Source organism: Scaptodrosophila lebanonensis, unplaced genomic scaffold (genome assembly GCF_003285725.1).
Source record: "Scaptodrosophila lebanonensis strain 11010-0011.00,11010-0021.00 unplaced genomic scaffold, SlebRS2 tig00000199-arrow-arrow-pilon, whole genome shotgun sequence".
Classification (NCBI taxonomy): domain Eukaryota; kingdom Metazoa; phylum Arthropoda; class Insecta; order Diptera; family Drosophilidae; genus Scaptodrosophila; species Scaptodrosophila lebanonensis.
Window position 1 is genome coordinate 38,663 of NW_022060611.1, and position 288,358 is coordinate 327,020.

At 42.1% G+C, this 288,358-nt stretch overlaps 1 protein-coding gene and 1 long non-coding RNA gene across 2 annotated transcripts; one reads left to right on the forward strand and one right to left on the reverse strand.

Annotated features, from left to right (window-relative positions):
• Positions 1-74,338: 74,338 nt before the first annotated feature.
• On the forward strand, positions 74,339-212,694 carry LOC115629998 (endothelin-converting enzyme homolog). Its single transcript, XM_030526626.1, has 8 exons — positions 74,339-74,524; positions 76,043-76,210; positions 130,448-130,531; positions 210,418-210,693; positions 210,745-211,001; positions 211,092-211,147; positions 211,205-211,589; positions 212,525-212,694. The coding sequence occupies exons 1-8, from the start codon at positions 74,339-74,341 to the stop codon at positions 212,622-212,624; spliced, it is 1,512 nt and encodes a 503-aa protein (XP_030382486.1). The 3' UTR covers positions 212,625-212,694.
• Positions 212,695-254,253: 41,559 nt separating this feature from the next.
• Positions 254,254-255,559, reverse strand: LOC115629999. The gene is made up of 3 exons (XR_003995970.1): positions 255,438-255,559; positions 254,570-255,375; positions 254,254-254,516 (listed from the first exon to the last, which is right to left on the reverse strand). It is a non-coding gene; the product is annotated as an uncharacterized LOC115629999 (long non-coding RNA).
• Positions 255,560-288,358: the final 32,799 nt, after the last annotated feature.

Sequence of the window (288,358 nt, forward strand, 5' to 3'; positions counted from 1 at the left end):
TCGAAAGAGACTTATGTGTCCCCAAGGTTGGCGATGTCATTCAAATGCACGCAAGCAATTACGAGAAGCGACTCGGCAGTCACCCTAACGCACTAGCGAGGCGGCTCCTATTCAAACCCAAGAAGAGAAGACTGAAGAAGTGCCATCCAAATGATCTCCCCACAAGATCCCTTGTATAAAATATATAATATATATCATAGAATATAATTTCATTTTTAATATAAAACATTGTAAATATTGTATATACATAGATGTAAGTGCGTCCTATAGATGCTTACTATAGACAACTTTTGTATTCCCTAACTTTCAACTAGCGTAAGCTGCCATATTGGTAGTAGAAAACTAGTTTAATAAACTATATATACATTTTTTACAAAAAACAAAAAAAAGTAATTAGTAAAAATGTTTTTAGTTGATTTAAAACGAAGATTTTATTCAAAAAATTCGGGAATGGAAAGGTTTTGACTCTATTTCAGAGTTTCGACACGTCCCCACTAACAGCTGAATTTTTTGATCAAGGATAAGGGCACAGTTGGTAAAGAAAAAAATTTGTTTTTGTTGTTCGTATAAAGGCGCACCGAAATGTGAATGCACTGATGGAAAGCAACAACAAAAAGTCACTAGTTCTCTGCACTTAGAGGTTTAGCGTTTGTAAGCCGCAATCGATTAAGTAAAGCATTCGCTGGTAATCAGTCACAGATATATGTACACTTGACAAAGTAGTACTTTGGCAAAAAGTTCAGTTTATATTTAAAAAACGATTAATCACAGAGCTCAAAATAACCACGACCGATTTCAACGACAGGGTTGCCAGATAATAGTAATAAGTTTATTTTTTTTGTAGCGGGGTATCACCGACTTTACACTTCCAAATTACAGGTTTGAGCCAAACGCTATGAGGATTAGTTTCCTCTCCCGGCATAACAACACAACGATTTCTTTTTTTTCCTCTGTGGCTCAATGCTTAATGCATAAGGTCAAATCTCAAAAAAAAACACTTATTGCATTTCCCGCATTGACCAGATATTAAAAATAACATGGGTTGACAACCACCGCGACGGTGAAGGCGCTAAAAGGCACTAGCCATGCCCTAGCTAGCAGCTATGCTGTGGGAGTGCCTATATTGACCCGATTGCTTTTCGGCGATCTCGCCGAGGTCGACTACCACTCTCTCAGCCAACGGGAGCACCTCTACGAGCTTCTGCAATACGCCTCTTCTTGATTCAGCTGCGCCGGTGTTGTTGCGCTTGCGTCCAAGAAAAGTATGTCATCAAAAGAAATGTGTGCGCGGCTGGGCCTGCCGGAGCCAATCAAATGCCCAATTTCACAAAATGTAACCCAAAATGGGTAGCCAACCTGCAATAACAGGCGAATAAAAAAAACCCAACCAAACTTTGTCTAAAAAAAACTTAGACTTACCAGTCTGTTGGCTCCCACTCTTTTAATAAAAAGAAATACGCGACACTCGCGTTTAATGACATTCGTTTTTACTTTTTTTCTCTCAACTAGAAAATCCGGTCACTGCTATTTATGAGCTTACAGCATTTATCTTGCTATGCACTTTACTAGGTCTTTAAATTTTTTTTTCGGGCTGCTTGGAACGTCTGCACACTCTGACGGTCGGAAATCGAAGAGGCCGAAGGTTAGCTCCTATAGTCTGACCTTGCCCTTTCCTTTCGAAAGTGGTGAAAGCGCCATGACAGGAGACACTGAACCGCCATGACAAGTCCTATGCCCAATAAAATTTCCCCATGCGAACCGTCACCAATCAAATATGGCCGCTAGGTGGCGCTAAGTGAAAAAATAAAAAATGTAAGACCGTTGGAGCCTCGCTACAAATCCCCCCCTGCTAAAATCGGACGTGCGGGCTACCGCGAAACGCAAACCCGCGGGGCTGATACACCCTAAAACCAAAAGCACCTGGGGATAAATTTTGACGTAAATCCTTGCCATGATAACGTCCAATAGGTCGTCCCTGCATATCTTCTAACTCGTAATAGCAATTCCCTAATTTCGCTCTTATTCGGGTCTTCAAAAATGTAGGACCTCATTTTGCATTATAGCCACTTTGGAAGCTACTTTGCTTGAAGTTCCGCCTATACACTTCCTGGCCAACGATATACGAAACCACGCGTGATCTCAAATTATACCGGCGCTCGTTTTCCTCATTTTGCTTCCTCATGGCAGGTGGCACCTGAAGTCACCATGTGCTGACCAAAAGTCATATAGTACAGTGTTGTACCAATGCTAGAATGCACAGCGGAACGCAAGGCACAGGCAATGCTGCTCCAATGCTCATCCCAATCCTTCTGGTCAGGACGGGTGGCTTTCCAATCGGCGGCCGTAAAGTGCTATTTGGTGACTTGGTCGTTTTACATGCTTCACGAGCATTGACGTAGGTTCTGACATCATGTACTAGGTTCGGCCAGTAGTAATACCGTCGAATACGCTCCAAAGTTTTGTGTATACCACCATGAGAAGCTAAAGGATGGTCATGAGCATTTCGCAACACAATTTGAACTAATAACCGAGGCACCCACAGTTTCCAAGCAAATGTATCGTGCAGCTGTTCACCGTGCACAAAATCTGAGCGCCGATATACAAGATTATCGACAACTTTAACATATGGCAGTTTACTTTCGTTCGCCTTTACTCGTTCTATTAAATCTAAGTACTCGTCAGACTTGAACAAGGGTAAATCTACGTCAGCTAATACGCCATTCTTCAAATCTAAAGCGGCAACTACATCCTCACTAGATAACGCGTCAGGTACCACATTCAATTTCCCTTTCCTGTGTTCTATTTTAAAGCGAAATCCCTGTAACTTTAAAGCCCATCTGGCCAAACGCGAATGCAAATCGCCTTGTGACTTAAGCCTTTTTAACGAGGCATGATCCGTGATCACTGTGAAATCTAGTCCCTCCACATACGCCCGAAATCTTTTTATGCTAATAATGGCAGCTAGGCATTCGAGCTCAGTAACTGAATAATTCCTTTGAGCCTTGTTTAGTTTTTTGGAAACAAAAGCTATAGGATGAGTATCCCTATCGCCATCTTCCGTTTTCTGAACGAGTACGCCACCAACACCAGTTTTACTAGCGTCACAATGTATAAAAAATGGTTTGGAAAAATCTGGACTACGAAGTACTGGGGCGCTACATAAAAGCTGCTTAAGTTTTTCAAATGCCTCTTCTCCTTCAGCCGACATTGTAAACTTTTTCCTATTTTTAAGCAAATCAGTTAGCGGAGCTGAAACTGAAGCAAAATTACTTATAAACTTCCTATACCACCCGGCCATACCCAAAAAGCTCCTCAACGCTTTTAAACTTTTTGGTAAGGGAAAATTTGTGATCGCGAAAACCTTTTCGGGATCAGTGCGAATAACACCATCTCCAATAATATGGCCGAGATACTTGACTGAGCGCATGCAAAAATGACTTTTGTCTATATTTATTGTCAAGCCAGCTACTCGAAATGCTAAGAACTTAAAAAGATTAATTTTCTGTGGCCAGTATACAAGTAGTGTGTTAGTTACTGCGCTCACCGTGGCACCGGGGAGTATTTTTGACTCCTACGTTGGCGTTACTGCTAGAGCTAACTATAGTTTGCCTTAGTCGGTGTTTGTGGCTGATTCTTCGGAACACACGATATTTGACAACTGCTTAGCGTGTTCCCCTTCGCGTTTTTTTGGCATTTTACACAAGTTGGCTTATAAGTGTTCCTAGCGCCACACCCATAGCAAAATACTTTGCGCTTTGCAGCACAATCTTGGTACCGATGTCCCTCTTTGCGGCAATTCCAGCATATAAGAGCTATAGCACCTATTTCACCTTCTTCCTCATCCTCTGTGAAATTGCTACCACTGTCAGACCTGTCTTCCTCGACCAACTCAGCAACCTGCCTTTTAAATGGGACAGCTTTTTGGTAACCGTGCGCGCGCCTTACTTCTTCTAAAAACCACTCACGCTTACGGCAAATTTCCCGCAATTTAGCAACCGAGTCAGTTTCAATATTTAAAATCTCATGCTGTATTTCTGGTCGCAAATTTCTTCTTAACACTTCGACTAACGTGCGCTCCTCCAGAGGCTGTTCTAAACGATCTATCAATTTAGATACCGCTTCTGCTTCCCTTCCTTCGTCATTTTTTCTTGGTGACAAAAAAGCCAGCAACGATTCTGAAGCTGCTGACTTGTTTCTTCCAATCAACTTATTCCTCTATCTCTATTAGTAATACCTCTTATCCTTATAGTTTTCATCTTCCCACACTATTTACGCTCCCATAGTTTCTGATAGCTGTCTACTCTCTGCTATCAAATCTTTAAAATCTTCATACTCTCCTGGAGCAGACAACATTCCTAGTTGTGTTCTCAAGGAGTGTTCTAATTCCCTTTTACAACCATTACTTAAACTTTTTAATCTGTCACTTGGTTCCTCAATTGGTGAGTTTTGTGCAAACATATCATACAACCATAAAACCTTTAAAAATAATTGTTACTCAGCCATTCTAGGTAGAGATTTCCTTAGAGAGCTTAAATTTGAATTCAGGCAAGCAAGATTTGTTTGATACCACACTTGGAACGTTCAGTTAAGGTGAAATTTCATTACCGATTGATATCAATGCTAAACCCATATTTTGCACACCACGTAGCATTCCTCTTGCTTGGAAAAGCAAAGTTGAAACTGAATTAAAGGATCATTTTAGAACAAGTTGATCTCTCAGAATGGGGTACACCATTAGTACTAATATTAAAACCGGATGGCAAACTCAGAATATGCGGTGATTACAAGGTTACAATTAACAAGTGGTTAGTAGATTACAAATATCCCTTACCACGCATAGAAGAAATATTTGCAGCATTAAGTGGTGGTAAAATGTTTTCAAAACTAGATCTGTCGAATGCATACAATCAACTTTTATTAGATGAAAAATCGCAACAGCTTTGTACTTAGAGTACACACATAGGTGCACTGAAAATGAAAAGACTTCCATTTGGTGTTAAACCAGCAGCTTCCATATTTCAAAAGACAATGGAATTGATTTTGAGTGGTATACCTAACGTAGTCGTGTATCAAGATGACATTACAGTCACTGGAAAAAACGAACAAGACCATATCAACACTCTAACGCTTGTTTTAACAAAACTACAATCAGTTGGGCTTAGATTAAATTTATCCAAATGTAAATTTTTGCAAGACAAGGTATCATATCTTAGTTTCACAATTGACAAAAATGGTTTGCAGAAGAACATGGATAGGTGCGAAAGTGTATTCAATTATCCAGTTCCCAGAAATATCACTGGCATGGCAAATCATTACTCAAAGTTTATAGTGAACTTCACACATAAAATTAATCCTTTATACGTGTTGATGAACGCCTGCAACATATCGTATATTTTCATTATTTCTATCCAACACAATGTTTATACACATTTGATTATCATTATCCAGGTTCATGTATACTAATTAGTGTGTACACCTTTTAAAACATTTGTGACCACTGCGACGGCATTTCTTATAATTGTGAAATTATCATTTAGTATTAAAGTTTCAACAGTTCAGTACACACGTGTTTTATTACTACAGTCCACTACTCGTCCGGGAGTTTGTTCCAAAACATTAATGGTCCTTCAAACCGGATACCAAGAAAGGGAATTGTTGATTTATTACTCAAAGTTAATTGTTTGCAATGGAACAATTAAAAGCATTGATGAAGGTTCGCGCCAGAGTAAAGGCTTCTCTCACACGCATACTAGCGTGGAGTGAGAGAGATCATCCAGTTGAATCGGAAGAGGTAACCTCACGGATAGATCAGCTCCAGATTATTTGGAAGGAGTTCACCACACTTGGGGACTCCATAGCCCTTCTAGACGAGGTGGAGGGTTATGTGGATCCAGAGGCTGATAATGAGATCTACGAGGAAAAGTATTTAAAGGCAAATGCTTTGCTTTTAAAGAAACATGGTTCGCTACACAAAACTGCAAGTACAACAAACAAAGGTGATGAAAGCAACGGGCTTCATCAGAACGACGCCATTATAAGTTTGCTACAACAGCAACAACAACTATTCGAACGGCTTGCGGTTAATCAAACAACAACAACAACAATGATGCATGGCAACAACGACGGCAACAACGCCACACAGGCGGCAACGGCAATGCACGCGGTCAGCGCGGCGCCTGCCATTCAGAATGAATTACCCAAAATTCAAATAAAAAGGTTTGCTGGCAACCACACAGAGTGGCCAGCTTTTCAGGATATTTATGAAAGCACAATTCATAACAATCACCATTTGTCTAATACACAGAAATTTCATCATTTGAAAACACTACTAATAGAGGATGCTGCCAACTTAGTGCGACATTTGGCAGTCACAGATACAGCTTATACCACAGCTTGGGAACGTATAAAGGAACGATATAACCGTCCACGGCATATTGTTAATTCATTTCTGGAACAATTCATGGGCTTACCAGCAACAACGAAAATTGATGCTCCAATATTGCGAAAGGTAGCTGACGGCGCAAATGAGATTATAAGAGGTCTAGATGCTATCGATCAAAAGGGACGTGATTGCTGGATTATATTCTTGGTGCTTGAGAAACTTGACGCTGACACGCGGCGCAGGTGGATTGAGCGAAGTCTGGACAAGAAGTCACCTACTCTTGAGGAATTCTTTACGTTTTTTGGATTCTCGCTGCGAAGAGTTGGAGCTGAGTAGCCGTGAACTTTCAGCTGTTGTGAAAGCAACAACACAAGTAAAAGGACAAAGACGAGTTACACAGTCATTGGTAGCACTTGAAGGCATCAGCTGCATCAAATGCAAGTCAACAGAACACAGTCTGTATGCATGTCAACAATTTTTGGATATGACAGGTGAACTACGTCGATCTTTCGTGAGAGAAAAACATCTTTGTTACAACTGCCTTAAACCTGGTCATGGAGTGAATAAATGCAAATCGAAATACACGTGTAGACAATGCAAGGGTCATCACCATTCTCTCATACACGTGGAGAACAATCAATCTCAGTTCATTGGAACTCTCGCGCAAGCAGTTGATGAGAATCAGCGTACACAAACCGCTCCTTATAATACATCGGTGACTCTAAGTCACATTGCCCAATCACAGAGGACAAAGGAAACTGCACAATGTGTTCAGATAGCAGGAAACAGAAGCACACTACCAACTGCCATGGTGTTGGTTAAAAGCGCAAACGGAGACTTTATAACGAGCCGTTTACTATTGGATACTGGATCAGAAGTGTCGTATGTATCGGAACGTTGCGTTAATTCTCTTGGTTTGGCACGTTCACATTCACGCTTATTGGTTACGGGTATGGCATCAGTAAAGGCTGGTACCACAAGGGGAAGTACAACACTTCATATCAAATCCCGTATTTCCGATCAACGCTTGGTCGTCAATGCACACATCATGGCGAAAATCACATCACCGTTGGAAAGGCAATCTGTCGACGCATCAGCACTTCAGATTTTCGAAAAACTGCAACTGGCTGACTCACACTTCATTAGAAACGCACCAGTTGACATACTATTGGGTAGCGATTATGTTTGGTCCACTTTGACTGGAGAGAAAACATATGACGACAAGGGAAATATAATCGCAATCTCTACCATTTTTGGATGGGTGATCACATCAATCAATACACCGCAACTAAGGAACCCCATCACACTCACGACAACATTGGATATTGACACTTCACTTCAGAGATTCTGGGAACTGGAGAACGTCGACACCGCGACTTCAGTTGGACTCGAAGATGAACAGGTGGAGAAGCACTTTCTCGCCACTCACACACGCGATAAAAATGGAAAATATATTGTGGAACTTCCATTTAACACTGAATATCTTCAATTCGGAGACACTCTACAAGGGGCTCTCAGTCGCTTCAAGTCTGTTGAGCTACGGTTACAAAAGAACGAACAGCTACGAACTCAGTACATAAACTTCATGAGGGAATATGCCAATCTGGGGCATATGAGAGAGCTGTCGCCAGATGAGGTCAACTCTGACCAACATTTCTATTTGCCACATCATCCTATAGTAGGTCGAAAACTGAGAGTTGTTTTCGACGGTTCATTTCGCGACGCCAATGGTAAGGCTTTAAACGATATTTTATTCACAGGGCCAAGCATCCAACGCAACCTCATGGCGGTGTGCCTGCGCTTCAGGATGTATAAATTTGTGTTCTCGGCAGACATAGTCAAGATGTTTCGCCAAATCTGGGTGAGCGACAAGCATCGCGATTTCCAAAGAATCGTCTGGAGAGAGAATCCATCGGAACCAATAAGGCATTTTCAACTCAACACAGTTACATACGGAACGTCATGTGCACCATTCCTGGCTGTTCGAGTGTTGGAGCAGCTAGCCCACGATCATCAACACGAGTTTCCACATGCTGCAAAAATCCTTCTGGAGGACTTTTATGTAGACGACGTGCTTACTGGTTCGAATGACGAGGATGAGTTACTCCAAAACCGGAATGAACTCATAAAACTGATGTCCTGCGCTAATCTAGAGCTCGGGAAATGGGTATCAAATACAAATCGCATACAATCTGACGATACCAATTTAACTTCACAGCCAAACCAACCTACACTGGCTAAGGTACTTGGGATTTACTGGCATCCTGCGGAAGACACACTCACATACAATCTGCGTCTTACAGCAAATCCCAGTTGCACAAAAAGACAAGTTCTGTCGGATGTCTCACGAGTGTTCGACCCTCTTGGGCTTTTGGCACCCTGCGTGGTCCAGTTCAAGATACTGTTTCAAAGGCTATGGCTTCTCAATCTGGATTGGGATGAGCTACTTCCAACTAAACTGGCAGACGACTGGCTGAAATGGCGGTCTGATCTTGAAACACTCAAACAGTTTCACATTCCAAGGTTTGTGGAAAACGATGGGAATGACATCGAACTGCATGCATTCGCCGATGCATCCATTAAGGCATACGCTGCAGTAGTTTACTGCAGAGTAATACACGAAGATGGTTCCAGTTCTACATCCATAGTGGCAGCGAAAACAAGGGTGGCACCACTGAAGCAGCAGTCTTTGCCACGCCTGGAACTTTGCGCTGCACTGCTTCTAAGTCGGCTAATACGATCAATCAAGGCATCGTTACGCCACGAAAACGTTACAATCTATGCTTGGAGCGATTCTACAATTGTTCTATCCTGGCTATCATATACACCATCTCAATTAAAAACATTTGTCGGAAACCGAACTTCCGAAATCCTCGAAGTAATTCCAAGGCAGAATTGGCATCATGTGGATTCCAAATCAAACCCATCTGACTGTGCATCTAGAGGCATGATGGCATCCGAACTCATCAACTTTGAGCTGTGGTGGAATGGTCCGTCATGGCTACGGGACAAGGAAAAACTTCAGGACAGGCTGAACAACGCACAGCCCAGCATCGCTTGGTCTGACAAACGCTCACAAAATGAAGTCAGAACAAACTGTCTTCTTGCACCAACTATGGAAATAATAACTGACCCTCTAGATGAGCTTATAGAACGAGTTTCATCATGGCCGAAGCTTATACACATATGGGCATACGTTTCATACAACGCTGCAAGAGGGAACTTCGCGAAGGAAGATCAGAAACGCTTACATACGACGAAATAAAGGCAGCACGCATTTTTTGTTTGCGGCACGTACAGAAATGCTTTCAAGATGATTATCAATTGCTCCGCGCCAACAAACCACTCCGGCACCAATCGCAACTGGCAAAGCTTTTCCCAATTATTGACAAGGAAAACTTACTAAGGGTTGGCGGGCGATTGCAGTACTCACAATTACCGACCGAGGCCAAACATCCAATCGTCCTACCCAAGAATCATCGAATTACAAAAATGTTATTGGAATACGAGCACCGTGTAAACCTACACCCTGGTGTTTCGGCACTCTTTGTCATTGTAAGGCAAAGGTTCTGGATATTCGGCGCACGTAATATTATCAGAAGAATCACTCATGATTGCTTGTTGTGTTTTCGACAGCGGCAACATACATCGCATCAGCAAATGGCTGATTTACCTAGTATACGCATAACTCAAGCACTTCCTTTTGTAAATTCAGGTTGCGACTATGCTGGACCGATCATCCTCAAGGAAGGCATCGGGCGCAAACCGCGCATAATCAAAGGCTACATATGCCTATTTGTCTGCCTGGTGACATCGGCAATACACCTGGAACTTGCCACTGACCTAAGCAGTGAAACATTCCTAGCTGCACTGCGTCGCTTCATGTCCCTGCGGGGTAAGTGTGCCAAAATCTACAGCGACAATGGCACGAATTTTGTTGGAGCCAAGCGAGCACTTGATGAAATGCAAGCGCTCTTAGCATCGCAGGCACACATCGATTTGGTCACTAGAAAACTAGCAGATGAAGCAATCCAGTGGGTATTTATCCCACCACACGCTCCTCACTGGGGAGGAAAATGGGAGTCGTCTGTTCGATCAGTCAAACTGCACCTTCGTCGAGTCATTGGAAATTCTACCCTTACGATCGAACAAATGCGAACTCTGCTTGCAGAAATTAGCGCAGTGGTTAACTCACGTCCGCTGTGCTATACCTCAGATGGTGAGCTGGACTACCTTTCACCAGCACATCTTTTAATTGGACGACCATACACGACCATACCGGATCCTGATTTGGGTCATATTCAAGTTGGTCGACTGGGCTACTGGCAGAGCATTCAGGCCATGTACCAAGGATTTTGGAAACAATGGCATCAGGCTTATTTAACCACTCTGCAACAACGTCCAAAGTGGACAAAGAGAACACCCAATATTTCAATTGGAGATATTGTCCTCATTAAAGAATCCAACACACCACCAGCTTTATGGCACATCGCACGGGTTCTGGAAACCTATCCTGGAAAGGACCAATTGGTTCGCGTCGTTAAACTTAGAACCAAATCAGGAGAATTGGTCCGACCTATTACCAAGCTTGCGGTACTGCCCTGTTCAGAAACTGTGTTTCAGGGCGGGCCGGGATGTTGATGAACGCCTGCAACATATCGTATATTTTCATTATTTCTATCCAACACAATGTTTATACACATTTGATTATCATTATCCAGGTTCATGTATACTAATTAGTGTGTACACCTTTTAAAACATTTGTGACCACTGCGACGGCATTTCTTATAATTGTGAAATTATCATTTAGTATTAAAGTTTCAACAGTTCAGTACACACGTGTTTTATTACTACAGTCCACTACTCGTCCGGGAGTTTGTTCCAAAACAATACGCATTGCTTAAAAATATTACAAAATATCTTTGGTCGAAAGATTGTCAAAAATCTTTTGAAACAATTAAAGCAGAAGTAGTTTCTGATCAGGTTCTTGTACACTTTGATAGTTCATTACCTATCATACTGCACACAGATGCCAGTAACTCAGCAGTAGCAGGCATACTGTCTCACAAGTTACCAGATGGTACAACAAAACCCGTAGCATTTGTATCACGAGCTCTAACAAAAGCCGAACAAAACTACAGTACACTAGAGAAAGAGGAATAATAATGAATAATCTCAAAGGCAAAGACTATGATTCATTGAGCTTAGTATTGAATATGATTGCATACTATGGGGTTATAGAACAGTGATTCCTCATAAACTTCAAAAATCAGTTCTTGATGAATTACATAGATCTCACATGGGCATTGTAAAAACAAAAGGCTTAGCTAGATCTTATGTTTGGTGGTCAAATATCGATTCAGATATAGAAAAGATGATAAAATCATGTCAGCATTGTCAAGAAACCAGTCCAGATAAATCTATTTTAATACCCTGGCAACCAGCAAATTCTTCTTGGAGCAGGATTCGCGTAGACTACGCGGATCCAATCAATAACTTTTACTTACTGGTAATCATTGATTCGTACACAAAGTGGGTCGAGGTCTATAAAACAAAAGAAATAACATCGTCATTCACTATAAAATCTTTAAGAGAAACATTTTGGCGATATGGGTAGACACGGTAGACAATTGACATCTACCACAATGAATGGTATTAAACATATTTTTACTGCACCGGGACATCCCGCAACCAATGGTCAAGCAGAGAATTTTGTCAAAACGATAAAAAAATCACTAACGGCTTCGTTAAATGACAAAACGCAGCGTAATTTTGAAACAATCCTAAATCAATTCTTATTTGATTATAGAAATGCAAAGCATTGTACAACGGCAGAAAGTCCATCGAAATTATTTTTTGGTAGAGTTCGTAAATCGAGATTCAGTTTACTACAACCACTAAAAGTAAAGGAAGAAATATTCAGAAAACAGGAAAAAAGCATTTTGAACTATAAGGTAATAGAACAGTAGATATTGACAATGGCAACCCAGTGCTTATCCGAGATTATAGGGATCCAAATAAGCCTAAATGGTCAAAAGCAATATTTAAAGAGCAACTTGGTCCTAGGTCTTATATCTGCACAAACCTTCATAATGATAAAATCATAAAACGTCATAGTAATCAAATGCGTAAAACTGAATATAATTATGATCGCAATGCATCTGAACAACTTTGTGAAAGAGATATAGTATCATCTCCAAAATCAAATTATGAACAAATTAATGTAAAAACTGATACTCCTGAAGAGCAAGTAAAATCAGAACGTAACTTAAGACCACGAAAAGTTATTAAATTGTAACATTGAATTCATTTAAAAATGAAAAATATGAATCATCAATTATAGATACATTGTTCGAAGTTATTTATATAATGAATTCATAACTGTTACTGTAAGCTTTTGGCATTTTGCCTTTGAAATTAACAGGCGTAAATGATCAAAACGAAAGAAGAAGCGCGAGCCAATGACTTGCAGTTGTAGCTGTTTTTCGTTTTAAAAATTTGATTTAAAACCATAGAACATTATTTATTACAATCAAACAACAGTGCTCGATTGTCCAAAGTATACATACATACATATATACATACATACATATATACATACATACATACATACATACATACATACATACATACATACATGCTATATATGTACGTACACAGGCATACATACATACATACGAATGTAGGCTCAGATGCATATTCCTGACTAGTACCGATCTGGCTCTGAACTTTGTTTCCCATAAGGAGCAAAGTCAGCCCTCGCGTGGACCTCACTCATGGAAAGGCAACCACGGGATCTTTAAGGTAACTACACTCACGAACAGCAATAACGAACTTAAGTTGGGACCCAATGAATTCAGTAAAAAAACTAACCCTAGAAAATTTGGAAGAAGAGAAGCAAGCTTTCTCGCGCAGCTCGGTGTTGAGACGATCACCACCAAAAGCGGCGGCATCGCCTATGGCGGAGCAGCCAGAATCACCCCAGAGCCCGCAGGAAAAGGACCCCCAAAGGCTTGATGAAGCCCTACAGGGTATCGGCACTACGGTGGATGGCCTATTGGCCCTTATAAATGGAGGACAGAGGCATATCAACCAGCTGGTTAAAGACGAGCTGACCAAGATATCGTCTCTACAAAAGGCGGCACTGATATTGTGTTCCGTGAAGAAGCGGGCGAGCCAGTGCACTCAAACGTCGCCAATGCTGAAGCAGCGCTCACAATCAAACACCCCAAGAGGCCCAGAGATGGAAAAGTTAACCAGCGCGCTACCCCGCCAAAAAAATCGAAGACGCGTGACCAGGAGCGCGACTTGGCACCTCCGCCGAAACCTCAGAGGGACGAGCGTCAGCTCAATAAGGAGCCGAGAAACAATGAGAAAAGCGCTTGGACCAAGGTGAAAGGTCGCGAGCAAAAGAGACGTAGCAAACCAGACGCCATTATTGCCAGGAGTGTAGGCGACTGTCAATTCTCAGATTTGCTGAAGGCGGTTAAGTCCGACCCAACTTTGCAAAGCATGCGGGATGATGTACAAAACATCCGCAACACGGTGAACGGCAGCCTACTATTGCAGCTAAGTAGAGCCCCAGTCCATAGTGAGGGCACATTGCAGGCGGCTGTGGAGAAGGCACTACATGGGATCGCCGACGTGAAAGCCCTGAAGGAACAAACTAGGCTGGAAATTCGCGACCTGGACGAGCTCACCACCAAAGAGGAGATTTGCGCAGCGATCGCATCTAAAATGGAGGACCTCAGCCTAGACTGCCTGACAATAAAGGCAATTCGCAAGGCACGCGGTGGTCAGCAGATCGCAGTATTTTCACTGCCTGCCGATAAAGCCAAGTCACTCTTAGAACTCGGAAAGATCCGGATTGGATGGGTCATATGTCAATTACGAACCGTAGCTGACCCAATGCGATGCTTCAAATGCCTAGATTATGGGCACATGGCAGGGCGTTGCCCTAAAATGGAATTGCTTTAAATGTGGTGAGAAGGGCCATGTGGCAAGAATTTGTACCAAGGAGCCTAAATGTTTGCTATGCTGTAGGAAAGGACTACAAAACCATGCCCACGCTACCGGCAGCTTCAAGTGCTCAGCGTTCAAGGAAGCCGTGCGCCAGGCGAAATGTTAGGATTCATCCAGTTGAATTTAAACCACTGCAGTGAGGCACAAGACTTGCTGCGCAAATCAGTACAGGAGCTTTCGGAGCCATTCTGAGCGAGCCTTATAAACTTAAAAAAGACGCCAAATGGGCTACTGACCAATCCGGCAAAGCGGAACTATGGGTTTGTGGACATCGAGGGATTCATCTGGAGGAGGTCTGGTCATGCAGGACATTTGTGCGAGCAAAAGTTTGTGGCCTGTGGTTGTACAGCTGCTACCTGGCCCCTAGCTTGACGATCAGTGAGTTTGCAGCAGCCTTGGATGAGCTGGTGTCCGACGCAGCAAATCGTCGAAGGGTAATATTAGCCGGAGATTTTAATGCATGGGCCGTTGACTGGGGCAGTATCTGCACAAACGCTCGGGGCCGTATCCTGCACGAAACGTTCGCAAGATTGGATATTTCCTTATTAAACTGAGGCTCTCGTCCCACATTTAGCAGAGCCGGCACGAGCTCCATAATAGACCTCACGTTCGCAAGCAGCTCCCTGTTTAACTCGGCGTCTTGGTCAATGAGAGACGTCTACACGGCAAGTGACCATGATGCAATAATTTGCACAATCGGGGAAAGAACGAGTAGACAGGGACACGGATCACGCACGGACTACTCGTACCGCACCAACACCTTTAATTCTGCTGCCTTTTCGGAAGCACTGCCCGTTTTGGACCTCATCGGGAATCCTCAGAGCATGGCGCAAAGAGCTGTGGCTCAACTGCAGGCTGCATGTGATGCTAGCATGCTGAAGAGAAAGTCTAACCCGCGACACCATGACCCAGTGTTCTGGTGGACTGAGGAAATGGCGCAGCTGCGTGGGGCATGCAATCGAGCCAGACGAGCATCCCAAAGGCTGCGAGGCACACAGGCGTTTCTATTCCAGCAAGCAGAATTCAGGAACTGCAGAAGATCCCTGAAGCGTGCGATTCGTATCAGTAAAAGGAACTGTTTCCTGGAGCTATGCGACTCGGCAGACCACGATCCGTGGGGAAAGGCGTATAAAACGGTGGTGAAAAGAATCAACGCAGGACGGTACGGCGTGCCCTCCTCCCCAGAAGCACTAGCGCAAATAGTCGGTGTACTATTCCCCTCTAGACCTGTGGCCGGAGAAGTCGTGGACAGAGTTATACCCTCCTTCCCTGAGACAACGGTGGTATCGGAAGCAGAAGTGCTTGCAGTAGCAAGTTCCTTAAAGGACAAGGCACCGGGCCCGGACGCCATCCCAAACCGAGCGCTTAAGATGGCACTATCGCTGCATCCCAGCTCCTTCGCTGCACTTCTTGGAAATTGCTTAAATGCAGGAGTCTTTCCGGACTGCTGGAAGGTCCAGAAGTTGCTACTACTCCCGAAGCCAGGTAAGCCCCCTGGTGAGGCTTCTTCCTACAGGCCAATTTGCTTGCTAAGCACGGTGGGGAAGGTACTAGAAAAGCTTCTCTGCACGAGACTGGAGGCTGCCCTAAGCGTCACTGGAGGACTGTCCCCGAACCAATATGGATTCAGGAAGGCGAGATCAACGATTGATGCCATCAGTAAAGTCGTCGAAATAGCCTCAAACGCTATTGAAGGGACGCGCTGGAAGGGAGGCACCAAGAAGTATTGTCTGGTGGTAACGTTAGACGTAAAGAACGCTTTCAATTCCGCAGACTGGGTTTCGATCCTCGACGCACTCGCAGCACGCTGCATCCCCGCTTACCTCTTCCAATGCATCCGAAGCTATTTCAACAACAGGGTGCTCCGGTATGAAACGTCTACAGGCATCATGACGCACAAGATTTCCGCAGGCGTACCTCAAGGCTCAGTGCTAGGGCCACTATTGTGGAACATAATGTACGACGGCGTTTTGCAGCTGGAGCTACCAACAGGTACGGAAAAAATCGGATTCGCAGACGACATTGCGGTGGTGGCGGTTGCAAAGGATCTGGCAGAGGTTGAAGGCAAATGCAACGTCGCCATCAGCAGGATCAACGACTGGATGAATGCAGTGGGCCTAGAGCTGGCTCCCCTCAAATCGGAGGCAGTCCTGATTAGCAGCCGCAAAGTAGTGGAGGTGGCCCACGTTGCCATTGGGAATAGGGTGTTGGAGTCCAAGTGCGATATTATGTACCTAGGCATCATGCTGGACACTAGGCTTACCTTCCGTGAACACCTCGCCCATGCAAGCAAGAAGGCCTCCACGATGGCGCGATCTCTGGGGCGCATAATGTTAAACACCCGTGGACCGAGGCAAGGAAGCAGACTTCTCCTAACGGGAGTCACACGGGCAACGATGTTATATGGAGCTCCCATCTGGAACGAGGCCACAAAAACGAAGAGCCCCTGGAAGCTACGTACCGCCTTGGTGCTTTGCGAGTATGCGGTGCCTTCAGGACAGTATCAGACGACGCCGCCCTGGTCATCGCGGGCAAGGCGCCAATTGACCTGCTTGCAAACGAGGCAAGCACAATCCATCGGAACTCGAGAGCAGATGGCACGAACGAGACTGCGACGCCCTCTCTGCGTAGGGTAGCACGCACTTACGCGAGGGAGCAAAGCCTAAGGATATGGCAACAACGTTGGAATACCTCCTCAAAGGGCCGCTGGACGCACCAACTGATCCCGGATATCCAGGCTTGGGTTGGGCGGAAGCATGGATATGTAACCTTCCACCTCACGCAGATCCTGAGTGGCCATGGTTGCTTTCGCAGCTACCTTGTACCCAAAGGGTGAAAGGGTAACTAGTTTTGTGCGAATGTATGTAACACGCAGAAAGAGGCGTGGCAGACCCCACAAAGTATATATATTTTTGATCAGGATGACAAGACGAGTCGATATAGCCATGTCCGTCTGTCTGTCTGTCCGTCTGACCGTCTGTCTGTATGAGCGCAAGGATCTCAGTAAGTACAAGAGCTAGGATAACCAAAATTGGTATCAAGGTTCGTATAAGCCCTACGCAGATCGAGTTTGTTTATTTTTTCTGATACACCCCCCCCCCACTCCCCCGCAATTCGTGTTTTTTTTTTCATAACTTCCGTAATTCTCGGAATTTTGAAATCAATTTTGGTAGTTACATCCAGTTAGTACTAATGTGTCCGTGTGCCATCATTTCATCATGATAGGTCAATTCTGAAGAAAGTTATAGCCATAAGTAAAATCACTGCTCATGCGCTGCCTGCAGCTCTGTCGGCAGCGCTGCCCGCAGCTGTTGTTGTTGTTGCTGCTTTTGTTCAACTTTGTGCTGCATACATACACGCATATAAACACGCATAGGTAGGTGATGTAAATGTATGCTGTTTAAACTGAACATAAACATGTATTCTAATTTAATTTAATTAATTATTTTAATTCATTCATTCATTCAGTTTTTTAATAATTTAATTTTTTTTAATTTTTTTTTTTTTTTAATTTTTCCTTTTTGTGGAGAGTACAGGGTATTTTACAGTCGGGCTTGCTCGACTGTAGCGTTCTCTCTTGTTTATAATTCATTTATTTGAAAGGTTAAAGAACAGAGTATGATGTGAGTAGATGTAAGGAGAAAGACGTTAATGGACGAGTCTGCACCAGGGCGGTACGGCCGTGGAGCATTGCTTCACCCGGGCGTTGATTCGTTCATATCCGTCCTCGATTGCGTTCGCGCTCGAATCTGCGTAGCTCGCCCATGACGGAATACGCGAAGCCGCAGGCAGCGTTCCAAAAGCGCTCGTCTGCTAACATGCTGCTGATGAAGTTTGCAGGCGATACCGGTTCCCCTAGCAAGTTGTTAAGGAGACTTCTTGCCCTTTCGAATCTGGGGCACACGAAAGTAACATGATGGGGGTCCTCAACCACTCCTCGCCTGCCGAAGGTGCATTCCGCATCGTCGTTATGCCCAAATCGGAATAGATAGTTGCGGAAGCAACCGTGGCCACTCAGAATTTGCGTGAGGTGGAACGTCACGAATCCATGTTTTCTTTCGACCCATGCCGCAATATTTGGAATTAGCTGGTGCGTCCAGCGGCCCTTGGGGGAGACGTTTCACCTCCCTTGCCATATCTCCAGGAATGTCGCTGAGTCGTTGGCTCCATATAGCATGCTCGCTTCACTTGCGAGCAGGTCAATGGGTACCATACCCGCAATTACTAGGACAGCGTTGTCTGATACGGTCCTAAAAGCACAGCACACCCGCAAGGCGCCTAGACGGTATGATGCTCCCATAGGTTTTAAGTAGCTCTTGGTATTCGTGGCTTGGCTCCAGACGGGGGCTCCGTACAAAATGATCGCACGTGTGACCCCGCTGAGCAGTAACCTGCTCCCTTGTCTCGGCCCGCGGGTGTTTAGCATAATACGCGCTAGTGCTCTCGATGCTGTGGCGGCCTTCTTGCTAGCATAGGCGAGGTGCTCGCGGAAGCACAACCTGGTATCCAGCATTACTCCCAGGTACATGATCGCCCGTTTGGAGGCCAGAACCGAGTTCCCAATTGTGACGTGTGCTGTTCCGGAAGCCGAACTGGTTGGGGGACAGACCGCCAGACTCGTTAAATACTGCCTCCAGTCTCGTGCAAACTAATTTTTCGAGCACTTTACCCACCGTGCTCAACAAACATATTGGCCGGTATGAGGAGGGCTCGCCGGCTGGTTTACCCGGTTTTGGGAGAAGTACCAGGCTCTGGATCTTCCAACAGTCCCGGAAGATTCCTCTGTTCATACAGGCCTGGAATAGTATTGCGAAGGAACGGGGATGCATTGCTATTGCCAGTTTCAGCGCTCGGTTAGGTATTGCGTCTGGGCCTGGTGCCTTATTGTCCTTTAAGGAGTGTGCTATGGCAAGTACTTCGGCTACCGTTACCGTCGTTGACGCGTGAGGTGTGGGTCCCGCGTTGTCCTCTGATCCTCCGGTTTCCGGTCTATCTGGGAATAGCACACCAACTATCCAAGCAAGTGTATCAGAATAGGAGGGCACTTCGTGTCTTCCTGCATTAATGCGTTTCACTTGTACGACTTTCCCCATGGGTCTTGATCTGCCGAGTCACATAGCTCGAGGTTGTGTGCCGGTGTTCAATAGCGAGATTTCGAGGCTTGCGAAGGTTTCCAGTAGGATACGGCCGCGAGCGTTTGTGGTGGAGCTACCCCAGTCCATGGCCCATGCGTTGAAGTCACCGGCTAATACAACCTTCCGGCGGTTAGCTGCGTCTACCACCAGCTCATCTAGGGCCGCCGCGAACTCGTTGATAGTCAAGCTTGGTGCGAGATAGCAGCTATAGAACCACATTCCACTGACTTTTGCCCGCACAAAGGTACTGCATGATCTGATGTGCTCCAGTTGTGGCCCACGGTGCCCGCATAGCTATAGTGCGGCTTTCCCAGCTTGGTCTGAAGCCCAGCTAGAGTCATTTCGCTCAGAATGACCACGTCGATCGATTGCTCTTCCACTGTTTTATGAAGCAGATCTTGCGCCACGCCGCTGTGATTTAAATTAAGTTGGATTACCTTCGACCTCTCGCTTGTCTCAAAGCTTCTTTAAACGCCGGGCACTTAAAACTGCCAGTGGCATGGTCTAAGTTCTGCAAGCCTTTCCTGCAGCATAGTGCACATTTTGAGGCTTTGGTGCACGATTTAGACACATGGCCTTTCTCCCCGCATATAACCCAATCAATCCTGATTTTGCCAAGGTCGAGGAGCGACTTCGCCTTATCAGCTGGCAAGTAGACTACCGCGATTTGTTGTTCTCCTTGCGAAGAGACTTGACTGCCTGGGGATCCAAGTTGGCATTTTCCGTACTGCTTGCCACCGCTGCACAGATTTCCTCCTTTGTTGTAAGCTCGCCCAGGTCGCGGATTTCTACTTTGGCCTGCTGCGTCAGGGTTTTGACATCGGCAATCCCATGAAGTGCCTTCTCCATCGCTGCGTGCAGTTCGCCTTCGCCGAGAGTCGTGGATCTGCTCAGCTTTAGTAGCAGGCTTCCGTTCTCAGTTTTCCGGATGCTTTGGACATGCCCACGCATACTCTGAAGGGCTGGGTCGGACTTCATAGCTTTTAGCAGGTCTGAGAATTGGCAGTCGCCTACGCTCTTGGCGATAATGGCATCTGGTTTACTACGTTTTTTCTGCCCACGCCTTTGAATCTTGGTCCAGGCCGACTTCTCAACGCTTCCGCGATCCATAAGTGGCTGGCTCTAGTCACCACGTTGTAACGTCGTCGGTCCCTGCGGTACGATAGCAGGGACATGGTTACGCGTTTTGGATTTCTTCGGGGGGGTTGCTCGCTGGTTGCTCTTCGGGTCTCTGGGTCTTTTTGGGGTGCCCACTGGTGGGCGCTGCTTCGGTGGCGGCGTCGATTGGGTGCACTTATTCGCACACTCTGTGCTGGTTTCGCCAGCTCGTCCTTGACCAGTTGGTTAATGTGCCTCTGGCCTCCATTAATAAGGGCCATCAGACCTTCAACTGTATCGCCGATTCCCTTCAGTGCGTCTTCCAGCACATGGGGATCCTTCGCCTGGGGACTTGGGGGTGATTCTGGCCCCTTCATAGGCATCGCTGCCGCTTTTGGGGGAGATTGCCTCACCATTGTACTGCGCAAGAATGCTTGCTTCTCCTCTTCCATCTGGGGGGGGGGGGGGTGTATTTTTCTCAGTTGTCATTATGATTGGGTCCCAACTTAAGTCCGTTATTGCTGATCGTGCGTGTAGTTACTGTATTGATCCCGTGGGTGCCTTTCCGTGAGTGAGGTCCACGCGAGGGTTGACTTTGCTCTTTATGGGAAACAAAGTTCAGAGCCAGTACTAATCAGGAATCTACATCTGAACCTACACGGCCAAGTAAATGGCGACGAACAGCAAGCGTTTCTAAAGGCCTGCTATGGTTTTAGCGGGACGGAGGCAATAATGGCATTAGCCAACGAGCCGTTTCGGTAGGGTGTCAAGCTACGTACTCGGGTCGCAGAATACCATCATCGTCAGCATGAATCGTTTATATCATAAGGGGCTTCCAGTATACCATACGTAGCACGTTACTGGGCTCGGTGCTACGGAGTGAGTGATGCACGAGTGAAGAGTGCAGGTACGAAAGTTCGGTGACGTCTTATATCGCGTGGGAGTTGGATCCCTCGTTGGCCACAAGATTTCTCTTGGCGGGATGGGGGTTATGCCGCCCCTGCTCGGCCGCCAGAGCCCCATTTCGTTGCAGGGGCAGGGGTTGGCTCGATCTGATCCGCGATCTGTGTACCAGTTGCAACTCCATCCCGTTAAGAATCGACCGAGTCCTATACCGCAGAGCTTGCGCTGGACTATTCGTTACCTGGATCACAAAATCTTTAACTTGGTTTTGCTGAATTGTACATTAATTAATCAATAAGAAATAAACAATTAATTGATAAGTCAAATAACTAGTTGGCTAATCGATTAAATAATTTACTAAATAATTCCACTGTTAGAATTTAGTTATAATTTTATGCATGTACTGATTTTATATAATTTAAATTGATTTAAATTATTGCCTTGCCCGCCACTAGATGTACCTTTTGTGAGCTGGTCACCCTAGTGTTAGAATTCATCTTACGCTATAGGTTCGCGTCGGGAACTAGTTCCGTCCCCGTATGATTGCGACTGCCTGATGATTGTGGTGTGGCAGCACTTACAATTGCAAAAATAAGTGCATAATACATAGCACACGTGATCGTCGAGCCGGCCGGCTGCCGCAGCAAAAAAACCGAAGCAGCTAGATTGTAGAACGGAGTTCGCATTGAGTGCATTATTCAGCCAGGAGGCAACAACAACGCGCTCGCGCCATATTGAGCGCCGACCACTCCATGTAGCCCAGATGCCACCAGTAAGACGCCCGTATGTACGCCCACGTAAGTAGGAGCCACTGATCCGTGCAAAAAAGTGACTACAGTGAATCTCCGCCCATTAATAGAGGGGGATTCAAAAGCTGTAGTGCGCATAGTTGGCGTCCGCATAGGTGACTCCAGAGTACGGTCGCACCAGGACCAGCGACGGAAAGGTTGGAGACGGGCCGTTTCACGACCCAACGCCATCATGCAGAACCGAGCTAGTTGCGACACTTACCCAGCGCATCGCCGATGGCCATGTCACCCTCCGCGCGGATTGCTCCATTGCCCTCGCCGGTCGCTTCGCAGATCGATCTCTTCTCAGGGGTAAATCCCCACAAAGTATATATATTCTTGATCAGGGTGACAAGCCGAGTCGATATAGCCATGTCCGTCTGTCCGTCCGTCCATCTGTATGAGCGCAAGGATCTCAGAAGGTACAAGAGCTAGAATGACCAAACTTGGTATCCAGGTTCTTCTGAGCCCTAGGCAGATCAAGTTTGTTTTTTTTTATTTTGATACACCCCCCACTCCCCCGCAATTCGTGTTTTTTTATAACTTCAGTAATTCGTGGAATTTTGTCGTCTAATTAAATTAAATTAATTAATTAATTCAATTTTTTTTAATTATTTAATTTTTTTTAATTTTCCTTTTTTGCTCGACTGTAGCGTTCTCTCTTGTTTTAATTCATTTATAGATTACACAAACCCAGTTTGAAGCCAATTAAATGAAAATTGCGGATTATTCATAAAATCTTTGGAGCCTGTTTTCCCCCCTCTGGCCTTCGAATTTTCCTTAGGCACGTGGTGTGACGTAGTAAACGCAATTTTATGTGAACTAACAAACGATCGATAATGTGATTCATTCTCCTCCTCCTCTACACACTTATACGAAACTTTGCTCTCAAGAAATAGAATATTTATTTCGGAACTTGAAACTTTAATGTTATCTGTTACACTCACAAAGATTGTAATTATTAACCCAGCAATATTAGACTTTAACGATTTAAATAACATAATCAATGAGCGTTCTACGAACATAACTATTACTTACTTAATGGAAGTAGCCCAAATCAAGGTTATATTAAGTTACAATTTTTTACATTTTCTAATTAAATACCCTAAGCCAAGTTTAATATGTAAGAAGATTCTCTTGTACCCTGTACAACACAATAACACCATCCTTAACATAGCTGACGAAAACATCATAGCCGACTGAGGTAATGAAATATTTCCATTCGGAAACTGCAGCTCTACGCTCTATTACGTGCGCCCAACAACTACACTCTGGTGGCACGGCCCATTGTACCACTCGACCCAGCCATCTCGAGTCATTCACGGTTATCGACGACGGCGTCATCATCATCAACGACGAAACAGCGGCTATCACGACTAGTGATAACGAAGTGCAAATTGTAACCGGCACGTTCCTCTTTACCTTCGACGAAGATGTCTTTTTGAATGGTTATTTATGTTATGTGAACAAGTCTCCTGGCCCAGCAGCGTCAACGCTGGTCAACATAAAAGCCCACCAAGAGATATTAAGCCTACCATACTTACAAAGACTGAGTATAGAAAACACGCATTACATAGGCGAAATCGAGAAGGATCTGATAAAACTGTCCATAATATCTGGATTGACAGTGACTACCTTTTTGGTTTGTTGCTACGCCTCTTTCAGATTCTACAAGAAGCGTCAGACGTTTCGAAGTCAACAAAACATCCTGGCTGTCATCAAAGGTTATAAGAAGTTCGAGGACGTCCTTTACCTAATCGGGGGAGGAGTTAACACGACCACTCAGCGACAAAGAAATTGCCAAATCGACCACGCAGAGCCGGCGGGATAATAGTGCGAGATCAGCACCGTCCGCGGATATTGCACAACGAAAACCGTCATTGTAGACAGGGTTCGTAAAATGTGCTCGCAACCCGTTTGGGCCCGCGAGAAATTCTGCTGCGGGTTTTTTCGGGTCGCTGCCGACAGAGACGGCGAGTACGATCGGGTCGTCTGGTTGTATGATGGTATGCTTGTGTGTATATATTTTTTTAAGGCGAAATGTGCGCGATCTCTTTCACTCTGTACCTGCTGCCTACTCCGTTTCAGCTTGACGCAGCTGTTTTGCCTACGTTTGCACAGTGGTACCAGATACTATTTTTAAGGATCCGTGGTGTTGCAACTTGGCGTAATTTAAAGGCACTTTTTTACCTATATACTCCTATACCAATAAAACCTACAGTCAATTCGTATACTTCATTCACATAACGGCACCTGCAGCGATTCACATATGCTAGTGTATTTTTATGGAGGTGCAAATACGTATGTAAATTAAGGCATAAAGATTTGTTTTTGTTACCATTGTTTCTATTTAAAAGGATGTTGGCCGGGACAGTTATTCAGTTTTTTACAAGATTGAAAGTGTTGAAGACGCATTACAACTTAAAAATAGTGAAATGGGCAAATATTTTAGTAACAAGTTTTTATTTCCTATAGCCAAAAAAATCGAAAGACATTCATTCAGAAATCTAGTATCAGTGGTAACTATGCAAACGCAGACAAATCTGCTGAGTGAGGCTATAAGGGATGAAATGCATCGCGCACATTTTACCTTGAAATATATACACACAAGCATACCATCATACAAATTTCACACATCACACATACATATGTACGACCCGATCGTACCCGCGGCCTCTGTCGGCAGCGACCCGAAAATACCCGCGGCAGAATTTCTCGCAGGCCCGAACGGGTTTTGCCCGCATTTTACGAACCCTGATTGTAGAGTCAAGGCTCCGCGACGTAAGCATGCACGAGGCGCAGTGTCAGCATGTTTGAGGCACAGGGCTAGCTTTAGTTATAAGAAATAATGTTCTTAGTAGTTAGTTGATTTTTGGATATTAAACCGTTCGAAAGCACTGTGTTAATTGAATAATTAATCCTGAGTCGGTCGAACGTAAGAATCACCAACGTCAGAACTTCTTAATTTACATACAATATGTATTCAATATTTTTATACTCTGTACCCAAAGGGTAGAAGGGTATATTAGTTTTGTGCGAGTGCACATGGAACACACAGAAGGAGGCTTGGTAGACCCCACAAAGTATATATATTCTTGATCAGCATGACATGCCGAGTCGATATAGCCATGTCCGTCTGTCCGTCTGTCTGTCTGTCCGTCTGTCTGTCCGTCTGTCTGTCTGTATGAACGCAAGGATCTCCGAAAGTATAAGAGCTAGAATAACCAAACTTGGTATACAGATTCTCCTGAGACCGAGAAAGGACGAGTTTGTTCATTTTTTCTGATTTATTAATTTCTGAATTTATTAATTAATTTAATTACTTTTTTGTGGGGTGGTACAGGGTATTTAAGAGTTGAGCCTGCTCGACTTTAGCATTCCTTTCTTGTTTTTATTTAATTTTATTTTATTTTTTTAAATAATTTTTATAGCCTGTACCCAAAGGGTAAAGGTTTTATGCAAAACTCTCATAATTCTTGGTATTTCGAACTAAAATTTGGTAACTGCATCCCGTTCCTGATTATTAGTTTGTATGCCAAGCTCTGCTTGTAGCCCTGCCCGAGTTATAGTGGGTTTGAGGACCTCCTTCTGTGCCTTCCAATGGATCCTGAACTGATTTATTCTGTTTGAAATTCACTTCAAGTTCCTTTGCAAACGATAGACACTAGTTGAGCTTTGATAGAAGATTTATTCGCACAAGACGTATCTTTCCTTTTAAGTCTAGAATACAACTGACCATCTGTATAAGAATTCTTAAAAGCAACTTAACTCTACATTGTGTATTTCTTAATGTACACAAATGTGCCAGAATGCTGGGTCAGCATTAATGCTTGTCCCACGAGTTGCTGAGCCATTTCCTATGCTGCAACCAGACACTTCGTCAGCTTGTTTCATCGTTCAGTCAACCGGGAATACAATATGGAACCTAATTGTAGGCAGATGCTGAGCGAGGCGGTTTTGAAGGGGACATGGCTGGTATAGCCATGGTAACTCCTCCCTCCCCAGAATTAAGTGACGGCCAGAGGAAGGGAATGGGCGTCACATAATTCACTTGAGCCGGTGGTGAGATGGTCAGCTTCCTCCTTCTAAGATATGTTCGATAAGTCAGGGCGAGTAGATAAGAATGTAAGTCAAAATGTAATGACTGAGTGATACTTCTTTTATCTGGCGTACTTCGTATTGATTCTTCATCAAACTCAACTGCATCATATCCAGTGATAGGTCTTCTGGAACCATATCGATCGTGATGTTTTCGATGTGAGGTAATTGCATTTTGATGTCTTCCTCGTAGAATATTTCGGTGTCTTGATAGGTAATATTATCAGTACGAACAGAACAGTTTTTGTAGTTGATAATTGTGGTACCTTCCGTGCTGAATGGGTCTGCACAGCTAGGAGTGATGTTGGTGAGATTTTCGTTGATTAAGATAATCCACTGCTGCTCTGGTTCGATGATGGCCTGTGTTTTGTCGAAGACGGTCGCCCCACACTTAGGGTCCTCTCCTTTCAAGATGTCGGAGAGACATTCCCTGTTGACGAACTCGTCTTCGGCCTCCAGGATTCCGCATATGTATAGGTTGTTAATTCTAGGGCATTTCTTAGTGAAACTAAAGGTATTATTTATTTCCTTATCGTATATTATGAACCTAGGTAGAGTTAGGAATTTTGTGCCATTAATTGGTAGTCTTACAATTCGAGAAAAATTATAATTAGTTGTTTCGAAGATAGGGATTTTAATATGAAATATGATTTTCATATCTTTAGTTTCGAAATTCATCGTGAGTATTCTATAAAGTTGCTCTTTAGAATTAATATTAATCTTTTGTTCTTCTAATATCTTGTACATATATTTTAGTTCAATTCTAGGCAATACGAATTTGGGTATTATGTTTAGTTTCGCCAACAGCATGCTTTCAGCGATGCTACTGATATGAGATTGTAGTATCTCGATATTGTTATTTAATCTGCCGGCCAATTCGAGGATATGAATTTTAATATTTTCTTCTTATAATTCCTTAAAAATGCCGTTCTTTAGAGTATTGATATAACTCTTTACTTCATTCTGCTCTCTACAAAAATGCTCAGTAATGTTCTGAAATTTAATAATATTTTCTTTATTGACATTTGTACTGTAGTTTAAAAATTCCTCGTTTTCTATTATTTTCTGGAATTGATGGTCGATCTTTGACGCATCGACGCGTCAGACGCGTCTTTTTTGTGCTCCGCAATTTTATTTAATTTTTGGTTGTTCTTTTGGAACTTAAATTTATAATTGGGCATATAAAGCTTGCTTTTTGTATTCTCTACACTGTGTTGTGTTTGGTGTGATAACTTGTGCAGCGATAAGTATAAAAATTTATTATTTAATATTTTGGCTTCTGTTGCTGTGTTTGTTGTTAGTGCCTTATTACTTATTTTTTCTGCCTGCCGTTTTTCTGGCGTCTCCCTTCTGATCTTCAAGTTTGTGTGTGTGTTTCAGTGCATTTTTTCTTTTGCATCGCGATCACTTAATTGTTGTTGCACCCCCGCTCTCACCAATTTGCATCAGAGCTTTCGCTTAGCGTCGCTCAGCGTAGTACTGTTGCTTTTTATTTCTGCCGTTTTGTTGTTTGTGCTTTGCGCTCGCGCACTTTAGTTTGTGCTTTCTTTGTAATTAACGCTATAAAACTTGTGTGGTTAATATGTCGTGCTGCAAGAAGTCTTGCACATTTAAAGATGCTCTGGATTGTGACCAATATTCAATTTGATTTCTCGCGTATGTACAATAACGTGAGAAATCATTTTGTAAAGCTGCATAAGATGACTAAGCAGCTTGCGAGTGATTTCGACTCAGGAGCTAAGTTGCTTAGCAAGTATAAATTTGATTCTCCACCTAAAAAGAGGTTGGAGACTCAATTTTTGTATGTGCCTTCCGTCGCGCCCTCATTGTCGCCTCAATCGCCTGCTCCTCTCCCATTAACTCTTCAAAACATTGACTGCTCCCCAATGCTGTCTCCGTCAACCTCTCCAGGTATTCTGTTTGATACTTCCCCTTTACCCTCGCCGATAACTGTCTCAGCAACCCTTTTTTTTGTCCCACCCTCACGCAGTGAAGCAGCTGCGCCGTCTCATAAACCATCTGAGCCTGTTTCTCGCGTTCGTAAGGATCAATGCGAACTGCCCTCTGGTGTAACGGTCGATACTGCTTCTACCTCATCTGCATGCCCTCCTTCCCTTACAGTCGTAGCGCCTCGGAAACAAGTATTTGTTTCAAGGCTGTCTGCTGATACTAGCTGTGAGTCTATCGCAGCTTACATTGCTAGCAAATCTTCTGCTAGCGTTTCCATTTCTAAATTTAATTTTACCGTGCCTCGAGAAATAGCTTCTTTTAAGATTAGTGTTCCGTTTGAAGCTTTTGAAACTATTTGCGACCCAAAATTTTGGCCACCGCATATAATAGTTCATGAGTTCAAACAGAAAAAACGCACTAATCCAATTCAGGTGTCTTTGCCAGTTAGTTCTTCAATACTGGCTACTAACAATGGATCAAAAACCTAGAAATTTTTCCAAAATCTGTTAGTTTACAGTACCAAAACGTTAGAAGTATTGCATCTAAACTTAATGCTTTATATAGGGATAGTTTTTCGTTTGAATTTGACTTAATTGCATTATCAGAGACGTGGTTAAATCCTACTATATCTGACTTTGAAATTTTGTATAATAACTTTATAATCTATAGACGGGATAGACCTGCTCGCCGTGGTGGTGGTGTACTGATTGCAGTTAAATCCACCATCCAGTCGGAAATTGTCCATATGCCGGACGACCTGGAATTTATTTGCGTTAAGACAACATCTCCTTCTCGAGCGCTATATATCACCTTCTCCTATATTCCTCCTTCTTCTGATATTCAAGTTTATATGCTCCATATTACTTGTGGGGGACTTTAATTTGCCAAACATTTCTTGGTCATTCTTTAATGATTCCCCTCACCTTATTCCTTCGTCACCGAATGACTTTTTAGATTGCCTTCTTGAACTCTCTTTTGTTCAAATTAATCCTACAAGTATATACAATCACCTTCATAGATATCTCGATCTGGTGTTTGTTAATGATGTTAATAATGCTGTTGTTTCTAGATCTTCTCCTTTAACACTGCCTGAAGATATCTATCATCCAACTATAGAAATTAGTCTTCCCTTTTCAAGATATAGTGCAGGGTCTTCTTAGTGCAACATGCCTCGCAAATGCTTTCGTAATTGTGATTTTGTTATGCTTAGCAGTTTGATTTTAAATACTAACTGGTCTTTCTTATATAGCTCCACTGATATAGATGTTGCTTCAAAATTTTTTTATGACACCATGTATTCCATCTTCGATGTCTGTGTTCCCAATAGCGTCGCAGCATCGTCTACTCTTAAACCTCCATGGTTTACGCGTAGACTTTCTAACTTAATAAACAACAATTTAAACAAAAAAAGAAACCGATTTCAAACTATTAACAGGCATTAAAAAGTAAAAAATAATTGCGTATTCTTCTACAACTTAATATTCAATATATAATGTAGATACAATTATTGTTCTTTTTAGAGTCGGTGTCAGCGGTCGCGCGCCGCGCCAGTCAAGAGAAAGAGGCACTTCATTACGAACCATTTCAGATTCTTTTCTCTTTCTATATCTACTACGTCATTCTTACGGTAATTCCTCTTGTTTAATGTTGACTATATTTTCGTATCAGCATTTCCTTGATTACCCGTATGTCTCAGCATAGTGTCGTATTAAAATTCGTTTGATTCGTTTAACTAGGTACCGGTTTATTTGTTGTTTCAAGGTAGCAGATATTGTCACAGTAGTTATACGTGTGTTGTCCTATAAAAGTTAATTTGAAATTGGGTTTCATTAGGTATTGGTAATTTGTCACAGTATATTGTCGTTCGTATAAAAGTTAATTTGTAAAAAAAAGTATTTCTTAAAGTATTCTCATATTATTACTGGTAGATTGATTGATTGATTGATATATTGTAGTGTTTCCTTGGCTGACACCGACTCACTTTTGTTTAAATTGTTGTTTATTTTTGGATTTTTAGTGAATGTGAAGTACACTAACTAATCTGTATGAATATGGGTAGACCTAATAAACGTGTTTCTCATATGAGACAGCGCCACTCTTGTTCTCAATATATTTTGTCGAAAACGTTCATCACACTGTATGTCTGTCGTCTGCGAATATCTTCTGTTCTGATTTGTTGAGTTGCGGCTCTTGTTGCACTTTGTTCTTCTGACTTTTGAGCTTTTAGAACGCTGGGGTCGTGTATTTTTGCTACACGCATTGTTACGGTTAGATTTTTTCGACAGCATTATACTGAAATTGAAATTCTATTTCACATGATATCTCATTTAAATTTGACATTCATCTACCGGGTGCCTTCGAATGATATCTAAAACCCATGAACATTTTGTATGTTTTAAGAATTATATGGATTTCTCATGGATGCCATTGTCAGAATTGGACCTGGAATCATCAGCTTTTAAATACAAAAGGAATCATTTAAATCGGTTTACACTGTCTAAAGTTCTGAGGTAACAATGAACAATACAGTCGAATTGAGAACGTCCTCTTTTGCAGAACATAACCAAACTCTCATCAAAGTACCCTTAAAGTACATCCTTTCCAATAAAAAAAGAATCATCGAAATCGGTTATCGTGATAAAAAGTTATTCGTTCATTTGTCTTGCACATACTTAATACAAATTTAAGACTTATGCTGTTTTCTCATGGATGCCATTGTCAGAACTGGACTAAATTTATATAGGACCATTCTGGAAGCACCAGCTTTCAAATGGTATAAGAACCATTAAAAACAGTTCACCCAGTCGAGTGTACCAAGGTAACAAACAAAAAAAAATAAATAAATAAATAAAAATAAAAAAAATACAGACGAATTGATAACCTCCTCTTTTTTGAAATCGGTTAAAAAACATTAAATCGAGATGTTTTAAAAAGTTCAAAGAGTCTGGCTTATCTGATGACTTTTCCAAATATTCTATTGCAAAATCTAATTTTATTCTGTTAAACTCCCTGTGTTACACAAATTATCTCGAGCGTTGCAAACTCCAATTTAAACATGAGCCTAAGAAGTTTTACTACTTCGTAAATTCTAAACGGAAATCTTCGACTTTGCCATCGTAATTTTTTCTTGCGAATGACAATTCTGTTAATGATTCCGTAAGTGCTGAATTATTTGCAAAGTTTTTCCAGTCGACATACTCCTCCGAGTCTTTTAACGGCAATTCTTACCCATTCTGCATTATGCCTTCAAATTTCACTTTTGCTCCAATAATTACAGATTCTTGTATTTTGTCTAATATACAATCTGTAAAAGCTTCATTCTCTCCTGGGCCTGACAACATTCCTAGTTGTGTGCTCAAAAAGTGTAGTACCTCCCTCTGCAAGCCGTTGTTTAAGCTTTTTAATCTGTCCCTTGAGAACGAAATCTTTCCTGCTTTTTGGAAAGAATCGTTTATTATACCACTCCACAAAAAGGGTTGTAAGTCAGACATTTCTAACTATAGGGGCATTGCCAAACTGTCTGCTATTCCTAAATTATTTGAAAAAACAAGTAAAAAAGCTAAAGTCGGGTGTCCCGACTTTGAAATACTCTGTACATATGTTTACAATAATTATAGAAAATAAAAAATAAAAAAAAAAAGAGAAAAAAATTGGATCGATTTTACCTCTCTCGGTATTCGAACTCACGTAAAGTGTGTATAATTGCACATTTACATAGCAATTGCGTCTGTGTGAGTGTATGTATGCCTATGCGCTTCAATTCGTGTCTGTGTAAGCATTTTCGCAGTCAACCAAACAGCAACATCAACAACAGCCGCGGGCAGCGCTTGAGCAGCGCTTGAGCAGCGCTGCAGCAGCAAATATATTTATGGCTATAACTTCTTGGTAAATCGGTCTATCATAGTGGCATACGGACACATAATTACTAACTGGGGGTATTTACAAAATTTTAGTTCGAAATTCCAAGAATTGCGGGAGTTAGAGAAAATCGCATTTTCGGGGGAGAGCGGGGAGGGAGGGGAATTCCAAAAAATACATTTTCTGCGTATTCACATAAGGCATCTTGGACTAAAATTTGGTGTGCCTAGGTCTTATAGTCTCCGAGATATAGGCGATTATACGAATGGAAAATCGGGAAAACCCCCATAGGGGGGAAGTGGGGGGGAAAATCAAAAAAATAAAACAAACTCGTATAGAATACACACATAACGCATCTTTGTGAAAAATTTGGTGTCTCTATCTCTTATAGTCTCTGAGATCCAGGTGTTCATACAGACGGACAGACGGACAGACAGACAGACAGGGCTAGATCGACTCGTCTTGTCACGCTGATCAAGAATATATATACTTTGTGGGGTCTGCCACGCCTCCTTCTGCCTGTTACATTTTTCAGCTCCCGCAAACCTAATATACTCTTGTACATTTCATGTACAGAGTATAATAATTACTTCCTCTTTACAGCATCATTGTAAGTCTGTAATCTCCCCTGCTTAGCATGGATTTACATCTGTCATAAATGATACATTCCTAGCAAAGATGCAAGATGATGTTATATATACTGACTTCAGCAAAGCATTTGATTCTGTGAATCGCGACCTTCTCCTCTTAAAGCTATCTCGTATGGGATTTCCGTCAAACTCTTTGAATTGGATTTCCTCATACTTAAAAAATAGGATACAGAAGGTACTACTCAGGTCGAATATTTCTAAACCTGTTATCGTAACTTCGGGCGTACCTCAAGGTAGTCATCTCGGCCCCCTATTATTCACTCTATTTATTAATGATCTTCCGTCTATCCTGCTGCATTCCCGTATACTAATGTATGCCGATGATGTAAAGCTTATTTTTTCGTATAAAGATCCTGTTTATCAGTCTCGTATGATCTAAATTGTTTTCAACGGTGGTGCTTGGTCAACTACCTGCACCTTAACTGTTCTAAATGCAAGTTTATGACTTTTCATCGGTCCAGACCACATCTAGGTACTTATGCGATTGACAATATACCATTGCAACGTATATCTACAGTTGAAGATCTTGGAGTTCTTTTTGATTTTGAAATTGAAATTGAATTTCAATCTTTACATCTCCACTATCGTTAACAAAGCTAATGGTGTTCTTGGTTTTATTAAAAGATGGTCCAGAGAATTTAACGATCCCTATACTACCAAGCTACTTTACAGTTCTCTAGTACGACCAGTGCTAGAATACTGCTCATGTGTTTGGTGTCCTCAGTATAAACTGCATCAGGATCGCATTGAGTCAGTCCAGAAACAATTTCTTCTTTTTGCTCTTCGTGGTCTTAACTAGGATCCTAATCTGCGATTACCTTCCTACTTGTACTGCAGTAGGCTTCTCCTTACTAAACTGCCTTCTTTAGCTCACCGTAGGATAGTTCTTGGTATTCTGTTCCTCCACAAATTGATTGTTGGAGATGTTGATTCCTCTATGCTTTTAGGTCGTATTAATTTTTCTGTTCCTTCCAGGCCAACAAGAAACTTTCTGCTCTTCTACTTAACAGATGCACTAGTGATTACGCCATCGACAAACAATGCAGTCGATGTAAAAGAAAAAGAAAACAAAAAATCAATACAAAAGAGAACTTAAACTTAAATAAAGCTATTGGAATAAAAAGCCTATAAAAATGACACAAATATCTAATAACGAATCCGACACGGTGGGGGAATTTTATTTGCCAAACGGCCAGCTATGCCCCGATTCACAGCAGAGGGTCAGATAAGTCAGATAAGTTATTAGACCTAACAAAAAAAAGGAATGGAGATGGAAATATAGCAATAGAAGATAAAAGAAAAAAAAACTTAAATAATAAGAGATAAAATATAATTAAAAGCTAAAGGTGAAGAATCACTGACCCGTTGGGGGGAAATTTATTAGCCAGTCCGGCAAGCTATGCCCCTACTCACAGCAGTGGTGATCAGTGATTCTGCCGGAGGTAGCTGAAAATATACGATTTTAGTGAGGGGAGAGAGAGCTCACTTGAGATTAAAAAGTAAAAAGAATTATAATTAGAGCATAATACTCGAAAAGGGTTGTGCATGGCGTAATCACTAGTGCATCTGTTAAGTAGAAGAGGCAGAAAGTTCCTTGTTGGCCTGGAAGGAACAGAAAAATTAATACGACCTAAAAGCATAGAGGAATCAACATCTCCAACAATCAATTTGTGGAGGAACAGAACACCAAGAACTATCCTATGGTGAGCCAAAGATTGCAGGTTAATAAGGAGAAGCCTACTGGAGTAGGAAGGTAATCGCAGATTAGGATTTCCTCCAGTAGTGTATCACACCTAATCATTTTATAGTGTTTGGCTGGAGCAAAGAACTTAGAATATGCTTCTTGTATTAACTTTAATATCGTGTCCTTTGTAAATACACCATACGTTCTGTTTGGTTTTTGGATCTCCCTCAGTGTTTTTGTTATATCTTCTAAACTGAATTTGGGCTTTTCTATAGTACGCCTAATCTTGTTCTTGAATGGGGTTTCGATAGTGGAATTTGGAGGATCGGCCTCTTTGAAAATTAATTGTGTGCAATATTCGTTTAGAGGTTTCCTTGAATTTAAGATTTCGTCGTTTATATGCGTTACTGTAGTATCGCTATTATTCACATCTATAATGATTCTGCTCAGCGCATCCGCTACCACGTTTAGGGCGCCCTTCTTGTAGATGACGTCGCAATCGTATTCTAAGAGTTGCAACTTCCATCTTACAAGCATTGAGTTTGGTTCTCTCAGGTTTTTGAGCCATACTAGTGGTTTATGATCAGTGATCAGAGTGAACTTTTGACCAAATAGATAAGGTCGAAAATACTTAACGGCCCAAACAATTGCTAGTAATTCCTTTTTTATCGTGGAGTAGTGACTCCCTGAATCCGACAGGGTTCTGCTTGCGAATGATACAGGACGATCACTGCCCACAGAGCCTTGTGAGAGTACCGCGCCAATGGCGACTTTACTAGCGTCCGTGGTTAGTATAAAAGGTTTTTTAAAGTCCGGGTATTGCAAAATGGGGTAGTTGCAGACTAATGTCTTGCAGAATTCGAAAGCTTTTGTATAGTCCTCGTCAATTACTATCTTTGCATCGCTCTTTAATAACCTGGTCAGATGTTTCGTTATTTTAGCAAAGTCTTTTATAAATTTTCTATAATATCTCGATAAGCCCAGAAAGATTTAGGATTTGGGTTCTAGTTTTGGGAATAGGGAAAGCTTTTATAGGATTGGGTTTAATACCTTCATCCGAGACCACATGACCAAGATATTCTATTCTCTGATTTATCAGGTTGAAGTTTTAGGTTTGCCTCACTAAGTTTTTTGAATATAGCCTTTAAGTGATATATGTGTTGTTGCAGTGAAGATGAGAAAATTATAATATCATCTAAATACATTAGGCAAAATTTGCCATTATAATCCGATAGTATATTGTCCATAACTCTTTGAAAGGTAGCTGGGGCGTTTGATAGCCCGAAAGGCATTCATAAATTCAAAATGCCCTCCTTCAGCCGAAAAGGCTGTTTTAGATCTGTCCTTCGGGTCCATCTCTATTAGATGGTAACCACTATCTAAATCTAAAGTCGAAAAGTATCTGGCTTTTCCTATTTTATCCAACACTTCGTTAATATTTGGCATTGGGTATCTATCCTTGAACGTCTTTTCGTTTAGCTTCCTAAAGTCCACTACTGGTCTCCACTTTTGGTGGTTAGATGCATCCGCTTTCTTAGAGACAAGAAAAACTGGAGCACTCCATTTAGAGTAGCTGTGTCTAATGACATTCTGATCCAGCAATTGATTTAATTGTTTGCGAATCTCTTCCTTTTCTACCTGGGCGTATATAAATGGTATTGAAAAGGTGGGAATGTTGTCTGTGGTGTTAATTGTATGTTTTAGCTTATTGGTAAATGTCAGTTTGTCTCCTTCTTTATAAAATAGGTTGGGGAAATAATTACATAGGTTTTCTAAAGATTCCCTTTCCTCTGAGTCTAAATGTTCCATCCTTAGGTCTTTAAATGAACTGTATTCCTTTTTGCTGTCTATTCTCCCATGGTCCTTTATGACGTTAATTTCTAAGTAGTTTTCGATGTTGAACATTGAAACCTCGATTGGTGCCTCCAAGCAAATGTCCCTCTCTTTACTCGAGTAGTTTACTACTTCCATGCAACTGTGATTGTTGCTGGCCGTATATAAACCTCCAGTGATGAAAGTATCTTTATCTACCTGGATTTCTTCAATTAAAAAGGTTCCCTCTTTGATGCTAACTGGGAATATGGCTGTCGTCTTCATTTCCTGTTCTATGTTAAATGTTTCAACCTGAGTCTCATTTACGTCACGTACCTATGCGTGTATGTATGCAGCACAAAGTTGAACAAAAGCAGCAGCAACAACAACAGCTGCGGGCAGCGCTGCCGACAGAGCTGCAGGCAGCGCATGAGCAGCGATTTTACTTATGGCTATAACTTTCTTCAGAATTGACCTATCATTTTCCAAATGTTATGGAGTGCAATTTTTTTGAGTGTTTTTATAGCCTGTACCCAAAGGGTGAAAGGCTATACTAGTTTTGTGCACATGTATGTAACACACAGAAGGAGGCGTGGCAGACCCCACAAAGTATATATATTCTTGATCAGGGTGACAAGCCGAGTCGATATAGCCATGTCCGTCTGTCCGCCCGTCTGTCCGTCCGTCTGTCCGTCTGTATGAGCGCAAGGATCTCAGAAGGTACAAAGGCTAGAATGACCAAACTATCCAGGTTCCCCTAAGCCCTAGGCAGGTCAAATTTATTTTTTTTATTCATATACACCCCCCCCCCCCACTCACCCACAATTCGTGTTTTTTTGTATAACTTCCGTAATTCTTGGAATTTTGAAATTGGTAGTTACGTCCAGTTAGTGCTTATGTGTCCGTGTGCCAAGTTTCATCACGGTAGGTCAATTCTGATGAAAGTTATAGCCATAAGTAAAATCGCTGCTCATGCGCTGCCTGCAGCTCTGTCGGCAGCGCTGCCCGCAGCTGTTGTTGTTGTTGCTGCTTTGGTTCAACTTTGTGCTGCATACATACACGCATATAAACACGCATAGGTAGGTGATGTAAATGTATGCTGTTAAAACTGAACATAAACATGTATTCTAATTTAATTAAATTAATTAATTAATTTATTCATTTTTTTAAATTTTTCTTTTTTGTGGAGAGTACAGGCTATTTTACTGTCGGGCTTGCTTGACTGTAGCGTTCTCTCTTGATTAATTGAATTTTTTTGTGGATTAATTGAATTTTTTTGTACAGGATATTTTAGTGTCGGGCTTGCTTGACTGTGAAGTTCTAACTTGTTTTTTCTTTTCTTCCTATTAATATTATTTTTATTTATATTATTCTTCTTCAAAGTTAGCAGTTCTTTGTTAACTATAAATAAATAAAAAAATAAATAAATTAGAATTTCGAACTCAAATGTTGCAAATACCCCCAGTTAGTGATTATGTGTCTGTATGCCAATGTTTCACTGTGATAGACCGATTTAACAAGATGTTATAGCCAGAAAAATATTTGCTGCCCAAGCGCTGCCCGCAGCTGTTGTTGATGCTGGTGCTTTGGTTGACTGCAAACATGTTTACATAGACAAGAATAGATGAGCATATATATTCATACACTCACATAGACGCAATTGCTATGTAAATGTGCAATTATACACCCTTATGTGAGTTCGAATACCAAGAGAGGTAAAATCTGTCCGTCCGTATGAACACCTGGATCTCAGAGACTATAAGAGATAGAGACACCAAATTTTGCACAAAGATGCATTATGTGTGTATTCTATACGAGTTTGTTTTAATTTTTTGATTTTCCCCCCCACTTCCCCCCTATGGGGGTTTTCCCGATTTTCCATTCATATAATCGTCTATATCTCGGAGACCATAAGACCTAGGAACACCAAGGTGCCTTGTGTAAATACACAGAAAATGTATATTTTGGAATTTCCCTCCCTCCCCCTTCTCCCACGCAAATGCGATTTTCTCTAACTCCCGTAATTCTTGGAATTTCGAACTAATTTTGCAAATACCCCCAGTTAGTAATTATGTGTCCGTATGCCGAGTTTCACTATGATAGACCGATTTACCAAGAAGTTATAGCCATAAATATATTTGCTGCTGCAGCGCTGCTCAAGCGCTGCCCGCGGCTGTTGTTGATGTTGCTGTTTGGTTGACTGCGAAAATGCTTACACAGACACGAATTGATGCGCATAGGCATACATACACTCACACAGACGCAATTGCTATGTAAATGTGCAATTATACACCCTTTACGTGTACTCTGTACATATGTTTACAATAATTATAGAAAATAAAAAAAATTAAGAAAATAAAAAAAAATTCAATGATCGATTTTACCTCTCTTGGTATTCGAACTCACGTAAAGGTGAACTGAACTGAAAATGAACTAACTCGTCCTTTCTCGGGCTCAGGAGAATCTAGATACCAAGTTTGGTTATTCTACTTCTACTTCTACTTTCTGAGATCCTTGCGCTCATATAGATGGACGAACAGACGGACATGGCTATATCGACTTGTCTTGTCACCCTGATCAAGAATATATATACTTTGTCTGCCACGCCTCCTTCTGTCTGTAACATACATTCGCACAAAACTAGTATACCCTTTCACCCTTTGGGTACAGGCTGTAATAAAAAAATTAGGTAGGTAGGTAGGTGCGGCAGCCAGAGCTTATGAAAACCCTGACTCAATTAGGCCGTGGATATTTGGGCCGTTGTGTTACCGCGTGGACAAATCCGCTTCCCATATCCTAGTGGTTGGCTGCATTTCTGCGATAATTGTTACACCCTCCCGGATGCCAGGATGAATTTAGAAATGTCTATCGGCTTTCTTTTTGCTAGTGCCGACAGATTTGGGAGAAGGTCATCTCCTAGAAATCGTTGTCTGGTCCTAAACAAAGCTGAGCAGTCGCAGAAGAGGTGGGAAACTGTTTCCCCCTCTTCTTCGTCTCTGCAACTTCTACAGAAGTCGTTGTGTTGAAGTCCTAGTCTAGCGGCATGGGAGCCCACCAGCCAGTGCCCCGTGATGGCTCTGATTACGGCTGAGCATTGGCTTCTGCTCAGCTTACAGACTTCTAATGGGTCACGTTTGACGTGTGATTTTGTGGTGGTTTGTGTCATTGGTCCACATTTGATTTGCAATGAAATCGAAGTGGTTCCGAATGGACAGTTTCCAGCTAGCCATCGGTATATCGATGCTCTCCTGGTCTGGAAGGAGGAGAACGGTGGTACCTTCTCTTGTCAGTTCGTCGGCTATGCAGTTTCCCTCTATGTGCCGATGGCCTGGGACCCAAATGAGGTAGACTGAGAACTGTGCTGCCATCTCATGAAGAGATTTGCGACAGGTCTGCACTGACATCGAGTTCGATGTGATGTTGTCTAGGGATTTTATTGCCGCTTAGCTATCCGAATATATGCAGATTTCTCTGATGTCTGTGACTGTGCTTGGCAGAATGAAGAGAGGTTCTTAAATAGCTGTGATTTCGGAATACACTACAGTGGTCCGGAAGCCTGAAGGCTTTTCTGATGCCGAGTTCTTCGCAGAAGACACCTCCGCCTACGCGTTTGTTTAGCTTAGAACCGTCTGTATATATTTTTATTGAATTTTCAGGGCCTGGAGGGCCAGAATTGCATTCATCCCTGAAGGGAATGATGGTGTGAAATGGAGTATGGAGGTACTCCTTTGGGGTACAATAGTCAGTGATTGAGGGGATTATGTCATTTCCTCTCAGGATTTTGGTGTGACCTCTGACCATTGGTTGGTTTCTCTCATGCGAAGGGCCGCCAGCGTGGCGTTCATTTTCCCCATGAGATGAATTGGGAGTATTCCCAGAATCGCATCTAGTGCGTCGCTGGGGGTGGTGCGGAGTGCACCAGAGATCGGTAGTACAGCTTGCTGTTGAACTTTATTTAGTGTCTATAGAGACTCCATATAGGAGTATGGGTCTGATAAGTGCAGTATATAGCCAATGGACCACGTAGGGGGATATGCCCCATTTCAGTCCAATGAATTTCCTACAGGTGTAGAGTGCGATTGTGGCTTTCCTCACTCTGTCTTAAATATTCAGGATCCAGTCCAGCTTCCTATCTAGTATCAAGCCTAGATATTTGGCTGAACTGCTGAAGGATAACCCGCTTTGGGTATGAATATCACTCTTGAGCTGAGCCAAGCTTCTAGGATTCTCCTCGTAAGAAGGATTTTCTGAAAAATATCTGCCAGCCATCTGATGGCATTATTCCCTGCGTGGAGTAGCTGTGCCGGAATGATGTTGTCCGGCCGATCTAGTGCTTGTGGAGCGTGGAAAGTGGGTACCTAGAAGCAGCTCGAGAGACTCCTCACTTGAGGCCGTCCATGTCTTGTCTGGCTTCTGTTTGAGAAAACTTTTCTTAATCTTGCGGCATCAGAGTTGTTATCGATGTTGGAACAAAAGGCTCTGCTTGCATGCACACCAGTTTTTCCCCCTTGGTATCTGGCTGCATTGAACAATTTCCTGGCTTTTTTCCTTGACTCGCTTACTTGTGGAGTCCACCAGGTAGGCTTAAGTTTGCCCCTTGGTTTCCCAATGGGGCACGATTTTTGCAGCGCGGTTTCACATGCTGCCGTGAACTTATTAATTAGGGTCGAAGTGAACTCGACTGAATTTGGACCCTAGGGAGGGTGGTCTGTAGGTGGTAGTAGCTTACTGATATGCTTCGAATATGAGGACCACTTTGTGCGTCTGGGATTCGTAGTCCCGATTGGTCTATCACTATTTAGAGATACCTCGAAATGGATGTATCTATGGTCCGAGAAAGAGTGTTCTGAGAGAATTCCGCATAAGCCATGTAGGCGGAGCATATTCTTATAGGCTTTGGCTTAGCCTCTATGCATGCCGCTGTGTTGTCGCCGTCGCTAAAATTAGATAGCAAGAAAATATTTAGATTTTTCTTGAATAAAATGCAGGTTCGGGTCGTGCCTGTGTTGTTTGCTGTGATCAGCTTGTACTCATTCGTCCTCAATCCAGAAACCTTGCCTCTTCAGACCCAAGGTTCCTGAATGAGAACTACGTTGACATCGTCTTTGCTAAGACGATGCAGTAAGGCAGCTGCTGCTGCTTTGTAGTGGTGGAGACTAATTTGTAGAAAGTTCAAGGGCATCTACATACATCTCCACCTCTGTTCTGTCGGCCTCGTCGTCGTCAAGGATGGAGTCCACATCATCCTGGCCTAAGGCGAGCCCTCTCACGAGCTCTGACGTCTCAGAGGAATATCCCTCTAGGATATCCTCTTCGTCCGACGCGACCTCCATTCCTAGTTCCGCGTTCTCCGTGGTTGGCTTACCACACGCTGTCTCTCCTCTGTAGACTCGTATGGCTACCGACTTGTAGCCATAACTTGCTAGACCGTCGCTTTTGGTTAGCTCGTCCACGGATTCTTTATTTATGACTAGGACGATCTGGCGCGTGGGCCCTTCCGCCTTCTCTACTTTGACCACACTCCAGTCGTTCGTCCTCATATGAGGGTTGCAGATCTGGAGAATTTTCAAAATCTCTGCCCTAACTCTGACACGTGGTCTACTGGGTATGTCACATCAGTCCACTGCTACTAATTTTGCACCCGGGTATACTTCTCTAAGCGCTGCTGCTTTTGGTGGTAGCATCGCCGAAGTGCCTGACTCTGCAGAGTTACCAGCAATCTCCCCTTCGATTGCTGGCTTAGCAGCTTGGCTTAGCTACTTCGCCTTCGAAGTGGAGGAGGTCTGATGCTCTCTAGATTCTGAGACAACCGATTGGCTTGTCGGATTGTCTCCACCTGCACTGGCAGCAATGGGATGGGAGCTGCTGGGAATTCCCATCCTGGTGACAGTCAAATCTATGATCCGTTCCGCCTTGGATTGGGGAAAATTTTATAGAGTTTTCAGCTCTCGCCCGACTACCATTAGTCAGCACCACGAGGCAGAGACATGACCGTGCTAAGGGCCTGCTTCCAGTATAGTCGCACTTTCACTGGTGTATCACAAATACGGCGCGTACCACCTGTCTTGGTGATTACACGTTGATCCCTTGTGATACCCATTGGCTGACGGCCAAGAAATTAAGAAAATTAAAAAAAAAAACAAGTAAAAAAGCTAAAGTCGGGTGTCCCGACTTTGAAATACTCTGTACATATGTTTACAATAATTATAGAAAAAAAACAAGTAAAAAAGCTAAAGTCGGGTGTCCCGACTTTGAAATACTCTGTACATATGTTTACAATAATTATAGAAAATAAAAAAAATTAAGAAAATAAAAAAAAAAATTTGATCGATTTTACCTCTCTCGGTATTCGAACTCACGTAAAGGGTGTATAATTGCACATTTACATAGCAATTGCGTCTGTGTGAGTGTATGTATGCCTATGCGCATCAATTCGTGTCTGTGTAAGCATTTTCGCAGTCAACCAAACAGCAACATCAACAACAGCCGCGGGCAGCGCTTGAGCAGCGCTGCAGCAGCGCTGCAGCAGCGCTGCATCAGCAAATATATTTATGGCTATAACTTCTTGTTAAATCGGTCTATAATGAAATTTGGCATACGGACACATAATAACTAACTGGGGGTATTTCCAAAATTTTAGTTCGAAATTCCAAGAATTACGGGAGTTACGATTTGCGGGGTAGAGGGGGGAGGGAGGGGAATTCCAAAATATACATTTTCTGCGTATTCACATAAGGCATCTGGGACTAAAATTTGGTGTTCCTAGGTCTTATAGTCTCCGAGATATAGGCGATTATACGAATGGAAAATCGGGAAAACCCCCATAGGGGGGAAGTGGGGGGGAAAATCAAAAAAATAAAACAAACTCGTATAGAATACACACATAACGCATCTTTGTGCAAAATTTGGTGTCTCTATCTCTTATAGTCTCTGAGATCCAGGTGTTCATACGGACGGACAGACGGACAGACGGACAGACAGACAGACAGGGCTAGATCGACTCGTCTTGTCACGCTGATCAATAATATATATACTTTGTGGGGTCTGCCACGCCTCCTTCTGCCTGTTACATTTTTCAGCTCCCGCAAACCTAATATACTCTTGTACATTTCATGTACATTTTTCAGCTTCCGCAAACCTAGTATACTCTTATACATTTCATGTACAGAGTATAATAAAACAAGAGAGAACGCTACAGTCGAGCACGCCCGACAGTAAAATAGCCTGTACTCTCCACAAAAAGGTAAATTAAAAAGAATTTTTTTTTTAAATTAAATTATTAAATAAAATTGAATTATTTAATTAATTTAATTAAATAAGAAGACATGCTTATGTTCAGTTTTAACAGCATACATTTAGATCACGTGCCTATGCGTGTTTATATGCGTGTATGTATGCAGCACAAAGTTGAACCAAATCAGGAACAACAACAACAACTGCGGGCAAAGGTGCAGGCAGATCATGGGCAGCGATTTTATGTATGGCTATAACTTTCTTCAGAATTGACCAAATGACTGATTCAAAATTCCAAGAATTACGGAAGTTATACAAAAAAACACGAATTGCGGGGGAGTGGGGGGGGGGGGGGTGTATCAAAATAAAAAAAAAAGAGCTTGACCTGCCTAGGGCTTAGGGGACCTGGATACCAAGTTTGGTCATTCTAGCTCTTGTACCTTCTGAGATCCTTGCGCTCATATAGACGTACGAACAGACGGACATGGCTATATCGACTTGTCTTTTCATCCTGATCAATAATATATATACTTTGTGGGGTCTGCCACGCCTCAATCTCCCTGTTACATACATTCTCACAAAACTAGTATAGCCTTTTACCCTTTGGGTACTGGCTATAAAAAGCAAAAAATCTGTATAGGAGTTTCGAGCTCCATTATTCCATCTGGCAGGGAAGAATCTCCTCGAAAGGCTACATCATTGACATGCAGCTGCATCGATTTCTGTCGCCACATTATGTATTTCGGCTCATTTGATATTGATACAATGTATATACATAAATTAATTACTATATGAATGCCATTTGGGAATCGTGCTTTCTTACCAAAACCATTGAAGCCACCAGAAGAAGGCGAAGATATACATGTTGTATCTTCTATTAATGGCAAGGGAGATCGAGGTTTTCCGAGTATGGTTTGGCTTCTGTATTATACTCATATTTTGCACAGTTTCAACAGTATTGTCTACAAATGACACCATGCTTGCCTCCATCAATGCTCTGTTCAGAGCCTCTCCAACATCAAATTCATCGCCTTCATCGTCACTAGATTTTCTCAACAATTCCTCGTCCGACTGGATAGAATCAAACAAATCCAACAATTGTTCATCGGTCAAGTCAGACAATTTATAACGTTTACGCACTTGTTCTGCCATTTCTATTAAGAATAATCATGTAATAAACAAAACCAAATACGTAAGCTGCGAGTATTTGTGAAACAGCTGCTGCCAACAAAAGTTTGCTTGGAGCTCCAAACGTGCCTATTTCACTGCTACAACGCACATATTATACATATTTGCAAATATGAAACTTAATTCTAATAGTAAATAATAATACCTTTAAAGGAAAAAATTACGAATGGTATTGATTTGATAAATCACTTCTATTAACAAAACAAACTACACCATGTACCAGATCAAATTTTACGCGCGAAAAAACATATGGCTTGTGCAGATCATATTATATAAATCGTTAAAAGCTTTGGAGAACTTTCAAAGCTTTAGCATATATTTTGCTATATTTATTGTTGACTGCCACAAATTATTCAAATGATTAAAAAGTTCTTATTTTGTTCGTTATTGCGAACCTTGTCTTGAGGCACTCTTACGTGTTAGAGGGTTAAAAACAGAATTTATAGTCGAACGGATTCCCCCCTTTGGAGCTCGATTTTCCAAAACCTTAGTGGACACCTAAACTATTAAAGGATAGTTGAGTCAATATGTCAGCTTCATAACTTTTACCGTTTAGGGTGTGCGTTGATCACCAATCAATCAGTCAGTCAGTAAAAACTGTTTTATATTTATACCCTGTACCCAAAGGGTAGAAGGGTATATTAGTTTTGTGCGAGTGCACATGGAACACACAGAAGGAGGCTTGGTAGACCCCACAAAGTATATATATTCTTGATCAGCATGACAAGCCGAGTCGATATAGCCATGTCCGTCTGTCCGTCTGTCTGTCCGTCTGACCGTCTGTCCGTCTGTCTGTCTGTATGAACGCAAGGATCTCCGAAAGTATAAGAGCTAGAATAACCAAACTTGGTATACAGATTCTCCTGAGACCGAGAAAGGACGAGTTTGTTCATTTTTTCTGATCCACCCCCCACTCCCCCCCTATTACCGATTTTCTATAACTCCCGTAATTCTTGGAATTTTGAACTAAAATTTGGTAGTCACATTAAGTTAGTTATTATATAACCGTATACCAAGTCTCATTATGATAGAATGATCAGAAAGTTATAGCCATATTGTTGGAGCACCCTACTTAGCTTCTGAGCCTTTTCTTTGCGCTCTCTATCGCGCCCTTTACTGCGCTCTCTGTGGCGCTCTCTTTGTGCATTACTTTTCTTATGCCGGCCCGCTGACTTGTAGCGGCAGCAGGCAAATCACTTGCTATATAATTCTCGCATATTCAACATCGTTATTGCACAATTACCAAGCCATTAAAAGCCATTTTAATAATCAAAGAACACCGCGTCTCATTTAATAAATAGTTAAATTTTGTTGTCGTTTCGCTAAAAAGCTAGCGATTTTTCACATATAACCAGGCCCAATTCACACATACATACATATGTACAAGTACACAAACACGCATAAGGCACGATTCTGATGTAAATGTAAATGTATGTATGCATGCATGGAATATTTTATATTTAATTTAGTTAATTAATTAAATTAATTTAGTTAATTAATTAAATTATTAATTAAATTAATTTAGTTAATTAATTAAATTAAATTAATTAATTAATTAAATTACTTTTTTGTGGGGTGGTACAGGGTATTTAAGAGTTGAGCCTGCTCGACTTTAGCATTCCTTTCTTGTTATTTATTTATTTATGCAACAAACATTGACTGTCGACATAGGTGGAAAATATATAAAAATTATAAAAAGCATCTTATTAGCTAGAAAAGCCTAAGAAGGAGAAATCTAATCAAATTACAATAATATCTAATTAACGCCTTCGACCCGGTGGGGGAATATAATTTGACCTTCGTCTAGCTATGCCCCGTCTCACAGCTATGTGTGGTCAGAGGCGTTAATAGATCTATCGGAATAAAAAAAGAAAAACTTAACAAAGAAGCTTAAAAATACTTAAAAGCTAATTTGAAAATGAAACAAAAAAAATTAAATTGGAATCTCAGACCTGGTGGGGGAAGATTTTTTAGCAAGTCCGGCAAGCTGTGCCCCGTCTTACAGATGATCCTATTCAGAGATGGCTGAAAAGGGAGGCTTTTATTAAAGGAAGAGACATTTCAATAGAGAGAAGGTAAAAATACTCAATATAAGATGAGCATAAAACGGAGAGCAGGTAAAAATATGAGCATAAAACCCGAAAAGGATTGTGCGATGCATAATCAGTTGTACACCTACTAACGAAAAAATGAAGATAATTTCTTGTCGTTCTGGAAGGAACTGAGAAATTAAGACGACCTAATAGGAAAGGAGGATCAACACTACCGGCAATCAGTTTGTGGAGAAATACAGCTCCAAGGACAGTCCTCCGATTAGCCAATGACGGAAGATTAATAAGCAGAAGTCTGCTCGAGTAAGGCGGCAAACGAAGGTTAGGATCCCAATTTAAACCGAGAAGAGCAAAAAGGAGGAATTGTTTCTGAACTGCGGACACCGAACGCAAGAGCAGTATTCTAGGTTACGTCGTACCAGTGAACTGTAAACTAGTTTAGTAGTATCGGGATCATCAAATTCTTTGGACCAAGGTTTAACGAATCCAAGAACACCCTTAGCCTTGTTTATGATACAAGAAATATGAAGATTGAAGTTCAATTTTAAATCAAACATAACTCCAAGATCTTCGACAGTAGAAATACGTTGCAATGATTCATTGCCACTTGTATAGATAACAAGATGGGGTCTGGACCGATAAAAGGACATAAACTTACATTTAGAGCAGTTAAGGTGCAATTGGTTAACCAAGCATTATCTCTGCATGCAGTTCAGATCTGCAAGCGAGTGTGGAAGGGAGGATCGTTATGTATTAGGATGAGCTTCACATCATCAGCATACATCAGTATGTGAGAATGAGACAGGATAGAAGGAAGGTCGTTAATAAAAAGAGTGAATAACAATGGGCCAAGATGACTACCATGAGCTAACCATAGGTAACAAGAACAGGTTGAGAGATATCCGATCTGAGCAGTACTCTCTGGGTCCTATTTTTAAGATAAGACGAAATCAAAAGCAAAAAATTTGAAGGAAACCCAATACGATCAAGCTTCAATAGGAGTAGGTCGTGATTCACTGAATCAAATGCCTTACTGAAGTCAGTATAAATAACTTCAGCTTACATTTTAGCTAGGAATACATCATTATCAATGATGTAAATTCCAGAAAGTTGGATGTTGTTGACCAATATTTGATTAAAAATCTGACGATTTACGTTTGCAGTTCACACAATTGTAAATCTGATTAGGGTCTTCAACAAATCGAGCTTTACAGCGCTCTAGATACTCAGTGTAACACTGAGAATTGAGAAGAAGAAAGTTCGATTTGGCTATAGAGTATTTTGAAAAGTCCAAACAAGACGCGTTTCTAAAATTAATCTGTGAGCTTATTAAAATCGTCTTTACGAAAACAACGGCGTGTACTTTTATGAGCCAATGAGGGAGAGGCTTTAGTTTCGTAAAGAAAAATCGGAATTTCAATAGTAGGGTGATACGGATCTTCGGGAATAGATAGAGGCAAATATCTAGAGATTACAGCATCTGTGCCCTCGTTTACAAAAATGAAATTAAAATTGAATTAATTTGAATCAAGAATAAGGTGATTAGAGCCATTAAAAAAAGCCCAGAGATAATTTGGCATACTGAAATCACAGACCACAATGAGGGCGTCATTATACCGTAAAGAAGAAGAGACTTCGCTGATACAATTTATATGGTGCATATAAACTTGAAAATCAGCAGAAGGAGGAATATAGGAACAAGTTCTGATAGAAGGATGGATTTGGGCAATCACACCTAGAAATGGTAAAGATATTTGACAGAATTTCATAGTCAGAAACAGAGTCATTTAACCATGTTTCCGAAAATGAAATAATGTCAGATTCGAAAGCTGTCTTTAAATAAGTTTTTAAGCTTAGATAAAAGACGTCTAACATTTTGGTAATGTAGAGTAAGAGGAACGTGAACATGGTCTAGTTTTTGAGGCATTAATAGTGCAACGTTGTGAAGAGGGGGCAACAGGTAATGAAACATGAGCTGGTTGAGTTCTTTTTCTTGGTTTAAATCCATGATCTATCATATGAGGAGGCCAAAAGTTAGGGTAACAAATGTTTGGAAACAGTTCAACGGTAACGCTAATTTTGAATGACGCTAAATCACGATTTGCCGTAAATTTCTACGTATTCACATAAGGCATCTGGGACTAAAATTTGGTGTTCCTAGAACTTATAGACCGACAGACAGGCAGACATAGATCGTCTCGTCTTGTCATGCTGATCAAGAATATATATACTTTATGGGGTCTGCCACGCCTCCTTCTGCTCTCGCAAACCTAATCTACTCCTGTACATTTCATGTACAGAATCTCTGAGATCATATGGACAGACAGACAGACAGACGGATGGACAGGCAGATATACAGGGCTAGATCGACTCGTCTTGGTTCTTGTTTTATTTGAGCCAAGGAACGGAGCATTCGGTAGTTCATTGTTGTGCATTTCTGTGAATTTTGGCCAGGTAAGGGAAGTTTGTTCAATTCGGCCAGAAAGTCAAGTGATTCCTTTTTGGCGGGGCCTTAACACGTTTTGGTTGGGCAGTAAAAACCTTTTGGCTGGGCCATAAAAACCTTTTGGCAGAGCCAAATCGATCGTACTTGGAAAATCCTTTTGCTGGACTAACTAAGTCTCAGCGCTTTGTTTTCTCTGATGGCTGTACTATTTGTACGGTGACGACTTCAAGCTCTTTATGCGGACCAGATTCCAAAGAACGGACTCCGCATTGTCACTCTATAGACAAGCTGCTAGTTTCCAATTATGTGTTAGGCACATACATACTATTTATTGTTAGTTTTTTTTATAAGAAGAATTCGCACATTCTTATTAAATTGTGCTGCAACACAAAAAGCCACCAAAAGTTACTCGCATGCAACCATATATATCATTGGCAATAACTTTTGATGAATTAATATTTGCATAATTGCCTCTATATTACTAGTTTTTTTACATTTTTATTTGATCTTTTGACATCATACTTTCCAATCTGATTTGATTTGCAATTTGCGTTCGATTTCACTTTTAACGTTGAAATTTAAATGAACTTTGTGTATTGTTTTTTTAAATAACGTAACCTTGAGCCTTATTTTGCAATATTACTTACTATAGAAATTAATATGTTGCAAACTATTTAATATATATAAGAGAATGATTTTGGATTATAGTGACGATAATATATGCCTTTAACTTTGATATGAACATAAAAGTAGCATCAAGTTGCAAGGGGGCTACCGACCACGATCATTATTTCCGATATGCCAAGGTAGGGTAGGTAAAGAATAGGGTATAACAACATCTAATACCCTAGAAGCAATCTTATCTACATTAGTTTGTCTGTTCGCTTTTATGTTGGTTGTGGGAACAAATCCGAATACTCAATTTGCTTGTTTTGATAGTTTTTGTTTAGTGCACTTATTTTCTTGTAGTGGTGTGTCCGCTATAGTAGGAGGAGAAAGAACCCTACCCCGTCCCTCGAGATAAGTTAGAGCAACGCAAGTGCATGCCTCGAATCCTCCATAGCCCAGTGAGAGAACGTAGTGCACATTTGTATACTATTCCCCTTCACAAGTAGCTCCCAATTTTGGGCTTGCTTAAAGACACTGACACCTACACGCTACACTAGTGGCGCCCTATGCGGGACATGTTCTCTGACACAACACAAGTGGCGCCCAACGTGGGGTCTGTCCATTGGCACTCGCAGCTTTTCAAGGAGACCCGGGCGCTACACAAGTGGTCCTCCAAATGGGTGATGCCCGAAATATAGGTACCCGGAAGCCGTCTATGCTTAATGCTCTTACATTTCATCCAATATAGTTTCACAATTTTGAATGTTCAGTTGATTTATATATCTACAGCGGAGTGATTTGGGAGCCCAGAACCTCTCATGGAACTGCGATAGCAATTCGGTGGTTTCGGATTGGTTGACCACAGCGAATCTGTGCTCTGAGAACTCTCACGCTGAAAACTTATAATAACTAAACCAAGCATTCATATGATGTGACTTTTGATGGCTAGAATTTCAGATCGCTAGAGAGACTTGGTCTGACCAACATCACTGTTTAGTCCTATTGCAAGTCAACAATAGAATTCTTATAATTGCAATAGTAGATACGGCAGATGAAAACCTTTGTAGATTAGATTGTCTTATTTTGTTTGGTTATGGTTTTGATATCTAGGAAGTGGCGGACCTAATGTTTATGATTGTTAATTTTTTTTTATTAGAATTTTGGTATAACGTATATTAGAATGGCTATGCAACACAGTAACGAAAACATAGCGCAGTCTTTACTAGATTTAGACCCCCTGTGGGCCGTAGGTTTTTGTTCAAATAAATAAAATTGAATAAATTTTGCCGTATGCCTGATGTCTGCCCGCCGATGATGCCGACAGGCGTTGACTAGCGTCGCTCACGCAAGTGCCCCTGAGTGATGGTGCGCTAGGCAGTTGCTGCAGTATCGAAACGCCTTCACGGCGCGAAGGCACGGTGTCATCTGCATGAAACTCTGACACTGACGTAGAGCGTGTACGCCTCTGCAAAGCCGGCATCGGAGGCCGGAGACCCCTCGCAACGGATCCCGGGTGGTGTGGCGCGCTGTAGCGTTAGACGGCATAGTCTGAAAACTAAATAGAAGCATTATGATTGATTACTAATTGGTTGGATGGAAGGAGCAGTGGCTGGCGGTTAGTAAGTTTAGTTGGATGCAGTGGGACATTTCTTCGAATGTATACTTGAGGCCAGACGTAGCTTTGTAACACAAGGATTTAAAGCTTTTTGCGCCGGCCTCCTATAGACCACCAATGCGAGGCGTGCCAGGAGGGATGAAATGTCACGACACGATTTGCTGCCCGAAAGATTCAACTATTCGATTCCTGGTGGCTTCCAGGATGTCCCGTTCTAAGGCCTTTGCTGCTCCAACGAATGTCGTGCCGTTGTCGGAATAAATTTGTTGAGGGCACCGCCGTCTTCCCACGAAGTGCGCGAATGCTGCCAAAAACTTTTCGGTGGTCAGGTCGGACGTGACTTCCAGGTGTATGGCCTTCGTGATAAATCTCACGAAGACACACACGTATCCTTGCAGGCTCGACCGGTATAGTTTTTAATTTGGAACGGACCAGCGAAGTCGATACCTGAATGGATAAAGGGGGGAGAAAATGTACTTCATGACCCCTTGGTCATCCATGAATGGATTTAGGATGCTGCTACTGGACGCTATCTTCGCCTTACGGAACTAAGCGCAGTATTCCTGGGGGTATTCCCTTCGTTGGGCGCACACCACTAAAATGCGTTGGGCATCGGTCAATTCCCGGTGACCGAGTTCTTTGGACGGAGGAGAGGGCATTTTCTGGCAGCGATGGATGAAACGTTGGACATAAGCCATCACCCTGATTGCTCTCCCGAAAGAAGTCCGGAACATTGGGCAGTGTTGCAAGGTGAGTCTGGATGCTGCGCTGCTCGAGCGCTGTCTCTTGAGGGGTCTGCTCCTGTATGGGCCAGTACTCACGTGCAGTCCGGAGCCAAACTGGTCCATGCCACCACAAATCGCTGTCCGCCAGTTCTTGCGGCGCGACACCTCGACTAGCGAGGTCAGCTGGGTTGTGCTCGGAACTCACATGGAACCAAGCCTTCCCACCCGTGGCCTGAATGATCCGGGACACCCGGTTTGCCACGAAGATGTTCCAATTGCGCACATGTCAACTAGGAGTACCGCGCCAATGGAGTGGCAAAACCCATGGAAAGTGCCCTGGTGGTAGAAATGGACCCACCTAGGGATACGAATCTGATGTCTTTGCCTTCCACCTGATGCCTAGCGTTTTGGTCATGCTGGCATCGTCAATATCCAGGAAGTCAGCGTGTAGCAGGTGTTCCCCGGCAGGCCCCGTAGGAGCGCCTTGCTGTTAGCAGTCCACTTTCGCGGAAAGCCTGCGGCGGTAAATGCTGTTTGGAGCTCTCTTATGGATCAGAGCGCGACCTGCTGCGTATGTGCTCCAGCTAGGACATCATCCACATACATGAAGTTGGTGAGGATCCGACTGGCAATTGGATACTGAGCTTGGGAGTCCTTAGCGAGCTGCAGGAGGACGCGGATGGCCAGGAACGGCGCACAGTTTAGAATTTGCAGATACATCGGCACTGAACACATAACGGAAAAAGCGCCATTTCAACACTTGCAAGGTCAGGTCGGATTGGAGGACCGGTACCGTATTGCAGAGGTCGTTGAGGCTTTTTCGTTGGAGGACGGACTGGAGGCGTTGAATACTACGCGGACCTCGGCAGTGGCGCGATCTGCTTTGATCAACGCGTGATGAGGGAGATAAAAATTGGCGCTGTTGGTGTCCGGAGGGACTTGGCCAATGTGCCCCAAGTCCAGATATTCTTTGATGACAGCGTCATATTGCTCCTTCAATGGAGCGTTCTTTTTTAGTCACGCCTCATTCCTTACCTGGAATGGCCCAACTCGATATGCTGTGGTTCCTTAAACGGGAGTGAGACCATATATCTTCCATCTGTCTGTCGTTCTGTTGTGCGCTGGAATAGCTGTTCACAAACCAAATCATCTGCTCTGGGGCAGGTGACTGGGGCATCCTCAACCTTCCAAAATTTTGTGAGCAAATGATCGAGAACGGGCTCATCGTGCAGAGCGAACCGTGTAGCGAATGACGCTATGATCGTGTTTCCTGCGGCGGACACTGGGCCGGTAAGAATCCAGCCGAACACAGTTTCCTGAGCCAACAGCAGAATTTTGACGTCGCAAATGTTTACCGCTGTGTGTTCGTTTTCAGTGTCGGAAACGCGTGTTCGTTGCGGTGGAGCTGTGGTGGAATATTCTCTTGGTAGAATATTCGTTTGTTGAAGGAGGCGTCTGCGCTTTGGAACAGGCCAAATGTGTTTTTGGTCTTTCCACATTGTTGTGGTTGTGCTGGTATACTTGTGTGTTACCAATGAGTACCTGCGTTGGGAAGCGATGATTGCGTGCCTGTGCTATGTGCATGGACACGCGCAGAAAACTTGATAAATATGTGGCAGGAGTATATGGAAATACGCGCAAGTGCAAAGTACGTTGGTGGCAAAATGATTTATTATTGGAATTTTTCGTTAATTCCATAAACGATGGCGCCACGCGTGGGCTATGTGGATGCCAAAGGGACGTTGGCAGATTTCGACTGTTTATACTCTGTACATGAAATGTACAAGAGTATATTAGGTTTGCGGGAGCTGAAAAATGTAACAGGCAGAAGGAGGCGTGGCAGACCCCACAAAGTATATATATTATTGATCAGCGTGACAAGACGAGTCGATCTAGCCCTGTCTGTCTGTTTGTCCGTCTGTCCGTCCGTATGAACACCTGGATCTCAGAGACTATAAGAGATAGAGACACCAAATTTTGCACAAAGATGCGTTATGTGTGTATTCTATACGAGTTTGTTTTATTTTTTTGATTTTCCCCCCACTTCCCCCCTATGGGGGTTTTCCCGATTTTTCATTCGTATAATCGTCTATATCTCGGAGACTATAAAACCTAGGAACACCAAATTTAAGTCCAAGATGCCTTGTGGGAATACGCAGAAAATGTATATTTTGGAATTTCCCTCCCTCCCCCTTCTACCACGCAAATCGTAACTCCCGTAATTCTTGGAATTTCGAACTAAAATTTTGGAAATACCCCCAGTTAGTAATTATGTGTCCGTATGCCAAGTTTCACTATGATAGACCGATTTAACAAGAAGTTATAGCCATAAATATATTTGCAGCGCTGCCGGCGGCTGTTGATGCTGGTGCTTTGGTTGACTGCACACATGTTTACACAGACACGAATAGATGCGAATAGGCATACATACACTCACACAGACGCAATTGCTCTGTAAATGTGCAATTATACACCCTTTACGTGTACTCTGTACATATGTTTACAATAATTATAGAAAATAAAAAAAATTAAGAAAATAAAAAAAAATTCAATGATCGATTTTACCTCTCTTGGTATTCGAACTCACGTAAAGGTGAACTGAACTGAAAATGAACTAACTCGTCCTTTCTCGGGCTCAGGAGAATCTAGATACCAAGTTTGGTTATTCTACTTCTACTTCTACTTTCTGAGATCCTTGCGCTCATATAGATGGACGAACAGACGGACATGGCTATATCGACTTGTCTTGTCACCCTGATCAAGAATATATATACTTTGTCTGCCACGCCTCCTTCTGTCTGTAACATACATTCGCACAAAACTAGTATACCCTTTCACCCTTTGGGTACAGGCTGTAATAAAAAAATTAGGTAGGTAGGTAGGTGCGGCAGCCAGAGCTTATGAAAACCCTGACTCAATTAGGCCGTGGATATTTGGGCCGTTGTGTTACCGCGTGGACAAATCCGCTTCCCATATCCTAGTGGTTGGCTGCATTTCTGCGATAATTGTTACACCCTCCCGGATGCCAGGATGAATTTAGAAATGTCTATCGGCTTTCTTTTTGCTAGTGCCGACAGATTTGGGAGAAGGTCATCTCCTAGAAATCGTTGTCTGGTCCTAAACAAAGCTGAGCAGTCGCAGAAGAGGTGGGAAACTGTTTCCCCCTCTTCTTCGTCTCTGCAACTTCTACAGAAGTCGTTGTGTTGAAGTCCTAGTCTAGCGGCATGGGAGCCCACCAGCCAGTGCCCCGTGATGGCTCTGATTACGGCTGAGCATTGGCTTCTGCTCAGCTTACAGACTTCTAATGGGTCACGTTTGACGTGTGATTTTGTGGTGGTTTGTGTCATTGGTCCACATTTGATTTGCAATGAAATCGAAGTGGTTCCGAATGGACAGTTTCCAGCTAGCCATCGGTATATCGATGCTCTCCTGGTCTGGAAGGAGGAGAACGGTGGTACCTTCTCTTGTCAGTTCGTCGGCTATGCAGTTTCCCTCTATGTGCCGATGGCCTGGGACCCAAATGAGGTAGACTGAGAACTGTGCTGCCATCTCATGAAGAGATTTGCGACAGGTCTGCACTGACATCGAGTTCGATGTGATGTTGTCTAGGGATTTTATTGCCGCTTAGCTATCCGAATATATGCAGATTTCTCTGATGTCTGTGACTGTGCTTGGCAGAATGAAGAGAGGTTCTTAAATAGCTGTGATTTCGGAATACACTACAGTGGTCCGGAAGCCTGAAGGCTTTTCTGATGCCGAGTTCTTCGCAGAAGACACCTCCGCCTACGCGTTTGTTTAGCTTAGAACCGTCTGTATATATTTTTATTGAATTTTCAGGGCCTGGAGGGCCAGAATTGCATTCATCCCTGAAGGGAATGATGGTGTGAAATGGAGTATGGAGGTACTCCTTTGGGGTACAATAGTCAGTGATTGAGGGGATTATGTCATTTCCTCTCAGGATTTTGGTGTGACCTCTGACCATTGGTTGGTTTCTCTCATGCGAAGGGCCGCCAGCGTGGCGTTCATTTTCCCCATGAGATGAATTGGGAGTATTCCCAGAATCGCATCTAGTGCGTCGCTGGGGGTGGTGCGGAGTGCACCAGAGATCGGTAGTACAGCTTGCTGTTGAACTTTATTTAGTGTCTATAGAGACTCCATATAGGAGTATGGGTCTGATAAGTGCAGTATATAGCCAATGGACCACGTAGGGGGATATGCCCCATTTCAGTCCAATGAATTTCCTACAGGTGTAGAGTGCGATTGTGGCTTTCCTCACTCTGTCTTAAATATTCAGGATCCAGTCCAGCTTCCTATCTAGTATCAAGCCTAGATATTTGGCTGAACTGCTGAAGGATAACCCGCTTTGGGTATGAATATCACTCTTGAGCTGAGCCAAGCTTCTAGGATTCTCCTCGTAAGAAGGATTTTCTGAAAAATATCTGCCAGCCATCTGATGGCATTATTCCCTGCGTGGAGTAGCTGTGCCGGAATGATGTTGTCCGGCCGATCTAGTGCTTGTGGAGCGTGGAAAGTGGGTACCTAGAAGCAGCTCGAGAGACTCCTCACTTGAGGCCGTCCATGTCTTGTCTGGCTTCTGTTTGAGAAAACTTTTCTTAATCTTGCGGCATCAGAGTTGTTATCGATGTTGGAACAAAAGGCTCTGCTTGCATGCACACCAGTTTTTCCCCCTTGGTATCTGGCTGCATTGAACAATTTCCTGGCTTTTTTCCTTGACTCGCTTACTTGTGGAGTCCACCAGGTAGGCTTAAGTTTGCCCCTTGGTTTCCCAATGGGGCACGATTTTTGCAGCGCGGTTTCACATGCTGCCGTGAACTTATTAATTAGGGTCGAAGTGAACTCGACTGAATTTGGACCCTAGGGAGGGTGGTCTGTAGGTGGTAGTAGCTTACTGATATGCTTCGAATATGAGGACCACTTTGTGCGTCTGGGATTCGTAGTCCCGATTGGTCTATCACTATTTAGAGATACCTCGAAATGGATGTATCTATGGTCCGAGAAAGAGTGTTCTGAGAGAATTCCGCATAAGCCATGTAGGCGGAGCATATTCTTATAGGCTTTGGCTTAGCCTCTATGCATGCCGCTGTGTTGTCGCCGTCGCTAAAATTAGATAGCAAGAAAATATTTAGATTTTTCTTGAATAAAATGCAGGTTCGGGTCGTGCCTGTGTTGTTTGCTGTGATCAGCTTGTACTCATTCGTCCTCAATCCAGAAACCTTGCCTCTTCAGACCCAAGGTTCCTGAATGAGAACTACGTTGACATCGTCTTTGCTAAGACGATGCAGTAAGGCAGCTGCTGCTGCTTTGTAGTGGTGGAGACTAATTTGTAGAAAGTTCAAGGGCATCTACATACATCTCCACCTCTGTTCTGTCGGCCTCGTCGTCGTCAAGGATGGAGTCCACATCATCCTGGCCTAAGGCGAGCCCTCTCACGAGCTCTGACGTCTCAGAGGAATATCCCTCTAGGATATCCTCTTCGTCCGACGCGACCTCCATTCCTAGTTCCGCGTTCTCCGTGGTTGGCTTACCACACGCTGTCTCTCCTCTGTAGACTCGTATGGCTACCGACTTGTAGCCATAACTTGCTAGACCGTCGCTTTTGGTTAGCTCGTCCACGGATTCTTTATTTATGACTAGGACGATCTGGCGCGTGGGCCCTTCCGCCTTCTCTACTTTGACCACACTCCAGTCGTTCGTCCTCATATGAGGGTTGCAGATCTGGAGAATTTTCAAAATCTCTGCCCTAACTCTGACACGTGGTCTACTGGGTATGTCACATCAGTCCACTGCTACTAATTTTGCACCCGGGTATACTTCTCTAAGCGCTGCTGCTTTTGGTGGTAGCATCGCCGAAGTGCCTGACTCTGCAGAGTTACCAGCAATCTCCCCTTCGATTGCTGGCTTAGCAGCTTGGCTTAGCTACTTCGCCTTCGAAGTGGAGGAGGTCTGATGCTCTCTAGATTCTGAGACAACCGATTGGCTTGTCGGATTGTCTCCACCTGCACTGGCAGCAATGGGATGGGAGCTGCTGGGAATTCCCATCCTGGTGACAGTCAAATCTATGATCCGTTCCGCCTTGGATTGGGGAAAATTTTATAGAGTTTTCAGCTCTCGCCCGACTACCATTAGTCAGCACCACGAGGCAGAGACATGACCGTGCTAAGGGCCTGCTTCCAGTATAGTCGCACTTTCACTGGTGTATCACAAATACGGCGCGTACCACCTGTCTTGGTGATTACACGTTGATCCCTTGTGATACCCATTGGCTGACGGCCAAGAAATTAAGAAAATTAAAAAAAAAAACAAGTAAAAAAGCTAAAGTCGGGTGTCCCGACTTTGAAATACTCTGTACATATGTTTACAATAATTATAGAAAAAAAACAAGTAAAAAAGCTAAAGTCGGGTGTCCCGACTTTGAAATACTCTGTACATATGTTTACAATAATTATAGAAAATAAAAAAAATTAAGAAAATAAAAAAAAAAAATTTGATCGATTTTACCTCTCTCGGTATTCGAACTCACGTAAAGGGTGTATAATTGCACATTTACATAGCAATTGCGTCTGTGTGAGTGTATGTATGCCTATGCGCATCAATTCGTGTCTGTGTAAGCATTTTCGCAGTCAACCAAACAGCAACATCAACAACAGCCGCGGGCAGCGCTTGAGCAGCGCTTGAGCAGCGCTGCAGCAGCGCTGCAGCAGCGCTGCATCAGCAAATATATTTATGGCTATAACTTCTTGTTAAATCGGTCTATAATGCAATTTGGCATACGGACACATAATAACTAACTGGGGGTATTTCCAAAATTTTAGTTCGAAATTCCAAGAATTACGGGAGTTACGATTTGCGGGGTAGAGGGGGGAGGGAGGGGAATTCCAAAATATACATTTTCTGCGTATTCACATAAGGCATCTGGGACTAAAATTTGGTGTTCCTAGGTCTTATAGTCTCCGAGATATAGGCGATTATACGAATGGAAAATCGGGAAAACCCCCATAGGGGGGAAGTGGGGGGGAAAATCAAAAAAATAAAACAAACTCGTATAGAATACACACATAACGCATCTTTGTGCAAAATTTGGTGTCTCTATCTCTTATAGTCTCTGAGATCCAGGTGTTCATACGGACGGACAGACGGACAGACAGACAGACAGGGCTAGATCGACTCGTCTTGTCACGCTGATCAATAATATATATACTTTGTGGGGTCTGCCACGCCTCCTTCTGCCTGTTACATTTTTCAGCTCCCGCAAACCTAATATACTCTTGTACATTTCATGTACATTTTTCAGCTTCCGCAAACCTAGTATACTCTTATACATTTCATGTACAGAGTATAATAAAACAAGAGAGAACGCTACAGTCGAGCACGCCCGACAGTAAAATAGCCTGTACTCTCCACAAAAAGGTAAATTAAAAAGAATTTTTTTTTTAAATTAAATTATTAAATATTTAAATAATTTAAATAATTTAATTAAATAAGAAGACATGCTTATGTTCAGTTTTAACAGCATACATTTAGATCACGTGCCTATGCGTGTTTATATGCGTGTATGTATGCAGCACAAAGTTGAACCAAATCAGGAACAACAACAACAACTGCGGGCAAAGGTGCAGGCAGATCATGGGCAGCGATTTTATGTATGGCTATAACTTTCTTCAGAATTGACCAAATGACTGATTCAAAATTCCAAGAATTACGGAAGTTATACAAAAAAACACGAATTGCGGGGGAGTGGGGGGGGGGGGGGGTGTATCAAAATAAAAAAAAAAGAGCTTGACCTGCCTAGGGCTTAGGGGACCTGGATACCAAGTTTGGTCATTCTAGCTCTTGTACCTTCTGAGATCCTTGCGCTCATATAGACGGACGAACAGACGGACATGGCTATATCGACTTGTCTTTTCATCCTGATCAATAATATATATACTTTGTGGGGTCTGCCACGCCTCAATCTCCCTGTTACATACATTCTCACAAAACTAGTATAGCCTTTTACCCTTTGGGTACTGGCTATAAAAAGCAAAAAATCTGTATAGGAGTTTCGAGCTCCATTATTCCATCTGGCAGGGAAGAATCTCCTCGAAAGGCTACATCATTGACATGCAGCTGCATCGATTTCTGTCGCCACATTATGTATTTCGGCTCATTTGATATTGATACAATGTATATACATAAATTAATTACTATATGAATGCCATTTGGGAATCGTGCTTTCTTACCAAAACCATTGAAGCCACCAGAAGAAGGCGAAGATATACATGTTGTATCTTCTATTAATGGCAAGGGAGATCGAGGTTTTCCGAGTATGGTTTGGCTTCTGTATTATACTCATATTTTGCACAGTTTCAACAGTATTGTCTACAAATGACACCATGCTTGCCTCCATCAATGCTCTGTTCAGAGCCTCTCCAACATCAAATTCATCGCCTTCATCGTCACTAGATTTTCTCAACAATTCCTCGTCCGACTGGATAGAATCAAACAAATCCAACAATTGTTCATCGGTCAAGTCAGACAATTTATAACGTTTACGCACTTGTTCTGCCATTTCTATTAAGAATAATCATGTAATAAACAAAACCAAATACGTAAGCTGCGAGTATTTGTGAAACAGCTGCTGCCAACAAAAGTTTGCTTGGAGCTCCAAACGTGCCTATTTCACTGCTACAACGCACATATTATACATATTTGCAAATATGAAACTTAATTCTAATAGTAAATAATAATACCTTTAAAGGAAAAAATTACGAATGGTATTGATTTGATAAATTCACTTCTATTAACAAAACAAACTACACCATGTACCAGATCAAATTTTACGCGCGAAAAAACATATGGCTTGTGCAGATCATATTATATAAATCGTTAAAAGCTTTGGAGAACTTTCAAAGCTTTAGCATATATTTTGCTATATTTATTGTTGACTGCCACAAATTATTCAAATGATTAAAAAGTTCTTATTTTGTTCGTTATTGCGAACCTTGTCTTGAGGCACTCTTACGTGTTAGAGGGTTAAAAACAGAATTTATAGTCGAACGGATTCCCCCCTTTGGAGCTCGATTTTCCAAAACCTTAGTGGACACCTAAACTATTAAAGGATAGTTGAGTCAATATGTCAGCTTCATAACTTTTACCGTTTAGGGTGTGCGTTGATCACCAATCAATCAGTCAGTCAGTAAAAACTGTTTTATATTTATACCCTGTACCCAAAGGGTAGAAGGGTATATTAGTTTTGTGCGAGTGCACATGGAACACACAGAAGGAGGCTTGGTAGACCCCACAAAGTATATATATTCTTGATCAGCATGACAAGCCGAGTCGATATAGCCATGTCCGTCTGTCCGTCTGTCTGTCCGTCTGACCGTCTGTCCGTCTGTATGAACGCAAGGATCTCCGAAAGTATAAGAGCTAGAATAACCAAACTTGGTATACAGATTCTCCTGAGACCGAGAAAGGACGAGTTTGTTCATTTTTTCTGATCCACCCCCCACTCCCCCCCTATTACCGATTTTCTATAACTCCCGTAATTCTTGGAATTTTGAACTAAAATTTGGTAGTCACATTAAGTTAGTTATTATATAACCGTATACCAAGTCTCATTATGATAGAATGATCAGAAAGTTATAGCCATATTGTTGGAGCACCCTACTTAGCTTCTGAGCCTTTTCTTTGCGCTCTCTATCGCGCCCTTTACTGCGCTCTCTGTGGCGCTCTCTTTGTGCATTACTTTTCTTATGCCGGCCCGCTGACTTGTAGCGGCAGCAGGCAAATCACTTGCTATATAATTCTCGCATATTCAACATCGTTATTGCACAATTACCAAGCCATTAAAAGCCATTTTAATAATCAAAGAACACCGCGTCTCATTTAATAAATAGTTAAATTTTGTTGTCGTTTCGCTAAAAAGCTAGCGATTTTTCACATATAACCAGGCCCAATTCACACATACATACATATGTACAAGTACACAAACACGCATAAGGCACGATTCTGATGTAAATGTAAATGTATGTATGCATGCATGGAATATTTTATATTTAATTTAGTTAATTAATTAAATTAATTTAGTTAATTAATTAAATTATTAATTAAATTAATTTAGTTAATTAATTAAATTAAATTAATTAATTAATTAAATTACTTTTTTGTGGGGTGGTACAGGGTATTTAAGAGTTGAGCCTGCTCGACTTTAGCATTCCTTTCTTGTTATTTATTTATTTATGCAACAAACATTGACTGTCGACATAGGTGGAAAATATATAAAAATTATAAAAAGCATCTTATTAGCTAGAAAAGCCTAAGAAGGAGAAATCTAATCAAATTACAATAATATCTAATTAACGCCTTCGACCCGGTGGGGGAATATAATTTGACCTTCGTCTAGCTATGCCCCGTCTCACAGCTATGTGTGGTCAGAGGCGTTAATAGATCTATCGGAATAAAAAAAGAAAAACTTAACAAAGAAGCTTAAAAATACTTAAAAGCTAATTTGAAAATGAAACAAAAAAAATTAAATTGGAATCTCAGACCTGGTGGGGGAAGATTTTTTAGCAAGTCCGGCAAGCTGTGCCCCGTCTTACAGATGATCCTATTCAGAGATGGCTGAAAAGGGAGGCTTTTATTAAAGGAAGAGACATTTCAATAGAGAGAAGGTAAAAATACTCAATATAAGATGAGCATAAAACGGAGAGCAGGTAAAAATATGAGCATAAAACCCGAAAAGGATTGTGCGATGCATAATCAGTTGTACACCTACTAACGAAAAAATGAAGATAATTTCTTGTCGTTCTGGAAGGAACTGAGAAATTAAGACGACCTAATAGGAAAGGAGGATCAACACTACCGACAATCAGTTTGTGGAGAAATACAGCTCCAAGGACAGTCCTCCGATTAGCCAATGACGGAAGATTAATAAGCAGAAGTCTGCTCGAGTAAGGCGGCAAACGAAGGTTAGGATCCCAATTTAAACCGAGAAGAGCAAAAAGGAGGAATTGTTTCTGAACTGCGGACACCGAACGCAAGAGCAGTATTCTAGGTTACGTCGTACCAGTGAACTGTAAACTAGTTTAGTAGTATCGGGATCATCAAATTCTTTGGACCAAGGTTTAACGAATCCAAGAACACCCTTAGCCTTGTTTATGATACAAGAAATATGAAGATTGAAGTTCAATTTTAAATCAAACATAACTCCAAGATCTTCGACAGTAGAAATACGTTGCAATGATTCATTGCCACTTGTATAGGTAACAAGATGGGGTCTGGACCGATAAAAGGACATAAACTTACATTTAGAGCAGTTAAGGTGCAATTGGTTAACCAAGCATTATCTCTGCATGCAGTTCAGATCTGCAAGCGAGTGTGGAAGGGAGGATCGTTATGTATTAGGATGAGCTTCACATCATCAGCATACATCAGTATGTGAGAATGAGACAGGATAGAAGGAAGGTCGTTAATAAAAAGAGTGAATAACAATGGGCCAAGATGACTACCATGAGCTAACCATAGGTAACAAGAACAGGTTGAGAGATATCCGATCTGAGCAGTACTCTCTGGGTCCTATTTTTAAGATAAGACGAAATCAAAAGCAAAAAATTTGAAGGAAACCCAATACGATCAAGCTTCAATAGGAGTAGGTCGTGATTCACTGAATCAAATGCCTTACTGAAGTCAGTATAAATAACTTCAGCTTACATTTTAGCTAGGAATACATCATTATCAATGATGTAAATTCCAGAAAGTTGGATGTTGTTGACCAATATTTGATTAAAAATCTGACGATTTACGTTTGCAGTTCACACAATTGTAAATCTGATTAGGGTCTTCAACAAATCGAGCTTTACAGCGCTCTAGATACTCAGTGTAACACTGAGAATTGAGAAGAAGAAAGTTCGATTTGGCTATAGAGTATTTTGAAAAGTCCAAACAAGACGCGTTTCTAAAATTAATCTGTGAGCTTATTAAAATCGTCTTTACGAAAACAAGGGCGTGTACTTTTATGAGCCAATGAGGGAGAGGCTTTAGTTTCGTAAAGAAAAATCGGAATTTCAATAGTAGGGTGATACGGATCTTCGGGAATAGATAGAGGCAAATATCTAGAGATTACAGCATCTGTGCCCTCGTTTACAAAAATGAAATTAAAATTGAATTAATTTGAATCAAGAATAAGGTGATTAGAGCCATTAAAAAAAGCCCAGAGATAATTTGGCATACTGAAATCACAGACCACAATGAGGGCGTCATTATACCGTAAAGAAGAAGAGACTTCGCTGATACAATTTATATGGTGCATATAAACTTGAAAATCAGCAGAAGGAGGAATATAGGAACAAGTTCTGATAGAAGGATGGATTTGGGCAATCACACCTAGAAATGGTAAAGATATTTGACAGAATTTCATAGTCAGAAACAGAGTCATTTAACCATGTTTCCGAAAATGAAATAATGTCAGATTCGAAAGCTGTCTTTAAATAAGTTTTTAAGCTTAGATAAAAGACGTCTAACATTTTGGTAATGTAGAGTAAGAGGAACGTGAACATGGTCTAGTTTTTGAGGCATTAATAGTGCAACGTTGTGAAGAGGGGGCAACAGGTAATGAAACATGAGCTGGTTGAGTTCTTTTTCTTGGTTTAAATCCATGATCTATCATATGAGGAGGCCAAAAGTTAGGGTAACAAATGTTTGGAAACAGTTCAACGGTAACGCTAATTTTGAATGACGCTAAATCACGATTTGCCGTAAATTTCTACGTATTCACATAAGGCATCTGGGACTAAAATTTGGTGTTCCTAGAACTTATAGACCGACAGACAGGCAGACATAGATCGTCTCGTCTTGTCATGCTGATCAAGAATATATATACTTTATGGGGTCTGCCACGCCTCCTTCTGCTCTCGCAAACCTAATCTACTCCTGTACATTTCATGTACAGAATCTCTGAGATCATATGGACAGACAGACAGACAGACAGACGGATGGACAGGCAAATATACAGGGCTAGATCGACTCGTCTTGGTTCTTGTTTTATTTGAGCCAAGGAACGGAGCATTCGGTAGTTCATTGTTGTGCATTTCTGTGAATTTTGGCCAGGTAAGGGAAGTTTGTTCAATTCGGCCAGAAAGTCAAGTGATTTCTTTGTTCACAGTGCCTCGCGCCTATACCCTTTTTGGCGGGGCCTTAACACGTTTTGGTTGGGCAGTAAAAACCTTTTGGCTGGGCCATAAAAACCTTTTGGCAGAGCCAAATCGATCGTACTTGGAAAATCCTTTTGCTGGACTAACTAAGTCTCAGCGCTTTGTTTTCTCTGATGGCTGTACTATTTGTACGGTGACGACTTCAAGCTCTTTATGCGGACCAGATTCCAAAGAACGGACTCCGCATTGTCACTCTATAGACAAGCTGCTAGTTTCCAATTATGTGTTAGGCACATACATACTATTTATTGTTAGTTTTTTTTATAAGAAGAATTCGCACATTCTTATTAAATTGTGCTGCAACACAAAAAGCCACCAAAAGTTACTCGCATGCAACCATATATATCATTGGCAATAACTTTTGATGAATTAATATTTGCATAATTGCCTCTATATTACTAGTTTTTTTACATTTTTATTTGATCTTTTGACATCATACTTTCCAATCTGATTTGATTTGCAATTTGCGTTCGATTTCACTTTTAACGTTGAAATTTAAATGAACTTTGTGTATTGTTTTTTTAAATAACGTAACCTTGAGCCTTATTTTGCAATATTACTTACTATAGAAATTAATATGTTGCAAACTATTTAATATATATAAGAGAATGATTTTGGATTATAGTGACGATAATATATGCCTTTAACTTTGATATGAACATAAAAGTAGCATCAAGTTGCAAGGGGGCTACCGACCACGATCATTATTTCCGATATGCCAAGGTAGGGTAGGTAAAGAATAGGGTATAACAACATCTAATACCCTAGAAGCAATCTTATCTACATTAGTTTGTCTGTTCGCTTTTATGTTGGTTGTGGGAACAAATCCGAATACTCAATTTGCTTGTTTTGATAGTTTTTGTTTAGTGCACTTATTTTCTTGTAGTGGTGTGTCCGCTATAGTAGGAGGAGAAAGAACCCTACCCCGTCCCTCGAGATAAGTTAGAGCAACGCAAGTGCATGCCTCGAATCCTCCATAGCCCAGTGAGAGAACGTAGTGCACATTTGTATACTATTCCCCTTCACAAGTAGCTCCCAATTTTGGGCTTGCTTAAAGACACTGACACCTACACGCTACACTAGTGGCGCCCTATGCGGGACATGTTCTCTGACACAACACAAGTGGCGCCCAACGTGGGGTCTGTCCATTGGCACTCGCAGCTTTTCAAGGAGACCCGGGCGCTACACAAGTGGTCCTCCGAATGGGTGCCCGAAATATATGGAACCCGGAAGCCGTCTATGCTTAATGCTCTTACATTTCATCCAATATAGTTTCACAATTTTGAATGTTCAGTTGATTTATATATCTACAGCGGAGTGATTTGGGAGCCCAGAACCTCTCATGGAACTGCGATAGCAATTCGGTGGTTTCGGATTGGTTGACCACAGCGAATCTGTGCTCTGAGAACTCTCACGCTGAAAACTTATAATAACTAAACCAAGCATTCATATGATGTGACTTTTGATGGCTAGAATTTCAGATCGCTAGAGAGACTTGGTCTGACCAACATCACTGTTTAGTCCTATTGCAAGTCAACAATAGAATTCTTATAATTGCAATAGTAGATACGGCAGATGAAAACCTTTGTAGATTAGATTGTCTTATTTTGTTTGGTTATGGTTTTGATATCTAGGAAGTGGCGGACCTAATGTTTATGATTGTTAATTTTTTTTTATTAGAATTTTGGTATAACGTATATTAGAATGGCTATGCAACACAGTAACGAAAACATAGCGCAGTCTTTACTAGATTTAGACCCCCTGTGGGCCGTAGGTTTTTGTTCAAATAAATAAAATTGAATAAATTTTGCCGTATGCCTGATGTCTGCCCGCCGATGATGCCGACAGGCGTTGACTAGCGTCGCTCACGCAAGTGCCCCTGAGTGATGGTGCGCTAGGCAGTTGCTGCAGTATCGAAACGCCTTCACGGCGCGAAGGCACGGTGTCATCTGCATGAAACTCTGACACTGACGTAGAGCGTGTACGCCTCTGCAAAGCCGGCATCGGAGGCCGGAGACCCCTCGCAACGGATCCCGGGTGGTGTGGCGCGCTGTAGCGTTAGACGGCATAGTCTGAAAACTAAATAGAAGCATTATGATTGATTACTAATTGGTTGGATGGAAGGAGCAGTGGCTGGCGGTTAGTAAGTTTAGTTGGATGCAGTGGGACATTTCTTCGAATGTATACTTGAGGCCAGACGTAGCTTTGTAACACAAGGATTTAAAGCTTTTTGCGCCGGCCTCCTATAGACCACCAATGCGAGGCGTGCCAGGAGGGATGAAATGTCACGACACGATTTGCTGCCCGAAAGATTCAACTATTCGATTCCTGGTGGCTTCCAGGATGTCCCGTTCTAAGGCCTTTGCTGCTCCAACGAATGTCGTGCCGTTGTCGGAATAAATTTGTTGAGGGCACCGCCGTCTTCCCACGAAGTGCGCGAATGCTGCCAAAAACTTTTCGGTGGTCAGGTCGGACGTGACTTCCAGGTGTATGGCCTTCGTGATAAATCACACGAAGACACACACGTATCCTTGCAGGCTCGACCGGTATAGTTTTTAATTTGGAACGGACCAGCGAAGTCGATACCTGAATGGATAAAGGGGGGAGAAAATGTACTTCATGACCCCTTGGTCATCCATGAATGGATTTAGGATGCTGCTACTGGACGCTATCTTCGCCTTACGGAACTAAGCGCAGTATTCCTGGGGGTATTCCCTTCGTTGGGCGCACACCACTAAAATGCGTTGGGCATCGGTCAATTCCCGGTGACCGAGTTCTTTGGACGGAGGAGAGGGCATTTTCTGGCAGCGATGGATGAAACGTTGGACATAAGCCATCACCCTGATTGCTCTCCCGAAAGAAGTCCGGAACATTGGGCAGTGTTGCAAGGTGAGTCTGGATGCTGCGCTGCTCGAGCGCTGTCTCTTGAGGGGTCTGCTCCTGTATGGGCCAGTACTCACGTGCAGTCCGGAGCCAAACTGGTCCATGCCACCACAAATCGCTGTCCGCCAGTTCTTGCGGCGCGACACCTCGACTAGCGAGGTCAGCTGGGTTGTGCTCGGAACTCACATGGAACCAAGCCTTCCCACCCGTGGCCTGAATGATCCGGGACACCCGGTTTGCCACGAAGATGTTCCAATTGCGCACATGTCAACTAGGAGTACCGCGCCAATGGAGTGGCAAAACCCATGGAAAGTGCCCTGGTGGTAGAAATGGACCCACCTAGGGATACGAATCTGATGTCTTTGCCTTCCACCTGATGCCTAGCGTTTTGGTCATGCTGGCATCGTCAATATCCAGGAAGTCAGCGTGTAGCAGGTGTTCCCCGGCAGGCCCCGTAGGAGCGCCTTGCTGTTAGCAGTCCACTTTCGCGGAAAGCCTGCGGCGGTAAATGCTGTTTGGAGCTCTCTTATGGATCAGAGCGCGACCTGCTGCGTATGTGCTCCAGCTAGGACATCATCCACATACATGAAGTTGGTGAGGATCCGACTGGCAATTGGATACTGAGCTTGGGAGTCCTTAGCGAGCTGCAGGAGGACGCGGATGGCCAGGAACGGCGCACAGTTTAGAATTTGCAGATACATCGGCACTGAACACATAACGGAAAAAGTGCCATAACAACATCTAATACCCTAGAAGCAATCTTATCTACATTAGTTTGTCTGTTCGCTTTTATGTTGGTTGTGGGAACAAATCCGAATACTCAATTTGCTTGTTTTGATAGTTTTGGTTTAGTGCACTTATTTTCTTGTAGTGGTGTGTCCGCTATAGTAGGAGGAGAAAGAACCCCACCCCGTCCCTCGAGATAAGTTAGAGCAACGCAAGTGCATGCCTCGAATCCTCCATAGCCCAGTGAGAGAACGTAGTGCACATTTGTATACTATTCCCCTTCACAAGTAGCTCCCAATTTTGGGCTTGCTTAAAGACACTGACACCTACACGCTACACTAGTGGCGCCCTATGCGGGACATGTTCTCTGACACAACACAAGTGGCGCCCAACGTGGGGTCTGTCCATTGGCACTCGCAGCTTTTCAAGGAGACCCGGGCGCTACACAAGTGGTCCTCCAAATGGGTGATGCCCGAAATATAGGTACCCGGAAGCCGTCTATGCTTAATGCTCTTACATTTCATCCAATATAGTTTCACAATTTTGAATGTTCAGTTGATTTATATATCTACAGCGGAGTGATTTGGGAGCCCAGAACCTCTCATGGAACTGCGATAGCAATTCGGTGGTTTCGGATTGGTTGACCACAGCGAATCTGTGCTCTGAGAACTCTCACGCTGAAAACTTATAATAACTAAACCAAGCATTCATATGATGTGACTTTTGATGGCTAGAATTTCAGATCGCTAGAGAGACTTGGTCTGACCAACATCACTGTTTAGTCCTATTGCAAGTCAACAATAGAATTCTTATAATTGCAATAGTAGATACGGCAGATGAAAACCTTTGTAGATTAGATTGTCTTATTTTGTTTGGTTATGGTTTTGATATCTAGGAAGTGGCGGACCTAATGTTTATGATTGTTAATTTTTTTTTATTAGAATTTTGGTATAACGTATATTAGAATGGCTATGCAACACAGTAACGAAAACATAGCGCAGTCTTTACTAGATTTAGACCCCCTGTGGGCCGTAGGTTTTTGTTCAAATAAATAAAATTGAATAAATTTTGCCGTATGCCTGATGTCTGCCCGCCGATGATGCCGACAGGCGTTGACTAGCGTCGCTCACGCAAGTGCCCCTGAGTGATGGTGCGCTAGGCAGTTGCTGCAGTATCGAAACGCCTTCACGGCGCGAAGGCACGGTGTCATCTGCATGAAACTCTGACACTGACGTAGAGCGTGTACGCCTCTGCAAAGCCGGCATCGGAGGCCGGAGACCCCTCGCAACGGATCCCGGGTGGTGTGGCGCGCTGTAGCGTTAGACGGCATAGTCTGAAAACTAAATAGAAGCATTATGATTGATTACTAATTGGTTGGATGGAAGGAGCAGTGGCTGGCGGTTAGTAAGTTTAGTTGGATGCAGTGGGACATTTCTTCGAATGTATACTTGAGGCCAGACGTAGCTTTGTAACACAAGGATTTAAAGCTTTTTGCGCCGGCCTCCTATAGACCACCAATGCGAGGCGTGCCAGGAGGGATGAAATGTCACGACACGATTTGCTGCCCGAAAGATTCAACTATTCGATTCCTGGTGGCTTCCAGGATGTCCCGTTCTAAGGCCTTTGCTGCTCCAACGAATGTCGTGCCGTTGTCGGAATAAATTTGTTGAGGGCACCGCCGTCTTCCCACGAAGTGCGCGAATGCTGCCAAAAACTTTTCGGTGGTCAGGTCGGACGTGACTTCCAGGTGTATGGCCTTCGTGATAAATCACACGAAGACACACACGTATCCTTGCAGGCTCGACCGGTATAGTTTTTAATTTGGAACGGACCAGCGAAGTCGATACCTGAATGGATAAAGGGGGGAGAAAATGTACTTCATGACCCCTTGGTCATCCATGAATGGATTTAGGATGCTGCTACTGGACGCTATCTTCGCCTTACGGAACTAAGCGCAGTATTCCTGGGGGTATTCCCTTCGTTGGGCGCACACCACTAAAATGCGTTGGGCATCGGTCAATTCCCGGTGACCGAGTTCTTTGGACGGAGGAGAGGGCATTTTCTGGCAGCGATGGATGAAACGTTGGACATAAGCCATCACCCTGATTGCTCTCCCGAAAGAAGTCCGGAACATTGGGCAGTGTTGCAAGGTGAGTCTGGATGCTGCGCTGCTCGAGCGCTGTCTCTTGAGGGGTCTGCTCCTGTATGGGCCAGTACTCACGTGCAGTCCGGAGCCAAACTGGTCCATGCCACCACAAATCGCTGTCCGCCAGTTCTTGCGGCGCGACACCTCGACTAGCGAGGTCAGCTGGGTTGTGCTCGGAACTCACATGGAACCAAGCCTTCCCACCCGTGGCCTGAATGATCCGGGACACCCGGTTTGCCACGAAGATGTTCCAATTGCGCACATGTCAACTAGGAGTACCGCGCCAATGGAGTGGCAAAACCCATGGAAAGTGCCCTGGTGGTAGAAATGGACCCACCTAGGGATACGAATCTGATGTCTTTGCCTTCCACCTGATGCCTAGCGTTTTGGTCATGCTGGCATCGTCAATATCCAGGAAGTCAGCGTGTAGCAGGTGTTCCCCGGCAGGCCCCGTAGGAGCGCCTTGCTGTTAGCAGTCCACTTTCGCGGAAAGCCTGCGGCGGTAAATGCTGTTTGGAGCTCTCTTATGGATCAGAGCGCGACCTGCTGCGTATGTGCTCCAGCTAGGACATCATCCACATACATGAAGTTGGTGAGGATCCGACTGGCAATTGGATACTGAGCTTGGGAGTCCTTAGCGAGCTGCAGGAGGACGCGGATGGCCAGGAACGGCGCACAGTTTAGAATTTGCAGATACATCGGCACTGAACACATAACGGAAAAAGCGCCATTTCAACACTTGCAAGGTCAGGTCGGATTGGAGGACCGGTACCGTATTGCAGAGGTCGTTGAGGCTTTTTCGTTGGAGGACGGACTGGAGGCGTTGAATACTACGCGGACCTCGGCAGTGGCGCGATCTGCTTTGATCAACGCGTGATGAGGGAGATAAAAATTGGCGCTGTTGGTGTCCGGAGGGACTTGGCCAATGTGCCCCAAGTCCAGATATTCTTTGATGACAGCGTCATATTGCTCCTTCAATGGAGCGTTCTTTTTTAGTCACGCCTCATTCCTTACCTGGAATGGCCCAACTCGATATGCTGTGGTTCCTTAAACGGGAGTGAGACCATATATCTTCCATCTGTCTGTCGTTCTGTTGTGCGCTGGAATAGCTGTTCACAAACCAAATCATCTGCTCTGGGGCAGGTGACTGGGGCATCCTCAACCTTCCAAAATTTTGTGAGCAAATGATCGAGAACGGGCTCATCGTGCAGAGCGAACCGTGTAGCGAATGACGCTATGATCGTGTTTCCTGCGGCGGACACTGGGCCGGTAAGAATCCAGCCGAACACAGTTTCCTGAGCCAACAGCAGAATTTTGACGTCGCAAATGTTTACCGCTGTGTGTTCGTTTTCAGTGTCGGAAACGCGTGTTCGTTGCGGTGGAGCTGTGGTGGAATATTCTCTTGGTAGAATATTCGTTTGTTGAAGGAGGCGTCTGCGCTTTGGAACAGGCCAAATGTGTTTTTGGTCTTTCCACATTGTTGTGGTTGTGCTGGTATACTTGTGTGTTACCAATGAGTACCTGCGTTGGGAAGCGATGATTGCGTGCCTGTGCTATGTGCATGGACACGCGCAGAAAACTTGATAAATATGTGGCAGGAGTATATGGAAATACGCGCAAGTGCAAAGTACGTTGGTGGCAAAATGATTTATTATTGGAATTTTTCGTTAATTCCATAAACGATGGCGCCACGCGTGGGCTATGTGGATGCCAAAGGGACGTTGGCAGATTTCGACTGTTTATACTCTGTACATGAAATGTACAAGAGTATATTAGGTTTGCGGGAGCTGAAAAATGTAACAGGCAGAAGGAGGCGTGGCAGACCCCACAAAGTATATATATTATTGATCAGCGTGACAAGACGAGTCGATCTAGCCCTGTCTGTCTGTTTGTCCGTCTGTCCGTCCGTATGAACACCTGGATCTCAGAGACTATAAGAGATAGAGACACCAAATTTTGCACAAAGATGCGTTATGTGTGTATTCTATACGAGTTTGTTTTATTTTTTTGATTTTCCCCCCACTTCCCCCCTATGGGGGTTTTCCCGATTTTTCATTCGTATAATCGTCTATATCTCGGAGACTATAAGACCTAGGAACACCAAATTTTAGTCCAAGATGCCTTGTGGGAATACGCAGAAAATGTATATTTTGGAATTTCCCTCCCTCCCCCTTCTACCACGCAAATCGTAACTCCCGTAATTCTTGGAATTTCGAACTAAAATTTTGGAAATACCCCCAGTTAGTAATTATGTGTCCGTATGCCAAGTTTCACTATGATAGACCGATTTAACAAGAAGTTATAGCCATAAATATATTTGCAGCGCTGCCGGCGGCTGTTGATGCTGGTGCTTTGGTTGACTGCACACATGTTTACACAGACACGAATAGATGCGAATAGGCATACATACACTCACACAGACGCAATTGCTATGTAAATGTGCAATTATACACCCTTTACGTGAGTTCGAATACCGAGAGAGGTAAAATCGATCCAATTTTGTTTTTTTTTCTTAATTTTTTTTATTTTCTATAATTATTGTAAACATATGTACAGAGTATTTCAAAGTCGGGACACCTGACTTTAGCTTTTTTACTTATTTAATTTGGAGTCGTGGATCGACCGCCAATTGATGGGACGGTACCTGCCGTTGGCAAAGCGTTTGGGTTGCAGGCGAGCTACCTTGTAGAAGGCGGGAAGGGTGGAAATCCCTTACGCAGGGGCTGGATTGCCATGTTGGGCCCTGGGATAGAGAACGGAAAGCTTGATGCTAATTCCGTTGTGGATGTCGGCCGACAGACCGACAGAACATATGGCGGTAAGTTGCAGAGTAAAAGTGCGTTTTACTTAGCTCTTTTTTCCGGTTGAAGATTTCCCGCCACGCCAATAACTTGCTGGGGGGAATTCAGTGAAGCACAAAAACGAAAATGGCGATATGAGCGAAAAACTGGCACTTTTTCTTTTTATGTCTATTCACATGAACTCTTCTTTTTATTCTAATTTACAAATTCGCAGTAAAGCGCTTACATACTAGTTAGAATATTAGGGAGAGAGGCTGCGGTGCGGCTGCGGCTGACTTACGCAAATAACAATTTGGCAGTAGAGCTTCAAGAAGCCAGTGATCTATGACTGGTGTGCAAGGAGAACCATTACCCGATAATTTGTATACAAGAGATGGTACAGCTATGGATCGTGTTGAAGTAGCAAATTTGGTACAAGCCGCCATACAGTCGAATCAGAATCAAATGATTCAGAATATTAACTCCATTATGGCGGATATGATTGAGAAAACCATACGTGCGCAACTAGTGGCACTACATACTGGGCGTAGTGAGCCAAGCGAATAACAGAGTGAAGAAAAAACTACGTTTATACGTCCTGGTTAAGCAACCCAGTTACCTTCGGTTCATCGTAACCCTGATGGAGCAAACATTTTGAATTAATCAAATTCTTCTATCCCTATTCAGAAGGTTTTCAGCATAATACAAAGCTGGCATATAAGGTTTGATGGTGGCAAAGGTAACCAAGCGGTTACCAAACTCAGATTTAGTGCCACATATAAGGCAACTAAGCTTGACCCAATCAACGGACCAGATTGCCGTTCATCAGGACAACACGGTCTTCCAATTCAGCACTACCATAGCAACGAAGTGTTGGTGAACAAGCTAATCAAAGCTATTGGCTTCAATCGCGATCAGTTCAACAGGAACTTCTTCGGCGATTATTCACACATACGTACCATTTTATGTTAGTTTGCTGTATATTATTAGTTTTTTTTTTAATCTGAAACAATGATTTGATCTTTTGACATCATACTTTCCAATCTGATTTGATTTGCAATTTGCGTTCGATTTCACTTTTAACGTTGAAATTTAAATGAACTTTGTGTATTGTTTTTTTAAATAACGTAACCTTGAGCCTTATTTTGCAATATTACTTACTTTAGAAATAAATATGTTGCAAACTATTTAATATATATAAGAGAATGATTTTGGATCATAGTGACGATAATATATGCCTTTAACTTTGATATGAACATAAAAGTAGCATCAAGTTGCAAGGGGGCTACCGACCACGATCATTATTTCCGATATGCCAAGGTAGGGTAGATAAAGAATAGGGTATAACAACATCTAATACCCTAGAAGCAATCTTATCTACATTAGTTTGTCTGCTCGCTTTTATGTTGGTTGTGGAACAAATCCGAACACTCAATTTGCTTGTTTTGATAGTTTCTGTTTAATGCACTTCTTTTCTTGTAGGAGGAGGAAAAACCCCACCCGTCCGACGAGCTAAGTTAGAGCAACGCAAGTGCATGCCTCGAATCCTCCAGAGCCCCCTTCACAAGTAGCTCCCAATTTTGGGCTTGCTTAAAGACACTGACACCTGCACGCTACACTAGTGGCGCCCTATGCGGGACATGTTCTCTGACACTACATTCCGCACACTACAGCCTCCTTCTGTCTGTTACATTTTTCACCTCCCGCAAACCTAATATACTCTTGTACATTTCATGTACAGAGTATAAAAACAGCCGTGACGCCGCTTAAATAAAATGAATATAAAACACAAAATTGCACTGCACAACTGATAACACAAAACTCAGAACTCAGGCTAACCGCTTAGGCAACAAATATAAGGCAAGATTTATCGCAAAAAATAGTAAAGTTAAGGAGCGCACAAGAAACGCGACTGACTCTCTCAACAGATCTTCTTTTTCTTATATATATACATAATAATTATTATAAATAATAATTAACGTATTCTCTAGAAATTTGATATAGCGTTTTAAAAGTAGAATTATTGTAACACATTGTATTTATTTGTAGAACAAACTACGTTGGATGAGTCCGAGGGCACCCCCTAATTATATAAGACCAGGAGTTCCTAAGTTGTTGTATGGTTTAATTGAATACATACTACCAAACGACTTATCAGTGGCTCAGCGAAGGTCTGAAAAGGATGCCATAATAACGTTTATAATGGAGCTTAATAAGGTAAGGTTAAATATAATAAATATTGCCTATACATAAAGAGTATAAGGACAGATGGAGGCGTGGCAGCATAAGGATTCTTGATCAGCATCAAGCATCGAGTCGATTATGCCATGTCTGTCATCCCGTCTGTCCCTCGTATAAGAACATTGATCTCAGAAACTATAAGACACCAATGGCAATCAATGGCTGATGATGCCATTTGGTCTTCACTCCTTATCAGTCACATTCCAACGACCACTAGAGTGCTTTTTCGAGACGTCACCATAAGTGCTTGTCGAGCCAACGATGAAAGCCCATTAACAGCAGGCAGCGGGCAAGATGCTTTTCAAACCATTAGAGGCTGCATGGGATGTAGTACGCGCCGACCTGCTGGACCCATTGTCACGGTCCAATGCGTACCTCTTGGTATTAATGGAAAAATTCAGTTTTCGAGCTGGACCTTGAGACACAAATCAGCAGCTGACAGCATCGCCGCAAAAATATCCCCGCTCCAACAGGGTGGTGAAACCTACAAGTATAACGAAGGAAATCTATCGAACTATCGACGTAAGCAGACGTGCTATTTATTCGCTCCGGAAAATTCTTTAATAAAAAGTTAAATCAAACATTTCTTTACACTTAAGCACCCCATCCACAGGCGAGAATTTTGCCTGAACTTGTTGTGCTCGACGAAATGTTCGACGTTAGTGGGGATGCTCGAGTGAATTTAAATGCTCGACGTTTTGCTCGCATAGAATATAAATGTTTCCATATTGCTACTGTTCGTGTGAACATATTTGACAGTTGATGGCAGTGTTGCCCGAGCATCATTTGAAAATTATTTGTAAGCACAGACGTCTGAAAATGAACAAGCAATTATTGCTCGATTTTATAGAATTCTTCCACAATGAGCCGTCTTTGTGAAAAATAATTGAGAGGAATATAAGAATAAGCATTTGCGCAATAAAGCGTGGGATGTACTTTTAACAAAAAATCAAGAAATTTATAGAGAAGCAAACATGGAAACAGTTAAAAACAAGTAAAAAAGCTAAAGTCGGGTGTCCCGACTTTGAAATACTCTGTACATATGTTTAGAATAATTATAGAAATTAAAAAAGTAAGAGAATTAAAAAACAAAATTTGATCGATTTTACCTCTTTTGGTATTCGAACTCACGTAAAGGGTGTATAATTGCACATATACAAAGCAATTGCGTCTATGTGAGTGTATGTATGTATATGCTCGTATATTCGTGTCTCAGTAAACATGTTAGCAGTCAACCAAAGAGCAACATCAACAACAGCCGCGGGCAGCGCTTGAGCAGCAAATATATTTATGGCTATAACTTCTTGTTAAGTTAAACTTGGCATACGGACACATAATTACTAACTGGGGGTATTTACAAAGTTTTAGTTCAAAATTCCAAGAATTACGAGAGTTAGAGAAAATCGCGATTTGCGTGGGAGAGAGGAGAGGGGGGGAAATTCCAAAATACACATTTTCTGCGTATTCTTATAAGGCATCTGGGACTAAAACTTTGTGTCCCTAGGTCTTATAGTCTCTTAGATATAGGAGATTATACGAATGGAAAATCGGGAAAACCCCCATAGGGGAAAAAAATAAAACAAACTTATACAGCGTACACATATAACGCATCTTTGTGCAAAATTTGGTGCCTCTAGCTCTTATAGTCTCTGAGATCCAGGTGTTCATACGGACAGACAGACAGACAGACAGACAGACAGGGCTAGATCGATTCGTCTCATCATGCTGATCAAGAATATATATACTTTGTGGGGTCTGCCACGCCTCCTTCTGCCTGTTACATTTTCAGCTCCCGCAAACCTAATATACTCTTGTACATTTTATGTGCAGAGTATAAAAAGTAAATTCACTGCGTGCGTCCTACAGGGAACTGAACAGTAGAAAAAGAAGTGAAAAATCTTATGCGGCCAAGACTCTGGGGAGAAATTCCAGTAAAGAATTTCAAGTCCTCATAGGTTTTTCCAGTGGCCAAAAATCTCAAAGTAGCTGAGAGTAGCTGTAGCTGGGCGTTATTACCACTCTTATTGTATTCTTCAAATCCGCCGAAGAGGACTCATTCATCTTCTTCAAGAGTTTCGTGTGGGTGAATTTCTCTCGGTTCATGTACCACTTTTTCATCCCCATACTGTGCTTTCTTTTTTCCTTCCATTTATTATACCCTGTACCCAAAGGGTACAAGGGTATATTAGTTTTGTGGGAGTGTACATGTAACACACAGAAGGAGGCATGGCTGACCCCACAAAGTATATATATTTTGGCAAATAAAATGCCCAATGCACACATACATACATATGTACAAGTACACACACACGCATAGACACGATTCTGATGTAAATGTATGTATGCATGTATGGAATATTTTATATTTAATTTAGTTAATTAATTAAATTAAATTAATTAAATAATTAAATTAAATTAAAATAATTTTTTGTGGGATGGTACAGGGTATTTAGGAGTTGAGCCTGCTCGACTTTAGCATTCCTTTCTTGTTTTTTCTTTTTGTTTCTCAATACATACTTGAATTGCCATTAAGGCCAAAATTGTATTTTCGTCCGTATCCATTTATCCATTCCGCACTTGTCAAAATTTGCTCTCAAATTATGTTCACAAGCAATGTTCACAGAGAATGTCCGTCTCGTTAGTGGGAAAATGTATTTGTGGTGCCGAGTAGAGACAACATGCTCGCCTGTGTATGGGGTGCTTTAGTGAAAGGATTGACAGTCTTATCCAGGTCAGTATTTTTATCTTATTGTTTATTTATTGTATTATTATTGTAATTGTTCAAACAACTTTAAATTAAATTTCAACCTTAAAGTGAATTCAACGAATTTGACTCGCAACATAAAAGAGCCTTTTGAAGATTACCACGCGAAAATAAACTTCTAAACACACGTCAAACACATCATAATACCAATACGCGAGCTCACAGTTTCACTCATAATTACAAATACCACGACAACGCATAAAATATAATTTGCATGAACGTTCAACGTACCAAGAAAAAAAAAAAAATCAACACAAGAAGTTATAGCCATAAATATATTTGCTGCTCAAGCGCTGCCCGCAGCTGTTGTTGATGATGCTGTCTGGTTGACTGCTAACATGTTTACACAGACACGAATAGATGCGCATAGGCATACACACTCACACAGACGTAATTGCTATGTAAATGTGCAATTATACACCCTTTACGAGAGTTCGAATACCGAGAGAGGTAGGTAGGTAGGTAGGTAGATGCTGCAGCCAGAGCTTATGAAGACCCTGACTCACTTAGGCTGTGATTATTTGGCCCGTTGTGGTACCGCGTGGACAAAGTCCGCTTCCCATATCCCGTGGTTGGCTGCATTCCTGCGATAATTGTTACACCCTTCCGGATGCCAGGATGAATTTAGAAATGTCTATCGGCTTTCTTTTTGCTAGCGCCGACAGATTTGGGAGGAGGTCATCTCCTAGAAATCGTTGTCTGGTCCTAAACAAAGCTGGGCAGTCGCAGAAGAGGTGGGAAACTGTTTCCTCCTCTTCTTCGTCTCTGCAACTTCTACAGAAGTCGTTGTGTTGAAGTCCTAGTCTAGCGGCATGGGAGCCCACCAGCCAGTGCCCCGTGATGGCTCTGATTACGGCTGAGCATTGGCTTCTGCTCAGCTTACAGACTTCTAAAGTCCGTTTCCTATCGCGGATGGGCCACGTTTGTCGTGTGATTTTGTGGTGGTTTGTGGCATTGGTCCACATTTGATTTGCAATGAAATCGAAGTGGTTCCGAATGGACAGTTTACTGCTGGCCATCGGTATACCGATGCTCTTCTTGTCTGGGAGGAAGGGAACGGTGGTACCTTCTCTTGTCAGTTCGTCGGCTATGCAGTTTCCCTCTATGTGCCGATGGCCTGGGACCCAAATGAGGTAGACTGAGAACTGTGCTGCCATCTCATGAAGAGATTTGCGACAGGTCTGCACTGACATCGAGTTCGATGTGATGTTGTCTAGGGATTTTATTGCCGCTTAGCTATCCGAATATATGCAGATTTCTCTGATGTCTGTGACTGTGCTTGGCAGAATGAAGAGAGCTTCTTGAATAGCTGTGATTTCAGAATACACTACAGTGGTTCGGAATCCTGAAGGCTTTTCTGATGCCGAGCTCTTCGCAGAAGACACCTCCGCCTACGCGTTTGTTTAGCTTAGAACCGTCTGTATATATTTTTATTGAATTTTCAGGGCCTGAAGGGCCAGAATTGCATTCATCCCTGAAGGGAATGATGGTGTGAAAGGGAGTATGGAGGTACTCCTTTGGGGTACAATAGTCAGTGATTGAGGGGATTATGTCATTTCCTCTCAGGATTTTGGTGTGACCTCTGACCATTGGTTGGTTTCTCTCATGCGAAGGGCCGCCAGCGTGGCGTTCATTTTCCCCATGAGATGAATTGGGAGTATTCCCAGAATCGCATCTAGTGCGTCGCTGGGGGTGGTGCGGAGTGCACCAGAGATCGGTAGTACAGCTTGCTGTTGAACTTTATTTAGTGTCTATAGAGACTCCATATAGGAGTATGGGTCTGATAAGTGCAGTATACAGCCAATGGACCACGTAGGGGGCCATGCCCCATTTCAGTTAGTGCATTTCTCACTCTGTCTTCGATATTCAGGTTCCAATCCAGCTTCCTATCTAGTATCAAGCCTAGATATTTGGCTTAACTGCTGAAGGTTAAAGGTACCCCATTCATTGATGGGGGGTAAAGAGGAGGAATTTTATATTTCCTTGTGAATAGTAAGCAGCTCTGTTTTGCTGGGGTTTACGTTTAGGCCTGACGTCGCCCAAGTAGACAGTATGCTCAGTGCATCTGTCATGCGCTCGCACAAAGTTTGACGGAATTTTCCCGAGAAGGAGATGGTCACATAATCTGCATAAGCCACCGGCATCCCCCTATCCCATCCAAGGATCGTAGGAGTGTGTTAACTGCCACGTTCCATAGGAAGGGTGAGAGGACACCGCCCTGAGGCTTTCCGCTGCTTACATATCTGGATGATGTGGACAGCCTCAGTGTGGATTTGATAGACCGCCTGGTGAGAAGCTGTCTTACCAGTTTCACAGTGGAGTCGTCCACACCCAGGTCTGTAAGTGAGCTGGTAATGGCGGTTGAAAGCGCCTTCTATGTCTAGGAATGCGGTTAGTGTGTAATGTTTGGTACTGACGGCCTTTTCAATACTTGAAGTAACGGCGTGTAGAGCCGTCTCTGTGGATCTGCCTTAACAGTAGGCATCTTGAGAGCTTGACAGCTCTGAGAGCGGAATCATGCTTCTTAAATGGAGGCCTAGAAGTCTCTCGAACGTCTTTACTAGGAAAGATGAGAGACTTATGGGTCTAAAATCTTTGGGAGTAGTGTGCGAGGCTTTACCCGCTTTGGGTATGAAGATCACTCTTGATCTCAGCCAAGCTTCTAGGATTCTCCTCGTAAGAAGGATTTTCTGAAAAATATCTGCCAGCCATCTGATGGCATTATTCCCTGCGTGGAGTAGCTGTGCCGGAATGATGTTGTCCGGCCCTGCCGATTTATAGGGCTTGAAGCTTTTTATTGCGCACCTGATATTGTTCTCGGATAATAGATCAGGCAGCTTGAGAGCTGGACCCGCGCTGGGCGTGCTGTTGGTCAGTCTAGTGCTTGTGGAGCTTGGAAAGTGGGTACCTAGAAGCAACTGGAGAGACTCCTCACTCGAGGTCGTTCAGGTCTTGTCTGGCTTCTGAATGTATCCCAACGCGTGGGGAGTTTTAGAGAAAATTTTTCTTAACCTTGCGACGTCAGAGGTGTTCTCGATGTCGGAGCAAAAGTTTTGCCAACATGATCGTTTCGCCTATCTGAGTATTTTCTTGTACTCTGACAGGCTCTGCTTGTATGCACACCAGTTTTCTCCCCCTTGGGATCTGGCTGCATTGAACAGTTTCCTGGCTTTTTTCCTTGGCTCGCTTACTTGTGGAGTCCACCAGGTAGGCTTAAGTTTGCCCCTTGGTTTCCCAATGGGGCACGATTTTTGCAGCGCGGTTTCACATGCTGCCGTGAACTTATTAATTAGGGTCGAAGTGAACTCGACTGAATTTGGACCCTGGGGAGGGTGGTCTGGTAGTAGCCTACTGATATGCTTCGAATATGAGGACCACTTTGTGCGTCTGGGATTCGTAGTCCCGATTGGTCTATCATTATTGAGAGATACCTCGAAATGGATGTATCTATGGTCCGAGAAAGAGTGTACTGAGAGAATTCTCCACTTGGAAATGCGGTTATACAGTGCGCCTGAAGCTAGAGTGAGATCAAGATCAAGGCTTCGATTTCTTATCACAAACGTTGGATCTGAGCCAACATTACAGAGCAGTGTGTTAGTAGACAGGATGTAGTGGAAAATTGAATCACCCCGTGCGTTGGTGTCAGTGCTGCCCCACTGAGTGTGATGAGCGGTGGCGTCGCATCCTAAGAGCAGATCTATGTTTCTCTGCCTGCTGTCCTCTATGGGCTGTCTCGTCAACAGAGGGGGGGGGGGGGGGGGGGGGGGGGGGGGGGGGGGGATTGGCTACCTCATAAGCCATGTAGGCGGAGCATATTCTTATAGGCTTTGGCTTAGCCTCTATGCATGCCGCTGTGTTGTCGCCGTCGCTAAAATTAGATAGCAAGAACGACCCTGCAGCTCGTTTTCGACTCCTGCCCATCTTAGGACACCAATGAGGATCTAATCCTTTGCCACTTCTGCGAAGGTTCGATGCAGCGTCTGCGGAGGCCGTGTTTGCTTCGCTGGTTGTGGCGGCGTGTCTTCTGCCGACCTCTGCCTTTTCGGGGCATTTTTGTGTCTTCTCACCGGAGCTGGCTTGAAATCCGGTAAGATTTTCTTTGCCCATTCTACCATCTTCCGACCATGGGTTGATGACTCGGGGGCAGAATGGTGCTTTTGCAGTATGTCTGCTGCGCGTCTCTTATCTAGAAACGTCGGTTTCGTTTTTGGTGGTGGCATCGCCGAAGTGCCTGACTCTGCAGAGTTACCAGCAACCTCCCCTTCGACTGCTGGCTTAGCTGCTTCGCCTTCGAGGTGGAGGGTGTCTGATGCTCTCCAGATTCTGAGACAACCGACTGGCTTGTCGGATTGTCTCCACCTGCACTGGCAGCAATGGGATGAGAGCTGTTGGGAGTTCCCATACTGGTGACAGTCAAGTCTATCCCGTCCGGCTTATGGCGAGTTCTGGTCTCAGTGTTTTTGTTTGTTTTGTTAGTTTTTGTTTTCTTTAAAGGTATCATATATGGTCCCACGGGTAGACGGGTAGGGGTGGGTCAACCGTGGCATAGCCCGGGTACCACGGGAAGCCTGACTTAAAACTGGAGGTCGGCTGGCAGAGTTCGCATAGTAGAGGCTGAGCACCCCGTTTTCAGCTCTCGCCCGACTACCATTAGTCAGCACCACGAGGCAGAGACATGACCGTGCCAAGGGCCTGCTGCCAGCCGCCCTCGCGAGGAGAGTATAGTCGCACTTTCACTGGAGTATCACAATTACGGCGCGTACCACCTGAGGTAAAATCGATCAAAATTTTTTTTTTTTAATTTTCTTCATTTTTTTCATTTCTATAATTATTGTAAACATATTTACAGAGTATTGTTTCTATAGTGCGTAGGCGGTGGTTTATCTTATGGTTCCCATGCAAAATAACTTAAGACTTTGTGGGGTCTTGATTGTAATAATAATACTAATAGTAACAATAACCACTTTATTTAATAACTTTAAATTATACAATGTGTGAAATTAATGTGCGGAGATGGTGGATGCTACTGCTGTCTGTACGATCAGAAAAAGAAGGCATCAATGCTATTAAAAGCTTGCTATCGATTAGGGGTGTATATATGGGCAGACTGCATGTAGCCACCACAGTGCTCCACCGCTAGATGGGACAGGACCGCTCGACCCGATTTCATGGTGGTGCAGGATGGAGTCGGTGTTTCTTCTCTGGAGCCTTTTGCAGGTGAATGTCCTTCGGGATCCACGGCGATCGTAGTCGATGGAGATGTTTACATCTATATTTGCCAAGCGGACTTTGAAGAACTTATCCTTTCTGCTTAGAACTTCTAATGGAGCTTCTAATGGAGTGCGAACGCGATCCAGAAGAACAAATACGTGTATTGCTCTTTTAATATCAGGCTGCAGAAAGTTTTCATTGTAGCTATGCATTCTGAATAAGATCTAATATTCTCTCCAAACATTTTTTTGAATTCAGTTTCGTTTGGCTCATTCTTCCCATGTGTGACGAACTCATCAGGGATGCGAAGTTGACCAACAATTCGCATCAATCTGGAACCTAGAAAAACGTCCGACGCGAACTGGCGTCCAAGATCGCTAGTGATTTGAGTGTAACACCAAATATATAAATCCAACCATTTATCAGCACTGTGGCTACAGTTTCAGCTGATATGTCAAGAATCGATGTCGATGTTTATATGATCATAACGTCAAATGGTCGAGCTGTGCCTGTGCTGACGACGCAATAGAGGGAAGATGACGCTTTCGGCATAACGATATTCTTCATGTATAATGAGGTTTTGTTATCCTTAAGCAGTTTCCTCAGTTCCGGATCAGATTCTTGGGCAGTAGCAATGGCGTCGAAATTTATTTCGGTAATTGCATTAATGCGAGAGAGTAAATCCGCAACTTCATTGGCTCTACCAGACACATGTTTGATATCAGTGGTGAATTGGCTTATGAATTCCAGATGGCTTCCTCCTACGGATGGTGTTTTGTCAAATTTCTGAGAAAATGTGTAGATAAGTGGCTTATGATCTGTGTAAACAGTAAATTGTCTGCCTTCGAGAATATATTGGAAATGCCGTATTGCCAAAAATATTGCAGGCAGTTCGCGGTCGTAGGTTCCGTACTTAGTTTGTGCAGGATTCAGTTATTTTGAAAAAAAATCCAAGCGGCTGAAGTTTTCCATCAACTAGTTGGTGTACTACAGCTCCAACAGCGGTGTCTGAGGCGTCTGTGCTTACCGAGAGTTTTGCATTTTGGGCGAAAAATGTCAATAAAGTGGCGTTAGCAAGTTGGACCCTACATTGCTGGAATGCCATTAAAGCATCAGGAGTCCATTCTACTAGAGTTTTATCGTTCTTCTTCCTTTTATCAGGGATTGCAGTTTGCTTTGACTATTTACAGAATTCGGTATAAATGGGCTGTAATAGTTTATCATGCCTAAGAATTTCTTCAGTTGACATGCTGTTGTGGGTGTCTCGTATGGCTGAGACTCGTGCTTCCAATGGTAGAAATCCGTTTGAACTAACTTTATGGCCAAGAAATTGGACTTCATTCATAGAAAACTGGCATTTGTCAGCGTTGATTGTTAACTTGTTGTGCTGAAGTCGTCGACATAAAAAAAATGCGAGTTCTAGATCACACAGTACGTTCTGCATAAATCTTTGAAATGTTTGGGCCGCATTGCGCAAACCAAAGGTCATGTAGCAAAATTCAAACAATCCGAAAGGCGTGGTAATTTCGGTCTTCGGTATGTCTTTTGGCTCGTTCAGGCACTGTCTTTACATTTAGTGCTCTATAATCGCCATGAGGTCTCCATTCGCCGTTGGCTTTTCGAACCATGTGTAATGGACTTGCCCAACTACTACTAGAGGGACCACAAATACCACGTTCTACCATGTAAGTAAATTCTTTTTTAGGGGAAGCTAGTTTGGCTGCTCCTTTGGTCTCTATAACGTGCGTTAAGAGAAGAAGACGGCTGTGTGTTCTGATTGTGAATTGCCAGTTTTTTGAATTGAGCGAGTAAGTTAGCAACATCGTTGTTAGTGATGTGCGATACTATCGTCCGGTCGCACTCTCATTTTATGAAGCCTTGTCATTGCAGCGATGTTTTTGTGTTGATCAATGCGCGCCGCTTGACATCAACCAACAGATCGAAGCGGCTCAAAAAATATGACCCAATGATTGGCATGGTAACGTCTGCCAATACGAATGTCCAAACAAAATCGTGCCTCAGTCCAAATGAGAGTTTGAGGCGCCTTTCACCAAACGTCTTGGCATGGCATTTGCTGCGAATAAACTGAATGAGTTTGTTGGGTTAAATTTATCTTTGCATTTATTCTGGCTGGCAATTTTAAGCCTTGTTTCCACATTTCCCATGGAACCAGCAAACTAAGGAAAAAGCGTTACGGTTATTATTTCGTGGTGAACGGTTTTGTGAACGGGAACGAGAACGAATGGATTTTTTCCAAATTGTCTAAGCTGACAATAATTTTGTCAATTGGGTTAGTTGGCGTTGCAGTCCTGGCAGTTACGTTGACTTGGCCGAATCCCCCAACTTCGAGGAACTTGTCAGCTAATTTCGCCAAGACTTGTAAATTATCACCTGATGCTTGAAGGATGGCACGTGCATGTGGTGGCGGACGTTGCATCCAGAAAGATTTGAGAAAACCTTACCAGTCCACGAAGTTCATTGAGGAGTTGCGTCGGGCGGCGATCACCCAAGTCAATATCAGACAGAAGTTTGCGAATTTTCATCTGTGCATTCTCACAAAATAGCTCTATAACACAACGCTTAAAATTCTCATATGTGTCATTTTTGGGTGGATTGAGCACAGCGTCGGTAATTTGAGCAATAATGTTCGATTACCTTGAAGTTACAACAGTGTGAAACTTTGTTAGGTCAGATGTAATTCCTGCGATGCAAAATTGCGATTCAATTTAAGCGAACCAGATATCGGGACATTCTGCCTAAAATGGCGAGACGTTTACTGTAACACGGTTAACCACGGTGTTTGAATCAATGTTTGTTTGAATCCGAGTTGGAATAGCACGACGTTCCTTCAATTACTGTGTCTTCCGAAGAACAATCACTCATGATTAGGTATTTCATCAAATTGTGAAATTTTTTGAAACGTATATACATATATGAATGACGCGAGATTAGCGTCAAGTGCCTTAAGCGCTGCTTCGCTATCTGAGTAGAAAAAGTGTCCTACCACCGCTGACGAGCTGCCTCCAACAGCACCATCTGTGAATACGTTGAGGGCTTCGGATTTCATTTTTCATTTCATTTCATTTTTCAAAGGTTACACTTGGTGTGCAGTAGTCCGAGTGGTTCGGAACCCCCGGTTGATGGCGGAGTATGCTGGAATCCCCCTTTGCTGAGTCCTTCCATGCCCAGGTTTCTTTAACCCTTAGAGCTGTGTTGGTTGCCATTTCTTTCCCTATGATGGGAAGAAAGTGTAATATTATGTTACGCTCGTCAGTCGTCAGAGTTGTCCGCACCTGATGCTGATGCTTAACTCGGCCGATTTCTGTACCTTGATGAGCAGTGTAAGTGCATAAGATCTTTCCAAAGCTGGCTACCATACCACAATCCCAAGTGCGATTGGTCTGATTATAGCCTGATAGATGAAGTGTACAACACGAGGTGAGAAAGCCTTCTTACACGAGTAGAGTGCATTAGTGGCCTTCTTTACTCGTTCACTGATATTGTCCTGCCAGTAATCCTATCCAGGATAAACCCCAGGTATTTAGCCTTACCGCTGAAGTAGTTGGTAGTCGTTTGGGTAGTTGGAGTTGTGGAATTTTGTACCTCCTTGAGAACAGTACAAATTCCGTCTTAGTGGGGTTCACTCCTAACCCACATTGCGATGCCCACCGTGAGAGTGTTAAGAGGGCTGATTCCATTAGGTTACATAGGGCCTGTGGAAGTTTACAGCTGCAAATTAAGGTCACGTCATCCGCGTATGCAACAGCCATATGACCTTCGGACTTCAGGGTACATATTAGCTTATTGGTCTGACCGCTCAGCTCGGCATTCACAGCCCTGCTGTTGTGCAGTTGGCTAATGAAGTCGACGAGAGGTCCTTCCACCCGTAATAGGGTGATAGCGGAGGGCAGTATAATATTGAAGGCGCCCTCTATATCTAGAAAGGCTACCAGTGAGTACTCTTTGACTCTTTGAAAAGTTAACTTTCTATCTTCGAGCACAGTGCGTGAATGGCCGTGTCAGTAGACTTGCTCTTGCTGTAAGCGTGTTGGGAGGGATGCAGTAAAGTCGGATGGATTGACTGCCTCAGGTATACTTCCACTAGTCTTTCGACAGTGCCTAAAGTCCTTTGGCTTAACATGTGATGCTTTCCCAGCTTTTGGGATAAACACCACTTTAACTTCTCGCCAGCCCGTCGGAATTTGATTGATCAGCAGGGTGCCCTTGAGCATCGCCTGTAGTCAAGGCATAACGAGCGGCACAGAGCGCTGAAGTTGGGCCGGGACGATAGCGTCCGGTCCGGGTGATTTATAGGGCTTGAAGGTATTAATAGTTCAGATGATTCGCTTCGCTGTAACTATGTAGTTAACCAATTTTCTTGGTACCCATGTGGGCCGGGCAGTGATACCCTAATTTAAATTGAATAAATTTGTGGTTTGAGAACGAGTGTTCATCTAAGACCCTCCACGTCGCTACGGTGTTTGTGACAAAGGTAGAGCTGCTACCTTTATTGCAAATCAACAGATTACTACTGATTAAATAGTCATACAGAGGCTCAACCCCATCCCTTATATCGCTGCTGCCCCATTGCATGTGGCATCTTCTCCTAGTATTATGTCAGTTATATTTCAACTGCCATAGTCAGCTAAGTTATTCAGCAATTGCGGGGGTGGGGAGACTTGGTGGTCGTGGGCTCCTGAATCAGGACTAGGACAGGCGAAGCTGAGCCTGTCTCCAGGCGAAGCAAGAGGGCAGCTGTCGCTTCCATGCTGTGGTGCTGGTTAACTTTTCGCCGTTTGTAGCTGGGATGCACATAGCTTCAGTAGGGGGTACCTTGGTTGGCCTTAAGCACCGCAACCGTCACCGTTACAACTTCGACCCTGATCCATCTCCATTGGTTTCTGGGGATCCTGCCCGATGATCTTACGATCCTTGGCCACCTCCACAAACGAGCTGGACCAAGAGTTCCCTTGAGCCTTGAGCCTTTTTGGGGCGGTTTGTTGTACCTCTTCCGGCCAGCGCTAGCATCGTACTCCAAAGTAAAATTGGGTAGTAAGCTTGGCCCACTTGATGTCCTCATTGATTCTATTTAAATCCTCCGCTGATGTCTGCTGTGCCGTACTCGGATCAGTGGCGACGAAGGATACGGGTCGCAGTACGTCTTTCACCGTATCCGGCCTTAGATGGATCGGGTATGGAGTAATTGGTCGCTCTCTGCACCACCACCACTTTCGCCACCGACACATCCTTAGCTGACCCTCTAGTGGAAATATGCCTGCTGGTAGTCGTAATGCTATTGGTGGCCTTTGGTTGAGCAACTCGGTTAGAAGGAGGCGGCCTACTAAGCTATCCCTTTCTTTTTCCGGAGCTCGGTTTTACCGTGGCTCTTACAATTTCGGAACTTATAGTTCCTTCCGACTTTTCAGGTTGGCCGGGTTCCTTGGTGTTGTTGTTGTTGCTTTTGTTCGGTCTTGATGTGTTAATAGTGATTCCCAAGAGTGGCGGAGAAATGGATGACCACCAGGGCAGAGATCCGTGTACCCGGGCTGGGCTAATTAATCCGGGGGGTCGCCAAGTACCCCGGATGCTCCGTACGCGACTGTGTTTATTTACGGGGGCCCCCAGCCAGGCTGATCTTTGGCACAGACCATTGCCTACAATGTGTGAATTTAACATGGGGAAATGATGGCAGCAGCAGCTGCCTGTTCGATTAGATAAAAGGGGCCTCTATGCTATCAATAGCTTGCTATCGATTAGGGATGAAGCTGAAACCGCCTAAAGGCAGGGTTGGGCATTTCGGGGTGTAATTTTTCGGCATTGTGTGCTCTAAATGTTTTTGTGTATTTTTCATACTTATTTTTTCCTAGTAATGTCGCGTCAAAAAATGAAGAATTTGACTGAGGAAGAAATTGCAGCAATAATGGATGAACGAATAACCGATGACGAAGATACAGCAGATGAACAAGATTTCGATTCTGAAGATGAGGATCAGGCTGAATATGGTTTAATTCCTGACACTCTTATAAGCAACTGCATTAGCTCAACCGATACTCTAATTATTGATTGCATAATTTGAGTATCCTGGATGATTTTGGACCGGCGCCTCCAGCTGCATTGTTGCATCAGAGGAAGAAGCTCCAGCCGCTTCCACTCCAATTCCACCCATTACAACCGGTACTTCCATTGCTATTAAATCTCGATCCAAAAAACGTCGACGTGAACCTTTTACTGAGGTGCAATTCGAGGATTGTGGATCTGCTGGTCCTACGGGCGGCCTCTTTTCACCAATGTAAATGAGTTTACAACTAATTCCCCCATTTTTAAATCAATTACTTAGAAAAAGAAGCATTTGCGTCTGAATAAGACCATGTGAATAAGACTTTCTCAAAATCTTCCAGACAACGTCAATCATATAATAAATTTTGAGCATTTCTACACATCGCTTGACAGAGCCTCGGCATTTACAGTTTAGGGCCTGTGCGAGTTAATCGCCTTCCAAACTGCAAATTGTCTTCAGGTTCTGACCTTGCTGCAAAAAATGCTCTTCGTGGTTTGTCCGAAGAGTTTGTTGGTTCTGCTTTCGGTATTGACATCTCTACCGTTCTATGGCGTGATACAAAACCAGTGCGTTTGATATCTTCTTAGGCTGGCAATGAACCAATCTTGTCTCGAAAAATAGATAATCAATTTCAAAAAATTACTAGATTGGATCAAAAAAAATAGAGAAAATATCGAAATAGAATATAACCAATAATCGGCATATGGGTGGTGTGGACTTGATGGGCGGACTAATTCGTCGTTAGGAAGTGGACTGCGTGGTTATAGGCTTTTCTATAACTAATAATAGGCAAGAATTAATATCCAACTTTGCGAAATTGTTCGAATTAAAAATGATATTTATTTACCATTGTTTGGTTGCGATTCAAATAGTACAAGTTCAGTTCTAAGCGACGAAAAACAAACATGTATATATATGTTTGTTCGGCGCAGCGGCAGCGAAGTCATCAAAATAGATTTAACATTTGATAACTTGTAACGTAAATTCATAACATAACATCATGTAATTCGGCTGCTTATGCGGCGCTCTCTTGTTCTAATTAACATTATAATGTGGCAACGCTCTCGCTCTCATTTGCAGCGGCTGATCTGCAAAGGCAGCTGCAGTGGTAGGGCGTGCGTTCGTCAAAGTCTAGTCTAAAATTGCAGCCCGCCCGTGCAGTTTAGTCTCTTCGTACACGATTAATTCGATCTCGCCCTTTGTTGTTGTTTTTGGCGAAGCAAGACAATTGGTCTAAGCCACAGCCATAATAGTAGTTGCCAGTGCATATTTATAATAAACATTATAACGTCGTTGTCGAAAATCAACTTGTTTTATTTGTTGGAAAGCAAGCTTGATTATAGTTGTCCATACAGCTACCAAAAAATATTGGTCGCTCAACATTTGGAGGCCCCGGCGAGATTGAATGTCGTGGTTTCGTTTGTCGCGAGTTAAAAACAATTAATAAGCGAACATTAGTGCTATTCGTAAGCAAGTGCATTGTTAAAAGTGCTAAATTTGAACATTATATACATATGCACATGCATAGTGGACGCTGTAAGAACCGTTGCTTGCAGTTCGTCAAATTCGTCGCGCTAGCATACATACATACGTATATGCTAACGGCCGCGCAAAAACAATTGCTTTTGGTTTACCGTTCGTTGTCATCAGTGCCCACGCAAAGACATTGCGGTTTTATCGGACGATTGCGTGTTGTTGTAAAGCCGCTTGCCTTGTGTCAAAATGGTAGATGAAGTGCAAGTTGGCGCGCCAGGGCCCAACAGGGTGCCTTTTTTGAAGCGCAAAGTCTCTGTAATGATTGAGGAGATGAGAAATCTTAATTAGGCCTACACTGATGAGCGATTTAATCGTTGCACCATCCACGACCTAGAAGTGCTTCAACATCGAATAGAGAAGTTCGAGATAGAGTTCAAGGGCTTGCACAGCTCATTGGAAGAGCTGGATCATGGTGAGATTGGAAGTCCGTCGCGAACTGATTTTAATTTGTTGGTAGACGCATTAGATGTCCGCGTGCGTGAGAACAAACAACGCCGCCAATCTCATTTGCCTGCCCATTCTACGCTTGGCCGTCTAGAGGAATCAGTAAGCCAAACCGTGATCATGGCAAGTAGGCCACGTCTGCCAGAAATAAAATTGCCTACTTTTTCTGGTGGATATACGGAGTATGCGGACTTCATTGCAATGTTCAATTCAGTCATTGACAACGATGTCGACTTGACTGATATCGAAAAACTTCAGCATTTACGATCTTGCCTGCTAGGTCCAGCTCTAGAAGCAGTGAGATCGCTTGAATTCTCTAGTGTCAATTATCGTGTGGCACTGGATATCCTATCTAAACGTTTTAGTAACAAACGTCTTGTTTTCCAGGCACACATAAAGGAGATTCTTGGGCTCAAGAGGGTAGATTCGTCGTCCGCTGCAAAACTTCGTGAGTTTTCGGACAAGGTGAACTCGCACATTCGCGCCTTGCAAACGCTGGGCAATTTGGAGGAAATTTCAGGCTGCATGATTGTGTGTATTCTGCTTCAAAAGCTTGACGCTGCAACTCAGGCCAGTTGGGAAGAGGCAACGTCAGCGGACCAGATACCGTCTGCCTCGGAGTTTTATGACTACTTGGAAAAGCGATGCCGAAGATTGGAAAACGTGCAGCACGCTATGGCAACCAATACGCCGAGCATTCAGGTGGGAAAATCCAACCAAAGTACTAACAACTGTAGAAAGACTTTCGTTGCTGCCCGAACTAACCAAGATAACTGTCTGTTTTGCGAAGCGATCGGGCATGGAATTTACTCATGCAGTAGATTTGGAAATTTGTCTCCTTCTCTGCGCCACAAGGAAGTAAAAAAGCTCGCTCTTTGCTATAACTGCCTAAAAAAGGGGCATCAAACTCGGTCTTGTAGCAGTGGCCACTGTCGCGTTTGTGGCGGAAAGCATCACACCTTGCTGCACTTTGGCAGCTCGATGTCCACTTTGCAAAATGTTTCGGCAGCGCCTCAGGTCGCTGCATCGTTTTCGCCGGCTCATGTTGACAGTCCTACAATTCAGCCTCAAACGTCTACCTCTCTTGCTGCCCAGGTTCTCCAATCTAATGTTGTGCTCCTGGCTACAGCCATCGTTCTCGTTAAAAATTGCTCCGGCACACTCGTTCCTTGTCGAGCTTTATTGGATTCAGGTTCTCAATTGCATCTCGTCACTTCTCGCTTTGCGCAGCAATTGGGACTAAAGAAAACAAGATCTTCAGCTACCGTCTCAGGCCTTGGTGACACAAGCGTGTCAACTGATGGAAACGCTGTCCATATCTGCCTAAAATCTCGAACCTCGGAATACGTCACCAGGTTCTCAGCTCTCGTGGCGCCTACGATCACTGATAGTCAGCCTAGTTTCGCTATTGATACAGCAAATTGGAACATTCCGTCGAACATTGAATTAGCTGATCCTGCATTCAACAGACCACAGCGTGTAGATCTTCTTATTGGTGCGAGCCTCTTTTATGAGCTTCTTTGTGTCGGCCAAATCAAGTTGGTCACAGGATTGCCGCTCCTACAAAAAACTCGCCTTGGCTGGATCGTGTCAGGCGGTGGCGAACGGTTAAGCAACACTTCGCTATTGGGAGCTCGCTGCGTTGAAAAAGAAGATGATGTTCATGTTGATGTACGACTGGATGAACTAGTTCGCCGATTTTGGGAAATTGAATGCTGTGAAGAAGCCGTTGTTAAGGCCAGCAAGGAAGAAATAGAATGCGAGGAGCACTTTGTTAGCAACTATTCTCGCTTAGCTTCCGGTGAATATTCCGTTCGATTGCCTTTAAAGCACAATGCTGATCAGCTGGGAGAATCTTATAACCGTGCCTATCGTCGATTTCTCAGCCTCGAGCGCAAGCTTATGCGACATCCGCATCTTAAAGAGCAATATTCTGCATTCATCAACGAATATGCTGATTTGAAGCATATGTCTCGGGTCGGTCCTGAATCCGTTGGCTTGTGCAAGTACTTTCTCCCGCATCACTGCGTCGTTAAGGAGGACAGCACAACAACAAAACTTCGTGTCGTTTTCGATGGCTCGGCCGAAACGTCTACTGGATATTCCCTAAATGATGTGATGATGGCAGGACCAACTATACAGCCGAAGCTATTTCATATTTTGCTTAGATTTCATTCGTATTTGGTGGCTCTCACAGGAGACATTTGCAAAATGTATCGCTGTGTTCGAGTAGACATTCCTGATAGCTTTCTTCAATGTATATTGTGGAGAGATTCCCCTCAGAAGGAGGTAGAAATTTACAAATTGGATACCGTCACATATGGCACGAAGGCGGCATCTTTCTTATCCGTTCGTGCGATGCACCAGCTGGCTCTCGATGAACAGGACTCATTCCCTGTCGGCTCAGCTGCTCTGCGAAGAGACTTCTATGTGGATGATTTTATTTCTGGAGGCAACTCAGTGGCTGAAGCTAGAGATAAAATGCATCAGACTGCCGGTATTCTGCTTCTTGGCAACTTTAAGCTACGAAAATGGTGCTCTAGTCATCCAGAGGTCCTCGAGGGAGTAGATGAAGAAGATAAGGAGAAATATCTCACATTTGATGACGGCAGCAACATAACCAAGGCTCTTGGCCTTGCTTGGGATCCTGCATCCGACCAGCTGTTGTTTTCTTTAGCGCCTTCAGAAGCAATTCTAAAGCCTTGCAGACGCTCAGTGTTGTCTACAATAGCCCGTTTCTACGACCCGCTTGGGCTTCTTGGGCCATTCATTACTAAATGCAAGATATTTCTTCAACAGCTCTGCAAGGACCAACTGACGTGGGATGAGAGCTTGCCTTTTGAACGCAACACAACTTGGATTGAGCTAAGCAGCTGCTTTCAAAACGTTCGTCGACTGTCGTTTCCCAGATTTGCTCTCAAGGCTGACGCTGAAGTGGAGATACATGGCTTTTGCGATGCTAGCTTTGAGGCTTATGGCGCCTGCGTGTACGCTGTGTCCAGAGGGCAAGCTGCTGCAAGTAATCTTCTATGCTCAAAGTCCCGAGTTGCGCCGTTAAAGACGTTGTCGGTGCCAAAGCTCGAGTTGAGTGGTGCTAAACTACTAGCTCAGCTTATGCATGAGATCCAGCACACAGGCATTTTCGTCGGCAAGTTCTACTGCTGGTGCGATTCCTCCGTGGCTCTTTCCTGGATCAGAGACGAACCTTACCGGTTCAACGTATTTGTGGCAAATCGAGTAGCAGCCATACAGGAGCTGACTACCAATATGGAGTGGCATTATGTTCCCACAACACTCAATCCAGCGGATATTCTGTCGAGAGGCGCTGTTCCTGAAGCCCTAGCCCAATCTGAGCTCTGGTTGCATGGTCCTTCATATTTGGTTGGTGATCACGCCGACTGGCCAGTTTCCTGTCTCCACGAACGGCAGACACTTGAATTGCGGAAAAATGCTCTGCTGGTTAAATCTCCGCATTTAGATGTCACTCTTGGATGCAAACACACAAACTCTTTTAGTTCAATGCAGCGAACTTTTGGCTACATTCACAAGTTTATTAATCGGGTAAGGCACCCTGGCCTTACTGTGTCGGACGTGCATCATGGCACCCAGATTTTGCTTCGTATTGTGCAACTGGCTAATCTGTATGATGACGTCAAGGAGTTGCAGTCGAACGGCATGGTCAAAAAATCGAGTTCCATCGTTTCTCTCGCTCCGTTTATTGACGACAGTGGAGTTCTTCGCGCTGGTGGACGACTTGGAAATTCGTCGCTTGGATATGATGCTCGGCATCCTATCATTTTGCCTCGCCGTCATCCAATCACAATGGCAGTCATCGCTCATTCACATGAAATGAACTTGCATGCCGGTCCTCGTTCACTTCTTGCAAAAATTCGTCTTCAGTATTGGCCAATCGGCGGCTTGCGAACGGTCTCAAAGGCAGTTGGCAAGTGTGTGAAGTGCTTCAGGGCCCGGCCAAGACTTGCTGAGCATATTATGGCAGATCTACCGAGGGAGCGTCTTGAGGCCGTCCGGGCATTCACAGTCACTGGAGTCGATTACTGTGGACCCTTCTTCTACAAATCAGACGTACGCACCAGGCCTCCTATCAAGTGCTATGTTGCCGTGTTTATTTGCTTCACAAGTAAAGCGGTGCATTTAGAGCTGGTAAAGGACTTGTCGACAGCTTCATTTCTCAGCGCTCTGAAGCGTTTCATATCTACTCGTGGCAAGCCGAGCCAGATTTGGTCTGATAATGCTACCAATTTCGTCGGCGCGAAAAATGAACTACTGGAATTGAAGCAGCTCGTACTAAGCGATTCTCACATGGAAGCGGTTTATCAGTTTTGCTTGGCTGATAGCATCGATTGGCGTTTTATTCCCCCTCGCTCTCCTCACTTTGGTGGATTGTGGGAGTCGGCGGTGAAGATGGCGAAGTACCATTTTTATCGTTGTGCTGGAAGCGCAGTGCTCAGCTTTGATGAGCTTCGCACGCTTGTTTCACAGATAGCTGCAGTTATAAACTCACGCCCAATTCTGTCAATTTCAGAGAACCCCGATTATATAGATGTCTTGACGCCTGCCCATTTCCTGCTATGTGGTCCTTCAGCAACCATCATCGAGCCCGATCTTACGAAGCTCAACTACAATCGTCTAGATGGCTGGCAGCGTGTATCCCAGTTGCAACAGGTGTTTTGGGCCCGTTGGCGTGAGGAGTACCTTACTCTCCTCCAGCAACGTGCCAAGTGGCGCATGCCTGCGCGTCCATTGTGTGTCAACGATGTTGTGCTCGTAAAGGACGAGAACCTTCCTCCTATGCGATGGCCGCTGGCTCGATTGGTCAAACTCATTCCTGGAAAGGATGGCGTTTCTCGTGTTGCTGATCTGAAGACTGCATCTGGAGTTATCAGGAGGGCCGTCAACAAGTTGTGCCTGCTGCCCCTCAAGCATTCTGTTGAAAGACAAGCTTCCAACGGGGGGAGTATGTTCGGCGCAGCGGCAGCGAAGTCATCAAAATAGATTTAACATTTGATAACTTGTAACGTAAATTCATAACATAACATCATGTAATTCGGCTGCTTATGCGGCGCTCTCTTGTTCTAATTAACATTATAATGTGGCAACGCTCTCGCTCTCATTTGCAGCGGCTGATCTGCAAAGGCAGCTGCAGTGGTAGGGCGTGCGTTCGTCAAAGTCTAGTCTAAAATTGCAGCCCGCCCGCGCAGTTTAGTCTCTTCGTGCACGATTAATTCGATCTCGCCCTTTGTTGTTGTTTTTGGCGAAGCAAGACAATTGGTCTAAGCCACAGCCAATGCATATTTACAATAAACTTTATAACGTCGTTGTCGAAAATCAACTTGTTTTATTTGTTGGAAAGCAAGCTTGATTATAGTTGTCCATACAGCTACCAAAAAATATTGGTCGCTCAACATTTGGAGGCCCCGGCGAGATTGAATGTCGTGGTTTCGTTTGTCGCGAGTTAAAAACAATTAATAAGCGAACATTAGTGCTATTCGTAAGCAAGTGCATTGTTAAAAGTGCTAAATTTGAACATTATATACATATGCACATGCATAGTGGACGCTGTAAGAACCGTTGCTTGCAGTTCGTCAAATTCGTCGCGCTAGCATACATACATACGTATATGCTAACGGCCGCGCAAAAACAATTGCTTTTGGTTTACCGTTCGTTGTCATCAGTGCCCACGCAAAGACATTGCGGTTTTATCGGACGATTGCGTGTTGTTGTAAAGCCGCTTGCCTTGTGTCAAAATGGTAGATGAAGTGCAAGTTGGCGCGCCAGGGCCCAACAGGGTGCCTTTTTTGAAGCGCAAAGTCTCTGTAATGATTGAGGAGATGAGAAATCTTAATTAGGCCTACACTGATGAGCGATTTAATCGTTGCACCATCCACGACCTAGAAGTGCTTCAACATCGAATAGAGAAGTTCGAGATAGAGTTCAAGGGCTTGCACAGCTCATTGGAAGAGCTGGATCATGGTGAGATTGGAAGTCCGTCGCGAACTGATTTTAATTTGTTGGTAGACGCATTAGATGTCCGCGTGCGTGAGAACAAACAACGCCGCCAATCTCATTTGCCTGCCCATTCTACGCTTGGCCGTCTAGAGGAATCAGTAAGCCAAACCGTGATCATGGCAAGTAGGCCATGTCTGCCAGAAATAAAATTGCCTACTTTTTCTGGTGGATATACGGAGTATGCGGACTTCATTGCAATGTTCAATTCAGTCATTGACAACGATGTCGACTTGACTGATATCGAAAAACTTCAGCATTTACGATCTTGCCTGCTAGGTCCAGCTTTAGAAGCAGTGAGATCGCTTGAATTCTCTAGTGTCAATTATCGTGTGGCACTGGATATCCTATCTAAACGTTTTAGTAACAAACGTCTTGTTTTCCAGGCACACATAAAGGAGATTCTTGGGCTCAAGAGGGTAGATTCGTCGTCCGCTGCAAAACTTCGTGAGTTTTCGGACAAGGTGAACTCGCACATTCGCGCCTTGCAAACGCTGGGTAATTTGGAGGAAATTTCAGGCTGCATGATTGTGTGTATTCTGCTTCAAAAGCTTGACGCTGCAACTCAGGCCAGTTGGGAAGAGGCAACGTCAGCGGACCAGATACCGTCTGCCTCGGAGTTTTATGACTACTTGGAAAAGCGATGCCGAAGATTGGAAAACGTGCAGCACGCTATGGCAACCAATACGCCGAGCATTCAGGTGGGAAAATCCAACCAAAGTACTAACAACTGTAGAAAGACTTTCGTTGCTGCCCGAACTAACCAAGATAACTGTCTTTTTTGCGAAACGATTGGGCATGGAATTTACTCATGCAGTAGATTTGGAAATTTGTCTCCTTCTCTGCGCCACAAGGAAGTAAAAAAGCTCGCTCTTTGCTATAACTGCCTAAAAAAGGGGCATCAAACTCGGTCTTGTAGCAGTGGCCACTGTCGCGTTTGTGGTGGAAAGCATCACACCTTGCTGCACTTTGGCAGCTCGATGTCCACTTTGCAAAATGTTTCGGCAGCGCCTCAGGTCGCTGCATCGTTTTCGCCGGCTCATGTTGACAGTCCTACAATTCAGCCTCAAACGTCTACCTCTCTTGCTGCCCAGGTTCTCCAATCTAATGTTGTGCTCCTGGCTACAGCCATCGTTCTCGTTAAAAATTGCTCCGGCACACTCGTTCCTTGTCGAGCTTTATTGGATTCAGGTTCTCAATTGCATCTCGTCACTTCTCGCTTTGCGCAGCAATTGGGACTAAAGAAAACAAGATCTTCAGCTACCGTCTCAGGCCTTGGTGACACAAGCGTGTCAACTGATGGAAACGCTGTCCATATCTGCCTAAAATCTCGAACCTCGGAATACGTCACCAGGTTCTCAGCTCTCGTGGCGCCTACGATCACTGATAGTCAGCCTAGTTTCGCTATTGATACAGCAAATTGGAACATTCCGTCGAACATTGAATTAGCTGATCCTGCATTCAACAGACCACAGCGTGTAGATCTTCTTATTGGTGCGAGCCTCTTTTATGAGCTTCTTTGTGTCGGCCAAATCAAGTTGGTCACAGGATTGCCGCTCCTACAAAAAACTCGCCTTGGCTGGATCGTGTCAGGCGGTGGCGAACGGTTAAGCAACACTTCGCTATTGGGAGCTCGCTGCGTTGAAAAAGAAGATGATGTTCATGTTGATGTACGACTGGATGAACTAGTTCGCCGATTTTGGGAAATTGAATGCTGTGAAGAAGCCGTTGTTAAGGCCAGCAAGGAAGAAATAGAATGCGAGGAGCACTTTGTTAGCAACTATTCTCGCTTAGCTTCCGGTGAATATTCCGTTCGATTGCCTTTAAAGCACAATGCTGATCAGCTGGGAGAATCTTATAACCGTGCCTATCGTCGATTTCTCAGCCTCGAGCGCAAGCTTATGCGACATCCGCATCTTAAAGAGCAATATTCTGCATTCATCAACGAATATGCTGATTTGAAGCATATGTCTCGGGTCGGTCCTGAATCCGTTGGCTTGTGCAAGTACTTTCTCCCGCATCACTGCGTCGTTAAGGAGGACAGCACAACAACAAAACTTCGTGTCGTTTTCGATGGCTCGGCCGAAACGTCTACTGGATATTCCCTAAATGATGTGATGATGGCAGGACCAACTATACAGCCGAAGCTATTTCATATTTTGCTTAGATTTCATTCGTATTTGGTGGCTCTCACAGGAGACATTTGCAAAATGTATCGCTGTGTTCGAGTAGACATTCCTGATAGCTTTCTTCAATGTATATTGTGGAGAGATTCCCCTCAGAAGGAGGTAGAAATTTACAAATTGGATACCGTCACATATGGCACGAAGGCGGCATCTTTCTTATCCGTTCGTGCGATGCACCAGCTGGCTCTCGATGAACAGGACTCATTCCCTGTCGGCTCAGCTGCTCTGCGAAGAGACTTCTATGTGGATGATTTTATTTCTGGAGGCAACTCAGTGGCTGAAGCTAGAGATAAAATGCATCAGACTGCCGGTATTCTGCTTCTTGGCAACTTTAAGCTACGAAAATGGTGCTCTAGTCATCCAGAGGTCCTCGAGGGAGTAGATGAAGAAGATAAGGAGAAATATCTCACATTTGATGACGGCAGCAACATAACCAAGGCTCTTGGCCTTGCTTGGGATCCTGCATCCGACCAGCTGTTGTTTTCTTTAGCGCCTTCAGAAGCAATTCTAAAGCCTTGCAGACGCTCAGTGTTGTCTACAATAGCCCGTTTCTACGACCCGCTTGGGCTTCTTGGGCCATTCATTACTAAATGCAAGATATTTCTTCAACAGCTCTGCAAGGACCAACTGACGTGGGATGAGAGCTTGCCTTTTGAACGCAACACAACTTGGATTGAGCTAAGCAGCTGCTTTCAAAACGTTCGTCGACTGTCGTTTCCCAGATTTGCTCTCAAGGCTGACGCTGAAGTGGAGATACATGGCTTTTGCGATGCTAGCTTTGAGGCTTATGGCGCCTGCGTGTACGCTGTGTCCAGAGGGCAAGCTGCTGCAAGTAATCTTCTATGCTCAAAGTCCCGAGTTGCGCCGTTAAAGACGTTGTCGGTGCCAAAGCTCGAGTTGAGTGGTGCTAAACTACTAGCTCAGCTTATGCATGAGATCCAGCACACAGGCATTTTCGTCGGCAAGTTCTACTGCTGGTGCGATTCCTCCGTGGCTCTTTCCTGGATCAGAGACGAACCTTACCGGTTCAACGTATTTGTGGCAAATCGAGTAGCAGCCATACAGGAGCTGACTACCAATATGGAGTGGCATTATGTTCCCACAACACTCAATCCAGCGGATATTCTGTCGAGAGGCGCTGTTCCTGAAGCCCTAGCCCAATCTGAGCTCTGGTTGCATGGTCCTTCATATTTGGTTGGTGATCACGCCGACTGGCCAGTTTCCTGTCTCCACGAACGGCAGACACTTGAATTGCGGAAAAATGCTCTGCTGGTTAAATCTCCGCATTTAGATGTCACTCTTGGATGCAAACACACAAACTCTTTTAGTTCAATGCAGCGAACTTTTGGCTACATTCACAAGTTTATTAATCGGGTAAGGCACCCTGGCCTTACTGTGTCGGACGTGCATCATGGCACCCAGATTTTGCTTCGTATTGTGCAACTGGCTAATCTGTATGATGACGTCAAGGAGTTGCAGTCGAACGGCATGGTCAAAAAATCGAGTTCCATCGTTTCTCTCGCTCCGTTTATTGACGACAGTGGAGTTCTTCGCGCTGGTGGACGACTTGGAAATTCGTCGCTTGGATATGATGCTCGGCATCCTATCATTTTGCCTCGCCGTCATCCAATCACAATGGCAGTCATCGCTCATTCACATGAAATGAACTTGCATGCCGGTCCTCGTTCACTTCTTGCAAAAATTCGTCTTCAGTATTGGCCAATCGGCGGCTTGCGAACGGTCTCAAAGGCAGTTGGCAAGTGTGTGAAGTGCTTCAGGGCCCGGCCAAGACTTGCTGAGCATATTATGGCAGATCTACCGAGGGAGCGTCTTGAGGCCGTCCGGGCATTCACAGTCACTGGAGTCGATTACTGTGGACCCTTCTTCTACAAATCAGACGTACGCACCAGGCCTCCTATCAAGTGCTATGTTGCCGTGTTTATTTGCTTCACAAGTAAAGCGGTGCATTTAGAGCTGGTAAAGGACTTGTCGACAGCTTCATTTCTCAGCGCTCTGAAGCGTTTCATATCTACTCGTGGCAAGCCGAGCCAGATTTGGTCTGATAATGCTACCAATTTCGTCGGCGCGAAAAATGAACTACTGGAGTTGAAGCAGCTCGTACTAAGCGATTCTCACATGGAAGCGGTTCATCAGTTTTGCTTGGCTGATGGCATCGATTGGCGTTTTATTCCCCCTCGCTCTCCTCACTTTGGTGGATTGTGGGAGTCGGCGGTGAAGATGGCGAAGTACCATTTTTATCGCTGTGCTGGAAGCGCAGTGCTCAGCTTTGATGAGCTTCGCACGCTTGTTTTACAAATAGCTGCAGTTATAAATTCACGCCCAATTCTGTCAATTTCAGAGAACCCCGATGATATAGATGTCTTGACGCCTGCCCATTTCCTGCTATGTGGTCCTTCAGCAACCATCATCGAGCCCGATCTTACGAAGCTCAACTACAATCGTCTAGATGGCTGGCAGCGTGTATCCCAGTTGCAACAGGTGTTTTGGGCCCGTTGGCGTGAGGAGTACCTTACTCTCCTCCAGCAACGTGCAAAGTGGCGCATGCCTGCGCATCCATTGTGTGTCAACGATGTTGTGCTCGTAAAGGACGAGAACCTTCCTCCTATGCGATGGCCGTTGGCTCGATTGGTCAAACTCATTCCTGGAAAGGATGGCGTTTCTCGTGTTGCTGATCTGAAGACTGCATCTGGAGTTATCAGGAGGGCCGTCAACAAGTTGTGCCTGCTGCCCCTCAAGGATTCTGTTGAAAGACAAGCTTCCAACGGGGGGAGTATGTTCGGCGCAGCGGCAGCGAAGTCATCAAAATAGATTTAACATTTGATAACTTGTAACGTAAATTCATAACATAACATCATGTAATTCGGCTGCTTATGCGGCGCTCTCTTGTTCTAATTAACATTATAATGTGGCAACGCTCTCGCTCTCATTTGCAGCGGCTGATCTGCAAAGGCAGCTGCAGTGGTAGGGCGTGCGTTCGTCAAAGTCTAGTCTAAAATTGCAGCCCGCCCGCGCAGTTTAGTCTCTTCGTACACGATTAATTCGATCTCGCCCTTTGTTGTTGTTTTTGGCGAAGCAAGACAATTGGTCTAAGCCACAGCCATAATAGTAGTTGCCAGTGCATATTTATAATAAACATTATAACGTCGTTGTCGAAAATCAACTTGTTTTATTTGTTGGAAAGCAAGCTTGATTATAGTTGTCCATACAGCTACCAAAAAATATTGGTCGCTCAACAATGTTAATTGCCGAAATGCAATTCAATTTATTAAACAATTGCCGAAGTGCAATGTTAATGTAAAAATTGGTCTAATAGGCGGAAAACTAGTGTTTACCGTATTGACACAAGCGAACAACGAACGATGTGATTTGACAGTTGGCTAACAAGTAAAAAGATTCGACTGCAGCAGTGCAGCGTCTTAGGCAAAATTATAGCAAATGAAGAACAATGCGTAAAGGAGAAATAGGAATTTGAGCGAAAAAGCAAACAATGAGTTAAAATTACGTTAAATGGCTCAACTTGCTGCATAGAGCATCTGCTCCATGGATCAGGTTGACGACTTAATAATAGCTGTGATATGGCAAACTAATGTGCGCAGCCCATCGAAATCAAGCAGCGAGCGCCCAACAGCTCTGAAGAAATGGTGCTTGGCAGTCTTCACCGCCGCCTCCCAAAGCCGACCAAAATGCGGAGAACGAGGAGGGATGAATCGCCAATCTATGTAGTCAGACAAACAAAATTCTTGAAGCGCCTTCAAATTCTCGCTGCTCTCAAATAGTCTTTTAAGCTCAGCCAAGTTTGTTGCATTGTCTGACCATATGCGAGCTGGCCGACAACGCGTCAAAATAAATCTTCTTAATGCGTTCAGGAAAGATCCCGTGGTTAAGTCCTTAACCAACTCGATGTGCACGGCCTTCGTGGAGAAACAAATAAAAATACTCATATAGCATTTAAGAGGCTCCTTGTTACGCACTTCATTCCTGTAGAAGAATGGCCCACAGAAATCCACGCCTGTGGCCATGAGCGGGTGCGATAACCTGACGCGATCCTCAGGAAGATCCGCCATGATATGCTCCATTATACGTGGCTTTGCTCGAAAGCATAAAGTGCATTTATTAACAACTCGGGCGACTGGTTTGCGATCGCCGATTGGTCAATATCTCATTCGAATAGATGACACGAGCGAACGTGGGCCAGAATGAAGATTCCGCTCATGAAAATGAGCTATCGAGTTGCTCAAACGTCCGCCAATGCGCATCAATCCAAAATTGTCGATAAAAGACGATAATGAAGCGATGCTACTAGATGATTTAATGGAACGAGATTGTTGGAGGGCCTTGTAGTCATCCCAAAGATGCGCCCTCTGTATCAAACGAAGCGATATTTGAGTGCCATGATGCATGCAATCCACAGTTAATCCGGGAATCCGTATGCGATTCAGGATCTTGTAGATATATTCAAACACGCGCTGCAGTTTGGTAAAGCAGTTGGAATATTTACATTCCTGGCTGATGTCCCGAAATGGGCAGGAACTCAGAATCACCTTTTTTCGCTGCTCCGGCAAAGTCAAAACTGTTGCGCAGGAAGCAGGCCAACAAGTTTTGTCCTCAGTAAGGAACGATGGGCCAAGCAGCCATAGTGCTGACTGGACGAGCTCGCTAGGAAGTGCTCCTTGCGAAAGAATGTCCGCTGGATTAAGATCAGTAGGTACATACCGCCACTTCATGTCCGAAGTCCACTCTTGAACGGTTGCTATCAGATTCGAGACAAAGGTTTGGTATCGGGACGGCTCGCTACTTATCCAGGTTAATGCGACGGTGTGGTCGGACCAGCAATAATACTTGCAGCTAAATAATGCCATCTGCGAGATTTCATTGACCAATTGCGCCAACAAGACAGCTCCGCATAGCTCCAATCTGGGCACGGTAATTGTCCTCAGATTTTGAGCACAACAACTAACATTGCGACCTGCGACATTGTAGCAAATACGACGTATACGCAAGCGCCATATGCATCCATACTTGCGTCGCTAAATCTGTGTATCTTAAGTGTGCCGCCGGAAGAGAAGAACCAATCTGGGAAACTTTAATCTCTGCGTCTGCTTAAAGTGTTAAAATGAGTTATGCCAAGATGTGATTAGAGAGGCTGACAAACTTTCATCCCAATTAAGTTTTTCCTTCCAAAGGGTTTGAAGGAATATTTTTGCCTTTGCAATTACCGGACCGATGAGACCAAGCAGATAATAAAACCGGGCAATAGTAGATAATACTGATCGCTTGCAATTATTAGTAGAAGACTGAATGGGCGTGAACGAAAACATTAAGCAATCTGACGCAGGCATGAATTTTCCCCTCTTCAACAGACCTATTGTTTGCCGCATAATTTTGAGAGCTCCTTCTACGGATGCTCCACCAGTAATAAGATCGACTACGTAGAAGTCCAGACGCAAAATCTTAGAGCCAATAGGGTAGGAAGTCTGCTCGTCTGCAGCAAGTTGATGCATAACGCAAACGGACAAAAAAGATGCAGGCTTTGTTCCATAAGTAACCGTGTCAAGTTTAAATGCCTGTATATCATCTTGAGAGGAATTCCGCCATAGGATGCACTGCAAGAAATTGTCTGGCTCTGAGACCCGAACACAAAGATACATTTTGCAAATATCACCTGTCAGGGCCACAGGAAATGTACGAAAGCGACACAGTGTATTTGCTAACTTTCGCTGAATCGTTGGGCCAGCCATGAGGATATCATTCAAAGAATATCCAGACGAAGTAGCTGCCGAACCATCAAACACAACCCTCAACTTTGTTGTACTGCTGTCTTCTTTGAGGACGCAGTGATGCGGTAGAAAATATCTACAATTTGCGAGCAATTCAGTTTCATCTTTGGACATATGTCCCAAATCCAGGTATTCTTGAATGAATGAAGAATATTTAATCTTTAAATCTGGATCCCGACCAAGCTTTCTTTCCAAATTTAAAAACTGGCGATGAGCTTGAACGTACGACTGTCCAAGCAGATCCAAACTAAGATTGGTTGGCAAACGAACAGACTATTCGCCAGTAGACAGGCGAGTGCAATTAGCCTTAAAATGTTCTTCGCAATCAAGTTCCTCCTTTGTGTGTTTGACGACTTGATCATGGCCAGCGTCAAGCTCCCTAAAACTGCGAACCATACGCTCTATTTGGGTATTAGAATCGACATCTCCAACTGATTCGTGTGCTGCTGCAACCAAAACTGTTTGTTTGTGTGGCTCCCTACAGGGCTCCTTCAGTAACTACCCATCCAAATTTAGTCTTTAGCAGTAATGGCAATCCAGGAGCCAACTTGATTTAGCACGAAATTATTTGTGAAAATTATTTGTGGTGCTTCGAGCCACACACTCTACATAATCCAGAGTTACATGTTCACATTCTGTGACCTTTCTTCAGGTAGTTGATGCATAAGGCCATCCATTTTGCCCCCTTCAAGCGAAGGGATGGAGATAAATTACCAAACAGCGGGCATGTGTAAATATCATGGCCCGAATTATCACAAAGGAACGTTTGGAGTTAGTATATTTCTGCTCCACCTGAGAGCTCGGCGTATACGTTGCCATAGCATTTCCCACGTTTTCCAATTTTTGGCAGCGCTCCTCTGGAAAAGTTGCCTACTGCGCCCATTATGGTATGTGATCCAACGGTGCAGCCTCCTCCCATCTTGCCTTCGTAGCGCTTTCAACTCTCTGCAAAACACTGTGTACGATGATGCTGCCGGCAATGTCCTGCGCAGAGTCAAAAGCGCACTCATATTAGCGTTGATTTTGTCCGACAACTCACGAAGTTTAGAAGTTGTCTCAGCCCTTTTAATGCCCAAAATCTCACGAATGTGTGCCTGGAAAATTAAACGTTTATTATTGAACCGCTTATCAAGTAACTCCAATGCCGCTTTATAATTTGCCCTACTTATCTCAAGCGATTTGATTGCGTCCAACGCAGATCCTTTAAGACAGGAACGTAAATGTTGCAGCTTTTCCACGTCACTTAGATTCGGGTCGTTGGCAATAGCAGCTGTGAACATTGATGAGCAATCCACATACTCAGGGTATCCACCGCTGAACGTAGGCAATTTAAGGTCTGGGAGGCGTGATCTGTTTTGCGCCGCCCCTAATAACGATTCTGCGGATGCCTCTGGCCGTAGCGTTGCCAAAAGTTCAGAAAAGTTGCGATGCAGACTACTTCCAATTTCGTCAAAATCCAACTGTTCCAACTTATCATGCACCGAATCAAACGTGGCTTGCATTCGTGGCAATATTTTCAGCTTTTCACGAATGTCATTTTCACTTTTTGAGTAAAAGTCACCATCAGTAAAATTGGCATCAATTGATGAGGCCCATGTATAAAGCGATTGCAACTTGCGCTTGCAAAACAAAATGTTTTTGTCAACGGCTAACAGCGCGCTGTCTACAGCTGTTGACATTGACGCCGACGCTGCTCCAGCAGCGAAACCAGTGGGAGAGCCGATGCTGATATTTATTTACAAATGTTTGGTTGCGATTCAAATAGTACAAGTTCAGTATTAAGCGACGAAAAACAAACTTATGTATGTACTAGCTGGTATTGCCCGTCTTAACCCGGCTCAATATAATGTTTCCAATTGTATTTATTTTGTGTGTGCATAACCTACCCATATGTTTTCACCTTATAAGTTACCAGTAGGAAGGCATTTAAGGTATTTAAATGAACATTTTCTGTTCTTGACAAAAAATTGTTCAGTAGTCCGTTACATTTTTGTTCTTGCCAAACTATTTCGGTAAACGAACATGACCACTATAACTAATATTTTTTAAAGCTCGTTTTCCCCCCTTTGGAGCTAGAATTTTCCAAAATCCTTTCTTAGTGTGCTCCTACACTATGATGGATACTATGAAAGGATACTTGAGTCCAAATTTCATCTTTTACCGTTTGGGCTGTGCGTTGATCACCAATTAGTCAGGACAAACTGTTTTATATATAGAGATACGCCACGTTTTAAGATAGACGATTTGGGGGGGAATAATTATAAGGGTATATCCTAATTTTAAATTCACATTTGAGCCTTTTCGTGCCATATTGAGTCAATACGGTCACGCACAACCTCGGAATATGAAACACGGTACTCGTGTCAATGCCGTGCAGCGATGAGCCACGATCAAAAAGCACTGACAATTCTCATCTCAATTTGCTAGAGTAAAACTTTCGATAGTTGAAGCCACCGATACCATCAAAATATCGAAGTTTGAATGCAATAAGCAGAATATTTAAATAATAAAATCTAATTATTTATTGAGATCAATAAGAACAAATCATATACATACATACATCTGCCCGCAATGCGAAGCATAATATGCGTAGCTCCATTATTCGGTTTCTGCTTTTCTATCGCTTACGCAGTCGTTGCCTAGCGACGGTAACTGTAAACTTTTGGCGTTTTGTGTTTGCAATTAACATTAAATGGTCAAAACGAAAGAAGAAGAGCGAGCCAATGACTTGCAGATGTTGTTGCTTTTAGAGCATTATTTTTTTTACAATCAAACAACTGTGTTCGATTGCCCAATGTATACATTAATACGAATGTACATACATGCTATATTCATACACAGGCATACGTACATACATACATATGTATGTTTCTCTTTACTTTTTCAACCGTACGTAGAGAACCGCACACATAGACACGAACTGTTGCTTGTTGTGTGTGTGAGTGTGTGTATGTGATGTCCCCAACTATTTGATATTTGTTGTTGCTGCATAAAGTTATTAATGAAAACCTTAATGCCATATGTACTAAACAAAGAACAAATTACTTTTAAAAATGTTATATAATTTTCAATTAATTAACATTTCTTGCTCTGTCAGTGCAAGACGAATGTACATACATACATATGTACATACATAGATGTGCACATATGTATGGACATTCACACATTAGTGTCTCACATTTTGCTTTGGCTGTTCCAATCGTTTGCACGCTACTACACGAACAGCTGCTTGCATGTGTGTGTGTATGTATACTTAGTTGTCCCCAACTGTTTGATATTTTGTATTGTTTGTTCTGCCTACTTTTGTAAAATGCATATTTTGAAAATCCTTGAATGCAAAGCTATAGATTTAGTTACGTAGATTACATTACCCAAATTTTAAATCGATCGGACTAAATTTATAACACAAATTTTTCATTTGAAATAGTGAATAAATATTAAAACCCCAATAATTCAAGCTCCAACACAAATTTCGAAATTCAGCTTTGTTTGTATTCTTTTATTGATTTTAGAAACAAAGTTTTAAGTCGATCGGTTGAAAAATGCGGATTTTTCTAACAAACTTTGGAGCTCGTTTTCCCCCCTTTGGAGCTCGAATTTTCCAAAATCCCTTCTTAGTGCGCATCTACACCATGATAGGATACTTGAGCCCAAATTTCAGCATCCTAGCTTTTACCGTGTGGGCTGTGGGCTGTTGACGCGGCTTGCTTCTGTGCCCCAACATTTTTTTACAGGAAAACTCCCATATTTTAGGCCCCAAAAAAATATCAAAAAACCAAGTATACAGTTTTTTTTTGAATTGTTCTGAGAGTATATAAACTAAGTTTGAAGTTAATCAGATGAAAACTGTAGATTTTTATACAAACGTTGGAGTCTGTTTTCCCCCCTTTGGAGCTCGAGTTTTCCAAAATCCCTTCTTAGTGGGCACCTAGACTATGAAAGGATACTTGAGTCCAAATTTCAGCTTCCTAGCATTTACCGTTTGGGCGTTGATCACCAATCAGTCAGTCAGTCAGTCAGTCAGTCAGTCAGGACAAACTGTTTTATATATATAGAAGATATGTTAATTGCCGAAATGCAATTCAATTTATTAAACAATTGCCGAAGTGCAATGTTAATGTAAAAATTGGTCTAATAGACGGAAAACTAGGGTTTGCTGCATCGACACAAGCGAACAACGAACGATGCGATTTGACAGTTGGTTAACAAGTAAAAAGATTCGGCTGCAGCAGTGCAGCGCCTTAGGCAAAATTATAGCAAATGAAGAACAATGCGTAAAGGAGAAATAGGAATTTGAGCGACAAAGCAAACAATGAGTTAAGATTAAGTTAAGTGACTTGCTGCATAGAGCAAGATTACAAATTGAGTGATTTTGTGATCGAATTAAACAAATGTATTTATGATGAATTGTTGCCTATTTTTGTTTTTTTGCGTTTCATAATCAAAAATAAACAATAATTATAAAATAATACCACATTACAAAAGAATGTTTTATTTCATAAAATTTACCCCGGAATGAAGGGGCGGGATATTCAGAGATCCGCGGAATTAAACAAATGTATTTATGATGAATTGTTGCCTTTTTTTGTTTTTTTGCGTTTCATATCCAAAAATAAACAATAATTATAAAATAATACCACATTACAAACGAATGTTTTGTTTCATAAAATTTACCCCGGAATGAAGGGGCGGGATATTTAGAGATCCGCGTAGCTTTGCATCAGTGGTGCCCTCCGGACCACTCCAAATAAAAGCATCATTTGGATGTGTTTGTAAGGTAGTAAGCCGTCTATCCAAATGGACACCAGGCTAAGTTACATCGTTTTTTTTTTTTTTTGTGGAATATTGATGTTGTTTAGCGACAATGGAGGACAAGTTTGTTTAGGGTAAAGGTGACATGTTTGCACTTTTGCTCGTTTACATGTATGCGCCAACATGCGTCTGCTAGCCATTCTTCTATGGTGAGATGATAAGAGTTCTGTAGCTCTTGTTGGGCACTTGGAGCGACTTAGGATGGCAGTATCATCAGCAAATGTCGAAATTGTTGTATGATGTTGTATGTTTGTCGATATATCTGCTGTGTATATGTTATACAGTGTCGGTCCAAACACGCTTCCTTGGGGTACACCAGCTTCAATTGGATGGTATTCGAAGAGGAAATCTTTGCATCTATAGTAATTGCGAAACTTCTTTGCTGTAGGTATGACTCCAGAATTTTATGGATATTCTGTGGAAGTAATATTTTGATTTTGTGAACTAAGCCATCCAGCCAACCGCGGTCAAAGGCTTGGGCGACATCCGGAAAAGCAGCGGCGCAATACTCTCGTTTTTCAAATGCATTTTGTATCTCAGAGGATATTCGCGAACACCAAATTGGTGATTTGGGATTGCACTGTTCGTATGTAGGTGCTGCTTATCTTCAATAAGCACGGCAGGAGACTGATAGGTCTATATGATGATGGCTGAGACCTGTCCTTTCCGGCTTTATGGATCATTCTGATGACAGATTTTCTCCATTGTTGAGGATAATAGCCCCATGTCATCATGCTGTTGAAAATGATGGTGAGAAAATATGCTGCACAGCTCGGCAATTCAATGATGATTTTGGGGGAAATTAAATCGTGGCCCGGCGCTTATTTTTGCTTTGAAACTTGGCCTTTAATGACACTTGTAACTTCTCCTGCTTGGAATACGATAGGCGTGGTAGCTTCAAGAGGATTGGTTAGTGAGAGCACAAAGCTATTTGTTGCTGGATGTGGTTTGAAGACTTTTTCTAAATGGGCGGCAAATAGATTTGCCTTCTCCGAGTTGCTGCGAGCCCACATTCCTCATTCCACATTCCACATTGTAAAGTTTATAAGCTGCGATTTCCGGAGTGGAATGTTTTGCCGCCAGTGACATTACAGAGGTATCTATGGTTTCTTTGCAGTTAATGTATAATTCCCGTATTTAAGCCAATCTGTTTTTCTAGAAGTTAAAAAGTGTGGGCGCTCCGATTACTGTAGGTGGTCATAAAGGAGAAGAAGGATTGGCGGGTGATCCGATGATAGATCTGTTAAGTGCTCCACACAAATTTGAGCCTGTGGCACTCTTCTTGTAACAGCAAAATCAATCAGGTTTGGTTGCTTCTTTGGATCTGTGGGCAATATGTAGGCCAGCCCGGAGGAATAAAGTCAAGCTTGTTTCGTGGTGTTATTATAGCGTTATATAGTTGTCTTTCTTTTGGGTTGATGAGTCGGGATCCCCAATGAGTGTGTTTGGCATTGTAGTCACCAGCTGCTCTGAAACGGAGAAGCGCGGTGGGCAGTATACTGCGGCTAGGCTTAAATCGCTGCTTTGTGTTTCGATATGAATTTTTGTGGCCTGTAGATAAGTTGTAGCAATTGATGGTAACGGATAGTGCCTGATGCGACGCTTTATCAGAATGCCAGTACCTCCACGAGCCTTACCATCGGGATGATTGGTCGCATAGAAGTTGTAGCCATTGAGATGAAAATAATTTTAGTTTGTTAGGTGAGTCTCTGATATTAGCATGGCATCAATGTCATGTTGATTGAGGAACTGCAAGAGCTCGCATTTGTGCTGTGAAATGCCATTCGCATTCCAGAAACATATTTTTGGTGAAGCCATTTAAGTAGATTTCTGTTTTTCTGTAATTCTAGGAGATTTTGATGGCGCATAATTTCCTGCATCGTTTGTTGTATTGCTACCATTGTATTTGTTAGAGTTTCCAGAATTGATTCAATCCCACTAGGATGGATTTGCAGTGATATGTTGGGAATCGTAGTTGATGGTATATATGGCAATCTTTGTCGGATGACTGGATTTCGAGCTGCGGAGTTTTGTATACTGGGCAACCTCTATAGTATAGTTGGCAGTGTGGTTTCCCCCACAGTTGCTACATTTTTTAGCAGAGGGGTCCTCCTTATTTTCAGGGCAGGCCTCATTGGGATGTACATCCCCGCAGGCAACACAGACTACGCGTAGGGTTTGATAGATTTTTGTGTGTCCATATTTCTGGCAGTTTGCACATTGGACAGGTCCATTTCGTTTGTGCGGTTCCTCAACGGTGATTTTACGGTGCAGTAGATATTGCAGCTTGTAAATTGGGTGAACGTTTATGTATAGGCATACAGTCAGGTGTTAGTTCTACCTTGAACATTGGTTGGGGAATTTTATTTCTATTTATTATGTTCATTGCCATTTTGACTTCAAAGCCCTTATCTTTAAGCCCATCTTTTATCTCGCTGACTGGAACTGTTGCCTCGATTCCTTTGATAACCACTTGTAATCCGTTTCTACTTTTATGTTGGTAGGTGTATTTGACCAGTGATCGATAGGTATTTTCATCATTGACCTGTATTTTAGATTCATTTAGCCTACCCCTTTTTATAGACTCAACATAGAATTTGTTTTCGCCAATTTTGGTAGTGAGTTTTTTAACCAATTCTGTACAATTTGCCTGCCGCACATAAATAGGTGGCGGCTTTAGTTGCTTGGCCTTAGCAGTTTCGGCGTTATTTTTTCAAGGTAAACTGAGAATCGCGAATCTATTGTTTTTCAGCGCCTCAGTTGGCACAGTGTTTTTTGCTATTTTAGTTATTTTGGGTGCGTTGTTTCTCATACATGCTTGTGGGCTTAGTTTTCGTTTAAATTGCGCATAGCGATCGAGCCCAGTCTGTATTAACGCTCCGTTAGCGCTTTGCGTACTTTTCGGCTGGGAGAGGGGGAGGTCGTAGTGAGTTGACAATACCGGGCGCTGAGAGACTGGTGCTGTTGCTGTTGTTGTCGTTGTCGTTGTCGATGACACAGTTGTAAGCGAGGGCATTGTACTGGTCGTTGTTGTTATCAGCAATTCATTGGTAAGACAGTAGGGGTCTGGAGACGGGCACTGGGCACTCCATAACCCACTTTGCAATGTGCTGGGTGAGCATATTAACGCAGGGGAGAGAGAGCGTTCTCTTTCCGAATTAGCTTGCAGCAATGTTGTTGTTGGTACCGTTACATCGGGTGCGCGTATAGCAAGGTACGCGTTGTTACGATGTGACGAAAGTCGACGCTCGTCTTGTTGTTGTTGCTGCCGACCACGATTCTGGCTCATTTTTTCTTTGTTGTTTACAGAGCTTATTCACAAAATTTAGTTCGGTTTTATTAGTTCTAATCACAATATATGATAAATTTACATGAGTCACAAGAGCATAAGTGCCCATGCATACCTTAAGCGTCTTTTCGCGAATTAATTTGGTTAATTTGGCGTTAATTGCACTATATTTTTAACACATGGCGGTACGAATGAAAAATACGTCCGACGTCTTCGACGTTCACTTTAATTTGTTGATAATATAATGGCAAATAGCATTCGTATTTGTTGTGGCTGAGCTGAAGTAGCATAAAGTGTTGATTCCCAATGTGCATCATCCTCCAACAATTTTAAGAGTTAACATGCTTCACGATATGTTTGACACAAATGACCGTTGATATTTAAATAAGAATATTTTAAAATTTATTGAGGTCAATTAGAACAAATCAAAATTTGTATTAAAAACAATAGTTTATCTACTGTTTGTGGCTTAAGAAAGCATCAACTCGAGTGAATTTTTAAAAGCTGTCGATAGTGCCATCGATATCTCTCTCTACTATTTTCAATGTCTGTGAGTTTGTGAGTGTGTGCATATGATATCTGCACCTGTTTGATATTTGGGTTCTTTGTTATTTATTGTTGCTGTATTTGTTAAGCGAAAAACATCTTTCCATATTCCGAAAATCGTTGAATGTGAATTTGTAGGTATAGGTTTGTTGATAACGGACACCAAATCGATCGGACAACATTTATAACACAAACTCTTCATATAAACAAGTAGGGAAGCTAAAGTTTGAAATACTCTGTACATATGTTTAGAATAATTATAGAAATTAAAAATTAAGAAAATTAAAAACAATATATTGATCGAGTTTACCTCTCTCGGTATTCGAACTCACGTAAATTGCTCATTTACGTTGCAATTGCTGCGGGCAGCGCTTGAGCAATTATATTTTTGGCTATAACTTCCTGTTAAATCGGTCTATCACAACAAAACTCGGCATATATTTATGGCTATAACTTCCTGTTAAGTCGGTCTATCATAGTGAAACTGGGGGTATTTGCATATATATACAAACAATGCAGTCGATGTACATAAAAAAAAATCAATACAATAGAAAACTTAAACTAAATTACTAAAGAAATGAAAAGTAAATACATGTTTATGTATGTATGTATGTATATAAAATAGTTTGTATGATATATCTGCTTTTTCAACCCATTTTTATACCCTGTACTCAAAGGGTGAAAGGGGTATACTAGTTTTGTGCTAATGTAACAGGGAGAAGGAGGCGTGGTAGTCCCCAAAAAGTATATGTATTATTGATCAGGATGACAATACAAGCCGATATAGCCATGCCCGGCTGTCTGTTCGTCCGTCCGTCTGTATGTACGCAAGGATCAAGAAAGTTGCTGTTTGGTTGACTGCTAACATGCTCACACAGACACGAATAGACACGTAAAGACATGAGTTCGAATACCGAGAGTGGTAAAGTCGATCAAACATTTTTTTTCTTAATTTTTTTAATTTCTATTTCTAAGTCGGGCCACCTGACCTTAGCTTCTCTACATGTTTTAATTCATATGTTTGATAGGAGGGAAAAGTACAGAATTTGAGAGTAGAGATAAGGAGAAAGAATTTTATGAACGAATCTGCATTCGGGCGGTACGGCCGCGAAGTATTGCTTCACCCGGGCGTTGATCCGTTTACATCCGTCATCGTTCGCGCTCAGATCTGCGTAGGTATCCCATTACGGATTACGCGAAGTCGCAGGCGGCGTTCCAAAAACAATCGTCCGCTACCATGCTGCTGGTAAAGATTACATGCGATAGCGGTTCCCCTAACAAGCTGTTAAGGTGACTCCTTGCCCTATCGAATCTAGGGCACACGAAACTGACATGATGGGCTTCCTCAATTACTCCTCGTCTGCAGGAGGTGCATTCGGCGCCGTCGTCGTCGGAATAGATAGTTGCGGAAGCAACCATGGCCACTAAGGATCTGTGTGAGATGGAACGTCACGAATCCATGTTTCCTTCCGACCAATGCCGTAATATTGGGATTAGCTGGTGCGTCCAGGCGTTCCACCGATCTTGCCATTCCCTAAGGCTATGCTTCCTTGCGCTTGCTTGCAGAGCCCTGCGCTGTGGGGGCGTCGCTGTGTCATTGGCTCTATATAGAATGCTCGCTTCACGTGCGAGCAGGTCAGTGGGTACCATAGCCGATACTACTAGTACAGCGTCGTCTGATATGGTCCTTAAAGCACAGCACACCCGCAAGGCGCCTTAACAGTATGCTGCTACCACAGGTTTTATGTAGCTCTTGGTTTTCGTGGCTTGGCTCCAGGCGGGTGCTCCATACTGCATGATCGCCGGTGTGACTCCACTGAGCAGTAACCTGATCCCTTACCTTGGCCCGCGGGTGCTTCACAGAATTAGCGCTAGTACTCTCAACGCTGTGATCGAAGGCCGCTAGCATAGGCAAGTTGCTCCCTGAAGCACTACCTGGTATCCAGCATTAATTCCAGGTACATGACCGCCCGCTTGGAGGCCAAAGTAACATGTGCTATCTCGACTGCCTTGCGGCTGCTGATTAAGACGGCCTCAGATTTTTGTGAAGCCAGTTCAAAGCCTGCTGCGTTGATCCGATTATTGATTGTATTGATAGCAGCATTGCACATCCGCTCAACAGCAGTTAAGTTCTTAGCAACTGCCACTACCGCTACGTCGTCTGCGAAGCCGATTACCTCCGTGCCAGAAGAGGCCCAAGAACTAAACCTTGTGGTACTCCTGCAGAAATAATATAGGTTATATTATATTATAGGTTATAGAAGTATCGTATAGGATGCAATTGTTGAGATATCCTGGGATGTGGCGTGCTGCTAGAGCATTAAGGATTCCAATTGGCAAAATAGACCGGCCTCTTCACGGCCAATGTGACAACCAGACAATATTCCTTAGTGCCTCCGCGCGTGACCCCGCGATCGCCTTCGATGCTATATCGGCCACTTTGTTGATGATCCGGTTATGTTTCCGGAACCCGAATTGGTTGGGGTACAGTCGGTCAGATTCATTTAATGCTGCCTCCAGTCTCGTGCAAAGTATTTTTTCGAGCACTTTACCCACAGTGCTCAGCAAGCGAGTTGGCCGATATAAGGAGGGCTCACCTGGTGGCTGCCCTGGTTTTGGAAGAAGTACCAGGCTCTGGATCTTCCAACAGTCCGGAAAGATTTCTCTGTTCATACAGGCGTCGAACAGTATTGCGAACGAGCGGGGTTGCATTGCTATTTTAGCTATATTAGCGCTCGATTTGATATTGCGCCTGGGCCTGGTGTCCTTTAGGGAATGTGTCTTCCTGCATTAATGCGCTTCACCACCGAATTATATGCCTTTCCCCATGGGTCTTGGTGTGCCGAGTCCCATAGTTCGAGGAAGCAGTTCCTGTATAGCTCGTTTCAAGCATACTGTGCCATGTTGTGAGGGTTGCCGGACAGCCTAAAGTTGGTTAGGGCTTCCGAAAAGGCCCAAAGTTAAATGTATCTATGCGGTACGAGAAATTGGAGCGGGATCCGTTAGGTTGGTTGTTGGTTCTTACACCGATTTTGCATAGTATTGCCTCGTGGTCGCTATCTGTATAGAAAGCAGCATTTGACCAAGTCGCAGAGTTGTAAAGTGACCTGCTTACAACCGTGAGGTCGATAATGGAACTCGATTCGGCCCTTCTAAAAGTCGGTTGCGTGCCTGTATATAACAGCGAGACTTCGAGGCTTGCGAAGGTTTCCAGTAGGATACGGCCACGAGCATGCATTGAAGTCACCGGATAATATAACCTTCCGGCGGTTAGCTGCGTCTAGCTTATCTAGGGCCGCCGCAAGCTCGTTGAGAGTCAAGCTTGTTGAGAGGGTGCGAGATAGCAGCTATAGAACTACATTCCACTAACTTTTGCCCGCACAAAGGTGCTGCTTGTCCTGATGTGCTCTAGCTGTAACCCACGATGCGGCTTTTCAAGCTTGGTCTGAAGCGCATCTAGAGTCTGTCCGTACTCTCTATGGCTCGCTCAGAATAGCCACATCGATCGCGTGCTCTACAACTGTTTTATGCAGCAGATCTTGCGCCGCGCTGCATTGATTTAAATTAAGTTGAATTACGTTTAATCTCTCGCATCTAACGGCTTCTTTAAACGCCGGGCCTTTAAAACTGCCAGTGGCGTGATCTAAGATGTGCAAGCCTTTCCTGCAGCATAGTGCACACCTTGGGGCTTTGGTGCAAGATTTAGACACATGGAATTTCTCTCCGCTTTTGAAAAAGCTACCTTGATTGTCCTCGGTGCTTTTTTATCTGCCGTGTGGGCAAAATGTAGACATTTAAAGCACCGGGCGGGTTCAATGACGCCTCGTATGCGGCACATAATCCAACCAATTCTAATTTTGTCAAAGTCGAGGAGCGACTTTGCCTTATAAGCTGGCAAGGAGACCACCCCAATTTGTTGTCCTCCGCGCGTCTTGTGAAGAGACTTAACTGCCTGGGGATCCAAGATCCACAGATCTCCTCCTTTGTTGTAACCTCGTCCAGGTCGCGGATGTCTACTTTAGCCTGCTCCGCCACGGCTTTGACATCGGCAATCTCATGTAGTGCCTTCTCCATCGCTGCGTGCAGTTCGCTTTCGCCTTGAGTCGTGGATCTGCTTAATTGCAAAAGCAGGCGGCCGCTCTCAGTTTTTCGAATGCTTTGGACATCCCCACGCATGCTCGGTAGTGCTGGTTCAGACTTGACCGCTTTTAGCAGGTCTGCGAATTGGCAACCGCCTACGCTCCTGGCGATAATGTCGTCAGGTTTAATTCCTTTTTTCTGCCCACGTCTCTGGATCTTTATACAGGCTGACTTCTCAGGGCTTCCGCGACACATTAGTTGCTGGCTTTCTCCGCCACGTTGTTATAGCGTCGGTGTTTGCTTCTTCTTTTTAATCTAGGGGGTTGTTTTATATAGCCTGTACCCAAAAGGTAAAAGGCTAAACTACTTTTGTGCGAATGTATGTAACAGGCAGAAGGAGGCGTGGAAGACCCCAACAAAGTATATATATTCTTGATCCGTCTGTATAAACGCAAGGATCTCAGAAAGTATACGAGCTAGAATAACAAAATTTTGTATCTAGATTCTCCTAAGTTCCCCATTCCCCAACTATTTGCTTTCTTTCCATAAGTAACTGTAATCCTGGTAGTTTTGTGTATCCGTATGCCAAGTTTCATCATGATAGGTCAATTCTGAAGAAAGTTATAGCCATAAACGTAATCTCTGCCGAAACTCTGCCCGCAACTGTTGTTGTTGCTGCTTTGGTTCAACTTTGTGCTGCATACATACACGCATATAAACACGCAGAGACATGATTCTGATGTAAATGTATCCTGTTGAAACTGTGCATGAACATGTCTCCACTTTTGTATATATGTATTGAATATTTTGTGTTTAATTAAATTAAATTATTTAATTTATTTAATTTTTTAAAATTAATTTCAAAAAAAATTTTCCATTTTTTCTTTTTTGTGGGAGGTACAGGGTATTTAAGAGTTGAGCTCGCTCGACTTTAACATTCCTTTCTTGTTATACCCTGTACCCGTAGGGTAAAAAGGTTATATTAGGTTTGTGCAAAGTATGTAACATGCAGAAAGCACCTCCGACCCCATAAAGTATATATATTCTGAATCAGCATGGCGAGAGAAATCGATCTAGACATGTCCGTCCGTCCGTCCGTCTGTCCGTCTGGATGAACGCAAGGTTCTCAGAAACTATAAAAAAGGAACAGGCAAGTCGGTATCCAGATTCTCCCAGATCCGAGAAAGGACGAGTTTTTTTTTTTTTTTTAATTTTCCCCCATTACATAATTTCATCAATAGCGTCCACATATCAAATGCTACCTAAACCAAACTTTGCGCACATAATTTATATATAATTATCTACTGTTGTTTAATTGTTCAGTTCGGTCAATTCTTATAAAAGTTATTAGCGAAACAAATTCTCGCCAGTACAACCCCACCAAACTGCAGCAACAAGTTCGCTCTTCTTCTTCTTCTTTTTGCTGCTGCTTTGGGCGCATATAACATGAAATGTACAGAAGTATATTAGGTTTGCGGGAGCTTAAAAATGTAACAGGCAGAAGGAGGCGTGGCAGACCCCACAAAGTATATATATTCGTGATCAGCATGACGAGACGAGTCGATTTAGCCCTGTCTGTCTGTCTGTCCGTCTGTCAGTCTGTCCGTCTGTCCGTTCGTATGAACACCTGGATCTCAGAGACTATAAGAGATAGAGACACAAAATTTTGCACAAAGATGCGTTATGTGTGTATTCTATACGAGTTTGTTTTATTTTTTTGATTTTCCCCCCACTTCCCCCCTATTGGGGTTTTCCCGATTTTCCATTCGTATAATCGCCTATATCTCGGAGACTATAAAACCTAGGAACACCAAATTTTAGTCCAAGATGCCTTGTGTGAATACGCAGAAAATGTATATTTTGGAATTTCCCTCCCTCCCCCCTCTCCCCCGCAAATGCGATTTTCTCTAACTCCCATATTTTGCAAATGCCCCCAGTTAGTTATTATGTGTCCGTATGCCAAGTTTCACTATGATAGACCGATTTAACAAGAAGTTATAGCCATAAATATATTTGCAGCGCTGCCGGCGGCTGTTGATGCTGGTGCTTTGGTTGACTGCACACATGTTTACACAGACACGAATAGATGCGCATAGGCATACATACACTCACACAGACGCAATTGATATGTAAATGTGCAATTATACACCCTTTACGTGAGTTCGAATACCGAGAAAGGTAAAATTGATGGAAGCATCTCCGACCCCATAAAGTATATATTCTGAATCAGCATGACGAGAGAAATCGATCTAGACATGTCCGTCCGTCCGTCTGGATGAACGCAAGGATCTCAGAAACTATAAAAGCTAGAATAACCAAAGTTGGCATCCAGATTCTCCTAGGTCCGAGAAAGGACGAGTTTATTTTATTTTTTGGAATTCAGGGTATTAGCTTCATGGAGCTGTCGACGTTCAAGATGGCGCGAGAACTTTGTTATTGCCTCCTGGCTGAATAAATCACTCAATGGGAACTCAGTCCTACAATCTAGCTGCCTCCCTCACATTGCATTTGGAAATGCTGCCGGACCGAAAATCCTCCTTGGAGCCTACAAACTTTTTAATTTACAATTTTTCTACGTGCAACTATTTATGCACTTTTTTTGCACTTGCAAGTGCCAGATCATAGACAGTTCCCGAGCTGAACTAGTGCAATGTCACTAGGGTGCCCAGCTCGCAAAACGTGTACATCCAGTGGCGCGCCAAGACAATAATTTAAATTAATTTACATTATCTAATATCATTATATGCATAAAATTATAAAAACTAATTTCTAACAGTGGAATTAGTTAGTAATTAGTTAATCGATCATTATTATCTAACTAATCAATTAATTGTTCATTATTTAATTGATTAATTAATGTAAAATTAATTACAGCAAAACGAGAGATAAAGATAGTAAAATCAATGTATCGAACCAACCCAAGTTCTGCTGTATAGAAATCGGTCGACTCTGAACGCGATGAAGTTGCAACAGGCACACAAGTCGCGGAACAGATTGAGCCAACCTCAACTGCCTCGGCGGTGTGCCCTAAAGATAAAACGGGGCTCTGGCGGCTGAGTAGGGGCAGCCCCATCCTGCCAAAAGAAATCTCGTGGCCAACTTTCGTACCTGCACTCTTCACGCGTGCACCATTCTCTCCGTAGCACCGAGCTCAGTAACGTGCTACGTATGGTATACTACAAGGAGTGTTCCAAAGTAAACAGGACTTAAAAAAAAACAGAACAAATGGTTTTTTCGGCAAAATCAATTTATTTTATTCAAAATAGTCTCCTTCTGCTTCAATACAGCTTTTTGCACGATCCAAAAGCATGTCGAACGAGTGTTTTAGCTCGTTGGCCGGTATGGCCGCCAGTATGCCGGTGCAAGCCTTTTGAATGGCCTCTACGTCTGCATAACGCTTTCTTTTCATGAGCAAATGCATTTTTCCGAAAAGGTAGAAGTCGCACGGTGCCATATCAGGTGAATACGGCGAGTGGTTAATGGTTAAAATGTGCTTTTTGGTCAAATAATCGATCACAAGCGTCGACGATGAGACGGCGCATTATCGTGCAACAAACGCCAACTTTTATCTTCGCGATATTCGGGCCGAACACGCCGTATTCGACGCTTCAAAGCTCCAAGGTAGAATACCGCATTAACGTTTATCCGGGTGGAACAAATTCTTTATTGTCCTTGGAATCATAAAAACAAATCAGCATTGTCTCCACTTTAGACTTCTCCATGCGCGATTTGTTGGGATTCGGCTCGTCCGGTGCCTTCCATTCAGCACTCTGGCGTTTCGTTTCGGGATCATATTGGAAACACTACGATTCGTCACGAGTCACAATATTGTAAAGGAAGTTTTAGTCCTTTTTGACCTCTTTAATGATGTCCTTCGAATGTTGGATTCTGAGCCATTTCTGGTCGTCAGTCAATTTGTGCGGAACAAACCGTGCACACACCTTTTGTAAGCCCAAATGTTCGCTCAAAATGCGATAAATCGATGTTTTGGAGATGTTCACTTTGAAAACGTTGAAACCACTCGTGCACTCTGCTACGGGATGGGCAATCATCGCTATAAACTTGTTCCATCAATTGAAACGTTTCGGTAAAAGTTTTACCAATTTTAAAACAAAATTTAATGTTGGTTTTTTGTTCGAAGCTAATTTTTGCACCTATAACACAAATATACTGACACTTAAAACGCAATAACTTCACGTCCAATCAATGAAATTTCATGAAATTCTCACTGGATAATTGATAAAGATAGCAGATTCTAACGCACCAGTCGACATATAGAAAGCGCCACCAAGGGGCGCTAGATTAAAAAAGTCCTGTTTACTTTGGAAAGCACCTTGTAGAAGAAGCCCCTTTTGATACTAACGATTCGTGCTGACGATGATGGTATTATGCGAACCGAGTACGTAGCTTGACACCCTACCGAAACGGCTCGTAGGCTAATGCCATTATTGCCTGCGTCGCACTAAAACCATGGCAGGCCTTTACAAATGCTTGCTGTCCGTCATCATTTACTTGGTCGTGTAGGTTCAGATGTAGATTCCTGATTAGTACTAATCTGGCTCTGAACTTTCTTTCCCATAAAGAGCAAAGTCAACCCTCGCGTGGAAAGACAGCCACGGGATTATGAAAGTAAACGCACGAAAAGTAAAACGGACTTAAGTGGGGTCCCAATTACAATGACAACTGAAAAACAAGAGAGAACGCTACAGTCGAGCAAGCCCGACAGTGTAATACCCTGTACCCAGGTAAACTTCCGTCACTGAGTTATATGATCCCAAAGCAGCAGCAAAAAGAAGAAGAAGAAGAGGGAACTTGTTGCTGCAGTTTGGTGGGGTTGTACTGGCGAGAATTTGTTTCGCTAATAACTTTTCTTAGAATTGACCGAATTAAATAAAATTTTGAACAACAGTAGATAATTATATATATATATGATGTGTGCAAAGTAGTGGTTTAGGTAGCATTTGAAATGTGGACGCTATTGACGAAATTCTGTAGCGGGGAAAGGGGGAGGGGGGGGGGGGGGAAATAAGAATAAAATAAATAAACTCGTCCTTTCTCGGACTTAGGTGAATCTGGATGCCAACTTTGATTATTCTAGCTTTTATAGTTTCTGAGATCCTTGCGTTCATCCAGACGGACGGACCTGTCTAGATCGATTTCTGCCTGAGCACTGCCAGTGCTCGCTTAATCGGTGGAAGCGCCAGGAAACGCGGGCAGTTCCGGAGTGAGTGCACACCGCGACACAGCCGGCATCGGTACGAACTGGACGGCGAGACGGCATAGTGTGTGGCCTAAAAAATAGATAGTTGGGGGATTAGCGGGTGCGGTTGATAGATGGAAGGCATGTTCTTAGTGAGAAACTAATTGGAAGGCGTGGGCAGGAGGACTAGCTTGGTGACTGGCCGTCGGATAACGCCACGGGCAGTGAGGATGTCAAAGACGCGCACTTTCGTGTCGTGGCCTGGATAGGCGGCCTGGACCTTTCCGAGGCGCCATTCGTTGGTCGGAACATTGTCTTCCTTAATGATGACCATGGCGCCTGTCTGCAGGTCCTCCTGTGGCTGTTGCCATTTACTGCGCTTGTGCAGCTCCTTCAAATCTTCATCCTTCCACCGGAGACAGAACTGTTGGCTTAGCGCCTTGAGTCGCCGCCATCGATTCATGATAGAGCCTGCCTCCTGGTCTATCTCCGGTTCGGCCAACGAGAGGAGGGGGCCGCCGGTCAGGAAGTGGCTAGTGGTTAGTGCCAGCAAATCCGTGGGATCCTCAGTAATAGGGGATATCGGGCGCGAGTTGAGGACGGCCTCAATCTTACACAGCAGCGTGGATAGCTCCTCGAATGTGTATTTATTGTTAGATGCCGCCTTGTAAAAGAGCGCCTTGAAGCTCTTGACACCAGCTTCCCATAGGCCACCCATATGAGGTGCGCCAGGTGGGATGAATTGTCCAGGACAGGATCTGAGTGCCATAGGAGGTAGTGATCTGGGCATTAGTAGCCTCCAGAAAATCGCGCTCCAGAGCCTTAGACACCCCCACGAACGTCTTGCCGTTGTCTGAGTGGTTCCGTTGAGGGCATCGGCGCCGCGCCACGAAACGCGCGAAGGCGGCCAGGAAATTTTCCGTAGTGAGATCCGACGTGACTTCCAGATGGATTGCTCTGGTGCTGAAGCACACGAACACACACAAGTAGCCCTTGGTAATTAGGCACGCCCGTCCGGTATAGTTCTTTACCTGGAACGGACCTCAATGCCGGTGTGTGTAAAAGGTGGAGAAAACGTGGCTCTTGACGCCGGGAGGCTTCCCATCTGTTCGTCCTGCAGTCGTTTATTAAAAACGACACAGACCTTGCAGAAGCTCATGGTGGCCTTGACTAAATTCCGGAGTTTAGGAATCCAGTACTTGGACCGCACGAGCCGCACCGTCAGCAGATTCCCACTATGAAGCGAAATCCGATGGGTGAAACTTGCAATCGCGAGAATTTGCAGCTGTACGGCAGCATGATGGGATGGCGCTCGTCGTACTTTAACGAGGCCGAGGCGGAATACCGGCCGCCGGAGCGAATGACTCCCTGCTGGTGCATGAACGGATTTAGGTATTTGGATGTACACCAGCACCCTGAGCGCTCTCCCGAGATCGGAGAACCTATCGAGGAAATCATGCATTTTGGGCAATGTCAGGAAATGTGCCCGTATAATGTGCTGCTCGAGGGTGGTGTCCTGAGGTACCTGTTCGGACACGGGCCAACTCTCCCGTGGCGTCTGGAGCCAGGTCGGTCCGTGCCACCACAGGCTGCTATCCGACAACTCATGCGGGGAAACGCCTCAGCTTGCGAGGTCAACGGGGCTGTGCTCGGAGCGCACGTGCAGCCAATCCTTTACATCTGTGGATTGGGCGATCCTGGATACGCGATTCGCCACAAAGGTGGTCCAACTGTACGCTGGCTTGCGCAGTCAGGCCAACACGATGGTGGCCTTCAGCACCTCCCTTCTGGTAAAGGAGGACTTCTCTTCTAGGTCGGATGCGATGAAATGGAACTCGTCATCGGTGGCTTGCCAGCGGATGCCCAGCGTCTTGGTCATGTTGGCATCTTCAATGTCCAGAAAATCGGCTTGCAGCAAATGATCTGGTGGTATGACCCGGAGGACATCCTTGTTATTGGCGACCCACTTGCGCAATGGAAAACCTGCTGCGCTGAAAGCCGCTCGGAACTCTCATATGGATGAGAGTGCGTATGGGCTCCGGCTCGGACGTCATCGACGTACATGAAATCCTTGAGGATCCGGCTGGCGAGCGGATACTGCGCTTTGGAGTCCTCGGCAAGCTGCAAGAGGACGCGGATAGCCAGGGAAGGCGCACTGTTCACCCCGAAAGTGACCTTGTTGAGGTCATAATCACGCAAGTCACCGGCTGGATTGCGGAACAAAATCCTCTGGAAACGGGTATGTGCAGGGTTGTCCACGATCTGCCGATACATCTTGGTGATGTTAGCACTGAAGACGTGCTGGAAAAAACGCCACTTTAACACCTAAAAGGTCAGGTCGGCCTGTAGGACGGGCCCCAGGTGCAGCACGTCGTTCAAGCTGTTCCCGTTGGATGACGGGCAGGAGGCGTTGAAGACTACGCGGACCTTGGTCGTGGTGCTATCTGGCTTCAGCACCGCGTGGTGGGGCAGGTAAAAGTTAGCGTCGCCCGTTGAAGCAGGGACCGGGCGTATTTGCCCTAAATCCAAATACTCTTGGATAACTGCGTCATACTGCTCCTTCAATGGAGCGTCCTACGCAGTCAAGCTTCATTTTTTAGGAACTGGGCCATCGCGATGGATCTTGAATGGCCTAACTTAATGTCCTGGGGGTCCTTGAAAGGCAGAGAGACCTTGTATCTCCCGTCCTGCTGCCGGTTGGTGGTCTGGATAAAAAACCGTTCGCAAACTGCTTCCGCTTCTTTCTCGCAGCACACCGGAATATCCTCCACCTCCTTAGTACTCGTGACAATGAGTTCGCCGCTGCCGCGAGATGTCGCACGGGCTGGAAGGAGTGCCAACAGGAGTATTAGCAAGCTGCTGGGAGTCGTGGACCGACCAGGTATGTATATATTTCAGGGTTGTTAGTTAGTATGAATATGTGTCAGTGTAAATATAAGCATATGTATGTGAGTATAGTTATTGTGGATGTAAGATATAAATGAGCGCATGCAGACGAATGTAGCATATGTGGACGTATGTTTATTGTGGATGGACAAAATATATGTGTATATATATGTAAGCATAGGCGGACGTATGTTCATTGTGGATTGACAAAATATATGTGTATATATATGAAAGCATATGCGGACGTATGTTTATTGTGGGTGCAAACGTATAGTGCAAGTTTATATTTGGCGAATATTTCTTGTGTGAGGAAACATGCAAGTAAATAGGTATGACAAAAATGTGTCTGTTGTATTTGGAAACATGCAAGTGTTTATGTAGAAAATGTGTGTGCTGTTTTATAAAAAACCATGCAAGTGTATTTTTATGTTCCCTCTGTGTGACGGTGTATGTGACAGTGAAAAGAAATAGTTCTGTTTTAACTGGACACTTGTTGCATGTATGGATAAAGGGACGGAAAGCGGGATGCTGATTCCGTGGTGGGGATCGGCGGACAGACCAACAAAGAAACCAAAAAATGGCGTGAGTATCAAGCCGCAAGTAAGTTTTTACTTAGCTGTTTTCTGCTTTCTGGAATCCAACGCCAGGAGTAGGCTGGAGCGAACGGACGGCGACTGCACAGAACGTGGAATGACTCAGTGGTGCAGAACAAAAGATCCGGCTTGAAGGACAATGTTGGCGTGGGGCGATGGAGATTAAATTCCAAAATCCCAAAAGCAAGGAATTAGACGGCGGCAACTCAATTTTCAATGGTACGTGCACTTGTGCTTATATTCATTTGCTATCATGTACTAACTTAACCTAATTACATTCGTATAGGCTCAACTAACAAGTGTGGGAGGATGCTGACGCCGGCAGCGCTCTGCTAGCCTACTACGAGTGTTGCTAGCAGAGCGTTGCCACTTCAACACTAACTAAAAAGAAAAGCGAAAAAATCAATGCGGGCAATTGTGAAATTCTTTTAGATACGTTATTGTCTTATTCAATACATTGACAATTCAATACATTCGTCAACAAAACTGACACCATATGAATTATTCTTTGGCAGACCTTTTTCCAATATCCCATTCCCAAAATTCACCCAATGCCATGTTACAGTACTTAGAAAATGAACAACAAAACAATTGCAACATTCTTATTCCACTTAGCATTACTATTGCGCAATTCATGTACTAAGTTAAGACATACATTTGTGTTAGTGATAAGGCAACAAAATTAAACATTTAAATTTATAAAATGTGACAAAATTTTGACGCGAATTTTATAATTAAACATACGGGCATGATACAAACAGCGACGTTAAATATCGAGCCAGGGAAACTGGAAACAACCGGCCAAGTTGCAAATCGAACTTTAATACTACATTTTAACAGATACAGTGTCAACAAATAATGACAACTTGAACTTATGTCGTATAGACAAAAAAAGGTTACCAAGCTTTAACCAAATAATCAACCAGGGTAAATGACTAGTTGCCCAATGAATAATATAAGACACTACCAACACAAGTCGTAATTAATCTCTATGTATATAAAACAGTTTATCCTGACTGACTGACTGACTGACTGACTGATTGGCAATCAACGCACAGCCCAAACGGTAAGAGCTAGGAAGCTGAAATTTGGACACAAGATCCCTCTTATAGTGAAAGTGAGCACTAAGAAGAGGTTTCGGAAAATTCGAGCTCCAAAAGGGGGAAAACGAGCTCCAACGTTTGTATGAAAAATCTACAATTTTTATCCGATTAACTTCAAACTTAGTTTGTATACTCTCAAAAAGAATACAAAAAAAACTGTATACTTGGTTTTTCACCATTTTAAAATGTGAGACACTAATGTGTGAATGTCCATACATATGTGCACATCTATGTATGTACATATGTATCTACATATGTATGTATGTACATTCGTCTTGCACTGACAGAGCAAGAAATGTTAATTAATTGAAAATTATATAACATTTTTAAAAGTAATTTTTTCTTTGTTTAGTACATTTGGCATTAGGGTTTTCATTAATAACTTTATACAGCAACAACAAATATCAAATAGTTGGGGACATCACATACACACACTCACACACACAACAAGCAACAGTTCGTGTCTATATGTGCGGTTGTCTACGTACGTTTGAAAAAGTAAGTAAAGTATGTATGTATGCCTGTGTATGAATATAGTATGTATGTACATTCGTATTAATGTATACATTGGGCAATCGAACACAGTTGTTTGATTGTAAAAAAAATAATGCTCTAAAAACAACAACAACTGCAAGTCATTGGCTCGCTCTTCTTCTTTCGTTTTGACCATTTAATATTAATTGCAAAGGCAAAACGCCAAAAGTCTACAGTTACCGTCGCTAGGCAACGACTGCGTAAGCGATAGTAAAGCAGAAACCGAATAACGGAGCTACGCATATTCTGCTTCGCATTGCGGGCAGATGTATGTATGTATATGATTTGTTCTTATTGATCTCAATAAGTAATTAGATTTTATTATTTAAATATTCTGCTTATTGCATTCAAACTTCGATATTTTGATGGTATCGGTGGCTTCAACTATCGAAAGTTTTACAAAGTTTTAGCAAATTGAGATGAAAATTGTCAGTGCTTTTTAATCGTGGCTCATCGCTGCACGGCATTGACACGAGTGCCGTGTTTCATATTCCGAGTTTGTGCGTGACCGTATTGACTCAATATGGCACGAAAAGACTCAAATGTGAAAGATGAAATTTGGACTCAAGTATCGTTTCATAGTATCCATCATAGTGTAGGAGCACACTAAGAAAGGCTTTTGGAAAATTCTAGCCCCAAAGGGGGGAAAATGAGAACGGCCGTTGCCGTTGCCCCCCCTAGAAAATTTTTTTCCATATAAAGTCGACCACACGTTCATTATTATGACGCACTATTTCGCCTTAAGATGGATCTGCGTTGGATTTGTTGAAGTTTTTTCATCGATCATATGCATAAATTATTTTTTAAATGCATCGGGCATTATTTAATCAAAATTTTCATTTTTTGGCCCCCCCTTTGGTAAAAGCTGGGTACGCCCTTGCCTGCTAGTAAATAATAAATAAATTCGGTCATTGCAACTTCACTTCCGGTGCCACTATGTTCGTACCAACTCGCCCATAGAATAAGTTACAATTGAGAATACCTATCAATAAATCAGTCAACGAACCTGAGTGGTCGTGCTTTACTTGCTTTTCGTATTCACGAACATAGCTCGCATAGTTCATACTTGTATTCTCCTTAAATAATTTGTTTACCTAACAAAATACCATAAGTCAACGTATTTATCCTCATTATTTTCAATTTCAGCTACAAGTTGAGCACTCTCGACGTGGATTTTGGGATAGTTCGGTTCTTTATAACATATCAAGTTTACAAGATATGTATCCGATTGTGAGTAAATACTTCAAATTTTAAAGTGTAGAAAATAATGGCCTAACATGCATATAATCACATTATACTTGTATAAGTTTTTATTTGGGAAAAATACATCCTTTTTTAAGTTTTCCATAAATGTATGTTTATTTCTACATTCAAATTGACGAGTTAGTTTTATACCTTTGTTAAGTCATTTGATTCCATTAATTTGATCGGTATTAAGCATTTAACATTTTTAATTAAATATCTATATTTGTATTGCTCTGCAGTCTAAGTTTCAAGATGTACGCATTGAAAATGATATAGAAGTGGCGATCGTCACAGGTAAAAAGGTTGTATCGTTGTATTTGTTATTTTGGTTAATGGCTGTTAAATTAAAAGTTTGAACCTGCGTTCTAAGAGTTTTGTGATCGATCATATCGCGTCGTAATCCAGATATTAACCAAATTGCGTCTACTTTTTTCTATGACATTTTCATTTCCGTTTTCGATTTCTGAAAACTCTACCTCAATTAGGCCTCCATAGTTGAAAATACTGAGTTGCCAAATCGTAGTGTATCTTGAGCGCCGATGTGCTTAGAACCTTAAATAGCTTTGTAATTTTGTAAATTTTACAAGTATTCCTTCTTTTTATACTCTGTCGATCTATGTCTGTCTGTTACGCTATACGAGTTTGTTTTATTTTTTATTTTCCCCCCCTTTTCCCCCCTATGAGGGATTTTCGGAAACGCCGGTCCTATAATCACCTACACTGGTCGGCACAATTATTTTGACGAACTGTACTCACGACTATCGGTGCTGGTTGCTTTTAGTTTCAAGGAATAACGGTACAATTTTCATACGGGATATAGAGTTCATAGCAACAACAATATGTAGGCAAAATATTTTGTCTATTACTCTTCACACCTTCTTTCTACAAATGACAATGTGAGTTGACTGCGGATTCAGGCACGGCATAAGTATTTTGACCAAATCTTTGTCGCCGTTTTCGCGTACGTTTTATCAAGAGATACTAAAATAACTTTGGTGTAACAATTTTTGTTGACCTTTTTACATTATTTTCATTAAAATTTGATTCAAAAGTAATCGATAGAATGGTAAAAAAGACAGAATTAAGTTATGTTGTTAGAGCCTCAATAGTGGCGAAGTTTAATGCCGGCGTAGCACCAAAAGACATTGCAAATGAATATAATTTGTCGCGGCAAACAGTCCACTATCAAATTAACAAATATAAGACCCACAATCACGTCAAAAACTTGCCTAGATCAGGTGCTAACCGCAAAACAACACCCATTGAAGATCGAGTCCTATTGCGGGAATTTAAAAAAAATATTCATTTAAAGCCGTAAGCTGCTGCAGATCAATGGAATAAGTCGACCAAGACTCCAATCAGTGAGCGTACTGTTCGGCGACGCCTAAAAGAAGAAGATTTTAAGGCATACAAAGCGAAGGACATACCTTACATATCAAAGGTGAACAAGCTCAAAAGATTGGCTTTTGCAAAGGAGCATCTGCATAAGCCAAAAGAGTTTTGGAGAAGCGTTCTATGGACAGATGAAAGCTCCTTTGAATATAATTCATCAAAAACAAAGATTTTTGTAAGGCTCCCACAGTTTCAAAGACAAAAAAATATCCCCGTATGTCAAAAAGTGAGCCATGGCGGAGGCTCAGTCATGTTCTGGGGATGCATTGCGTACAATGGGTTAGGTGATTTCGTTCCCATCACCGGCTCAATGAACCAGCAACAATATTTGAGTACCCTTAACGAAAACGCATTCCCTTCCGGTGACAGGCTGATTGGAGAATCATTTATCCTGCAACAGGATAACGCCCCATGCCACAAAAGCAAAATGATAAGAGCATTTTTAACCGATGTTGGTGTTACTACTCTGGATTGGCCACCACAAAGTCCGGACTTAAACGTTATTGAGAATGTGTGGTCTCTTGTAAAACGTAAAAGAAATGCGTCTTTGCATAAAACCGAAGAAGAAACTATTTCCGAGGTCACTTCTCTTTGGAAGAGATACCATTAGAGGTCCTTCCAAATTTAGTGGACTCAGTTCCAAGACGTCTTCAAAAAGTTATCGAAGCCAAAGGCGGGTATACATTTTATTAATCTACCATCAATTTCTTATGTTTTGTTTAGTATTAAGCTTTGTTTTTTTTTGTTAATATCCATTGTCAAAATACTTATGCCAACCCATGAAAATTACCTTGATTTATAATTTTAAAAGTTCTTATAAAAATATATCCTTTGAATTATTTTTAAGTTTGTAATACCAATATGGAATTGAGAAAAAAAGTTTCCTTTGATATCTTAAACCAATAACCAGTTATTGACAAAAATGTATGATTTTCTTCTCGTCAAAATAATTGTGCCGACCAGTGTATATCTCGGAGATTATAAGACCCAGAAGCACCAAAATTTAGTCCAAGATGCCTTTTGTGAATACGCATAAAATGTGCATTTTGGAATTTCCCTCCCTCCCTCCTGTCCCCCGCAATCACTGATCTTCCGTAATTCTTGGAATTTCGAACTCAAAATTTGCAAAACTTGCCAGTTATTATGTGTCCTTATGCTTAGTTTTATTATGATAGACCGATTTAACAGGAAGTTATAGCCATTAATATAATTGCTGCCCAAGCGCTACCCCTGCTGTTGTTGATGTTGGTGCTTTGGCTTACTGCTAACATGCTTACAAAAACACGATTAGACACGTATAGACATGCATACACTCGCACAGGCGCAATTGCTATGTAAATGTGCAATATGCACCCTTTACGTGAGTTCGAATATCAAGAGTGGTAAAATCGATCAAAATTTTTTTTAAATTTAAGAGTATATTAGGTTTGCGGGAGCTGAAAATGTAACAGGCAGAAAGAGGCGTGGCAGGCCCCACAAAGTATATATATTCTTGATCAGGGTGACAAGCCGAGTAGATAGCCATGTCCGCCTGTCCGTCTGTATGAGCGCAAGGATCTCAGAAGGTACCAGAGCTAGAATAACCAACCTCGGTATCCAAATTCCCATAAGCCCTAGGCAGGTCAAGTTTTTTTTTTATTCTGATACACCCCCCCCCCCCCCCGCACTCCACTACAATTCGTGTTTTTTCCATAACTCCCGTAGTTTTTGGAATTTCGAACTAAAACTTGGTAACTACGTTAGTGATTATGTGTCTGTATGCCAAGTTTCATCATGATAGGTCAATTCTGAAGAAAGTTATAGCCATAAATAAAATCGCTGCCCACGCTGCTTATAGCGCTGTTGTTGTTGCTGCTTTGGTTCAACTTTGTGCTGCATACATACACGCATATAAACACGCAGAGACACGATTCTGATGTAAATGTATGCTGTTGAAACTGTACATGAACATGTCTTTAATTTATTTAAATAATTTAATTAATATATTTTTTTTAACCGGTACCCAAAGGGTGAAAGGCTATACTAGTTTTGTGCGCATGTATGTAACACACAGAAGGAGGCGTGGCAGACCCCACAAAGTATATATATTCTTGATCAAGGTGACAAGTCGAGTCGATATAGCCATGTCCGTCTGTCCGTCCGTCTGGACGAGCGCAAGGATCTCAGGAAGTACAAGAGCTAGAATAACCAAACTTGGTATCGCGGTTTTTATTCTGATACACTCCCCACTCCAATTCGTGTTCTTTCTTATAATTCCGTAATTCTTGGAATTTTAAAACCAGTTTTTGTAGTTACATCCTGTTAGTGCATATGTGTCCGTATGCCAAGTTTCATCATGATTGGTCATTTATAAGGACGTTTTTAAGCCAATGTAGATTAATGGCTTTTAGTTTCAGTTTAGGGTAAAGGTGACATGTTTGCACTTTTGCTCGTTTACATGAATGCGCCAGTCTGTTAGCCATTCTTCTATGGCCACGAGGTGAGATGGTAAGACTTCTGTAGCTCTTGTTGGGCACTTGGAGCGACTTACGATGGTGATCATCAGCAAATGTCGAATGACTGTTTGTAAGTATATCTACTGTGTATATGATATGCAGTATCGGTCGAAGCACACTCCCTTGGGGTACACCAGCGGAGCGGCCGCATTATGTATTTTACTTATAAACTCAGCTCTGTTGGCAGCGAGAGCGCGAGGGAGAATGTTATATGCACTTGAGGTGGCTGACACTAGTTGCACTGACGCTGCACGTATTTCGCCCAATGCATGTGCGATCATATTACATCGCGTCCGAATTATGCTTGGCTTTTTGAATTAATTTATTCACTGCAATAAAGTGTTACAGTGTGTGTTCTTAAGAGTGCACTGCGTACAGTGTGTACTCCTTATGTATGCACACTACATCTCCCTCCTTTTGAAAAATAACGTAATATTATGAAGTTATTTTCTAAATTATTTATCTATTAATTTCATGTATATCTAGTTATGAAATATGTTTATATGTTTATGATTTGTTTCTTATTAATCTATTTGTTTTGTTTGTTTAATAATGTTTCCAAAGAGAAAATTGATATATGTACTTGTATGTATATACTTATTTGTATGTATAAATTTTTATTTTTATCTTATTTTTATTTTATTGATTTATAAATATATATATATATATATATATTTTTTTTTTTTTTTTTTTCGATGGAATAATAGAAAATTGATGTATATTTTTTATTTATTTATTGATATTTATATATATTTATGCTTGTGTATAGCTATAGTTCAAGTTACGAATTAAAAATCTTTACCTATGCTTATGTACTGTTTCTTTTTTGTCTTAATTATTTGATATTGTTATGTTATTATTTTCTTCTACTTTTTCTACCTTATATGGTCCTTTATATTTAAAATCTATCTTGTGACCTGTTTCATTTTTCAATAGAACCTGGTCTCCTATTTTTAACTTCAAATCTAAACTATTCTTGTCATAACTAATTTTCTGTTTATGTTTATTTGACTCTAGCATTAATCTTGCTCTTTTCAAAGTTTGTTCTATCCTAAACTTAGATTCCTTAGCATAATCTTCTATATTGTAAATTGGTTCTATTCTATCTATGCTATTGAAATACTCTGGTAAATTTGAGGTTCTACCAAAAACTAGCTCATATGGACAATAATCATGTGCCATTGAGGGTGTAGTATTAAAAGAATATACGAAGTACTGTAACCACACATCCCAATCTGATTTGTCGACTGAGATGTATGACCTGATGAACTCATTAAATTTTCTGTGGCTTCGCTCCACGGTTGCTACAGTCTAGTGATGATGTGCAGTAGATGTTATGTTTTTAATATTTAGATTTTTACATAAATCTTCAATTATTGAATTCTTATACTCTGTTCCCATGTCCGTAATGAACGTCTTCATTGGACCGTACTTCAGAATAAAATCTTCAAATATAGCCTTGGCTACTGTCTTTGTACTTTTGTTCTCTATTGGTATGGCTACAAGGTATTTTGTTAAATCGCAGATTAAAGTTACTGCGTATTCATTTCCTTTTTCGGACCTAGGTAGTGGACCGATCGTATCCACAATTACCCTATCGAAAGCCTTTATTGGCGTATCTGTTATTATTAATGGAGCTCTGGTATGTTTAGTCGTTTTCGACTTTTGGCATTTTGGACATTTTTTTATATAATTTGTAATGTCTCTTGTTATATTTTTCCAGTAATAATGCCTTTTTATTTTTGCCATTGTTCTGGCTATACCCGTATGGCCTCCTTGTATTGGATCGTCATGGAATGTAAGCAGTATTGCTTCTTTTTCTTTATTTATTTGGGTCACCGGCTTGAGTATCGCTACTCTTAATGATTTCAATATTTTATTGTCCATTTCTTTAAAAGATTCTATTGAAGTTGTTTCAAAGACCTTTTCGCTCGGTGCCACTTTGAGTCGGCTGATATTAAGCACACCGGCTTGCCTTTCAAGCCTTTGGAAGAACTGACCTAAGTCGAAAATGGTTTATTGCCCAATGGATGGGTGCTCCGTTGTATTTTTGTTACTTTCCCCTTTTGTAAACGATCTTGATGCATACGCTACTGGCAGCTGTGTCCCATTATGATTTTGGGTCAGTACAGCTCTACAAGCTTGTTTACTCGCATCCGTCGTTATGCAAAATTCTTTGCTAAAATCTGGGTACTGCAATAACGTAGGCTTCATCAACTGGACTTTCAAATATTCGAATGCTTTTTGACATTCATCTGTCCACTCAAACTTAACATTCTTTCTACATAATCTTGTTATGTGCCGCGAATAATCGGCGAAATTTTTTATAAAACGTCTATAATAATTGCAGAATGCAACGAATCTTTTAGCGCTATCAGCGTCCGTTGGGACTGGGTACCTTTCTATGACATCATATTTCTTGCTGTCTGGCAAAATACCCTTATTAGTACACTTATGGCCCAAAATGGTTACCTCGTGCCTGAAGAATGAGCACTTTTCGGGGTGCAATTTAAGGTTGTGTTTTCTACACAAATCAAAAACGCTTGTAAGATTCTTAATCATATGTTTTTCTGAACACCCGATGACACTCAGGTCATCCATATATAAGAATGTCTGAGTGGGTTCTATACCCGAAAATGCGATTGTCATCATTCTTTGAAAGGAATTTGGTGCTATTTTTAATCCATATGGTAATCGCGTGAAGCGATAGGAGCCATTGCTCGTAGAAAAAAACGTTATGTTTCTGAAGTTTTCCTCGAGCTCTATCTGATGAAATCCTGACATCAGATCCAAACATGAAAAGTACTTAGCTCTACCCAATTGATCGAGAATATCATCAGTTCTGGGCAATGGAAATTTATCGGACAAGATTTTTTTATTGATCTGGCGATAGTCAATCACCAAACGCCATCTTTTACTATCAGAACCCGGCAATGACTTCTTTGGAACTATCAATAATGGGCTATTTTATTCTGAGACTGACGGTTCTACTATTTTGTCTCTTATTAGCTTCTCGACTTGCTTTTCTACCTCTTCTTTTTGGCTATGTGGAATTCTATAGTTCTTAATATAAACTGGTTCATCATCTTTCATTCTTATCTTTTGTTTGTAGAAATTATTGGTTGATATCGATTCGGTTTCTATTCCGAATACGTCAATGTACTTGGTGCATAGCTCCGTAAGAGCGTGTTCAAACTGTAGTGGAAAATTTTTACTTAGTCTATCCAAGACCTCAATGTGACTGCTGTTCGTATTTGTTTCTATTATTTCATAATCACTCAATGGTTCAAAATTTACTTCGTTTAACTGAATGATTGCATTTTTATCTGTGGTATTCAAAATTCGGACAAAAATATTTTTAGAGTCTGCAATGGAGTTTCCAATGTATACTCCGTTTTGAATTTCTTGATTTGGTATGAATATATACTTGCTTGTAGTATTTATGGAAATTTTTCGGACGACTTCGGATCTTGCTGGCAAAATTGTGAAACTATTTTGAAGTGTATGATGTATTGGGATTTTTATTGAGTGATCAATATTATTAGGTCTCAGTATGAGCCAATCACTCTCCTGATTTAAGTCTATTTGACAATTATATTTCTTCATAAAATCTATACCTATTATTCCATCACATGGAATCGGAAAGTCTGAATCTACTATATGAAAGTCATGAGGGATGGCATAGCATGTTGATAGGAGTTCTATCATTGCCGATCCTTTGGAATTGGTTGTTCCCTCACCTATACCGGACAATTGAGTAATATTATTATAATTGACGTTATCAAACGAGTCCGTATCTTCCTTTATTAAAGACACATCTGCACCTGTATCAACCAGCAATGTGTACAACTTATGTGTTGCTTCATTTTTTAGTGTAACATAAAGATTGAAATTAAGATTTATTGCGTGAACCGTTTGTTCCACAGTTTTCCTTATCCCAAGGGTTTTTACTGGTTTTTCGACGTGGTTTGCACCAGTCGGACTATAATTGCTGCTATTTCGTTGGTAGCCATTCTGGTAGTTTCGACTACCACGATGGTTATCTCCACCGCGATAGTTATTTCCACCGCGATAGTTATTTCCACCACGATAGTTATTTCCACCACGATAGCTATTTCCAACGCGATAGTTATTATTGCCTCTGGCTCTATGATTATTACTGAAACGTCTGTCTATTTGCTGGTTTTTATAATACAAAATTGTATCTGTTCGTCCAGTTGCATCGATACAACTATTGACAAACTTGGAGACAGCCTCATTCATATTGTTGAATTGGCCGGCCTCCATTACCAGCTTTACCCTGTCAATGTTACAATTCTTTATCATTGATTTTACAGCATGTTGCGTACTGTATTTAGCGGCTATCTCCAATGAAAGTCCATCGTTTATGTATGCACTCTTTAGAGACTTTGTCAGTTTTTCTACCTCTTGGGTATACTGATTAGCCGTCTTGCTCTTCTGTTGAAGGTTCATCAGTTTGGCTGTAATAACCTCAACTGAGTCACCTTTTACAGTGGCAGAAAGTTTGCCAACAATTTCAGCAATTGAGTTCTCACTGTAAATTAAATTGCGTGCGTTGCCTTTGAGCTTTGTTTTTATTAATTGGACTGCCGTTGACTCGTGTGTCTCTTTAATTGAGTCCACCAACTGCAACGCGTCCAAGAAGCTTCTCAAATTTTCGGCTTTGCCATCAAACTCCGGTATCAGAGATGACGCCGTTTTTAAGAATTGTATCTGTGTCTGCGACATTTTTCTCAATTGCAGGCTGTTTTCTATTGTATCTAAGCTATCAGCCACTTCGCTTCTTGCGGCGCTGTTATTGGGAGTAAGTCCGCTTTTGGAATCTTCTTCCGAAATTATGCTAACATATGCCGTATTTGGCGATTTTGACCTGGGACCGCATATAGCATTCCAGTCCATGTATTATGGATAATTTTGATGCTCAGCAAAAATTTTTTTCATTGGACTCCTAGCTAATTAAGTTGAACACCCTTTTTATACTCTGTACATGAAATGTACAAGAGTATATTAGGTTTGCGGGAGCTGAAAAATGTAACAGGCAGAAGGAGGCGTGGCAGACCCCACAAAGTATATATATTCTTGATCAGCATGACGAGACGAGTCGATCTAGCCCTGTCTGTCTGTCTGTCCGTCTGTCCGTCTGTCCGTCCGTATGAACACCTGGATCTCAGAGACTATAAGAGATAGAGACACCAAATTTTGCACAAAGATGCGTTATGTGTGTATTCTATACGAGTTTGTTTTATTTTTTTGATTTTCCCCCCCACTTCCCCCCTATGGGGGTTTTCCCGATTTTCCATTCGTATAATCGCCTATATCTCGGAGACTATAAGACCTAGGAACACCAAATTTTAGTCCCAGATGCCTTATGTGAATACGCAGAAAATGTATATTTTGGAATTCCCCTCCCTCCCCCCTCTACCCCGCAAATCGTAACTCCCGTAATTCTTGGAATTTCGAACTAAAATTTTGGAAATACCCCCAGTTGGTTATTATGTGTCCGTATGCCAAATTTCATTATGATAGACCGATTTAACAAGAAGTTATAGCCATAAATATATTTGCTGATGCAGCGCTGCTGCAGCGCTGCTCAAGCGCTGCCCGCGGCTGTTGTTGATGTTGCTGTTTGGTTGACTGCGAAAATGCTTACACAGACACGAATAGATGCGCATAGGCATACATACACTCACACAGACGCAATTGCTATGTAAATGTGCAATTATACACCCTTTACGTGAGTTCGAATACCGAGAGAGGTAAAATCGATCAAATTTTTTTTTTATTTTCTTAATTTTTTTATTTTCTATAATTATTGTACACATATGTACAGAGTATTTCAAAGTCGGGACACCCGACTTTAGCTTTTTTACTTGTTTTTACTTTTAATTTTTATGTTTTTATTTATTATTTATTAATTTTTATTTATTTATGTTTCTTCTATTCTATTCCTATATTTCATAATTATTATTTATTGTTTAAATCTATTGTCCTACCCATTGTACATAGAGGTTGATGATTCTACCTAGGTGTGGATTTCTTTCCACTCTTGGGCATACTTCGCAATTTGGCAATTTCTTTACATATTCGTTTTCTAACTGGTCGATTGTAATTAACTTTGTATATGATTTTAAAATTTCCTGCACTCTCGTTATAAAGAGTGGGTCCCTGTCTAGGGTTTCTTGAAAGGCGCATACCCTTAGCTCATACATTTGGATATAGTATAGTTTTTCTACCTGTCCTTTTTATTTATATTTATTTATTAATATTTTTTTTTTTCACTGCTGGCAGTAATCGGTGTATATTTTTTTTATATTTTATCTAAGTCATTTGCCTTACTCAGAATTATTTTTTTTTTTTGAGGCATTTATTGTGTAGCTTATACAGCTTAAAAAATAAATTTGCACTCATTAACACAACGATCACTACCAACAGGATATTTATCATTTCTACATCTACTTTCTGTGATTCCACCTTATTGACAACTCCCGCAGTGGAATCTACTACCTTAGTGTCTATCAAACCCATTTTGGGTATATTACTTATTTTATTGGTAACTATGCCACTTTTATATGGTTTATCTATTTCTATCTGATCTATCTTACTTATACTATTGCTATTCATTCATACTATTAAAAAACAAGTAAAAAAGCTAAAGTCGGGTGTCCCGACTTTGAAATACTCTGTACATATGTTTACAATAATTATAGAAAATAAAAAAAATTAAGAAAATAAAAAAAAAAATTTGATCGATTTTACCTCTCTCGGTATTCGAACTCACGTAAAGGGTGTATAATTGCACATTTACATAGCAATTGCGTCTGTGTGAGTGTATGTATGCCTATGCGCATCAATTCGTGTCTGTGTAAGCATTTTCGCAGTCAACCAAACAGCAACATCAACAACAGCCGCGGGCAGTGCTTGAGCAGCGCTGCAGCAGCAAATATATTTATGGCTATAACTTCTTGGTAAATCGGTCTATCATAGTGAAACTTGGCATACGGACACATAATTACTAACTGGGGGTATTTGCAAAATTTAGTTCGAAATTCCAAGAATTACGGGAGTTAGAGAAAATCGCATTTGCGTGGGAGGGGGGAGGGAGGGAAATTCCAAAATATACATTTTCTGCGTATTCACACAAGGCATCTTGGACGAATGGACACCAAATTTTGCACAAAGATGCGTTATGTGTGTATTCTATACGAGTTTGTTTTATTTTTTTGATTTTCCCCCCTATGGGGGTCTTCCCGATTTTCCATTCGTATAATCGCCTATATCTCGGACACTATAAGACCTAGGAACACCAAATTTTAGTCCTTGTACCCTTTGGGTACAGGGTATAAGCAATTTTTTCATCGATTTTACCTCTTTTGGTATTCGTACTCACGTAAAGGGTGTATATAGTAATTGCATATATACTATACATTCGAAATTCTAAGAATTACGGGAGTTAGAGAAAATCGCGATTGGCATGGGAGAGGGGGGGAGGGAGGTGTACACGATCGCATCCACTAACAAACCCCCGCAGTCTACTTGTAGCACGACCGCAAACGTGAGCTTTGTCACTAGTTTGAGCTTGCCTGCGTGTGTGTTTCTTGTTATACGTCGGCAGCATTCGTTCGCTCGCACGCCCAGCCAGCCCCAGTCTCAACAATAGATCCCAGGGGTATTCGGACAAGCATACACGCCATGTCCTCCCATTCCGCAGCGCCTACAAATCACCGGTCCCCGTCTCTGCGCGCCCACTGGAACTGCTGCCACCACTTTTTTTGTTGCAAGAATCATATCTCTTGAACGGATAAAGATATTTTCATCAAACAAATTTAGTTGGAAAGAGAAATTCGTAAGCTTTAAATCAAATCATTGCAAATTGTACTACGATATTTAAAAGCTGCACAATATGAGCTCATTATAGCCTGTACCCAAAGGATGAAAGGCTATACTAGTTTTGTGCGAATGTATGTAACACACAGAAGGAGGCGTGGCAGACCCCACAAAGTATATATATTCTCGATCAGGGTGAGAAGCCGAGTCGATTTAAACATGTCCGTCCGTCTGTATGAGCGCAAGGATCTCAGAAGGTACAAGAGCTAGAATTACCAAACTTGGTATCCAGGTTCCCCTAAGCCCTAGGCAGGTCAAGTTTATTTTTTTATTCTGATACACCCCCCCACCCCCCCCACTCCCCCGCAATTCGTGTTTTTTATAACTTCCGTAATTCTTGGAATTTTGAAATCAGTTTTAGTAGTTACGCCCAGTTAGTGCTTATGATAGGTCAATTCTGAAGAAATTTATAGCCATAAATAAAATCGCTACTCATGCTCTGCTTGCAGCCCTGCCCGCATCTGTTGTTGTTGCTGCTTTGGTTCAACTTTGGTTCAACGCATATAAATACAAACAGACACGTGATGTAAATGTAAAACTGTACATAAACATGTCTTCTATGTATGCATTAAATAAATTTTCTTAAATAATTTAATAACCTAATTTAATTTTTTTAAATAATTTAATTTTTTTAATATTTTTTTTTTTAATTTTTTTGTGGAGAGTACAGGCTATTTTACTGTCAGGCTTGCTCGACTTTAGCGTTCTATCTTGTTTTGAATTTTGTTGTCGGTGCAATATTTGCCTAATAAAACTGCCAAGTAAAAAAATATTTTAAGTTATTATTTTATTATTACATTTTGCATCATGTAGAGCCATGTTCATAAAAAATCACCTTTTTAGGTTTTTGAAATAATAACCGTGAATTATATTTAAAAATACTACTTACTGCTTATTAAGTCAAAACTAGACTATTGCGCTGCACCAAAACTATGAGTAATATATACCATTTCTGTACGTATACCTAGGATAACAAAGTAAGACCCCTTTTTGACTGTTCGAATGCTTTAAACCAAAAAAAAATCACAATTTAGTAATGGATCAAAAAGATTGCAAGCCCTTCACCTCATATTTTAAATTACACTAGCTTTATTAAATGTTATGCATCATTTTGGTTGCATAATATTAAATGATGTTCACATTGGATGCTTTAGGTAAATTTTGGTAACCATGATGCAAAATACAGTGTTCTTAATAGACGTTACAGCGAATCTACTTGTTATGCATTCTACTTCTTATACCCGTGGCAGTGCCCTTTTCGCTGATTTTTTTCCGAAGATGTCCTCTTTACTTTCGAACGCACCTTGTATTTGCATACAATTCAATTGACCGGTCGTAATCTTTGGTCGTCTCTGACTCTCCCTGGGCTCGACCTTACGCCTCCTTCAGTAGCTCATCGTGGAACTCAGCCCATCGCTGAGACGAATCGCGTTTCCAACACTCACACTTCTTGGCCTCGCCCACTTGGATTACTGGAAACATCGTCACCAAACAGTACGCCGCCCGCGCTCTATATTCTAGGTCTTGGAGGCAAGTTCTGGGGTCCCTGTTGCCGTCAAAGTGGATGCCCCACTGCGCCACCTTCGAGCTCAATGCCTCTCGCTGTTGGTGTCGCTGAAGCTGCTGCTGGCGCACCTGAAGCTGTTGTTGGTGCTGTCGAGGCCGCCGGTTTTGGAGTCGCCATGGGCGATCGCATTATCGTAGATAGGCACGCTTTCTCAAAATCGCTACTACAGGGAATAACCTCTACCTGTTTGCCTTTGGGGTTCCTGCTCGGATGGCACTTGTAACGATGCTGCTCTGCCACGTGTATACTCGCCGGCCAGAGTTTAATTTAATTTATGGGCACCACAAAGCAGTGAACGGCGCGGTTTCCAAAATATATGTACTTTAATTAATAAACATGGAAGTGTAATGACACTTCCACTCTTGAACGCCTATGCGCCTACTGCCATCTCGCTCGTAACGACGCCCTGCGTGTCGCAGCATCCAGCTACCGCGTCGTTACAACCTATCATTTCGTTTGGCTTTGCAGGCCAAACTTTTTTACCGGTCCACTCAGTTGTCGTCGAGTATTACAAACATGTTTGTTCAAAGTTTTTTTTTTTTTATAATATGCCAGTATACTTGTTGTTTTCTAATTGTATATATTTATATGTCTAATATTGTGCGCTCTCTGCAGCGCTGTCAGCATTTTTTTGTTGGGACGCCGGTGCTTGTTTTTATACCGTTGTCTATTTGCGCTCTTTGTAGCGCTGCCGGTCTTCGCACATGCTGGGCACTGTTTTACTGCCCGTGTTATTGGCTTGGGAGCAGGACGGTTATTAGTTACTTTATTTGTTTCATTAATATAAGTGGCACAGGCTGAGTGCGTTTTTAACAGTGCCTATACATTTTTTAAGTTTATTATTCAATTTTGTAGCTACATCCGAACTCGGTGGGTTGTTGCTTTTGTACACGATTTTTACAATATCAAACTTTATTTTTCTGATTCGTTCTTTAATTCCTGATCGTCATATCCTGTACCCGTAGGGTAAAAAGGGTATAATAGGTTGTGCAAAGTATGAAACATGCAGAAGCATCTCCAACCCCATAAAGCATATATATTCTGAATCAGCATGACGAGAGAAATCGATCTAGACATGTCCGTCAGTCCGACTGTCCGTCCGTCTGTCTGGATGAACGAAAGGATCTCGGAAACTATAAAAGCTGGAATAACCAATTTTGGTATCCAGATTCTCCTAGGTCCGAGAAAGGACGAGTTTATTTTATTTTTCGGAATTTTCCCCCCTTCCCCCGATACAGAATTTCGTCAATACCGTCCACATTTCAAAAGCTGCATTAACCAAACTTTGCACACATAATTTCAATATAATTATCTACTTTTGTTTTATAATCCATTCAAATTGGTCAATTCTAAAAAAAGTTATTAGCGAAACAATTTCACTCCGGTACTACGCCCACAAGTTACAGCATCAAGTTCGCTCTTCTTCTTCCTTTTCCTTTTGCTAGAGGCGCAGGTACCTCAGCGTCGGAGGTTTATCTGGGTACAGGGCTTACCAGACTGTAGCGTTCTCTCTTGTTTTTTGTTTATTTTCACTCATAACTCTACTCACTCAGAATTATTGTTGTGCTGCTTCCGTCCAAATCCACCCCACAAAGTATATATATTCTTGATCAGCATGACGAGACGAGTCGATCTAGCCCTGCGTGTCTCTCCGTCTGTTCGTATGAACACCTGGATTTCAGAGACTATTAAATTTTGCACATTTATGCCTTATGTGTGAACGCTGTGCAAATTTGTTTTATTTTTTTAATTTTACCCCCACTTCCCTCGCATGAGGGATTTCCCGATTTTCCGTTTGTATAATCTGGCCTATATCTCGGAGTATATAAGACCTAGGGATACCAAATTTTAGCCCCAGATGCCTTATATGAATACTCCCTCTCCCCTCTTCCCATCAATCAGTGAGTTTCCATAACTCCCGTATTTCTTGGAATTTTTAATTGAAATTCGGAAAGTACGTCCACAGCTATAGGTTAGCTAAGTCAGTGTTCTTGAAGGTGGGATATTCGCTTTTCAAACGCCAATAAATTTCTAGAAAAGTGGAGTGAAATTTCTCCCCCCAGGGTTCTCAAATAGTTCAAGACGGTGGGGCACAAAATACCCCATTGTCTCATTGTCAGAGCCCATCATTCTTGGAATGGAGAGCGTCTAGTAGTTTTTAACGCAAGTGGATGGACGACTTAGACTCTAAGGGGAAGAGCTTAGCGAAATTGGTGAACTTGTCTATGCAAATATACCCTCTTCTCTAGTGTGAATACGTCAAGTATTGTGAAGTATTTCACGCGGGTGGCCGGGAATCGGTGTTGGTTGTAATTCCGGTTTATTAGGGTGTCTTGAAAAGTTTGCAGCACTCGCAAGACGACACCTGAGCGCATATTGTGCTCGACATTTTAGGGAAGCAAAACTTCTCCAGAATTCGGATGCGAACTTAGGTCTCAGGAATCTTTACCACCTTTAATACCGAAGGCTTTAGGAGATTCCCTAATGTAGCACTTTGTTGAGGTGGCAGCGGCCACTGTTAACTCGCTGCTGCTATCAGCTGGTGTAGCAGCGGCCGCTGTTTGCCTGATGCTGTTATCGAGTGAGCGCTGCCGTCGTCAGCTGTGATCTGACAGCCGCTGCTTCGTTCCTTAACCTTTATAAAATTTCGCCTCGGCACTCTCAAGAAACCTGTGAATAAAGAAAGAGCTGTATTTTTGAATTCGACTCGAACCGGTGTTTCTATAACCTCAAAGTGACCTGAGAAGTTTTCAGCATTTTCAAACCCATTTCGGCGCCCTACTACAACATTTGGTCCTTCGAGCCGGATACTGTGTTCGCCTCCTCGTCTCCATCGTTTTGCGTACAAGTCTCCGCTCGCCCCAGCACGTTCTCGGCGCCGTGGGATTACCAAGGAAAAAAAGCAGCTAAGTTAAGATTTTTCCTTTGCACCTACATACATATATACCGCTATTTTGTAGTCGGTCCGTGTGCTGATTTACAATTCTGAAGTGAGCTCCGCTGCATAGTCGTGTGTGCATACCCCCATCCCGGGCCTCTTCATTACCTGCGACATCAGCAGATCCGTTTATTTTAGCGTATGTAGCTACGAAAATTCTACAGTCACTTACCACCATATTGACTGTACGTCCGCTGCGGAAAGCAAAGGGTGAAAAGTTCCCCTAACGTCCTCTTTCCGCCCCCAAACGTCACGCGTGTCCGCGCCCCGCCTTCTAAGGCCTACTTTGCCAACACCGCTGGATAGACGCACCCGAAGCCACCTGCATATTTTGTAAAGATTTGTTGTCAGCCAGGCGCATTTTTTATACACAGCGACACAGCTGTTTTTTTGGTAGTGCGCCCCCGTTGCCGGCTATCCCACATGCAGTGTCGTTTAAAAGAAAAAAAAACTAAACGCGTCAAATATTTAGGCGCACAATAATTGCGCACATATTTAAAATAAAATTTAAATATCCACATATATATATATTGCATACATATCACACATATATGTATATATATTGCCTATATCTACATATTGCAAAATACACACATATACATATATTATTAACACATTATCCACACATATATAACTTGTAACTTATATATATCCTAACTAGCAGGTATTGCCCGTCTTAACCCGGCTCAATATGTTTCCAATTGTATTTATTTTGTGTGTGCATACCCTACCCATATGTTTTCACCTTAAAGGTTACCAGTAGGAAGGCATTTAAGGTATTTAAATGAACATTTTCTGTTCTTGACAAAAAATTGTTCAGTAGTCCGTTACATTTTTGTTCTTGACAAACTATTTCGTTAAACGAACATGACCACTATAACTAATATTTTTTAAAGCTCGTTTTCCCCCGTTGGAGCTAGAATTTTCCAAAAGCCTTACTTAGTGTGCTCCTACACTATGATGGATACTATGAAACGATACTTGAGTCCAAATTTAAATTCACATTTGAGTCTTTTCGTGCCATATTGAGTCAATACGGCCACGCACAAACTCGGAATATGAAACACGGCACTCGTGTCCATGCCGTGCAGCGATGAGCCACGATCAAAAAGCACTGGCACCGATACCATCAAAATATCGAAGTTTGAATGCAATAAGCAGAATATTTAAATAACAAAATCTAATTATTTATTGAGATCAATAAGAACAAATCATATACATACATACATCTGCCCGCAATGCGAAGCAGAATATGCGTAGCTCCGTTATTCGGTTTCTGCTTTACTATCGCTTACGCAGTCGTTGCCTAGCGACGTTAACTGTAACATTTTGGTGTTTTGTCTTTGCAATTAACATTAAATGGTCAAAACGAAAGAAGAAGAGCGAGCTAATGACTTGCAGTTGTTGTTGTTTTTAGAGCATTATTTTTTTTTTACAATCAAACAACTGTGTTCGATTGCCCAATGTATACATTAATACGAATGTACATACATGCTATATTCATACATACATATGTACATATGTTTCTCTTTACTTTTTCAACCGTACGTAGAGAACCGAACACATAGACACGAACTGTTGCTTGTTGTGTGTGTGAGTGTGTCTATGTGATGTCCCCAACTATTTGATATTTGTTGTTGCTGCATAAAGTTATTAATGAAAACACTAATGGCAAATGCACTAAACAAAAAAAAAATTACTTTTAAAAATGTTATATAATTTTCAATTAATTAACATTTCTTGCTCTGTCAGTGCAAGACGAATGTACATACATACATATGTAGATACATATGTACATACATAGATGTGCACATATGTATGGACATTCACACATTAGTGTCTCACATTTTGCTTTGGCTATTTCAATCGTTTGCACGCAACTACACGAACAGCTGCTTGCATGTGTGTGTGTGTGTGTGTGTATGTATACTTAGTTGTCCCCAACTGTTTGATATTTTGTATTGTTTGTTCTGCCTGCTTTTGTAAAATGCATATTTTGAAAATCCTTGAATGCAAAGTTGTAGATTTAGTTACGTAGATTACATTATCCAAATTTTAAATCGATCGGACTAAATTTATAACACAAACTTTTCATTTGAAATAGTGAATAAATATTAAAACCCCAATAATTCAAGCTCCAACACAAATTTCGAAAATCCGAGTATGCAGTTTTGTTTGTATCCTTTAATTGATTTTAGAAACTAAGTTTTAAGTCGATCGGTTGAAAAATGCGTATTTTTCAAACAAACTTTGAAGCTAGTTTTCCCCCCTTTGGAGCTCGAATTTTCCAAAATTCCATTCTTAGTGCGCATCTACACCATGATAGGATACTTGAGCCCAAATTTCAGCATCCTAGCTTTTACCGTGTGGGCTGTGGGCTGTTGACGCGGTTTCCTTTTGTGCCCCAAGAAAACCCCAATAATTCAAGCTCCAACAAAAAATTAAAAAAAAACGAGTATGCAGTTTTCTTTGCATTTTTTAATTGATTTTAGAAACTAAGTTTTAAGTCGTTCGGTTGAAAAATGCGTATTTTTCAAACAAACTTTGAAGCTCGTTTTCCTCCCTTTGGAGCTCGAATTTTCCAAAATCCCTTCTTAATGGGGACCTAGACTATGAAAGGATACTTGAGTCCAAATTTCAGCTTCCTAGCCTTTACCGTTTGGGCTGTGCGTTGATCACCAATCAGTCAGTCAGTCAGTCAGGACAAACTGTTTTATATATGTATATAGATGTAGTATACACACATACTGAGTACACACTGTACGCAGTGTATTTATGAAAACCAAGCATAATTCATAACGCGACGTAACATGATCGCACTTATGCGCCCTAAGCGGCATAAGTGCAGCGTCGGCGTCTTTATCATAATCACTTCATGTGTGCATGTTATTCTCTCTCGCGCTCTCGCTGCCAACAGCGCTGAGTATATAGGCTAATATATAATGCGGCCGCTCCGCTGCCGGCGTCACTGACAGCGTAGCTACGCGGCCCTAGCTAAGCTGATTCTAAGTAAAAATGTAACAGTTCAGTATAAAGATTATTAACGAGAGACGTCTGTTTGTTTCAAAGACGTCATTACAATAACACCACATACCGGCACAGCATACATCTGCTGCGCTTGATTATAATTGGCATATATGCGTTTTATTTACTTTCGCACAATTCCTACTAACACATAACACAAACTTTGCAACATTTCCTTACCGCGCCGTCATCAGCCCATACACCTATTGGCATATACATTTATTGGCATACTTACGTGCATCAGCACCGAGTCATCGCCAATTGGCTAAGCGAGGCAACTTTTTTCACTTATAAATTTTAATTGCCAATTAAGCAACAAGTGATGTGCAGTCTCGCAGAATTGGATTAATCGGGAATAGTCACAGTCACTGTCATCGGAAACTGATGCGAATATTAGCCACGAGTAGCAGCTGAATTATTAATCTCGATAATTAATGTTCATCCAATTACTTCTGGCAGCAGTTACTTTATCACGTCAGTGATTCAACAAATAAATGAATAAAATAATTAAATTCAATTAATTAAACTCAATTAAATACAAATTTATTAGTGGTTGCATTTATTTCCTTTGGATTCGCGTCACATTTTTTCAGCGCCTCCAGCGGTTTCCCTAAATTTAGCTGCACATCTATTTTCTTCAACTTTAATCGAACGAAGTAAAGTTCAATAAAGGTCTACTGGTGATTGAATCTACTTCTTTGGACACTCATCGCAGTATATCGGCGGCTCCTGCTGGTTTAACGAATTTAAATGCAAATATATTGATCGCTGCGTTTGTTTTTCAGTTTTATACAAGGATAATAAACAAACATAATTTCGTGACCGGTTGCCACGCCTCCACGCAACATAACAGGAATCTAAAGCGGAACATTGGTGGCTACGTTTGCTCCCTTTGGAACCTTTGTCTGCCGAAATTATTCAGCGCCGCCAGTGGAATCTAAAAGTTGTCAGTGGAATCATATTTCGTTGCTGGACTTATTATTTATTTGTGTGTTGCTGCTGCCTTTACGTTAAGCTTTGCTATTTATGTACGTGTTACTACTGCCTGTACGTTCAGCTTGCAAGTTCACATTATTTGGTAGTGTGCCTAGTGAAGGCAAAGAGGATACGAAGAAGCCATCTGTCGGTTCGTCTACCCCTCACCTTTTGTCCGTTCGCTCTTCTGACACACAATCCCGTTCGGTTCCGACCCCGTTATCCGTAGACAGAGCTTCACCTTCTACCTCGAAGAGAGTCAGTCCGAGTCCACAGTTGTCGGTGAAAAAAGTTTCACCTGCCGCTTCCAAGAAAAGCAGCCCTCAGCCGTTGTCTTTGAGTACAGCTTCGTCTCCTGTTCCAAAGAAGCCTTTCCAGCCTTTCGCATCAACTGTCCGTGAAAGTGCCTACCACCGTCAAGACTTCCCCGACTACTAGATCAGCCAGTGATAAGTGCTCGAAGAGTATCAGATTAGCATTAAATGACTTCATTTCGGTTAGCGATAACCTAAGCAAGTTCGAGACGCAAATTTCTTCACAATCCGCCTTCAGATGGCGTCCGCTCCAAGTAGTGCTCCCCCCGCCAGGTGAGACCGAAGTGTTCCATGGCGACTACTTGCAATGGCCTACGTTTAGGGACCTTTTTACAGCTGTGTACGCAATCCGCGCCTTACCGAGGTCGTGAAACTGTTTCACCTCCAAGTCCCCTCTCACCAATGACGGCTTCGCCACTGCGTGGGCGAATTTAACTGAGCGGTTCGAGAATAAACGGCTCCTCGTCAACAGCCAGCTAAAAATCCTCGCCAGTCTCCAATCAATTTCTTCGGAGTGTGGTGCCTCCATAAAACAACTACAAAGCACCATCCAAGGTTGCTTGACGGCGGTGGAGAACGCGAAAATCAGAACAGCCAACTGGTTGGTTTTTTTTTTTGGTTTTGGTTTTCTTCTGCTCCACCAAATTGCCCCATTTGACCCTTTCGTTATGGGAGCAGTCACTCCAAAACAAGACGGAGATCCCCCCTGGGCGGATATGAACCAGTTTCTGTCCGACCGCTATAGTACTCCCGAGGCGATAAATGATGTGAGACCGAGCCCCAACATTCGCCAAGCCAACTCAAAAGGAGCCACCTGCGCGAAAGGTCAATTCTTTGCAAACTCTGTTCCAAGGAGAACCATGCAGTTCGCCTGTGCCCACGGTTCCTCGCAATGACGGTGAAGGAGCGTTCCGATGTAATTAAACAGCAGAAGCTGTGCCTGACTTCTTCGCCAGAGGGCACCAGCTTAGGGACTGCACGAGTCAGCACACTTGTTCCGTGTGCAAGGGACGCCACCACACCTTGTTACACCGTGGGGCCCTTCCCCCGCGCGTGCCATTAGTGTCGGCTCCTCCGTCTGCCCTCTCTACCATACAGTCCACTCCTACGAACGTTCAGACCTATTTTGCCTCTCATGTCCATGGTGTGCTGTTGGATACGGCCATCGTGAGCATCCTCCACGCGGGCACAGCATATACAAATCGTGCCCTGATTGATTCAGGTTCCGAAGGAACCTTTATTTCAGAGCGGTTACGCAACCGGCTCCAACTCCCTTTTCAACGGATTAGAGTCCAGGTTTCTGGCATCAATAGAACCGTTTCGGGCCTCACCACCAAGGTGTGCAGCGTTAAGTTGGTTTCGCCCACCAATTCTACGGTTGAGATAGAGACCTCGGCATTTGTCCTTCCACAGTTGGCCGGGCATCTGCCGTCCTATTCGTTCCCCCCAGAAGTTTTGAAGGATCTGCCAAATCTGCTGTTGGCAGACCCCACCTTTTAGCGGAGTTCGCCTGTAGACGTGCTCATCGGCGCTGATATTTTGCCCTTCGTGTTTTTAAGTGGATCCAAGTCCAGCGGCTGCGGCTCTCTGCGCGCTTAGGGCACAGTCTGCGGATGGATCTTGAATGGTCCTGTGCCCATTTCTGAGAAGAGCACAGTTTCCTCCTTCGCAGCCCGCATCACGGGAGAAGTTGAACCTGGGATCGACAAATTGCTCACTAAGTTTTGGGAGGTGGAAGACGTCCCAGCCAGCTGCTCCAAGTTGGCAGATGCATTCTGCGAGCAAATTTTCACGAGCACTACAGGAAGGCAGACGGACGGAAGATACGTTGTGAGGCTCCCACTCAAGGATCCGGAGCACTTAGAGCTGGGCCATTCACGATCCATCGCGCTGGCGCAGTTTTTAAGGAACGAGGCTCGGCTTAGAAAGAACCCAGCGCTGAAGGAGGAAAACGACGCATTAATCCAGGAATACTTAGCCTTGGGACACATGCACCAGGTTCCTCCGCCCACGAGCCGCTCCAACTTCTACCTCCCCCACCACGCAGTTTTTAAACCGGACAGCGTCACCACGAAACTCCACGTGGTTTTTAACGCTTCCAGCCCTTCTTCAAAGCCTATATGACGTACTACATGCGGGACCCATCCTCCAATCTGATCTGACCCTGCAGGTCCTGAAATGGCGTTTTTTCGGTACGTGTTCCGCGCCGACATCACCAAGATGTATCGGCAGATTCGGGTCCATGCTGAGCACACCCCGTTCCAGAGGATCCTGCACCGCAATTCAGCCGGAGACCTGTGTGACTTTGAGCTGGACACCGTAATCTTTGGGGTGAACTGCGCCCCTTTACTAGCCATCCGAGGCCTTCTACAGCTCGCAGAGGACTCACGTTCGCAATATCCGCTGGCCAGCCATTCATTAGTAGTTAGCAGAGGCGCAGCGGATCCTGACGATCTACACGCAACGGAGGAAGTCTCCACAGAAATACAGCGCCCTAGCGGATCGGAATAGGATAGCCAATGGTAGCCGCTTACTTACTTAATTTTAACCTCTTTATGGAGTCATGCGGGCATGCGGCCGGCTTGTCGCCTTTAGCTCGCTAAGCTATGACGAACAGCATCCGATCATCCTGCCGTACAGTTGCGTATACTCGCGGCTCCTAGTCCGCTTCACTCATCGTCTCTCGCTGCATGGTGGAGTAGAACTGACTATCAGCCTGGTCCGGTCCAAATATTGGATCCTCCGGATACGCGACTTGGCCAAAATCATAATCAACTCGTGCAAGATCTGCGTCGTTCATAAGAAACGGCTGCAGACTCAGCTGATGGGAAACCTTCCAGCCCCACGTAGCTCCTTTCCCCCCTTTTTCTCACAGAGGTATCGACTACGCGGGTCCATTTAGAAGCTACACCCGATCTAACCACGGAAAAGTTTTTGGCAGCTTTCGAGCGGTTCGTCGCTCGAAGGCGATGTCCCCAGCAGATCCACTCGGACAACGGGACAACGTTCGTAAGAGCTGAAACGGTGTTGAAACGGGACTTCCTGGAGGCGACCAGGGCACGGATCGCGGAATCCTATGGACAACAGATCCTTTGGCGCTTCATTCCGCCTGGCGCACCCCACATGGGCGGTTTATGGGAAGCCGGCGTCAAAAGCTTCAAGGCCCTATTTTATAAGGCCACCTCCAGCTTTAAGTTCACTTTCGCGGAACTTGCCACGCTCCTGCCGCTCCTTTCAATTGCCGAGCCAGCCATCGCGCAGGAAGCGCCATCAATCATCAACCGGTGGCAACGCCTCAAAGCGCTCAACCAGCAACTGTGCCTCCGTTGGAAGCAGGAGTACCTGAAGGAACTGCACAAGCGCAATAAATGGCAACTGCTGCAGGAGGACCTGCAACCAGGCGCCATGGTAATCGTAAAGGAGGACAACCTCCCGCCCTACGAATGGCTCCTCGGACGAGTCCAAGAGTCGCATCCGAGCAAGGACGACAAAGTGCGAGTGGTCGATATCCGTACCGTTCGTGGCTCATTTCGATGCCGACTGTGTCGTGGCGTGCACTCGCTGCGGACGTGCCCCCGCTTTCTGAGACTCTCACCTATCAAACGGGCCCGGGTGGTCCAGATTAACGAGTACTGCCAGAACTGTTTGGCATACCAGCTGGCGCACCAGCAGGCGCACCATACGCTGCTGCATCCCGACTCGCCCAGCCGCTCCTGCTCGGAAGTGAGCACCGCGTACTCGCCCAGCCGCTCCCGCTGGGATGTGAGCCGCGTCCATTCGCCAAACCGTGCCCACTCGGATGCGAACTGCGTCCACTCGCCCGTACAATCCCGCTCGGTTGCGACCTGTGTCCACTCGCCCATACAGTCCCGCTCGGATGCGTACTGCGTCCACTCGCGCAGCCAGTCTCGGGCGCCTGTCCGTGCGCCATGCTGCGACGCACCATGGCCCAGCATCCAGGAAAGTTTTTGGGGCACTATGGTATCGCCCACAGCCTCAATCAACCTTATTAACGGCGATTCACGATGGGTCGTGAAAGTCATGATCAATGCCTGCTCCCCCACCAACATCATTGACCGGCCCTTCGCCAAGGCGCTCGTTCTGCGGCCTACGACCAACGAGGGAGTGGAGGTATGCCACGTAGCAGTGGAGTCCCGGACTACCTCGTGGCGCCAGCGCGTGACGCTCCAGGTGGTCTCTGGGCTGCGTTGGCGACTTCCCCCCCGGCACGTCCACCAGCCGGAAGGGCACTACGGCTCGGTGCGCTTGGCTGACGAGCACTGGGGCACTGCAGCCACCGTGTCCATCGTCCTAGGAGCCAGCGTCTACCTGCACCTCATTCTGGTTTATAATCCAATACGCAATTGTACTCTTCAATTCACGACTCCCAGCGTTTTAACTTCGAGTTGCTGTTTCTGTTGCCTAGTGCGAATGTGAGGGGCTGGTGGTCTGTATAAACTTTAATTGACCCCGCGCCATACAAATAGGATCAGAGATTGTCCAGTGCCCACACTATTGCGAGCATCTCTTTTTCGATCGTGACGTAATTTTCTTCCATCCTACTCAGCGAAGGGGAAATGTAAGCCATCGGCCGGTCTTTGCCTTGATTAAATTGAATGGCTTGGTAAAATGTGGGAACTCTAACACCTCAGATGAGGAAAAGATGGTTTTCAACTCGTTAAAAGACTGTAAGGCCTTTTCGTCGAGTTCAATTGGAATTCGTTTTGATTGTGACGCCTTTACCCTAGCCAGCTCTCCCCTTGTCAGGTTCGGCAATGGCTTCGCGACCTTGGCGTAATATTGGATGAATTTTGTGTAATAGGTCATGCTAAGAAAACTCTTCAATTCTTTCAAGCTCGTGGGGGGGGGGGGGAAGGTTCATTTCGTTAATGGCCTTTACTTTTTCCCATCTGCCTTAATGCCATCTTAAGTGGCAATATACCCCAGAAAGTGACAATATACCCCAGAAACCCTACTTGTGAGGCCAAAAAACGCGTTTTTTCCAAGTTTACTTGGAGCCTCAAATGGATTATATGGAGCAACTCTCCCCAATTAGCAAACGGTTCCCATTGTGGAAAGCTAAATCAGGCGTATGTCCACCAATCGAAAGTGAATTGCCATTACGTACACAAATAGGAAAGTGGGCTCGCAGCAACGAAGAGAAGGCAAATGTATTTGCCGCCCATTTAGAAAAAGTCTTCAAACCAAATCCAGCAACAAATAGCTTTGAGCTCCCACCAACTAATTATCTTGAAGCTACCACGCCTATCGTATTTCAAGTTGGAGAAGTTACAAGTGTCATTAAGGACCAAGTTTCAAAGCAAAAAAAAAGCGCCGGGCCACGATTTAATTTCCCCCAAAATGATCATCGAATTGCCGAGCTGTGCAGTATATCTTCTCACCATTATTTTCAACAGCATGATGAAATGGGGCTATTTTCCTCAACAATGGAGAAAATCGGTCATCAAAATGATCCATAAAGCTGGAAAGGGCAAGTGTCAGCCATCATCATATAGACCTATCAGTCTCCTGCGAAAAACATGGAACCGTTGAACAAGTCAACCGAATAACCTCTGAGATACGAAATGCATTTGAAAAACGAGAGTATTGCTCCGCTGTTTTTCTGGATGTCGCCCAAGCCTTCGACCGCGTTTGGCTGGATGGCTTAATTCACAAAATCAAAATATTACTTCCACAGAACATCCACAAAATACTGAAAATGAACCTGCAGCAAAAAAGTTTCGCAGTTAGATGCAAAGATTTCCTCTCCGAATTGAAGCTGGCGTACCCCAAGGGAGCGTGCTTGGACCAACACTGTATATTATATACACAGCAGATATACCGACAAACAGTCGTACAACAATTTCGACATTTGCTGATGATACTGCCATCCTAAGTCGCTCCAAGTGCCCAAAAAGAGCTACAGAACTTTTATCATCTCACCTCGTGGCCATACAAGAATGGCTAGCTGTCTGGCGCATACATGTAAATGAGCAAAAGTGCAAACATGTCACCTTTACCCTAAACAAACAAACCTGCCCTCCATTGTCGCTAAACAACATCAATATTCCACAAGAAACCGAAGTATCATACCTTGGTGTCCATTTGGATAGACGGCTTACTTGGCGTGAGCACATCAAAAAGAAGAGAGATCAACTAAAACTAAAAGCTATTAATCTACATTGGCTGATAAACGTCCGTTCACGACTAAAACTGGAGTACAAAGTACTCTTGTACAATGCTGTTCTCAAACCAATTTGGACATATGGCTCTGAATTATGGGGAAACGCTTCCATTAGTAATTTAGAGTTAATCGAGAGAGCTCAATTAAGGATACTGAGAACCATCACCCAGGTACATAAGAAGTGATAATATCCGCGAAGATTTAAATGTGGGATCTGTTAAAGATGAAATCGCCAAGGTGACAGCAAAGTACCAGCTTAAGCTTCGGAACCATCCGAACAGACTTGCACAGAATTTAACTTGTCAGGCTAGCCATACACGACTTCGGCGAAGAGACCTCCCCACCCAGCAATAACAGTTAGGGCCGATAAAAAAAAAAAAAATTAATTGTAATAAATTAAATAACTGTATTAGGTTAAGATTTTACTACTTATCGTAAGTCTCCTAGAGAGAAGATCCAATAAATAAAGAAAACTTAAAAAAAAAAAAAAACGTGGAGCCTGGCCTTCTTCAGACTATTGAAGACCGCGCGAAGGTTTTCCCAATGACTCTGATAGTCTTCGCTAAAGACTATAATGTCGTCAATGTAAATATAGCAGATTTTTCCGATGTGCTCTCTTAGCACATCATCAATCATTCCCATTCAGCGTTGAAAAAGCGATCTTCGGGATGTCACACTCCTTCCAATGGATCTGATGTCACATCGAGAGTGGTAAAATACTTGGCCTTGCCAAGGCTAGCTAATGTGGAGTTTAAGGAGTTGTAAGGACTAACAGGCGGCCTTATTATGCCACCATCCAGGAGTTCCTGTATTTGTCTCTCGACCTCCCCAATGCTGCTTAATGCAGTCGGAATGTTCACCGTCGATCAACGGGTCAATGTTGGAGGATCGTTTTCCCAATAGAGGCAACTTCATCCCATTGGATATAAGTAGGAAGTCGTTTTCCCTGTCGATCAGGGCCTTTATTTCCTCGGGGGTATCATCACCAATGATGCCGTCAAAGGAGCTCAAGCCGGGGAGTACTGTCGTCGAATCTATTGAGGGTACCTTTCATCTCCTCAATTTTTTGGTTCCAAAAGTTCGTAATAACGCAAATGGTATGTGTTTTTTATTAAATTTGTAATGTGTGGAAACTTGTTTATAAACTACAATTGTAATTCTTTATCAATTTCTGATAATAATTCTCGCAACATTTTATTTTATTTTATTTTCAATTAAATTATGATTTCTTGGGTAAACTTTAATCGAGGGCACCACAAGTCCTGCTTCGTTCATGCTATGTTGTTGTGTGCCGTTGTGTGTTAAGTTGTTGAAAGGTTACGGCAGTTATGGAAAACACAGGAATTGCGGGGAGTGAATCAGAATAAAACAAAACAAACTTGACCTCCCTAGGGCTCAGGGAAACCTGGTCATTTGGTCATTCTACCTCTTGTACCTTCTGGGGGCTCCTTGGGCTCGTCCAGACGGACGGACAGACAGACGGACATGGCTAAATCGACTTGGCTTGTCACCCTAATGAAAAATATATATACTTTGTGGGTTCTTCCACGCCTCCTTCTGCCTCTTACATACATTCGCACAAATTCGTACAGGCTATAAATATTCAACACATGCATATTTCAACAGCATACGTTTACATCAGAATACTGTCTATGCGTGTTTATGTACTTGTTCACAGCAGCAAAAACTACAACAGCTGCGGGCAGAATAACATTGTATATCATATATTCAAAAGTGGAGACATGTTCATGTACAGTTTCAACAGCATACATTTACATCAGAATCGTGTCTCTGCATGTTTATATGCGTGTATGTATGCAGCACAAAGTCGAACCAAAGCATGATGAACGAAAGTTCGACGCATCTACCAAACTTTCTGCCGTCTTGCAATTGTGGTTAACCACACTGCAATTACAAGACGTCACCAATCTGGCTCTGCCGATTTCGTGGTTTATAATTATATATCTGCCTGTTAATGGCCCAGCAGATATAACCACCAACATGTCATAATTCCCACGAAATATTAGCCCCACTTCGTTGTACTCCTACTCTAAATGCTGCCGGCCCTATGCTACACAAATTTAACATCAGGATGCTATTCGCTGCTGTGGTCACTGGAGAAGAGAGCGAGCTTACATTTTTGCTCGCCTTTCTAATCTCGTTTTTCTTGCATTCCTTTTTCCCGTCTGTTCTCTCTTTATTTACAACACTTATAAAATACCTCTCGTTGTGCAAATTCAAATAATACCGGTCCTTCATGACAATTATAGAAATGGATAATGCGCAATATACTAATGATAACCAAATATCTAACTTCATGTGTTCATGTTTGGTCTTACCGTAACATAACAATGTGCAATATTAAGAAAATAACAAAATATGGATTCTTAGATCTAGAATTATTCAATGAAAACTTAAGGCTAGTAAAACAATGTGCAATATTCAAGTGTGCAATAGAAACTTAGGGTAGTAATACAATGTGCAATATTCATCTGTGCAATAGAAACTTAGGCTAGTAATACAATGTGCAATATTCATCTGTGCAATATAATAAAAATTTAGGCTAATAAAACAATGTGCAATATTCATGTGCGCAATAGAAACTTAGGCTAGTAATACAATGATAACATGAGGTTGTCGCTAATTGCGACGCAGCGGGATTCTGCGTCACACGCTCTCCTTACTTCGGGGCGCCGAGTTGATTGACAGTCTCGGACAGTCTCGGGTGGTGTGCGTTGTCGTGGTTGCCGCCTCTGCGGGCTGTCGACTCGCCCACCTCGTGCCCCCGCGTGTCATTGGCCGCGCCTCGCTTCGGAGCCCTGGCCCGGTCGCCCTTGGGTGGCTCGGCTTCGACCAGCATACATCGGACCTCCTCGCGACTCATCACCGGTTCTCGGGGTTTTTGATTCAGGTTGAACACCGAGGCCATCGTCTTTCCGGGGGAAAGGAAAATATCTAGAGTGGTCGTAGTGTTGCGGGTTGCCCGACCGCCATAGGGCGTGACTGCGTGGTGGTAATCCTCCGTGGACGTCACCAGTTCCTGATAATAGGTGACCTCGTCGTCGCTGGTGGACTCGCTGGCTGGACTGGCTGTATAGTGTTCCAGTTCAGTTGGTGGCTCATCGGGCTTGTACACACCTCGTCCGTGTCGTGGGTCTCGGCGGGGATCAGGTGTCGGGGCCCTCGTTTGCGAGCTGGAGCCGGAATCGCTGCCGTGATGACCCTGGAACCGGGGCGGATACGAGGGATCTCGGAAACTACGGTGTGGTAGAGCGTCCTCATCGTAAATCTCGCGCACGTTGTCCGGATAGTGTCTCTCGTGTGTCGTGTCGCTGTCCGGGCTGTGAGGGGGTGGCGACTCTTGCCAGTCCTATTCGTCCTATCTTAATACGGGCTCAAATCTTGCGTCGGGCTGGTCGTCGTCTAACTCCTGCTCCGGTGAGGAGAGCCACTCGTTGCCTCGGGCACTGCTGGCTGGGGACAGGTCATCCAATGACTGGCCGTCCTGGTCGTGAGGAAGTATTCTTCCCACTGGCCGCTGTTGGTTGATCTTGAATCGTTGGCAGCTTTCGCATTTCTGGACGTGGCGTCTGGCGTCTCGATACATTCCTGGCCAGTAGTATCGCTGGGATAGCCTGGTGATTGTCTTGCGGATGCCTTGATGACCTGCCGCTGGAGCCTCATGGCACTCTTCGAGAACACGGCGACGATGATTCCGGAGAACACAGATCTTCCACGGGACGTACATGTTCAATACATGTTTTCCAGAGGCTGCCTTGCGAGTGCGTCGGCCACGACGTTTTGCTTGCCGGCTCTGTAGCGAATGTCGAATTGATATTGTTGCAGTTCCAGCGCCCATCGTGCAACTCTCCCTAGGGGACTCTCGAGTGTGTTTAGCCACTTGAGTGCCAAGTGATCAGTCAACACTTCGGTAGCCCTCTAGGTAGCACCTCAGCTTCCGGATTGCCCAAATGACGGCTAGACATTCCTTGTCGGTAGCAGAGTAGTTCTGCTCAGCTTTGCTTAGGCTGCGACTGATGTATGAAATGACTCGCTCCTGCCCATCGATCTCCTCCGTTAATACCGCGAGATTGCTAGCGTCCGTTTGTAGTACGAACTTGTGGCTGAAATCCGGGCATGGTAATACTGGAGCTGTGGTGAGTAAAGATTTCAAATTATTAAATGCTGTTTGCTGCTCTTCGCCCCAACACCATACTCTTCCCTTCTTGAGTGTTGGGACATTGGGACAACTGCAGCAAAGTTTGGAAGGAATCTGCGATACCAGGATGCCATCCCAATACACTGGCGAAGTTCCTTCAAGTTCGTTGGCGGCTCTACGTTTCGTACAGCAGAAACTTTGTCGGGATCTGTGTTGCTGACCACATGGCCCAAGTATTTTAGTCTCTGTTGGAAGAAACTGCATTTCTCTGGATTAATTCTGAGATTTGCCTGACGTAGTCGTCTGAAGACCTCGCGCAAGTTTCTGATGTGGTCATCCAAATCTTTGCCGATGATGATGACGTCATCCATATAGGCGAAAGCGTTGGGTTCCATGTCTGTGCCCAGGACTGTGTCGAGAGTGCGTTGAAACGTAGCAGGCGCCGAATGTAGTCCAAACGGCATGACGCGCCATTGGAATAGACCACAACCAGGTACGTAAATGTCGTACATTCACGGCTGTCATCAGCCATGGGTGTTTCCCAATAGCCATTCTTTAAATCCAGTGTGGTTATAAGCTTCGCGTTGCGTAGTCGCTCCATAGTGGTTAATGCGCGGCAGAGGATACGCATTAGGAATTGAGCGCTCATTGAGTTGTCGGTAATCCACACACATACGCCACTGTGTGGGCTCCGAGAAGGCTCTATAATCCTTGCTCTAAGAGTTCATCCACTTGTTCTTTTAGTATACGTTGCTTGGACGGAATTCTTGGGAAGTATCGCTGCTTGATCGGGTGATTATCCCTCATGACGATTGAGTGCTTCGCCATATGCGTTACACCACTGAGCGCATCAAATCTTGGTAGTTCCTCATCTAGGAACTGTTGGGCTTTGAGCTGTATGTCCTGTGGCCATGGTTCTGCTGGTTCTCGTTGTAACACCGAGTCGTAATATGATTCCTCGGGTTCTTCAGCCAATTCGGTAACGTCGTATGGGCTGGCTTGCGTAGTCGTGCTCGTTGAAGGAATCTGTGGTTCCTTTGTCATTTCCTTGACATCTTCGTACTGTTGACAACATATCTCTATGGCTTGCAGGCTAGTAGCTGGTACGTTTGTATTCTGGGCCGGGGCGGGGCGCGGCGCTGTGGTCTTAGTTGTGCTTCTCTCCGGCTAGTGGGCACGTCAGTGTTCTCGTTGTGATTAGGGCCCTCTGGTTCACCTGGTCCAAGTTTCAGGCAGACGGTTCCGCATTGTAGCATAGTGCCAATGGTCTGTAGGAAATCAATGCCTAGGATAACGGGGTCGAGCATGTTGGGCATAACCAGGAATGTCATACGAACAGTGCGATTGGCTAGGCGTACGCTCGTGTGTAAGGCTCGGTTTATTTCGCATCTGGATCTATCGGCAAGCCGAATGTTCGTGCTGGCGCTGCGGATCTCATCTTGTTAAGCCACCGTATCGAAGCACGTTTCGCTGATGAAACTGCGAGTTGTCCCGGTGTCTATCGTGGCAACTATGCTTTGACCGCGTATCTGGACTCTGGCCACGATGCGTCCTTCGTACATGTACATCTGGTTGTCTCGGCTGGGGGTGTTCCTCGTGCTGTCTCCGCTGGATTCCCAGTCGAGCGAAGACGCTGCTCGTTTCCCGATGCTCGCCGTGGGCAACAGGCAAGGATTCGTACGCCTCGCCAACCACATTCCCAGCAGAACAGTACCCGTCTGTTACGGCACTGATCCTGGAAATGGCCCTACTGGCCACAATTCCTGCATGCTCGTCGAGCGTCGCCCGGAACATGCGAGTCCTGTGTCATAATCTGGTTCGCTGCCTCTCGACTGCTACCTTGCTGCATACCAGGCACCGCCAACGTCATCGTTGGTGGTTCAAGCTGCGGCATCAGTGGCTGTCGAAAAGGGTTGCCCGGCGTCTCGACCGTTGTTGGTCGCGTGTTTCTGTCGCGACCATATGTTGCAGCTACAGGCGTATGCGACCTGCTCGGTGAAGTGTTGACGAAGGGTGCGGCCATGGGCGTGCGCCTCTGACCACGCTGCTTGACACTCTCCAATGAGTTGGATAAGATGAGGCAGCGTCCGGAATTCATGGCGGCGTACATATAGCTGAAATTCTGGAAAATTTTTTTCATAAATACGATCTAGCTCCTGGTCCTCGGTGTACCCAGCATGGTGCATGAGTGCTCGCAGCTCTACTACGAAATCTTTAAAAATTTTCCCCCTCTTTCTTGGAAGCGAGTTCCTATTTCGTCTTCTAGCCGCCGACAATATTTGGAGGGCAGGAAAAATTCTAAAAATTCTTTTCGGAAGGTTGCTCATGTTGCATTCTGTAGCCGGCTTGTGCGGAATCAGAGCGCAGCTTTCTCAGTTAGGACATCTGGCATGCGCGTGGCAGGTCGTCGAACTCGATGTCGTAGGAGACAGCCCGTTCTTTGAGTTGTTCAATAAATCCCAATGGGTCTGTGCATCTGTTAAAACGAAGTCCCAATTTTCTTATGCGCTATGGACTTGTATTATGACATGCCATTGAGGCCATAGCGTTGCCTGTTGTGGACCGGTTCTGGTAAGGTTCATCGAAGCGTATTGCGCGACTTGCAGTCGATGGGCTTGGCTTTGGTTGTCAATTTGGAAACAGCCGATCATTAATGGGCGAGAGATATGCATGCGAAGCAGTTCCAGGTATCTGGAAATAGCGCGGCGCACCCGTCATCGATGTGCGCGGCAATTGTCCAGACTCAAGAACTGGGGCCGGTAAGGATTTCGACGTATAATGCCGTTCGCAATGAACGTCGCAATATTCTCTTTTAAGTCGGCGAGTTGGTTCGTCTTGTCGAACCCGAACTCGACTGAGAACTATTCCAGTTCCGCTTGCGACCGGCCGTAAATCCAGCCGGTTCCCACCCTAAGGTTTCTAGTACTCACCCTGAATTTCTGGATTCATCTTTGTTGACTTTCTTTTTATTTTCTTATTGTTTGTTGCTTGGTTTTTATTTCACTGCTTCTATGCTTGTTTGCGTTGCATCGTTGTATTGTTTTGTTTCACTGTTCTTATGCTTGTTTGCCTTGTATCGTTGTGTTGTTTTGTTTCACTGTTCTTATGCTTGTTTGCCTTGTATCGTTGTGTTAGATTACATTTGTTTTATTTATTTATTTATTTATATTTATTCAAGTTGTATTTTATTGTTGTCGCCTTTGCACAGGGGAAAAAAATAACACTAAAAAAAAGTAATGGTATTAGTGAACCGGTTCCGTTCACCAGTTCCGGACGAAGCACATCACTGACGGCTTTGCGCATCACTGATGGTGCAGCACATCACTGATAGATCTGCACATCTCTGATGTTACCGCGCATCACCATTGCACTTGTGCTTTGCTGTTTGTTTGCTCGTTGTTGTTTTTTTTTTTTTTTTTTTTTTTTTGCTTGTGATCTTTGCCTGTGTATATTGTTGTCTTTTCACTGCCTTGTTTTCTTGATCTCACTGTATGGTTGCTTGGTGTTCACTGTTGCTTTTGCTTGTGGTTGCACTTATTTATTTTAATTATTTCACCGTGTATAGGTTTTGTTTTCGCGTGTAGTACATTTCAATTTCTTGTCATCGTGTCAATTTTGCTTGTTTCACTGTGTTGAGGCACCGAGCTTTTTCGTGAGCCTTTTTTAGTTTATGGGTTTTGTCTGAAGCGGGCGTCAGACATGACAATTAAAACAGGAACGATTTCTTTTCAAATATAATGTAATTTATATTTTGCCGCGCAGGGCCAATTATGTTTGTCTATAAACCGAATTAATATACCCGAATTTAAGAGGCCACATGCGTAAATGTAGAAGTGCGTTGTCTCGTATAACAGCACAGCGAGAAGCGTTCGACAGACACGGCGAATCTAGGTCATCTAACTTCGATCGCAGCTGCACTGGCAGCTGCAGAGACTAAGAAAAGGATAACAAAAGGAAATGTACAAAGAAAGCAAATATTGAGCGCGATCAAAGCAAACATTATAAGAGTTATTAAACGTTTAGCACTTCTTGCTTCGCAGAGCAAGGTACAATTTGTATATATGAATAATTATGCGTCTGCTGCGGACGACTGCGCTGCCTGCGCCTGCTGCTTGGCCAAACACACTGTTTTCTCGTCACTTGTTGCCTCTGTGTTTGCGCGACGGCGGCGTCGGCGTCAAGAGAGCGCGAGCGGGATCGTGAGAGGCCGCAGAAGCGTTCGATAGGCACGGCGAATCTAGGTCATCTAACTTCGATTGCAGCTGCACTGGCAGCTGCAGAGACTAAGAAAAGGATAACAAAATGAAATGTACAAAGAGAGCAAATATTGAGCACGATCAAAGCAAACATTATAAGAGTTATTAAACGTTTAGCACTTCTTGCTTCGCAGAACAAGGTACAATTTGTATATATGAATAATTATGCGTCTGCTGCGGACGACTGCGCTGCCTGCGCCTGCTGCTTGGCCAAACACACTGTTTTCTCGTCACTTGTTGCCTCTGTGTTTGCGCGACGGCGGCGTCGGCGTCAAGAGAGCGCGAGCGGGATCGTGAGAGGCCGCAGCCGATTTCGGCTGCGGCGCTCAACTCGTGTCGCGAGCCGTTAGGCTGAGCGAAGCAGCAAGGGCGTGGCGGTGACGTTGGATTTGCACGTATGTGTGTTGGTGGTTGTGTTAAGCCCTTGCTTGGGCTTTTTTTTTCCATGTGCATTAAATACTTTGTGGGGTCTTCCACGCCTCCTTCTGCCTCTTACATACATTCGCACAAATTCGTACAGGCTATAAATATTCAACACATGCATACTTCAACAGCATACGTTTTTATCAGAATACTGTCTATGCGTGTTTGTGTACTTGTTCACAGCAGTAATGCTTATGGGTATAACTTCGACATTGACCTATCATGATGAAACTTGGCACAATGCTAATATACCTGTTGCGACGCGAATGAGTATATGACATCTCATCAACATGACGCACATAGACATTCAATAAAATAGTTTCGGAACACATACTATACATATAAGTACACATAAACCTATACACCCATAATATTGACAGCATAGTCTGAACGCGCACAAGAATAACAGGTGCATTGACACTGGCTAGCCAATATAAACAATAATAATAAGCAAGAATAAGACACATATTATTCTGCTACTTCAGCATAGGACCAACAATCAGATATAGGTCATAGTCCCGTGCACTGCACATATAAGGTTGTAGCCTAAACTGAGCCAACATACTACTACAACCTCATCATAAATGAAATAATTAATCGTAAAGTTTATTTAACAAATTTAATGATTTTCCACGATGGACAGTTTAAAAAAAAACACTCTGCTGATACAAAAAAAATACCAGCGTACTTAATCTCACGAAATATGCTTGCACATAATTATTGTGAAACCGCCAATACATAGAAATGGTTAATGGAAATAGTCATAAGCTAGTTTTAAGCACGGCTATTAGCTATGAATTGTAAGAATAAAGTCAGTATGCAAGTTATCAACGACTGACCTGTTACTTTGGGTCAATACGGGAACCGCTGATCTTTTATCACGTCACCTACCACATTGAAACATGTTCCCAAGGATGGTCAGTCGGTATCCTTGTGTAGCATATTATCGATTATTACTTCTTGATATAATATCCTGTGTGTACACACTGCTAAACTCTTTTCTTAGCCTAAGATCTCTTTTGTAAGCGCATCGACAGTTAGTCGTGCGTGAATAGGCTAACCGAACGCATGTGAATAAAATAAACTGTGCAGACAACATTAAAGTGTCGACTTTGTTACAAACATACATACAAATATACACACACACACACCTACATAAATACCCCACATATCGGTCTCCTACAAATCAGAAGTGGTCCGAACTAAGTGGCAGAAAAATTTTGATATGGACTTAAACGAATTATCGTTGTCGACACTAAAAAAGTGGTTGGTTATACTAAACATGCCATCCACGGGCAACAAAGCCAAAGTAATTGCACAATTAAATGCGATACCGGTGGAGAATCGTGGAGATCCCAATTTGCTGGTCGATGTGATGAAGGAAGATTCAGATGAAGGGTTTCCACTGGTAGCGTTGGAAGAAATCGGCATGGCACAAGAGCAAAGAGCTTATAATGCAGCGAGTCAAGCGATGTCAGTGGAGTTAGAAAGGGACGATACGATTGGAAAGCTACAACAGTTAATGAGTCAGTTCGAGAAGCATCTAATGTTGTTCGAGGCGTCAAAACAGCAACCGGCAACAACAAATAGCAGCGTGCAAAATACTGTAGCGACTGTACGTAACGGTAAAACATCAGCAGAAGAAGCGACAAACGGAGTGGCAACAGCACAAAGCGCAAGAAAAACACACGACGACGAAGCGACAAACGACGTGACAACAGACGAAGGCAAGGCGACAACAAGAAACGAAGAAACGGCTCTCAATAAAACAACAGAGAGCGAAATGAGTGAAAAATGGAGTGGCACTATCGCACAACAGGGTGCCTCCGTTCAAGCTATTTCATCAGCTCATAGCAGTGACATATCATTGAGGTTGGCTACTGAGATTTTGAGCGAATATGGCCAAACGTGTGCACGAAAATGGATTATGCAAATGAAAAATATTGCTAATATTTATGGCGTTCACGGTGTTTCTTTGCGTATGCTGCTCATAGCGAAGCTAAAGGGCAGTGCTTGTGTTTGGTTGCATGCAAACCCAACTCGTGCGTTGCAGCCAATAGAGGATTTATGCGAGCAACTAATATTTACCTTTGGCGAAAAAAACTCAAAAGCAGAGGCAAGACGCGAGTTTGAGCCACGTATATGGAAATTTAATGAGAAGTTTGCAACATACATGGACGACAAGTTGATGTTATCACACAACATCAATATTGATCAAGAGGAGTTACTTGATCGAGTTATCGAAGGCATACCGCATCAAGGGTTACGCACTCAAGCGCGCATTCAATGTTTCGGCGATATTGCGCAAATGAGGCGTTCGTTTGCTCAGGTGACCTTACCTACAGTTCGAGCGGGCATTGTTGGAAGAGCGGTGGTGGCTGGAGAGAGACGCAGTGGAAATATTCGCTGCCACAATTGTAACTCACGAGGTCATCTAGCTAAGGATTGTCTGAAACCGAAAAGGGCACCTGGAACGTGTTTTGCATGCGGCGTGATGGGGCATTGGGTGGCTCAATGTCCACAGAACAAAAGCGGCGGCGGAAACAGCGTCAAAAATATGGGTGGAAGCAGCAACAACTATGTAAGATTATTTAATTAATTAATTAATTACAGAATGCCTCATAGATTCGGGAAGCCCCATCTCGTTTATTAAAATATCTATTGTACCAGAAAATATAATGAAATTTCCAGTATTAAGTTCATACTATGGTTTAAATAAAAGTCGTCTAAAGACGCATGGAAAAATTTTATGTTACGTTTTCAAAAATTTAAATAAAGTATATTTTCATTTAACGATAGTGGCGAACGAATCTATGAGTCATAATGTGGTATTGGGCAGGAATTTTATGGAAGCATGTAATTTAAACTTGGACCTAAACACCTTGAAAATGGTTACGTTGGAAGAAGTTGAAACCACAAATGAACACGCTGAAATTAAAAAAAGAAAAATGAGCACGGAGGAGCAAAATGGTGAAATGGTTAGTAATGAAAATGTTAGAGGAGAGAGTCATAAAATTGTTAGTAATGAAAATTCTGAAATGGTTAGTGATGAAAATGATAAAAATGTAAATAAAGCAAATGTAAACAAGTAAAAAAGCTAAAGTCGGGTGTCCCGACTTTGAAATACTCTGTACATATGTTTACAATAATTATAGAAAATAAAAAAAATTAAGAAAATAAAAAAAAAAATTTGATCGATTTTACCTCTCTCGGTATTCGAACTCACGTAAAGGGTGTATAATTGCACATTTACATAGCAATTGCGTCTGTGTGAGTGTATGTATGCCTATGCGCATCAATTCGTGTCTGTGTAAGCATTTTCGCAGTCAACCAAACAGCAACATCAACAACAGCCGCGGGCAGCGCTTGAGCAGCGCTGCAGCAGCGCTGCATCAGCAAATATATTTATGGCTATAACTTCTTGTTAAATCGGTCTATTATAATGAAATTTGGCATACGGACACATAATAACTAACTGGGGGTATTTCCAAAATTTTTGCGGGGTAGAGGGGGGAGGGAGGGGAATTCCAAAATATACATTTTCTGCGTATTCATATAAGGCATCTGGGACTAAAATTTGGTGTTCTTAGGTCTTATAGTCTCCGAGATATAGGCGATTATACGAATGGAAAATCGGGAAAACCCCCATAGGGGGGAAAATCAAAAAAATAAAACAAACTCGTATAGAATACACACATAACGCATCTTCGTGCAAAATTTGGTGTCTCTATCTCTTATAGTCTCTGAGATCCAGGTGTTCATACGGACGGACAGACGGACAGACAGACAGGGCTAGATCGACTCGTCTCGTCATGCTGATCAAGAATATATATACTTTGTGGGGTCTGCCACGCCTCCTTCTGCCTGTTACATTTTTCAGCTCCCGCAAACCTAATATACTCTTATACATTTCATGTACAGAGTATAAAAAGTTGAGCGACGAAACTGTTAGAAAGGCATATGGTGGAATTGATTGTATAGTAAGTGACGAAAAGGAAACTAAAGCGGATGATAAAATAGTTAACAAGAAAGGTATTAATAAATTAAAAAGTTATGATAATGAGTTCCGAATGAATGAAAAAACACTGCTAAATGAATCGGTGTTGAGTGATATTGAGAGAGAATTGTTTAATATAAATATTCTTCACGATAAGGTTGAGTATAATATAAATGAAAATGTCGAATATAAAGTTCGTTGTCAATTTAAGCAGTTGTTGGAAGATATGTATATAAATAAGCAAAGGTCAAATAAGCCAGATGTGAGATGTGAAATTAAATTAAATTTGGAACAGTCGAAGCCCTTTAGTTGTTCACCTAGAAGATTATCATATACAGAGAAAGAAAAATTACAGGTGCTCTTAGATGAATATTTACAAGAAGGTATTATAAGGCCAAGTGAGTCAGAGTATGCGTCACCAATAGTTTTGGTAAGAAAGAAAAACGGGGACTTAAGATTATGTATTGATTATAGGAAATTAAACAAAGTAACCGTTAAGGATAATTATCCGTTGCCGTTAATTGACGATTTGCTTGATAAGTTAGCTGGAAAGAAAATATTTTCAAAATTAGACTTAAAGCACGGTTACTTTCATGTATTTGTAAATGATGAAACAGTTAAATATACAGCATTTATGACACCGTTAGGGCAATATGAATTTTTAAAAATGCCGATGGGACTAAAGAATGCACCGGCAGTGTTCCAACGGTTTATAAATAAAATTTTTGCTGATATGATTAGAGAAAATAAACTCATTGTTTATATGGACGACATAATGGTAGCAAGCAAGGATATGAAGGAACATTTAAAAATTATGGAAGAAGTTTTTGATAGATTAGTGAACAATAAACTAGAGCTTAGAATGGACAAGTGCGAATTTTTAAAATCAAGTGTAAAATACCTAGGTTTTCTAATAACGGGTGAAGGCATTCGGGCTGATGATAAGGGGATAGAAGCTATTCAAAACTTTCCGGTACCAGACAAGGTACATGGGGTTAGGAGTTTTCTTGGGCTATGCTCTTACTTTCGGAGATTTATAAAAGACTTTTCAACGTTAGCTAAGCCCTTATATGATTTACTAAAAAAGGACAAAGAGTTTGTTTTTATGGAAAAAGAAGTAAATTGTTTTAACTATCTTAAGAAAAAGTTAATTGAAGCTCCAGTGTTAGCGTTGTATGATTATAAAGACGAAATAGAACTGCACTGTGATGCTAGTGCAATAGGTTTTGGGGTTGTACTATTACAGAGGAAGGAAGACAAGAAGTTACACCCTGTATTTTATTTCTCAAAGATAACAACTAAAGAAGAAGCAAAATATCATAGCTTTGAATTGGAAACGTTAGCAATTATTTATGCGTTAAGAAGATTTCGAATATATGTACAAGGAAAGCGTTTTAAAATTGTTACAGATTGTAACTCGTTGACATTAGGTAGGTAGGTAGGTCGGAGCGGCAGCCAGGGTATGCACCCCGACTCACTTAGGCCTTGTAGATTGGCCCGTTGTGATACCGCATGGACAAGTCCACTTCCCAAAATACCCGTGTTTGGCTGCATGTCTGCGCGAGTATTACGTCCATCCAGCTGCCTGGATGAACTTGAAGATGTCTATCGGCTTCTTGTTTGCTAGTGCCGATAGATTTGGTAGGAGACTGTCTCCTAGGAATCGATGTCTTGTTCTTGACAAGGCCGGGCAGTCGCAGAAGAGGTGTGTTACCGTTTCCTCCTCTTCCACGTCTCTGCAGCTTCTGCAGAAATCGTTATGGTGGAGTCCTAGTCTGGCGGCATGGGTGCCCACCAGCCAGTGCCCTGTGATGGCTCTGATTACGACTGAGCATTGGCTTCTGCTCAGTTTGCAGAGTTCAGAAGATCGTCTCTTGTTGAGGATTGGCCATGTTTGGCGTGTGATTTTACAGGAGTCTGTGTCGGTGGTCCACATTTGATTGGCGACCAAGTCAAAGTGGTTTCGGACTGACAGTTTGCAGCTGGCCATCGGTGTACCGACGCTCTCCTTGTCTGGAAGGAGGGAGGCGGTAGTACCGTGTCTTGCCAGCTCATCGGCTATGCAGTTTCCCTCGATATCCCTATGGCCTGGGACCCAAATGAGGTATATAGAGAGCTGTGTTGCCATTTCGTGAAGAGATTTGCGACAGTTCTGTACTGACGTCGAGTTCGACGTGATGGCGTTAAGGGATTTTATAGCCGCTTGGCTATCCGAGTAAATGCAGATTTCTCTGGTATGTGTGGCTGGGCTTGGCAGTATAAGAAGAGCTTCTTGAATGGCTATTACTTCCGCCTGGAACACACTGCAGTGATCCGGTAGCCTGAAGGCTTTTCTGATTCCGAGTTCTTCGCAGAAGACACCCCCGCCTACGCGGTTGTCCAGCTTAGAACCGTCTGTATATATTTTGATGGAATTGGTTGGGCCTGGCGGGCCGAAGTTCCAATCTTCCCTAGAGGGAATGATGGTGTGGAAAGGAGTATGTGGATACTCCTCTGCGATGCAGTGGTCAGTGACTGATGGGATATTGTCATTTCCCCTCAGAATTTTGGCATGGCCAAAGCATTCCTCTGACCACTGGTTTGTTTCTCTCATGCGAAGAGCCGCCAGCGTGGCGTTCATTTTTCCCATGAGATGTATTGGGAGTATTCACAGAATTGCATCTAGTGCATCATTTGGAGTAGTGCGTAAAGCGCCCGAGATCGTTAGTTCAGCCTGTCGCTGAACTTTGTTAAGTCTCTGAAGAGATGAGTTTTTCGAAAGGGATGGCCACCATATGGAGACACCATATAAAAGTATGGGTCTGATTATTGCAGTATATAGCCAGTGGACCACATGGGGTGCCATGCCCCATTTCAGTCCAATGGATTTTCTGCAGGTATAGAGTGCGATTGTGGCTTTCCGCACTCTGTCTTCAATGTTCAAGTTCCAGTCCAGCTTCCTATCTAGTATCAAGCCTAGATATTTGGCTGAGCTGTTGAAAGCTAATGGTACCCCATTTAGTAATGGGGGACGAAGATATGGGATTTTGTATTTCCTCGTGAATAGTACCAGCTCAGTTTTGCTGGGGTTTACACTTAGGCCACTTGACGTTGCCCAAGTTGAAAGTGTGCTTAATGCGTCAGTCATGCGTTCGCACAAGGTTTGGGGAAATTTACCCGAGAAGGAAATGGTCACGTCATCTGCGTAGGCTATCGCGCGGCATCCCCCTATCCCTTCTAAGGATCGTAGGAGTGAGTTAACTGCCACGTTCCATAAGAAGGGTGAGAGCACCCCACCCTGAGGCGTTCCGCCACTCACATATCTAGATACCGTGGACATCCCCAGTGTAGACTTAATGGACCGCCTAGTAAGGAGCTGTCTTATCAGTTCCACAATGGAGTTGTCCATCCCTAGATCGGTGAGTGAGCCTGTGATGGCGCTTGGAGACACATTGTTGAAAGCACCCTCTATGTCTAGGAAGGCGATTAGAGTATAATGTTTGATTTTTAGAGCTTTTTCGACGCCCGAAGTGACAGCATGGAGTGCCGTTTCTGTAGATCTGCCTTTGCAGTATGCGTGTTGAGAGCTTGAAAGCTCTGAGAGGGGGATCTTACTTCTCAAATAGAGACCCATTAATCTCTCGAATGTCTTTAATAGAAAAGATGAAAGACTTATCGGCCTAAAATCTTTCGGGGTAGTGTGCGAGGCTTTACCTGCTTTGGGTATGAAGACCACTCTTGATCTCAGCCAAGCTTCTGGAATATTCCTTGTCAGGAAGATCTTGTGAAAAATATCTGCCAGCCATCTGATGGCAGTATTTCCTGCGTGAATAAGCTGCGCCGGAATGATATTATCCGGCCCTGCAGACTTATAGGGCTTGAAGCTTTTTATTGCCCATCTGATATTATTTTCAGATAGAAGATAGGGTGGCGTTTGAGATGGACCAGCGCTTGCTGAACGGCCGGTTGGTTTGATGCTTGTAGAGCTGGGAAAATGGGTGCCTAGAAGCAGCTCTAAAGACTCTTGACTCGAGGTCGTCCAAGTCTTATCTGGCTTCTGAAGGTACCCTAGCGTTGAGGGAGTTTTAGAGAGGACCTTCCTTAACCTTGCGGCATCGGAGGTGTTCTCAATATCTGAGCAGAAGTTCTGCCATGAAGATCGTTTGGCCTGTCTGAGTATTTTCTTGTACTCTGACAGGCTTTGTTTGTATGCATACCAGTGTTGGTCTCCCCCTTGGGATCTGGCTGCATTGAAGAGTTTCCTAGCCTTTTTTCTTGCCTCACTGACCTGTGGAGTCCACCAGGGAGGCTTGAGTTTGCCTCTTGGTTTCCCAGTGGGGCATGATTTCTGCAGCGCGGTGTTGCACGCTGTGGTGAATTGTTTTATTAGCGACGAGGTGAATTCGACTGTGTCTGGGCCCTCGGGAGGGTAGTATGGAAGTATGTTACTTAGGTGATTAGAGTACAAAGACCAATTTGTGCGTCTAGGATTTCTAATCGCGATTGGTCTTTCATTCTTTAGAGATACTTCGAATTGGATGTATCTGTGATCTGAGAAGGAGTGTTCTAATAGGACTCTCCATTTGGAGATACGATTGTAAAGTGCGTCTGACGCCAAAGTGAGGTCAAGAACCTGGCTACGGTTCCTTACCACGAAAGTTGGATCTGATCCAGCATTACATAAAAGTATGTTAGTAGACAGGATGTAGTTAAAAATGGACTCACCCCGTACATTGGTATCAGTGCTACCCCACTGAGTGTGATGAGCGTTGGCATCGCATCCTATGAGCAGATCAATGTTGTTCTGCCTGCTGTCCTCTATTATCTGTCTTGTCAACAGAGGTGGAGGGTTAGCTTCCTCGTAAGCCATATAGGCTGAGCATATTCTTAGAGGCTTTGGCTTAGCCTCAATGCATGCGGCTGTGTTATCTTCATTACTGAAATTGGATAGCAGAAAAATGTTTATGTTTTTCTTGATTAAAATGCAGGTTCTGGTCTTGCCTGAGCTCTTCGCTGTGATCAGCTTATACTCCTTCGTCCCCAGTCCAGAAACCTTGTCCCTACGGACCCAAGGTTCCTGAATGAGGACTACGTCGATGTCGTCTTTGCTCAGACGATGTATTAGGGCAGCTGTTGCTGCTTTGCAGTGGTGGAGGTTAATCTGTAGAAACCTCAAGGGCATCTACCTCCATCTCCACCACTGTCCTATCGGCCTCGTCGTCGTCTAGGATGAAGTCCTCATCCTCGTGGCCTAAAGTCGCGAACCCTTTCGCCAGTTCGGAGGTTTCGGAGGAATATCCTTCAAGGATATCCTCATCATCCGACGCGACCTCTGTTTCAGGACTGCCTGGAACGACTGGTTCTGCGTCTGCTGGTTCCGCGTTTTGTGTGGTGGGCTTACCACTCGCTGTGTCACCTCGGTAGACACGTATGGCTACCGATTTGTAGCCATACCTGGCCAGATTTCCACATCTTGCCAGCTCGTCCACCGATTCCTTGTTTATAACGAGTACGATCTGGCGCGTGGTCCCTTCCGCCTCCTCTACCTTGACCACGCTCCAGTCGTCCGTTTTCATGCTCGGGTTGCAGATCTGAAACACCTTCAGGATCTCTTCTGGCTTTTCTGGTTTCGCCGATACCCTGACCCTGGCACGTGGTCTGCTGGGTATGTCGCACCAGTCCCCCGCAACCAATTTTGCACCTGGATACACTTCTCCGAGTGCTGCAATGGATTTCTTGTAGGCCTCGGCTGACCGCTTGTCATGACAAGCGATGGCCTTGACCCTGCCTTGATGCCATCCTGCATCGTCGCATATAGGTGGTGGTCCTCCACTCGTTGCCAGGTCCGTCAGAAACCGACCTTGCAGCTCGTTTTCGACTCCTGCCCATCGGTGTCTCGGGATAAGACCATCTTTGCTGCCCTTGTCAAGGACACCAATGAGGATCTTATCCTTCGCCACTTCTGCGAAGGTTCGATGCAGAGGCTGCGGAGGTCGTGTTCTTTTCGCTGGTTGTGGCGGCGTATCTTCTGCCGACCTCTGCCTTTTCGGGGCATTTTTGTTTCTTCTTACCGGAGCTGGCTTGAAATCCGGTAGGATTTTCTTCGCCCATTCCACCATCCTTTGACCGTCTGGTGACATCTCGGGGGCGGAGTGGTTTTTTTGCAGAATGACTGCTGCGCGTCTCTTGTCTTGAAACGACGTTTTTGTTTTGGGTGGTAGCATTGCCGAAGTTTCTGGCTCTGCAGAGTTACCAGCCTCCTCCAATTCTACTGCTGGCTTGGCAGCTTGGCTTAGCTGCTTCGCCTTCGAAGTGGAGGGGGTCTGATGCTCCCCAGATTCTGAGACAACCGATTGGCTTGTCGGATTGTCCCACGAGTAGTCGGGAAGGGTTGGGTCACCCGTGGCATAGCCCGAGTACCACGGGAAGCCTGATTTAAACTGGAGGTCGGCAGGTATCCAGAGTTCGCATAGTAGAGACTGAGCACCCCCTCAGCCACGCATCCATCGGCCTAAGCTGTTCCGCTTTGGATTGGGGAAAATTTTATAGAGTTTTCAGCTCTCGCCCGACCACCATTAGTCAGCACCACAAGGCAGAGACATGACCGTGCCAAGGGCCTGCTTCCAGCCGCCCTCGCGAGGAGAGTATGGTCGCACTTCCCATGGTGTATCACAATTACGGCGCGTACCACCTGGCTTGGTGGTTACACGTGATCCCCTTGTGATACCCATTGGCTGACGGCCTCGTTGACATTAACTTTGAATAAAATCGAACTAAACCCAAGAATCGCCAGGTGGGCTTTAGAGTTATCAGAATACGATTTCGAGTTAGTGCACAGATCAGGAAAGCGAATGCAACATGTAGGTGCCCTTAGCAGAAGTTCAAACATTTTAATTGTAGAAACAAATAGTTTTGAAGAGAATTTGGTTATCTGTCAGGCTCGGGATAAAAAGTTAAAGGATATAAAAGTAAAATTGGAAAATTCAGAAGATAAGTTGTTTGAAATGAGAAATGGGGTAGTTTATAGAAAGACAAATGACAGTAAACTGTTATTTTACGTACCAGAAGAGATGGAAGATAAGGTATTACATAAATATCACAATGAAATGGGTCATGTAGGACGGGACAAAGTAGTAGAAGCAATTTTAAAAACATACTGGTTTCCAAAATTAAGGGAAAAAGTTGTCAATCATATATCAATCAATTGTTTAAGGTGCGTAGCATTTTCACCAAAATCGGGAAAGGGTGAGGGATTCTTACACAGTATCCCAAAAGGAAATAACCCATTTGAAATGATTCACATTGATCATTATGGGCCAGTGGATGCAGGAAGGGCGAAGAAGCATTTATTTGTAGTGATAGACGGTTTTACGAAGTTTATAAGATTGTACCCCACAAAAACAACAAATACACAGGAAGCAATTGCGTCATTAAGAGATTATTTTAGAGCGTACAGCAGGCCTTCGTATATTGTTTCTGACAGAGGAAGCTGTTTTACATCAGAGGAATTTCGACAGTTTCTGGAAGAGTGCAATGTAAAACATGTTAAGATAGCAACGGCTTCCCCGCAAGCAAATGGACAGGTGGAAAGGGTTAATCGGAGTCTAGGACCAATGATAGCGAAATTAGTAGAGCCTGAAAAAGGATTGCATTGGGATACGGTTATCGAAAATGTTGAATATTCATTAAATAAAAAAAAGTATAAATCAGACGCCCAGTAAAATGTTGTTTGGAACGGAGCAAAAAGGAAATGTTATTGACGAGCTAAGAGAAAAGCTTGAAGAGTTAGTAGTTGATAAAAATGTTAGAAATTTGGAAAATATTAGAGAAGACAGAATCAAAAACAGGCACAGACAAACAATGAAAAATATTACAACCAGAAAAAGAGAGAAGGAACTGTATACAAAGAAGGGGATTACATAATGGTCAAAAATTTTGATAGTACGGCGGGAATTTCGAGAAAGTTAATACCTAAGCACAAAGGGCCTTATGTAATTCAGAAGGTCTTAAGAAATATCGATATTTAATAAAAGACGTGGAAGGATTTCAACTGTCACGTAACCCTTATCAAGGAGTTTGGAGTGGCCAAAATATTAAGTATTGGATAGGAAAAGATTCACAGAAAAAAAAAGTAATAATAATAATAATAATAACAATAATAATAATAATTGTATTATTAAAGTCTAGTATGTCTAGGCATTTAACAAAACCAAATTTCAGGGGATCTTAGAGGTCAGGAAGGCCGAATTGTAGCATATTATCGATTATTACTTCTTGATATAATATCCTGTGTGTACACACTGCTAAACTCTTTTCTTAGCCTAAGATCTCTTTTGTAAGCGCATCGACAGTTAGTCGTGCGTGAATAGGCTAACCGAACGCATGTGAATAAAATAAACTGTGCAGAAAACATTAAAGCGTCGACTTTGTTACAAACATACATACAAATATACACACACACACCTACATAAATACCCCACATATCGGTCTCCTACACTTGGTCACTGCAAGCATTCACCATCCGGTTCAGGATTCTGGTGCACCTCGCTATTAAGTACGAAACTAAACCAAACGTCCACGTGGAACTCGAGGGTTCACTGAAGCAGCAGGCCCACAAGTTCCTTTAATTAAACGGACCACGAGTGTCCACCCAAACATTAAATCCCACCTTAATCAACAGTAGGCCCACAAGCGTCCTTTAACATAAACAAACTCGTCAGGACCACGATCGTCCTGCCGATTTGCACTACCGCACGTGTGCGAATAAACAATACCGTTTCACCTTTTGGGTACAGGGTTTTATAAAATGTATATTAGACGAATTTCTTGTTTCAACTAAGTACCAATAAACTGTGTTTTAACTAAACGAACTTGGCACAAATTAAGAGTCGCAAAGTCTGTTGTTACAAATGCTGTCCATAACAAGGCTGCCATGTGAATTGAATAGCTTGAAAATAAATACGAAAATACGGAACTGCCAGGGTTAGTTTCTTGAGCTGGCAACCCTATTGAGTCTGTTAGACTACTTCATAGTCAGACAGCTTTTGCTGACATTAGGCTTGGAGGGAAGCCCAAACAAAGTTCTGTGGCACCGGCGGATTTTTTTTTTTTGAGAAAAAAAGAACTACTCAAAACCTCCGGATATTTCTGTGACACCACTGAATACGTCAGCTTTTTTTTTATTAGTACTACAACAGATTAGTGGTAAACAAACAGTTAAATATGTTGACATGGATCGTTGTTCCAGTTCGAATATAGTTTCTGGGATTGTAGAAACTAAAAATGTGGGGGTGAATCAGATTAAAACAAGAAACGAATGCAAAAGTCAAGCAAGCTCGACTTTTAAATACATCAGAATAGTGTCTCTGCGTGTTTATATGCGTGTATGTATGCAGCACAAAGTTGAACCAAATTTATAAATTTATTATATGCATGTTTTCAATATTTTATATTTAATTTAATTAATTAATTAAATGAATTAATTTTTTTTTAATTTTCCTTTTTTTGGGAGAGTACAGGGTATTTTACTGTCGGGCTTGCTCGACTGTAGCGTTTTATCTTGTTTTTTTTTTAGACCCTGTACCCGTAGGGTAAAAAGGGTATATTAGGTTTGTGCAAAGTATGTAACATGCAGAAGGAAGCATCTCCGACTCCATAAAGTATATATATTCGGAATCAGCATGACGAGAGAAATCGATCTAGACATGTCTGTCCGTCTGCCCGTCTGGATGAACGCAAGGATCTCAGAAACTATAAAAGCTAGAATAACCAAAGTTGGCATCCAGATTCTCCTAGGTCCGAGTAAGGACGAGTTTATTTTATTTTTTTTAATTTCCCCCCCCCCCCCCCCCCCCCCCCCCCCTTCCACCGCTACAGAATTTCGTCAATAGCGTCCACATTTCAAAAGCTACCTAAACCAAACTTTGCACACATAATTTATATATAATTATCTACTGTTGTTCGTTTATTCAATTCGGCCAATTCTAAGAAAAGTTATTAGCAAAACAAATTCTCGCCAGTACAACCCCCCAAACTGCAGCAACAAGTTCGCTCTTCTTCTTCCTCTTTTTGCTGCTGCTATTGGCGCATATAACTCAGTGACGGAAGTTTACCTGGGTACAGGGTATTACACTGTCGGGCTTGCTCGACTGTAGCGTTCTCTCTTGTTTAATAATGTGCTAGTTAGTTTTTTTTTTAGTTTTATTTATTTATCGAATTTTCTCGAATGTTCTGTGAAAGTAATAATTTGATTGTGTGAACCAAGCCATCCAGCCAACCGCGGTCAAAGACTTGGGCGACATCCAGAAAAGCAGCGGAGCAATACTCTCGTTTTTCAAATGCATTTCGTATCTCAGAGGTTATTCGGTTGACTTGTTCAATGGTTCCATGTTTTTCGCGAAAACCAAATTAGTGATTTGGGATTGCACTGTTGGTTTGTAGGTGCCGCTTGATGCGATTCAGGAGTAGTTTTTCGAATATCTTCGATACGCATGGCAGGAGACTGATAGGTCTATATGATGATGGCTGAGACTTGTCCTTTCCGGCTTTATGGCTCATTGTGATGACAGATTTTCTCCATTGCTGAGGATAATAGCCCCATTTCATCATGCTGTTGAAAATGATGGTGAGAAACTATACTGCACAGCTCGGCAATTCAATGATGATTTTGGGGGAAATTGAATCGTGACCCGGCGCTTTTTTTTGCTTTGAAACTTGACCCTTAATGACACTTGTAACTTCTCCTGCTTGGAATACGATAGGCGTGGTAGCTTCAAGATGATTGGTTAGTAGGAGCACAAAGCTATTTGTTGCTGGATGTGGTTTGAAGACTTTTTCTAAATGGGCGACAAATGTATTCGGGGAACTTACGTACTTCCTGTATTTAAGCCAGTCAGTTTTTCTAGAAGTTAAAAAGTGTGGGCGCTCCGAGTACTGTAGGTGGTCATAAAGGTGAAGAAGGATTGGCGGGTGATCCGATGATAGATCTGTTAAGTGCTCCACACAAATCTGAGCCTGTGGCACTCTTCTTGTAACAGCAAAATCAATCAAGTCGGGTTGCTTCTTTGGATCTGTGGGCAATATTGCGTGGTGTTATTATATTTTGATTTATATTATTGATGAGTCGAGATCTCCAATGTGCGTGTTTGGCGTTGTAGTCACCAGTTGCTATGAAGCCGTCACCTAGTACGTCGAAGAAGAGTCGTCTTCCTTATTTACAGTGAGATGAACATCCCCGCAGGCAACACAGACTGCGCGTAGGGTACAATAGGTTTTTGTGTGCCCATATTCCTGGCAATTTGTGCATTGCACAGGCCCATTTCGTTTGTGCGGTTCCTCAACGGTGATTTTGCGGTTGGCTCGATTCCTTTGCTAACCACTTGTAATCCCTTGCTACTTTTAAGTTGGTAGGTGTAGTAGTTCATCTTTTCCTCCTCGAGGTCTTTGACCAGTGATCGATAGGTATTTTCATCATTTTTTGGTAGTGAGTTTTTTAACCAATTTGCCTGACGCACATAATTAGGTGGCGCCTTTAGTTGCTTGGCCTTAGATGTTTCGGAATTATCTTCTTCAGGTAAGCTGAGAATCGCGAATCTATTGTTTTTCAGCGCCTCCGTTGGCACAGTCTTTTTTAATGTTTTACTTTTTTGGGTGCATTGTTTCGCTTAGTTGATTGTGGGCTTAGTTTACATAGCGATCGAGCCCAGTCTGTATTAACGCTTCGTTACCGCTTCGCGTACTTTTCTGTTGGAAGAGGGGGAGGTCTCAGTGAGTTGACAATACCGGGCGCAGAGACACTGCTGTTGTTGTCGTTGAGATGGCGTCCTTTTAAAATTTGCCTTTAGAGATTTAAAAACAGCTTCTGCCTAAAATACAGAGTCTTCAAATAAAAATTCAGTCTTAAAAATATGACTTACCCGCTTGGTTTTTTCTATTATATCATCCGAAGAATGTTTCAAAATGTATAAAGCAGATGTTATATCTGTTAATGCACATTGTAGAACGAGTGCAAACTTCAGCATTTGCATAATCTTTAGGCAAAAATTTTAATGCGTAAAGCAGTAGTATAGAATTATGTGCAACTCGAGATGGGTATTTGCTAAAAAATTCTTCTAAGGCCTTAAGGTAATATGAATTGCGAACAATTATCGGTCCATTCCAGGTTTTTGGTATATGAAGGGTCCAGTTGAACTAAAGATAAAGAAATATTGCTTAATTCGTATATATATATTTTTTTTATTTCCTTTGTACTCCACTTGGGAGCTTAGGGCTACTACAAGGACATTTTTCCAATCTTAACACTCTCTATTTCTAGCCGTCTGTCTGGCTGTGTCCCATGTGGTGTTGTTGTGTCTGGGAGAATTCCTGAAGGGTGCATCCGCCGCCAGGTTTCCGTCTTTTTTTTCTTTTTTTTTTTTAGGTCTGCCGATCCCGTCTGCTTCCTTGGGGGTTCCAGCGCCATCCTTGACATCAGACATCGAAGTAGTGGGAGTCCTTTTTGGATTCAGTTGTCTTGTAGTAGTTTCCATAATCATGTAGTTGTCAGTCGACCTGGTGATTGGCCAGATGCGGCTTATCCCAGTGGTGGGGCTGCCACCTGTCGCCGCCGGGGAGAGGCGTCTTGGGGGGTTTAACTATTGTGCAGTCCAGATAGCGTGGATGGATGTGTTTTTGGGTGGATAAATGACCACGACGTTGAAGGCATGAGTTTAGGAGAGTTTTTTTTTTCGAGAGGAGAAAATTTAGGTCATGCTCTCGCCATGAGTGGGGCTCGAACCCACGACCTCTTGTTTGGTGTGCGCATGCGCTATCCACTACGCCACCGAGGCCCCCAATTCGTATATATTAAATATATATAAAATTTGTTTAGTTCTATATTCACACCGTATATAAACAAGATAGAACGCTACAGTCGAGCAAGCCCGACAGTAAAATAGCCTGTACTCTTCACAAAAAGGAAAAATTAAAAAAAAAAAAAAAAATTAAATTATTAAAAAAATGAATGAATGAATTAATTAAAATTAATTAATGAAATTAAATTAGAATACATGTTTATGTTCAGTTTTAACAGCATACATTTACATGCCGTACCTATGCGTGTTTATATGCTTGTATGTATGCAGCACAAAGTTGAACCAAAGCAGCAACAACAACAACAGCTGCGGGCAGCGCTGCCGACAGAGCTGAAGGCAGCGCATGAGCAGCGATTTTACTTATGGCTATAACTTTCTTCAGAATTGACCTATCATGATGAAATTTGGCACACGGACACATAATCCCTAGCTGGATGTAATTACCAATACTCTCCAATTACCATTTGAATTCGAAATTCCAAGAACTGCGGGAGTTATGTAAATCACTAATAGCGGGGGAGTGGGGGAGTATATCGGAATAAAAAAAACAAACTTGACCTGCCTAGGTCTTGGGGGAACCTGAATACCAAGTTTGGTAATTCTAGCTCTTGTACCTTATGAGATCCTTTCGCTCATACAGACGGACAGACGGACATGGCTATATCGACTCGTCTTCTCATCCTGATCAAGAATATATATACTTTGTGGGGTCTGCCACGCCTCCTTCTGTGTGTTACATACATGCGCATAAAACTAGTATAGCCTTTCACCCTTTGGGTACAGGCTATAAAAATATAATAATTTGTAACAGGTATAGTCCACCCGTCTAAGTTTGTTTGTTTAAAAGTATAATTATTTACTATATGCTATTTTTCATCGCACACGGCTCAACACGGCCGAACAGAACCTTGTTATAACCATTAAATGTAAAAACGAAAAATATATCCATATTAAGCACTTCAAATTTGTATTAAAAATATTAACATATCTCTATTCGAGCTAAGAAGGCGACTGTGGTTTTTGAAATCTAAAAAAAATCCGTCGTTGCCACAGAACTTCAAAAGATTTCATTTTTCGAACTTCCCCTCCAAGCCAGCTGTAAGACACGTCTGCAAGAATTTGAGAAAATACAACGCTAATATTTGAGAAGCGCATCTGATCCCATTAAAGAATGTCACTTATGCTGTTTATTCTAAAGTAAATTTATTTATAATATTTTTTATAACACCATTTTGAATTTTGCGCGATGTCCATAAATTGCATTAACATTGCGTCCTGTTGTGATAATCTATGTTTTCTCTTGCATTCAATTTTCAATTTGAAAATTGAATTCAGAAAGTACAAAAATGTGTCTACTTATATATTGTGTCGCTGGTCTGTACTGTATATTTAAATGACAGTTTATTGCCATTCACAAAACCTTGCTTAATTAATTAATACACAGTTATATGGAACTTATTTCGAACAAGAATTGCGTATAAATACATTTTATTATACTCTGTACATGAAATGCACAATAGTATATTAGGTATGCGGGAGCTGAAAAATGTAACAGGCAGAAGGAGGCGTGGCAGGCCCCACAAAGTATATATATTCTGGTCCCAAGATTGATCGAATGCTTCGAGCAGTTGAACTATTAGCGCAAGTTTGTATTTAATTGCATTGAATGATTATGCTTAATACATTCTGCTCTCGCTACAAACCATTAAACATGTAAATCGGGTAGCTTTTAAGATACGAAATGCATTTGAATAGTGAATAGTGCTCTAAGCGACCGCGTTTGGCTGGATGGCTTAGTTCACAAAATCAAAATATTACTTCCACAAAACATCCATAAAATACTGGAGTCATACCTACAGCAAAGAAGTTTCGCAGTTAGATGCAAAGATTTCCTCTCCGAATATAATTCAATTGAAGCTACTTTACCCCAAGGGAGCGTTCTTGGACCGACACTGTATATCATATACACAGCAGATATACCGACAAACAGTCGTACAACAATTTCGACATTTGCTGATGATACTGCCATCTTAAGTCGCTCCAAGTGCCCAACAAGGGCTACAGAACTCTTATCATCTCACCTCGTGGTCATGAACAAATTGTTAGTAGACTGGCACATACATGTAAACGAGAAAAAGTTCAAACATGTCAACTTTACTCTAAACAGACAAACTTGCCTTCCATTGTCAACATTTCATAAAAAACCGAAGTAACAAACCTTGGTGTCCATTTGGATAGACGGCTTACTTGGCGTAAACACATCGAAGCGAAGAGAAATCAACTGAAATTAAAAGCTAGTCATCTACATAAATCAGTTTGGACATATGGCTCTGAGCTACACGGAAACGCTTGCATTAGTAATTTATAAATAATCCAGAGAGCTTGATGGAAGATTCTGAAAACTATCACTGGGGCACCATGGTACATATGGAACGAAAATATTCATAAAGACTAAAATGTAAATAATAAAATATTAAGATTTGCTTACTTGTCGTTAGTCTCTAAAACAGAAGATTCGATAAATAAATAAGAAAAGTCGTTTATCCCTGTCTGTCCGTCCGTATGAATACCTGGATCTCAGAGACTATAAGAGCTAGAGAGACCAAATTTGCATTATGTGTGTACGCTATACGAGTTTGTTCTTTTTTTGGATTTTCCCCCCTCTTCGCAACAATCCATAACTCCCTTAATTCTTGGAATTTAATTTAAATACAAATTATTCAATATACTATATACAAAAGTGGATACATGTTCATGTACAGTTTCAACAGCATACATTTACACCAGAATCGCGTATGTATGCAGCACAGAGGTGAACCAAAGCGGCAACAACAACGACAGCTGCGGGTAGAGCATGGGTAGCATGGGTGGGTTGACAAGCGTTTTCATTTTTCGAAATAAAAACAAGAAAGTAATGCTAAAGTTGAGCAGGAAAAAAACACAAACTCATCCTTTGTCGGACTTAGGAGAATCTGGAAACCAAGTTTGGTTATTTGATCGATTTTACCTCTCTTGGTATTCGAACTCATGTAAAGGGTGTATATTTGCACTTTTACATTTACATAGCGTCTATGTGAGTGTTTTTTTTTTTTTTTTTTGTATTCTTTAATTTTATTAAATAGCAAATATAACAGGATGGGATAGAGTTAAAAATAGAGGTAACAAAGATAAGATAAGAAGATAGATGCGAGATAATAGGTACAAGATATACGCAAGTTGTAATCCGGCCGGTACGGCCGTTAGGCATTGCTTCGCCCGGATATTCAACCTGCCTATACGCCACTCTTTTCAAGCTCCAGACGTCGAAGCTTTCTCATAATCGAATCTGCAAAGCTTGCGGTCGCCGTCCACGTGTCTTCGCTGGCCAACATATTGGTCACGAAGTTAGTCGCCAGGGGAGGAGTACCATGCGCTGATCGTAGATTCTCTGGCCACCGTCCGCGCGATTCTGCGAGGCTGCCCAGCTGCAGTGCCGTGGAGACTGCTCTCTTCTGCGAAGAGGAGGTCAATAGGAACCATCCCCGCGATCACCAACACAGCGTCGTCGGAGACTGTCCTGAAACCGCTACAGACGCGGAGCGCGCTGAGTCGATATGTGGCTGTGAGGTCCCTGATATAACTTTTCTTTTCCACCGCGGCGCCCATATCATTAGCAGCAACCTCCGTCCTTGCTTGGGGCCCCGCGTATTGACCATTATTCGTGCCAATGCCCGTGTCGCCTCTGCCGCTTTCTTGTTGGTGTGCTCCAAGTGCTCTCGGAAGCACAGCCGCGTGTCCAGCCTAACTCCCAGGTAGGTAATGGAGCGTTTGGAAGGCACTATCAGACCGCCGATGCGTATGTGCGCCTTTTCTACCGCCTTGCGGCTGCTGATTAATACTGCCTCGGTTTTGCCTACCGCCAGTTCGAATACCATTTCGTTCAGCCACCTCGTAACCCTTTGAATCCAGTGGTTGCACGCGTCTTCAACGGTTCTGACTTCTTTTGCGACGGAAACAATTGCTACATCATCGGCGTACCCCACTAGCTCCGTGCCCGATGGAAGGTGGAGACGGAGGATTCCGTCATACATGACATTCCATAGCAGCGGCCCGAAGACCGACCCTTGGGGAACACCAGCGACGACATTGTGGGTTTTTGTGCCCGATGTTGTGTGGTTACTAAGGTAGCTCCTAATGGATCGCACTAAGTACGTGGGGACGCCTTGCTCCACCAGCGCATTTAGAATGCATCCCCAGTCTGCCGAGTTAAATGCGTTCTTTACATTCAGGGTCACCACCAAGCAATATTCCTTGGATCCGCCTTTCCATCTGCTGCCAGAAATCGCATTAGATGCGATGTCCACTACTTTACCGATAGCATCTATCGTGGACCTCGACTTCCTGAACCCAAATTGGTTGGAAAGACCGATAGCTGATTCAATCCTAACGCATAATAGTCTCTCCAGGACCTTTCCGATTGAGTCTAGGAGACAGATCGGCCTGTAAGATGAAGGATCTTCAAGTGGTTTACCTGGTTTTGGAAGCAGGACCAGGTTGTGTATCTTCCAGCAGTCTGGGAATATGCCTTCCTTAATGCACTTCCCAAAGAGAGAAGCGAACGCCTCAGGGTGCATACACAAAGCCAATTTAAGGGCGCGGTTAGGTATTGCGTCCGGGCCCGGCGCTTTGTTGTCTTGTTTGCGAGCAGCTAGGGGCACTTCCTCTGTGCTGACATCGTCAAAGGCTGCATCTGTAGTGGGGATCCTCGCAGGTGTCTCCGGTCTCGTAGGAAATAGAGTCCCAACAATCCGATAGAGGTTCTCGGCATCCATTGGGGCATCACGTCCACCAGCATGGATTCGCTTCACGATCAGCTTATATGCCTTCCCCCGGGGTCACGCGCTGGTTGCTCCTGGGGTCCGTAAGCCTTTTAGGGGTACCTGCTTGGGGGTGGTTAGATGCTTTAGGCCTGGGCTCTGCAGTCTGAACGCCAATTTCGCTGCAGAGTGGCTTAACTCCGATGCTTGTCCATTCTAACTTGCTGCATATTGAACTGTGCAGCCTCAACATCTCAGCAAACAGCTCTTTGTCCTGATGGTTGACATGGCGCTTGCTTTGCCCTTCGAAGAGGCGGCAAACCGACAACAGGTGTGAGCCCAATTCTTGCATCTCTGCCAGAGCCGTTGGCTGGGCAGAAAGGCCGTTAGGCGCCTTTATGTGAGTGTATGTATATTTATGCGCGTCTATTCGTGTCTGTGTAAGCATGTTTGCAGTCAACCAAAGCTCCAGCATCACCAACAACTGCGGGCAGCGCTTGAGCAGAGCTGGAGCAGCAAATATATTTATGACTTTAACTTCCTGCTAAATCGGTCTATCATGAGGAATCATGGCATACGGACACATAATCACTAACTGGGGGTATTTCCCAAAGTTTGAGTTGGAAATTCTAAGAATTACGGGAGTAACGATTTGATGGGCAGAGGGGGGAGGGAGCGAAATTCCAAAAAAAAACATTTTCTGCGTATTCACATATGGCATCTTGGACTAAAAGTTGGTGTTCCTAAGAAATAAAAACAATAAAACAAACTTGCACAGCGTACACACATAGATCGACTCGTGTTGTCACGCTGATCTCTATATATATAAAACAGTTAGGAAGCTGAAATTTTGACTCAAGTATCCTTTCATAGTGTAGGTGCCCACTAAGAAGGGATTTGGGAAAATTCGAGCTCCAAAGGGGGAAAAAAGTTCAAAAGTTTGTATAAAAAATGTACAATTTTCATCTGATTAACTTCAAACTTAGTTTGTACACTCTTAGAAAATTTTGTGGGTACAGAAATATGGGTGTTTTCCCCTAAAAAAAAGGGGCACAAAAGGAAGCCGCGTCAACAGCCCACAGCCCAAATTGTAAGAGCTATGAAGCTGAAATTTGGGCTCAAGGATCCTATTATAGTGAAGGTGCCCACTAAGAAGAAGAAGAAGAAGAATTTTGGAAAATTCAAGCTCCAAAGGGGAGAAAACGAGCTCCAAAGTTTGTTTGAAAATTCTGCATTTCTGCACCGATCAACTTTAAATTTGATCTTTACAATCTATAAAAGAATACAAACAAAACTGCATACTCGGAAATTTGTGGTGGAGCAGGAATAATTGGGGGTATAATATTTATTCACCTTTTCAAATGAAAAGTTTGTGATATCAATTTTTTCCGATCGATTTCAAATTTGAGGACTGTAAGCTACGTAACTAAAAATACAACTTTGCGTTCAAGGATTTTCAAAATATGCAATTTACAAATGCAGGCAGAACAAACAATACAAAATATCAAACAGTTGGGGACAACTAAGAGTACATACACACACACACATACATACAAACAGCTGTTCGTGTAGTTGCGTGCAAACGATTGAATTAGCCAAAGCAACATGTGAGACACTAATGTGTGAATGTCCATACATATGTGCACATCTATGTATGTACATATGTATCTACATATGTATGTATGTACATTCGTCTTGCACTGACAGAGCAAGAAATGTTAATTAATTAAAAATTATTTAACATTTTTAAAAGTAATTTTGTCTTTGTTTAGTACATTTGGCATTAGGGTTTTCATTAGTAACTTTATGCAGCAACAACAAATTACAAAGAACGCAAATATGAAATAGTTGGGGACATCATATACACACACTCACACATAGATCAAGAAACAGTATGTGCCTATGTGTGCGGTTCTCTACGTACGGTTGAAAAAGTAAAGAGAAACATGCATGCATATGTACATACATATGTATATATGTATGCCTGTGTACGTACATATATAGCATGTATGTACATTCGTATGTATGTATGTATGTATACATTGGACAATCGAGCACTGTTGTTTGATTGTAATAAATAATGTTCTATGGTTTTAAATCGCATATTTACAGCGACTTACCGTTTTAGCTAACAACGCTACAAATGTATTTAAAAAATTTATATATGTATGTATGTATATAGGCGGAAAACGCCTGCATGAAAAATTTAAATGTATGTACATATCATCGTTGCCAAACGCTCCAATTTTTGCGGGACGTGCCGACTTAAAAATCAAAATTAAATGTCCCGCGTCGGACTTTTCGGGGATAAGTCGACCGTGCGTACAACGTGCTGAGGAAGCACACAGTTAAGTCAGGATTGGCAGTCCGCACGGTGCGTAATGAAGACATGTATGTATGTACCTATAACCATACATAGTACTTATTGTACTATATTTGCTATTTGGAAAATGAACTCTTTAAAAACTTTAGAGAGCGTCGAAAGAAGAACATCATATAGTAAATAAACATATTAAATTATAAGCACATTTTACTTAGCTCAGTAAAGACGGGCAAGACCTGCTAGTCAAGAATATATATACTGTGTGCGGTCTGCCACGCTTCCTTCTGCCTGTCACATTTTCAGCTCCCGAAAACCTAATATAAGACTATATATAAGACTGTTAGACATAGGAACACCAAATTTTAGATACCTTATGTGAATACGCAGAAAATGTGTATTTTGGAATTTCCCTACCTGCCCCCTCTCCCATGCAAATCACGATTTTCTCTAACTCCCGTAATTCTTGGAATTTCGAATACCCCCAGTTAGTTATTATGTGTCCGTATGCCAAGTTTCACTATGATAGACCGATTTAACAAGAAGTTATAGCCATAAATATATTTGCTGCTCAAGCGCTGCCCGCAGTTGTTGTTGATGCTAGGGCTTTGGTTGACTGCAAACGTGCTTACACAGACACGAATAGATGCGCATAGGCATACATACACTCACACAGACGCAATTGCTATGTAAATGTGCAATTATAAACCCTTTAAGTGAGTTCGAATACCGAGGTAAAATCGATCAAATTTTTTTTTATTTTCTTAATTTTTTTTATTTTCTATAATTATTGTAAGCATATGTACAGAGTATTTCAAAGTCGGGACACCCGACTTTAGCTTTTTTACTTGTTTATATTGCAATAAGTGAACCGTCGTCTTGTACCTCTTCCACTTTTTATATGCGTCGTCCCTGCATTTTATTGCACATGCGATATCCCTATTAAATCATTCTTGATTTTCAGATTTGATTACTTTGTGCCGCAGCGGCACAAAGGTGTTGAACAGCTGCTGAATGTTGTCATTAAACAGTTCGAACTGCTCGTCTACGGTGGGTTTTGAATAAATGTCATCAAAGTTCATGTTATCACAAAAGTCAAACAGTAGCCTATTGTCAATGTTCCTGAAGTCCCTATAACTAAATGAATGGTCAGTATGGTCCAAGAAAATATCATAAGTTATGAAAATCAAATCATATTTGGAACAAGTAAAAAAGCTAAAGTCGGGTGTCCCGACTTTGAAATACTCTGTACATATGCTTACAATAATTATAGAAAATAAAAAAAATTAAAAAAATAAAAAAAAATTCAATGATCGACTTTACCTTTCTCGGTATTAAACTCACGTAGAGGGTGTATAATTGCACATTTAAATATCAATTGCATCTGTGTGAGTGTATGTATGCCTATGCGCATCTATTCGTGTCTGTGTAAGCATTTTCGCAGTCAACCAAACAGCAACATCAACAACAGCCGCGGGCAGCGATTGAGCAGCGCTGCAGCAGCAAATATATTTATGGCTATAACTTCTTGGTAAATGGTCTATCATAGTGAAACTTGGTATACGGACTTATAATAACCAACTGGGGGTATTTCCAAAATTTTAGTTCGAAATTCCAAGAATTACGGGAGTTACGATTTGCGGGGTAGAGGGGGGAGGGAGGGAAATTCCAAAATATACATTTTCTGCGTATTCACACAAGGCATCTGGGACTAAAATTTTGTGTTCCTAGGTCTTATAGTCTCCGAGATATAGGCGATTATACGAATGGAAAATCGGGAAAACCCCCATAGGGGGGAAGTGGGGGAGAAAATCAAAAAAATAAAACAAACTCGTATAGAATACACACATAACGCATCTTTGTGCAAAATTTGGTGTCTCTATCTCTTATAGTCTCTGAGATCCAGGTGTTCATACGGACGGACAGACGGACAGACAGACAGACACACATAGATCGACTCGTCTTGTCATGCTGATCAAGAATATATATACTTTGTGGGGTCTGCCACGCCTCCTTCTGCCTGTTACATTTTCAGCTTCCGGAAACATAATATACTCTTGTACATTTAATGTACAGAGTATAAAAAGCTGGTACAGAGAGTCAAATAGGAGCATTTTCTCCGTGTCATTTACAAAAAATACGTCAGGAAGGATGTCAGGTGTGTTAGAGAAATGTGTAGGTACTGTAGAGTTCACTAGCTTCATGCCAAGAGACACCATATCGTCCCTTAAATGTCGTTCAACTAGCATATTGCTATTGAAATCACCAGCCAGGACAATATAGTTATGTTTCAGGGACACCGAGGAGAGAATGCTCAAAAAATCCGTATAGTCAGTGTTTCTGTTTGGTCTATAAACACATCCAACTAGTATGCTTTCCATATTTCTACTATTTGATAATTGTAAAAACAAATACTCAATATTACTGTCTACTGGCTGTTTGCGAATCACATAAGCTTTGAAATTATTTCTGACATATATGGCTACACCCCCCGCATGCCCCTCATGATCTGAACGATAAACTCTATACCCATCACAACATACATTATTATCATTAAGACAAGACACAAACCACGTTTCGGACACACAAACTACATCTACATTAGAATTAACAAACAAATACCTAAACTCATCCATTTTTTTTTTTTACTAAACTCTGTGCGTTAAGTTTACATATATGTATACCATTCTTTTGCTTACTTAGAACCTTTAACATAGTTTGGCTGCTCGCTGTGGAGTCGGATCTTGTGTTATTTAATATTGAAACTAAAAACAAGCGTTTGCATACGCACTTTGTTTAGAGCAGTCACACTGCACACTTTACATACATTAACACTTACGCTTAGATTAGTTGAGCAATTTAGCCTATACTTAAACCTAATACAAATATGCTTAGCAGAAGCTAGTGATGGGTTCTAAAGCAGAGTTACTGTTACTAGTAGAAGACGGTGGAGAGAAACCCATGGTCTTTATCGTATGCGAGCTTCAAAAGCTCGTCTCTGCTTTGAATAAGCTGTACGCTCTCATTCTTCGTTCTCTTTACATGTACTATGCCTCTTCGCGAGAACACAGCAACTAGTTTTTCCAGCTTTTTTAGCTTAATTGCCTCTTTAAAGATTAAAAAGTTCCCTAGTTAACTGTTCATTGACATAAATGGGAACCGGAGAGTCAAACCCAAGCATTTGCAAGCTTAGTGCTTTTTTTTTCGCGACGGTAAGCTGCTGATCTACCTGAGACACCTGCGATCTTTTTGCTCGGAAAATTTCCCGTGCTCTCGGCGGTGGTGTTGCGTGCATGGCGAAACACAAGGCATTGTAGAGGGCACGTACATTTTCCCCCTCAACATAAGGGACACCGTGCACTCTTACGTCGCACGCAACATTTGCGTTCAGCTGCAAAGCGAGTTTCACCTGCAGCCCACCAACCCGCTCCCTCAATGAAGTCAGCTCATCAACCTCTCGCTCCAAGTTCTTCACCCTATCATGAAACGAATCCACCGTGTCGTGTAGCTTCTTCACCTCGCCAGTCATACGGTCCAGACGCTCCAGCAGCGAGTTGAGAATGCGCTGTTCTGCGTCTCCCATATTGGAGGTAATAAGGATAGCCTGCTCCTCGAAGCGCAGATTGACAATTGCCATGATCTTAGATGACAGAGCATCAGATTGACGACCCTCCTTAAGCTCTGTATTTGTGTTTTCGCTTGTTAGGTTGCGGTGCCATATTGATTAGTGTACTTTGAGCTTAGCGTCAATGCAATTTTGTTTTTGAGTTGGTTGGGTATGTGTAACTGTGGCTGTGTGTTCGCGTTTTGCTATAGTGATGTGTACTTGTATTTTTTGCGCGCGTTTATTGCTTTAGGCGCAAATGTGTATTATTGTTTTGAGTGTTTATACTCTGTACATGAAATGTACAAGAGTATATTAGGTTTGCGGGAGCTGAAAAATGTAACAGGCAGAAGGAGGCGTGGCAGACCCCACAAAGTATATATATTCTTGATCAGCATGACGAGACGAGTCGATCTAGCCCTGTCTGTCTGTCTGTCTGTCTGTCCGTCTGTCCGTCTGTCCGTCCGTATGAACACCTGGATCTCAGAGACTATAAGAGATAGAGACACCAAATTTTGCACGAAGATGCGTTATGTGTGTATTCTATACGAGTTTGTTTTATTTTTTTGATTTTCCCCCCCACTTCCCCCCTGGAAATACCCCCAGTTAGTTATTATGTGTCCGTATGCCAAATTTCATTATGATAGACCGATTTAACAAGAAGTTATAGCCATAAATATATTTGCTGATGCAGCGCTGCTGCAGCGCTGCTCAAGCGCTGCCCGCGGCTGTTGTTGATGTTGCTGTTTGGTTGACTGCGAAAATGCTTACACAGACACGAATTGATGCGCATAGGCATACATACACTCACACAGACGCAATTGCTATGTAAATGTGCAATTATACACCCTTTACGTGAGTTCGAATACCGAGAGAGGTAAAATCGATCAAATTTTTTTTTTTATTTTCTTAATTTTTTTTATTTTCTATAATTATTGTAAACATATGTACAGAGTATTTCAAAGTCGGGACACCCGACTTTAGCTTTTTTACTTGTTTTGTTTTGAGTTTTTCTCGGATTTATTTTAAATTATTGGAAAATTTGGTTGGGGAAGCAAAACACAAAACTGCACTTGTATAGCTGATTATTTATTTATTTCACTGTGTTTAAAAGATGTGAAATTAGCATTTGCTATTTGAAGTTCTTTTTGCATTTTCCGGAGCGACTGAGAAACACGTCTGCTTACGCTGAATTTTCAATTCAATTCTTATATTCAACGTTTCTCAAATCAAATATGTTGATCGAGAAAATATATAGCAGTTCAAACAAATGAGTAATATACTCAATACTCAAAAAGCTATTAAAATACAGAATCATCAAAACTAGAGAATCTTTATGACACGAATCCCAGTTGTGAAAAAAAGCGTTGTATTTTCTAAACATTTTATTTTCGCAAATTCTTGCTGGCTAATATTAATGCAAATGGCATATTTGTTATAGCCTGTACCCAAAGGGTGAAAAGCTATACTAGTTTTGTGCGAATGTATGTAACACACAGAAGGAGGCGTGGCAGACCCCACAAAGTATATATATTCTTGATCAGGGTGATAAGCCGAGTCGATTTAGCCATGTCCGTCTGCCCGTCTGCCCGTCTGTATGAGCGCAGGGATCTCAGAAGGTACAAGAGCTAGAATAACAAAACTTCCCCTAAGTCCTAGGCGGGTCAAGTTTATTTATTTTTATTCTAATACAACCCCCCCCCCCCCTCCCCCGCAATTCGTGTTTTTTTCATAACTTCCGTAATTCTTGGAATTTCGAACTCAAATTTGGTAGTCAGTTAGTGTCCAGTTAGTGATTATGTGTCCGTATGCCAAGTTTCATCATGATAGGTAAATTCTGAAGAAAGTTTTAGCCATAAATAAAATCGCTGCTTGCAACGCTGCCTGCAGCTGTTGTTGTTGTTGCTGCTTTGGTTCAACTTTGAGCTGCATGCATACACGTATATAAACACGCATATACACGTCATGTAAATGTAAAACTGAACATAAACATGTCTCCTATGTATGTATTAAGTACATTTTCTTAATTAATTTAATAAATTAATTAATTTTTTTTTAATTATTTCATTTTTTTTAAATATTTTTTTTTAATTTTTCTTTTTTGTGGAGAGTACAGGCTATTTTACTGTCGGGCTAGCTCGACTGTAGCGTTCCATCTTGTTTTTTATTTAACACTAGCAGGTATTGCCCGTCTTAACCCGGCTCAATATGTTTCCAATTGTATTTATTTTGTGTGTGCATAACCTACCCATATGTTTGCACCTTAAAGGTTACCAGTAGGAAGGCATTTAAGGTATTTAAATGAACATTTTCTGTTCTTGACAAAAAATTGTTCAGTAGTCCCTTACATTTTTGTTATTGACAAACTATTTCGTTAAACGAACATGACCACTATAACTAATATTTTTTAAAGCTCGTTTTCCCCCCGTTGGAGCTAGAATTTTCCAAAAGCCTTTCTTAGTGTGCTCCTACACTATGATGGATACTATGAAACGATACTTGAGTCCAAATTTAAATTCACATTTGAGTCTTTTCGTGCCATATTGAGTCAATACGGCCACTCGTGTCAATGCCGTGCAGCGATGAGCCACGATCAAAAAGCACTGACACCGATACCATCAAAATATCGAAGTTTGAATGCAATAAGCAGAATATTTAAATAATGAAATCGAATTATTTATTGAGATCAATAAGAACAAATCATATACATAGATACATACATCTGCCCGCAATGCGAAGCAGAATATGCGTAGCTCCGTTATTCGGTTTCTGCTTTACTATCGCTTACGCAGTCGTTGCCTAGCGACGGTAACTGTAACATTTTGGCGTTTTGCCTTTGCAATTAACATTAAATGGTCAAAACGAAAGAAGAAGAGCGAGCTAATGACTTGCAGTTGTTGTTATTTTTTGCTTCTATTATTTTATTATTATTTCCTAGTGCAACAAGAAATAAATTCTTATAAATTAATGCACTAGTCACTAGAAACATACAATTTTCATTAAACAAACTTAAGACGGTTTGATTAACCTGCTTAACCTATTTTATAAAATTGAAGTTAAATCTAATAGACTATATTATGTTGTAGATATTTTATGTTGTTAGTTACTTATTTTTAAGAACAAATTTAATTTTTCCCTAAATTGCGATGCACTACTAATTTTCTTTAAATATTGAGGTAGCTGATTCCAAAGGCGAATAGCATGAATAAAGAACTGCCGTTCAGAACAGCCAAGATTGTATCGTATACTGTTTATATTATTGGTTCTTGAGGATGCACTAAAACGTAGTTTTTCAAATAAATAGCCCGGTTCTCTGGTATATATAATTTTATGCATCATAATTAAGTTTCTAGAATCTACCCATGTTCTAAACTTCATATGGTAAATGCTGTGTGCCAAACTGGATATGTGCTCTCCCCTCTTTACATTATAAACATATCGGGCTATATTATTATATGCTACATTTAGTTTGTGCTGAGAGGCACTATCGCAGTTACTAAAAATTTCGATACCATAGCAGAGCGTGGGTATCAGATAGGTTTTAGCGATTAATAGTCTGATATATATGGGCAAGAATTGCTGAGTCAACGAAAGTTGTCTGAGTAAGCCATAAGTTTTTCCTGCAGCCTTGGATACGTGATCACTCCAGGACAAAGAACGGTTGAAGGTGATACCAAGATTTAGAATATGATCCACGTATTCAATTTGTGCGTTATTGAGTGATAACTTAGGCAAATTTTCCGTACTAAGTAACTTTTTATATATTATAAAGCATTTCGATTTTCCAGGATTTAGTGACAAGCCATTGCACTTAGCCCATTTACTAACATTTGACAGTTCATCATTACATAAATTCACACACTCATTTATACTACGTAACGGACAACTAACATACATTTGGACATCATCAGCGTACATATGAACACTGCAATTGGACAACGAGGCTGGGAGATCATTAACATATAACGAGAAGAGGAGTGGACCAAGGATTGAACCTTGGGGTACTCCACGTTTTACAAGTAGAAATGTTGATATAGCACTATCGGTTCTCACAGCTTGGCTTCGTCCATGTAAATAGGACGATATTAATTTTACAGCACTGCTTGCAAAATTAAAGAATTTGTGTAACTTGGTACATAAGATATTATGATCTACCGTGTCAAAAGCTTTGCTAAAGTCTAGAAGCATCAAAAATTTAACATTACTATCGTCAAGTTGCTCTCTAATATTTTCTGTAACGTCTAGTATGGCACTAGTACTAAATCTAAATTTGCGAAAACCAGATTGTTTATTGCACAGTAATGAATGTTGTGCTAGGTATTTATTGATTTGATTAGCCATAATATTTTCGAAAACCTTGGATAGAAATGGCAGAATGAATATTGGTCTGTATTCATCCTTACCCTTGTGAACGGGAATTACTTTGGCTAATTTCCAAGTATCGGGAAAACACGAAGTCGTAAGCGCAGTGTTACATATGTGCGCTATATGATTAATTATTTTGGGCAGAATTAATTTAAGAAATTTTGGATACATATTATCCATACCAATGGAGTTCGACTTAATTCTAAGAACAGAGCTCAGGACATCACAGGGAGTTACACACATAAAACTAAAGCTATTAGTACAGACAGTATTTACTCTGGCGTCAATGTAAGGGTTAATCAAGATATCTGGTACAGTCGATTGCAGAAATTTTCTGTTCAGGTCATTGACATCAGCTGTAATTTTTGGGGAAACTTTTCGTTTTCCTATACCAAACTTTTTGAGCTCACCCCATCTCTGCTTAGCTCATATTGCGTTTTTGAATATGGCAGAGTAATAGTGACACTTTTCCCTAGAAATCATTTTATTTACTGACCGTCTAAAAATCTTAAATTGCTGGTAGAGTTCTGGAGTTTTGTATCGCTTCCACCTAGAGTACGCAGTATCGCGTTCCCTAATTATTGTAGCAATATCATGATTAAACTATGGTTTATGACTAGCTTTAAAAATTTTCTTTTTTAAGGGTACATGCCTATCATATAATGCGTCAATGTAAATGGACAGTTGTCTTAATTGAGAGTTTACGTCGGTCAGTAAATATATTGAGTTCCAACCTATGTACAATTTCGCTACACAGTAGTCCAAGATTAATGCTCCTTAAGTCCCTTAAGTATACGATTTGGTCAGTCAGATGTGAGTTAAATTCATACGTCAAGTAAATTAAATCATGCTTAGAAAATGCTGGTACGTCAATCTCTATATATATAAAACAGTTTGTCCTGACTGACTGATTGGCAATCAACGCACAGCCCAAACGGTAAGAGCTAGGAAGCTGAAATTTGGACACAAGATCCCTCTTATAGTGAAAGTGAGCACTAAGAAGGGGTTTCGGAAAATTCGAGCTCCAAAGGGGGGAAAACGAGCTCCAACGTTTGTATGAAAAATCTACAATTTTTATCCGATTAACTTCAAACTTAGTTTGTATATTCTCAAAAAGAATACAAAAAAAACTGTATACTTGGATTTTCACCATTTTTCCTGGGGCATGAAAAAAGGGGGGTTTTCCGTGGAAAAATTGAAACACAATCAACACCCCACAGCCCAAACGGTAAAAGCTAGGAAACTGAAATTTGGGCTCAAGTATCCTATCATGGTGTAGATGAGCACTAAGAAGGGATTTTGGAAAATTCGAGCTCCAAAGGGGGAAAAAATAGCTCCAAAGTTTGTTTGAAAAATCCGCATTTTTCAACCGATCGACTTAAAACATAGTTTCTAAAATCAATTAAAGAATACAAACAAAACTGCATACTCGGTTTTTCAAAATTTGTGTTGGAGCTTGAATTATTGGGGTTTTAATATTTATTCATTTTTTCAAATGAAAAGTTTGTGTTATAAATTTTGTCAGATCGATTTTAAATTTGGGTAATATAATCTACGTAACTAAAATTACAACTTTGCATTTAACGATTTTTAAAATATGCATTTTACAAATGCAGGTAGAACAAACAATACAAAATATCAAACAGTTGGGGACAACTAAGTATACATACACACACACACACATACATACATACAAGCAGCTGTTCGTGTAGTTGCGTGTAAACGGTTGAAGTAGCCAAAGCAAAATGTGAGACACTAATGTGTGAATGTTCATTTGTACACATGTATGTACATACATACATACATATGTATGTACAAAAGTACATTCGTCTTGCACTGACAGGGCAAGAAATGTTAATTAATTAAAAATTATTAACATTATAACATAAACATTTTTATGCTATTTTTTCTTTGTTTAGTACATTTGGCATAAGGGGTTTTTAGGACAACGGACTACAAGGGCGTACACAGGTTGGGCAGGGGGGACATTTCTCCCCTTAGAAAGAATTTCGCATTATGAATTACGCCAGCACCATATGTATTACATACGTACATACGTCTGTATGTATAGCATGTACATATGTATGTATGTACATCAATAAGTATGTATGTACGTTCATACATTCCTATATACATATATAGGTTTGTATGTACAAGTATGCAGTGGGCTATCGAACACTGTTGTTTAATTGTAAAAAATAGTTTTCTATGGTTTCAAATCAAAATTTTTAAAACAACAACAACAACTTCAAGTTATTGGCTCGCAAATCTTCTTTCGTTTTGATCATTTACGCCTGTTCATTACATACGCAAAATGCCAAAAGTTTACAGTTACAGTACACATACAAATAAATTTGTATGTATGTATGTGTACAGTGTACAATCGAATACAGTATTATAATCAATAACTCTCAAACGATGTTTTTCGATGTATTTGTATTCGACATGTATTACGATATATCAACACAAGTATCGATATTTTCGATATATCGCATTTAATTTTATTATTGGGGTTTTAATATTTATTCACTTTTTCAAATGAATAGTTTGTGTTATAAATTTTGTCCGATCGATTTCAAATTTGGGTAATGTAATCAACATAACTATATCAACAAATTGGCATTCAACGATTAAAATATAGCAATATGTTTTTTACTTGCCATATATCAAATATCAAATAGTTGGGAACAGTTCGTGTCTATGTGTGCCCATGCATACATACATATGTACAAGCATATGTATCTATGCCTGTATATGTATGAAGCATGTAAATACAAAACAACAACTTCAAGTTGTTGGCTCGCTCATCTTCTTTCGTTTTGACCATTTAATGTTAATTGCAAAGGCAAAACGCCAAAAGTTTACAGTTACCGTCGCTAAGCAACGACTGCGTATGCGATAGTAAAGCAGAAACCGAATAACGGAGCTACGCATATTCTGCTTCGCATTGCGGGCAGATGTATGTATGTATATGATTTGTTCTTATTGATGTCAATAAATAATTAGATTTTGTTATTTAAATATTCTGCTTATTGCATTCAAACTTCGATATTTTGATGGTATCGGTGGCTTCAACTATCGAAAGTTTTACTCTAGCAAATTGAGATGAGAATTGTCAGTGCTTTTTGATCGTGGCTCATCGCTGCACGGCATTGACACGAGTGCCGTGTTTCATATTCCGAGTTTGTGCGTGACCGTATTGACTCAAATGTGAATTTAAAATTAGGATATACCCTTATAATTATTCCCCTTTTTTGCACATAGTCTATCTTAAAACGTTGCGTTATCTCTATATATAAAACAGTTTGTCCTGACTAATTGGTGATCAACGCACAGCCCAAACGGTAAAAGATGAAATTTGGACTCAAGTATCCTTTCATAGTATCCATCATAGTGTAGGAGCACACTAAGAAAGGCTTTTGGAAAATTCTAACTCCAAAGGGGGGAGGTTTAAAAAAATATTAGTTATAGTGGTCATGTTCGTTTAAAGAAATAGTTTGGCAAGAACAAAAATGTAACGGACTACTGAACAATTTTTTGTCAAGAACAGAAAATGTTCATTTAAATACCTTAAATGCCTTCCTACTGGTAACTTATAAGGTGAAAACATATGGGTAGGTTATGCACACACAAAATAAATACAATTGGAAACATTATATTGAGCCGGGTTAAGACGGGCAATACCTGCTAGTTTGGTCATATAGGAGAATCTTATTAGTATCACTAACAAAAAAAACGTCAAGTAACGTATTAATCGTGTTGGAGAAATGGGTTGGCATAGACGAATTGACAAGATTTAAGCCCAGTGAAGACATTTCATAGGCGAGGTGCCGCTCAGTTAGCATATTGCTATTAAGGTCTCCAGTTATGACTATGTCTACATATCTTAACGACAATGTCGTAATCGTGTCAATGGCTTCTGAGTAATCTATGGAACGATTAGGTCTATAAAGACAGCCAATTAGCATACCTGTTGAGCTTCCATTACCACAGATTTCGAGGAACAGGTACTCAATCGTACTCCCAATGGGTTGTTTGCTTATTACTTTTGATTTTAGTTGTTTGGCAATATATATAGCAACCCCTCCTGCATGGCCTTCTCGATCGGATCGATAAAGATCATAGCCATCACATGCAACTAAGACATCACTCAGTTGAGAGACAAACCACGTTTCCGACACACATATAACATCAACATTGGACTTTACAAACAAATACCTAAACTCTTCAATTTTGTTGCAAAGACTTTGTGCATTTATATGGCATATTTGTAAACCGTTTTTTTTGTTTTGCAAGAACCTTGATAAGAGTTTTACTACTCGCTGTGGATCTGCTTATATTAGTGTGCATAGTAAGAATCTTTTACCTATTAATAGCACACGCAATTTACAAATTATAAATAAATTTAGTAACCTAACATTAATTTCACGACATGTATTTCTAACAGAACTAACAAATAAGATCGTATATGAAAGAGCAGATGAGAGCATAAATCTAACGAAAGCTATCAATACGAATGTACATACATGCTATATTCATACACAGGCATACATACATATGTACATATGTATGTTTCTCTTTACTTTTTCAACCGTACGTAGAGAACCGCACACATAGACACGAACTGTTGCTTGTTGTGTGTGAGTGTGTGTATGTGATGTCCCCAACTATTTGATATTTGTTGTTGCTGCATAAAGTTATTAATGAAAACAGTCTTCGGCTATCACTCAATCGGTGCAGACGTTTAAGACAGCTACTCCGCTTATCTTTCTTAAAACTCTTACACGCTTTTGACTTTACTCGGTTTCTGTTTTCTTTCCCTCTGTGCTTCACTGCGAACTCGGTGCAAAACCTCGTGTTCTTAATAGATAGTGATAATATGCCCCCAGGGCAAGCTAGCCTGGGGGACAATCGGTTCGCTATGCTAGCCGACCCCCCTCAAAACAAGAAAATTAAGTCGTTCCACAAACCCTTAGTGTCATACCCCGGTCTTCCCGTGCTCCAACTACCTAATCCAAAATACGTTGTTGTCTCTGCTGCCGACGCGGCAAAGCCTCTCAACGAATACTCTTGCTTTGCGGTCCACCATGCCATACAACTAATCAGCAAAGACACAATAAAGATCACTAGTCTTAGAGACGGCCGAATCCTAATCCTCACTAAAGACTCAACAGCTGCCAATAAATTTTTATCAACTACTGAACTAGTAGGAATATGCAAAATCAAATGCAGCCTTCACGAAACATTAAACACTACCAAAGGCACGGTCTATGCCCCATGTCTTATCAATGTTCCCGAAGAGGAAATTGTAAGTGAACTGAAGTCTCAGGGAGTCTCAAGTGTTTATAAATTTACCAAAATCGTCGATGGAAAACCAAAACCCACAGGAGTGGTTCTGATGACATTTAATTTATACCATCTCCCAGAATCCATGGATATTACCTGGCACAAAACAAAAGTTAGACCATATACCCCCAACCCCATGAGATGCAAGAATTGCCAACTCTTTGGGCACACCACCAAGAGGTGCTCCAAACCAGCTATATGCGTTGATTGTAGCCTCCCGCAACACGAAAATGGATGTACCCGTACCCAATGCGCCAACTGCAACGAAGAATACCCCGCTTCAAGTAACAAATGCCCAAAATTTATTCAACAAAAAGAAATACTAAAAATACAATGCCAAACTAAATGCACCTATAAAGAAGCTGCACAAAAAGTAACCGCGTTAAGCCGCCCACAGGTCAAATCCCCTACACTCTCCTATGCTGATGTCACCAACGAGTCTACCCACCTACCAAGGCAAATACTAGAAAAGCAAGCAAGTAATGAGACACTTATCTCCACGCAGACTGTAACAAAATCTACAAACACAAATCATCAAAACACCACAACGGTAAAACAAAATATCAAAAACAACAACCAAAAATGTTACTTAAAAAAACCAAACGACACTCCAAACGCTGCTAGCGTAGTAACCAATAAAAAACACAAAACAGATTTAGATAACATAGAATCTACTAATATACCAACATATTCTCTCCGTTCACCCGACCTAAACATCCCCTCCCAATACATGGACAACCACTCTCTCCCCTCCCACTCCAGTGTTCTCTCTTCGACTGATATGATAATCAGCGAAGACGACGATACCTCCGAATAACATAAGCTTACATGTAATCCCCTCTTCTCGACTAGCGGGGCATGCCGTTCGAAATGATTTCGTCATCGTACTGTGCATGTATCGCTTGCCCGGAGAGGAACAAATTTCGCTTTCTCTCTTCTCTCGCACCTGCAATCCAAACTAAGCTAAACATAAACAAAACCAATCTTTTAAACGCAATGACACTTTCAATCCTGCAATGGAATATTAATGGCTTACTAAACAATTTATTAGATTTTCAGGTGCTTACAAAAGAACAAAACCCAGATTTAATAGCTGTGCAAGAAACCCATTTAATTCAGAATTCCGTCGCATTCACCTCAAATGCTTATACCCACTATTTTCACAACTTACCCAACATCTATACTTGTAAGCAAGGCATCGCCCTACTGATTAAAAAAGACCTGCCGCATAAAATTATTCGCATAGAATCCAACATTTCTGCTCTAGGAATAGAAATAAATACCTTTAAAAAACTAAGCATTGTTAATATTTACATTCTACCAGAACAAGAACTCAGTCCAAATGAACTAAACCTCATTCTAAACACTTTTTCTCCGCCTGTTGTTATTGTGGGTGATTTCAACGCTTGGAGTCCTCTTTGGGGATCCCCTCGCGTCAATCCTAGAGGTAAAATTATTGAAAATATTCTGTTAGCATCCAACTTATGTTGCATAAATGACGGCCAACCAACACACTTTTCTACACATAAAACTTTTTCCCATGTGGATTTATCAATTTGCTCTCCTGACCTACTTCCATTCGTATCTTGCTTCACATTGAATGATCTTCATGGGAGCGACCACTTTCCCTTAATAACTACATTTACCACTGGGCAAATTCAAAAAAGACCCCTCGGGAGCAAATTCCTAACCGACAAAGCCCACTGGTCTAGGTTCCAATCTTTCCTTGTATCTCAAACAGACAACTACACACCTAGTCCAAACATTAACAAGGAAACAGCACGAATTCATAAAATGATCCGTACAGCAGCACATTATTTTATCCCACAATCCAAACCTTCATACCCAAAAAAAGTTTGTACATGGTGGAACAGTGAACTTTATCGGCTAAGGTCGATTAAACAAAGAGCTTGGCTCACCTACAAATACCACCAAACACCTGAAAATCTCATTGGCTACAAAAAGGCTCAAGCAACTTTCCGCAACAAATGCCGCGAAAGCAAAGCCACCAGCTTCAAAAACATAACTGAAAGCATCCACCCGTCATCACCTCCTAAGCAGATATGGACAGACATAAAAAAATTCTGCGGTACCTTTACAAAGCCAAACATCAACCACATATCCAGCCGAAACGGCCCTATTTATGACCAAGTGGAAATTGCCAACTCGTTCGCGGTATTTTGGTCCAATTATTCACATAATAACAACTTCCATTCCCGTTTCATTGTTACCAAAAACAACACTCTAAATTCAATATACACCAATCCCAGGCCCACCAAACTTGCCAACATGATCGAGACAAATATATCTAAACTCGAGTTTGAATGCGCAATGGCGACTGCCAAAGGGAAATCCCCTGGCAAAGATAAAATTTCGTATCCTATGCTAAAAAATCTCCCTGAAAGTTTTATGCTTTTAGTTCTTAGGTTGTACAACAACATTTTCAATCAAGGTAACTTTCCTCAATGCTGGAAGTACGCGGCAATAATTCCAATACTTAAGCTTAACAAGTGCCCTACAGAACTCAACAGCTATCGTCCAATATCTCTCTTACCTTGCTTAGGAAAAATTTTCGAAAAAATCATCGCAAAACGCATAATGTGGTATGCTACCAGTAAGCGAGCCCTCAGTGAGCTTCAATTCGGTTTTAAGAAACACCATAGTACCCTTGACGCCCTCCTGATTTTCGAACACTTTTCAACTACAGCAATAGCCTCACGTAACCATGTTTCAGTCCTCAGTCTTGATTTCGAGAAGGCTTTTGACAGAATAGGTATACACATGGTCTTAAACCAACTATCAAAAATGAAAATTGGAACCAAAATGTTCAATATCGTAAAGTCATTTTTAACAAATCGTAAATTCTCCGTCCGCATTCACAACTCCTACTCAAATATATTCCCCTTACACAACGGGATCCCCCAGGGCTCCCCACTGTCGGTAACCCTATTTATATTAGCTTTTGACGAGATCTCTGGTATCCTTAATCGCTTCAATCACATGGAACACATTATATTTGCAGACGATGTTCTGATTTTTACAAAACTTAAGAATATAAGGACTGTAAATGCTATGTTTAAGCACATTCTAGAAGTAATAAATACTTGGTCTCAAACCTCGGGAGCCTGCCTGTCCCTTGATAAATGTAAAATGCTACATATATGCAAAAAACACAATTGTCAGCCCCTAGAAATTAATTTAAATAATACTACTATTCATTATGTTAATTATCTAAGAATACTAGGCTTAATATTTGACAATAAACTTAATTTTAAGGAGCATTGTAACTATATTAGGAAAAGCCTATCTGCCAGATTAAACATAATTAAATATCTAACCACTCAAAGATCTCACACACACAGAAACACTATGATCAATATCATTCAGGCACTTATGCTCTCAAAAATAGACTATGGGCTATTTATCTACGGGCACACTTGCAAAACCAATTTAAGGAACATAGGCCCCCCTTACCACACTGCAGTAAAACGGAGCATCCGCGCTTTCCCGACCTCTCCAACCCACATGGTGCTAACAGAGGCGGGTCTCCCTACCTTGGAGGAAAGAGTTTCTGAAGCAACCCTTAGACTCATCCCAAGACTAACTCTCAACGCCAATAAGCATGTCATACACATCGTCAAAACAGCACTTAAGAGGAAAAGGCAGCCTAAAAAGCTCTCCTCTATATTCAAATGTATCCAACAAGCTAAGGAATTGGGGTTTCATATAACCCCTACACTTATCCAATCAAGTAGAATTCCTCCCTGGTACATCAATACAAAGGCATTTATTTCGGACCTCGAAATTTATAACAAAAACAACACCAATCCCCACCATCTACGTGTTTTATTCAATGAAGCGGTTAAAGATGAGAAAAATGCAACATTCCTGTATACAGACGGCTCAAAAACATCTACCAATACGGCTTCTGCTGTGGTAAACAATAAGAACGAAGTTCTGGATTCTGGCTGTATAAGCAGCAATTTTTCCATATACACAGCTGAAGCCTACGCAATACTCCTTGCTGTAAAATACGCTTCTACCAAAAAACGTCCACATGTAATATGCACTGATAGCAAATCCTCTACATCAGCAATAAAAAATCCTAATAATACACACATAATTATATCCCAAATCCGAGATGCTCTCGCCCAAACAGAAAACATTAAACTTATGTGGATCCCAAGTCACGTGGGTATTCCAGGAAACGAATTTGCTGACAAAATCGCTAAACTAGCTACTTTGGATGCATCACCACCGACAAAGATAGCAGAAAAAGCCGACCTTTTACGTCTCATCTCCAACCACATAAATTTAAAACACTTGTCCAATTGGACAAATGTCACTCACCACTACAAAAAATACAACCAAACGGGATTATACACTTCATACCCACCTGAAGCCAAAACTACGCCAATGCGAGCTTTTACCCGACTTCGTCTCGGACACACTGCTCTCACTCATAGTCATCTACTCCAAAAACAGGATCCTCCAATCTGCAAATTCTGCAACACCTACACCATCACTGCACAACACATCATTACTAACTGTCCAAACCTGACACCCTACAGATCCCAAATGAACATTACACCAGAAACCGCTCTAAGATCACCAACAATAGACAACATACAATCAATAACAGAATTCCTCACAAATATAGGCATTTATTCCGAAATATGATAAAAATCATACATACGCGAGCTGAAAGCCCTGGCAGCTAGTGCTCCAAATTTAAGTAGGTTAAGAATTAATTGTTAACCTTCTCTTTTATAAATAAATAAATAAATAAAATATTAATGAAAACACTAATGCCAAATGCACTAAACAAAGAAAAAATTACTTTTAAAAATGTTATATAATTTTCAATTAATTAACATTTCTTGCTCTGTCAGTGCAAGACGAATGTACATACATACATATCTAGATACATATGTACATACATAGATGTGCACATATGTATGGACATTCACACATTAGTGTCTCACATGTTGCTTTGGCTATTTCAATCGTTTGCACGCAACTACACGAACAGCTGTTTGTATGTATGTGTGTGTGTGTATGTATACTTAGTTGTCCCCAACTGTTTGATATTTTGTATTGTTTGTTCTGCCTGCTTTTGTAAAATGCATATTTTGAAAATCCTTGAATGCAAAGTTGTAGATTTAGTTACGTAGATTACATTATCCAAATTTTAAAAACGATCGGACTAAATTTATAACACAAACTTTTCATTTGAAATAGTGAATAAATATTAAAACCCCAATAATTCAAGCTCCTTTAATTGATTTTAGAAACTAAGTTTTAAGTCGATCGGTTGAAAAGTGCGGATTTTTCAAACAAACTTTGGAGCTCGTTTTCCCCCCTTTGGAGCTAGAATTTTCCAAAATCCCTTCTTAGTGCGCATCTACACCACGATAGGATACTTGAGCCCAAATTTCAGCATCCTAGCTTTTACCGTTTGGCCTGTGGGCTGTTGACGCGGTTTCCTTTTGTGCCCCAAGAAAACCCCAATAATTCAAGCTCCAACACAAATTTCGAAAAACCGAGTATGCAGTTTGGTTTGTATTCTTTTATAGATTATAAAAACCAAATTTAAAGTTGATCGATTCAGAAATGCAGAATTTTAAAACAAACTTTGGAGCTACTTTTCCCCCCTTTGGAGCTCGAATTTTCCAAAATCCCTTCTTAGTGCTCATCTACACCATGATAGGATACTTGAGCCCAAATTTCAGCATCCTAGCTTTTACCGTGTGGGCTGTGGGCTGTTGACGCGGTTTGCTTTTGTGCCCCAAGAAAACCCCAATAATTCAAGCTCCAACAAAAAATTAAAAAAAACCGAGTATGCAGTTTTCTTTGCATTCTTTAATTGATTTTAGAAACTAAGTTTTAAATCGATCGGTTGAAAAATGCGAATTTTTCAAACAAACTTTGGAGCTAATTTTCCCCCCTTTGGAGCTAGAATTTTCCAAAATCCCTTCTTAGTGCGCATCTACACCATGATAGGATACTTGAGCCCAAATTTCAGCATCCTAGCTTTTACCGTTTGGCCTGTGGGCTGTTGACGCGGTTTCCTTTTGTGCCCCAAGAAAACCCCAATAATTCAAGCTCCAACACAAATTTCGAAAAACCGAGTATGCAGTTTGGTTTGTATTCTTTTATAGATTATAAAAACCAAATTTAAAGTTGATCGATTCAGAAATGCAGAATTTTAAAACAAACTTTGGAGCTACTTTTCCCCCTTTCAAGCTCCTTTAATTGATTTTAGAAACTAAGTTTTAAGTCGATCGGTTGAAAAGTGCGGATTTTTCAAACAAACTTTGGAGCTCGTTTTCCCCCCTTTGGAGCTAGAATTTTCCAAAATCCCTTCTTAGTGCTCATCTACAGCATGATAGGATACTTGAGCCCAAATTTCAGCATCCTAGCTTTTACCGTTTGGGCTGTGCGTTGATCACCAATCAGTCAGTCAGTCAGTCAGGACAAACTGTTTTATATATATAGATAGTACGTTACAGAATTTAAACACAATTAGTCAGATAGCGTTATAGGATTTATATAGAAGTAGTCAGTCAAATGTAAGCATCGACAGTCAGATGTGTCTCATAGCTGGGTTGGAGGGGAAGTTCGAAAAATGAAATCTTTTGAAGTTCTGTAGCACCGACGCCTTCTTAGCTCGCATAGAGATATGTTAATATTTTTTAATACAAATTTGAAGTGCTTAATATGGATATATTTTTCGTTTTTACATTTAATGGTTATAACAAGGTTCTGTTCGGCCGTGTTGGGCCGTGTTTAGAAAAATGTTCGTCGTGCATGCGCGTGCGATGAAAAAAACATATAGTAAATAATTAAGCAAACAAACTTAGACGGGTGGACTATACCTGTTACAAATTATTATATTTTTTATATACGGTGTGAATATAGAACTAAACATTTTATATTTTTTTAATATACATGAATTAAGCAATATTTCTTTATTTTTAGTTCAACTGGACCCTTCTTATACCAAAAACCTGGAGTGGACCGATAATTGTGCGCAATTCAGATTACCTTAAGGCCTTAGAAGAATTTTTTAGCAAATACCCATCTCGAGTTGCACATAATTCTATACTACTGCTTTGCGCATTAGAAATTTTGCCTAAAGATTATGCAAATGCTGAAGTTTGCACTCGTTCTACAATGTGGGCATTACCAGATGTAACATCTGCTTTATACATTTCGAAACATTCTTCGGATGATATAATAGAAAAAACCAAGCGGGTAAGTCATATTTTTAAGACTGAATTTTTATTTGAAGATTCTGTATTTTAGGCAGAAGCTGTTTTTAAATCTCTAAAGGCACATTTAAAAAGGTCGCCATCTTTAAAAGGTGCAGCATTAGTAAAGCTCTCCGCCTTAAAAATACAATCGAAGACGTGGGAAGGATTTAAAAATATTACAAAATTAATCAAATCAATGGAAACTCTAAATATCCAATCAGATAGTTGGTTTGAAAACGTTCTTCGAATATATAAAAAAACCAAATTAATTCCAGACCCAAATAATATGGTTATGGTTTCCCATGATGCGTAAGTTCAATTTGTAATCAAATTTAAATTTCATTCAACATTATAATTAAAAACTGAATATTATTATTATAATTTTTTTTAATATGTTAGGTGGGCCTATCCAATTGTGTCAACTATTTTTTATGATACTTTAAGCCATTCAATTGGTTAGTATGAACACCATATTTAATGAAGCATTATAACATTGATAATTGTTGTTACAGTTGTACCTTTATCGGTTATATTGGCACCATACTTCAATTCTGGATTGCCTCCATATTTGCACTATGCTTCGGTTGGTGTATCCATTGCAAAAGAAATTCTACGATCAATAACAAAGTCGTTTGACGATAAAGCAATGCGATGTGTTCCACATTCAGTCAATATATTTTCGAATTTTAGCAGAATGGATGTACTTATACATTCTGGAGGAATGCAGATTTCGTATCACTCAATGCTTTCTTTGACTGGTCCTGTTAAAGGAATGTACCGACTACCAGGGCTAAAGTTGACACCAACGCAAATTTTTTTCTTGATTTCTGCCCAAGAACTTTGTGCGGAATCAAATTATTTTGGAGTTGACACAAGCGCTGCTGAATTCGAGAGTATGTAAGTACAAATCAAATCGAAAACAAGTAGAGAAGATAAAGTCGGGTGTCCCGACTTTGAAATACTCTGTACATATGTGTAGAATAATTATGGGTGTATGTGTGTATCTGTATATGTCTCGTGTGCCTGTGCAAACCAGTAACAACAACAAGTGCGGTCAGCGCTTGGGCAGCAATTACATTTATGGCTATAACTTCCTGTTAAGTCGGTCTATCATAGTGAAACTTGGCATACGGACACATAATCACCAGCTGGGGGTATTTGCAAATTTGAGTTCGAAATTTCAAGAACTACGGGAGTTATAAAAGATCATCATAATTGCGGCTTAGAGGAGGGAGGGAGGGAAATTCCAAAATATACATTTTCTGCGTGTTCACAAAAGGCATCTCGGACTAAAATTTGGTGTTCCTAGGTCTTATAGTCCGAGATATAGGCGATTATACGATTGGAAAATCGGGAAAATTGGGAGAGAAATCAAAAAAATAAAACAAAATCGTGCAGCGTACACACATAAGGCATCTTTGTGCAAAATTTGTACATTTCATGTACAGAATATAACAAGAAAACTCAAATACCTTCTATCCCAAACCAGAACAAATTACAAACATTTTTTACCTTAATAAACAAATAAATTACGTCGGGATCAACAGCTGCGGGCAGATCTTGGGCAGAGATAACATATATGCCAATAACTTTCTTCATAACAGACCTATCATAATAAAACTTAAAATAGTAAGAGGAGGTTAATGGGAACCTCGATACAATGTCATCCTAATCCAGAATATACTTTGTGGGGTCTGCCACGCCTTCTTATTGTTTTACATACATTCGCACAAAACTTGTATACCCTTTTACCGTTTATGTACAGGGTAAAAATATCGATGCATAGTTTTCCAAGGCTTGCCATAATGGATATTTATTACTTCTCATTCTAGATTGGGTTGGCTTATTGCACAAGGTGGTAGCGCAACTGAAGTATTTAAGTGCCCATCTGGGTCTATGATTTTTGCTCAAAAAACGTGTAATGTGCTTTAAGTAAAGTATATAAAGCAATCATGAAAACTATTGTAAAAATAAAAATTTAAAAACAACAAATATAATTAGAGACAAGAATGGAATGCTCAAGTCGAGCGAGCTCAACTCTTAAATACTCTGTACCAACAAAAAGGAAAAGAGGAAAAAAAAAAGTTTTTTAATTAATTTAAAACAAGAGAGAACGCTACAGTCGATCAAGCCCGACAGTAAAATAGCCTGTACTCTCCGCAAAAAGGAAAAATTAAAAAAAAAATTAAATTATTAAAAAAAAAGAATGAATGAATTAATTAAAATTAATTAATTAAATTAAATTAGAATACATGTTTATGTTCAGTTTTAACAGCATACATTTACATCACGTACCTATGCGTGTTTATATGCGTGTATGTATGCAGCACAAAGTTGAACCAAAGCAGCAACAACAACAACAGCTGCGGGCAGCGCTGCCGACAGAGCTGCAGGCAGCGCATGAGCAGTGATTTTACTTATGGCTATAACTTTCTTCAGAATTGACCTATCATGATGAAATTTGGCACACGGACACATTAGTACTAACTGGATGTACCTACCAAAATTGATTTTAAAATTCCGAGAATTACGGAAGTTATAAGAAAACACGAATTGCGGGGGAGTGGGGGGGTGTATCAGAAAAAATAAACAAACTCGATCTACCTAGGGCTGATAGAAACCTTGATACCAATTTTGGTTATCCTAGCACTTGTACTTACTGAGATCCTTGCGCTCATACAGACAGACGGACAGACAGACAGGCCGACATGGCTATATCGACTCGTCTTGTCATCCTGATCAAAAATATATATACTTTGTGGGGTCTGCCACGCCTCTTTCTGCCTGTTACATACATTCGCACAAAACTAGTATACCCTTTCACCCTTTGGGTACAGGGTATAAAAAATATATTAATTAAGTTATTTAATTAAATTAAATTAAGGACATATTGAGAGAGTCAAACAACAACTCAATCCGGGGCCACCAAGTTTCACCCTGTTCTCCACGAACGGTAAGGGTAGACATAGAACCTGTATCTTAGCGAAAAAACAACTTAACGCTATTCTACTTCCCCAATTCAGCGATGGCGACCTCACGACGATTGGTCTAAGACTAGGGGACCAAACTGGGGAGACTACTTCGATAAGGATAGCATCCTACTATCTGGGGCACGACCACCAAGGTGACCCCCCCTCTAAGCTTCTAAGAGCCCTAGTCGGCAATGGCAGCAGAAGAAAATTAGGCACGATCCTGGGAGGAGATGCCAATGCTCACCATACCCAATGGGGGAGCAGTGATATTAACGAAAGAGGTGAGTCAGTATACGACTACATAATAAGTAGCAATTTGCTAATCTGTAACATAGGAAACGACCCCACGACGTCACACTAGCGTCTGACTGCCTTGCTCACAGGGTTCTTGCCTGGAGGGTCCTAGATGAACCCTCATTCTCGGACCATAGACTCATCCAATTCAGGCTAGGGTATCAAGTCCCAGCCGTTATCAAAAGAAAAAACCCGAGGAAGACCAATTGGGGGTATTATCTCAGATTGATTACCAAAAATCTAGCCCCCCTGCATAACTCTGAACCCACTACGGGGGACGAGCTGGACAGACTTGTAGACATCTTCACCAGAACGTGCTCAGACTCGCTTAATAAAGCCTGTCCCAGCACGGTCTACAAAATTAAACGTAAACCACCTTGGTGGTCCACTGAGTTAGACATCCTTCGAGTTGAGTGCAGGAGGCAATTTAACGAAGCCAGGAGAAGCAACACAGAACCCAGCTGGGAATTATACAAGCGCAAACTCGCTACTTTCAAGTTGGCCATTAGAAAAGCCAAACGCGCCTCTTGGGCCAACTTCTGCACGAACATTGAGTCCACATCCGCAGCTTCAAGACTGCGGAAGGTGCTGGCCAAGTCTTCCTCTCCGCCATCCCTTTTGCAAAGGGATGACGGCAGTTGGACAGACTCCGGCAGAGACTCGCTCGATCTTCTCATAAATACGCATTTTCCGGGTTGCACTAATGTTATCAGCACAATCCCTACTCCTAGAACAGGGGAGATACCTAGGCATATGAAAGATGCTATTGTCACTGAACAGCGCATAAGCTGGGCTATAAAAACATTCCAGCCCTATAAATGTCCTGGGCCAGACGGCATCGTCCCGGCCCAAATCCAACACTCCCTGATGCACATCATGCCGTGGCTACTGACAATGCTCAGAAGCTGCCTAGGAATTAACCACATTCCAGCCAGCTGGAAAGAAGTTAGAGTGGTGTTCATCCCCAAAGCGGGAAAGGCATCACACGTCAAACCTAAAGATTTCAGCCTATCGTCTTTCCTATTAAAAACTCTGGAGAGACTTATAGAAATATACCTTAGGCAGACAATCCATCCGGTTCTAATGTCGAATTCGTAGCACGCGTACAGCAAAGGCAGGTCCACGGATACGGCCCTCCACTCTCTGGTCTCTAAAATAGAGAACTCACTTTCGGCTAAGGAGTATTCACTAGTAGCCTTTCTGGACATCGAGGGCGCCTTCAACAATATACTACCCTCGGCAATCATCCAATCCATGGCAGATCTTGGGGTGGACGTCTTCCTAATCGACTTCATCAGCCAGCTGCTCACTAGCAGGGCTGTGAATGCCGAACTGGGTGGACAGTCCTGCAGAATGTTTGTAAGCAGGGGCACTCCACAGGGTGGAGTCCTCTCCCCACTACTATGGTTGCTAACAGTCAACCAGTTGCTTCGGCGTATGGAAGCGGAAGGCCATACGGTCATAGCCTATGCCGATGATGTGGCCATAATATGCAACGGTAAATACCCGCAGACACTTTGTTACCTAATGAAGGCGGCACTATCGACGCTCTCACAATGGGCGTCCCCTTGTAGTCTGGGAGTAAATCCCACAAAAACGGAGCTAGTACTCTTCACTAGAAAGTACAAGATCCCGGAACTTGAGGCACCCACTCTAAAGGGGGTCCCCCTTAAATTCAGTCGTAGTGCTAAGTATTTGGGAGTCATCCTGGATAGCAAATTGCACTGGAACGACAACATAACTGAGCGAGCGAAGAAAGCTACGAATGCACTCTACACTTGCAAGAGAGCCATAAGCACCAGTTGGGGGTTCTCACCAGGCATAGTGCGGATTTACACGGCCATCAGCCGACCGATTCTGCTCTACGGGATCTTGGTATGGTGGCCTTCGTTAAATAAATCGACCGCCCTCACCCTTCTCAGCAGGGTGCAGAGATCGGCGGAAGTGAGCATCAGCGGGGTGCTCCGAACTACACCAACAGAGGCCCTTAATATATTTCTTAATCTTCTCCCATTGGACATCGCAGGGAAAGAACTAGCCTCGAACTCGGCCCTACGGCTGAGAGAAACCTCTGCTTGGAAGAGCTCAACAAGAGGACATGCCAGCATACTCCGTCTGCACCCGGGGGTTCCCACCTACATGGACTACTGCATACCCAAACTTATTTTTGAAAAAGAATACGTAGTCAAAATTCGCACTCGGACAGATTGGGAAACCCTCCCACAAAGGAGAGACAACGCCATCAACTTCTACACGGATGGCTCCAAGCTAGATCAGAGAGTAGGTGGAGGCGTCTACTCTCCGGACTTGGACAAGGCACCTAGCACCCAGTATGACAGGTGGCAGACCGATATTCATATACTCTGACAGCCAAGCGGCCCTTAAGGCGTTGGAATCCAATGTGGACAACTCCCAAGTCATCACTGACTGCCGCAAATCTCTCAATGAGATGGTACAGCAAATCAGTATCACCCGCACATGGGTGTCAGGGCACCGGGACACCGAGGGAAATTGCATTGCAGATGAGCTGGCAAGGAGGGAACTACGGCATGCATCCCTTCAGACAGGGAAGGAACGGGCATGCCGTTAGCCTCCTTCCGGCTTCTGACATGCAACCATGCGCGGTCTATGGCACAGCAACGCTGGGAGAACACCAACACATGTGTTCGAGCAAAGCTGACCTGGCCAGTCCTTGACGCAAGAAGGACGTACAAGCTTGTAAAACTAAAGCGAACGGATATCTCATTGGTAGTGGGGGCGCTCACGGGTCATTTCCCGATTGGCACGCTGCGAGACTGGGAATCCCATATAATGACTTCTGCAGAAGCTGCAGAGACGAAGAGGAGGAAGAGAGCGTAGAGCTCCTCCTCTGCTACTGCCCGGCACAAAGCAGGCGTAGACTACTTACCCTAGGGAAACCCTTTCTAAACGATCTCTCCGAAGCAACCAACATTTAGTTCGTGAGCCTAAGTAGATTCCTAAAGACCACCGGGTGGCTAAGGGTAGACTAAGAAAGATTATATGGCATCACAATGGGCCTTATAGGCCTAAGTGGGAGGGTGAGCGCTATCACCCCGGCCATTGCAACCTAACCTAACCTGACTCTAGTTCAGTTGTTATTAACGGGGTCCTCGCTGCCCCTATTTGAAATTTCTCTCTGTCGTTTTTTGTCCAATTTCCCCGATTTAAAAAATTACTATAATTTCTTCTATTTCGTTTCCGTCCATAGTTTGCTGCCTTTGTAGTTTCTCTCTCTTCTCTAATAGGAAGTTGTCTCGCTCCTTAATCGCGAAATCGAAAGCTTCTTTTCGGGTTGAACGCTCTCAACGCCAATCCCAAGGGTCTCTTTATGCCTTGTAAAAAGATAAAGAGATCACTTTTCTATGATTCTATGATTATGGGTTCTAGATCTGTGTTCTTTATGATATTAGCGTGAGCCGTTTATATTTTCGTTTATATTTCTTCAAATAGGCTAGTAATTGATAGTTTTTTGTGAGCTAAAGTACACTCACTACGTTTGTCAGTAAAGGTGTTTATTAGGGTTTGCTTTATATCGTCCCAAATTAGGGCCGTTCCATTAGAAATCAGAGCTTCGTTATGTTTTTCTACTATTTTGCATCTAATGGCCCCCAATAGAAACCTGCCATAGGTTGTCTTGTTCACCTCTCTAATCATAAATAAAATTTCCTCAACATGTTTAATAAATTCATATAACTCATTAGGACTCCCTTCGAAAGGAATCAAGAGTTTGATACAATCCGATACTTATAAGGCCGTACAAATTTCTAGGGGATCATTACCGGTATAGGTTGGAGAGTGTTGTTCGATTTCGTAGTACTCAAAGTAGAATTAATGTTGATCCTTGCTCGGTTTCCCGAGTGCCTCAAGTGTATTCGAAGTAAAGGCATAAAATTTATCTGGATTTGAATTGGAACCAAAGTTGATGAGGAAGAGAGAGCAATGACAGAGAATCGGCCGGACGATTATTACAAACTATTGTAGTGTGCATACATAAGGAGTACACACTGTACGCAGTGCACTCTTAAGAACACACACTGTAACACTTTATTGCAGTGAATAAATTAATTCCAAAAAGCCAAGCATAATTCGGACGCGATGTAATATGAACGCATATGCATTGGGCGACATAAGTGCAGCGTCAGTGCAACTAGTGTCAGCCACCTCAAGTGCACATAACATTCTCCCTCGCGCTCTCGCTGCCAACAGCGCTGAGTACAAGTATATAAGTAAAATACATAATGCGGCCGCTCCGCTGCCGGCGTCTCTGGCAGCGCAGCTACGAGGCCTTAGCTAAGTTCACTTTAAGTAAAAATGTAAGAGTTCAGTTTTAAGTTTGAAGTTGGAGTCTAAGTTTTAAGTTTTTTAAGTTTGAGTGTTGGAACAAAGAAATAAATAAATAAAAACCAAATAGGAAACAACGCTTATTCTTACATGGCGACCGTGACAGCTGCAATCTTCGGATGATGTTATTAATACAGAAGAAACAAGCAAACAGGGAGAGAAAACTCCAGTAAAAAATCAAAGTGTGAACCCTGCCGTCGATGAAGAAAAAGCAGTCGCTCTTCTATGGAGGAAAACCTACGGAAAAATGTTGTGTACCCAGGCAAACAGAAAAAACGTATGAGAAAAAGGATTGAGGAAACCAAATCTACAGATGGAAAAAGATGAGAGTGGCATTATACCGCACTAACCTACTTCCACAACAATGGAAGGAATTAAAACAAAAGTCTGAGTGAGTAGAGTGCGAGTAATGGGAAGACGCGGAGGTGTTAATTAGAAAATTACACAAAAAAAAAAAGAATAGTACACATAAAGTGGCTATTGTTTACCAGCAAATACCCTCCCGCGTGGGCAACAGCCCAGAAATTACAATCCGAACTTGATTATCTCAAATAAAGTCTCGAAACAAAAACCCCAAATACCGCAGCTCACTCAGCAATCATTAAAATAATAAATGAAAAATCAATTACAATGATTCCACCTTCCCAGCAAATACCAAAGGCAGTAAAAAGGTGCCCCAGAGTCTGCGAGGGACACCTCATCTCAATGCAATGCGAGTACACATGCCAGCATTGTACGCATAAAACGTCACCAGGATCAACAAGTGCGAGAGCCACACCGCCGCTTGCACCAACGAGGGAGCATCAGCGTGCCACATCCGGCGACGCCCAGCTGATGCTACGGGATCCATCAAATCTGGAGTAGGAGAGACGAAGATGGACATAAAAACTTAAGCTAATTAGAAAAAAAATTTGTTATATGTACACCAAATTTTTAAAGTAATTTAAGATGCAAGAAAATTGTAAAAAATAGCCAATAAGAAAATTGTAAAATAATTAATAAGGAAAATTGTAAAATTGAGCGGAACCTTTTCTGCCCGATTAGAAGTACAGCCCGTAAAGCTGTACGAACAAATAGGCAGGAAAATTGTCATTTTTTTTTTTAATAGTATGAATGAATAGCAATAGTATAAGCAAGACAGGTCAGGTAGAAATAGATAAGCCACATATACGTGGCATAGTCGAGGTAAAATTAAGTAGTATACCTACGATGGGTTTGATAGATACAAAAGTAGTGGATTCCACTGCAGGTATCATAAATATAGTAGAGTCCCAAAAGGTAGATGTGGACACTATAATAATGCTGTTAATACTAATAGTTATATTGATGAGCGCAAATTTGTTTTTCAAATTGTACAAATTGCACAACAAATGCCTTAAGAAAAAATATTTAAGTAGGGCCAACGATTTGGATAAAATTTGAAACTTTTTTGTAAATTGAAAAGAAAACAAAACTAATGCAAACAATAAATTTGTTATTGTATATTTGAAAGACAAAAGGCTCGAAATCATCTTTTATATGTATGCAGACATGTATGAGCAAATAAGAGAATGCGTACTAGAAATAGTACGAAACGAACCTGAGTTCGTTAATAAATTAAAATTTTTAGTTTCTACTACACCAGAAACTATATTGGCATTAGAAAACTTATACATGTCGACATATGTAACAGCTTGCTCACCACTAATCTGTTGTGGTACTATTAAAAGAAAAGCCGAAGTATTACGTTTAATACCAGGTTTAGAAATAGTACCAATTGAAAAAGACCACCCCATGTTGGGCAATGTAACAGATTATGCAGTGTTGAAATATTAAAAACGATAAAAATTTTTTTTGAAAATAAGGCGAGAAAAATATGTACGCGTAAAAAAAAAAATACATATATATAAATATAAGTATCTTATTAAGATAAGAAATTATAACTGGAAATAGAATTTAAAAATAAATAAATAAAAATGAATTAAAAGTAAATAACACGAAAAAAAGGTGTTCAGGAGAATTAGTAAAAAAAAACCCCTTGCGGAGCATCCGAACTTTCCATAATACATGGATTGGAATGCTATATGCAAGAGAGTAGGTGAGCTGAGAGCCGAGTTCGAAAAATCGTACAAAAGCCTCACTCAAAATAGACCAACACAGATAGGTACGTTGAATAGGCACACCATTAAATTGGTGCAATTATATAATGAGATCCGAGAGATATTTCTAGAGAACAAATCTAGACTCACGGATCTCCATTGGACTCAGGCTTCGGACGTTGTAAAACGTCTAAGAGAACAGCTGAACGCTGTAAAAGAAAAGCACGGCTTGGATACACCCGTCAAATACATTAAGTAGTGCAGTAACATATATAGCCGTAGATGAGGAGGAAGTAAGATCAATAAGCCCCACACCAAAATCGCCAAATACGGCGTACGTAAGCATAGTTTCGGAAGAAGATTCCAAAGGCGGACTTACTCCAAATAACAGCCCCGCAAGAAGCGAAGTGGCTGATAGCTTAGATACAATACAAGTAGAAAACAGCCCGCAATTGAGAAAAATGTCGCAGACACAGATACAATTCTTAAAAACGCCGTCATCTCTGATACCGGAGTTTGATGGCAAAGCCGAAAATTTGAGAAGCTTCTTGGACGCGTTGCAGTTGGTGGACTCAATTAAAGAGACACACGAGTCAACGGCAGTCCAATTAATAAAAACAAAGCTCAAAGGCAACGCACGCAATTTAATTTACAGTGAGAACTCAATTGCTGAAATCGTTGGCAAACTTTCTGACACTGTAAAAGGTGACTCAGTTGAGGTTATTACAGCCAAACTGATGAACCTTCAACAGAAGAGCAAGACGGCTAATCAGTATACCCAAGAGGTAGAAAAACTGACAAAGTCTCTAAAGAGTGCATACATAAACGATGGACTTTCATTGGAGATAGCCGCTAAATACAGTACGCAACATGCTGTAAAATCAATGATAAAGAATTGTAACATTGACAGGGTAAAGCTGGTAATGGAGGCCGGCCAATTCAACAATATGAATGAGGCTGTCTCCAAGTTTGTCAATAGTTGTATCGATGCAACTGGACGAACAGATACAATTTTGTATTATAAAAACCAGCAAATAGACAGACGTTTCAGTAATAATCATAGAGCCAGAGGCAATAATAACTATCGCGTTGGAAATAGCTATCGTGGTGGAAATAACTATCGCGGTGGAAATAACTATCGCGGGGGAAATAACTATCGCGGTAGAGATAACCATCGTGGTAGTCGAAACTACCAAAATGGCTACCAACGAAATAACAGCAATTATAGTCCGACTGGTGCAAACCACGTCGGAAAACCAGTAAAAACCCTTGGGATAAGGAAAACTGTGGAACAAACGGTTCACGCAATAAATCTTAATTTCAATCTTTATGTTACACTAAAAAATGAAGCAACACATAAGTTGTACACATTGCTGGTTGATACAGGTGCAGATGTTTCTTTAATAAGGCAAGATACGGATTCGTTTGATAACGTCAATTATAATAATATTACTCAATTGTCCGGTATAGGTGAGGGAACAACCAATTCCAAAGGATCGGCAATGATAGAACTCCTATCAACATGCTATGCCATCCCTCATGACTTTCATATAGTAGATTCAGACTTTCCGATTCCATGTGATGGAATAATAGGTACAGATTTTATGAAGAAATATAATTGTCAAATAGACTTAAATCAGGAGAGTGATTGGCTCATACTGAGACCTAATAATATTGATCACTCAATAAAAATCCCAATACATCATACACTTCAAAATAGTTTCACAATTTTGCCAGCAAGATCCGAAGTCGTCCGAAAAATTTCCATAAATACTACAAGCAAGTATATATTCATACCAAATCAAGAAATTCAAAACGGAGTATACATTGGAAACTCCATTGCAGACTCTAAAAATATTTTTGTCCGAATTTTGAATACCACAGATAAAAATGCAATCATTCAGTTAAACGAAGTAAATTTTGAACCATTGAGTGATTATGAAATAATAGAAACAAATACGAACAGCAGTCACATTGAGGTCTTGGATAGACTAAGTAAAAATGTTCCACTACAGTTTGAACACGCTCTTACGGAGCTATGCACCAAGTACATTGACGTATTCGGAATAGAAACCGAATCGATATCAACCAATAATTTCTACAAACAAAAGATAAGAATGAAAGATGATGAACCAGTTTATATTAAGAACTATAGAATTCCACATAGCCAAAAAGAAGAGGTAGAAAAGCAAGTCGAGAAGCTAATAAGAGACAAAATAGTAGAACCGTCAGTCTCAGAATAAAATAGCCCATTATTGATAGTTCCAAAGAAGTCATTGCCGGGTTCTGATAGTAAAAGATGGCGTTTGGTGATTGACTATCGCCAGATCAATAAAAAAATCTTGTCCGATAAATTTCCATTGCCCAGAACTGATGATATTCTCGATCAATTGGGTAGAGCTAAGTACTTTTCATGTTTGGATCTGATGTCAGGATTTCATCAGATAGAGCTCGAGGAAAACTCCAGAAACATAACGTCTTTTTCTACGAGCAATGGCTCCTATCGCTTCACGCGATTACCATATGGATTAAAAATAGCACCAAATTCCTTTCAAAGAATGATGACAATCGCATTTTCGGGATCTTGGTATGGTGGCCTTCGTTAAATAAATCGACCGCCCTCACCCTTCTCAGCAGGGTGCAGAGATCGGCGGAAGTGAGCATCAGCGGGGTGCTCCGAACTACACCAACAGAGGCCCTTAATATATTTCTTAATCTTCTCCCATTGGACATCGCAGGGAAAGAACTAGCCTCGAACTCGGCCCTACGGCTGAGAGAAACCTCTGCTTGGAAGAGCTCAACAAGAGGACATGTCAGCATACTCCGTCTGCACCCGGGGGTTCCCACCTACATGGACTACTGCATACCCAAACTTATTTTTGAAAAAGAATACGTAGTCAAAATTCGCACTCGGACAGATTGGGAAACCCTCCCACAAAGGAGAGACAACGCCATCAACTTCTACACGGATGGCTCCAAGCTAGATCAGAGAGTAGGTGGAGGCGTCTACTCTCCGGACTTGGACAAGGCACCTAGCACCCAGTATGACAGGTGGCAGACCGATATTCATATACTCTGACAGCCAAGCGGCCCTTAAGGCGTTGGAATCCAATGTGGACAACTCCCAAGTCATCACTGACTGCCGCAAATCTCTCAATGAGATGGTACAGCAAATCAGTATCACCCGCACATGGGTGTCAGGGCACCGGGACACCGAGGGAAATTGCATTGCAGATGAGCTGGCAAGGTGGGAACTACGGCATGCATCCCTTCAGACAGGGAAGGAACGGGCATGCCGTTAGCCTCCTTCCGGCTTCTGACACGCAACCATGCGCGGTCTATGGCACAGCAACGCTGGGAGAACACCAACACATGTGTTCGAGCAAAGCTGACCTGGCCAGTCCTTGACGCAAGAAGGACGTACAAGCTTGTAAAACTAAAGCGAACGGATATCTCATTGGTAGTGGGGGCGCTCACGGGTCATTTCCCGATTGGCACGCTGCGAGACTGGGAATCCCATATAATGACTTCTGCAGAAGCTGCAGAGACGAAGAGGAGGAAGAGAGCGTAGAGCACCTCCTCTGCTACTGCCCGGCACAAAGCAGGCGTAGACTACTTACACTAGGGAAACCCTTTCTAAACGATCTCTCCGAAGCAACCAACATTTAGTTCGTGAGCCTAAGTAGATTCCTAAAGACCACCGGGTGGCTAAGGGTAGACTAAGAAAGATTATATGGCATCACAATGGGCCTTATAGGCCTAAGTGGGAGGGTGAGCGCTATCACCCCGGCCATTGCAACCTAACCTAACCTGACTCTAGTTCAGTTGTTATTAACGGGGTCCTCGCTGCCCCTATTTGAAATTTCTCTCTGTCGTTTTTTGTCCAATTTCCCCGATTTAAAAAATTACTATAATTTCTTCTATTTCGTTTCCGTCCATAGTTTGCTGCCTTTGTAGTTTCTCTCTCTTCTCTAATAGGAAGTTGTCTCGCTCCTTAATCGCGAAATCGAAAGCTTCTTTTCGGGTTGAACGCTCTCAACGCCAATCCCAAGGGTCTCTTTATGCCTTGTAAAAAGATAAAGAGATCACTTTTCTATGATTCTATGATTATGGGTTCTAGATCTGTGTTCTTTATGATATTAGCGTGAGCCGTTTATATTTTCGTTTATATTTCTTCAAATAGGCTAGTAATTGATAGTTTTTTGTGAGCTAAAGTACACTCACTACGTTTGTCAGTAAAGGTGTTTATTAGGGTTTGCTTTATATCGTCCCAAATTAGGGCCGTTCCATTAGAAATCAGAGCTTCGTTATGTTTTTCTACTATTTTGCATATAATGGCCCCCAATAGAAACCTGCCATAGGTTGTCTTGTTCACCTCTCTAATCATAAATAAAATTTCCTCAACATGTTTAATAAATTCATATAACTCATTAGGACTCCCTTCGAAAGGAATCAAGAGTTTGATACAATCCGATACTTATAAGGCCGTACAAATTTCTAGGGGATCATTACCGGTATAGGTTGGAGAGTGTTGTTCGATTTCGTAGTACTCAAAGTAGAATTAATGTTGATCCTTGCTCGGTTTCCCGAGTGCCTCAAGTGTATTCGAAGTAAAGGCATAAAATTTATCTGGATTTGAATTGGAACCAAAGTTGATGAGGAAGAGAGAGCAATGACAGAGAATCGGCCGGACGATTATTACAAACTATTGTAGTGTGCATACATAAGGAGTACACACTGTACGCAGTGCACTCTTAAGAACACACACTGTAACACTTTATTGCAGTGAATAAATTAATTCCAAAAAGCCAAGCATAATTCGGACGCGATGTAATATGAACGCATATGCATTGGGCGACATAAGTGCAGCGTCAGTGCAACTAGTGTCAGCCACCTCAAGTGCACATAACATTCTCCCTCGCGCTCTCGCTGCCAACAGCGCTGAGTACAAGTATATAAGTAAAACCTACGGAAAAATGTTGTGTACCCAGGCAAACAGAAAAAACGTATGAGAAAAAGGATTGAGGAAACCAAATCTACAGATGGAAAAAGATGAGAGTGGCATTATACCGCACTAACCTACTTCCACAACAATGGAAGGAATTAAAACAAAAGTCTGAGTGAGTAGAGTGCGAGTAATGGGAAGACGCGGAGGTGTTAATTAGAAAATTACACAAAAAAAAAGAATAGTACACATAAAGTGGCTATTGTTTACAAGCAAATACCCTCCCGCGTGGGCAACAGCCCAGAAATTACAATCCGAACTTGATTATCTCAAATAAAGTCTCGAAACAAAAACCCCAAATACCGCAGCTCACTCAGCAATCATTAAAATAATAAATGAAAAATCAATTACAATGATTCCACCTTCCCAGCAAATACCAAAGGCAGTAAAAAGGTGCCCCAGAGTCTGCGAGGGACACCTCATCTCAATGCAATGCGAGTACACATGCCAGCATTGTACGCATAAAACGTCACCAGGATCAACAAGTGCGAGAGCCACACCGCCGCTTGCACCAACGAGGGAGCATCAGCGTGCCACATCCGGCGACGCCCAGCTGATGCTACGGGATCCATCAAATCTGGAGTAGGAGAGACGAAGATGGACATAAAAACTTAAGCTAATTAGAAAAAAAATTTGTTATATGTACACCAAATTTTTAAAGTAATTTAAGATGCAAGAAAATTGTAAAAAATAGCCAATAAGAAAATTGTAAAATAATTAATAAGGAAAATTGTAAAATTGAGCGGAACCTTTTCTGCCCGATTAGAAGTACAGCCCGTAAAGCTGTACGAACAAATAGGCAGGAAAATTGTCATTTTTTTTTTTAATAGTATGAATGAATAGCAATAGTATAAGCAAGACAGGTCAGGTAGAAATAGATAAGCCACATATACGTGGCATAGTCGAGGTAAAATTAAGTAGTATACCTACGATGGGTTTGATAGATACAAAAGTAGTGGATTCCACTGCAGGTATCATAAATAAAGTAGAGTCCCAAAAGGTAGATGTGGACACTATAATAATGCTGTTAATACTAATAGTTATATTGATGAGCGCAAATTTGTTTTTCAAATTGTACAAATTGCACAACAAATGCCTTAAGAAAAAATATTTAAGTAGGGCCAACGATTTGGATAAAATTTGAAACTTTTTTGTAAATTGAAAAGAAAACAAAACTAATGCAAACAATAAATTTGTTATTGTATATTTGAAAGACAAAAGGCTCGAAATCATCTTTTATATGTATGCAGACATGTATGAGCAAATAAGAGAATGCGTACTAGAAATAGTACGAAACGAACCTGAGTTCGTTAATAAATTAAAATTTTTAGTTTCTACTACACCAGAAACTATATTGGCATTAGAAAACTTATACATGTCGACATATGTAACAGCTTGCTCACCACTAATCTGTTGTGGTACTATTAAAAGAAAAGCCGAAGTATTACGTTTAATACCAGGTTTAGAAATAGTACCAATTGAAAAAGACCACCCCATGTTGGGCAATGTAACAGATTATGCAGTGTTGAAATATTAAAAACGATAAAAATTTTTTTTGAAAATAAGGCGAGAAAAATATGTACGCGTAAAAAAAAAAAATACATATATATAAATATAAGTATCTTATTAAGATAAGAAATTATAACTGGAAATAGAATTTAAAAATAAATAAATAAAAATGAATTAAAAGTAAATAACACGAAAAAAAGGTGTTCAGGAGAATTAGTAAAAAAAAAAACCCTTGCGGAGCATCCGAACTTTCCATAATACATGGATTGGAATGCTATATGCAAGAGAGTAGGTGAGCTGAGAGCCGAGTTCGAAAAATCGTACAAAAGCCTCACTCAAAATAGACCAACACAGATAGGTACGTTGAATAGGCACACCATTAAATTGGTGCAATTATATAATGAGATCCGAGAGATATTTCTAGAGAACACATCTAGACTCACGGATCTCCGTTGGACTCAGGCTTCGGACGTTGTAAAACGCCTAAGAGAACAGCTGAACGCTGTTAGAGAAAGACATGGCTTGGATATACACTTGCCAAATACATTAAGTAGTGCAGTAACATATATAGCCGTAGATGAGGAGGAAGTAAGATCAATAAGCCCCACACCAAAATCGCCAAATACGGCGTACGTAAGCATAGTTTCGGAAGAAGATTCCAAAGGCGGACTTACTCCAAATAACAGCCCCGCAAGAAGCGAAGTGGCTGATAGCTTAGATACAATACAAGTAGAAAACAGCCCGCAATTGAGAAAAATGTCGCAGACACAGATACAATTCTTAAAAACGCCGTCATCTCTGATACCGGAGTTTGATGGCAAAGCCGAAAATTTGAGAAGCTTCTTGGACGCGTTGCAGTTGGTGGACTCAATTAAAGAGACACACGAGTCAACGGCAGTCCAATTAATAAAAACAAAGCTCAAAGGCAACGCACGCAATTTAATTTACAGTGAGAACTCAATTGCTGAAATCGTTGGCAAACTTTCTGACACTGTAAAAGGTGACTCAGTTGAGGTTATTACAGCCAAACTGATGAACCTTCAACAGAAGAGCAAGACGGCTAATCAGTATACCCAAGAGGTAGAAAAACTGACAAAGTCTCTAAAGAGTGCATACATAAACGATGGACTTTCATTGGAGATAGCCGCTAAATACAGTACGCAACATGCTGTAAAATCAATGATAAAGAATTGTAACATTGACAGGGTAAAGCTGGTAATGGAGGCCGGCCAATTCAACAATATGAATGAGGCTGTCTCCAAGTTTGTCAATAGTTGTATCGATGCAACTGGACGAACAGATACAATTTTGTATTATAAAAACCAGCAAATAGACAGACGTTTCAGTAATAATCATAGAGCCAGAGGCAATAATAACTATCGCGTTGGAAATAGCTATCGTGGTGGAAATAACTATCGCGGTAGAGATAACCATCGTGGTAGTCGAAACTACCAAAATGGCTACCAACGAAATAACAGCAATTATAGTCCGACTGGTGCAAACCACGTCGGAAAACCAGTAAAAACCCTTGGGATAAGGAAAACTGTGGAACAAACGGTTCACGCAATAAATCTTAATTTCAATCTTTATGTTACACTAAAAAATGAAGCAACACATAAGTTGTACACATTGCTGGTTGATACAGGTGCAGATGTTTCTTTAATAAGGGAAGATACGGATTCGTTTGATAACGTCAATTATAATAATATTACTCAATTGTCCGGTATAGGTGAGGGAACAACCAATTCCAAAGGATCGGCAATGATAGAACTCCTATCAACATGCTATGCCATCCCTCATGACTTTCATATAGTAGATTCAGACTTTCCGATTCCATGTGATGGAATAATAGGTACAGATTTTATGAAGAAATATAATTGTCAAATAGACTTAAATCAGGAGAGTGATTGGCTCATACTGAGACCTAATAATATTGATCACTCAATAAAAATCCCAATACATCATACACTTCAAAATAGTTTCACAATTTTGCCAGCAAGATCCGAAGTCGTCCGAAAAATTTCCATAAATACTGCAAGCAAGTATATATTCATACCAAATCAAGAAATTCAAAACGGAGTATACATTGGAAACTCCATTGCAGACTCTAAAAATATTTTTGTCCGAATTTTGAATACCACAGATAAAAATGCAACCATTCAGTTAAACGAAGTAAATTTTGAACTATTGAGTGATTATGAAATAATAGAAACAAATACGAACAGCAGTCACATTGAGGTCTTGGATAGACTAAGTAAAAATTTTCCACTACAGTTTGAACACGCTCTTACGGAGCTATGCACCAAGTACATTGACGTATTCGGAATAGAAACCGAATCGATATCAACCAATAATTTCTACAAACAAAAGATAAGAATGAAAGATGATGAACCAGTTTATATTAAGAACTATAGAATTCCACATAGCCAAAAAGAAGAGGTAGAAAAGCAAGTCGAGAAGCTAATAAGAGACAAAATAGTAGAACCGTCAGTCTCAGAATAAAATAGCCCATTATTGATAGTTCCAAAGAAGTCATTGCCGGGTTCTGATAGTAAAAGATGGCGTTTGGTGATTGACTATCGCCAGATCAATAAAAAAATCTTGTCCGATAAATTTCCATTGCCCAGAACTGATGATATTCTCGATCAATTGGGTAGAGCTAAGTACTTTTCATGTTTGGATCTGATGTCAGGATTTCATCAGATAGAGCTCGAGGAAAACTCCAGAAACATAACGTCTTTTTCTACGAGCAATGGCTCCTATCGCTTCACGCGATTACCATATGGATTAAAAATAGCACCAAATTCCTTTCAAAGAATGATGACAATCGCATTTTCGGGTATAGAACCCACTCAGGCATTCTTATATATGGATGACCTGATTGTCATCGGGTGTTCAGAAAAACATATGATTAAGAATCTTACAAGCGTTTTTGATTTGTGTAGAAAACACAACCTTAAATTGCACCCCGAAAAGTGCTCATTCTTCAGGCACGAGGTAACCTTTTTGGGCCATAAGTGTACTAATAAGGGTATTTTGCCAGACAGCAAGAAATATGATGTCATAGAAAGGTACCCAGTCCCAACGGACGCTGATAGCGCTAGAAGATTCGTTGCATTCTGCAATTATTATAGACGTTTTATAAAAAATTTCGCCGATTATTCGCGGCACATAACAAGATTATGTAGAAAGAATGTTAAGTTTGAGTGGACAGATGAATGTCAAAAAGCATTCGAATATTTGAAAGTCCAGTTGATGAAGCCTACGTTATTGCAGTACCCAGATTTTAGCAAAGAATTTTGCATAACGACGGATGCGAGTAAACAAGCTTGTGGAGCTGTACTGACCCAAAATCATAATGGGACACAGCTGCCAGTAGCGTATGCATCAAGATCGTTTACAAAAGGGGAAAGTAACAAAAATACAACGGAGCAAGAAGTGGCAGCCATCCATTGGGCAATAAACCATTTTCGACCGTATATTTATTACAGACACTTCACAGTCAAACCGATCATAGGCCCTTAACTTACTTGTTTTCAATGACGAACCCGAGCTCAAAACTGACGCGCATGAGACTTGACTTAGAGGAGTATGATTTCACAGTTGAATACCTCAAGGGGAAAGACAACCATATAGCAGATGCGTTGTCGAGAATAACTATAACAGACTTAAAAGATATACATAAAGGAAACTAAATATTAAAAGTCACTACAAGAAATCAAAGTAAACAGAAAAATCTCTGCGCAGAGAAAGATAAAGTAGATTTGCATAAGCAAACTAAAAATAAAGCTTCAAAGCCCAACGTATACGAAGTCATTATAAATGACGAGGTACGAAAAGTAGTGACCTTGCGTACGACAGATTCAACATGTTTACTAAAGCATGGAAAAAAAGAATTGATGTTAGCGATATGTACTCCAATGGAATTCTCGACTTAGGTCAGTTCTTCCAAAGGCTTGAAAGGCAAGCCGGTGTGCTTAATATCAGCCGACTCAAAGTGGCACCGAGCGAAAAGGTCTTTGAAACAACTTCAATAGAATCTTTTAAAGAAATGGGCAATAAAATATTGAAATCATTAAGAGTAGCGATACTCAAGCCGGTGACCCAAATAAATAAAGAAAAAGAAGCAATACTGTTTACATTCCATAACGATCCAATACAAGGAGGCCATACGGGTATAGCCAGAACAATGGCAAAAATAAAAAGGCATTATTACTGGAAAAATATAACAAGAGACATTACAAATTATATAAAAAAATGTCCAAAATGCCAAAAGTCGAAAACGACTAAACATACCAGAGCTCCATTAATAATAACAGATACGCCAATAAAGGCTTTCGATAGGGTAATTGTGGATACGATCGGTCCACTACCTAGGTCCGAAAAAGGAAATGAATACGCAGTAACTTTAATCTGCGATTTAACAAAATACCTTGTAGCCATACCAATAGAGAACAAAAGTGCAAAGACAGTAGCCAAGGCTATATTTGAAGATTTTATTCTGAAGTACGGTCCAATGAAGACGTTCATTACGGACATGGGAACAGAGTATAAGAATTCAATAATTGAAGATTTATGTAAAAATCTAAATATTAAAAACATAACATCTACTGCACATCATCACCAGACTGTAGCAACCGTGGAGCGAAGCCACAGAAAATTTAATGAGTTCATCAGGTCATACATCTCAGTCGACAAATCAGATTGGGATGTGTGGTTACAGTACTTCGTATATTCTTTTAATACTACACCCTCAATGGCACATGATTATTGTCCATATGAGCTAGTTTTTGGTAGAACCTCAAATTTACCAGAGTATTTCAATAGCATAGATAGAATAGAACCAATTTACAATATAGAAGATTATGCTAAGGAATCTAAGTTTAGGATAGAACAAGCTTTGAAAAGAGCAAGATTAATGCTAGAGTCAAATAAACATAAACAGAAAATTAGTTATGACAAGAATAGTTTAGATTTGAAGTTAAAAATAGGAGACCAGGTTCTATTGAAAAATGAAACAGGTCACAAGATAGATTTTAAATATAAAGGACCATATAAGGTAGAAAAAGTAGAAGAAAATAATAACATAACAATATCAAATAATTAAGACAAAAAAGAAACAGTACATAAGCATAGGTAAAGATTTTTAATTCGTAACTTGAACTATAGCTATACACAAGCATAAATATATATAAATATCAATAAATAAATAAAAAATATACATCAATTTTCTATTATTCCATCGAAAAAAAAATAATAATAATAGTAAAAGGAGTACACACTGTACGCAGTGCACTCTTAAGAACACACACTGTAACACTTTATTGCAGTGAATAAATTAATTCCAAAAAGCCAAGCATAATTCGGACGCGATGTAATATGATCGCACATGCATTGGGCGACATAAGTGCAGCGTCAGTGCAACTAGTGTCAGACACCTCAAGTGCACATAACATTCTCCCTCGCGCTCTCGCTGCCAACAGCGCTGAGTACAAGTATATATGTAAAATACATAATGCGGCCACTCCGCTGCCGGCGTCTCTGGCAGCGCAGCTACGAGGCCTTAGCTACGTTCACTTTATGTAAAAATGTAAGAGTTCAGTTTTAAGTTTGAAGTTGGAGTCTAAGTTTTAAGTTTTTTAAGTTTGAGTGTTGGAACAAAGAAATAAATAAATAAAAATTGGAAACAACGCTTATTCTTACACTATTATTACTTTTGTTTTTTTTTTTTGTATGTCCTCATTCAATGGGACTTGCCTGTCAGCGTATATGATCCGACGTCAGTCAAACCGAAATGGTTTGGGTCGCACTGAAAAAATTCCAAATTAGTTCTAACTGATCGTCAGTCAATATTCTCATGCAACATAGAAGTTGTTTGATATGCACTTAAATGTAACTCATACTTAGCAATCGCTACATTGAGTCGCTCTGACACAAAGCATGTTGGATTGACCTTATGAAGCCGTATCCCACCTCTAATTGCATAATACTTTTGCACACTTGTTGACACTTGACCGCTCCACTCACAGATAGAGTCGCGCGGAAGCCGACGCTGGTGACGTCGACGCTGGTAATAACAGGGATATCAGGAAATTGTTAGAAAAAGGAGAGCATAAATTGTTTGAAATGAGAAATGGAGTAATTTTTAGAAAATCAAATGACAACCGAATTATGTTTTATGTACCAGATAGTATGATTGATCAGGTATTATATAAATACCATAACGAGTTAGGGCATACATATGGGAAGAGATCACCAAGACCTACTGGTTTCAGCAAATGAAAGAATAGGTTATGGCACATATAAAGAACTGTTTGAAGTGCATAGCTTTCTCGCCGAAATCAGGAAAAGAGTTTGGTTGCTGCATATCATACCAAAAGACGATAAACCGACATAATAAACATAGACTATGTTGGTCCGACAAATGCTGGCAGGGCTAAACATTTTCGCAGTGATTGATGGATTTACGAAGTTCGGTTGTACACAGATCATATAGTAGACCTAGATCCATCATTTCAGATAGTGGTAGTTGTTTCACAGCGGCAGAGTTCAATGAATTTAAAAGCAAGAGTAATGTTAAGCATATCAAGATAGCGGCGGGTTCTCCGCAGGCTCATGGGTAGAAAACCTTAAAACGGTATATACTGGGACATAATAGTTGAGAAGGTAGTACATGCGCTAAATAATATAATACATCGCAGTATCAAACAATTACCCAGCAAGATGTTATTTGGTCTGGCTCAGAAGGGTGAGGTTTGTGATGAACTTAGAGAGAAGTTAGAGGAAATAACAGGTTCAGATTTGGGGAGACCTGATAGTATAGAGAAGGTAAGAAAATGTGCAGAAAAAACCAAAGAGTAGCGCAAGCTAATATTGAAAAATGTTACAACAAAAACAAAAGGCAGGCGATAAAATATCAGCTAGGGGATTACGTCATGGTTAAGAATTTCGACAGCACAACAGGAGTTGCGAGAAAATGAATAAGAACAAAGGGTCCTACATGGAAAACAGAAATATTTTTAGAGCAACTATCCAAAAGTTACACAATTAACAGATTAGGTAATACACTTAGGAATAGGAATTTCAGTGTTGTTGACAGGCAAGTCCCATTGAATAGGACATACAAAAAAAAAACAAAAGTAATAATAGTTTGTAATAATCGTCCGGCCGATTCTCTGTCATTCCTCTCTCTTCCTCATCAACTTTGGTTCCAATTCAAATCCAGATAAATTTTATGCCTTTACTTCGAATACACTTGAGGCACTCGGGAAACCGAGCAAGGATCAACATTAATTCTACTTTGAGTACTACGAAATCGAACAACACTCTCCAACCTGTACCGGTAATGATCCCCTAGAAATTTGTACGGCCTTATAAGTATCGGATTGTATCAAACTCTTGATTCCTTTCGAAGGGAGTCCTAATGAGTTATATGAATTTATTAAACATGTTGAGGAAATTTTATTTATGATTAGAGAGGTGAACAAGACAACCTATGGCAGGTTTCTATTGGGGGCCATTATATGCAAAATAGTAGAAAAACATAACGAAGCTCTGATTTCTAATGGAACGGCCCTAATTTGGGACGATATAAAGCAAACCCTAATAAACACCTTTACTGACAAACGTAGTGAGTGTACTTTAGCTCACAAAAAACTATCAATTACTAGCCTATTTGAAGAAATATAAACGAAAATATAAACGGCTCACGCTAATATCATAAAGAACACAGATCTAGAACCCATAATCATAGAATCATAGAAAAGTGATCTCTTTATCTTTTTACAAGGCATAAAGAGACCCTTGGGATTGGCGTTGAGAGCGTTCAACCCGAAAAGAAGCTTTCGATTTCGCGATTAAGGAGCGAGACAACTTCCTATTAGAGAAGAGAGAGAAACTACAAAGGCAGCAAACTATGGACGGAAACGAAATAGAAGAAATTATAGTAATTTTTTAAATCGGGGAAATTGGACAAAAAACGACAGAGAAATTTCAAATAGGGGCAGCGAGGACCACGTTAATAACAATTGAACTAGAGTCAGGTTAGGTTAGGTTGCAATGGCCGGGGTGATAGCGCTCACCCTCCCACTTAGGCCTATAAGGCCCATTGTGATGCCATATAATCTTTCTTAGTCTACCCTTAGCCACCCGGTGGTCTTTAGGAATCTAATTAGGCTCACGAACTAAATGTTGGTTGCTTCGGAGAGATCGTTTAGAAAGGGTTTCCCTAGGGTAAGTAGTCTACGCCTGCTTTGTGACGGGCAGTAGCAGAGGAGGTGCTCTACGTTCTCTTCCTCCTCTTCGTCTCTGCAGCTTCTGCAGAAGTCATTATATGGGATTCCCAGTCTCGCAGCGTGCCAATCGGGAAATGACCCGTGAGCGCCCCCACTACCAATGAGATATCCGTTCGCTTTAGTTTTACAAGCTTGTACGTCCTTCTTGCGTCAAGGACTGGCCAGGTCAGCTTTGCTCGAACACATGTGTTGGTGTTCTCCCAGCGTTGCTGTGCCATAGACCGCGCATGGTTGCGTGTCAGAAGCCGGAAGGAGGCTAACGGCATGCCCGTTCCTTCCCTGTCTGAAGGGATGCATGCCGTAGTTCCCTTCCTTGCCAGCTCATCTGCAATGCGATTTCCCTCGATGTCCCGGTGCCCTGACACCCATGTGCGGGTGATACTGATTTGCTGTGCCATTTCATTGAGAGATTTGCGGCAGTCAGTGATGACTTGGGAGTTGTCCACATTGGATTCCAACGCCTTAAGGGCCGCTTGGCTGTCAGAGTATATGAATATCGGTCTGCCACCTGCCATACTGGGTGCTAGGTGCCTTGTGACCTCATGTATTGCAGCGACTTCCGCCTGGCAGACGCTGCAGTGATCTGGGAGACGAAAGGACAATCGTATGTCCAAGTCCGGAGAGTAGACGCCTCCACCTACTCTCTGATCTAGCTAGGAGCCATCCGTGTAGAAGTTGATGGCGTTGTCTCTCCTTTGTGAGAGGGTTTCCCAATCTGTCCGAGTGCGAATTTTGACTACGTATTCTTTTTCAAAAATAAGTTTGGGTATGCAGTAGTCCATGTAGGTGGGAACCCCCGGGTGCAGACGGAGTATGCTGGCATGTCCTCTTGTTGAGCTCTTCCAAGCAGAGGTTTCTCTCAGCCGTAGGGCCGAGTTCGAGGCTAGTTCTTTCCCTGCGATGTGCAATGGGAGAAGATTAAGAAATATATTAAGGGCCTCTGTTGGTGTAGTTCGGAGCACCCCGCTGATGCTCACTTCCGCCGATCTCTGCACCCTGCTGAGAAGGGTGAGGGCGGTCGATTTATTTAGCGAAGGCCACCATACCAAGATCCCGTAGAGCAGAATCGGTCGGCTGATGGCCGTGTAAATCCAATGCACTATGCCTGGTGAGAACCACCAACTGGTGCTTATGGCTCTCTTGCAAGTGTAGAGTGCATTCGTAGCTTTCTTCACTCGCTCAGTTATGTTGTCGTTCCAGTGCAATTTGCTATCCAGGATGACTCCCAAATACTTAGCACTACGACTGAATTTAAGGGGGACCCCCTTTAGAGTGGGTGCTCAAGTTCCGGGATCTTGTACTTTCTAGTGAAGAGTACTAGCTCCGTTTTTGTGGGATTTACTCCCAGACTACAAGGGGACGCCCATTGCGAGAGCGTCGATAGTGCCGCCTTCATTAGGTAACAAAGTGTCTGCGGGTATTTACCGTTGCATATTATGGCCACATCATCGGCATAGGCTATGACCGTATGGCCTTCCGCTTCCATACGCCGAAGCAACTGGTTGACTGTTAGCAACCATAGTAGTGGGGAGAGGACTCCACCCTGTGGAGTGCCCCTGCTTACAAACTTTCTGCAGGACTGTCCACCCAGTTCGGCATTCACAGCCCTGCTAGTGAGCAGCTGGCTGATGAAGTCGATTAGGAAGACGTCCACCCCAAGATCCGCCATGGATTGGGTGATTGCCGAGGGTAGTATATTGTTGAAGGCGCCCTCGATGTCCAGAAAGGCTACTAGTGAATACTCCTTAGCCGAAAGTGAGTTCTCTATTTTAGAGACCAGAGAGTGGAGGGCCGTATCCGTGGACCTGCCTTTGCTGTACGCGTGCTACGAATTCGACATTAGAACCGGATGGATTGTCTGCCTAAGGTATATTTCTATAAGTCTCTCCAGAGTTTTTAATAGGAAAGACGATAGGCTGAAATCTTTAGGTTTGACGTGTGATGCCTTTCCCGCTTTGGGGATGAACACCACTCTAACTTCTTTCCAGCTGGCTGGAATGTGGTTAATTCCTAGGCAGCTTCTGAGCATTGTCAGTAGCCACGGCATGATGTGCATCAGGGAGTGTTGGATTTGGGCCGGGACGATGCCGTCTGGCCCAGGAGATTTATAGGGCTGGAATGTTTTTATAGCCCAGCTTATGCGCTGTTCAGTGACAATAGCATCTATCATATGCCTAGGTATCTCCCCTGTTATAGGAGTAGGGATTGTGCTGATAACATTAGTGCAACCCGGAAAATGCGTATTTATGAGAAGATCGAGCGAGTCTCTGCCGGAGTCTGTGCAACTGCCGTCATCCCTGGCGGAGAGGAAGACTTGGCCAGCACCTTCCGCAGTCTTGAAGCTGTGGATGTGGACTCAATGTTAGTGCAGAAGTTTTTGGTAATCAATCTGAGATAATACCCCCAATTGGTCTTCCTCGGGTTTTTTCTTTTGATAACGGCTGGGACTTGATACTCTAGCCTGAATTGGATGAGTCTATGGTCCGAGAATGAGGGTTCATCTAGGACCCTCCAGACAAGAACCCTGTGAGCAAGGCAGTCAGACGCTAGTGTGACGTCGTGGGGTCGTTTCCTATGTTATAGATTAGCAAATTGCTACTTATTATGTAGTCGTATACTGACTCACCTCTTTCGTTAATATCACTGCTCCCCCATTGGGTATGGTGAGCATTGGCATCTCCTCCCAGGATAGGTCTATTTCGCCTGTTGCCAGGCGAAGCATTAGGGCAGCTGTCGCTACCTTACTATGATGCAGGTTGACTTGGAGGACCTGCATCAGCTCTCTCCTCCGTGAGTGTAGCGTCGTCTCCGAGAAGCTTCTGCTCCATATAGAGCCGACCCAGAGCATTTCCGTAATCGGAATCCAACGATATGTCGTCTCGCAGATCCCCAGAGGGGTCTTCCACGTCGATGTCCATCTCGTCTTCACTGGGTGGCTCTATGGTGTTTATGTTATCGGTCACACTGGTCAATGCTCCGGTATCTGTTTTGTAAATATTGAGTTTGATATTATCAAAGCCGTAGTTGACTCGACCTTCCGTAGCGTTCAGCTGCTCAATGCATTCGTTATTGAGCATTATTACGACCTGCATAGTCGCTCTTTTCGTCGCTTCTGTCTTCAAAACTCTCCAGCCCTTGGTGTTGATCTTTGGGTTGAACAGCTGAATGAGCTCCAATATCTTCGCAGGTTCCACGGGCTTAGCCGGGACCCACGCACTAGATCTCGGGCGGGATGGTATGTCCTTCGCATCAACCACAACGAGCTGTGCTCCCGGATATACTTCCTCCACCCTGCTTATCGCCTGTTTATACAGCTCTGCAGACCTCTCGTCTTGGTACCACCCAGCATCGGTGCACTGCGGCGACTCGCCTGGGTTGTCTCGCAGCACGTCCACTGCTACCGTAGCTATCGCTACCTGGACCCACCGCCATTGGTGTCTGGGGATCCTTCCTTCTTCATTGCTGCGGTCAATGACACCTACGACCTTCCGGTCTTTGGCCACTTCCTCAAAGGACTTAGACCAGGACTTTCCTTTTTTGAAGTCGGTTAAAAATACAAAAGATTTACTACTTCCAATTTCTTCAAAAATTGTAATTTTCGTACCTGACTCTATGGTTGGCAAAAATCCTCGAGCTGAACCCTCCAAGAGGGTGCCGACTGGTAATGGCACTACAGTTTGTCCCGTACGATGTCGGTAGACGGTGTCCAGCTAAGCTCAGAGACCAGAGCCACACAAACTAACTCCTTAATAGATACGTTGCCTGGCTATGGTCCCTGAGCATGGCTTCAAGGTGAGGGCTGGATCAAGGTGTCATGCGACCCATGCCGAAGATCAGCCTGGCTGGGGGCCCTATTAAATAGCCCAGCCGCTCACTAGCCAGTCTTTTTGTAGCTCTCTGTTGGTCCTCGTCCATAGAGCGCTGCCGCTTGGAGTTACTAGTTTCCAACTTGTATACGAAATTGGGAAGCACTAGCTTCGCCCACCGAATGTCGTCCTGGATCCTCTCATAGTCCTCCTTCGCATCCATGCGAAAACAATATAAGTCGTAAATTTGTATTAAGTATGTGTAAGACAAATGAACGAATAGCTTAATATCTTGCCAACCGATTTCGATGATTTTTTTTATTAGAAAGGATATATGTTTAATCCTTTCGATGTCCTAAATAAACGTAAATGTATTGATAGGCTAGATTGCTCTGTCTAGACCACGAATAGTGCATTATCACATTTTTCTATAAGATAAAAACTCGAAAAGAAACACAGACATGCTCTCCTACACAGATTAATTGAGTTCGGTCTCAGATGCCGAATATAACACCAACCTTTTCGTAGCTTGCGGACACCAGCTCAATAGAAGACGATGTGTAAGCACACAAATCATTAGCTCAGACTCGCCACCGCGCCGGATGAGCATGCTGCGGCTGGCTAACATGAGCTACCTGATAAAGTCCGCATACTTGGCAAAATATAAGGATTCGATAATAGTATGTAGACGATAGCATAAGAAACAGGATAAGAATTTATATATAACTTGTAAAGAAGTTATTTTCCCAGCTGACTCAGCTGTCCATGGTTCTTTTACAAGAAATTTGTAACTTTGTGACGGGACCATTTGACATGAGGGACTCGATGCTCCCTATAGAGTATCAGTCGCCGCGTTGCCGGTGTTTTGGCGTTATGTCGTTATGTATGCCGGCTCATGCGCTACAAATATAACTTCCAAAACTCCGTTAGTCGAGTGGACCATTTCATATATCGCGGCTCATGCACTTTTTATATGAAATGTATCTACTGTAGCCGCTGGCGCTGGGGGATACAGGGAACGAAGAGGGCTCGTTTGGCGTTATACTGCAGGCTCATGCGCGGCTAAATATAACAACCAACACTTGCTTGCTTTTGTAGTCACACTTTACATATATACCGAGTCAAGCCTGGTATATATGTGGGAATGGGTCTGGCAACATAGTGCTAACACCCCCCAAATTCACCACATTCATGAAGAATAGATGAAGTCGAACGATGAGAGGAGGAATCGAAAAGTAGATGTGAAACAAGGCAGTTGTATATAAAAGACGAAAGACATAACGACGCTGTGATTCAACTAAATAATTCAATTACACATTTTCTTGTACTACAAATTCATAATTATATTCATTAAAACTATTAAAACATATTTAATTGGATCCTTTATTTCCATTAAAAGTATCCCAAGTCCCACATATATATAAATTGCGCTAATAGCGACGGAGGATTTCTGGGTGAAATAATTAAACGTGCACTGACTGGCTTTTATTTCTAACACTTATCTTGTTGGCTCTACTCTGCACCACGATTAGTTGAGGATTCTTCAGACTCACTCCGATTTAATTACCTCTGTCAATATAAGTTAGCTCCTGTGTTTCGCTGCTGGTACTCGTCGCGTCGCACGAGTATCGTCTTGAATGGTCGCCGGAGAAGAGCACGAGGCACGTCTGCTCGGGTTCGCGGTACACCGAAAAAGAGCTCGAGCTTCCGTTCTCTTCTTGGCTTGTAGCTTCGTGCGGTGTGACCATTTCTCTCCTACTTCAAAATACCTATCTAAGCGTGGGCGGCGATGCCAGCCAGCTTGCCCTTTGTCCCTTTCGAAGGGTCGCTGATTTAAAACTCTAGTCGTGTGCAGCGTGGTGAAATACAATTGAATCTTAAGTCTACTAACAGTGCAATTGGTATAAAGGGACTTAAATGTAATGGTACGATAGTAATGAAATCTTAAATCTAGTAATACAATAAGAAAAGAATATAATGTGATTTAAGATTTAGCGAGTATACAATGTGCAATAATATGTCTAATATAATAAGGGTTAAGAAATAGATTTATAGTTAACTGTGACGCAGCGGGATTCTGCGTCACACCCTCTCCTTTCTTCGTGGGGCCGGCTTAGCGGACAGCTGCTCGCCCATGGAGCTGGACCTATGGACTTCGTTGTTCCTGTGCTGGCTGCTGCTGCTGGTTTTATCCATACGTCACGAGTGTAGTGGTTAACTAGTGGACGCTTGGTTGATCTTGAGAGTTGTTGGTAACATCGGGGATGTCTGCGTCGTTGTCGTCGTTGCTTGCTTACTTATATATTGCTCGTTTGGTTGGTCTCGGGTTGTTGATAGCCTCAAGGATGTCTGCGTTGTCGTTGCTTGTTTATCTAGTGCTCGCTGGGTTGATCCTGAGGGTTGTTGGTAGCTTCGAGGATGTCTGCGTCGTCGTCATCGTCACCTGCTGCATCAGTGTGGTACTCCTTTAGGTCGGCCACGTTGGCAACCTGTCTCCTGCGGCTTCTCACACTTTGGATGCGCACGATGTATGTGGATACGAACTTGACCACCTTGAATGGTTGCGTTGTTGGTGTTGTTGATCTTGCGTAGCTCGTTGCATGTTAGACTGTGCTATGGCAAATATCTCTTTCAACCGGGCTGCTTTCTCGGCGGGCATTTGAGATTCGCTTCCAGTGATTAGTGTCACCACGTCGTATAGTGCGTTTGGGAGCCTTGGCTCTCGCCTTTGTACCACGAAGGCTGGACTGAAACCAGTAGAGCCTGAGACGCTGGAGTTGATGTCCAGAGTAATCTCTGGTAGAAACTCGTCCCAGGTATTTTGATCACCAATTATGAATTGTGATATCATCGCCCTTTACGTGGGGTTCTCTTGAGGGCAGTACGGTGCTGTATGCTGGACATCAACTCCCCATTCTTTTAGGCAGTTCTTGAATATCCGACTCGTGAACTGTGTGCCGTTATTGCACACGAACAGTTTTGGGACTCCAAACCTGCTGAGGATTCGTTTTCTCAAAGCTCGTACTAATAAATGGGTGGCAGTGGCCCTTTTAAGGGGGACCAATTCGACCCATTTCGAGAACAAATCAAAGAAGACGAGCAGTGAAGTGTTACCGTGCTTGGATCCTGGTAGGGGTCCGACGAAATCAGGGCATAGTGTCGTGAATGCTTCATCGACTTGCCTGGTGAGCATTCTTCCAGCTGGCTTCTGTTGATTGACCTTGAATCGTTGACAGCTTTAGCATTTCTGGATGTGCCGTCTGGCATCTCCATGCATTCCTGGCCAGTAGTATCGCTGGGATATCCTGATGATGGTCTTGCGGATGCCTTGGTGACCGCTGTTGGAGCATCACTCTTTGAGAACACGGCGACGACGATTCCGGGGAACACAGAGCTTCCACGGGACGTAATCGTCGTCGTTTGGCCCCAAGTTCCTGTAAAGTTGTCCATTTTGTAGGGTGTACTCCGAGAACTTCTGTGGATCTTCCTGCACTTGCTTGATCGTGTTCAAAATCTATGGACAAGATGATTCTCCTTCTACGTCAATTCAATACATGTTTTCCAGAGGCTGCCTTGAAAGTGTGTCGGTCACGACATTTTGCTTGCCAGCTCTGTAACGAATATTGAATTGATATTGTTGCAATTCCAGCGCCCATCGTGCAACTCTCCCTAGAGGAGTCTCGAGTGTATTAAGCCACTTGAGTGCCAAGTGATCGATCACCACCTCGAATCGGTAGCCCTCTAGGTAGCACCTCAGCTTCCGGATTGCCCAAATGACGGCTAGACATTCCTTGTCGGTAGCAGAGTAGGTCTGCTCAGCTTCGCTTAACTCAACCCTGATATATGAAATGATTCGCTCCTGCCCATCGATCTCCTGCGTTAATACCGCACCGATACCGAGATTGCTAGCGTCCGTTTGTAGTACGAACTTGTGACTAAATTCCGGGCATGATAACACTGGAGCTGTGGTGAGTAAAAATTTCATATTATCAAACGCCCCAATGCCATACTCTTCCCTTCCTGAGTAGCTGGGACATTGGCTGTATAACTGCAGCCATGTTTGGAACGAATCTGCGATACCAGGATACCATCCCAATACCCTGGGAAGTTCCTTCAAGTTCGTTGGCGGCTCTAGGTTCAGTACGGCAGTGGCTTTGTCGGGATCTGTGTGAATGCCCTGGTTGCTGACAACATGGTCCAAGACTCTGTTGAAAGAAGGCGCATTTCTCTGGGTTTTTCTCTCAGATTTGCTTTTTGTAGTCGCCTGAAAACCTCGAGCACTTTTCTGATGTGGTCATCGAAATCTTTGCCTATGATGATGACCTCATCCATATAGGCGAAAGCGTTGGGTGCCAGGTCCGTGCCAAGAACTGTGTCGAGAGTGCATTGAAACGTAGCAGGCGCCGAATGTAGTCAAAACGGCATGACGCATCATTGGTGAACGCTGTACATTCACGACTATTATCAGCCATTGGTATTTCCCAATAGCCGTTTTTCAAGTAGAGTGTGGTTATGAACCTCGTGTTGCGTAGTCGCTCTAGGACGTGATTGATGCAAGGCAAGGGATACACGTCAGGAACTGAGTTGAGTTGTCGGTAGCCCACAAACATACCCCACTTGCCATTTTTTTTTTACGAACGAGCACAATGGGGTGCTTTGTGGGCTCCGAGAGGGCTCTATTAATCCTTGCTCTAAGAGTTCATCCACTTGTTCATTTAATACTTGTATACGTTGCATGGCCGGATTTTTTGGGAAGTATCGCTGCTTGATCGGGCGATTACCCCTCATGACGATTGAGTGCTTGGCCATATGCGTTACTCCACTGAGCGCATCAAATCTTGGTAGTTCCTCATCTAAGAACTGTCGGGCTTTGAGCTGTATGTCCTGTGGCCATGGTTCTGCTGGTTCTCGTTGTAACACCGAGTCGTAATCTGATTCCTCGGGCTCTTCAGCCAATTTGGTGACATCGTATGGGCTGGCTTGCGTAGTCGTGCTCGTTGAAGGGATCTGTGGTTCCTTATTCATTTCTTCGTCATCTTCGTGTGGTTGACAACACCTCTCCATGGCTTGCAAGCTAGTAACTATGTCAGCTTTTGTTTACATTTAAAAAAAACAAAAATAAATAAAATCATATTGATATTCCCATGACAATTTACCTAATAACCTAGTAAAGGTTTAAAAATGAAGCACGCGAATTTTAATAACAGGAAATATTAGCGATCGAGCAGGTAGCACTGCGGCCTTAAAGGAGAACCACCCCCATATTGCCGGAATAAGCGCGTGCTCCGCTTAGCCGCTACACCCACCATCAGCTCGGCCAACAGTAGTAGCGATATACGTTGCATGCTACAATAACTAATTCTATAATAATGTTATTTGGCTGGCTGACGAACTGGTTCCGCTCACTGGTTTGTCTGAACAGTGGCATGGCACATCACTGTCTCTATGCACTTTTCGTTCGCACACTTCTGCTTTTATAGCCTGTACCTAAAGGGTGAAAGGCTATACTAGTTTTGTGCGAATGTATGTTACAGGCAGAAGGAGACATGACAGACCCCACAAAGTATATATATTATTGATCAGGGTGACAAGCCGAGTCGATGTAGACATGTCCGTCCGTCCGTCTGTCCTTCCGTCCGTCTGTATGAGCGCAAGGATCTCAGGAAGTACAAGAGCTAGAATAACAAATCTTGGTATCGAGGTTCCCTTAAGTCCTTGGCAGGTCAAGTTTATTTTTATAGCCTGTACCCAAAGGGTGAAAGGCTATACTAGTTTTGTGCGAATGTATGTAAGACACAGGAGGAGGCATGGCAGACCCCATAAAGTATATATATTATTGATCAGGGTGTCAAGCCGAGTCGATATAGCCATGTCCGTCCGTCCGTCTGTATGAGCGCAAGGATCTCAGAAGGTACAAGAGCTAGAATTACCAAACTTGGCATCCAGGTTCCCCTAAGCCCTAGGCAGGTCAAGTTTGTTTTTTTATTTTGATACACCCCCCACTCCCCCCCTGTACAACACGAGAAAACAAAATTTATAATTGAAATAAATAAATGCAACCACAAGCAAAGCAGTACAGTGAACACAGCAAGACAACATGAAACAGTGAAAAATGGCAACACAAGAAAATATAATATTCTTAATATTCTGACATACAAGCATACAAGCAACACAGTGAACATACATGCAACTATACAATAGTAAGCCAACCAGAACAAGAGAGAACGCTGCAATCGAGCAAGACCGACAGTGTAATACCCTGTACCCAAGTAAACTCCGACACTGAGGTATATGCGCCTCTAGCACAAGCGAAAGGAAGAAGAAGAGCAAACTCGATGCTGCAGCTTGTGGGTGTAGTACCGGAGTGAAATTGTTTCGCTAATAACTTTTCTTAGAATTAACCGATTTTGATGAAATTTGAAACAAAAGTAGATAATTATATAAAAATTATGTGTACAAAGGTTGTTTTCTGTAGGTTTAAAAATGTATTGACGAAATTATGTAGCGGGGGAAGGAGGAGAAATTCCAATTCCTAGGAAAATCTGGATACCAACTTTGGTTGTTCCAGCTTTTATAGTTTCTAAGTTCCTTGGGTTCACCCAGACAGACGGCCGGACAGACGGACGGACATGTCTAGATCGATTTCTCTCGTCATGCTGATTCAGAATATATATACTTTATGGTGTCGGAGATGCTTCCTTCTGCATGTTACATACTTTGCACAAACATAATATACCGTTTTTACCCTAGGGGTACGGGTATAAAAAGCAAGAAAGGAATACTAAAGTCGAGCGAGCTTAACTCTTAAATAACGTGTAACTCCCACCAAAAAGGAAAAAATGAAAAAATATCATTAATTAAAAAAAATTTTATTAATTAAATTATTTAATTAAATGAATTCAATTAATTTATTAAATAATTCAATACATTTATTCAAAAGTGGATACATGTTCATGTACAGTTTCAACAGCATACATTTACACCAGAATGTTCATGTACAGTTTCAACAGCATACATTTACACCAGAATCGTGTCTCTGCGTTTTTATATGCGTGTATGTATGGAGCACAAAGTTGAACCAAAGCGGCAATAACAACAAATTTGGTTATTCTAGCTCTTGTACTTCCTGAGATCCTTGCGCTCGTCCACACGGACGGACGCACAGACGGACGGACAGGTGGACAACACCCTTTGGGTACAGGCCATACAAATATAAAACAAGAACGCTACAATCGAGCAAGCCCGACCGTAAAATAGCCTGTATTCTCCACAAAAAAGAACAAGAAAGGAATGCTAAAGTCGAGCAGGCTCAACTCTTAAGTACCCTGTACCCCCGCCAAAAAGGAAAAAATGGAAAAAAATTAATTAATAATTAATTTAAATAAAAAATTTATTAGTTAAATTAAATACAAATTATTAAATTGTAAAGGTCTAACTTACACCGATAGGTATCGATAATATTATAACTTATAAGGAGTATTTGAATAAGAGTGTATATTGATATGGCGTGGGTGTAAGGACACACTGAAAGGAGAAGAAGATGGGAATGGTTGTATAAAGTGTGCAAGAAGTTTAAATCGTGATAAATATAAGCCATCCGTAGCAAATTCAGTTCAATCAATATACGAAGCTTACAATTCAGATGTGGGGCTTGCCCAAAAGCAACTCTCTTAATGAAATACATAGAAATCATTAAACTCTCAAAAGAAGCCTTGCAAAAGCTGCTGCAATAATTCCCTATGGTCATGATTCTCAAGCTGACCATGCCCATGTGAACTTAGACGTCTGGAGATAAAACCGATGTGGCGCAAGCGAGTGTTGCGGGGGAGTTGGCCTCAATTATGAGCCAGATTGCATTATACACTGCTCGTAAGAACCTTGCCCAACTAAAAGCCAATGTTAAAGAACTGGAAAGTCGGCCACAACAGGAAATCCAGCGATCTCAAACGGGTCTGAATGACATACATGCTACCATACCTGCGTTCTCAGGATCCGAGATGTGGAGAAAGCAGCCCGTATGCACAGCTTGTGTGACACACAGCTTTGGTCGTTGGGCAACCGTCTGCTTCAGGGATCAGCAAAAGGTTATATGCTTTACGAAGAGACGTCTACCTGGACAGAGCTCAGAGAGCGCCTATTATTGGTATTTGGTCACAAAATAACTAATAACCAAGTAGAAAAGCTCTTGCAGACCCGATCAATCGCAAAAGGCGAATCGTTGCTGCAGTTCTTTATTTGCATGCGGAACATCGCTCAGCAGGGAGCATTTGAGGACGTGGACGTCATCAAGTATATTGTAGATGGCTTCGGAGATCGGACAGGGTGCGCTGCTCCTCTTTACTACTGCACTACATTGGCGGAGCTTCAGCAAAAGATGATGCGGTTCCAGACCCTGCAGGCTGAAAGTATGACCAAGCCAAATGCTTCGCGTACGCTTGCTGCTGGCTGTACACAAGTTGTCGGTTGGCCGATCACCACTATAGAGATCATATGCTACAACTGCCGCCAGATGGGGCACTTGAGTCCACAATGCCAACGAGGCAAGAGACCAGAAGGAGCTTATTTCAAATGCTTCGAGGTGGGTCACCAGTGCAAAAAATGTCCGAAGCGCTTCCCCGTCGCAGCTATGGGTACCATTGAAGATAATGCTGAGGACAAATATTTTATGCAGCTTGTAAGTTTACAAATACCAGGTAAAGAGGGATGCATTTAAATTAACGATATATTTGCTTTATTGGATACAGGGAAGCAAATCCTTGATTCCACAATTGGTGGACCAACATAAATTGAAAAAAAACCCATTTCCGTGAACTTAGTGGCCAGTTTATTTTGACTTATGGAAAAGTCAACCGTTTTTTGTTATTTCACCAAAAATAGTATAAGATTGAAGATTTTGTAATTCTTGATTTATATTACCAACGCCACTATTACTTGGGAGAGACGCTCTCAGAATCCTTAACGTTAGACTAAGTTGCTGTAGCATTGGATAACAACATTGTTAGCGTGGGCAGCGAGTTTGGTTGCGACGGGAGTGCCATCGAATTGTGAATGGCCATTATGTTGACAAGTTTTCGATGCGTTACGGGCCAACTAAGCATATAATGAGTATTCGACTAACCGACAATACTTCCTTCTATAGCTCTCCCCTAAGATTGTCCTATTACGAGAGGGGTGTTGTTAATGACACTATAAATGAGTTGCTGGCAAATAAGGTTATTCGACCAAGTAATTCGCCATACGCATCGGCAGTGGTATTGGTGAAAAAGAAAGACGGAAAAATTATCGTGGATTAAATAAGAAAACGACCAGATATAATTTTTCGTTACCCATGATAGAAGATTGTTTGGGATACCTCTGTGTTTTCTGTTATTGCTTTAAAAAGCGGGTTTCACCATGTGGGAGTAGACGTGGAGTCAGTTAAATTTACTGCATTTGTTGTTCCAGATGGATATTTTGAATATGTTGGAATGCCGTTTGGGTTGAAAAATGGGCCATCAGTTTTCCAGAGATTCATATCAAATGTTTTGGGTGACATGATTGGGAGTCATCAAATTGTGGTGTACGTGGATGGCATAATATTAGCTACACGAACCGTCACAGAGCATTTCCAAGTGTTGCGAAGCTACTTGATAGACTCCTTGAGAATAGCTTAGAGATTAATATCAAGAAAAGTATTTCCTTACAGAAGCGAATCGACTACTTAGGATATGACGTCAGTGCTCAAGGGATTCTTCCTAATAACTCACATCTCCAAGCTATACAAGAATAGCCTGAGCCACTCACTGCTAAAGCCTTACACTCATGTTTGGGATTATTTTCCTATTTTCGCAAGTTGGTCCTGAAGGGAGGCCCTTTCCCAATGCAAGAGCTTCAAAGAGATGCATTCAACACATTGAGATCTGCCCTATCCAGTCTGCCCACTTTGTCTATTTTTAATCTCAATCATGTAACTGAGTTGCATACGGATGCTAGCTCACATGGATTCGGTGCTGCGTTAATGCAACGGCAGCCCGATGGCAAGTTTCACCCAATGTTCTTCTACTCCAGAGACCCTGGCCATAATTTATGCATTGCGGCGATTCCGTGTTTATTTTGAGCATCGTCCATTTGTAATAGTTACTGACTGTAGTTCCTTGGTGTAGACTTTGAGCAAGAAGTCGATAAATCCACGCATTGCGCGATGGTCGTTGGAAAACTATAATTACTCGACCTCCCACCGGCCTGGTTCAAATATGGAGCATGTGGATGCATTGAGTAGACAAACTGAACTTTTACCGGATAATTCTGGGGACGTAGTCAATCCGTGTGTTATCGTGTCCAAAGAACGCGACATGGAGAAATTGCACAATGTAGAGAAATCGTTTGACATAGAGAAAGCGCGTGATTTCGTTAGAATAGTAGATTCGGCCAGTTCGTTTGATAATAACGTATGTTGCGACACAAATGACTATATGACATCTCATCAACGCGACGCAAACAGACATTCAATAAAATAGCTTGGCAACACATATCATACATATAAGTACACACCCATATTGTTTTAGCATATATAATATTGCCACCATAGTCTGCACGCGCACACGAATTGCAAGTGCATTGACACTGGCCAGCCAACATAAGCAATAATAAGCAAGAATAAGACACATATTATTCTGCTACCTCAGCATAATATGAACCAAATTGGGCTGACTCCAGCATACTTAACTTCACAATAATGCTGCCCAAGCATATATTATGAAACCACCAACACATAGAAAGAGTAAATGTAAGCTAGCTTTAAGCATGGCTATTTAAGCCATGATTTGTATCAATAAAATCAGTATGCAAATTATAAACGAACGGCCAGAAGGACAATAAGTGTCCTTTAGCTTAACTCGTCAGGACCACAATCGTCCTGCCGATTCGCACTACTGCACGTGTGCGAATAAACATTGGTGACCCCGACGTGATCCTTGATACAGGATCACAATCACTGAGCACGTAACTCAGAGGAACATTAACAATATGTCGAAAGCCGACAAGTCTGAAGCTGTACAAGCATAGCGAGGCAGAGTCGAGGAGATCGAGCGGCTCATAACCAATTACAATAAGTCCTTCTTCTGGGAGCGCAAGTCCAAGCCTGAGTACTACCCAAACCTGGCTCGTCGGCTGGAAGGCTTGGCACGGGAACTGGAAGAGGGTCACAGCGCCCTGATGGCCACAGAAGAGCTACCGGCCGAGCATGAGTAATTTCTGCTATACGAGCACACTCAGAAACAGTCCCAGCGATACCTGGAGTTGTTCCAGCAGCCTCCAACCAGAGGGGCCAGCCGTACCCCGAATCGCGATCCCGAAGGAGGAGCAAGAATCTCCGAGTCAGGGTACCATCTACAGGTTCCTCCAGCCAGCACCTCCTCAACGCCAGCAACCCCAACGAACCTTGGGGAAGAGTTGATCAACTTGGCGGCCCTGGAAGCAGGACGAATGACGCCAACAAGAATGATAGCTCCGGGCGTCGCCTCTTTCAACTATGAGCTGAACGCCTTTGAGATAATGGTGCAGAGCTGGTCAGCTCAACCGACTTTGCCAAAGAGACAAGAGCTAGCCCTGACAGCGTGGAACCGTATCCAGGACAAGCGGGATGTACTGGACTCGACTGGGAAAACCCAGAAAGGCAAGGATTCAACTCCGTCCTCTTCTTAAGAGTCCAACAGCAGCTAAACGACTGTCTATGCAAGGAGGCCCCCCAGGCAGTAACAGCAAGCACGCAGCCCACCGCCGAAATGGCCGTCCGGCTGCCGCAAATCTTAATTCCACCGTTCGACGGACGATTATAATGATCTTTCACATTTACTTTCGACAGGGCTCTCTCTCTCTCTATTCTATCAAATCTATTCTTTTTAATTATCTTCGGGGAAATCTCCGACCACTTACTGCTGTGAGTTGGGGCATAGCTTGCCGGACAGGCATTTAAAATTTCCCCCACCGGGTTGGAGATTTCCCTCTTTTTCTTTTCGTCTCCCTTTCCACCTTTCTCTTCTCTGTTTCTCTGTCTCTCTTTCCTTCTTTCTTTTTCTCTTTCTCGTTCTACTTCGTACCTTTTCTAATTAGTTGTTAAATAGAATTAATTTTTCACCTTTATGGCTGTGAATCGGGGCATAGCTGGCCAATTGGCAAATAAAATCCCCCCAACGTGTCGGAGGCATTAATAGACGTCATTGTACAGCTTTGTGTTAGGCTTTCTTATCTTTTATTTTGTTTAGTTTAATTTGTTATATTAAGTTTTATAATATAGCGTCAACGATACTCAGCTTCCAAATGCACCTGGACTTTATTGTCAAGAACGGGCACCCATGGCCACAGCAGTGTCGCAATGGAAATTCGTTAGCTACTATGAACTGCAACTGTTATGGCAAGACCTGAAGATTGCCAAGCAAGGCATTGAAATATTACAGCGGTTATGTAAGGACACTTCGCATAAAGGCCACGTATGTAAGTCGTCTCTCGTACTCCACCCACATGAAATGACCTCCGGCACACGAAGACGCCTATAAAAGGAGGCTGCATGGCTAGAAGCAATTCGGACGCAGGTTAATGAAATCAGCAACGGCAAAGCGTTTGACTGGCATAAACATGAAGACAACATCTATCACCCCCACTGACGCAGTGTGCTCACTAACCAGTACACATTATTTCCTACCGGAGCACCCTACATTTACGTCGCAAGTACTAGAAGCATATCCGGCGTGTGTATCCATCGACAAGGAAGAACCTAAAAGGCAAATACACTACTTGAAGACATAAAGCCAGTTTCACTTAGTAGCAGTCATCGCCACCATTGGAACCTACGTAACCCTGATCATCTCGATCAATTTGTGGCTACGACGTCAGCCACTGAGCAATACCAATCCCGATTCCAATCTGGCCTACACCGCAACCATCAAATCGGCATCACGTTCCAGACGGAGACGACAACGAATCCGCATCAGCTATCGGAATTAATATAAGTAAGCAAATATTTAACACAATGACACCTATACATACATGCCAGCTTACTTTCCCTTAACACTCACCATAAGAAAGGTCAGCAGGTACTCAGAAGCAAACTACATTAAGAAGTAGTTGAAGAAGAAGCTTCAAAGAATTTTCTTCTGGAATAGGTTTTTCTACCTGTTGTATAAATTAATCAATTTTATGTTTATTTTATATAAAAAAATATTTATTACAGCACTATGTGCTTATTGTCGAGTTGATTACAAACTGAACTTAATATTTAAGCTAAGCCCTAACGAAAACTTTGTCCCAACGTTCCTACGTTGACGTCGGCGTCGACGTTGCACCGAGAATCGCTGAGACCACATTTTGGCCTTCTTGGGAACCAATAGTTGCCATCGGTTCCGCAGACTGCTGAGGTTGCGATCCCACGGTAGCTGCCTTGCCAGCGCGTTGACCCCGTATGTACCGAATTGGATACTCAACACTTTATGTCATTTATGGCATTTCCCAGCACGTTGATTTGCCACGTGCGGCGGTCAGTGCGACAATTTGGTACTCAATGTTGGCGTTTTGAGTAACTAAAGTGTTAACTCCTCCCTCCCTGATCTCGAACGTCCCGGTCGATGAATTTAAATCCGGGGAGATCATGGATGCTTCTAGGTTTTTTAGTATGGCTTTCCAAGGGAGTTTCTGCCGTGTTGATCCTCTTTGGGCGCAGCACTTCGCTTGAGGGATTGCTTTGTTTCTCCACTACTTTTGTGCTCGGTCCGCACATCTTTAGCTTTACTACGTAGGTGATGAACATAAACACAACTCCAGCTAATATCCCAATACTTGAGAATGTGTTTGCCTTGAGGTTAGGTTGCAGAGCACTTATCCTTTCTGTATTTTTGATGTTCAGGTCCTTCATCAGTTGTAGGGATAGAACCTCCTCCATCGTTGTCAGCGGCCTCTCCAGTTGAATCATAGCTGGTAGTGGCTTATAGCTAGAGGTTTCGTATGATGAAAAAAACTGATTTATATATAATATATATAATTATATCTAATGTACAATTATTAAATTTAATTATGAACGATCCCTTAAGTGTTTGGGATTCATTATTACTTGAAATCTTACCACTAAAGTTGTTCAGAAGAAGAATACCTGTATCTATTAGTTCTATTGCTTTTATGTGATTATCGTTAATGAAGGTACAATTGTTTGGTGTATTTGTTATTAACTTTGAAATGCAGTTGTCATTTGAAAAATCTACAATATTTGATCTTAAGCACATACTGATTTTATTAATTTTTATAGCCTGTACCCAAAGGGTGAAAGGCTATACTAGTTTTGTGCGCATGTATGTAACACACAGAAGGAGGCGGGGCAGACCCCACAAAGTATATTATATATATATATATATATATATATATATATATATATATATATATATATATATATATATATATATATATATATATATATATTCTTGATCAGGATGAGAAGCCGAGTCGATATAGCCTTGTCCGTCCGTCCGTCTGTCCGTCTGTCTGTCCGTATGAACGCAAGGATCTCAGAAAGTATAAGAGCTAGAATAACCAAAATTGGTTTCCATATTCTCCTAAGACCGAGAAAGTACGAGTTTGAGTTTTTTTCGATGCACCCTCCCACTCCCCCGCAATTCGTGTTTTTTCTTATAACTTCCGTAATTCTCGGAATTTTGAAATCAATTTCGGTAGGTACATCCAGTTAGTACTAATGTGTCCGTATGCCAAATTTCATCATGATAGGTCGATTCTGAAGAAAGTTATAGCCATAAGTAAAATCGCTGCTCATGCGCTGCCTGCAGCTCTGTCGGCAGCGCTGCCCGCATCTGTTGTTGTTGTTGCTGCTTTTGTTCAACTTTGTGCTGCATACATACACGCATAGGTACGTGATGTAAATGTATGCTGTTAAAACTCAACATAAACATGTATTCTAATTTAATTTAATTAATTAATTAATTCATTTAATTTTTTTAATAATTTTTTTTTAAATTTTTTCTTTTTTGTGGAGAGTACAGGCTATTTTACTGTCGGGCTTGCTCGACTGTAGCGTTCTATCTTGTTTTTCATTGGTTGTTAGTTGAAAAGACTGCATTTTTACATTTAATGACATTTTCGTCTTTTATCTTTAATACCTGTTTATGCGGCAGCGCGCTGTTAACTACAGCCGAAGCTGGCGCAGCAGCAGCAGTCAATACTAACAGCTGTTAGCGCCTATGCTAGTTAACAGAGCGATGCCCGCTTCGCTGCCTCTCTCCCCAATAGTCGAATTAGTTTGTAAGCGCTTTACTGGTGAGACGGCATAATCTGAAAAGTGAACAGAGGAAAAACGAAAAGTGCAAGGTTTTTCTTACGCCGCCATTTTTAAACACAAGGAATTAACCCAACCGACGCCCTACTCCAATACATGGTCCTTCGAGCCGGATGCTGCACCTCCTACCACAACATAAGCATCGTGCAGATCTCATCCGTTCGCCCCAGCTTGTTCTTGGCACCGTTGGATTCCTAAAGAGAAAATAGAGCTAAGTAAAAAGCGCATTTTTTACTCTGCAACTTACCGCCATTTGTTCTGTCGGTCTGTCCGCCGACCCCCAAAACGGAATTAGCATCAAGCTTTCCGTTCCCTATCCAAGGGCTCAAACCAGCCACTGCGGAAGTGATTTTCCATCCTTCGCGCCTCCTATAAGGCAGCTTGTCTGCAACCAAAACGGCTTGCCAACGGCAGGTACCGCAACATAAAACACAATTGCAACACATTATTAAAAACAAATTTAATAAATCCGTCCATCCGCATTAATTTGCATTTGTAATCGCCGTCTCCTTAACAGTAAACGTACATATGCACATATGTACATATACAACACCATATGAACCTCACATGCAACAATAAATTTGGAATTAAACACTCACATATCAGCATACACAAGTGCATATATTTTTGCAACCATCAAAAGGCACATACATATATCACTCATATACATATATTAATTCATACATATACTAAATAAGCATATTATTATACACATATATTTTCCATCCGTACATAAATACTTATTCTACTAACACAATTCACGTAACGTGGCTGTCGATCCACGACTCCAAATTTAAAACAAATAAAATCTGCCAACGTTTCTTTGGCATACACAATAGCCCACGCGTGGCGCCTGCGTTTATGGAATTCACGAAAAAATTCCACCAATAAGTAATCTTGCCACCGGCATATGCCTATGCACTTGAGCGTATATCAACATACGCCGGCCACATCCTTATTTATTTTTTACGCATGTCCACATTTACACATATAACACCACACACTGCGCAAACGTATCCGTCTAACACTTGTCGATAATCCTCGCATTGGTATCTGGCTCGGGTATCTGTTGTTAATACACAATTGTACTAACACGACATAACACAACAACTCACCTATATAAAGAGTGCGCCCATCCGAAACACAACTTCAGAGGCGCCGACGCATATCTCACCATCTTCGCCAGGCCACCAGGCGCATATTCGACCAGCTTCACCGACACGAACGCGCGTTCCCGACATCAAATGTCAAAATTGTTGTTTATAATTATTACACACACATTTCGCTAATTAGTGGTGCGCATCAGCAATTATCGATACCAACTATCGGTGACTGAAGTCACGGTCACAATATTGGCCCCCTGCACACATTTGTTTTCTGCATGTTATTCCGCGCCCACTCCATTTAAAATTCAAACATAATAAAACTCTGGAAAAGCAATCAAAATTATTTTTATTAAATAAATACATAAAATACTATTTGCGGGTGCTTTATTTCCTTTGCAACCTTTTAGCGCATCCACAAAAAATTTGATTAAGAAGGAGACCAAAAAGGTGTTCAATATCTTACTGCCGGCGTTTAATTTCGACGGCAAAGCATTTCTCATCAACAAACAAAGCAAGAGCTTTTGTCCGTACATCCAAGGCGCCTCAAATAAGCCGCTCTTCTTGTCGTTAAGGCTCATAAGCGAGCATATTATGTCCAGCGACAGCGAGAAGGACAGCGCAAAGCTTTGTGCAGTTCCTATTGTCATTCCGTCCTCCCATCAGCCCAGGTCCAGTCCCTCTTCGACTCCAACGGTCCCAAGCTTAGATTCGCCCTCACCTTCACCCGCTCAACTGACAGTAAAGGTGAGCACCATACCCAAAACCACACCTCCAACTACGAGAGCAGCAGGTCAAAAAGCGTCAGCTAGCAACAAGATGGCGTTAAACCACTTCATTAGCGTCACTGACAAACTTTGTCAGTTCGAGGCTAATCTTGATCCTTCCTCCAGTGCCGAAACGTCTCTGTTCGCTCTTAAGGTCCACTTGGACCACGTCAAAACCTTGTGGGAAAAGGTGGAACAAGAGTGTGAACGCTGCACACGGGCTCTGAATGAGTCAGAGTCCGGCCTTTCAGAACGGCAAGCGATGCAAGCAAAATATGACCACTGCTACTCGGTGTACGTTCGATGTGCCTCCACTCTGAGTGAGCAAATCGAGCGATGTTCCGCTCTTAATCGAGCACCAGCACCCACTATCCAATCCAGGGGCTGCAGCCTCCCTCCAATCGAGACCGAGGTGTTCAAGGGTGACTATCTGAAGTGGCCCACCTTCAGGGACCTCTTTACTGCGGTCTATATAAATCATCCCAGTTTGACTGAAGTTCAGAAACTGGCCCACCTAAACGCAAAAACGAGTGGTGAAGCAAAAGCTATTGTCAAAAAATCGCCCCTCACCAACGAGGGTTTCCAATCTGCTTGGGCTGCCTTGACTGCGCGTTTTGAAAACAAACGACTTCTAGTCAGCAGCCAGATGAAGATTTTATTCAATATATCGCCCATCTCCCAAGAGTCGGGAGCCTCCCTAAAGGAGCTCCAGAGTACCATGCAGGGATGCTTGACGGCTCTTGAACATTCCAAAATCAGCACTGAGAACTGGGACTGCCTGTTAGTCTATTTGTGTACTTCTAAACTACCGAGACTGACTCTCTTACTTTGGGAACAGTCTCTCCAAGATAAAACAGAGGTTCCTTTCTGGTCGGAATTAAATCACTTCCTCCTCGAGCGTCATCGTACTTTAGAGGCAATAGAGGAAATGAAACCGAGCATAAGCGTGCGGCAGCCCAAAGAACCAACTGCCAAAAAAATCCAATCATTTGAGGCAAAAGTCAGCGCCAAAACACAGGCGTGTAAACTTTGTTCGAAGGAGAATCATCCTGTTCGCCTCTGTCCGAGTTTTCTCCGAATGTCCGTCCAGGAACGCTCCAAAACTATTAAGCAGCTCAAGTTGTGCTTAAATTGCTTTGCTCGGGGGCACCAACTAAAAGATTGCACGAGTCAATACAACTGTTTGACGTGCAAGGGCCGCCACAATACACTATTACACCGTGGTGCGCCCCCTCCATCTGTGCCTTCGGCATCATCCATTCCTTCCTCCAATGCACCACCTACTTCCACGCACACGAATGTTCAAAATTATTTTTCCTCCAACACCCAAGGGGTACTCTTAGGCACGGCCATTGTCACCATTGTACAAGCAGGCACTGCTTATCCAGCGCGCGCCCTGATCGACTCAGGCTCTGAAGGGACCTTTATTTCTGAAAGACTGAGGAATTGGATAAAGTTGCCCTTCAAAAGGGTCCAAGCCCAAGTGTCCGGGCTTAACCAGACGGTAGCAGGCCTGACGACCAAGATGTGCAACATAAAGTTGGTCTCGCCCACGCATCCAGCCACGGACATCGAAGCCTCAGCTTTCGTGCTACCGCAGCTAGCAGGTAACCTGCCATCTTACTCCTTTCCTCGGGAGGCTTTAAAAGACCTCCCAAATCTGCCGCTAGCTGACCCATCATTCTTCCGAAGCTCTCCCATTGATGTACTAATCGGTGCGGGTATACTTCCTTCCATCCTACTGGGTGGTTCCCAGTCCAATGTCTGTGGTTCGCTGTTAGCTCAGGAAACTGTCTTTGGGTGGATTCTTACTGGCCCAGTGTCCACAGCAGGAAACACGACCATAGCGTCTTTCGCAACACGTGTTGCTCTGTACGATGAGCCCGCATTAGATCAGTTGCTCACAAAATTTTGGGAGGTGGAGGATGTCCCAGCCAACTGCCCCAAAGCTGAAGATTTGTTTTGTGAACAGCTATTCCAGCGCACAACAAAACGACAGACGGATGGAAGATATATGGTCTCACTCCCTTTCAAGGAACCAAACCAGATCGAGCTGGGCCATTCCAGGTCTATTGCGCTCGCGCAATTTTTAAGAAATGAGGCGAGACTAAAAAGGAACCCTCCATTGAAGGAGCAGTATGACGCTGTCATTACAGCATACGGGACCGGTCCTCCAATCCTGCAAGTATTAAAATGGCGCTTTTTCCGGTATGTGTTCAGTGCCGATATTTCGAAGATGTATCGGCAAATTCTAGTCAATCCTGAACACACCCCTTAACAACGAATTCTCTACCGCAATCCAGCGGGTGATCTGTGCGACTTTGAACTTAGCACAGTCACCTTTGGTGTAAACTGTGCACCATTCCTGGCCATCCGCGTCCTCCTGCAGCTCGCTGAGGACTCCCAAGCTCAGTATCCGCTTGCCAGTCGGATTCTCACAAACTTTATGTATGTAGATGATGTCCTAGCTGGAGCGCATACGCAGCCGAACGCGCTCTCATCCATAAGAGAGCTCCAAGCAGCATTTAACGCCGCAGGCTTTCCGCTGCGAAAGTGGACTGCCAACAGCAAGGCGCTCCTACGGGGCCTACCGGAGGAACATCTGTTACACGCCGACTTTCTGGATATTGAGGATGCCAGCGTGACTAAAACGCTAGGCATCAGATGGAAGGCAACGACCGACGAGTTCCGCTTCGTCGCCAGCGACTTGGAGTCGAAATCTAGCTTCACAAAACGTGAGGTCCTGTCGCAGATTGCAAAACTGTTCGACCCGGCAGGCTGGTTAGCCCCCTTTATTATCCGTTCAAAGATGTTTATGCAGGAGATTTGGCTAAGCGGGATAGGATGGGACGACCCTCTCCCCTCCGAGTTGCTTCAGAAGTGGCACGAATTCCTCCACAGCTATCCATCGCTAGACCAGATTCGAATCCCTAGGTGGGTACATTTCCACCACCAAGGCTCCTTCCAATACCATGAGTTTTGCGACGCATCGCAACGGGCATATGGAGCTGCCATCTACATCCGAGTGGAGTTACACCGGAATATGCAAGTGCATCTGCTGGCAGCCAAAACCAAAGTGGCTCCAGTGAAAACGGTGTCCTTACCGCGCCTCGAGCTGTGTGGCGCGGTACTCCTTGCTGATATGTGCGCAGCGATCCTTCCACACCTTCCACTTAGCAGCTTCGCAACACAGTACTGGACAGATTCATCCATCGTCCTTGCATGGTTGCACAAGCCAGCATGCAATTGGACCACCTTCGTGGCAAACCGGGTATCTCGGATCATTCAGGCCACGGATGGAAAGGATTGGTTCCATGTGCGTTCCGAGCACAACCCAGCCGACCTTGCAAGTCGAGGTGTTTTGCCGCAAGAATTGGCGGACAGCGATTTATGGTGGCATGGACCAGTTTGGCTCCGGACTCCACGTCAGTATTGGCCCATACAGGAGCAGATCTCTCATGAGACAGCTCTCGAGCAGCGCAGCATCCATAGTCACCTCGCAACTCTACCCAAGACTCCGGACTTTTTAGAGCGGTTCTCCGAGTTCGGTAAAGCAATCAGGGTACTGGCGTACGTCCAACGCTTCATCCATCGTTGCCGGAAAGTACCCTCTCCTCCGTCCACAGAACTCAGTCACCGAGAATTAACCAACGCCCAACGCGTTCTAGTGGTCTCCGCCCAGCGAAGGGAATACCCCCAGGAATACTGCGCTTTGTCTAATAAAACGAAGATAGCGTCCAGTAGCAGCATCCTGAATCTCAATCCATTCATGGATGACCAAGGGGTCATGCGATCATGTGGCCGACTTTCCGTCTCCAATTCGCTGACCTATGACGAACGCCATCCCATAATCCTTCCATACAGCTGCACCTTGTCGCGACTCCTGGTACTGTTTTCCCACAGGATTTCACTCCATGGAGGAAATCAGTATACGGTCAGCCTCATCCGCTCTAAATACTGGATTCCCAGACTACGGAATCTCGTCAAAGCCGTAATCCGTTCATGCAAGGTTTGCGTCGTTTACAAAAAGCGGCTGCAAACCCACCCACCCCCTTCCGGCTCCAAGGAGTACATTTTCTCCCCCTTTTACCAATACAGGTATCGACTTCGCCGGTCCGTTCCACATCAAAAACTATACAGGTCGAGCCTGCCTAATTACAAAAGGATATGTGTGTGTCTTCGTGTGTTTTAGTACGAAGGCCATACACCTAGAAGTCACATCCGACCTGACCGCGGAAAAGTTTCTGGCAGCATTCGCACGCTTCGTGGCCAGACGGCGGTGCCCTCAACAGATTTACTCTGACAACGGCACGACATTCGTTGGAGCATCAAAGGCATTAGAACGGGACTTCCTGGAAGCCACCAGGACTCGAATAGTCGAATCATATGGGCATCAAATCGTGTCGTGGCATTTCATCCCTCCTGGCGCCCCTCACATGGGTGGTCTATGGGAAGCCGGCGTAAAAAGCTTTAAATCTATGTTTTACAAAGCTACGTCAGGCTTCAAGTATACATTCGAAGAAATGTCCACCCTCCTATGCAAGATTGAGGCAGTCCTCAACTCGCGACCAATTTCTCCGATGTCCGAAGACGTGACAGACGTTCAAGCGTTAACTCCAGGCCATTTCCTAACCGGCGGTCCTCTTCTTTCTATTGCCGAACCGGAAATCGTGCAGGACGCCCCGTCCATTATAAACCGGTGGCAGCGCATCAAGGCGCTTAACCAACAATTGTGCCTCCGCTGGAAGGAGGAGTACTTAAAAGAGCTGCACAAACGCAACAAATGGCAGCAACCACAGGAAGACCTCCAGCCCGGCGCCATGGTCATTGTCAAGGAGGACAATATTCGGGCCAACAAGTGGCGCCTCGGCAGGTTCCAAGCGTCTCATCCGGGCAGCGACTGCAAAGTGCGAGTGGTCGACGTCCTCACCGCTCGCGGCGTCATCCGACGGCCCGTGGCAAAACTTTTGCCCACTCCATCCAACTAAACCTACTAACCGCTAGCCACTGCCCCTTCCATCCAACTAAATAGTAATCCATCGTTTTGCCTCCATTCAGTTTTCAGATTATGCCGTCTCACGCTTCAGCGCGCCACACCACAAGGGATCCGTTGCGAGGAGTCTCCAGTTTCCGCTGCCGACTTTGCAGAGGCGTGCACGCTCTTCGGCAGTCTCAGCGCTTCATGCAAATGACTCCAGGAGAAAGGCTTCGCGCCGTGATGGCGAATCGGTATTGCAGCAACTGTCTGGCGCATCATCACTCAGGCGGCACTTGCGTGAGCAACACCTGCTGTCGGCATTGTAGCGCTCGCCACCACACACTCCTTCATCCAAGGCGCTCCCGAACATCCCGAACCAGGCGCGCTGAAGCTCGTCGCCGATCTTCGTCTCCTATAGTTTCTACAAGAGACGAAGCCAGCGCTCTGCAACGGCAATCCTTGCCATCCAGGGCATCATCGACAGCCGAGCGGCCATCAGGTATACGGCAATACCTTTTTAGAGGCATAAGCATCCTGCCCACCGCCTTGATGTACATCGAGAGCCGGACCAAGCGTTCTGAAACCAGAGTGCTGATCAACGCCTGCGCCCCAACAAGCACCATCGATGCGTCAATGGCCAGGGCACTAGGGCTTGAGCTCACGCCCACCGGCAGCGAGCGATATTGCGTCGTTGACGTGGTATCGAAGACGTCAAATCATCGCTGGGCTGTGACTTTGGAGGTGGTTCCCTCTCTGGTAATGCGCTCGCCAGCTCAAGCTATGAACCACGAAGGCGATCACTTTAAGGACGTGGTTCTGGCCGACGAGGGATGGCACCGCCCGTCCACTATTTCTATTGTACTCGGCGTGGGATTATACCAGGACGTCATTCTCCCTGGGATCCTACCCGCTCGCGAGGGGTATCCAGCGGCACTCCAAACCAAGCTAGGCTGGATCATCGCCGGCACCCGCACTTGAGGGCATTATTCTGCGTTCTGCAGGGGGGGGGAGAATGTTTATGCGGCAGCGCGCTGTTAACTACAGCCGAAGCTGGCGCAGCAGCAGCAGCAGCAGTCAATACTAACAGCTGTTAGCGCCTATGTTAGTTAACAGAGCGCTGCCCGCTTCGCTGCCTCTCTCCCCAATAGTCGAATTAGTTTATAAGCGCTTTACTGAGAATTTGTAAGTCAGTCTAGAAGAAAGAATAAAAGTGAACAGAGGAAAAACGAAAAGTGCAAGGTTTTTCTTACGCCGCCATTTTTAAACACAAGGAATTAACCCAACCGACGCCCTACTCCAATACAATACCTTTCCCATCTTTTTTAATGGTTTGATGAGTAAATGTTTACATATTTCATTATTTAATTTTGGAATGTCGATAATATAAATTAACTTTTCGCCATTAAATGCGATTTTTATATCAGCAAAATTAAGAGCTTCTTCTATATTATTAAACGGAATATTTTCTTCTGTGAAAATGCTGTTTATTATTTCGGTTTCTTCTTCTGATATTAAAAAGGTATTTACTATATTTGCCTTTGATAAATGAATGGCAAGATTGATATTACTTAAATCTTCTTTTATTAAATCTATCTTATACTTTAGCTGTGTGGCAAAAATGTTCTGGAAATTTTCTGAATGCCTTATGCTTTCTATTATAACATTGTTATCTTCTGTTAATTTATTGATTCTTTGTATGATGTCTTTATTTATAATTACTTGCTTGTTATTATTGCTTATGACATCGTTTAATTTATTAGTTATCATTTCGAAATCCTCATGGGCTGGATTACCAGCAATCCATTTCCATACGGATCCGATCTCATTTAGTTAGTTAGTTTAGTTTGTAAATTTGGAACTTTATTAAATCAATTTCTTTTTTAATGAAGGGAAAAAGTGGGTTTGCTAGGGAGATATTATTGAGCAAATCGTGTTGTATCTGGTCTATAGTAAGTTTATACTCGGTAATATTAATGTGGTGCAGAATTTTAAAATTTCCTGATTGAACTTTGCTATCGCCGAGTTCGAATATTGCTACCTCGGCCTTAGTATAGTCCAAAATTTCATATGTGGCATTGCAGTGTATAATGAACCTGGTAACAATAGAAGAAAGAGCAATCTTTTAATTTCTTATATGATTTTTATGGACAACTTTTCCTGACTGTGTAGTAACTGTTGAATGTTTGTTATCTTTTACTATTTCTTCTTTGAAACGTTTTGACATCTTAGTCCCTATTCTATTATTCTGTTTCACAAAAATTTTTTCGCCAGGTGCATATTGTATTACCTCGTTTTTATTCTTATTATGGTACTGTAAATCTTTTTTCTGTTTCTGTATCAGTTTCTCATTGTTATTATTCCTAGTCTTTTCGTATTCAGCTGGCCCAAAGGTGGTGGGTCTGCCAAAAAAAAAACAAATCTATCGGCTTCTTCCCTGTGGTAGAGTGAATACTGTGGTTGTATTCACATACAGCAACTTCCATGAGCTCGTCAAAATCCTCAATATTTTTTTCTTGTTTTAAACATCTCATAAGTTCTATCAGTGTCGAATGAAACCTTTCCACCTGTCCATTCACTGTGCTTTTGTGTGGTGGAGTATTAAAAACTTCAATACCTAATTCGTTCTCAAGCATACATTTTATTGCTTGTGAATTGAGAGATTTTTCGTTATCAATTATAACAGATTTAGGCACGCCGAAGTAGAATAATATTTCTCTTAAAGGCTTCCTAATTGCTTCTACACTTTTGTTTTCGAGAGACCTAACAACTGCGAATTTTGTAAATTTGTCTAAAGATGTAAGAACTAATTTTTTGTTAGTCGAGAATATATCTACATGTAAGATTTGACCTGGGTATTCTGGTATCGGAGTGTTACCAAGTTTTGTATTATTCGGGTGTCTCTCGTATTTGTTTTCTTTGCAGATTTTACATAAGCTTACAATTTTGCGAATTTTTCTTCTCATTGAAGGAAAGTAGTCCGTTTCTAATATTTGAAGTCTATTTTCTTGTTCGTTTCTATGAGCTCTGTTATGGGTCTTTATAATAATGTTTTGCTGTTCTTGTTCGTTTGTAATATCATTAACTACAATTTGACTAAAACGGACTTTATATGCTGCAAAATGGATTGGGTAAATATTCTGAATATTAAGCATGATTGTCTCTGGTTTTTTTATACAATTAATAACCGATGGATTTAGATAACGTTTTAATAAGTTTTTAAGCTGATCCTCTGTGTAATCTTTTTCAACAATGGAATGCCTATGATAGGTTGGAAATATAATCTGAAACTTGTATGAAGATTCGTCACCTAACTGCAAAAATATTTGATTTTTAAATGCATTTATTGGTATTTCTACTGAATGAATCAAATGTTCGGATGAGCTTTCACTGCTATGTACCGTCGGAGTTAAAGAATTTATTTGGCTCTTTGGTGGCCTGGATAAAACATCTGCAACCAAATTTGTGTTTCCTGGCTTATAGACAAATTCATAATTATACTCTTCTAACTGTGCCTTCCACCTTTTCATTTTAGCGTTCGTATTCTTGTTGCTAAGGGCAAAGGTTAATGGCTGATGGTCTGTAAAAATTTTGAGTTTACTAACACCGTAGAGGAAACAACGTACTTCTCGAAGTGACCAAATGATCGCTAACATTTCTCTCTCATTTGTTGCGTAGTTCTCTTCTTTAGAACTCAGTGTTCTTGAAAGGAATGTAATTGGTCTGCCGCCCTGTGAGAGCACAGCACCTAATGCATAATTTGATGCATCTGTGGTTAATTCGAAAGGTTCATTAAATCTGGGAAAATGTAAAACAACATCTTCAGAAATAAGGCAATTCTTAATTTGTTTAAAGGCTTCTGCCTGTTTTGCATCTAGGTTTATGAATGTTCGTTTTGAGACTGCTTTTGAGAATCTACCACCTTCTCCTCTAAGAAGCGAAGTTAATGGCTTTGCTATTTCTGCATATCCTCTAATAAATCTACGGTAATATCCAGACATTCCCAAAAAGGAGCGAAGATCATGTATTGTTTTTGGCTTGGGGAAATTAACTATTGCATTTACTTTTTTTGGGCTATTCTTTAATCCATCTTTACTAATAGTAAAACCTAAAAACTCTAAATTATCTTTCATAAATTCGCATTTATCCAATTGGACCTTAAGATTTCATTTTCCAATGTCTCAAAAACCAATCGCAAGTTGCTGAAATGTTCCTCTTTTGTTTTTCCAAATATAACGATATCGTCTATGTAAACATAGCATCGTTTACCTATGTGATCCCTCAATATGTCGTCTACCGTTCTCTGGAAAATTGCTGGGGCATTGCGTAGCCCGAATGGGAGTCTTAAAAACTCGAATTTTCCGTTATTTATTGAGAAGGCTGTCTTTTCAATATCAGAATCTTTTAGCGCTATTTGATGGAACCCGCTTTTTAAATCGATAGTTGTAAAGAACTTGTTCTCGCCAAGATTGGATAAGATAGTATTTATTTCTGGCATTGGGTATCTATCTGGGATTGTTAGTTCGTTCAACTTCCTATAGTCGATCACCATTCTAAATTTTTTCTTTCCTGACGCATCCTCCTTCTTCGGTACTATCCAAACTGGAGAACTTAAGGTGACCTTGACGGACGAATTATACCGTTATGTAATAATTCCTTTATTTGGCTGTCTATTTCTTCTTTTAAGCCCATAGCATAAGTATAGGGTTTTGAATAAACTGGGGTATCGGTTTTTGTTCTTATTTCCCCCCTGACTTGAGTAACGAAAGTGAGTTTTTTATCAGGTTCGGCAAAAAGACCTGGACATTTATGAACTATTTCTTCAATTACTTGGCTATCCTTCTCATCTAAATGCGAAAGTCTAAGTTCTATGTTAGCAATGCGTGTCATTGGTAATTCTTTCGTGTTAAATTTATACTTCCCTAATAATGTAAAATGATTTTTATGTGTGTTAATTATACCTTCCTTCAATAAATATATATATATTAAATATATTCCTTCATTGTATCGTGGCCAATAATACCATCGAATGTCTTAAGATTAGGTAGTAAAAAAATATTTGCTTGCTTATGTTGTTGCCAAATATATCTATATACGCATGATGTGTAATATTAACGTCGCCTCCAATCGACTTTGCTGCAAATGGAACTTCATTGCGGATGGGTGCTCGAATAAGTGCTGGCTTAACATAGTTTTTATTTGAACCTGTATCTGTCAAAAATTTTAGTTTATTTCCATTCCTCATTTCAAACTCATAGTAAGGTAATGAGGAGAACGCTAGTCTAAAAAATTAACATCGTCAGCAATTTCGTAGCTTTTTTGTAAATGTTTTTCATCTGCAAATTCTTCTTCAGCTGATAATTCCTCTGCAAAATCTTGACCTGCCTCATCAGTATCATATTCCGGTTCGTAATCTTGTTCATAATGAACAAGTGCTTCTGCGTTAAAAACTCTTTGCTGCTTATTTGGTTGATGGCTTATTTGTGAATGCGGCCTTTTTTGTATTTCGTTGTTCTGTTGCCTGTATGAGTTTTGTGGTGCCTGTTGATTGAAAAAATGCTGTGGCCTTGCTACATTTGAAAAATATTGTTGTGGTCTTGCTGAGTTAGAAAAATTGTGTTGAGGTCTATTCTGATAGTTTACTTGACGCGTTTGGATTGAACTATCTACTTCCATTGGAGTAGGTGGAGATTGCCGTTTTGGCGGTAGTGCGGGTGGAAATTGTGGTTGCTGTTGCGCGAACCTAGGATTACCCTGACCAAAATGAGCTAACTCCGGAAAAAAGCTACGGACTGGTCTTGGAGGTAATTGGCTACCTACACCATTATAGTAATTTGGCTGAGGACCACGTCTGGCATACTGCGATAAGCTGCTATGCATGGTGTTAGCCTGAAACGATCTGTAATTCAAATTTTATAGCTTAAGGCAAGAATTCAAGGCCTCTGGCAAGCTTGTAGGTCTATTAACACTTAACAAACTTGGCAAGTTACCGTTTAATCCTCTTATAAACGTGTCTAATGCTTTATCCCTATAAGAGTTTGTCATTGCCAACAAGGCTTCTTCCTGATACTCTAAACAATCAATTTTGTCTAGAATCAGTGAAAGAATTTCATAGATCTTCTCATAATAGCATGTTATGTTATCCCTGCCTTGCACTAATGTGTTTAATTGGTATTCTAGAGTACCAATATCTCTCTTATCCGCGTAATGTTGCATCAGACAACGCCTAATTCTCACCCAGTTAAGAGGTGTACGATATGACTCCAGCGCAGTATCGGCTTCGCCGATAATTTTATGTAAAATAGCAAAGTATTTTGGCGAATTTTTCTGACCTTCGTACATTTTTAGAATTCTGTCTACCGATTTCCTCCATGAAAATTCTCTTAGGCTTTTCACTATATCTGGCACCTTTTCAGAATCAGCTAAATTCCTATTAAAATCAATTTGAGGTTCTTGTTCTTCTTCTATGACCGGATTTGTTGCTTTTTGAACTATTTGCTCAATAAGGTTTGTTAATTCAAGTTTTTGAGATGGCAAAAATAGAGTTAGTGGGGATGAACTGGAGGGGTTAGTAGTTAAGGGCATGTTGTTTAACGACATTTTGGCTAAATATTCTGATAAATTTTCTTCCTGATTCATATGAGTTGGTTTACTTTTTATAGTGAATTATAATTTAACAATGATAACAACGACTTGCATTAATGTTGCTAGGAATAACTTAATAGCCATAGTCCGGGTGTATAGATGTCTTCTGATGATAGACTTCTTCTGATGTATTGGGCTGTCTTCAGATGCACTCGACTGTCTTCAATGTATTCAGAATGAGGATGTTTGGATGTCTTTAAATTTGTAGTCGTTAATTTGATTTCTTTCCTTATTTCTTCTGTTTAGGCAACTTTCCTTTTGTGTTCACTTGTGTTTTTTTTTTACTTTTTTTTTTTCTTGTTTATACTTCCAGTATACACCCTTTTTCACTTCTTGTGTAGATTTATTAATGAAGGTTAAACAATTTCGATATTCACTTGTGTTCTCGTTATAATTTCTGTATGCACTTTTTGTTCTTTATATGTGTGATTTGACCGATCTCGGATGGCTAGGACCTACGTCCTTCCCTTTTGTACTACTTCACGTAGTCTACTAGGGAGCCAGTATCACGAGATTTTTATAGTTGACTCGCGGACTTTTTTTAACACTACAGACCCCTTATGGTCTTATGTTTCTCGAATTATATACCGCGGTCCCAGCTCGGGCGCCAATTAATCAATTTTATGTTTATTTTATATAAAAACAAGTAAAAAAGCTAAAGTCGGGTGTCCCGACTTTGAAATACTCTGTACATATGTTTACAATAATTATAAAAAATAAAAAAAATTAAGAAGAAAAAAAAAATTTGATCGATTTTACCTCTCTCGATATTCGAACTCACGTAAAGGGTTTATAATTGCACATTTACATAGCAATTGCGTCTGTGTGAGTGTATGTATGCCTATGCGCATCTATTCGTGTCTGTGTAAGCATTTTCGCAGTCAACCAAACAGCAACATCAACAACAGCCGCGGGCAGCGCTTGAGCAGCGCTGCAGCAGGAAATATATTTATGGCTATAACTTCATGTTAAATCGGTCTATCATAGTAAAACTTGGTATACGGACATATAATAACCAACGGGGGGTATTTCCAAAATTTTATTTCGAAATTCCAAGAATTACGGGAGTTACGATTTGCGGGGTAGGGGGGGGGGGAGGGAGTGAAATTCCAAAATATACATTTTCTGCGTATTCACATAAGGCATCTGGGACTAAAATTTGGTGTTCCTAGGTCTTATAGTCTCCAAGATATAGGCGATTATACGAATGGAAAATCGGGAAAACCCCCATAGGGGGGAAGTGGGGGGGAAAATCAAAAAAATAAAACAATCTCGTATAGAATACACGCATAACGCATCTTTGTGCAAAATTTGGTGTCTCTATCTCTTATAGTCTCTGAGATCCAGGTGTTCATACGTACGGACAGACGGACAGACTGACAGACGGACAGACAGACAGACAGGGCTAGATCGACTCGTCTCGTCATGCTGATCAAGAATATATATACTTTGTGGGGTCTGCCACGCCTCCTTCTTCCTGTTACATTTTTCAGCTCCCGCAAACCTAATATACTTCTGTACATTTCATGTACAGAGTATAAAAATATTTATTACAGCACTATGTGCTTATTGTCGAGTTGATTACAAACTGAACTTAATATTTAAGCTAAGCCCTAACGAAACCTTTGTCCCAACGTTCCTATGTTGACGTCGGCGTCGACGTTGCACCGAGAATCGCTGAGACCACATTTTGGCCTTCTTGGGAACCAATAGTCGCCATAGCTTTTAACCATTCGCACTTATTAACGTTGCTCCAGTACTCATTGTCAATGTACTCATTCACATATGCCACTAACAAAATACACAGTCAGTCTAGAATAAACGCTGATTCTTGCAAGTAGACTCAAACATCTCTCGCATCATTTGTTGTGACGCTGTATAAACAGTGCCGGCAATTTTCCCCCTACCTACAGGTGCACTGAATTGCCGGCACTGTTTATACAGCGTCACAACAAATGATGCGAGAGATGTTTGAGTCTACTTGCAAGAATCAGCGTTTATTTTAGACTGACTGTGTATGAGTATTTTGTTAGTGGCATATGTGAATGAGTACATTGACAATGAGTACTGGAGCAACGTTAACAAGTGCGAATGGTTAAAAGCTATTTTAGGTATATGAGGACATACAACATCTCCTCCCTTAAATTGTAACACATTCGCTGTTAGTTATTTCTAATGTTAGTAGCCAATATTGTACTGTAGCGGTCGGGAAGCTGGCGAATCCGAGTGCTTCTTCGAACAGGAATGCCAGAGCGGCGGTGGCTGAAACCTTGTCGGACTTCCGGTTGCGAAGGCAAGACTGCTGACCGTGATGCTGAAGATGGCTGTAGGGCTTCTAGTGCTTGGGAAGCACTTAGCGATGGCGATGTAGATCGTTGCTATGTTGGTGACGATGAGTTTTCCAAGTAATGATGCCACCAGAATTCAGAAGTATCTGTTTTAGTGGTTTCTGGACCAAATCTCGGCTTGAGTTGGTTGATGTGGCGTCTGATATGACCAAATACGTGTGTATTTGCGATGTACAGCATTTTACCCAGGGAGCGGACTATGGTACCTTTTACCCATTTTTCTCCATTGGCGTAATTTCGTGCAAAGACTTGTTGATCAATTGCGTACTTTTCGGAGTGATGGCTACGATGATTGTCGTGTGATTGTTCAAAAAGTTGACTCAACAAGGTGCGAACTGGTATTCCGTGAAGTAACTCAGCTGGGGTTTTGTTGTCTGCATTCGGTGTGAATCGATATGAAGCTAGATACTTAATTACTGCCATTTTAGTTGTATGATCCTCTTGAAGGTTTTTTGTTATAGATGTTTTAAATGTTTGGACGAACCGTTCGGCCAACCCATTCGATGCTGGATGAAATGGGGCAGTTGTGATGTGCGTTATTCCGTGTTTGTTACAAAAATCCTTGAATGTGTCGGATGTAAGCTGAGGACCGTTATCGCTGACTAACGTTTTTGGGTATCCTTCAATGGCGAAAATATCTGTAAGAGCTGCTATTGTACTTTGCGATGTGGTTGAAGATAGCTCTGTAACAAAAGGAAACTGTGAATAAGCATCGACACAAATCAGCCAAATTGAATTAAAAATTGGACCCGCAAAATCAATGTGTATTCGTTCCTAAGGCGTAGTAGCCTTTGGCCAACTTTGGTACTGTTTCACTGGCGATGAAATGTTGCGTTTACAAATATCGCAAGTTGAAGCCAATTTTGAAATGTCGTCGTCAAGACCAGGCCACCAAACATGTTGTCTGCTTGCTTGCTTCATTCTTATGATTCCCCAATGACCACCATGAAGTAGCTTTAAGATGACAGGTCTTAAAGAACTCGGAATTATGATGCGGTTTGCTTCCGATTGTAGACACAGATTATCTTGTAGTAAAACTAAGCTGATTTTCTTGTTAAAATATGGCTTAAGGTCGCCGTCTTTTTTAGAGAGTTTTTCCGGCCAACCGTTAATAACATAGTTGCGGACTTTTTTAATCGTTGGATCGTTTTCGCAGTGTTTCCGTATGACATCGGCGTTGATAGGAGGTGTAATATCGGTGATATTGTAGCATGCCTCTTCCCTATCAAATTGTTCATCATTTCCAACAGGAAGGCGTGATAATGCGTCAGCATTGTCATGTGCGGATGTAGTACGATACTTGATGTCAAAGGAATAAGCCATCAATGTGATTGCCCAGCGTTGCAGTCGACGTGAAGCAATCGTAGGTAAATGCTTACTGGGGCTGAAAATATTTACAAGCGGTTTGTGGTCTGTTATTAGAATAAACTTTCTCCCATAAAGATACTGATGGAAATATTTTACGCCGAAGATTATAGCAAGACCTTCTTTATCGATTTGACTGTAGTTGACTTGATGCTGATCAAGTGTTTTAGATGCGAAAGCGATGGGGCGTTCCATTCCGTCAGGCTGGATGTTTGATAAGACTGCACCGATACCATGTTCTGATGCATCTGTTGCTAAGATAACAGGCAATTCCTCATCAAAATGAGCTAATTGTGTTGCGTTGATGATGTGAGACTTAAGTGCGTCGAAGGCGTTTTGTTGTTTTGAACCCCAAGTGAACTCTAAATTTTTTCTACGCAGCTGGTTGAGTGGTGCGGACAGCTCGGAGAAGTTTGGTATGAAATTGCAGTTGTAGTTTACCTTACCCATGAAGGCTTCTAGTTGCTTTAAATTAGTCAACGGTTTTAATTCCTTTACAGCACGCAATCCCGATAGGTCAGGAAGAATTCCCTGTGCGCTAATACGTCGGCCTAAATACTCAATTTCATGCTTTAGGAAAAAGCATTTTTGCTTTTTGCATCTAACACCATTATCTTGTAGAACCTTTAGGACTTGTTCCACACGACTAATGTGTTCTTTTACTGTTGGGGCCGTTATAATTATATCGTCGAGATAGTTACCACAACCTTCTATGCCATTTAGAAGTTGTTCTAAGTAACATTGGAAAATAGCAGGAGCGCTAGCTATACCGTAAGGTAATCGTTGATATTGAAAAAGACCCAAAGGTGTACTCACGAACATAAATTGCTTAGATGGGTCGTCTAGTTCCATTTGTAGATAGGCGTCTTTGAGATCAATCTTTGAAAAATGTGTACCAGGACGAACGGTGTGTAACAACGACTCTCGTGTAGGCAAAGGGTATTGTTCGATGTCAATTTGCGCGTTGACAGCTAGTTTAAAATCACCGCAAATTCGTACTGTTCCATCCGTTTTCGGAGCTAAAACAATAGGTGATGCTTAGTTGCTAAATTTGATTGGTTTCCAAATACCTGCGTTTGTAAGGCGTTCAGATTCTGCTTTGAAATCTGCTAGTTGAGCGAAAGGTATTTGTCTTGATTTGAAGAATTTTGGCGTTGCATTTTGTTTGAATGTGACGGTTGCCTTAAAGTTTTTGATTAATCCCAGAGCTGGTTCAAATACTTCCTTGTATTTAGTACACAGAACAGATATCTGAGGCGCGTATTGTTCAACCAAGTTTGCCACTTGTTGAATTTCAAAACCGAATGTTTGAAATAAATTTAAGCCAAAAAGATTGTTTGCGCTCTCGACATTTGCGACTATTAATGTTGTTTTGTCTTCTTTATTACCACATTTTGCGACAGTGTGTAGCTCACCTCATATTGGAATTGGTTGCTTACCGAAGGCGTGCAATATTTTGTTGCTCTTTTGCAGCTTCGGGCTGTTAATTTGCTGATATGTTTGTAAATTTATAAATGAAACGGTTGCACCTGAATCCATTTGAAATGTTATAAATTTATGCAAAATTTCGACTTCAATAGTGTTTTTATTTGAATCAAATTTCACTATACCTGTAACACTGTGTATAATTTCTGGCTGACGAAAACGTTGTGCGTCGTTGACGGTTTTGCTTTGATCATCCCTTCGTACCTTATGATCATTTTTGTTCTGTTGCTTGGACTTGCAAACGACAGCTATGTGTCCCTTTCTACCGCAATGATTGCATTGGGCATGCCGAAATTTGCAGTTCTCTCTTGCGTGAGTTTTGTGTGTTTCCAGTTCTAACTGTTTTCTTCTTGTTTGCGTATGTGCGTGTGTGCACTGTGTTCACTGGAATATGCTTTTCGCTCTCGTTCTTAAGTGTAGCAACGGTTTTGGTTGTTGTCTCATAACTTTCGGCAATTATGAGCACATCTTCCAATGTTTGTTGTAACTTTTGCAAAGCTGCTGAACGTATTGGATCGAATGGCGTATGTACTATAATTTGGTCACGCATCATTTCGTCTACGAAATTAGCTGAGCATCCTGGTGCTAGACAGACAAATTTACATTGGCGTAAATCGGCAACCCATTCTTTGTGTGTTTGTGAGGGCTTCATCTCCCGTTTGAAAAATTCATAGCGTGCGGCAACCACATGTCGTTTAAACTGGAAATGTTCCGTTAACTTACCGATCAATTGTGTGTATGTATACCAACACGACTGATGAAATACACAATTGGAGAATTCCGGCGAAATATGTATACAAGTAATTGTATGTATTTTTACGCGTTACCAATTGATGAATTGGGCAATGATTTGTTTTAATCAACTTCGTCACTATTGATAAGTGTTGTGTTTGGGGTGGCCGAGCAATAAATGATGCGAGAGATGTTTGAGTCTACTTGCAAGAATCAGCGTTTATTCTAGACTGACTGTGTATTTTGTTAGTGGCATATGTGAATGAGTACATTGACAATGAGTACTGGAGCAACGTTAATAAGTGCGAATGGTTAAAAGCTATTTTATGTATATGAGGATATAAGTTAACACTTTAGTTACTCAAAACGCCAACATTGAGTACCAAATTGTCGCACTGACCGCCGCACGTGGCAAATCAACGTGCTGGGAAATGCCATAAATGACATAAAGTGTTGAGTATCCAATTCGGTGCATACGGGGTCAACGCGCTGGCAAGCCAGCTACCGTGGGATCGCAACCTCAGCAGTCTGAGGAACCGATGGCGACTATTGGTTCCCAAGAAGGCCAAAATGTGGTCTCAGCGATTCTCGGTGCAACGTCGACGCCGACGTCAACATAGGAACGTTGGGACAAAGGTTTTGTTAGGGCTTAGCTTAAATATTAAGTTCAGTTTGTAATCAACTCGACAATAAGCACATAGTGCTGTAATAAATATTTTTTTTATATAAAATAAACATAAAATTGATTAATTGGCGCCCGAGCAGGGACCGCGGTATATAATTCGAAAAACATAAGACCATACAGGGTCTGTAGTGTTAAAAAAAGTCCGCGAGTCAACTATAAAAATCTCGTGATACTGGCTCCCTAGTAGTCTACGTGAAGTAGTACAAAAGGGAAGGACGTAGGTCCTAGCCATCCGAGATCGGTCAAATCACACATATAAAGAACAAAAAGTGCATACAGAAATTATAACGAGAACACAAGTGAATATCGAAATTGTTTAACCTTCATTAATAAATCTACACAAGAAGTGAAAAAGGGTGTATACTGGAAGTATAAACAAGAAAAAAAAAGTAAAAAAAAATCACAAGTGAACACAAAAGGAAAGTTGCCTAAACAGAAGAAATAAGGAAAGAAATCAAATTAACGACTACAAATTTAAAGACATCCAAACATCCTCATTCCGAATACATTGAAGACAGTCGAGTGCATCTGAAGACAGCCCAATACATCAGAAGAAGTCTATCATCAGAAGACATCTATACACCCGGACTATGGCTATTAAGTTATTCCTAGCAACATTAATGCAAGTCGTTGTTATCATTGTTAAATTATAATTCACTATAAAAAGTAAACCAACTCATATGAATCAGGAAGAAAATTTATCAGAATATTTAGCCAAAATGTCGTTAAACAACATGCCCTTAACTACTAACCCCTCCAGTTCATCCCCACTAACTAGTTCAAAAAGCAACAAATCCGGTCATAGAAGAAGAACAAGAACCTCAAATTGATTTTAATAGGAATTTAGCTGATTCTGAAAAGGTGCCAGATATAGTGAAAAGCCTAAGAGAATTTTCATGGAGGAAATCGGTAGACAGAATTCTAAAAATGTACGAAGGTCAGAAAAATTCGCCAAAATACTTTGCTATTTTACATAAAATTATCGGCGAAGCCGATACTGCGCTGGAGTCATATCGTACACCTCTTAACTGGGTGAGAATTAGGCGTTGTCTGATGCAACATTACGCGGATAAGAGAGATATTGGTACTCTAGAATACCAATTAAACACATTAGTGCAAGGCAGGGATAACATAACATGCTATTATGAGAAGATCTATGAAATTCTTTCACTGATTCTAGACAAAATTGATTGTTTAGAGTATCAGGAAGAAGCCTTGTTGGCAATGACAAACTCTTATAGGGATAAAGCATTAGACACGTTTATAAGAGGATTAAACGGTAACTTGCCAAGTTTGTTAAGTGTTAATAGACCTACAAGCTTGCCAGAGGCCTTGAATTCTTGCCTTAAGCTATAAAATTTGAATTACAGATCGTTTCAGGCTAACACCATGCATAGCAGCTTATCGCAGTATGCCAGACGTGGTCCTCAGCCAAATTACTATAATGGTGTAGGTAGCCAATTACCTCCAAGACCAGTCCGTAGCTTTTTTCCGGAGTTAGCTCATTTTGGTCAGGGTAATCCTAGGTTCGCGCAACAGCAACCACAATTTCCACCCGCACTACCGCCAAAACGGCAACCTCCACCTACTCCAATGGAAGTAGATAGTTCAATCCAAACGCGTCAAGTAAACTATCAGAATAGACCTCAACACAATTTTTCTAACTCAGCAAGACCACAACAATATTTTTCAAATGTAGCAAGGCCACAGCATTTTTTCAATCAACAGGCACCACAAAACTCATACAGGCAACAGAACAACGAAATACAAAAAAGGCCGCATTCACAAATAAGCCATCAACCAAATAAGCAGCAAAGAGTTTTTAACGCAGAAGCACTTGTTCATTATGAACAAGATTACGAACCGGAATATGATACTGATGAGGCAGGTCAAGATTTTGCAGAGGAATTATCAGCTGAAGAAGAATTTGCAGATGAAAAACATTTACAAAAAAGCTACGAAATTGCTGACGATGTTAATTTTTTAGACTAGCGTTCTCCTCATTACCTTACTATGAGTTTGAAATGAGGAATGGAAATAAACTAAAATTTTTGACAGATACAGGTTCAAATAAAAACTATGTTAAGCCAGCACTTATTCGAGCACCCATCCGCAATGAAGTTCCATTTGCAGCAAAGTCGATTGGAGGCGACGTTAATATTACACATCATGCGTATATAGATATATTTGGCAACAACATAAGCAAGCAAATATTTTTTTACTACCTAATCTTAAGACATTCGATGGTATTATTGGCCACGATACAATGAAGGAATTAAAGGGTATAATTAACACACATAAAAATCATTTTACATTATTAGGGAAGTATAAATTTAACACGAAAGAATTACCAATGACACGCATTGCTAACATAGAAAATTGCGACGCGAATGACTATATGACATCTCATCAACGCGACGCAAGCAGACATTCAATAAAATATCTTGGCAACACATATCATACATATAAGTACACACCCATATTGTTTTAGCATATATAATATTGGCACCATAGTCTGCACGCGTACATGAATTACAGGTGCATTGACACTGGCCAGCCAACAAAGGCAAGAATAAGACACATATTATTCTGCTACCTCAGCATAATATGAACCAAATTGGGCTGACACCAGCATACTTAACTTCACAATAATGCTGCCCAAGCATATATTATGAAACCACCAACACATAGAAAGAGTAAATGTAAGCTAGCTTTAAGCATGGCTATTTAAGCCATGATTTGTATCAATAAAATCAGTATGCAAATTATAAACGAATGGCCTGTTACTTTGGGTCAGGAACTGCCGATCTTTATCACGCCGACTACCACGTTGACTACATGCTCCCAAGGATTGCCATCCGGTATCTTTGGCCACTACAAACGTCCTGCGTCGTTTCACTCAAGCGCAAGCAGGACAACCGGTGTCACTCGCACCTACTGGACCACGAGGGTCCCTTGAAGCAGCAGGGCCACAAGTGCCTTTAATTAAACGGACCACGAGTGTCCACCCAAACATCAAACCGGACCACTAGGATCCCGCAGCTGTTGTTGTTGCTGCTTTGGTTCAATATTGTGCCGCATACATACACGCATATAAACACGAATAGGCACGTGATGTAAATGTATGCTGTTAAAACTGAACAAAAACACGTCTTCTAATTTACTTTAATTACTTAATTAATTAATTAATTTTTTTTAAAATTTAATTTTTTTAATTTTCCTTTTTTGTGGAGAGTACAGGCTATTTTACTGTCGGGCTAGCTCGACTGTAGCGTTCTCTCACGAATTGCGGGGGAATGGGATGGTGTATCAGAATAAAAAAAATAAACTTGAGCTGCCTAGGACTTAGGGGAATCTCGATACCAAGTTTGGTCATTATAGCCTTGTACCTTCTGAGATCCTTGCGCTCATACTGACGGACGGACAGACAACTCGGCTTGTCACCCTGATCAAGAATATATATACTTTGTGGGGTCTGCTACGCCTCCTTCTGTGTGTTACATACATGCGCACAAAATTAGTATAGCCTTTCACCCTTTGCGTACAGGCTATACAAATTAAGAAAATTTAAAAACAAAACAAGAAAGGAATGCTAAAGTCGAGCAGGCTCAACTCTTAAATACCCACCCCACAAAAAAAATTAGTTTTTAAATTTAAATAATTAAATTAAATATAAAATATTCCATACATGCATACACTTACATCAGAATCGTGTCTGTGCGTGTTTGTGCATATTTTATTACATAATTATGTCAAAGAAGCAACACATACAGCTGCGGGCACAGCTTGGGCCTGGTTATATGGCTATAAGTTTCTTTCTAATCAATGAATGAATGAATGCATATCACAATGAAACTTGGTATACTAACTGAATGTTGCTATTAAATTTTAGTTCAAAATTCAAAGAATTACGGGAGTTATATAAAATCGTGAATAGGGGGAGGGGGTGGTGGTGCATCAGAAAAAATGAACAAACTCGTCCTTTCTCGGGCTCAGGAAAACCTGGATACCAAGTTCGGTTATTCTACCTCTTATACATTCTGAGATCCTTTCGTGCATACAGACAGACGGACAGACGGGCATGGCTATATCGACTCGGCTTGTCGTCCTGATCAAGAATATATATACTTTATGGCCTTCACCCTTTGGGTACAGGGTATAAAAATTGGATCTATTTTACCTCTCTCGGTATTCGGGTGTACAATTTGGTGTACAATTGCACATATACAAAGCAATTGCGTCTATGTGAGTGTATGAATGCTTATGCGCATCTATTCGTGTCTGTGTAAACATGTTTGCAATCAACCAAACAGCAACATCAACAACAGCTGCAAGCAGAGCTTGGGAAGCAAATATATTTATGGCTATAACTTCTTGTTAAATCGGTTTATCAAAGTGAAACTTCGCATACGGACACATAATCACTAACTGGGGGATTTTGGTATTTGAGTTCGAAATTCCAAGAATTACGGGAGTTAGAGAAGATTACAAATTGCGTGTGAGAGAGGGGAGGGAGGGAAAGTCCAAAATACATATTTTTGCGTATTCACATAAGGCATCTTGGACTAAAATTTGGTGTCCCTTGGTCTTATAGTCACCGAGAAATAGGCGATTATGCGAATGGAAAATCGGGAAAACCAGCATAGGGAAGAAGTGGGGGTGAAAATCAAAAAAATAAAACAAACTTGCACAGCGTACTCAAGGCATCTTTGTGCAAAATTTCATACGTACGGATAGACGCTACAAACACTACATTTGCAGGGGAAATATGTGAACGTCATAGACGTCGGACGTATTTTTATTTCGCTCCGCCATGTGTTAAAACAAGTAAAAAAGCTAAAGTCGGGTGTCCCGACTTTGAAATACTCTGTACATATGTTTACAATAATTATAGAAAATAAAAAAAATTAAGAAAATAAAAAATAATTCAATGATCGATTTTACCTTTCTCGGTATTCGAACTCACGCACATTTACATAGCAATTGCGTCTGTGTGAGTGTATGTATGCCTATGCGCATCAATTCGTGTCTGTGTAAGCATTTTCGCAGTCAACCAAACAGCAACATCAACAACAGCCGCGGGCAGCGCTTGAGCAGCGCTGCAGCAGCAAATATATTTGTGGACAGACGGACAGACAGACAGGGCTAGATCGACTCGTCTTGTCATGCTGATCAAGAATATATATTCTTTGTGGGGTCTGCCACGCCTCCTTCTGCCTGTTACATTTTTCAGCTCCCGCAAACCTAATATACTCTTGTACATTTCATGTACAGAGTATAAATATAGTGCAATAAACGTCAAATTAACCAAATTAATTCGCGAAAAGACGATCAGGGTATGCATGGGCACTTATGCTCGGTAACCCATGTAAATTGATCATATATTATGATTAGAACTAAGAAAAACGAACTAAATTTTGTGAAAAAAATAAAGTCAAAGAGCCAAAGCCAAAGAGTAAGAGCATAAGCTCTGTAAACAACAAAGGAAAAATGAGCCAGAATCGTGCTCGGTAGCAACAACAACAAGACGAACGTCGACTTTCGTCACTTCGTAACAACGCGTACTTTTCTATACGCGCACCCGATGTAACGGTACTAACAACAACTTCATTACTGCAATTCGGAAAGAGAACGCTCTCTCTCCCCTGCGTTAATATGTTCACCCAGCAAAGTGGGTCATGAAGGGCCCTGTGCCCGTCTCCTGACCCCTACTGTCTTACCAATGAATTGCTGATAACAACAACGACCAGTACAATGCCCTCGCTTCAACTTCGACAACAACAACTACAACAACGCAGTCTCTCAGCGCCAGGTATTGTCCCCCTCTCCCAGTCGAAAAGTACGCAAAGCGCTAACGAAGCGTTACTACAGAGTGGACTGGATCGCTATGTGCAAATTAAACGAAAACTGAGCCCACAAGCAACTAAGAGAAACAACGCACCCAAAAAACTAAAACATTAAAAAAGACTATGCCAACGGAGGCGCTGAAAAACAATAGATTCGCGATTCTCAGCTTACCTGAAGAAGATAATTCCGAAACATCTAAGGCCAAGCAACTAAAGGCGCCACCTATTTATGTGAGTCAGGCAAATTGTACAGAATTGGTTAAAAAACGCACTACCAAAATTGGCGAAAACAAATTGTTACGTCTATAAAAATGGGTAGCATCAAGTCAATGATGAAAATACCTATCGATCACTGGTCAAATACCTCGACGATGAAAAGATGAACTACTACACCTACCAACATAAAAGTAGCAAGGGATTACAAAAAATTATCAAAGGAATCGGTCCAACGGTTCCAGTCAATAAGATAAAAGATGGACTTAAAGATAAGGGCTTTGAAGTCAAAATGGCCATGAACATAATAAATAGAAATAAAATTCTCCAACCAATGTTCAAGGTAGAACTGACACCTGAATGTATGCCTATAAATAAAAACGAAGTTCATCCAATTTACAAGCTGCAATATGTACTGCATCGTAAAATCACCGTTGAGGAACCGCACAAACGAAATGGGCCTGTCCAATGCACAAACTGCCAGGAATATGGACACATAAAAAAGAAATGTACCCTACGCACAGTCTGCGTTGCCTGCGGGGATGTACATCTCAATGAGGCGTGCACTGTAAATGAGGAGGACCCCTCTGCTAAAAAATGTAGCAACTGTGGGGGAAACCACACTGCCAACTATAGAGGTTGCCCTGTATACAAAACTCCGCAGCTCGAATCCAGTCATCCGACAAAACTTGCCATACGTACCATCAACTACGATTCCAGGAGTATCTTTTGCTAAGGCTAAATTAGGCGTATGTCCACCAATCGAGAGTGAATCACCATTACGTACACAAAGAGGAAAGTGGGCTCGCAGCAACGCAGAGAAGGCAAATCTATTTGCCGTACATTAAGAAAAAGTATTCAAACCACATCCAGTAACAAATAGCTTTGTGCTTCTCACTAACCAATCATCTTGAAGCTACCACGCCTATCATGTCTTTAAGGGCCAAATTTCAAAGCAAAAAAAAGCGCCGTGCGACGATTTAATTTCCCCCAAAATGATCATCGAATTGCCGAGCTGTGCAGTATATTTTCTCACCATCATTTTCAACAGCATGATGAAATTAGGCTATTATCCTCAACAATGGAGAAAATCTGTCATCACAATGAGCCATAAAGCCGGAAAGGACAAGTCTCAGCCATCATCAGTCTCCTGTCGTGCCTATCAAAGATATTCAAAAAACTACTCCTGAATCGCATCAAGCAGCACCTACAAACCAACAGTGCAATCCCAAAAACCCAATTTGGTTTTCGCGAAAAACATTGAACCATTGAACAAGTGAACCGAATAACCTCTGAGATACGAAATGCATTTGAAAAACGAGAGTATTGCTCCGCTGCTTTTCTGGATGTCGCCCAAGCCATCGACCGCGTTTGGCTGGATGGCTTGCTTCACAAAATCAAAATATTACTTCCACAGAACATCCATAAAATACTGCAGTCATACCTACATCAAAGAAGTTTCGCAGTAAGATGCAAAGATATCCTCTCCGAATACCATCCAATTGAAGCTGGTGTACCCCAAGAGAGCGTGCTTGGACCGACACTGTATATCATATACACAGCAGATATACCGACAAACAGTCATGCAACAATTTCGACATTTGCTGATGATACTGTCATCCTAAGTCACTCCAAGTGCCCAACAAGAGTTACTGAACTCTTATCATCTCACCATAGAAGAATGGCTAGCAGACGCATGATGGCGCATACATGTAAACGAGCAAAAGTGCGAACATGTCACCTTTACCCTAAACAAACAAACTTGACCACCATTGTTGCTAAACAACAGCAATATTCCACAAAAAAACGATGTAACTTACATTGGCGTCCATTTGGATAGACGGCTTACTTGCCGCAAACACATTGAATCGAAGAGAGATCAACTGAAACTAAAAGCCACTAATCTACATTAGCTTATAAACAACCGTTCACCACTAAAACTGGAGTACAAAGTACTCTTGTACAATGCAGTTCTCAAACCAATTTGGACATATGGCTCTGAACTATGGGGAAACGCTTCCATTAGTAATTTAGAGTTAATCGAGAGAGCTCAATCGAAGATACCCAGGTACATACGAAGTGAAAATATCCGGAAAGATTTTTATGTGGGACCTGTTAAAGATAAAATCGCCAAGGTGAAAGCAATGTACCATCTTAAGCTTCGCAACCATCCAAATAGACCTGCGCAGACCTCCCAACCTAGCAATAACAGTTAGGTCCGTAATTCAAACATTTAATGGTAATTAATTAAAGTAATATATTAGATTAAGATTTGACTACTTATCGTAAGTCTCCGTGAGAGAAGATTCGAAAAATAAATAAAACTTGACAAAAAAAAAACTCGCTACAAACAAGCCGTCAAAATGCATCAAGAAAACTTATGGCAATCTGCGGATGATTTGGAGTCAAGCAAGTTCGATGCATTACTGCAATCACACACAAATGTTGTCAGAGACATAGAATGCATAAAAGATTCCGTCCAAAATGCCACTAAGCCCATTGAGGCAGTTGAAATGGAGTGCCGGTTGAAAATTTTAATCAGGTATATTGACAGAGCGTTCAATCAGCAGAATCAGCAAATTTGGATCAAATCGATCCGATAGCGTCAAGAGCAGATTTAGAAAATTTGTGCGTCACGATGGAAACGCTGCTCCTGAGTAAGGGTAAACTCTACAATGTTTGGATCAGGTTTCCATAGCAAGCAGCTGCCGTCGATGAAACTCGCAAAATTCAGATTCAAAATTCGGAGTACAAAAATTTCATTGGTCTGTTCGAAAACTTGGTTTACCATGACGCATCTCTGACAAATATAGAAAAATTTAATCACTTACTATCTTGTTTGGACAACGAAGCACTTGACATAGTCAAAGCTTATCAAGTGACTAATGCCAATTATCCAAAGGCGCTAGCTGCATTAAAATGAGTATATGACAATAGTTGCCTACTTGTAATAGTTTTCGACAGCGTTTCCAAGCTGTTCGACTTGTCCAAAATGCAAGGGCCTTCTGCTTCATCTTTGCGCTCCTTAATAGATAATGTAAGAGCAATTTATGAATCGCTGTCGTCATTGTGTCATAAGAATCAAATAGCAAACGTCATTCTCATACATTTGGTTATGGGTAAAGTAGACTCCATCACTCGATCCAAATGGGAAGAGGGCCTCGACTACAGTCAACTTCCATCTTGGGAAGAATGCGAAGCCACTCTTAATAGACGCTAGACGCTATCGTCTGGCCGACCTAAGAAGCCAAGCTCCGAAGGGTCAAAAAGGAATGGTAAAACGGCGTTGGCAGTAGCACAGCCAAGTCAACCATTGACCCCTAAGTGTCCGTTTTGTCAGTCGAATTACCACTACGTAAGTATGTCCTCAATGCTCAGCGGTCGCTAGAGACGAGCGCTTCAAACTTGTGAAAAGGATCCAGTTGTGCATTAACTGTTTGCGAAAAGGTCATGCGACTAAGTCCTGCAAGTCTGGTTGTTGCAGAGTCTGTTCGAAGCCGCATCACACGCTCTTGCATATGTACGAATATAGTTCAAGCACTTCGCAAGATGCGGCTTCAAGTCACACGTTGGTAGCACAATCTGCAGCACCAACGCTAACGGCGGCGGTGAACTACGCCACGACAGTGACCCACCAAATAATTTTGACAACTGCAGTTGTTAAGGAAATGGACCAGTCAGGGTCCTACCAATTAGCCAGGGCACTCTTAGATTCTGGTCAACTTTATGACCGAGGACTTGGCCAGAGTTCTAAAGCTTAAGAGGGATCGCAAAGATATTTGTTTATTAGGCATAGGCAAATGAAAATCTGAAGTAAGTCATATCGTTCAAACTTCTATAGCTTCTCGAATTGACAAATTTGAGCTGACGGCAGAATTTCCAGTTTTTATACTCTGTACATGAAATGTACAAGAGTATATTAGGTTTGCGGGACCTGAAAAATGTAACAGGCAGAAGGAGGCGTGGCAGACCCCACAAAGTATATATATTCTTGATCAGCGTGACAAGACGAGTCGATCTAGCCCTGTCTGTCTGTCTGTCTGTCTGTCCGTCTGTCCGTCCGTATGAACACCTGGATCTCAGAGACTATAAGAGATAGAGACACCAAATTTTGCACGAAGATGCGTTATGTGTGTATTCTATACGAGTTTGTTTTATTTTTTTGATTTTCCCCCCCACTTCCCCCCTATGGGGGTTTTCCCGATTTTCCATTCGTATAATCGCCTATATCTCGGAGACTATAAGACCTAGGCACACCAAATTTTAGTCCAAGATGCCTTGTGTGAATACGCATAAAATGTATATTTTGGAATTTCCCTCCCTCCCCCCTTTCCCCCGCAAATGCGGGGGAAATGCATATACCCACAGTTAGTAATTATATGTCCGTATGCCAAGTTTCACTAAGATAGACCGATTTACCAAGAAGTTATAGCCATAAATATATTTGATGCTGCAGCGCTGCTCAAGCGCTGCCCGCGGCTGTTGTTGATGTTGCTGTTTGGTTGACTGCGAAAATGCTTACACAGACACGAATTGATGCGCATAGGCATACATACACTCACACAGACGCAATTGCTATGTAAATGTGCAATTATACACCCTTTACGTGAGTTCGAATACCGAGAGAGGTAAAATCGATCCAATTTTTTTTTCTTTTTTTTTTTCTATAATTATTGTAAACATATGTACAGAGTATTTCAAAGTCGGGACACCCGACTTTAGCTTTTTTACTTGTTAATAATATTTATTCATACCAGCCTGAGAAACTGGTAGTAGACGTTGACGTGCCTAACGGTTATGAATTGGCAGATCTGCAATTCCATCGGCCGCAACGAATAGATCTGTTATTTGGAGCAGATGCATTTTTTGATTTGCTACGAGAAGTGCAAATAAAAGGCACCAGTGACTCGCCGGCTTTGCAATCTACGGCACTTGGTTGGATTGTAGCTGGCCGTTGCCGTTCTGTGGGGTTAACTGAGCTGCCGTCAACATCGCTCGTGAGCTTAACTCAAAGCTGTTGCGACGAGAATGAGTATATGACATCTCATTAACGCAAATAGCCACACGATTTTTAGGTGCATTGACATTGACCAGCCAACATAAGCAATAATATTAAGCATAAGACACATGTTATTCTTTTACACAGCACTTATTTGGCATATGACCAACAATCAGATATAGTAGGTCATAGTTCTGTGCACTGCACATATAAAGATATAGGTCAAACTGACACCAGCATACTTAAGCTCACGGCCAATGCTTGCTCATCATTATTGTGAAACCGTCAGCAGATTAGCTTAGGAGACTATTTTGAATAAAATAAATTGAAAGTGAAAGTCTATACTAGTTTTGTGCGCATGTATGTAACACACAGAAGAAGGCGTGGCAGACCCCACAAAGTATATATATTCTTGATCAGTATGAGAAGACGAGTCGATATAGCCATGTTCGTCTGTCTGTCTGTCTGTCTGTCTGTATGAGCGCAAGGATGTAAATACAAGAGCTAGGATAACCAAAATTGGTATCAAGGTTCCTATAAGCCCTAGGCAGATCGACTTTGTTTATTTTTTCCGATACACCCTTGCACTCCCCCGCAATTGGTGTTTTTTCTTATAACTTCCGTAATTCTCGGAATTTTGAAATAAATTGTGGTAGGTACATCCAGTTAGTACTAATGTGTCCGTGTGCCAAATTTCATCATGATAGGTCAATTCTGAAGAAGGTATAGCCATAAGTAAAATCGCTGCTCATGCGCTGCCTGCAGCTCTGTCGGCAGCGCTGCCCGCAGCTGTTGTTGTTGCTGCTTTGGTTCAACTTTGTGCTGCATACATACACGCATAGGTACGTGATGTAAATGTATGCTGTTAAAACTGAACATAAACATGTATTCTAATTTAATTTAATGAATTAATTTTAATTAATTCATTCGTTCATTTTTTTGAATAATTTAATTTTTTTTTATTTTTTATTTTTTTTTATTTTTCTTTTTTGTGGAGAGTACAGGCTATTTTACTGTCGGGCTTGCTCGACTGTAGCGTTCTATCTTGTTTTTTTTTAAAGTCCTGTTTACTTTGGAACACACCTTGTATCACCTACTGGACCACAAGGGTCCCCTGGAACATCTGGGCCACAAGTGCCTTTAATTAAACGGACCACGAGTGTCCACCCAAACATCAAGCCGGATCACTAGGATCCCGCCTTTATCAACAGAAGGACAATAAGCGTCCTTTAGCTTAACTCGTCAGGACCACAATCGTCCTGCCGATTCGCACTAAAGCACGTGTGCGAACAATCAAAAGCTCTTTGTCAAATCGAGAATGTCAGGAACTAGATAATTTCATTCGTAAATTCTGGGAGTTGGAAGAAGTTTCAAATTTGTCCGATCAGAGTTTGCACACCCTAGAAGAAGTGCTTTGCGAAAAAACATTTCTCGAATCGGTCAATCGGTTACCCTCGGGCAGATTACTGTATCATTGCTATTCATTATATCGTTGTACATTTACTTTATGAAGGAGTACATTTATTGGGCTATATGAGTATCATTGAGAACAGTGTGCCGAGAGAGCCGCATTATTTTATCCCATACCAATGCGTGCTAAGACCACAAAGCACATCAACAAAGTTGAGAGCCGTTTTCGACGCGTCATGCAAGACGTCATCACAATTGTCCTTAAATGACATTCTGATGGTAGGCCCAAACACACAGCCACGTCTTTACTCAATATTGTTGCGATTTCGGCTTCATCCATTTGCGCTGTTGGCAGACATAGCAAAAATGTACCGACAGGTCGAAATCAATGAGTCGCATCGCAATTTTCAACTTATTATTTGGAGAAGCAACTCCCCTGAACCACTCCAATTGTATAATTTAAATACGGTAACATACGGTAATGATTCGGCACCTTTTCTGACAATTCTTTGCTTAAAGTACCTGAGTGAGCTACATACTATTTCGCATCCTTTGGCATCAAAGTCACTTGTCAGCGATTTCTACGTAGACGATCTGCTATCTGGAGCAGATGCAGTGGGAGAATTGCGAATGCTACGGAATGAGCTAGTTTCAGTGCTCGAATCATTCGGTTTCTCTCTAACGAAATGGGCATCACATTGTGAAACATTTAAAGCGTCGCCTTCTGACGAAATGGTGATCGGCCATCAGAAGGACATAAAGACGTTAGGGTTCATTTGGAGCCCGCGTGAACACGTTTTAAAATATTCAATATCGAACATGTCGATAGACATTGCCCCCACCAAGCGCTCGATTTGATCGTTTATATCCAGACTGTACGACCCGCTTGGTTTACTTTGCCTGAATATTACTCGACCAAAAATTCGGATGCAAGAAATTTGGCTTCAAAAATCCGCTTGGTAAGACCATTTGCTGTCAGACTTGCAGTCAATGACTTGCAGTCATTTTGTGAAATTTAGGCTATATGCATTTCCCGATATATCGGCGTCACCAAAGGCACACAATTTCAGGTTCATGCCTTTGCTGACGAATCGACAAGGGCTTATGGGTGCTGTATTTACCTCCGAATTGAGCGAGAGCACACAGTAACTGTGAATTTGCTGCTGCTGCAAAGTCGAAGGTAGCGCCTCTGAAAACAAAGTCAGTGCCACGCTTAGAATTGTGTGCGGCACACTTGCTCGCAAATTGGTGGGAGAAAGTTCGGCATCTTTTTCATGTGCCTATTGACCAAATCGTGTTTTGCTCTGATTCAGAGATAGTCCTGCATTTGTTGCAAACTCATCCTTCACATCTGAATACATTTGTCGCCAATAGAGTTGCTACCATACAGGAATTGATATCAGATGCCACTTGGCGCCATGTACCGACTGCAGAAAATCCAGTTGTCAGTTTTTGCAATGTTA

Bases quoted from the DNA above. Each gene is read 5' to 3' on its own strand.
- LOC115629998 (XM_030526626.1), top strand. From the start codon at position 74,339: ATGACTGGTGTGCAAGGAGAACCATTACCCGATAATTTGTATACAAGA. The intron at 211,002-211,091 runs GTAAGTTCAATT...TTAATATGTTAG, and splicing joins GTTATGGTTTCCCATGATGC to GTGGGCCTATCCAATTGTGT. The intron at 211,590-212,524 runs GTAAGTACAAAT...TTCTCATTCTAG, and splicing joins GCTGCTGAATTCGAGAGTAT to ATTGGGTTGGCTTATTGCAC.